At 44.9% G+C, this 288358-nt stretch overlaps 1 protein-coding gene across 3 annotated transcripts; it reads left to right on the top strand.

Annotated features, from left to right (window-relative positions):
* The first annotated feature begins 66905 nt into the window (after positions 1-66905).
* Positions 66906-198205, top strand: CPZ (carboxypeptidase Z). Of its 3 annotated transcripts, none has more exons than XM_073647667.1 (12): positions 66909-67403; positions 86993-87022; positions 88844-89218; positions 92074-92289; positions 104021-104217; positions 105613-105774; positions 139013-139171; positions 143715-143850; positions 154155-154294; positions 169784-169883; positions 192405-192467; positions 197607-198205. In XM_073647667.1, the coding sequence occupies exons 1-11, from the start codon at positions 67304-67306 to the stop codon at positions 192416-192418; spliced, it is 1629 nt and encodes a 542-aa protein (XP_073503768.1). In that variant the 5' UTR covers positions 66909-67303; the 3' UTR covers positions 192419-192467; positions 197607-198205. The 3 variants fall into 3 exon arrangements, with proteins under 3 accessions (XP_073503759.1, XP_073503768.1, XP_073503778.1); XM_073647677.1 differs by having other exon boundaries at positions 194739-198205; XM_073647658.1 differs by lacking the exons at positions 192405-192467; positions 197607-198205 and adding an exon at positions 174566-175194 and having other exon boundaries at positions 66906-67403.
* The last annotated feature ends 90153 nt before the right edge of the window (positions 198206-288358 follow it).

Below are 288358 nucleotides of genomic sequence, written 5' to 3'. Positions count from 1 at the left end.
GGGGGAGCGCGAGGATATATAAGAGCAGATTCTTAAGTCATGTGGCTGAGCGATGTCGCAATAGCACAAATGAGGACATTAATCACAATGTAATAGGGCAGGGTGAAGGATAGGCAAAGGAAGGCAGTCACCTAAGTGCAAGTGAGGGGTGCAGATCAATTTTCAAAAAAATATACCCTATGATACGTGAAGGATGGAAATGAAGGAATGATATGATGACCAGTGCATGGTGATGATGGAAGTGTTAAAAAGAAACACAAGAGATTTGTAGGACAGGTGGAGATCTGCAAGAAGAAACTAAATGCAGAACTTCTAGGAGCGGGATATTAGGTGGCATTCGGAAACCTTGGCCTTGTCCTGCCTTTCAGGCATGTAAAAGGGTTGATAATTAATCAACCTCACTTGAACTGAGATCGGATCGCAATGCACGGACTGGCCGCAGAGCTCCTGACCCGAGTGTGATGGCTGTATAGAAATACATGAATCTGTCACCCTCGGGTCGGGAGAGCTGCCGGCCAGTCCGTGCATTGCGGTCCGATTTTATGGCTGTCTGACTGTGCCCTTGTAGAAAAGTCTACAGGACCCACCCTGATGTTTCCTTCATTGTATATTATGGGTTACTGCTGATCCTGTCACGGTAGACGTATCACCTACATATCTAATTGTATTATTATCGAACAGATGCGCGACTAACAGAGAAGCCGCTGAAGAGATCACCAGCACCTTGTCGCAAGTGTCATCGAATTATTACAGGTTGTAGCCAAGTGTCTGAGGAGTGAACCAATTGTTGCAAATGTCAACTGCCTACCTCTTATCAAACTAACCTGTTTTATCCTGTAAGAATTTTGTAACCATCAAGTTCATTCCCTCCCTGAATGACTGTGCACCACCAAACTCATTGCCTCTATGTAAGTAAAGTTCTTCACCTTTACTTCCTTATATCTGCATTCTTCTGCCATACCTGAATGGAGAACCATGCTAAAACCAAGGGCTGTCACAATAAATTATTATAGCCACCTACCATCCTATATCTCTTTCTAAAAAGGTTCTGCCTCAAACACATCACTCATACTCACCCCTTCACTAGGTTAGTTTTATCCATGCAATATTTTGAGGTGCCTCAGTTCTGTTATATACACTGTGTTCCAAATTATTATGCAAATAATATTTTCTCAGATTTTCCCAAATTACCTACAGTGCCTACAAGTAGTATTCAAACCCCTGCAGATTTAGCTGGTTTGATAAGATGCAAATAAGTTAGAGCCTTCAAACTGCAAACGAGAGTAGGTTTTATGAACAGAATCATAAATCTTACAAACCAAAAAGTTATGTTGCTCAGTTGAATTTTATTAAATTTTAAACATAAAAGTGTGGGTCAATTATTATACAACCCCTATGTTTAATATTTTGTGGAATAACCCTTGTTTGCAATTACAGCTAATAATCGTCTTTTATAAGACCTGATCAGGCCGGCACAGGTCTGTGGAGTTATCTTGGCCCACTCCTCCATGCAGATCTTCTCCAAGTTATCTTGGGTGTCTCATGTGGACTTTATTCTTGAGCTCCTTCCACAAGTTTTCAATTGGGTTAAGGTCAGGAGACTGACTAGGCCACTCCAACACCTTGACTTTTTCCCTCTTGAACCAGGCCTTGGTTTTCTTGGCTGTGTGCTTTGGGTCGTTGTCTTGTTGGAAGATGAAATTACGACCCATCTTAAGATCCTTGATGGAGGAGCGGAGGTTCTTGGCCAAAATCTCCAGGTAGGCCGTGCTATCCATCTTCCCATGGATGCGGACCAGATGGCCAGGCCCCTTGGCAGAGAAACAGCCCCACAGCATGATGCTGCCACCACCATGCTTGACTGTAGGGATGGTATTCTTGGGGTCGTATGCAGTGCCATCCAGTCTCCAAACGTCACGTGTGTGGTTGGCACCAAAGATCTCGATCTTGGTCTCATCAGACCATAGAACCTTGAACCAGTCTGTCTCAGAGTCCTCCAAGTGATCATGAGCAAACTGTAGACGAGCCTTGACATGACGCTTTGAAAGTAAAGGTACCTTACGGGCTCGTCTGGAACGGAGACCATTGCGGTGGAGTACGTTACTTATGGTATTGACTGAAACTAATGTCCCCACTGCCATGAGATCTTCCCGGAGCTCCTTCCTTGTTGTCCTTGGGTTAGCCTTGACTCTTCGGACAAGCCTGGCCTCGGCACGGGAGGGCACTTTCAAAGGCTGTCCAGGCCGTGGAAGGCTAACAGTAGTTCCATAAGCCTTCCACTTACGGATGATGCTCCCAACAGTGGAGACAGGTAGGCCCAACTCCTTGGAAAGGGTTTTGTACCCCTTGCCAGCCTTGTGACCCTCCACGATCTTGTCTCTGATGGCCTTGGAATGCTCCTTTGTCTTTCCCATGTTGACCATGTCTGAGTGCTGTTCACAAGTTTGGGGAGGGTCTTAAATAGTCAGAAAAGGCTGGCAAAAGAGATCTTTAATCCACACATGTGAAGCTCATTATTCTTGGTGCCTGAACTACTTCTTAATACTTTAGGGGGACCAAACAGAATTCTTGTGGTTTGAGGGGTTGAATAATAAATGACACTCTGAATTAACTTTTAACGTTTTAAAAAAAAAAAAAAAAAAAGTTGCTGCAGTGCATTTCCCACTTCCAGGCTGATCTACAGTACAAATGTCACAATGCCAAGTTAATTCCGCATGTGTCAACCAGCTAAATCTGCAGGGGGTTGAATACTACTTGTAGGCACTGTATATGAATTGCAGTCATTGTAATTTTCCAGTCAAATAACTATTTGCACATAACACATCTGCATCTCTGGCTGCTATGGGCATAAAAGGGGACAAACTTATGGTGTGGCCCCCATGCTCCCCTGACTTCAACCCCATTGAGAACCTCTGGAGCATCATCAAAAGGAGTGTCTATGATGGCGGGAGGCAGTTCACATCTAAGCAACAGCTCTGGGAGGGTATTCTGTCCTCATGCAAAACAATTAAAGCAGAAACCATTCAAAACCTGACAAATTCAATGGATGAGAGAGTTCAGAAGCTCCTTTCGAACAAGGGGTCCTATGTGCAAATGTTACATCACCTAGAATAAAGTTTTAAGTTGAAAACTGTTTGATTTCAGTTTCTAATAACCTGCTAATGCTTATAATTTCAAAAATGACCATTTTTTTGTTCTTTATTAAAATGAAAAGGTTGAAAACTCTGCTGTGCATAATAATTTGGAACATGCATTTTGAGTGCAGTTTGAGTTTTTTATTTTATAAAAAATATACTGTTATCATAGGCAGTTTGTATAAAAACTAGAGATGAGCGTTGTTCTACTCAAACTGTTCGCCAATCTCAAATTCGAGCTGTTTTGGGCGGTGTTCGAGCCGTTCGGCGAACACGAACGATTTGAGAAAAATTCGGCTGTTCGAGGTTATGTTCGATAACTGTTCGTGCACCAAAATCATAACTGGATTTTTTCTCAGTAATGATGAAAATTAATGTTAATACGCAGTTTGAGTGTACAGCGGGGCGGGGGGAGGGGCAGGGGATGGATCTCTGCAGGAATAATGAAGATCTCCATTTTTTTTTCTCTTTCCCGCATTTACAGTGGGGCGGTGCAGTCTGTCAGCCTATCAGCAGCGCACACACGGAGCGAAGTGCTGTTTTTCACACAAGCAAGGACATGTGTCATTGGCAGTGTATGTCACATGTCCTTGCCCTATAAGACCAAGCCATTTTCCCCGTCGCCACCATTTTCTCACTGCTGCAGCTGCGTGTTAGACGGCACCGCTGTTGCTGTGCGCGCTATACCTTGTTAATTTCAAGCCAATTTTCGCACAAATCTACAGATAGCTTGGGAGTAGGGAATAGTTGTGATTGCAGTCCTTTTAAGGACTAGGTTACAGCATTTCCTACGACTTTTATCAGGCAGGTCTGTGCTCTTAAATAGATAGATTGTGGGAGTAAAGACTAATTGTAATTGCAGTCCTTTTCAGGACTAGGTTACATCAGTTCCTATCAGTTTTTGCCAGGCAGGTCTGTGCCAGTGCTGTGCAAGTTTTTTTCACAGCATTTGGCTGAATCTAGCAAAGCTAATCCTTTTTGGCCTATTGCAGAGTGTGTTAGTCAGTGGAGTAGCCTATCTGTGTTGCAAGATATACCACCTGTGTATAGAATACCAATTTTTTTACTGCACCTAGTGAAGTAAAATCTTTTGGGCATAGCATCATTCTATTAGTCCATCTATACTGACCTCCATCAGGTTGCAAATTGAATATAATTTTTTTCTGCATCTAGCTCTGAAAAAATATTTGGGCTTCTAGCAGTGTGTGGGACTTGTTCTATTAGTCCATCTATACTGACCTCCATCAGGTTGCAAACTGAATATAATTTTTTTCTGCATCTAGCTCTGAAAAAATATTTGGCCTTCTAGCAGTGTGTGGGACTTTCTCTATTAGTCCATCTATACTGACCTCCATCAGGTTGCAAATTAAAAATAATTTTTATCTGCATCTAGATCTGAAAAAATATTTGGCCTTCTAGCAGTGTGTGGGACTTTCTCTATTAGTCCATCTATACTGACCTCCATCAGGTTGCAAATTAAAAATAATTTTTATCTGCATCTACCTCTGAAAAAATATTTGGGCTTCTAGCTGTGTGTGGGACTTGTTCTATTAATCCATCTATACAGACCTCCATCAGGTTGCAAACTGAACATAATTTTTTTCTGCATCTAGCAATGAAAAAATAGTTGGCCTTCTAGCAGTGTGTGGGACTTTCTCTATTAGTCCATCTATACTGACCTCCATCAGGTTGCAAATTAAAAATAATTTTTATCTGCATCTAGCTCTGAAAAAATATTTGGCCTTCTAGCAGTGTGTGGGACTTTCTCTATTAGTCCATCTATACTGACCTCCATCAGGTTGCAAATTAAAAATAATTTTTATCTGCATCTACCTCTGAAAAAATATTTGGGCTTCTAGCTGTGTGTGGGGCTTGTTCTATTAGTCCATCTATACTGACCTCCATCAGGTTGCAAACTGAATATAATTTTTTTCTGCATCTAGCTCTGAAAAAATATTTGGCCTTCTAGTAGTGTGTGGGACTTTCTCTATTAGTCCATCTATACTGACCTCCATCAGGTTGCAAATTAAAAATAATTTTTTTTCTGCATCTACCTCTGAAAAAATATTGGGCTTCTAGCTGTGTGTGGGACTTGTTCTATTAATCCATCTATACTGACCTCCATCAGGTTGCAAACTGAATATAATTTTTTTCTGCATCTAGCTCTGAAAAAATATTTGGCCTTCTAGCAGTGTGTGGGACTTTCTCTATTAGTCCATCTATACTGACCTCCATCAGGTTGCAAATTAAAAATAATTTTTTTTCTGCATCTACCTCTGAAAAAATATTGGGCTTCTAGCTGTGTGTGGGACTTGTTCTATTAATCCATCTATACAGACCTCCATCAGGTTGCAAACTGAATTTAATTTTTTTCTGCATCTACCTCTGAAAAAATATTTGGGCTTCTAGCTGTGTGTGGGACTTGTTCTATTAGTCCATCTATACTGACCTCCATCAGGTTGCAAACTGAATATAATTTTTTTCTGCATCTAGCTCTGAAAAAATATTTGGATTTCTAGCAGTGTGTGGGACTTTCTCTATTAGTCCATCTATACTGACCTCCATCAGGTTGCAAATTAAAAATAATTTTTATCTGCATCTAGCTCTGAAAAAATATTTGGCCTTCTAGCAGTGTGTGGGACTTTCTCTATTAGTCCATCTATACTGACCTCCATCAGGTTGCAAATTAAAAATAATTTTTATCTGCATCTAGCTCTGAAAAAATATTTGGCCTTCTAGCAGTGTGTGGGACTTTCTCTATTAGTCCATCTATACTGACCTCCATCAGGTTGCAAATTAAAAATAATTTTTATCTGCATCTACATCTGAAAAAATATTTGGGCTTCTAGCTGTGTGTGGGACTTGTTCTATTAGTCCATCTATACTGACCTCCATCAGGTTGCAAATCGAATATAATTTTTTTCTCCATCTAACCCAGCCAATAGTTTTGGCCTAATACCACAGTTTGGCCACTCAGCTCTGCTCGGTTCCCATCCATTGTTTTTTTGTGCAAACAACTCCAGAGTTGTGAATTAGTTAACCACCAAAATGAGTGGAAAAAGGCCTGCTGCTGGTGGAAAGGGGAATAGGCGTGTTGGGAAGGGGAAAAAAGGTTGTGTCCGTGGGGTAGGTGTTAAAGCAACAGTAACATCTGCAGAAGAAAGACCATCTTCCAGCCAAACTAAAATGTCTACTTCTTTTAGCGGACAATGTGATAAGATCCCTTTCTTACAGCCACGCCAATCGCTACAAATTCCAGATGAGGCACAAAAACAGCAGGTGCTTCAACGGATATCAAGTGCTCCTTTAAGTGGGCTCTCCTCCACATCAACTTCAACATCACAAATACTCCAGTCCTCAAAGGTGTCACCCAAATCGCACTTGCTTCCTCACAGCTCCCAAATCTCCAGCTGCCCGTCTGAGTATGAGGTAGAACAGATGGTTGAGTCTGCAGAGCTGTTTACTCATACTATAGCCTGGGAATCAGAGGTCGACTCCAGCGCTTCTGTGAATCCAGACGAGGAAATGATCTGCACTGATGCCCAGAATCTTTATGAGTCGGATCCAGGACCAGACACAGAAGGTTCTGACCATAATGTAGACCCTCATTCCCAAACTGTAACTCCTGTTGGTGGAGACAATGAGGAAGACGATGATGAGACTCAAATACCTGATTGGAGCGACAACTTTAGTTTTTTGTCAGGGCAGGAACAGGTTGGCTCTGAGGACGACGGGTGTGATAACGCACAGGGTGATGATGAAGAGGTTGGAGATCCCACTTACTGTCAACCCACAGTCAGCCAAGAGATGAGGTCAGCAGAGGAGGTGGAGGAAGATGCTAGTGACGACGAGGTCAGGTTGCGCCTTCCTGGACAGAGACGTAGTACTGGAAGCACGTCAACAACTGCATCCTCAAACACAACTCTGCCTCTCACCACAAGTCGTGGTGGCTCTTCAGGTCGCATGGGTGCTAAGCCTTGCATAGCCTGGGCATTTTTTCAGATCGATAAAGATGACCCAACTCGTGTTATCTTTAACATTTGTCAGCAAAAGCTAAGTAGCGGCCAAAAAATACATAGTTTGAGTACTTCATGCATGAACCGGCACATGGACATGAAGCATAAGTTGCAGTGGGAAGCTCAGTGTGCTACAATGCGGCCTAGCCGGCCGGGCCAACCACCGTCTGTCATATCTTGTGCATCCGCGGCCTCTTCATCCTCTGTGACTGGGGGGACAGCAGTCACACCTGTTTTGGGGCGCAGACCTGCCACCTCTTTACCCGCAACAGCCAGCGTGATTGGCAGGTCATCATTTTCTTTGGAGGTGGTAACACCAGCTGGTGTTGAGTGCTGTCCGACATCGATAGCACCACCTTTGGATCAAGGCAACCTAACATGTCCGCCTGCATCTTCCTCACAGACCGGCAGTTTGCCGGGGACACCCTTATCAACCCTGTCTAAGCACAATAGCCAGCCCTCGGTCCCTCAGATGTGGACAAGTAAAAGACCATTTCCTCCTAGCCATGAGAAAGCTAATAGGTTGAATTTCACCATCTGCAAGCTCTTGGTTACAGAAATGCTGCCCTTCCGCCTGGTGGACACAGAGGATTTTCGAGATCTTATGTCCGTCGCAGTGCCCCAGTACCAGATGCCCAGTCGGCACTACTTCTCAAAGAAAGGTGTGCCTGCGCTCCACCAGCATGTCGCACACAACATCACCGCTTCTTTGAGAAACTCTGTGTGTGACAGGGTGCATTTCACCACAGACACTTGGACGAGTAGGCATGGACAGGGGCGTTACATGTCGCTCACTGGGCACTGGGTAACTATGGTGACAGCAGGACAAGGGGCTGCTGTCCAAGTCTTGCCGTCCCCACGAGTTGTGCGTCAATCCTCTTCATGTCAAAGTTCCTCCACTGCTTCTGCCTCCTCAACCTCCTCTCGGTCTTCCACCTGCACCCAAAGCCTGTCTGGTCATGCCACAAGCTTTCTAACTGCGCAGAAGGGATCCTGCACACCTCCTTACTATGCTGGCAGTAGGGCTCAACGTCATCAGGCGGTTTTTACTTTGAAATGTCTGGGAAATGTGAGTCACACAGCTGAGGAGTTGTGGTCAGCTCTGGAGAACCAATTTCATGAATGGTTGTCTCCACTAGACCTGAAACCAGGGAAGGCCGTGTGCGACAATGCTGCAAACCTGGGTGCGGCCCTTCGCCGGGGCAATGTCACACACGTGCCTTGTATGGCTCACGTGTTGAACCTGGTTGTCCAGCAATTTTTAGCCCACTATCCCAGACTAGATGGCCTTCTGCAGAGGGCATGGTCGCTGTGTGCTCACTTCCGCCGTTCGCATCCCGCAGCTCAGCGACTTACATCTCTACAGAAGTCGTTGGGCCTGCCACTTCACCGGCTAAAATGCGATGTGCCTACCCGGTGGAATTCAACTCTGCACATGTTGCAGCGACTGTGGCAGCACCGACAAGCCCTGGTGCAATACGTTCTGACGTATAGCCTGGGCCAACGAGATCCAGAGGTGGGGCAAATCACGCTGGAGGAGTGGTCTCAGATCAGGGACCTATGCACCCTTCTGCACAGTTTTGAAATGGCGACGAAGATGTTTAGTGCTGACGATGCCATTATCAGCATGACTATTCCAGTGATTTACATGCTGGAGCACATGTTAAACAGAATTCGGAGTCAGGTGGTGGCACAAGAGGAGGTGGAGGAAGTAGAGGAGGAGGAGTTGTATGCGGAAGGGCTAACATCTGCAAGGTCCAGACGGTCGGCAGCACCAAGGCCGCAGGCATGTGAGGGTGGGGGAGATGGTTTTACCAGGGCGCATGGTAGCAGCCAAACTAGTGAGGAAGGTGCAGGAGCCCAGGAAGAAGTGGAGGACGAACTGATGGAAGACTCATCAGATGAGGGAGACCTTGATCACATTTCTGTTGTGCGAGGTTGGGGGGAGAGGACAGAGGAAGGAAGCATGATTGTTACCTCGCCACCAACACAACAGGGACTTGCTGCTCCTGGATGCGCGACACACATGAGTGCCTTCTTGCTGCACTACCTGCAACATGACCCTCGAATTGTGAGAATTAGAAATAATCCTGACTACTGGGTTGCCACACTGTTAGATCCCCGGTACAAAAGTAAATTTGCCGAAATTATTCCTGCCATAGAAAGGGATGCACGCATGCAGGAGTATCAGCAGAGACTGTTGCAGAATCTTACATGTGCTTTTCCACAAAACACCAGTGGTGCACGTAGTGAATCTCACAGTTCCAACTTGCCAACCGTGGGACCGTCAAGTGTTCAGCACTCAAACCGTAACAGAACCACAGTATCTGCTGGTAACATCAATTTTGCGGAATCATTTCACCACTTTTTTAGCCCATCCTTTGCAAGGCCACAGGAGACAAGAAGTCTGACACATAGTCAACGCCTAGAGACGATGGTACAGGAGTATCTCCAAGTAAACATTGAAGCCATGACTGTGTCACTGGACCCTTGCTCTTTTTGGGCTTCCAATCTGGATAAATGGCCGGAGCTAGCCACTTACGCCTTGGAGATCTTGTCATGACCCGCAGCCAGCGTTCTGTCTGAACGTGTGTTCAGCGCTGCTGGTGGTGTGCTGACAGATAAGCGCACGCGGCTCTCCACTGATAATGTAGACAGACTCACGTTCATAAAGATGTACAAATCATGGATCCAAAACGACTTTTCTACCCCTGTGTCATCCTGGGGAGAGTAAAAGCTTGATGATTGGTTAAAATCACCCTACCAACCGTTTTAAGCTTTCAAATTACTAATCATGTTTATCTGTATCTTGGCTGGAAAATAATTTGGGCTTTGTAGCAGTGTGCAGCACTGATTCTATTAGGCCATCTATAATAAGCTCCACCAGATTTAAAATTACTAATCATGTTTATCTGTATCTTGGCTGGAAAATAATTTGGGCTTTGTAGCAGTGTGCAGCACTGATCCTATTAGGCCATCTATACTAAGCTCCACCAGATTTAAAATTAATAATAATTTTTAGCTGCATCTAGCCAGGAAAATAATTTTGGGGCTCCGAGATACGCAAGACACATAAGTGCCTTCTTGCTGCACTACCTGCAACATGACCCTCATATTGTCAGAATTCGAAGTAATCATGACTACTGGGTTGCCACACTCTTAGATCCCCCAAACTTTTCGATCAACCTTTTCATTTTAATAAAGACCAAAAAAATGGTCATTTTTGAAATTATAAGCATTAGCAGGTTATTAGAAACTGAAATCAAACAGTTTTCAACTCAAAACTTTATTCTAGGTGATGTTACATTTTCACATAGGACCCCTTGTTCGAAAGGAGCTTCTGAACTCTCTCGTCCATTGAATTTGTCAGGTTTTGGATGGTTTCTGCTTCAATTGTTTTGCATGAGGACAGAATACCCTCCCAGAGGTGTTGCTTAGATGTGAACTGCCTCCCGCCATCATAGACACTCCTTTTGATGATGCTCCAGAGGTTCTGAATGGGGTAGAGGTCAGGGGAGCATGGGGGTCACACCATAAGTTTGTCCCCTTTTATGCCCATATCAGCTAGAGATGCAGATGTTTTATGTGCAGCATGAGATGGTGCATTATCATGCAAAAAAATGATCTTGCTGTGAAATACACGGTTCTTCTTCTTGAACCATGGCAGGAAGTGCTGTTTGAGAAAATCCACATACATTATGGAGTTCATCTTTAGCGCCTTCAGGGATCCTAAAGGGGCTGACAATCTCTCTCCCCATGATTCCAGCCCAAAACATTACTCCACCTCCTCCTTGTTGGCGCTGTAGCCGTGTTTGCGTGGGGTGTCCATCAACCAGCCATCCTCCACTCTATCCATCTGGACCATCGAGCGCTGCACGGCACTCATCCGTGAACAAAACAGTTTTGAAATCAGTCTTCATGTAATGTTTGGCCCACTGGAGCCGTTTCTGCTTGTGTGAAGTGGATAGAGGAGGTCGACAGGATGGCGTATGCACAGCTGCAAACCTCTGAAGGACCCTGCATCTTGTTGTTCGGGGGACGTTGGAGGCACCAGCAGCTTCAAAAACTTGTCTGCTGCTATGACAAGGCTTTTTTGCCGCTGCTCTTTTAACCTGACGTAATTGCCTGTAGGAAAGAGTCCTCAATTTGCCCTTATCAGCACGCACACGTGTGTACTGTGAATCAGCTACATACTTCTTGATTGCCAAGACACTTCATCCTGATCATCGCACAATGTTGATTGTATTCATGCCTTGACCTAAACACTCCACAATTTGTTGCTTCTCAGCAGCCGACACATCCTTTTTCTTTCCCATTTTGGCAGAAAATGTAGGCTGCTTAATAATGTGAGACAGCCTTCTTAAGTAGTCTTGCCTTTCATTGGACACACCTGCCAAACTAATTAGCACAGGTGTCTGCAATTGCTTACAGTGATATAAAGAGCCCTGACACACATCACCATCAATGAGTTTAACTGACAAACAAACAAATTCTTCCCTTATCACTCCTAAACACTTTTTGCATAATAATTTGGAACACAGTGTACATGTGCTTTTCTACAAAACACCAGTAGTTCACGTAGTGAATCTTACAGTTCTAACTTGCCAACCGTGGTCTGTATGGAGTTGTTCAATAAAGGGACCAAAGTTAAGATAACATAGATGGGAGAGGTCTCTATGAATAGGAATTCCTAAGTATTTGATACCCTGTGAGGGCCAGGCAAAGGGAAAGTTGGACTGGATGGAATCCTATATGGATTTGGGGAGGGAGACATCGAGGGCCTCAGACTTCGCTGCATTGATTTTAAAATTTGACCATGTAACAAAGTGATCTATTTCAGCCATAACAGCATGGATGGATATATGTGATTGAGTGATATATACTAGGACATCATCAGCAAATAGAGAGCACTTGTACTCGGTGCCTCCCACCTCAATCCACCTAATATTGGGGTTATGGCGAATTGATGAGAGCAGGTGCTCCGTCACTAGGATGTATAAGAGAGGGGACAGAGGACATCCCTGCCTTGTCCCATTGGTGATTGTGAAAGGTGATGAAAATGTTCTGATGCACCCCCTGGGCCTTGGGACACCCGGAGCCGGACCCTTTTTGGTGGATGCTGGTGGTTGTAGTCTTCGTGGCGGCGACCCGGTTCCGTGGCTCAGGGTGGTCAAACCAGTGGCGGAACTATTTATGTGGTTTTGATGTTTAAATGTCCGACTACGCCACCCGTGGATTGCGGTCAGAGTGAACCGCCGCTGCAGGGCAGACCGCTGAGGCTGGTGTTGTGGGTGCAGCAGAGCGTAGCATAACTCCCCACGGGAGGAGTATAGCCTCAGGGCAGTGTATGCGGAGAATGGGGGTGATGGTGCAGGGCAGCAGCAGTAACAACACGGAGTCAGTGATGCAGTCCAGGGCCTTTACTCACAGTTCTTATTATCCAGACCACGTCTGCAGGTAACGGCTGCCCACGTCGTACTGTGCTCACCAGGTTAGGGGCTCAGACAACTCCCAGATAACTTTGGAGCGCTTCACAGGACCCCCTTTGTGTGTCCTTTGTCTGGCCTTTCTTACCAACCCTTCTGTCCGGCTGCCTCGGGCCTCCTCTTGGTAAACTTGGCGCCAGTTTCCCTGACCCTATGTGGTGCCTTCCTAGCGGGTGTAGCGAGGGGCTGCGCCACATAAAATGTCAGAGCCTCCGGTTTCTAGCTGAGGGTCATTTCCTGCCTCCACTAGTTTCGGGGACCGGTCTCCCCCTTTGGCCTGACCCCTCCACGCAGGTGGATTCGGGCGTGCGGTGGCGACTCGCCCGTCCGCACCCCTGGGATCCCTTCATTCCTCATTCCTGGAGCCTTCTCCGCTTCTCTTCCTTCCTTCTCCCTCTTCCAGGCCTGGGCCTCTGTTACTAGGCCCGCCTCCGGAGCAGAGCTCATGCAGAGCCCCTGCTCCCTGCCACTTCTGCTCAGACTTCTCTGCACTGAACTAAGATGGTGCCCACCTTTTATACTCCCTTCTCAATGCACCCAGGAACTGCTTCCTCCCTGCTCCTGCACTACAGGGTTCCCCTTCCTCAGTGTTCCCTCCCCCCACTCCAGCCAAGGACAGGGACTGTCGTGCCCATCTCAGAGGCATATTGGTCGCCCTGCCCCACGGCAATGTGGTGAAATGCATGCAGGTGTCGGGTCCTGATCCACACTCCATCCTTACCTGAGAGTGAGATATCACACCTCTGGGTGAGGTGCAATACCTCTGTAGCAACCGAGCCCTCAGTGTGCTACAGTTCCATTTATTTTCAGCCTAGGTGACGTATTGTGATACAGGGCCGTGATTTTGGCTATAAAAGGGTCCCCTAGACCCCTACCCCAAGCTTTTTAAGAGAATCATATATGGCGTGCCAGGAGACTCTATGGAATGCTTTCTCAGCATCCAACGAGAGTATCTAATTACAAATTTTTAACTGCATCTAGCCCAGGAAATACTTTGTGCCTAGTAGCAGTGTCTGCTAGTCAGCGGATTATCCCGGCTGTTAAGCAAGCTACACCACCTGTAGTTTGGACACTTAATTTTTTCAAAGGAAATGCTTCGGGACCACGGGATACTCAGTGAAGAGCATCAGGAGGCACCCCAAGGCATAGGGGCTGGGACTGGCAGTAGGATGCCTTGCGGTGGACAGCCGAGCTCGATCCTTATAAAAGCTTTTTAACTGCAGCAGCTTTAGTGGACGCTACTGGAGCTGGAATTACGCGGCTGCTGGCATGAGACTTGCCCTCCAATAGATCCTTGTAAATGGATTTAAAGTGTATTCATTCAAATTAGAGAGACAATTTAAATTAAAAAGCTTAGAGCTGCCTCCACCACAGGGGGGCTCGCTCGACCCACCAGCGGACAGGCACCAGTATTGGGAGAGGGGGGCTGGCCGTCAGGGTTCACCACGGCTCTGGCACAAACCCGGCGACACGGAGGTGGCACGGGCAGGAGCGGACTGAACGTGTCGGCTTCTCACTTTTTGGATTTTAGAAGGGCATGACATGCCTATATTTGTGTCTCCCCCTCCTCTTTTCTTTTCGCATGACTATATGTACTTGTCACTTTTCCATGTGTTAGTTGTGTCTTCTGAGCAGTTTGTCAGCTTTTGGACACCTTTGAAGGTGTTTTCTATGTGTTTCTATGTGTTTTTGTTTGCCTGGCATTGGTTTTAACGGTGTTCGAAGGTGTTCGACGAACAGTTCGACGAACAGTTCGGCGAACACACGGGTGTTCGACGAACCGAACCGAACTCGAACACTACGGGGGTGGCTCAACACTAATAAAAACCTTTCAATTGTACTCTAATAGTTATTTGACTGGAAAATTACAATGACTGCAATTCATATAGGTAATTTGGGAAAATCTGAGAAAATATTATTTGCATAATAATTTGGAACACAGTGTAAAGGTTTTTACAGCACAGAGTGGAACTTGTCATTGACTTGTATACCAACGTATCAAACTAAAGGGGCTATCCAGTACTATTTTATTTTTCTCTTCTGGGCGTAAAAACTGACATGCAAGCACTTCCAAATTAACTTTCTGTCCAGCGCCGTCTCAGAATATCAAAGATCACTCCTGTTGGCAATTTTGCAGCTTCATGATAACATAGCATCTCTTCCGAGCTTCACATTGACAGGTCGTGACTGCCGACATCATGCTGATTGACAGTCAGCTCTGTGGAGTTGGCTGTCTATCAGCATGACATCGGCAGTCACGACCTGTCAAAACAGCAGAGCAGAAGAGAAGCAGCTGATCTGTCAACATGACATCACTGGAAGCCACAGAATCACTAGCAGGAGAGGTCAGTGACAGCCAGCAGCCGGCAGTGATGGACACCGGGTACAACAGGCAAGTAGTTAGCAACCAACTGCCTGTAAGCTCTTAGGCCTCCTCTTCATGAATCAGGAGGGTCTGATAAGTGGCGTGTGCCTCTTTGCCACACCAGAAATCTTACACAATTCCATGAAATAAACGAGCCGTGGCATCCCACTCCCACCGCACCCAAGTTCCCAAAATATTGAAGCTTTTCAAAGCAATTTACTCCAGAATTCTGTCGAAATTGCTTTGATAAAATGAGGCCAATGTGTTAAAGACGACACCTGCCAGAGAGGCTTCAATACATGTTCTTATGGGCTGATGTGACCCTGTGCAGGTTACCAGGGGAGGGCAGAACCATGGGCAGGGCTAAGTGGGGAACTTGGTAGTATTTGAAGGCCACCTGGTGTACCGATGACATGACTAACAATCAGGTCAGACAGCTACTTAAAGCTGCACAATTCTTGAGTTTGTCATAGCAGATATATTTCCTAGGCCAATAATTGGAAGTTCCATTTTTTCCTGTTTAATATGTTAAATAATAGTTAAGTACACCAAAATGTCTTAAGCTGGCATGACTCCAGTCCACATGTAACAAACCTAACATATGACTTCACTTTCTGTTGTATCCTCTGCAAAATGCTAATGACTCGCCCCCTGGGCCGTGGGGCACCCGGAACCGGGCTTCTGCGCAATGATTGGGGTAGTAGTGGCAACCCGATCCCGTGGCTCAGGGTGGTCAGACCAAATGCTGTGGCAGTCTATATTTAGAGCTTTAAAATGTCCGACTACGCCACCCGTGGATTGCGGCTATTATAAACCGCCGCTGCAATGCAGTCCACTGAGGCTGATGGTGTGTGCAGCAGAGATAGTATAACTCCCCACGGGAAGAGTATAGCCTCAGGGCAGTGTGGTGGGATGCTCGGGGTGATGGTGCAGACGCAGCATAAATCACACAGAGTCAGTGATGCAGTCCAGGGTCTTTTACTCACAGTTGTTATCCGAGTCACATCTGCCGGCAATGACTGCCCAATCCGTGCTGCGTCCACCAGGTGAGGAGTTCGGTCAACCCCCAGGCAATTCAGGGGTATGGCACAGGACCCCCTTTTATCCTTTCTCTGGCCTCTCGTGCCCCACCAGTGACCACACTTCTGTCCAGCTGCCTCGGGCCTTCTCTTGGGGAAACCTGTCGCCGGTTTCCCTGACCCTATGTGGTGCCTTCCTAGTGGGTGTAGCAGGGGGTCGCACCAGTAGATGATCACGACCTCCGGTCTTTGGCTGAGGGATAATTTACCTCCACCAACTTGGGAATCCGGTACCCTTATTCTGCCTGACCCTTCACCCGATATCTCGTGGGTTCTTAGGGTCCCTTCTGCCTTCTTGTTTCTGGAGCCTTTCTACTCCTCTTTCTCTCCACCTTTCTTCCTTCCTTCTCCTTCTCCTCTTCTCCCTTCTGGCTCCGGCCTTCACCCTAGGCCTGCCTCGTGGAGCTGAGTTCAGGCTGAGCCACAGCTCCCTGTCAGATCTCTCTCCTGCTCTGACTGAACTCTGCTGGACTGAACACTGTAACATACCTGGCGGCGTCCTTGCATAGTGGTCCATCTCCCACTGTGCAAGAGCGCGCACTTGATCTCCTGTCCAGAATGTCTCTCTGGCTTCCCTCCATGCTGTCTGTTTGTGTCTGTTTCTGCTGCTTAAGGGCGGCGCCCGATCACTTCCTGCTTTTTGTACCTGCTGTGGGTCACACCTCTTGTGCGTCCTCAGCCTATTGCTGTCTGTCACCTGGTATATAGCTCAGCTGCGCCCATCTATCCCTGCCTGAGCATAGTGTTTCTTTCAGTGTGTGCTTGCACTCTGAAGGTGCCAGGTCCCGTTCTGTGTTCTCTTTTCTGCCTATCCTGGAGGCTGTATTTCCAGGCCTGTCTGAACACGCTCCTAGCCTGTTCCTCCTGCCTTCTAGGGGCCGATTACCTAGACCTGTTCCTGTATCTTGTCTGACCTGTCTGAACACGCTCCTAGCCTGTTCCTCCTGCCTTCTAGGGGCCGATTACCTAGACCTGTTCCTGTATCTTGTCTGACCTGTCTGAACACGCTCCTAGCCTGTTCCTCCTGCCTTCTAGGGGCCGATTACCTAGACCTGTTCCTGTATCTTGTCTGACCTGTCTGAACACGCTCCTAGCCTGTTCCTCTCGCCTTCTAGGGGCTGATTTCCTAGACCCGCTTCTGTATCTTGTCTGTCCTGTCTGAACACGCTCCTTGCCTGTTCGTCCTGCCTCTCTGGGGGCCGTATTCCCAGACCCGCTCCTGTATCCCGCTGCAGTGTCGGTCTCCTCCGTACACTCAGTTCCAGTCTGAACTCTCTCCTATCCTTTACCTGTTTTGCCTCTATGTCCGTTCCCTTCCTTTTTCTGCAGAGTCTGAACTCGTACCTAACTCCTGCTTGTTGTCTCTGTACTCCCGTTTGTGAGTTTGTGGTCCACTCGCTACTTCACTGCAAGTACCCTGTGGGTGTCTGGCTCTGCCTTTCCCTTCCTGTCTGTTCCGTGTGAACAGAGCCCTGTCCCCCCTACTCAGCCTAGCCTGCTCTGACTCCTTTGCTCGCTGCTCCGGCAGTCCTGTCCTGCCCTGCTTCTGCCCGCTGCTCCGGCAGTCCTGTCCTTCCCTGCTTCTGCCCGCTGCTCCGGCAGTCCTGTCCTGCCCTGCTTCTGCCCTCTGCCCCGGCAGTCCTGTCCTGCCCTGCTTCTGCCCGCTGCTCCGGCAGTCCTGTCCTGCCCTGCTTCTGCCCGCTGCTCCGGCAGTCCTGTCCTGCCCTGCTTCTGTCCGCTGCTCCGGCAGTCCTGTCCTGCCCTGCTTCTGCCCGCTGCTCCGGCAGTCCTGTCCTGCCCTGCTTGTGCTCGCTGCTCCTGCAGCCCTGTCCTGCTCTGTTCTTGCCCACCGCTTCGGGCGTTCCCTCTCTGCTGTGGTTGTCTACCGCATCTGCGGTTCTGTGACCCAGTCTGTACTGGGTCTTAACCTTTCTGTGCTCCAGCCCGTCCTTTCGGCCAGTACCTCCCTGCCTGCATACTCGCCTGTATCCACCCATCTGCATACCTGCCGTGTCTGCCTATACCCTCCAGTCTGTGCGCCAGCCTAACCAGCCTGATCCAGTAATCCCTGTGTGGGTCAACCCCCGTGTCCGGAGTTTGACCTGGAGTAGCACCTGGTCCCTCTGCCCGGTTTCTCCCTGGTGCACTGGCGTCGTATGCCGTCGTGCCATCTTGGTCGGATCGGCCAGATACTTAGTCACGCCCCTCCAGGCACTCTCCGGTTCATGGTCCAGTGGAATCACTACAATCACACGCACACGCCGCTCAGCCCGGGCGTGTGCATAACAGCATGCTCAGGCCATGGTTCCCGTTGAGCCCCACGGCCTTCGCTCTCTGAGAAGTTTTCCAGCGAATACATGCATTAAAATAAATAAATAAATATTTTTTTTTTCCCTTAGCTGAGTTCCAGGCGAATTACGCACCGTCCAGATGGATCTATCAGCTCTCGTTCCTGCGGATCCGCCACGTTACTATGGGGATCCAAGACAGTGTCGTGCATTTGTGGAGCAATGCATGCTACACTTTAAGGCCTACCCTCTCTATTTTCCTTCCGATTGGGCTAAAGTGGCCTTTATGATTGACTACCTAGCGGGTGATGCCTTGAAATGGGTCACCCCCCTATGGGAAGCATGGGATCCTGTCGTCCTTGACCTGCAGGCCTTCCTGGTGGCCTTTCGTATGGTCTTCGAGGACCCTAACCCTGAAGCCCCTGCTGAAGCTTCACTTCCCAATATCCCGGAGCAGCCCCGACGGGTAATGTGTGTGGGTAGCGCAATAGTCCTCCAGCCCAATGAGACTACTGCCCACCCAGAATCCTCACAGGGTGACTACGCTTTCCGGAATACTTCTCCCAACCTCAAGAGGCAGTCCAGACGTGCTAGACATAGAGGCAAGCCGTCACGCCAGGGTCTGTCCTCCCTGAGACCTCCTGACCCCAACCTTGAAGTCCCTACTGAAGCTTCATCTCCCTGTATCCCGGAGAAGCCCCAACGGGTAATGTGCGTGGGTAGTGCACCAGTTCTCCTGCCCGAAGAGACTTCTGCCCATCCAGACTCCACACAGGAGAACTTCCTGCATCCGGCATCAGATGCTTCACCCACTTTAACCGGTGTGCATGTCCAAGGATGCTCCAAAGCTGTGGTTACCTCAGAGTCTGTGCACCTCTACTACCTGGTGGAGGACCCCCTGTTGCCTCCTGAATCCTCCGGGATACCACTCGATGACAAATGGAGAGAGACTTCTCTACACTCGGTACTCGATACTTTGTCCGCTTCGTCCTGTGAGCCTGACAATGGGTACCCCAAAGTGGTAGTTACCCCCGAGTCTCTACACCCCTCCGACCAGGCGGAGGACCTCCAGTTGTCTCCTGAACCCTTCGGGGTGCTACCTGGTAGCGAAAGGACAGAGACTCTCCTATACTCTGTACCTGATACCTCGCTCGCTTCGTCCAGTGAGTCCAACCTAGTGTACTCCGAAGCAGAGGTTACTCCCGAGTCTCTACACCCCTCCGACCAGGCGGAGGACCTCCTGTTGTCTCCAGAACCCTTCTGGGTGCCACCTGGTGGTGAATGGACAGAGATTCTCCTATATCCTAGATCTGATACCTCGCTTGCTTCGTCCAGTGAGTCCGACCTAGTGTACTCTGAAGCAGAGGTTACCCGTGAGTCTCTACACCCCTCTGACCAGGCGGAGGACCGCCAGTTGTCTCCAGAACCCTTCGGGGTGCCACCTGGTGGTGAATGGACAGAGACTTTCTTATACTCGGTACCCGATACCTCGCCTGCTTCGTCCAGTGAGTCCGACCTAGTGTACTCTGAAGCAGATGTTTTCTCTGAGCCTCTGCACTCTTCTGACCCGGCGGAGGACCTCCAGTTGTTTCCTGAATCCTCCGGGGTACCACCAGATAACAAAGAGACAGTGACTTTTCCTCATTATGTACCTGATAACCCGTCTATTTCTTCCTGTGAGCTTGACAAGATGTACCTCGAAGCAGAGATTACCCCCAAGTCTCTGTCCCCCTCCAACCCGGTGAAGGACTTCCAGTTGTCTCCTGTACCCTCTGGGGTGCCACCTGAAAATATGTGGAGAGAGACTTCCTTGTGTGCTGTTCCTGGTACTCCACCCGTTTCGTCTGTTGCTGAGGATGGCTGGATAGGAGGTAGCATCCTAGCTAACCAGATGAGATCAGTTTTTCCTGTGGACAGTGGAAGTGATCTCCTTGAAGTGAACGACTGGTCCTCGAATTCCTTGCGGAAGATTCTGGCAGGCCTGAAGAAGAGGGGGCGTAAGGGTGGGGGTACTGTAACATACCTGGCGGCGTCCTTGCATAGTGGTCCATCTCCCACTGTGCAAGAGCGCGCACTTGATCTCCTGTCCAGAATGTCTCTCTGGCTTCCCTCCATGCTGTCTGTTTGTGTCTGTTTCTGCTGCTTAAGGGCGGCGCCCGATCACTTCCTGCTTTTTGTACCTGCTGTGGGTCACACCTCTTGTGCGTCCTCAGCCTATTGCTGTCTGTCACCTGGTATATAGCTCAGCTGCGCCCATCTATCCCTGCCTGAGCATAGTGTTTCTTTCAGTGTGTGCTTGCACTCTGAAGGTGCCAGGTCCCGTTCTGTGTTCTCTTTTCTGCCTATCCTGGAGGCTGTATTTCCAGGCCTGTCTGAACACGCTCCTAGCCTGTTCCTCCTGCCTTCTAGGGGCCGATTACCTAGACCTGTTCCTGTATCTTGTCTGACCTGTCTGAACACGCTCCTAGCCTGTTCCTCCTGCCTTCTAGGGGCCGATTACCTAGACCTGTTCCTGTATCTTGTCTGACCTGTCTGAACACGCTCCTAGCCTGTTCCTCCTGCCTTCTAGGGGCCGATTACCTAGACCTGTTCCTGTATCTTGTCTGACCTGTCTGAACACGCTCCTAGCCTGTTCCTCTCGCCTTCTAGGGGCTGATTTCCTAGACCCGCTTCTGTATCTTGTCTGTCCTGTCTGAACACGCTCCTTGCCTGTTCGTCCTGCCTCTCTGGGGGCCGTATTCCCAGACCCGCTCCTGTATCCCGCTGCAGTGTCGGTCTCCTCCGTACACTAAGTTCCAGTCTGAACTCTCTCCTATCCTTTACCTGTTTTGCCTCTATGTCCGTTCCCTTCCTTTTTCTGCAGAGTCTGAACTCGTACCTAACTCCTGCTTGTTGTCTCTGTACTCCCGTTTGTGAGTTTGTGGTCCACTCGCTACTTCACTGCAAGTACCCTGTGGGTGTCTGGCTCTGCCTTTCCCTTCCTGTCTGTTCCGTGTGAACAGAGCCCTGTCCCCCCTACTCAGCCTAGCCTGCTCTGACTCCTTTGCTCGCTGCTCCGGCAGTCCTGTCCTGCCCTGCTTCTGCCCGCTGCTCCGGCAGTCCTGTCCTGCCCTGCTTCTGCCCGCTGCTCCGGCAGTCCTGTCCTGCCCTGCTTCTGCCCGCTGCTCTGGCAGTCCTGTCCTGCCCTGCTTCTGTCCGCTGCTCCGGCAGTCCTGTCCTGCCCTGCTTCTGCCCGCTGCTCCGGCAGTCCTGTCCTGCCCTGCTTGTGCTTGCTGCTCCTGCAGCCCTGTCCTGCTCTGTTCTTGCCCACCGCTTCGGGCGTTCCCTCTCTGCTGTGGTTGTCTACCGCATCTGCGGTTCTGTGACCCAGTCTGTACTGGGTCTTAACCTTTCTGTGCTCCAGCCCGTCCTTTCGGCCAGTACCTCCCTGCCTGCATACTCGCCTGTATCCACCCATCTGCATACCTGCCGTGTCTGCCTATACCCTCCAGTCTGTGCGCCAGCCTAACCAGCCTGATCCAGTAATCCCTGTGTGGGTCAACCCCCGTGTCCGGAGTTTGACCTGGAGTAGCACCTGGTCCCTCTGCCCGGTTTCTCCCTGGTGCACTGGCGTCGTATGCCGTCGTGCCATCTTGGTCGGATCGGCCAGATACTTAGTCACGCCCCTCCAGGCACTCTCCGGTTCATGGTCCAGTGGAATCACTACAATCACACGCACACGCCGCTCAGCCCGGGCGTGTGCATAACAAACACTCTCCTAAGATGGCCCCCACCTTTTATCTGCTTCACTGTGTCTGAGCTCAGGTGACCTGCAACCAATGAGCTCCTTCCTATGCTCCAGAAACCGTCCCCTTCTGCTCCTACATCACTGGGTTTTCCTCCCCCCTCCCCACTCCAGCCAGGGACATAGTCAGTTGTGCCTACATATATATATAAATGGGAGCACCGTCGAGCTGTCCCACGGAAATGGGGTGTGTGTGATGCATGCAGCTAACTGAGCCCTGGTCCATACTCCATCCTTACCCGGGAGTGGAATATCACACCTCTGGTTGAGGTGCAATACCCCTGTAGCAACCGAACCCTCGGGGCGCTACACTAATATCTCTGTAAGGCCACGTTCACACTATCAGTATTTGGTCAGTTTTTTACATCAGTATTTGTAAGTCAAAATCAAGAGAGGAACAATCAGAGGAAAAGTATAATAGAAACACATCATAGTTACATAGTTACATAGTTTATAAGGCTGAAAAAAGACAAGCGTCCATCCAGTTCAGCCTATTTCTTGTGCACTGCAGCTATTCTGCAGCGTTGATCCAGGGGAAGGCAAAAAAAAACCATGCGGTATAGGCCAATTTACATCATTGAGGAAAAATTCACTTCCCGACTCCAATCTGGCAGTCAGATTAAATCCCTGGATTGATTAGCTATCACTAAGCATAACTATCACTAAGCATATCACCACTTCTGTATTTTTGGTACAAACTTGGATGTAAAAGTGGATGTAAAACCATGCTGCCGAGGATCTAATTCACGATTGTATATTGGATCCTCGGCAGCGAGGGTTTACATCCACGTTTGTACCCTGTCTTTTGATGGATCTGCAGCAGCCATTTTTCTACAAGTCAACATATGTGTTGTGACTGTCACAACCCCTAAAGGTGAGCTAATCCCATTTTATTTTTTCCTTTGTAATCCGGATAAGACCCTATGTGGCACCCCAGGGGTCTGGTTTCCACAGTAACGGCAATGTTATGTCTGAGAGCAGGTGGGAGGTCTCTTGGTCAGGAATCCTATGCATGCCACACCTCCTGCCCAGTCCTGGGAGGGGAAGAACTTCCCCTATATAAACCTGGGGCTGAGGCAGGGTTAGAGAGTTCAGAGGGAGAGTTCAGCCAGGAGGGCTGACAGGGAGCTGTGGCTCCGGCTGGGCCCAGCTCCTGGGCCATGCCAGAAGTAGAGACAGAGAAGAGAAGCAGCTATGGGAAGAAACAACAGGAGCTCTGTGGGAGCAGTGTTACAAGGAGTCAGGGGCTGGCAGCTGCAGAGCTCGCCCTGACTGAGAAGATTTCTTACCGGACCCGGAGTCCGAGGCTGTGGGGACTAACTCCTACCCAGCAGCAGAATCCGTCAGGCAGGGGATTTCAGGTCCTCTGGCCAAGAAACCCGAAGGCACGGTCACACGCATGGGACCAGCACCGCCGTCGTGGAGCGGAAGCTACTAGAAGGCCCCGAGTCACCGGCCATACGGGTGAGCACCACACGGTACACAAAGGGACGTGGGCTACTTGTACCCGCTTCTAGCAAGGTAGCCAGAAGAGTATCGTTAGTTTGGGAGGCCTACAACTCCGCCTGGCCAGGGGAGATCCCATCTGCTCAAGGACCGACCAGGCCCCAATCGCTAGCCAGTACTCCGGGAGGGTCTATCGTTGTCACCAGTAAAGACCCTGAACTACACCGTACCGTCTCTGAGTGGTTCCTGCTACCCCCATCATCCACGTCGGCTGCCCTGAGGCCATACCCCTCCCGTTGGGGGTTATACTATCACGCTGCACAATCCTACCACCGGCCTCAGCGGTCTGCCCTGCAGCAGCAGCTCCTTAGCTGTACTCAACGGGTGGCGTAGTCGTCCAACATCTACCGCTAATACAGCGCCACTTAGTCTGACTCCCTGGGCACGGACCGGATCACCGCCACGAGACTACAACCCTCAAGAGATCCGGCTCCGGGTAAGCTCCCACATGCGCAACGCAGCGCGACACAGGCCCAGGGGCGCGTCAACTTTTGGCGTAGTCGGCAGGATCTCGTGCCCGCAACCACCGGGTACTGCGTGCCTGAAAAAGACTGTTCAAACTTACCAGTGGTGAAGATTCCCGCCATCCGTGAAGGTTTCCCGCCATCCGGCGCCATCTTCTACCTTCTTCCCGCCATCCGCGAAGTTTTCCCGCCATCCGGCGCCATCTTCTGCCTTCTTCCCGCCATCCGTGGAGTTTTCCCGCCGTTGGACGCCATCTTGAAGACGCCGCACGGGAAGAAGAGGGGCGTGGACTCCGAAAGCGCGCGAGAACTGAAGCCCCGCCTCACGTCCGGACGTTGCGTAAGGTCCTGGAAGGAGCCCAGCAGACGCCGACGTCACAAGAGCGCGACGGAAGGTCCTCAACCCTGACGATCCACTGCGGAGCCGCGGCCTACGGAAGAGGATCATCGCAAGGTAGGCCACGGTCCACTAGGGGGGAGAAGGATGCCGGATACGGAGGAGAGCTTCACCGCTTCAACCCCCGCCAGCGCCACCGCTGTTGCGGTCATGCCTTTCACCATGCCCTATATCCCGGGGGCAGCCTGGCTACCCCAGTACTCAGGGGAGTCACATACTCTGCATGACTTTAGAGAAAAGCTGGATAGCCTCTTCCAGGTGTACCCCCTCACAGAGGAGCAAAAAGTGAGCATCCTGGTGGCCCAATTAACCGGGACAGCCCAAAGGGAGGTAAAGTCCTGGCCACCTGGGAGGAGGACTATCGCAGAAATACTAACCCAGCTAACCGAGGAGGAGCTGCAGTACTACCAATACGAGGAAAGCCAAGAGGACCCGGACGGGTCTGAGGACTACCCTCAGGAGGGAGCACAAAGAGGACATAGCTACTGAAGGGAAGTAGCGTGAATAAAGAGCTGTAAATAGTTACCCGTAAGGGTACAAGGACTGCTGCTAATTAAAATATGGTCCCCGTTGGGATTAGTGAATTGTTCCCCATGTGCCCCTATCTTAAACCAGGCTGAGGACTGTGAGCAGCCATTCCTTATCCCCACTGACCGAGGACTGAGAGCGGTCGTTCTTTCCCTCTACCTGGCCGAGGACTGAGAGCGGCCATATCCTGTAAATAATTATGTGTTTCTAGTAATTTATAGGAGTCCTTGGTGGATTTACCGGGAATCCTTTGTACAGTTAGTGGAGCGTAACCCAGGATGGACTAAAAGACTGTTAAGGACTCGGGGCAGGACAGACCCCTACCTGGTTACGTCTCCCTGTTTTGGTGAAATGGACACCTTGCTTTTCTTCAAAACTGCACCCGGTTGCGGACACGCCGTAACCATCTTTATGTGTTTTTCTTATTGTATTATTATTGTTGGTACCTTGTTATGTTTTTCTAAAAATATGTTTAGTCCCGGAGTACTAAATTTCACTAGGGGGGAATGTGGCACCCCAGGGGTCTGGTTTCCACAGTAACGGCAATGTTATGTCTGAGAGCAGGTGGGAGGTCTCTTGGTCAGGAATCCTATGCATGCCACACCTCCTGCCCAGTCCTGGGAGGGGAAGAACTTCCCCTATATAAACCTGGGGCTGAGGCAGGGTTAGAGAGTTCAGAGGGAGAGTTCAGCCAGGAGGGCTGACAGGGAGCTGTGGCTCCGGCTGGGCCCAGCTCCTGGGCCATGCCAGAAGTAGAGACAGAGAAGAGAAGCAGCTATGGGAAGAAACAACAGGAGCTCTGTGGGAGCAGTGTTACAAGGAGTCAGGGGCTGGCAGCTGCAGAGCTCGCCCTGACTGAGAAGATTTCTTACCGGACCCGGAGTCCGAGGCTGTGGGGACTAACTCCTACCCAGCAGCAGAATCCGTCAGGCAGGGGATTTCAGGTCCTCTGGCCAAGAAACCCGAAGGCACGGTCACACGCATGGGACCAGCACCGCCGTCGTGGAGCGGAAGCTACTAGAAGGCCCCGAGTCACCGGCCATACGGGTGAGCACCACACGGTACACTCAGGGACGTGGGCTACTTGAACCCGCTTCTAGCAAGGTAGCCAGAAGAGTATCGTTAGTTTGGGAGGCCTACAACTCCGCCTGGCCAGGGGAGATCCCATCTGCTCAAGGACTGACCAGGCCCCAATCGCTAGCCAGTACTCCGGGAGGGTCTATCGTTGTCACCAGTAAAGACCCTGAACTACACCGTACCGTCTCTGAGTGGTTCCTGCTACCCCCATCATCCACGTCGGCTGCCCTGAGGCCATACCCCTCCCGTTGGGGGTTATACTATCACGCTGCACAATCCTACCACCGGCCTCAGCGGTCTGCCCTGCAGCAGCAGCTCCTTAGCTGTACTCAACGGGTGGCGTAGTCGTTTAACATCTACCGCTAATACAGCGCCACTTAGTCTGACTCCCTTGGCACGGACCGGATCACCGCCACGAGACTACAACCCTCAAGAGATCCGGCTCCGGGTAAGCTCCCGCCTGCGCAACGCTGCGCGACACAGGCCCAGGGGCGCGTCACCTATTTCACTTATTGTCATTTCAGTTTTTATTTGTACTCATACTTTTGCATTTTTCACCCACTCCTGGTTTTGGCTATACAAATACTGATGTAAAATACTGACCAAATACTGAACGTGTGAATGTGGCCTAATAAAAACAAAATTATCACTGAGTAGGACCGCCTGTTGGACTTCTAAGCCCAGAATGAGTTGAGACATTAATGAATAAGTTGCCATCGGATATACCTGATAACAGAACAAAAAAAATTGCCATTTTAAAATTCAACATGCCCAATCCTTCTTTACCCTGAAAATAAGGACCGCCCTCTGGACTCCTAAGCCCAACATGAGTTGTGAATTTAATGAAAAGAATTCAAGTTATACTGAAGGTTTTGCCATAAAACTACAAATCATTCTGCTTAGCTTTTCCTGTTTTATAACAAACTGCTCAGTATTTTCTAGCAGACAGTTTCTCTGGAAAAGGAAGAAATTTACTGTAAGTATTAATCTTTCTTATCTTTACCTAATAAGCTTTCTATGAAACTAGCTCCAGTATGTGTCCCACCTAATTCCAAACATCAAAAGAAAAGTATCTCATTCCTTGAAACATCTGGAGCAGTTTGTGAGCAGAACGAAGATTCACTTTTGATAAGAGACTTTGAAAAAGGAAAGTTATCTTTTATCATCAGTCAATTACAGCTATTCTTACATTTTCTCTGTGACAAGACCCAAAAATGTAAATATACTATACCTGTAATATCATTTTCTGACAACTGTCCCCAGCTCGGCTGTTTACTGACTTCAATGAGTCCAAGCTGTCCGCTCATTGTTTTTTTATTATATCTGAGAAGTAGCATAGTCATCCAACTCTTCAAATACTTAGGAAATTGTTTGTCTCAACCTCAAAGATATTTTGATGGATTTCTTTAGCTTTAAGAGTGGAGATAACTCCCACAGTACCAGATGTGTGTATATAGTAACATACATAGTAACATAGTATAATGTTATGCTAATAATAAGGAATCTGTGATTTTCCATGACTTCAGTCTCATTCAAATGTCCAATTTTTTTTACATATGAGAAAAATGGACTTATTCGGATCAGAGTTTGATCAGGTTGTGGTCTGACTGCCATATGTTTTTCTCGTAAGAGAAGAAATAGAAAAAAAAAAGTTTCTCCACCTTTTTAATTCTGACAGTCCGTGAATATTGGACCGCACTGGGATGTCATCCAACTGCAATCCGATTTTTTTTTCTCCCCCCCCCCATGGACTTATTGCTGATTTTGATGTGACCCTCGGACAAAAATTGGATATGCACAACACCATACAATATCATAGGTATGACTGCTAGCCATGAAAATTACAGATAGCGCTCGTATGCGAAAATCGGATGTCTGAATGATCTCTTAATGTTGCCATACACTTTAATAGGTGTCAGTTGAATGTTTTTTCCTCCCATCACACAACACATGTATGCTCAGCTTGACCAAGCGTACATGTGATCAAAAAGGGGTGGATGGGCGGCAGCTTCATTATCCTACGTCAAAAGGACCCCCCCTGACCTGTACAGTGTCATGTAAAAGTTTGGGCACCCCCTGATCAAACTTACTGTTATTGTGAACAAGTAGAAGATGAAATGATCTCTAAAAGGCCTAAGGTTAAAGATAACACATTTCCTTTGTATTTTAGATAAATGAAATATATATATTTTCATCTTTTACATTTTAAAAATTACAAATAGGAAAATGGACCGATGCAAAAGTTTGGGCACCCTTGGAGATTTGTGTGCTGATATAACTATGACCAAGGTTTCAGACCTTAATTAGCCTGTTAGGGTTATTGCTTGTTCACTATTATCATTACGAAAGGTAAGGTGATGCAAATTTCCCAGCTTTATGAAAACCCAGCCTTCTGCCAAAAATCAGCAGCCATGGGTTCTTCTAAGCTGCTGCCTAGCGCTCTGAAAATGAAAATGGTGGAGGCCCACAAAGCAGGAGGAGGCTATAAGAAGATAGGAAAGTGTTTTCAAGTTACCCTTTCCTCAGTTCAAAATGTAATTAAGAAATGGCAGTTAATAAGAACAGTGGTGGTCAAGATAAAGTCTGGTAGACCAAGCAAAATTTAGTTGAGAGCTGCTCGTAGGATTGCTAGAGAGGCAAATCAGAGCCCCTGCTTGACTGCAAAAAACCTTCAGAAATATTTAGCAGACTCTGGAGTTGTGGTACATTGTTCTACTGTTCAGAGACACCTGCACAAATATGGCCTTTATCGAAGAGTCATCAGAAGAAAACCTCTCCTGCATCCTCACCATAAAATTCAGCATCAGAAGTATGCAAAAGAACATCTAAACAAGACTGATGCATTTTGGAAACAAGTCCTGTGTACCGATGAGGTTAAAATAGAACTTTTCGGCCACAATGATCAAAGATATGTGTGGAGAAAAAAGGCACAGAATTTCAGAAAAGAACATCTCGCCAACCATTAAGCATGGGGGTGGACTAATCATGATTTGGGGTTGAATTGTAGCAAATTCTTGATCCAAACATAACACCATCTGTAGAAAAGCTGAAGTTGAAAAGATGATGGCTTCTACAAATGGATAATGATTAGTGTTGAGCGAACATGCTCGACACTGCTCGGTACTAGCCCAAGCATCACGCTACTCGGGATGTTCGGCGAGCACCGAGCATTTCCGGGTTACTCGGGCGGGAGCTCGGGTCCCCGCCCTGCATGTTTGGCGCTCTTTACAGAGCCAATGAACATGCAGGGATTGCCAGCCAGTCACTGTTATGCTGCAGCCATGTTGTTTGTGGGCATTACAGCGTCACCTCGAGTATTTAAAACCGGGCGCCGCCATCTTGGACACAGTCGCTCCGGATCAGACAGTGTAGGGACAGCGCTGCTGATTTAGGGAGAGATATATCCTGCAAAATAGTTAGTGTAGGGTCTGTAAAGGCTGCCAGATCAAACAAACAGTCCTTCTCAGGACTAATATCCATCCCAGGTATATCAGGCAGGCAGGCAGGCTGTATAGGAGACGCAGTGGTTATACCAGCAAACGCTGCATTACAGTCCTGTGTGCTGCTCCTGTTGCTGAAATTGCTGGACTTAGCTCCAGGTCCCGGGGGCCAGGAAAAATCCTTTTTTTTTATCTAAATCCTCTTTTTTTTTCCTCCTTCACAATGTACAAATACCCATCTTATTAACCTTTTGGTGTCCCCCCCCCCCCCCGCAAAAAAAAAAAATTGTGCCTCTGATTTTTCAGACACAAATATATCTGTTGAAAATAGTCTGGTGTAGGCCAGAGAAATAGAAGTGTGGTTTTGCAGTTCTATGGGCCATTTGTATCTAAAAAAAACAGTTTGAGTGTGTCGCTCACTGTTCAGCCACAAATATATATATTCAAAAAAGTCTGGTATACACCAGTAAATTATAACTGTGGTTTTGCTGTTCCACGGTAAAACATCTCTATTATCCTGCTTTTGGCATTTTTTGCCGTAAAAAATAAATAGTGTCTCCTGATTGTTCAGACACAAATACATCTGTTGAAAATAGTCTTGTGTAGGCCCGAGAAATACAAGTGTGGCTTTGCAGTTTCACGGTTCAAACCTCTGTATTATCCACTTTTGGGCCATTTGTATCTAAAAAAAACAGTTTGAGTGTGTCGCTCACTGTTCAGCCGCAAATAACTCTATTTAAAAAAGTGTGGTATACCCCAGTAAACAATAACTGTGGTTTTGCCATCCCTCGGTAAAAAATCTCTATTATTCAGGTTTTGGTAGTTTTTTCCGTAAAGAAAAACAGTAGTGTCTCCTGACTGTTGTGACACAAAAATATATCTGTTGAAAATAGTCTTGCGTAGGCCCGACATCCTAGTGTGGTTTCGCAGTTCCACGGGTCAAATCGCTGTACTATCCAGTTTTGGGCCTTTGGTATCTAAAAAAAAAGCAGTTTGAGTGTGTCGCTCACTGTTCAGCCGCAAATATATCTATTTAAAAAAGTGTGGTATACCCCAGTAAACAATAACTGTGGTTTTCCTCTTCCACGGTTCTAATCTACTCTTTATTACCCTTTTTCCATTGATAGTGCAAGTGTAAGCTATTTTACTTCATTTACAATGGGCAAGGCGCGTGGCAAGGGATGTGGAAGTGGACGTTCTGGTGATGGTTAGTGCAGAGGACGGGGCCATGGCCAAGGTGAAAATGTGCCACAACCAACAGCCACATCTTCTCGCTCCCACTTCTTGACCGAATTACTAGGGAAGCACAGAACAACACCAGTATTGAGAACTGATCAGTGTGAACAGGTTATTAATTGAATAGCAGACAATACTTCCAGTTACCTGGGCACCACCACCTCCGGTCTGTCTTCCACACGGTCAACTCTTAGTAGCCGTGAGTCTCGACCGCATACTCCTCCTCACCCTGATGCTCCTTCCTCCCACCATGCCGAGTGTCGTCAGACAGCAAGTGATCCCACACTTGGACACTCTGAAGAGCTGTTCACTGGTCCATTTCCATATTTGGGCCCCTCGCCTGATACGCTTGAAGTGGTGGAAGAGGAGATCCCATGTTGCGATGCCCAAATATTTGAACAGCCACGGCCACAGGAAGTCGACGTTGGCAATCTGTCACAAGAGGTGGACGATGACGAGACACAATTGCCAGGAAGTGAGGAGGAGGATCGTGGTGCGCAAGTGGAAGAGGAGGAGGTGGTGGATGATCTAGTAACTGACCCAACGTGGAAGGAGGACATGCAGAGTGAGGCCAGCAGCACACAGGGGGAGGTAGTCAGAGTACCCCAACAGGCAGGAAGAAGCAGTGTGGTGGCTGCAGACAGAAGGCAGGCAACCGTTCCCCGTAACACCAACACGAGGGACGTTGCCAGTACAAGCGGTAGGTCTTCCAGAGTCTGGAATTTTTTTAAAGACTCTGCTGATAACCCCAAAAAGGCCATATGTTCCACCTGCCATGCCAGCATCAGCAGGGGTGACAAAACTACCAGCCTGACCACCACCAGCATGATCAGGCACATGGCAGCAAAGCACCCGACTTTGTGGGGCGAAACCCAGGGTCCACGACCAGTGTCAGCGGGTGTCACCACTGCTTCTTCCACTGTTGTGCGTGCAATAGAACCCCCTGTTGTGTGTGCAAGGCAATCCCCTGTCCATACTGCATGTAAAGATGCCCCCTCCTCTCAGTCTTCACTTGTTATGGCAGTTTCTCAAGAAACAGCATCAACGTCCACGTCCACGTCCCACCGCAGCGTTCAATTGTCCATATCCCAGACCTTTGAACGAAAGCGGAAATTCGCAGCTAACGCCCCACAGGCCACAGTCCTAAATTCGCACATTTCACGACTGCTTGCATTGGAAATGCTGCCTTTTAGGCTGGTGGAGACGGAATCCTACCGCAATCTTATGGCGGTGGCCGTCCCTCGGTACTCGGTCCCCAGCCGACACTATTTTGCCCGGTGTGCCATCCCCGCACTACACAAGCACGTGTCCCAAAGCATCTGCCGTGCCCTCAACAACGCAGTTACTGGGAGAGTCCACCTGACAACGGACACGTGGACAAGTGCTTGTGGCCAGGGACGGTACATCTCTCTGACGGCACACTGGGTAAACATAGTGGAAGCCGGGACCCAGTCGGACCTTGGGACGGAACACATCCTCCCCACACCGAGGATTGCGGGCCCTATGTCAGTCAGAGTTGCCCCCACAGTGTACAGCTCCTGCGCATCCTCCTCCTCCTCCTCCTCCTCATGTTCAGCCTCCATCTCAGATATCACCACATCAGTTACAAGCTGGAAGCATTGCAGTAATGCCTCCGCCAAGCGGCAACAGGCTGTGCTGAAACTCATAAGCTTAGGTGATAAACCTCACACTGCTTGTGAGTTGTGGACAGCTGTGAAAGAGCAGGCAGATCTGTGGCTGAGACCGCTGAACCTACATCCCGGCATGGTCGTGTGTGACAATGGCCGTAACCTGGTGGCGGCTCTGAGGCGAGGTGAGATCACACACGTACCATGCCTGGCTCATGTGCTTAACCTCGTGGTTCAGCGGTTTCTTAAATCGTACCCCGAGTTGCCAGATCTGCTCGTGAAAGTACGCCGCCTGTCACCTCATTTTCGCAAGTCGGCTACAGCTTCCGCCGCCCTTGCTGTGTTGCAGCAGCGTTTGCAGCTTCCGGCACACCGACTGGTGTGTGATGTCCCCACACGTTGGAATTCTACCCTCGACATGTTGCAAAGGATTTGTGAGCAGAAGAGAGCAGTTGTGGAGTACCAGCTGCAACAAGGCCGTCGATATTCAGGTCAGACTCCACACATAAGACCTCAAGAGTGGACCTGGATGTCTGACATATGTACCATCCTGACAAACTTTGAGGAGGCCACCAAGATGGTGAGTGGCGATGACGCCATCATTAGTGTCAGCATCCCACTTGTCTGTCTTTTGCAACGCTCTCTGCAGAGAATTAAAGAGGAGGCATTGCAGCCAGAGTATGATGAGATGGATCAAGAAGCCGTAGTGGGCGATTACACACAGCCCAGCCTCATCTCATCCCAACGTGCATTGGGGGACAATGAGGGAGAGGAGGAGGAGGAGGAGGAAGAACAGAAGCTGCTATCATGCGTTGTAGACGGTAGTACCTGTACAAGTGTCATACCGTCGCTTCAGCGTGCGTGGCCTGAGGACAGGGGGGAGGAGGAAGAGGAGGAGGAGGAGGAGGAGAGCATGGTCAGTCGTCATATTGGTGAGGACACGGAAATCTTGCCCGTTACCAGTCTGGCACGCATGGCTGACTTTATGTTACGCTGCCTTAACCGTGACCCTCGCGTTGTCAAAATGTTGGGTGACAGTCATTACTGGTTGATGACACTTTTAGACCCCCTCTACAAGGAGAACTTTCACTCTCTTATTCCTGAGTTGGAGAGGTCTACAAAAATGGGGCAGTACCAGAAGGCCCTTGCTGCAGAACTTTTAAAAAAATTCCCATCTGAACACGGTAGCGGCAGAGGTCACAGTTCGCTGCCCAACCAAGGCATACAGGCGAGAGAGACATGCAACTCCAATCCAGCAGAGGCAGGGGAACACTGTCAACGTTCTGGGACAGTTTTCTGACACCCGCCCAGCTTACAGGCCCTGAGGCGCGGGGTACTCTCACAAGGAGTGGAAAGTTTCAAAAGATGGTGAGGGAGTACAAGCGTCCTCCGTGATTCCTCTGTGCCTTTTAATTATTGGGTATCCTGCTCTTTCTCCTTTGCCACCACCTCATCCATCATTCATCACCTGAAGCATTGTTTTAACAGGAGTCATAGAACTGGGACAGTAGCAGGAAAACATCCAGCAATCCTCAAAGGAGGTAGAATATGCGCCAAAACGCTGACCACCTCAGGCCTAGCTGCTACTACATACATGCGCTTGCATTCCAAGGAACAGAAAGCTAAGGAGGTGGATGGCCTCATGATCATGAATAATTTACTCATTGTGTAGGAGGCCGACCACTGCTGCTGTCTACCTTCTGAACTTTGTGTTGAAGCCTGATTGACCCAGGACCCGCAATCCTCTATGTCTGGAGGACGTGTTGCATCCCAGTGTCCAACTGTGTCCCGGCTTCCACAATATTAACCCAGTGTGAAGGCGTCAGTGAGATGGACCATTCCTGGCCACATTCACTTGTCCACGTGTTTGAGGTTAGGCTGTCCTTCCCACTAAATGCACTGGGGAGGGCACAGGTAATGTTTTGGTATGCGCGCTTGTGTATAAGGCGCACCGGGACAAATAGGGGCGGCTGGGGACCGTTTATGGACACCCGGCCACCCCCACGCGGCTGGGGACTGTGTGTGGGCACCCGGCCGCGGGGCGGCTGGGGACTGGGTATGGACACCAGGCTACCAACGCAGCCATGATGTGGTGGCCAGATTCCACCTCCACATGCCTAAAAGGCCCAATTTCAAGTGCAAGCAAGCTAGCAGTATGGTATTGCAGCCTGGGGGTGGGTGGGTGGCAGGCTGCATACTTGCGCTTGTATTGCAAGTTATGGGGGAGGTAAAATTGAACACTGCCCTGGGACAAGGACTTGCACGGGGATAGTTGCAAGTCTGCATCTTCTGATGCGGCAAGGATCACTTCTGATGGGCACACTTTTAGGCAGTGACCTGGGTGTCAGAGATGCTTCCAGGGGTCTTCCCCATGCTGTTCCCATGTCTTTTTAGCACTGTATGCATGTGTCACACAGCACATGGCCAGATAAGGTTGTAAAATGTTAAAATGACATTTCCCGGTGAATGCATTTATCACGGTTGAAAGCAATACAAACGTGCAAAACGCATAAAAATGCTACTTGTGAACATAGCCCAAGGTGTGGAGGAGTATTTTTGTTTTTGGTTATTTATTTTACCTTATACACAAGTCTTTACCCTGGAAAGGATGTTCCTTAACCCCTTTCCGACCTGGTCAGTAATAGTACGCACCAGGTCGGGAAGGCCGGTTCAGCGGGGGCTCTGGCGGAGAGCCCGCACTGAAGCAAGCACATGTCAGCTGATTATTGGAATCGCAATCCACCCGCGGCTGTTAACATGTTAAATCTCTGACAGTGGCATTTAACACGCGCTTCCGGGAGTCCTAAGCCCCGCCCATCAGTGACCCCGTCACGTGATCGCGGGTCACCAATGGGTGGGCATGACAACTCAGGGTCTGCAGCAGACGCCTGTGGTTGTCATGTCTCAATTGCTATGAGCGCCACCTAGTGGTCAGCGCTCATAGCAAGTGAGCATTTCTCCTGCATACAAGCGATCTGCTCATCGCTTGTATGCAGTAGAAGCAATCAGACAACTGCTGCTTCTAGTCTCCTCTGGAGACTATAGAAGCAAGCAGAAAGTGTAAAAAAAAAGTTTTTTAAAAAAAATAAAAAATATATAAAAGTTTAAGTCACCTCCCTTTCGCCCCATTCAAAATAAAATATATATATATATAAAAAAAAAACACATACACATATTTGGTATCGCCGCGTTCAGAATTGCCCGATCTATCAATATAAAAGAAGAATTAATACAATCAGTAAACGGCGTAACGAGAAAAAAATTTTAAACGCCAGAATTAATTTTTTTTTGGTCGCTACAAAACATCGGATCTACCCCAAAATGGTATCAATAAAAACGGCACGCAAAAAATAAGCCCTCACCTGGCCCCAGATCCCGAAAAATGGAGAAGCTAAGGGTCTCGGAAAATGGCGTCATTTTTTTTTTGTTTTTTTAGCAAGCTTTGGATTTTTTTTTCACCGCTTAAATAAAAAAGAACCTATACATGTTTGGTGTCTATGAACTCGTAACGACCTGGAAAATAATGATGGCAGGTCAGTTTTAGCAATCTGTGAACGTGGCAAAAAAAGGACCCAAAAAACAACTGTGGAATTGCATTTTTTTTGCAGTTTCACTGCACTTGGAATTTTTTTCCCATTTTCCAGCACACGATATGGTAAAACCAGTGATGGTGTTTAAAAGTACAACTCGTCCCGCAAAAAATAAGCCCTCACATGGCTATATTGAACAAAAATTAAAAAAGTTCTGGCTCTGGGAAGAAGGGGAGCAAAAAAGGAAAACACAAAAACAGAAAGACCCATGGTCGTTAAGGGGTTAACATATTTCACAGGAAAGCACTTTCACTTTCGTTTTTGAACGTTTTATTGTGAGCCTGTAAAAGTGGCTTAATACCTCTGACCACGTTGTTGACAGCAGTGACCTGGGGGTCAGAAATGCTTCCAGGGGCGATCCCCATGCTGTCCCCATGTCATTTGAGCACTGTCACTATCGTTTTGGGCACTTTTTAGGCTTTCTACAGACTACCGGGCGGGGGAGCCGCCGCAAAAATGTTCGGGTCTCCCATAGACTAACATTGGGCTCGTTGCTCGGGTCGAGCACCCGAGTATCACAGTGAGCTCGGCCCGAGCTTCGAGCACCCGAGCATTTTAGTGCTCGCTCAACACTAATAATGATCCTAAACAGACGTCAAAATCCACAATAGACTACCTCAAAAGGCGCAAGCTGAAGGTTTTACAATGGCCCTCACAGTCCCCTGATCTGAACATCATTGAAAATCTGTGGCTAGACCTCAAAATAGCAGTGCATGCAAGACGACCCAGAAATCTCACAGAACTGGAAAAATTTTTCAAGGAAGAATGGATGAAAATCCCTCAAACAAGAATTGAAAGACTCTTGGCTGGCTACAAAAAGCGTTTACAAGCTGTGATACTTTCAGAAGGGGGCGTTACTAGGTACTAACCATGCAGGGTGCCCAAACTTTTGCATCGGTCCATTTTCCTTTTTGTCATTTTTAAAATGTAAAAGATGAAAATATATATATTTTTTTGCTTTAAATTCAAAGGAAATGTGTCATCCTTAATTTTGGGCCTTTTAGAGATCATTCCATCTTCAACTTGCTTAACTGTTCACAAGAACAGTAATTTTGGCCAGGGGTGCCCAAACTTTTACATGCCACTGTAAGTTGAAATAACTTAGAAGGATTTTTTTACTTTAAAAAGCTAAAATTAAAAATTGGTCCACGGTGGTGCTCAATGAAATATATATATATGTATATATATATATATATATATATATATATATATATATATATAAAAAACTCTTCTTCCAGACCCAGAGCTAGCTGCTCCTCCATAATGCTACCGGTGTCCTATTCTGGCTTTCTAATCCAGCGATGTGCATCAATGTTACCGCTGCAGAAAATTGGTAGCTGCTGATTGGCTACAATGGTCTGAGCTGGAAAGAAAAGCCAGAAGACTTTCTTTCAGCTTAGGCAGAATGTGGCCATTGCAGAAAAATCAGCAATTGGTAACTGGCTGCAGTGGTTGCCTGATTCTAAGGCTGTGTGCCCACTATGCGTTTTTTAAGCGTTTCTGCAGCGGCAATTCTGCTGCAGAAACGCTTAAAAAACGCTTGGAAGAAGGTCTGCAATGTTCCCCAATGATAATCTGCATCTGCTGTGCACATGCTGCGGAAATTTCCGCTGCGGATTATCATTGCGGAAAAATTCGCAGCACTGCCAATTATTTTGCGGAATCGCTGCGTTTTAGCCGCCATTGACTTGCATTGGACCGCATGACATCCGCATGACTACACGTGCACATGCAGATATCATGCGGTTCAATGTGCGGATGGTTCCCGGGTCTGAAGAAGAGGAGACTCTCCTCCAGACCCGGGTACCATAGTACCTGTAGTTAAAAAAGAATTCAAATAAAAAAAAAACCTTATACTCACCTTTCCAGCACCCCCCGGTCTCCTTTGAGCAGCGCTGCTGTCTCCTTGGCTTCCGGCGGTGGTCTGCAAGGACCTTCCGTGACGTCATTTAGTCATGTGACGGTCACGCGACCGCTGACGTCAGCAGTCAGGTGATGGTCGCGTGACCATCACATGACTAAATGATGTCATGGAAGGTCCTTTTTAGAGCACCGGGAGCCGCCGAAGACACCGGACGCAACGCTAAGGAGACCGGGGGCCATCTAAAGGTGAGTATAATGTTTTTTTAATTTTTTTTTACTATTGATGCTGCATTTGCAACATCGTAATTTGGTCATACTATATAAATCCATGCCGGTTGCATGGATTTATATAGTGTGACCAAGCTGCCAAGCACTTTTCCAAGTGATGCTAAAATCGCATGTTAAAAACGCTTCTACCTGGCAGAAGAAACGCATGTAAAATCCGCATGCGTTTTTGCTGCGAGGGAGATGCAGAAACGCTCAGGAAAAATCCAGAGCATTTCTGCATTGTGGGCACATAGCCTAAAGCAAGAGGATGTCAGGGGACTGGCAGAGAATACCGAAAGCAGTACAGTGGAGTGAAGGTAGGTGTTTTGTTTTTTTCTTAAATTTATGACCCATTTTAAATAACATTTTTTGTAGCGTACAATCTCATTAAATGGTCAGATGGTCCTAATGAAATTTGTATGTTTAACCAAGGTAAGTTGAAAGTGCATAGTCAAAAATTATCACTAACAATTATATACTTTTTAGATAATAGATTCACTAGTTCAAACAATAATTATGGAGATTCTTGGAATTTGTATATAATTCCATTAATCAAGAGTTGTTTCCTCAATGTATTTTGGTATATAGCTAACACTGTATATCCACTGTAGGGTTTGGTACTCACTCAGCCGCGTAAAAGGTAGGCACAGGAAACGGTTTCTTTAAAAACATCCAAGGCAGGTTTATTATACCGCCATAAACCGCACTTTGAGAAGTAAACAAAAGACAGCCTGGTCCAGCACAAAGTAACAAAACAAAAAGATAAACAGTGCATACAATATGGCGGGTTCTCCCACTCACAGTCAGTGTCCTTTAGCGCAAACACTCTGGAGATCTCCACACCTCTAGCTATGGACACTGAATGACACACTCGGTCTCCATTTTATTTACAAGACACACGTCCCGGGGAGTGAATATGTGGGCAGTTAATCCCTCCCATCTGTTATGACTGCTTGTAAAAATTATCCCTGATAAGCCCTAATAACCCTCTCAGCACTACAAGTCCTAGAGCATGCTTTTCCCGGGTTTACATCACCATGTGTAAGAAATAGACATTCCTCACATGTAATAAAGCTGTCAAACAGTTGCAAATCATGCACACGGGAGCGATTCAACCATATCACTGTGCAGCAGTAAATACTCGGAGCTCGGCCCGAGCATACTCGGACAGAACATACTCACTCAACCACAGGCAGTGTATGTGGCAGACTGCAGTGTATGATACAGCACAAGAGGGTCCATTGAACGTCCTGTCTGCTGCTGCTGTAATAATTATAGATATTTGTAGACATAGCCCCAGATATCAGGGGCCAGGGAACAATTTTTTTTCGATCTTAATCCTGGCTATTTGCTTAAAAAGCAATCCAGAGTACACCATTTTTCTGCTCCATTAGCTTGTTCTCACTGCAGAAAAAATCCAGATGTGTTCCATATTTCAGCGATAAAAATCCAGAAATTTAAACTGAACGTGGAAAATATTGGCGTCCTTTTCCATTCTGTTGCAGTGTGTCGATGAAGCTATTCACACTAGGTCTCTGTGTAGAATAGTATTAGCAAATTACAGGCCTGCTATTTAAAACCGTGGTTCTCTGTCAGACATAGCACCTATAAGAGTGTTCCAAAATCAGCCATTTCTTCCATTTTCATCCGTTGCAGTGTTTCGGTCAAGCTATTCACACTAGGTGTCTGTGAAGGATAGTATTAGCAAATTACAGGCCTGCTATTTAAAATCGTGGTTCTTTGACAGACATAACACCTAAAAGAGTGTTCCAAAATCAGCCATTTCTTCCATTTTCATTTCGATGCAGTGTGTCAGTCAAGCTATTCACACTAGGTCTCTGTGTAGAATAGTATTAGTAAATTACAGGCCTGCTATTTAAAACCGTGGTTGTCTGTCAGACATAACACCTATAAGACTGTTCCAAAATCAGACATTTCTTCCATTTTAATTTCATTACAGTGTGTCAGTCAAGCTATTCACACTAGGTGTCTGTGAAGAATAGTATTAGCAAATTACAGGCCTGCTATTTAAAATTGTGGTTCTCTGTCAGAGGACCACAAATATAACTGCATTCCAAAATCAGTAATTTCTCTCAAATGGGCAAGGTGCGTGGGACGGGGAAGTGGACGTGATGGTGGGAAAGTGCTATTACGGTCGCAAGAGGTGGATGATGATGATGATGAGACACAATTGCCAGAAAGTCAGGAGGAGGACCACGGTGTGGAAGAGGAAGATGAGGTGGTGGATGATATAGTAACTGACCCAACCTGGCAGGGGGACATACAGAGTGAGGACAGCAGCACACAGGGGGAAGGAAGCGTAGCACCACAACAGGCAGGAAGAAGCAGTGTTGTGGCCGCAGACACAAGGTGGGAAAGCATTCCTCGTAACGCCAACACTACAGAAGTTGCCAGTACAACTGTTAGGTCTTCCGGAGTCTGGTTATTTTTTAAAGACTCTGCAGATAACCCCAAATAGGCCATTTGCACCACCTGCCAGGTCAGCATCAGCAGGGATAGCAAAACTAGCAGCCTGACCACCACCAGCATGATCAGACACATGGCAGCAAAGCACCCAACTAAGGTGGCCGAACCCCAGGGTCCAGCAACAGTGTCTGCGGGTGACACCACTGCTTGTTCCGCTGTTGTGCGTGCACGCCAATCCCCTGTCCATGGTGCATGCCAAGATGCCTCCCGCCCTGCACCTGTCATTGAACACTCTCAACTAGCACCTTCAGCAAGCACGTCCACGACCTTGTCCCAGTGCAGCGTTCAGTTGTCCCTACCCCATTCCGTGGAATGCAAGTGCAAATACGCAGCCAACACCCCACAGAGCTTGCGCTCTAAACGTTGCCTTTTAGGCTCATGGAGACGGAAGCTTTCCGCAACCTGATGGTAGCAGCCATCCCTCGGTACTTGGTCCCCATCCGCCACTATTTCTCCCAGTTAGAGATGAGCGTTGTTCTACTCGAACTGTTCGCCAATCTGAAATTCGAGCTGTTTTGGGCGGTGTTCGAGCCATTCGGCGAACACGAACAATTTGAGAAAAATTCGGCTGTTCGAGGTTATGTTCGATAACTGTTCGTGCAACAAAATCATAACTGGATTTTTTCTCAGTAATGATGAAAATTAATGTTAATACGCAGTTTGAGTGTACAGCGGGGTGGGGGGAGGGGCAGGGGATGGATCTCTGCAGGAACAATGAAGATCTCCATTTTTTTTTCTCTTTCCCGCATTTGCAGTGGGGAGGTGCAATCTGTCAGCCTATCAGCAGCGCACACACGGAGCGAAGTGCTTTTTTTCACACAAGCAAGGGCATGTGTCATTGGCAGTGTATGTCACATGTCCTTGCCCTATAAGACCAAGCCATTTTCCCCGTCGCCACCATTTTCTCACTGCTGCAGCTGCGTGTTAGACGGCACCGCTGTTGCTGTGTGCGCTATACCTTGTTAATTTCAAGCCAATTTTCGCACAAATATACAGATAGCTTGGGAGTAGGGAATAGTTGTGATTGCAGTCCTTTTAAGGACTAGGTTACAGCATTTCCTACGACTTTTATCAGGGAGGTCTGTGCTCCTAAATAGATAGGTTGTGGGAGTAAAGACTAATTGTAATTGGAGTCCTTTTCAGGACTAGGTTACATCAGTTCCTATCAGTTTTTGCCAGGCAGGTCTGTGCCAGTGCTGTGCAAGTTTTTTTCACAGCATTTGGCTGAATCTAGCAAAGCTAATCCTTTTTGGCCTATTGCAGAGTGTGTTAGTCAGTGGAGTAGCCTATCTGTGCTGCAAGATATACCACCTGTGTATAGAATACCAATTTTTTTACTGCACCTAGTGAAGTAAAATCTTTTGGGCATAGCATCATTCTATTAGTCCATCTATACTGACCTCCATCAGGTTGCAAATTAAAACTAATTTTTATCTGCATCTACAGTACCTCTGAAAAAATATTTGGGCTTCTAGCTGTGTGTGGGACTTGTTGTATTAGTCCATCTATACTGACTTCCATCAGGTTGCAAACTGAATATATTTTTTTCTGCATCTACCTCTGAAAAAATATTTGGGCTTCTAGCTGTGTGTGGGACTTGTTCTATTAATCCATCTATACTGACCTCCATCAGGTTGCAAACTGAATATAATTTTTTTCTGCATCTAGCTCTGAAAAAATATTTGGGCTTCTAGCAGTGTGTCGGACTTGTTGTATTAGTCCATCTATACTGACCTCCATCAGGTTGCAAATTAAAAATAATTTTTATCTGCATCTACAGTACCTCTGAAAAAATATTTGGGCTTCTAGCTGTGTGTGGGACTTGTTGTATTAGTCCATCTATACTGACCTCCATCAGGTTGCAAATTAAAAATAATTTTTATCTGCATCTACAGTACCTCTGAAAAAATATTTGGGCTTCTAGCTGTGTGTGGGACTTGTTGTATTAGTCCATCTATACTGACCTCCATCAGGTTGCAAACTGAATATATTTTTTTCTGCATCTACCTCTGAAAAAATATTTGGGCTTCTAGCTGTGTGTGGGACTTGTTGTATTAGTCCTTCTATACTGACCTCCATCAGGTTGCAAACTGAATATATTTTTTTCTGCATCTACCTCTGAAAAAATATTGGGCTTCTAGCTGTGTGTGGGTCTTGTTCTATTAATCCATCTATACTGACCTCCATCAGGTTGCAAACTGAATATAATTTTTTTCTGCATCTAGCTCTGAAAAAATATTTGGCCTTCTAGCAGTGTGTCGGACTTTCTCTATTAGTCCATCTATACTGACCTCCATCAGGTTGCAAATTAAAAATAATTTTTATCTGCATCTACAGTACCTCTGAAAAAATATTTGGGCTTCTAGCTGTGTGTGGGACTTGTTGTATTAGTCCATCTATACTGACCTCCATCAGGTTGCAAATTAAAAATAATTTGTATCTGCATCTACAGTACCTCTGAAAAAATATTTGGGCTTCTAGCTGTGTGTGGGACTTGTTGTATTAGTCCATCTATACTGACCTCCATCAGGTTGCAAACTGAATATATTTTTTTCTGCATCTACCTCTGAAAAAATATTTGGGCTTCTAGCTGTGTGTGGGACTTGTTGTATTAGTCCATCTATACTGACCTCCATCAGGTTGCAAATTAAAAATAATTTGTATCTGCATCTACAGCACCTCTGAAAAAATATTTGGGCTTCTAGCTGTGTGTGGGACTTGTTGTATTAGTCCATCTATACTGACCTCCATCAGGTTGCAAATTAAAAATAATTTTTATCTGCATCTACAGTACCTCTGAAAAAATATTTGGGCTTCTAGCTGTGTGTGGGACTTGTTGTATTAGTCCATCTATACTGACCTCCATCAGGTTGCAAACTGAATATATTTTTTTCTGCATCTACCTCTGAAAAAATATTGGGCTTCTAGCTGTGTGTGGGTCTTGTTCTATTAATCCATCTATACTGACCTCCATCAGGTTGCAAACTGAATATAATTTTTTTCTGCATCTAGCTCTGAAAAAATATTTGGCCTTCTAGCAGTGTGTCGGACTTTCTCTATTAGTCCATCTATACTGACCTCCATCAGGTTGCAAATTAAAAATAATTTTTATCTGCATCTACAGTTCCTCTGAAAAAATATTTGGGCTTCTAGCTGTGTGTGGGACTTGTTGTATTAGTCCATCTATACTGACCTCCATCAGGTTGCAAATTAAAAATAATTTGTATCTGCATCTACAGTACCTCTGAAAAAATATTTGGGCTTCTAGCTGTGTGTGGGACTTGTTGTATTAGTCCATCTATACTGACCTCCATCAGGTTGCAAACTGAATATATTTTTTTCTGCATCTACCTCTGAAAAAATATTGGGCTTCTAGCTGTGTGTGGGACTTGTTGTATTAGTCCATCTATACTGACCTCCATCAGGTTGCAAACTGAATATATTTTTTTCTGCATCTACCTCTGAAAAAATATTGGGCTTCTAGCTGTGTGTGGGACTTGTTGTATTAGTCCATCTATACTGACCTCCATCAGGTTGCAAACTGAATATATTTTTTTCTGCATCTACCTCTGAAAAAACATTGGGCTTCTAGCTGTGTGTGGGTCTTGTTCTATTAATCCATCTATACAGACCTCCATCAGGTTGCAAACTGAATATAATTTTTTTCTGCATCTACCTCTGAAAAAATATTTGGCCTTGTAGCAGTGTGTCGGACTTTCTCTATTAGTCCATCTATACTGACCTCCATCAGGTTGCAAACTGAATATATTTTTTTCTGCATCTAACCCAGCCAATAGTTTTGGCCTAATACCACAGTTTGGCCACTCAGCTCTGCTCGGTTACCATCCATTGTTTTTTTGTGCAAACAACTCCAGAGTTGTGAATTAGTTAACCACCAAAATGAGTGGAAAAAGGCCTGCTGCTGGTGGAAAGGGGAATAGGCGTGTTGGGAAGGGGAAAAAAGGTTGTGTCCGTGGGGTAGGTGTTAAAGCAACAGTAACATCTGCAGAAGAAAGACCATCTTCCAGCCAAACTAAAATGTCTACTTCTTTTAGCGGACAATGTGATAAGATCCCTTTCTTACGGCCACGCCAATCGCTACAAATTCCAGATGAGGCACAAAAACAGCAGGTGCTTCAACGGATATCAAGGGCTCCTTTAAGTGGGCTCTCCTCCACATCAACTTCAACATCACAAATACTCCAGTCCTCAAAGGTGTCACCCAAATCGCACTTGCTTCCTCACAGCTCCCAAATCTCCAGCTGCCCGTCTGAGTATGAGGTAGAACAGATGGTTGAGTCTGCAGAGCTGTTTACTCATACTATAGCCTGGGAATCAGAGGTCGACTTCAGCGCTTCTGTGAATCCAGACGAGGAAATGATCTGCACTGATGCCCAGAATCTTTATGAGTCGGATCCAGGACCAGACGCAGAAGGTTCTGACCATAATGTAGACCCTCATTCCCAAACTGTAACTCCTGTTGGTGGAGACAATGAGGAAGACGATGATAAGACTCAAATACCTGATTGGAGTGACAACTTTAGTTTTTTGTCAGGGCAGGAACAGGTTGGCTCTGAGGACGACGGGTGTGATAACACACAGGGTGATGATGATGAGGTTGGAGATCCCACTTACTGTCAACCCACAGTCAGCCAAGAGATGAGGTCAGCAGAGGAGGTGGAGGAAGATGCTAGTGACGACGAGGTCAGGTTGCGCCTTCCTGGACAGAGACGTAGTACTGGAAGCACGTCAACAACTGCATCCTCAAACACAACTCTGCCTCTCACCACAAGTCGTGGTGGCTCTTCAGGTCGCATGGGTGCTAAGCCTTGCATAGCCTGGGCATTTTTTCAGATCGATTAAGATGACCCAACTCGTGTTATCTGTAACATTTGTCAGCAAAAGCTAAGTAGAGGCCAAAAAATACATAGTTTGAGTACTTCATGCATGAACCGGCACATGGACATGAAGCATAAGTTGCAGTGGGAAGCTCAGTGTGCTACAATGCGGCCTAGCCGGCCGGGCCAACCACCGTCTGCCATATCTTGTGCATCTACGGCCTCTTCATCCTCTGTGACTGGGGGGACAGCAGTCACACCTGTTTTGGGGCGCAGACCTGCCACCTCTTTACCCGCAACAGCCAGCGTGATTGGCAGGTCATCATTTTCTTTGGAGGTGGTAACAGCAGCTGGTGTTGAGCGCTGTCCGACATCGATAGCACCACCTTTGGATCAAGGCAACCTAACATGTCCGCCTGCATCTTCCTCACAGACCGGCAGTTTGCCGGGGACACCCTTATCAACCCCGTCTAAGCACAATAGCCAGCCCTCGGTCCCTCAGATGTGGACAAGTAAAAGACCATTTCCTCCTAGCCATGAGAAAGCTAAGAGGTTGAATTTCACCATCTGCAAGCTCTTGGCTACAGAAATGCTGCCTTTCCGCCTGGTGGACACAGAGGATTTTCGAGACCTTATGTCCGTCGCAGTGCCCCAGTACCAGATGCCCAGTCGGCACTACTTCTCAAAGAAAGGTGTGCCTGCGCTCCACCAGCATGTCACACACAACATCACCGCTTCTTTGAGAAACTCTGTGTGTGACAGGGTGCATTTCACCACAGACACTTGGACGAGTAGGCATGGACAGGGGCGTTACATGTCGCTGACTGGGCACTGGGTAACTATGGTGACAGCAGGACAGGGGGCTGCTGTCCAAGTCTTGCCGTCCCCACGAGTTGTGCGTCAATCCTCTTTATGTCAAAGTTCCTCCACTGCTTCTGCCTCCTCAACCTCCTCTCGGTCTTCCACCTGCACCCAAAGCCTGTCTGGTCATGCCACAAGCTTTCTAACTGCGCAGAAGGGATCCTGCACACCTCCTTACTATGCTGGCAGTAGGGCTCAACGTCATCAGGCGGTTTTTACATTGAAATGTCTGGGAAATGTGAGTCACACAGCTGAGGAGTTGTGGTCAGCTCTGGAGAACCAATTTCATGAATGGTTGTCTCCACTGGACCTGAAACCAGGGAAGGCCGTGTGCGACAATGCTGCAAACCTGGGTGCGGCCCTTCGCCGGGGCAATGTCACACACGTGCCTTGTATGGCTCACGTGTTGAACCTGGTTGTCCAGCAATTTTTAGCCCACTATCCCAGACTAGATGGCCTTCTGCAGAGGGCACGGTCGCTGTGTGCTCACTTCCGCCGTTCGCATCCCGCAGCTCAGCGACTTACATCTCTACAGAAGTCGTTGGGCCTGCCACTTCACCGGCTAAAATGCGATGTGCCTACCCGGTGGAATTCAACTCTGCACATGTTGCAGCGACTGTGGCAGCACCGAAAAGCCCTGGTGCAATACGTTCTGACGTATAGCCTGGGCCAACGAGATTCAGAGGTGGGGCAAATCACGCTGGAGGAGTGGTCTCAGATCAGGGACCTATGCACCCTTCTGCACAGTTTTGAAATGGCGACGAAGATGTTTAGTGCTGACGATGCCATTATCAGCATGACTATTCCGGTGATTTACATGCTGGAGCACATGTTAAACAGAATTCGGAGTCAGGTGGTGGCACAAGAGGAGGTGGAGGAAGTAGAGGAGGAGGAGTTGTATGCGAAAGGGCTAACATCTGCAAGGTCCAGACGGTCGGCAGCACCAAGGCGGCAGGCATGTGAGGGTGGGGGAGATGGTTTTACCAGGGCGCATGGTAGCAGCCAAACTAGTGAGGAAGGTGCAGGAGCCCAGGAAGAAGTGGAGGACGAACTGATGGAAGACTCATCAGATGAGGGAGACCTTGATCACATTTCTGTTGTGCGAGGTTGGGGGGAGAGGACAGAGGAAGGAAGCATGATTGTTACCTCGCCACCAACACAACAGGGACTTGGTGCTCCTGGATGCGCAACACACATGAGTGCCTTCTTGCTGCACTACCTGCAACATGACCCTCGAATTGTGAGAATTAGAAATAATCCTGACTACTGGGTTGCCACACTGTTAGATCCCCGGTACAAAAGTAAATTTGCAGAAATTATTCCTGCCATAGAAAGGGATGCACGCATGCAGGAGTATCAGCAGAGACTGTTGCAGAATCTTACATGTGCTTTTCCACAAAATACCAGTGGTGCACGTAGTGAATCTCACAGTTCCAACTTGCCAACCGTGGGACCGTCAAGTGTTCAGCAATCAAACCGTAACAGAACCACAGTATCTGGTGGTAACATCAATTTTGCGGAATCATTTCACCACTTTTTTAGCCCATCCTTTGCAAGGCCACAGGAGACAAGAAGTCTGACACATAGTCAACGCCTAGAGACGATGGTACAAGAGTATCTCCAAGTAAACATTGAAGCCACGACTGTGTCACTGGACCCTTGCTCTTTTTGGGCTTCCAATCTGGATAAATGGCCGGAGCTAGCCACTTACGCCTTGGAGATCTTGTTATGCCCCGCAGCCAGCGTTCTGTCTGAACGTGTGTTCAGCGCTGCTGGTGGTGTGCTGACAGATAAGCGCACGCGGCTCTCCACTGATAATGTAGACAGACTCACGTTCATAAAGATGAACAAATCATGGATCCGAAACGACTTTTCTACCCCTGTGTCATCCTGGGGAGAGTAAAAGCTTGATGATTGTTTAAAATCACCCTACCAACCGTTTTAAGCTTTCAAATTACTAATCATGTTTATCTGTATCTTGACTGGAAAATAATTTGGGCTTTGTAGCAGTGTGCAGCACTGATCCTATTAGGCCATCTATAATAAGCTCCACCAGATTTAAAATTAAAAATAATTTTTAGCTGCATCTAGCCCGGAAAATAATTTTGGGGCTCCGAGATGCGCAAGACACATAAGTGCCTTCTTGCTGCACTACCTGCAGCATGACCCTCATATTGTCAGAATTAGAAGTAATCATGACTACTGGGTTGCCACACTCTTAGATCCCCCAAACTTTTCGATCAACCTTTTCATTTTAATAAAGACCAAAAAAATGGTCATTTTTGAAATTATAAGCATTAGCAGGTTGTTAGAAACTGAAAACAAACAGTTTTCAACTCAAAACTTTATTCTAGGTGATGTTACATTTTCACATAGGACCCCTTGTTCGAAAGGAGCTTCTGAACTCTCTTGTCCATTGAATTTGTCAGGTTTTGGATGGTTTCTGCTTCAATTGTTTTGCATGAGGACAGAATACCCTCCCAGAGCTGTTGCTTAGATGTGAACTGCCTCCCGCCATCATAGACACTCCTTTTAATGATGCTCCAAAGGTTCTGAATGGGGTAGAGGTCAGGGGAGCATGGGGGTCACACCATAAGTTTGTCCCCTTTTATGCCCATATCAGCCAGAGATGCAGATGTTTTATGTGCAGCATGAGATGGTGCATTATCATGCAGAAAAATGATCTTGCTGTGAAATACACGGTTCTTCTTCTTGAACCATGGCAGGAAGTGCTGTTTGAGAAAATCCACATACATTATGGAGTTCATCTTTAGCGCCTTCAGGGATCCTAAAGGGGCCGACAATCTCTCTCCCCATGATTCCAGCCCAAAACATTACTCCACCTCCTCCTTGTTGGCGCTGTAGCCGTGTTTGCGTGGGGTGTCCATCTGACGCGCCCCCTGGGCCAGTGCTGTAGGGGATACCCGAAGCCAGATCTCGATGGGGGTAGTAGTCCTTGTGGCGGTGACCCGGTCCGTGCCCAGGGTGTCAAACTAAGTGGCAGTCTATGGCAGTAGATGTTAACTTGATTGTCGACTACGCCACCCGTTGAGTGCGGCTTTGAAGCCGCCGCTGCAGAGCAGTCCACTGAGGCCGGTGGTATATGTGCAGCAGTGATGGTATAACCCCCAACGGGAGGGGTATGGCCTCAGGGCAGCAGGTGTAGATGATGGGGGTTGTGATGATGCAGAAAGAAGAGTCAGAGTCAGGAGATGCACTTTCAGGGGTTTTACTCACAAGTGTTCTCTCAGTCACTCTGGCCTTGAGTGACCACCCGAGCCGTGCTGCGTCCACCAGGTCCTGGACTCGGCTAACCCCCAGGCAGTTCTGGAGCGTGGTCCTGAGCTCCCTTCTCCCTCTCTGTCTCTGGCCATTCCCACCAGGGATCCACCTTTGGCCGGCTCCCTCGGGTCTCTTAGTGGTGAAACCTCCTCTGGGTTCCCTGACCCTATGCTTGGTGTGCCTTTCTGGTGGATTTGGTGAGGGTCGTGGCAAATCTTGACCACGACCTCCGGTTCCTGGCTGAGGATAAGTGGCCTCCACCAGTTCGGGTTCCGGTACCCGTGTCCGCCAACCCTTCACCCTTTTTGGTCTGATTCTGGGTTCTTAGGGTTCCCTCTGGTCTTCCACTCTGGGCCTTTCTTTCTCCTCTCTCCTCTGCAGGCTTGGCTCTGGAGCTGGGCCCAGCCGGAGCCACAGCTCCCTGTCAGCCCTCCTGGCTGAACTCCTCTGCTCTGCTCCTCAGGCTAAAAAGACCCTGTCCTAAGATGGTGCCCACCATATATACTCCCTCTATGTGTGAGCCCAGGTGACTAGCACCCAATGAGCTCCTAGCTTTACCCAGACTACTCCCCCTATCTGCCCCTACACTACTGGGATGTTCCACCCCCCTCCCACTCCAGCCAGGGACAGACGCTCTCGTACCTGCACATATACTGGTGGGAGTACCGTTGTTCTGTCCCCCGGAAATGGGATGTATGTAGTGCATGCAGCCTACTAAGCTCAGTTCCACACTCCATCCTTACCCGGGAGTGGAATACCACACCTCTGGCTTGAGGTGTAATACCCCTGTAGCAGCCGAATCCTCAGGGTGCTACATTCCCCCCTGGTAAATCACAGCACGTCCTCGGGCTGTAAAAGAGCAAAAACATAAAACATACAAATTTTTTTCAAAAACATCATAAACATATAAAACATTATATATATCATCAGCATAAAACTTTTCATAGTAAACATTCTTGTTCCTCCGACCACGGTGCAACTTGTGACCGGGTAAAGTGCAACAGTCTCTTCAAGAAAAACAGTTTTCCCATAAAACCAGTAGGGGGCGCCTTAGAAAGCGCAACTATATACAAGGAGAGGTATGGCCGCTCTCAGTCCTCGACCAGTGGGGAAAAGGGATGGCTGTTCACAGTCCTCGGTCAGTGGGAAGAAGGGACACACTGGAACAGTTCACTGGTCCCAACGGGGAACATATTTAAATTAGCAGCATGGCATATACCCTTACGGGTAACTATATACAGTTTCAGTTCACCTCTTAATGGTGACGATGCCCTCCTGCTCCTTCCTGAGGGTAGGCTTCAGACCCGTCCGGGTCCTCTTGACCTTCCTCACACCGCAACTCCTCTTCCGTCAGGCGATGTACATGAAGTGCATAGGGTCCTTTGGCACACTGGTGCCGGGTAAAGGTGACCTCATCACCCAGGTGCGGCACTGTGGAGGTTGAGGGCGCGGTGGTGGTAGCGGCGCCCGGGTTCACCAGGCCTTGCGACCAGGCCTGGGGCACCCTGAAGGTGAAGGGCACCGTGAAAACGGCGGCGCCCGGGGGTACTTGACTTTGCGACCAGGCCGGTGGCTCAGTAGAGGGCGCTGTTGGTACTGCGGCGCCCGGGGGCACTCGGCCCTGCGACCAGGCCGGTGGCGTCTCCTGCTTGGCCGCGCTCAGGGTTGAGGCGCGTGACGTCACAGGGGGCGTGGTCGCGGCTCCTGCTTGGGGCCTAGTCTGGAGCGGTAGCGGTGCGGCAACGGGCACGATCGGTGGGATTTCGGGCTCTGCGACGGGGAGCGGGGGTAGGCTTACGGTGGCTGGGCTTGGGGTAGTGACGTCCCCTTTACTTGCCTCCGTCTCTTCAGCTCCCTCTGCGGCGTCGTTTCCGGCCTCCGTCCCTTCTGCATCCTCTTCAGGGGCAGGCGTGCTCCTCGTTGCGGGTGGTGTGCTTCGCTGGCGGGTTCCAGCCTGCTGGGCCATCTCCCTGCTCCACTCCGTCAGCGTTTCTCGCTGCACCTGGGCCATCCTCCGTGCGAGGCCCTCCAGCGCGGTCTGTGCACGCTCCCGGTCTCGGGGAAGCTGTGCCAGGATCTCCACCAGGTCTTGTGGGGTGGTTGCTTGCATCAGGCTCCTGACCACAGGGTCGGTGCTGCCTGCCTCTCCCTCCATCTCCGGGTACGGCTCCTCCAGACTTCTCCAAGCTGCTCCCATCTTCTCTCTTTTGTTCTGTCTCCGCCCACATTGAGGGCGGTCCTCCGGCAACTTGGTGATTGTCAGTTCCAGGGGCAGACCCCCCACGCTGATGGACATCGCTAGCATCGCAGCCTCTGCTGGTGGGGGCGGTCTTCGTTTTTGGCGCCATTCTTGGTCCTGGCCCACGATGGGAGGTCGTCTCTTACCACCCTCTGGCACGCCCACAATGGCGTCCGCTCTGCCAGGGCGGGAAATCTTCTCAGATGGCGGGAATCGTCTCCCAGTGGCGGGAAACTCCGTGGATGGCGGGAAAAGGCTGCAGATGGCGGGCAAACGGCGGGAACCGACCCGTGATGGCGTCCGATGGCGGGGACCCTCCGGAATTGGCGGGAGACTTCTTTTTACGGTACAGATAAACTTTTCTTCAGGCACGCAGTACCCGGTGGTTGCGGGCACGTAATCCTGCCGACTACGCCAAAGTTGACGCGCCCCCTGGGCCAGTGCTGTAGGGGATACCCGGAGCCGGATCTCGATGGGGGTAGTAGTCCTTGTGGCGGTGACCCGGTCCGTGCCCAGGGTGTCAAACTAAGTGGCAGTCTATGGCAGTAGATGTTAACTTGATTGTCGACTACGCCACCCGTTGAGTGCGGTTTTGAAGCCGCCGCTGCAGAGCAGTCCACTGAGGCCGGTGGTATATGTGCAGCAGTGATGGTATAACCCCCAACGGGAGGGGTATGGCCTCAGGGCAGCAGGTGTAGATGATGGGGGTTGTGATGATGCAGAAAGAAGAGTCAGAGTCAGGAGATGCAGTTTCAGGGGTTTTACTCACAAGTGTTCTCTCAGTCACTCTGGCCTTGAGTGACCACCCGAGCCGTGCTGCGTCTACCAGGTCCTGGACTCGGCTAACCCCCAGGCAGTTCTGGAGCGTGGTCCTGAGCTCCCTTCTACCTCTCTGTCTCTGGCCATTCCCACCAGGGATCCACCTTTGGCCGGCTCCCTCGGGTCTCTTAGTGGTCAAACCTCCTCTGGGTTCCCTGACCCTATGCTTGGTGTGCCTTTCTGGTGGATTTGGTGAGGGTCGTGGCAAATCTTGACCACGACCTCCGGTTCCTGGCTGAGGATAAGTGGCCTCCACCAGTTTGGGTTCCGGTACCCGTGTCCGCCAACCCTTCACCCTTTTTGGTCTGATTCTGGGTTCTTAGGGTTCCCTCTGGTCTTCCACTCTGGGCCTTTCTTTCTCCTCTCTCCTCTGCAGGCTTGGCTCTGGAGCTGGGCCCAGCCGGAGCCACAGCTCCCTGTCAGCCCTCCTGGCTGAACTCCTCTGCTCTGCTCCTCAGGCTAAAAAGACCCTGTCCTAAGATGGTGCCCACCATATATACTCCCTCTATGTGTGAGCCCAGGTGACTAGCACCCAATGAGCTCCTAGCTTTACCCAGACTACTCCCCCTATCTGCCCCTACACTACTGGGATGTTCCACCCCCCTCCCACTCCAGCCAGGGACAGACGCTCTCGTACCTGCACATATACTGGTGGGAGTACCGTTGTTCTGTCCCCCGGAAATGGGATGTATGTAGTGCATGCAGCCTACTAAGCTCAGTTCCACACTCCATCCTTACCCGGGAGTGGAATACCACACCTCTGGCTTGAGGTGTAATACCCCTGTAGCAGCCGAATCCTCAGGGTGCTACACATCAACCAGCCATCCTCCACTCCATCCATCTGGACCATCGAGCGCTGCATGGCACTCATCCATGAACAAAACAGTTTTGAAATCAGTCTTCATGTAATGTTTGGCCCACTGGAGCCGTTTCTGCTTGTGTGAAGTGGATAGAGGAGGTCGACAGGATGGCGTATGCACAGCTGCAAACCTCTGAAGGACCCTGCATCTTGTTGTTCGGGGGACGTTGGAGGCACAAGCAGCTTCAAAAACTTGTCTGCTGCTATGACAAGGCTTTTTTGCCGCTGCTCTTTCAACCTGACGTAATTGCCTGTAGGAAAGAGTCCTCAATTTGCCCTTATCAGCACGCACACGTGTGTACTGTGAATCAGCTACATACTTCTTGATTGCCAAGACACTTCATCCTGATCATCGCACAATGTTGATTGTAGTCATGCCTTGACCTAAACACTCCACAATTTGTTGCTTCTCAGCAGCCGACACATCCTTTTTCTTTCCCATTTTGGCAGAAAATGTAGGCTGCTGAATAATGTGAGAGAGCCTTCTTAAGTAGTCTTGCCTTTCATTGGACACACCTGACAAACTAATTAGCACTGGTGTCTGCAATTGCTTACAGTGATATAAAGAGCCCTGACACACATCACCATCAATGAGTTTAACTGACAAACAAACAAATTCTTCCCTTATCACTCCTAAACACGTTTTGCATAATAATTTGGAACACAGTGTACATGTGCTTTTCCACAAAACACCAGTGGTTCACGTAGTGAATCTTACAGTTCTAACTTGCCAACCGTGGTCTGTATGGAGTTGTTCAATAAAGGGCCCAAAATTAAGATAACATAGATGGGAGAGGTCTCTATGAATAGGAATTCCTAAGTATTTGATACCCTGTGAGGGCCAGGCAAAGGGAAAGTTGGACTGGATGGAATCCTATATGGATTTGGGGAGGGAGACATCGAGGGCCTCAGACTTCGCTGCATTGATTTTAAAATTTGACCATGTAACAAAGTGATCTATTTCAGCCATAACAGAATGGATGGATATATGTGATTGAGTGATATATACTAGGACATCATCAGCAAATAGAGAGCACTTGTACTCGGTGCCTCCCACCTCAATCCACCTAATATTGGGGTTATGGCGAATTGATGAGAGCAGGTGCTCCGTCACTAGGATGTATAAGAGAGGGGACAGAGAACATCCCTGCCTTGTCCCATTGGTGATTGTGAAAGGTGATGAAAATGTTCTGATGCACCCCCTGGGCCTTGGGACACCCGGAGCCGGACCCTTTTTGGTGGATGCTGGTGGTTGTAGTCTCCGTGGCGGCAACCCGGTTCCGTGGCTCAGGGCGGTCAAACCAGTGGCGGAACTATTTATGTGGTTTTGATGTTTAAATGTCCGACTACGCCACCCGTGGATTGCGGTCAGAGTGAACCGCCGCTACAGGGCAGACCGCTGAGGCTGGTGTTGTGGGTGCAGCAGAGCGTAGCATAACTCCCCACGGGAGGAGTATAGCCTCAGGGCAGTGTATGCGGAGGATGGGGGTGATGGTGCAGGGCAGCAGCAGTAATGACACGGAGTCAGTGATGCAGTCCAGGGCCTTTACTCACAGTTCTTATTATCCAGACCACGTCTGCAGGTAACGGCTGCCCACGTCGTACTGTGCTCACCAGGTGAGGGGCTCAGACAACTCCCAGATAACTTTGGAGCGCTTCACAGGACCCCCTTTGTGTGTCCTTTGTCTGGCCTTTCTTACCAACCCTTCTGTCCGGCTGCCTCGGGCCTCCTCTTGGTAAACTTGGCGCCAGTTTCCCTGACCCTATGTGGTGCCTTCCTAGCAGGTGTAGCGAGGGGCTGCGCCACATAAAATGTCACAGCCTCCTGTTTCTAGCTGAGGGTCGTTTCCTGCCTCCACTAGTTTCGGGGACCGGTCTCCCCCTTTGGCCTGACCCCTCCACGCAGGTGGATTCTGGCGTGCGGTGGCGACTCGCCCGTCCGCACCCCTGAGATCCCTTCGTTCCTCGTTCCTGGAGCCTTCTCCGCTCCTCTTCCTTCCTTCTCCCTCTTCCAGGCCTGGGCCTCTGTTACTAGGCCTGCCTCCGGAGCAGAGCTCATGCAGAGCCCCTGCTCCCTGCCACTTCTGCTCAGACTTCTCTGCACTGAACTAAGATGGTGCCCACCTTTTATACTCCCTTCTCAATGCACCAAGGAACTGCTTCCTCCCTGCTCCTGCACTACAGGGTTCCCCTTCCTCAGTGTTCCCTCCCCCCACTCCAGCCAGGGACAGGGACTGTCGTGCCCATCTCAGGGGCATATTGGTCGCCCTGCCCCACGGCAATGTGGTGTAATGCATGCAGGTGTCGGGTCCTGATCCACACTACATCCTTACCTGAGAGTGAGATATCACACCTCTGGGTGAGGTGCAATACCTCTGTAGCAACCGAGCCCTCAGGGTGCGACAGTTCCATTTATCTTCAGCCTAGGTGACATATTGCGATACAGGGCCGTGATTTTGGCTATAAAAGGGTCCCCTAGACCCCTACCCCAAGCTTTTTAAGAGAATCATATATGGCGTGCCAGGAGACTCTATGGAATGCTTTCTCAGCATCCAACGAGAGTATCTAATTACAAATTTTTAACTGCATCTAGCCCAGGAAATACTTTGTGCCTAGTAGCAGGGTCTGCTAGTCAGCGGATTATCCCGGCTGTTAAGCAAGCTACACCACCTGTAGTTTGGACACTTCATTTTTTCAAAGGAAATGCTTCGGGACCACGGGATACTCAGTGAAGAGCATCAGGAGGCACCCCAAGGCATAGGGGCTGGGACTGGCAGTAGGATGCCTTGCGGTGGACAGCCGAGCTCGATCCTTATAAAAGCTTTTTAACTGCAGCAGCTTTAGTGGACGCTACTGGAGCTGGAATTACGCGGCTGCTGGCATGAGACTTGCCCTCCAATAGATCCTTGTAAATGGATTTAAAGTGTATTCATTCAAATTAGAGAGACAATTTAAATTAAAAAGCTTAGAGCTGCCTCCACCACAGGGGGGCTCGCTCGACCCACCAGCGGACAGGCACCAGTATTGGGAGAGGGGGGCTGGCCATCAGGGTTCACCGCGGCTCTGGCACAAACCCGGCGACACGGAGGTGGCACGGGCAGGAGCGGACTGGCCGTGTCGGCTTCTCACTTTTTGGATTTTAGAAGGGCATGACATGCCTATATCTGTGTCTCTCCCTCCTTTTACTCCTCCACCTCTTTTATTTTCGCATGACTATATGTACTTGTCACTTTTCCATGTGTTAGTTATGTCTTCTGAGCAGTTTGTCAGCTTTTGGACACCTTTGAAGGTGTTTTCTATGTGTTTCTATGTGTTTTTGTTTGCCTGCCATTGGTTTTAACGGTGTTCGAAGGTGTTCGTCGAACAGTTCGATGAACAGTTCGGCGAACACACGGGTGTTCGACGAACTGAACCGAACTCGAACACTACGGGGGTGGCTCAACACTACTCCCAGTGTGCCGTCCCCGCATTACAAAAGCACGTGTCCCACAACATTAGACGTGCCCTCAACAAGGCAGTTACTGAAAAAGTCCACTTAACCACGGACACGTGGACAAGTGCTTGTGGGCAGGGACGGTACATATCGCTGACAGCACACTGGGTTAATATAGTGGAAGACGGGACCCAGTCGGACCTTGGGACGGAACACATCCTCCCGACGCCGAGGATTGCGGGCCCTAGGTCAATCAGGGTTGCCCCCACATTCTACAGCTCCTGCACCTCCTCTTCCTCCTCCTCCTCTTCAGCCTCCGTCTCCAAAATGACCACATCAGTCACAAGCTGGAAGCACTGCAGTACTGCCTCGGCCAAGCGGCAACAGGTTGTGCTGAAGCTAATATGCTTAGGTGACAAACAACACAACGTGAAGAGTTGTGGACAGCTCTGAAAAGAGCAGCAGATCTGTGGCTGACACCGCTAACCCTACAGCCAGGCATGGTCGTGTGTGACAATGGCCGGAACCTGGTGGCGGATCTGAGGCAAGGTGAGCTCACACACATACCATGCCTGACCCATGTGCTTAATTTCGTGGTTCAGCAGATTCTAAAAACCTACCCGGATCTGTTGGATCTGCTTGTCAAAGTACGCCGCCTGTTTGCCCATTTTAGAAAGTCAGCTACAGCTTCCACCGCCCTTGCCGTGCTTCAGCAGCGTTTGCAGGTTCCAGCTAACTGACTGATCTGATTTCCCCATGCATTGGAACTCTACACTGCAGATGTTGGGAAGGATTTGTGAGCAGAAGAGTGCAGTTGTTGACTACCAGCATCAACAAGGCCATTGGTATTCAGGTCAGACTCCACACATAAAACATCAGGAGAGGACATGGATGTCAGACATATATACCATCCTCCAAAACTTTGAGGACTCCACCAAGATGGTGAGCGGTGATGACTCCATAATTAGTGTCACCATCCTGCGTCTCTGTCTTCTGAAACGCTCTCTGCTCACAATTAAAGAGGATGCATTGCAGGTGGAGCACAATGAGATGGAGCAAGGAACCATACAGCGTGATTCCACACAGCCAAGCCTCATCTTATCCCAGCGTGGATTGGGTGACAATGAGGAAGAGGAGGAGGAGGAAGAACAGGAGCAAGTTTCCTGCGCTACAGACGGTACTACCTGCACAACTGTCTTACCGTCTGTTCAGAGTGGATGGCCTGAGGACAGGGAGATGGAGGAGGAGGAAGATGAGGATGAGAGCATGGTCAGTCATCTTCTTGGTGAGGACACAGAAGTCTTGCCTGTTAGCAGTCTGCTACACATGGCTGAGTTTATGTTATGCTGCCTTTCCCATGACCCTTGCATTGTCCAAATTTTGGATGACAGTCATTATTGCTTGGTGAAACTTCTAGACCCACGCTACAAGGAGAACTTTCTGTCTCTTATTCCCTAGCAGGACAGGCCTAATTAAATGGTGCAGTACGAGAAGGCCTTGTTGTGGAATTCTAAAAAAAATTCCCATCTGAAAATGCTGGCGGCAGAGGTCACAGTTCGTTGGACAACCAAGGAGTACAGGCGAGAGAGACACAAATGCAATCGAGCAGAGGCAGAGGAACAATGTCAAAGTTCTGGGACAGTTTTCTCATATCCTCCCATCGCACAAGCCCTGATGTGCGGGGTACTCTCCCAAGGAGGGAAAAGTTGCGAAAGATTCTGAGGAAGTTCCTTGATGACCATACCAACGTCCTCCGTGATTCCTCTGTGCCTTATAATTATTGGGTATCTAAGCTGGACACGTGGTATGAACTAGCTCTCTACGCCTTGCAGGTCCTGGCCTGCCCTGCTGCTAGCGTTTTGTCAGAGCAGATTTTTAGTGCCGTTGGTGAAATTATAACCAATAGGCACATCCGCCTGTCAACTGAACATGCTGACAGGCTGACTCATATAGAAATGAACAAGGGATGGATTGGGCCAGACTTCTCAACACCACCGAATAATAGCAGCGTAACATAAACTTAAATACAGTGTCTTTTTTGGGGAGTCTAACTCTCTTCCCATGCACCTCTGTCTTCACACACAGACATGGGTATACGCTTCCTGATTTTGTCTATTCGCTCTTGTCATCCTCCTTCTCCGTATCCTCATCCTCCACCACCATATCACCATCATATGTACCATCAACATATCTACGTCTCTTGCAAGGAACATTGCGGTTGCTCAAAATTTTTGGCAGCCGTTGCGTCACTGCATAGGCAAACAGTATGGGAGACACACATTCTAATAATGGGAACATTGTTTTCAGGAGGCCCTCCGACCTCTACATCTCTTGCAAGGGGCACTGGAGTTATTCCAAATTTTTGACAGTCGTTGCTTCACTGCATAGGCAAACAGTATGGGAGACACACTTCCTAATAATGGAAACATTGTTTTCATGAGGCCCTCCGACCTCTATGTCTCTTGCCAAGGGCTTTGGAGTGCCTCCAAATTTTTGACAGCCATTGCATTCACTGCATAGGCAGACAGTATGGGAAACCCTCTCCTTTCTGATGGAAATATGTTGTTACTGAGGCCCACCTCTATGTGTCTTTAAATTGTTAGTGGGGTTTTATCTAAATTTTGGCAGCCGTTGGACTCACTGCATGCCCTATAACTCGATAGCAGACCCTCTCCTTTCTAATAGGAACATGTTGTACTCGTTACTGTGGCCCAGCTGTATGTGTCTTTAAATTGTTAGTGGGGTTTTTCCTAAATTTTGGCAGCCGTTGAACTCACTGCATACCCTATAACTGTGTAGCAGACCCTCTCCTTTCTAATGGGATCATGTCGTTACTGTGGCCCAGCAATGTGTGTCTTTAAATTGTTAGTGGGGTTTTTCCTGGCAGCCCTTGCAGTCACATCATGGGCATTACCACTATAAGAGACCCACTCCCTTATAATGGGAAAAAAAAATTCTGAGACCCTCCTCTATGTTTCTTCAAAGGGGTATTGGGTTGCATCCAAATCTTTGGCAGCCCTTGCAGTCACTGCATACGTAATAACAGTATAGGAGACCCACTCGTTAATAATGGGAACAACAAAGCATAGCCGGCTGATGGCTCTCTAACAATAGCGAGGGCCGACTGCTGGCCCTTTAAGAATAGTAAGGCTGTAAAAATAGCGTGTGTGACTTTCACAATCCCTCCTTCATAAATGAAACAGGATGTGTCTGATCATGTCTCACACACCATATGGCCAGATAAGGTTGTAAAATGTTAAAATGACATTTCCTGGTGAATGCATTTGCCTTGGTTGAAAGCAATGCAAAAGTGCAAAGATGCATCAAAAACGCTACGTGTGAACATAGCCCAAGGTGTGGAGGAGTATTTTTGGTTTTGGTTATTTATTTTGCCTTATATACAAGTCATTACCCTGGAAAGGATGTTCCTTAACATATTTCCCAGGAAAATCCATTTTGGTTTTGTTTTTGCATGTTTTATTGTGAGTCCGTAAAAGTGGCGTAATTCCTCTGACAACATTGTTGACAACAGCGACCTGGGAGTCAGAAATGCTTCCAGAGGTCTTCCCCAGTTTATAGCCTCCCGGATACAGTAGTGCCTCTTCTTGCAGCGATCCAGGTCATGTATGGAACAGATAAAGTATGGAAATTATCTCTCCTTGAAAAGGAAAAAAAACTGTCTCTCGTGCCTCCTTTAGGTAGCCAACATGAAAGTCAATAACTGACTTAAAGAGAATGTGTCATCAGAAAATGACTTTCTCTTTAAATCAGGTTTCTACGTTAGGTATATTTTACAAAAAGAAAAAAAAATTAGATTTTTAATTTCACCATATTTATGTGAAAAATGAATCTTGCAGTTTTCATATTGGCCACTGCAGCTATTACAGATTTCTACTTCCTGTTATTTCAGGATATTCACATGTACATTAGCAGCAATAGACTTACTCAGACCATTTCTTTTGTATTGAAGCATCTAATGTTCGTGCGCAAAGTCATTGAGAAGGGGGGAGGAGGTGAGGTGCGACACCAAGTATTGTGATTGGTGGAGTCAGAGATATCAGATCTGTTTAAAGGTGTTACCCGCCATTGTAATCCTGTCTATCATGATAATGAAGATGCTGAAAACTCTTTAGTAAATATAGCAAGCATAAATCTACAATAGCCAGTATGAAAATTGCAAGATTTCTATATTGTTTTGATAAAAGATTGCCTATAATTAAAAAAAAATACATGTAAGACAAAACACTGATTTAACCCCTAAACAACAAGCAATGTACATATATTACACTCGTCGGGAGAGAGTGCATGCCATGTGTATGAGGGGCAGGAGAGGGAGCCATTACCAGCCTCTAAGGGTGCAGTCAGACGGTTGTATAAATCAGACCGCTATAATGGGACTGGCCACAGCTCTCCCAACCAGAGTGTGACAAGTGCGTAGAAATAAATGAAGCTATAAAGTGCGAATCAAGTATGCCACTGGCAAGTCTGAGCATTGCGGTCCAATCTTGGTCTGATTTATAAGGCCATCTGACTGCGCCCTTACAGCAGCAAGTGGAGTGGAGTTCCACCCGCTGCTGTTAACTTGTTAAATGATGCCGTTAATCTCGGCTATTGGCATGTATGGCCTACTGCCCGAGGACGAGCCAATCCACATGCCATGCCAATTGGATGTTTCATGTCTCGATCGCGGGGTGATGGTTACCCTGTCAGCAGGAAGTCTACTAATGACCCCTGTGCCTGCCATGATGATACTCCTATGAAGATCGGCCTGTAGCTGGGAGAAAATTATTTTCACTATATATTGCGTAGATACTGTGATATTGCAGTATATAGTATAAGCGATCAGATGATTGCAAGCTCAAGTCCTGTAAAGGGACTAAAAATGTATATATATATACAGTATATATATATACACACACACACACAAAGTCAAAAATAAAACTTTACAAAATTAGAAAAAAAATGTACTAATTTGAATCCTTTTTACCATCATTAAAAATACAGATATTAAAAAATAAAACATTTAATTTGTGCTCATCTGTAAAAGTAAGATCTGTCAAAATATAAAATTAATTAGCCTGATCGATAAAAGCTGTAAAGAGAATTTTTCGGTGGATGAAGTGGCTTCACCGCTGGCACCTTTCATTTTGTACTGTGAAGTATAAAGCGTGGACAGCTTTCAAGTGGAGGCCGCCTGAAAAATTTGTATGCAGGAAAAAAAAATATAGCTCTCCATGTGTGAATCGGCAACACCGGACGTCGGCAGAAAGATGAATGTCACTCACCGCCGATGGTTGTGCTGAACAGACACAAGACTGAAAACAGCATAGGCAGCTCTCACAGACCACTAGTGCACCGTCCACTGTCCCCAGTCACCTTGGGCTGGAGCCGTACCATGAGCAGGAATTGGAAACAGAAAAAGGCGGATATGGTCCAGGCGCTGTGGCAGAGAAGACCACTGGCCTCCACTCTCTGTAACGTTGGGGGGCAAATGTAATGCTGGTGGATGTGGACCCACTGCACCATAGGCCAGGCTTACCCTGGAGAGGCGAGACTAAGCAACTACCTGTTTTTTGCTAGAGTCTCTGGCGATGAGGATAGGCTTGGCCGCAAGTAGTCGCCAGGTACCACTCTATGACAGTCCCCGGGACTGCAGCAGCTGACCGGGGGAAGGGTCAGAGACAAGGGAACGCAGTACAGCAGGGCAAAGACAAAATGTGGTCAGGCGGTCTGAGGTCAGGATGGGCAGCACAGGTCAGGATACATAGTGGAGGTCAGGAGCAGAGAGATCAGACAAGACAGGTTTAAAACAGGAGAAACAAACAACACACAAGCAGGACTCTAGCTGAAGAAACAGGCTAGGAACCAACATTCAGGCAAGAGGCATGGGTGGAGCTGCCAGATATACAGCCTGCTGACACGGGATTGGCCAAGGAACATAATCTCTGCAGGACACAGCTGGTTTAAATTCCTGCAGAGACAAACCACACCCATCCCAAGACAAAAATGGAAGCCACCCTAAGATGCAGAGGCAAAACGCATCAAGCCATGTGATGACCACTTTGAGGAGGCATATAGGTTACCGCTGTGACACTGCCACAGCGTCCGGACCTTACCTGTCTTTTTCTTTCCAATTCATGCTGAATAATTAGCATGTCATTTATTTTAACATCCTCATGGTTTTCAAACCCTGAAGCGGTTAAAAGAAGTAACGAAATGGAACATGTGCACAGTAGTTTGTTTTGACACTGCTGTGCATTATGTTCATTTTATGGTGCTTTTTCAGGCGGATTCTGGGAGACGCACATAGCCTTTGATTGGACAGTGCCTTTTTTGATTCAGATTCCATCTGTGTATTCGTAGAGCGGATGATAAATCAATGTTAATTTATGCCATGTATTTTAACCACAAAAATTACCCTTTTGCAATGTATAAGATAAAATCCATGGGAAATCCGCAGTGAAATCCACAAGTGAATAGATTTGTTGCTGATTTTGCCACGGATTTGAAGAAAAATCTAGATTTTATTTTTTTTCCTAATATAAGATAGATACATTATTAAACAGAACCCCTTAGGCCTAGTGGGACTCTTGCATTTACTGTGAAAATCCATTTCAAAATGGCTGATTTTTTGAGTACAGCTAAAGCTTATTTTAATGTTAAGTGAGAAAACTTTCAAAAAGGATTATATAGCCATTTTGACATGGATTAGTCAATTATGTACACCAGCCTCACAGGTCTTAGAGATTTGTTTAACAATGCATGCAGTCTGTATTGTGAAATATGATGACCGCTCCGCTTTGAGTCCCAGGAAAGCCCTTTAACAACTCATAGGATTTTCATCCCATTTTCAAACCATACGTATGTCCATTTTTTACGTCCCACTCTGGCATATACTTACTCTATTTTAGCTGCAAAACACAATCCCTGTACACAAGTCTATTGCTCAACCTTCACTGTATCTTATTAACTAACGCCAGACATGTGTAATAAAGTGGACTTCTTCCAAGAAAAGGACAAGGGTCAATGCCAAACGGTTTTCTACTAATTTGTTTTTATAATAACGTAATTAACCTCTTCCCCCCCATGACTAATTTTTTTGTCTTTTCAGCTTTCGTTTTTTTCTCCCCTCATCCAAGATTTATAACTTTTTTTTTTTTTACTTCGGAAGCCCTAAACACCATACAATTGGGTCCCTAGGTGTGTGCACTAATGTTTTTTTCCTTAAACGTCACTCTCAAGGTAGACTCTGCCGTGTCATTGTGGACCCTTAACATTATTGGAGAATAAGTCAGACAGTTTTAGAAAAATAAACTCTTCTTTACTAAGTGTTGGAACTATATACAGATAGTAGCAGGTACAGTTCTTGAATACATTTTCTTCTCTCTCTCAGGACAGAGGCACATACGTGGTGGTTATAGACGGCGACACATAACTTGTGGTGAACATTGCCATTCAGGCTACGCAAGGAATCTCCATCTTCCCGTTACAAGGCCACACGAGTCAATGTGTTTCGCTGCACTCTGTGTGAATGGTGTAAGGGAGCTCTCTATAGCTACCACCTTACTGACATGCTCCAGCCTGGCTGACCCCATATTCCTTCATGGCTGATCTTCAGGTCTGGCTAACACTTTACCTGCATTCTGAGACTTTTCTATTTCTATTAGGTTTACCAACTTTCCTTGCTGAGAAGTGTTTCTGCCGTTCCTGTTGCTTGTCAGTTGTAAGGCTTGTTACCACTTTGCAAATTTGGCTGTCCTCAGCACACACCTGGATAAAGCTCTTAGAGTCCTATATCTTCTCTAGTTTTCTACCAACTATGGGCCGACCCTACAGTTCACCCTGTCACCCCTGACTAACAGTAACTTCAGCCTCCAGGAGGGTAAAAACATGAAATGGTGTACATTTTTCACACATTAAACAACTGGGGTCTTCGAGGGGTGTCTTCTCCACCTCTACACATGCACCACTTTTTTGCATTTTTCACCCACTCCTGGCTTTGGCTTACAAATACTGATATAAAATACTGATTTAATACTGGACACATGAACGTGGCCTTAATGAGTTTAACAGCAGTAAAAAAAACTTGCTCAAGTCACTGCTGTTAGATGGTGTAACACCCCTCTGAAGACCCCTGTTGTTTTAATGTGCGCAAAATTTATTGTATGGCATGTTTTTATCTTCATGGAGACTGCAGTTCCCCTTATTCAAGGGTGACAGGGTTAACTGTAGTGCCATCCCATAGTTGAGGAGGAGTAATAGGGACTAGTGTGGCAGTTTCTGTTTGATAGTGAGTTGTTAGTGAGCAGAAAAAAAGAAAGGACAACCTTATAGGAAGGTTATCATCACTGGGTGTGTGTGTGGCAGCCAAGACAAGGAAAGGGTACATGTCTCAGCAAGCATTCTACACTGATGGCAGTTCCTCATAGCAGGCAAGTTGGGGCACTTAAAAATTGGAAAAGCAAAGCTAAAGGAAGCAGTGGTGTTAGCCAGACCTGGAGATCAGCTGTGAAGGGATATGGGATCAGCTGTGGCACGTCAGTAAGGTCGTAGCTAGAGAGCGCTCCCTTACACCGTTCACACAGAGTGCAGTTAGGATGCAGTGGTTACAACGAAGCACACTGACCCATGTGGCCCTGTACCGGGAAGATGGAGTTACCTAATTTGTACTGTTGTGCTTCAGTAACGTTCATCACAAGTATTGTGCCGCCATCCAGTACCAAAAAGTATGTGCCTCTGTATTGCGCAGAATACAACAGTAAGCTTTATTCCTGCTACCCTCTGTACATAACTTTTTTTGTTAGTAAAAAGGACTTTCTTTTTGAAAACTTATCTGGTTCCTTCACCATGAGTTTAAAGGGGTCTGGTACCACAGAAATGGTGCCAGAACATAATTTGGAGGTGTGTGAAGCAGCAACACAACCACACACAAACCCAGGGTCCCCTATGTAGGGTGTTTAGGGTCTAAAGTGGCACCATATATTTGCCTCAATGAAAAGATTTCTAAGATCTAAATAACCTTATGGTTTATAATGCTTGGCATAAACATCCGGTATTACTAACATTCTATAATAATGAAAAGTCAAAGGGGTTTTCTGACCACTTTTTTTTTTGAAGTACAAAATTCTATTTAAAAGAAGTCATACTCGCCTTACCAATCCCTCAAGTTTCTTACTTTCCTGGTTGCTGTATCTCTAGCTAATCTTTGTCCTCCTCCATCTGGACAGACATGTGACTGCAGCCCCCAAACACTAGCTTAAGAGGTGACCAAAACAACTATACAGCCAGTGATTGGCTGCATAGGTCACATGACTGTCCAGATGGAGTAGCACAGGGAATGGAGATGGAAATCCTCATGGAGCGGAAAGTACAGAGAATGGCTAGGGACCTGGAAAGCGGTGGATAATATAATTATTACTTTTATTAATGTAAATAACTCCGAAAGTGTCTTCTTTTTTTTTTCTTTTGTTAACCCCTTTAAGTCTGAAACTGAGAAAAACCTTGAAGCTCTTTGGGGGCCCTTTGTAAAAATCTGTAAAAAAAAACAAGCAAAAACCCCTATCTACCATGTAGTATTTATACTGCGGATGGTTTCTGATATGCACAGAGGGGTCTTTGAGCCCCGTCGCACAGCGTAGCACCTCCTAAAGACCCGGCTGTAATGAAAGGGTTAAATAAGACAGTAGAATCATAGAATGTTAGAATGTTAGAGTTGGAAGGGACCCGAACATTCTATGATTCTACTGTCTTATTTAACCCTTTCATCCCAGCGGGGCTAGAGGAGGTGCTATCTACCGGTATGTCTTTTATAATGTACGAGATGCTTGCAAGACTTTACGGACTCGTCCCCCGAGCGTCGTTGTGTACATAGCAAGAATCCATGTGAATTTTTGTGGTGCTGCGGTTACCAGTTATAGACTGGGAGCATTTTTACTCTTGTGCAACCATAAGCGAGGGAATAGTGAGAGACGTACAGTATGCATTCCCTCAAAGTAAGGGAAACATATCTGCCTCCTTTACTCAGTAATTCATAGTCATCCCTGGCCTGTACTTCAGCTTGTAAATACTTACAAAGAGCCGGGAATTAATAATCCACTATGTATGGGGGAAAACTATTGTCTTGCAGACTGGCTAGGGATCTGCAGCCTGCTCATGGTTAATCTGGATATCCCCAGACCATCCAATGTAACATGACCCCAGGGATGTATTCAATGTAACACGTGAGCAATTTGGCTGCCTGGAAAGAAAGAAAAAAAGTGTCTTGATACAGCCCAGACTCTCAGAAGTGGTGCAGACCTTCCTGCTGCTGCCTGTGCCACATCAGTCTGCTCACAACAATGGCAGGATCCAGGTATCCCCTGCTTGGAGGATTGCTCATCATCATTGTGGGGGTCGTGCACTGCACCCCCAGCTGCTTCCCTGGAGACCGAGCCTTGGGTAAGAACATTATATACTAGTTTTCATGATTTTGTGCTTCTTTACTATCACTTCTTGTGTGTGTCTTTATAAACTTTCTACAAACATTTTGCTTCAAAGTAAACTTCTTACTTGCATGTTTCCAAAATTAAATTCATGATCAAATGATTGTAAATAAATAAAACTACCTTTATAAACATACATACTGTGTGTATAATAAATATATATATTGTATATAAAATTATATTTAGCAGTTTGGTATACACAGGATATCTCCCCTGTCCTTCCTTGGCTGGAGTCACGCAACTTTTTCTCATTCTAGAATATCGGTCCAGTTATACTAATCACACTGTGATCAGAGTGTGATCCGATTTTCTCGGATGAGGAGAAGATGGAAAAAGTCTACATCTTCTCCGTTATCAGTCCTATGAAAATTGGACCTCACTCGGATGACATCCGACTTTTTTTTTTCTACTGAATCATTGACTTGTGTGGCCGAGTGTGATCCAAATATCAGATGCAAATCATGCATGCTGTGATTTTTTTTTTTTTCTTCGGACAAACTCCGTCCCAGGAAAAAATTGGACATGTGCACGGTCCCATAGAATAACATTGGACAAAAGATTGGATTGCACTGGGACCGAAAATATGGTTGTCTGCACAAGCACTAATAAGCATTTATACTTGGTTTGGTTATACTGTGGAGAGAGTGGCGATGGTTGTCCATTTATCTACCGTAGCAACACAAGATGGGGCATGCTAAAATACAACATGTTTGATCACTGCAAAAGCCATTGGGGTACACTTGAGAGACCCACATTTATACTAGATTTTCGTAAGGTTGGGATATGTTCAGAAGAAGGATCCATGATCTGTTACTAACTGTACTACAACAGCCAAGATCCGAGTCACACGTGACTGTTCTCCGGATGCATGCCCGCATCCATTGATATCAGAAGAAGCCCATTGACTTCAATGGGTTGTGTAAGTATTTGCCATGTGGACCCCCTCCGATATAACAACTGATCACAGCTTAGGCCTAGCAGTGGGATTCCTTGTAATCAGGTTTTCTCTAATGGATCAGAAGACTGTTGGTTCCCACACTGGGAATTCATTGGGGTTATTAAAGTGGGAGCTATCTGGTGTTAAAGGGACATTAGATTGTGAATTCCCCCAGGGACATGGACTTGTATATTGCACAATAGATGAAGGTGGGATTCACAATATATTTCCTAATAATGCATAATGCCCGTAATATGGAGATGGTGGTTAAGTGCTGCCATACACCTAAACGATTGGGCATGTTGAAATCCAACAGCCCGATCCATTTTTTTCCTCTCCAACAACTATCATCAGGGGAGATTTGAGACAGCCCCATACACATTAGATGATTAACAGACTTGATATTGGTGGGTTCAGATGGCAATCTTGTTACGACTATGGCCAGATTACAGAGATTGTCTAGTGAAGGGAAATGATCACCTATCCTCAGAATAGATGATTACCTATTGATCCGTGATTGTCCGACCACTGATTTGCAGAACGGGGAATTTTTATCCCCGTAACAACGGATTGGCAGTGCACATACTCAACTGCCGTTCCAGTCATTTTCTATGGCGCTGTTTTAAACAGTGAGCCACAGTCCTATAGAGAATTAATGGAGTGACTGTCAGGCATGTGCACAGCCGCTCTCTTCTAGCTTGAATAAAAGTGCCCCATTCTGCCGATTGGTGAGGGTATATCACCTATACCTTCCCGGAAAATCCCTCTAGGGCTTCATTCATTGGGCTGCATTTATGCTCTATTATCCTGCCCAGTAATGACACCTAAGGATAAAAAAAAAATTTTCCTTTGGGAGATGTTTTTCTTCTGTTCTTTTGTTAGTATTTAATCACATCATGAGTAAAAAAATATGGAATTTGAAGCATTAAAGGATTTTCCTACTTTAGATATTTATGCATTATTCATAGTATTTTTTGAAGTTCCAGTACTGGATAAATGTTAAAAGGAACCTGACAGCGGATACGTGCTGCCGAATCCACGGACAGCATGTGTCAGGCACTGGCTGTATGATCTCAGCCAGGTATGTTTGACTCTGAAACGATGCAGTGTTTCCGAGAAACCATACTTTAAAAGCCATCGGGGACCGAGTCACACGGGAATGTAGTCAAACAGGTGGGTCCCCTGTAGCGTCCCTGTAGCATCTCTCCACCCACTACACTGGATTGACAGGTCTCTCCCTATACACGCGCACAGGGAGAGACCTGTCACTCAAAAGGAGCAGGTGGGAGAAGCCATCGGGGACCCAACCATCAGACTAAACTCAAATTTTGTTTTTCTCTAAATCGCCGCAGCATTTTAGAGTCCAACATACCTGGCTGAGATCAAACAGCCAGTGCCTGATGCTGACCATGGAAAGGGCAGCATGTATCAGCTGCCAGATTACATTTAATGGAAAGAAATGCAATTATTATTCTTCTGGATGGTCCTACAAAGTGGACCCATGTTCTCCTGACAATAGGTGGTCCAAGAAATAGGAATTATACCTGTCAGGCATTTATAGTGTATCCTGTAGATACACCATACAATGTCTAAAGTGAAAGCAGGAGACAACTGTAGCTTTTTAAATGCAAGTAGAAAAGTTCTAAATGTCTAAAGTGAGAATATTTGTTTAGGATAGGACTATATGGTGACTATGCCCACAACATGAGTCATGCAAAAATTGCTGTATGCCATTGCTACATTGCAGCCTACTGTGATCTACAAGGTGTCGCTACAAGCAAGTTGCAAATAGTCGGGATCATGTGGATTTTTTGCGAATTGTAGGTGGTAAAGTGACCCCATTCATTTGCACTAGGCTATGATTTGGCAGCACCATACAGGGATCTATCCCTGCAAGACCTGTTGTGTCCAAAGTCGCTGTGTAGCCCCAACCATGGCCATGATTTATCTCTCTGGACCTGATATCACCTCCTTACTAACTAGAATCCCACAATGTCTGTCACGATCTCATCCTTCTGCTCTGCTAGATTTCTAAAACTTAACATGGATAAAACTGAATTCATCATCTTTCCCCCATCTCATTCAGCCCCCCCATCTGACCTATCCATCAAAATCAATGGCTGCCCACTTTCCTCAGTCCCACAAGCTCGCTGCCTCAGGGTAACCCTGGACTCTAACCTCTCCTTCAAACCACATATCTAAGCCCTTTCCTCTTCCTGCCGACTCCAACTCAAAAACGTCTCCCGGATCAGCACATTCTTCAACCACAACTCTGCAAAAACACTAGCGCATGCCCTCATCATCTCCCGCCTCGACTACTGCAACCTCCTGCTCTGTGGCCTCCCTTCTATCACTCTTGCACCCCTCCAATCTATCCTAAACTCTGCTGCCCGACTAATCCACCTGTCCCCCTGCTATTCCCCGGCCTCTACTCTCTGTAAATCCCTTCACTGGCTCCCCATTGCCCAGAGACTCCAGTTCAAAACCCTAACCATGGCATACAAAGCTTTCCACAACCTGTCTCCTCCATACATCTGTGACCTAGTCTCCCGATACATACCTGCATGCAACCTCCGATCCTCACAAGATCTCCTTCTCTACACCCCTCTTATCTCCTCTTCTCTCAATCGTATACAAGATTTCTCCCGTGCATCCCCCCTACTCTGGAATTCTCTACCCCAACACATCAGACTCTCGCCTACCATGGAAACCTTCAAAAGGAACCTGAAGACCCACCTTTTCTGACAAGCCTACAACCTGCAGTAACCGTCGCTCCACCGTACCGCTGCACGACAGCTCTGCCCCCACCTACTGTATCCTCACCCATCCCTTGTAGATTGTGAGCCCTCGCGGGCAGGGTCCTCGCTCCTCCTGTACCATTTTGCCGTTGCATTTTTGTTCAAGATTTTTGTAATTGTTCTTGTATGTATACCCCTTTTTCACATGTAAAGCGCCATGGAATAAATGGCGCTATAATAATAAATAATAATAATAATAATAATAATGTTGCGACGGGGCTTGTTACATTTGACCTATTTACCAAAAATAATTTTATATTGACAATCTTTAAAAAAATGCGTCCAATAATTACAAAGGAGAACAATTTTCCTGTGGAATAAATAAAATGCTCGTGTGTAAATATTGCTGTTACAGACTTGTTATGGTGCCGCCTGCTGTTATTTTGTTTCCCTCGCTGAACGTCCACCTAATGTGTCCAGTGCTGGAGGTCACACATGCTCAGTAGCTCGGTCTCAGCTCCTAGATCCTTTTGTAAACTGGCGGCGGAGTGATTCCTGCTATGTACGAATCGGCCAAAAAGATTCAGAGCCCCAGAAGCAGCGTCTTCTCATCGGCACTTGACACGTTAACTTGAGGTTCTGAGAGGGAATCAAGAATAGTAGGGGGCGCCATAACAAGTGTGTCATAGCAATATCTACACATAGAAGCATTTTTTTTAATATTTCCAGTTGAACAGTTCCTTAAAAGCATACAATGTTATTAAAAAACTATTGGGCCATATAAACAGAAACATATTTTTTTGTGCTTGTAAAAAAACACTATACATTTAATTTTTTTTTTTGCAAGAGTTTTAATTCATTTGTCTGATTACACTTTTGACATTTATTTTTTCTATGGAAAAACGGCTAAAAAATTTTTTCATATCCAGAGTATGCTGCAATTTAAAAAAAAAAAAAGAAAAAATTATAAAGGCATAGAAAAGCATAAAAATCCACAATGTAAAATTTGATACATTTCTTAGTTTCTTTTTTTGTAAGACTACTCCAGTATTTTCCTTGATTTCAGATCGGTTGGAAAACACTTGCTAAGCTCATAAATGTGACGTCCTGACCTGTATTCATGATTTCTCTAGAGATAGTTTTCTCTCCTCTCTGATGGATTATCCCAGTCCTCATTCCTTTTAGCCTAGTATAGCCTGTGGGGATAGCAGCCTTTAATGACCCTGTTGTGCTAGCAGTTGGGTATTTTTACCCTGTAATGATTGGAGATATAGTATTCAGGAATGTAGAGAAGTGATTCATTCAGAAATGGAGGCGTTATGAGATTCCAAGACTTGCTATATTATCTTATGACGGTGTAGTGAAGCATCCACAAAGCAAGATATTTAGAAGTGCTGATGGGTTTGGTAAAGTCCCTGTGTCCCAGATAAGTCAGGGATTGTCCAGACTTGCTTCATTGTCCATCATCTGGAATGTCAATAGTCTGCAATAATAAATCCCTGACCTGAAGTAATTACAGCTCAAGCCATTTGCATCTTGTTTAGAAGTTTGTCTTGGGGTAAGAAAAAGAAGTTAATAAAGAGTTCATTAAGAAAATCCTGATACATTTACTGGTGCTGAAAAGGGTTTATGGCACCGCTGATATATATTAAAAGAGGATCTTTCAACTGATTTTTTTTTTTTAAAACTTAGTACCTCATCCAATTGCCGCTGATCCACTGATTCTGGAACAGTTTTTCTTTTTCTTTTGTGACCCTCCGTTCTAAAGATAAGCCACCGGTAATAAAGGAGCAAATTTTCCCCTTGTCCAACTGGTGTATACCGTAGAATGTCCCTTGTGGGTGTAGCTGTGTTTTGATTGGTCCGTGTCAGAGGAGAATGAGCAGAAGTTCTGTGGTATATGCCAAGTTGTTTGAAGGGAAAATTTGTACCTTTATTATGGAGGGGCCCAGAAGAAAAAGAAACACTTTTCCATAATCAGTAGAGCTGCAGCAGTTGGAGGGGGCACTACGTTTAAATGAAAAAAAATCCAGTGAAAAGTCCTTTTTAAAGGGGTAGTCAGAAACAAAAACTGTTTTTTTCCTAAATGTCTATTTATTGTATTAATCTAATTTATTTTCTAATATACTTTTATTAAAAATTCCATACCGTTCCCTCTCTACTCTCTCTAATTGCTTTATTTTTATTCTACCAACTTCCTGTTTGATGAACTGTCATTTGAGAATCACTAGTGTATGCTGGTATACCGAAATGAGATGTCATCTGGGGGCAGAAGTGACGTCCATTTGAGGTGCTTGGTTAGTCCCTGCTTTACTAAGCATGCGTCGGTTGTCAATTTTAACGTATACTCAGTAGGATCTTGTCACTGTGCAATATTCTTTTTAATGCACAATGACAGTGCGCTCCTTCATTGGCACTGATGAGAAGTAACAAGCCGGCAAGAGAGTGCACTGTCAGTACGCATTGTAAGGAGATAACCTGGCAAGCAGTAATACCGCTGGATAATCTCCTTACAATGCACAATGACAGTGTGCTTTTTTTGCCTGCTTGTCACTTCTCATCAGAGCTGGAGAGGGAGCGCACTGTCACTGTGCATTAAAAAGAATATTGCACAGTGACAAGATCCTACTGAACATAAGTCGGAATTAACAACCAACGTATGTTCAGTAGAGCAGGGACTAGCCCAGCCCCTAGAACAGAAGTCACTGATGCGTCATTTCAGGGTGAGGACAGAGGCTGCGGCAGTGACCGCAGCCTCTGCCTTTGATGACGTCTTGTTTGAGTATCTCAGCATTCACTGGGGATTCTCAAACACAATATCATCAGACAGGAAGTTTTTAAAAAAGAAATGCAGTTAGATAAGTGATAGAATGTTAAATAATTTTTAATTAAGGTACATTAGAAAAGCATTTAGATAGGCATTTAGGATTAAATCAGTGTGAGTTTTGCATTGCCCCTTTAATACTCAGTATGATATTTGCAGAGGAGCTAGAGAAAGTGCTTAACCAGCGGTAGGTGACTAGGGAATAAAGTTTAGGTTATCTGTCTTGGAAATAGTAGTGGTGTACAGTTATACAAAGCAAATCCACAAAATATATTCTTTTTTGGAGGGGACGTGTGCAGTTTATAGATTAAAAAGCTAAAATGAATCCGTGCGGACATATTTTGGTTGAACAGTTGTCTTAGGTAGAGATGAGCGTTGTTCTACTCGAACTGTTCGCCAATCTCAAATTCGAGCTGTTTTGGGCGGTGTTCGAGCCGGTCGGCGAACACGAACAATTTGAGAAAAATTCGGCTGTTCGAGGTTATGTTCGATAACTGTTCGTGCACCAAAATCATAACTGGATTTTTTCTCAGTAATGATGAAAATTAATGTTAATACGCAGTTTGAGTGTACAGCGGGGTGGGGGGAGGGGCAGGGGATGGATCTCTGCAGGAATAATGAAGAACTCCATTTTTTTTTCTCTTTCCCGCATTTACAGTGGGGAGGTGCAATCTGTCAGCCTATCAGCAGCGCACACACGGAGCGAAGTGCTTTTTTCACACAAGCAAGGGCATGTGTCATTGGCAGTGTATGTCACATGTCCTTGCCCTATAAGACCAAGCCATTTTCCCCGTCGCCACCATTTTCTCACTGCTGCAGCTGCGTGTTAGACGGCACCGCTGTTGCTGTGTGCGCTATACCTTGTTAATTTCAAGCCAATTTTCGCACAAATATACAGATAGCTTGGGAGTAGGGAATAGTTGTGATTGCAGTCCTTTTAAGGACTAGGTTACAGCATTTCCTACGACTTTTATCAGGCAGGTCTGTGCTCTTAAATAGATAGGTTGTGGGAGTAAAGACTAATTGTAATTGGAGTCCTTTTCAGGACTAGGTTACATCAGTTCCTATCAGTTTTTGCCAGGCAGGTCTGTGCCAGTGCTGTGCAAGTTTTTTTCACAGCATTTGGCTGAATCTAGCAAAGCTAATCCTTTTTGGCCTATTGCAGAGTGTGTTAGTCAGTGGAGTAGCCTATCTGTGTTGCAAGATATACCAGCTGTGTATAGAATACCAATTTTTTTACTGCACCTAGTGAAGTAAAATCTTTTGGGCATAGCATCATTCTGTTAGTCCATCTATACTGACCTCCATCAGGTTGCAAACTGAATCTAATTTTTTTCTGCATCTAGCTCTGAAAAAATATTTGGCCTTCTAGCAGTGTGTGGGACTTGTTCTATTAGTCCACCTATACTGACCTCCATCAGGTTGCAAACTGAATATATTTTTTTCTGCATCTACCTCTGAAAAAATATTGGGCTTCTAGCTGTGTGTGGGACTTGTTGTATTAGTCCATCTATACTGACCTCCATCAGGTTGCAAACTGAATATATTTTTTTCTGCATCTACCTCTGAAAAAATATTGGGCTTCTAGCTGTGTGTGGGTCTTGTTCTATTAATCCATCTATACTGACCTCCATCAGGTTGCAAACTGAATATAATTTTTTTCTGCATCTAGCTCTGAAAAAATATTTGGCCTTCTAGTAGTGTGTCGGACTTTCTCTATTAGTCCATCTATACTGACCTCCATCAGGTTGCAAATTAAAAATAATTTTTATCTGCATCTACAGTACCTCTGAAAAAATATTTGGGCTTCTAGCTGTGTGTGGGACTTGTTGTATTAGTCCATTTATACTGACCTCCATCAGGTTGCAAACTGAATATATTTTTTTCTGCATCTACCTCTGAAAAAATATTGGGCTTCTAGCTGTGTGTGGGTCTTGTTCTATTAATCCATCTATACAGACCTCCATCAGGTTGCAAACTGAATATAATTTTTTTCTGCATCTAGCTCTGAAAAAATATTTGGCCTTCTAGCAGTGTGTGGGACTTGTTCTATTAGTCCACCTATACTGACCTCCATCAGGTTGCAAATTCAAAATAATTTTTTGTATGCATCTAGCTCTGAAAAAATATTTGGCCTTCTAGCAGTGTGTGGGACTTTCTCTGTTAGTCCATCTATACTGACCTCCATCAGGTTGCAAACTGAATCTAATTTTTTTCTGCATCTAGCTCTGAAAAAATATTTGGCCTTCTAGCAGTGTGTCGGACTTTCTCTATTAGTCCATCTATACTGACCTCCATCAGGTTGCAAATTAAAAATAATTTTTATCTGCATCTACAGTACCTCTGAAAAAATATTTGGGCTTCTAGCTGTGTGTGGGACTTGTTGTATTAGTCCATCTATACTGACCTCCATCAGGTTGCAAACTGAATATATTTTTTTCTGCATCTACCTCTGAAAAAATATTGGGCTTCTAGCTGTGTGTGGGTCTTGTTCTATTAATCCATCTATACAGACCTCCATCAGGTTGCAAACTGAATATATTTTTTTCTGCAACTACCTCTGAAAAAATATTGGGCTTCTAGCTGTGTGTGGGACTTGTTGTATTAGTCCATCTATACTGACCTCCATCAGGTTGCAAACTGAATATATTTTTTTCTGCATCTACCTCTGAAAAAATATTGGGCTTCTAGCTGTGTGTGGGACTTGTTGTATTAGTCCATCTATACTGACCTCCATCAGGTTGCAAATTGAATATAATTTTTTTCTGCATCTAACCCAGCCAATAGTTTTGGCCTAATACCACAGTTTGGCCACTCAGCTCTGCTCGGTTACCATCCATTGTTTTTTTGTGCAAACAACTCCAGAGTTGTGAATTAGTTAACCACCAAAATGAGTGGAAAAAGGCCTGCTGCTGGTGGAAAGGGGAATAGGCGTGTTGGGAAGGGGAAAAAAGGTTGTGTCCGTGGGGTAGGTGTTAAAGCAACAGTAACATCTGCAGAAGAAAGACCATCTTCCAGCCAAACTAAAATGTCTACTTCTTTTAGCGGACAATGTGATAAGATCCCTTTCTTACGGCCACGCCAATCGCTACAAATTCCAGATGAGGCACAAAAACAGCAGGTGCTTCAACGGATATCAAGTGCTCCTTTAAGTGGGCTCTCCTCCACATCAACTTCAACATCACAAATACTCCAGTCCTCAAAGGTGTCACCCAAATCGCACTTGCTTCCTCACAGCTCCCAAATCTCCAGCTGCCTGTCTGAGTATGAGGTAGAACAGATGGTTGAGTCTGCAGAGCTGTTTACTCATACTATAGCCTGGGAATCAGAGGTCGACTCCAGCGCTTCTGTGAATCCAGACGAGGAAATGATCTGCACTGATGCCCAGAATCTTTATGAGTCGGATCCAGGACCAGACGCAGAAGGTTCTGACCATAATGTAGACCCTCATTCCCAAACTGTAACTCCTGTTGGTGGAGACAATGAGGAAGACGATGATAAGACTCAAATACCTGATTGGAGCGACAACTTTAGTTTTTTGTCAGGGCAGGAACAGGTTGGCTCTGAGGACGACGGGTGTGATAACACACAGGGTGATGATGATGAGGTTGGAGATCCCACTTACTGTCAACCCACAGTCAGCCAAGAGATGAGGTCAGCAGAGGGGGTGGAGGAAGATGCTAGTGACGACGAGGTCAGGTTGCGCCTTCCTGGACAGAGACGTAGTACTGGAAGCACGTCAACAACTGCATCCTCAAACACAACTCTGCCTCTCACCACAAGTCGTGGTGGCTCTTCAGGTCGCATGGGTGCTATGCCTTGCATAGCCTGGGCATTTTTTCAGATCGATAAAGATGACCCAACTCGTGTTATCTGTAACATTTGTCAGCAAAAGCTAAGTAGAGGCCAAAAAATACATAGTTTGAGTACTTCATGCATGAACCGGCACATGGACATGAAGCATAAGTTGCAGTGGGAAGCTCAGTGTGCTACAATGCGGTCTAGCCGGCCGGGCCAACCACCGTCTGCCATATCTTGTGCATCCGCGGCCTCTTCATCCTCTGTGACTGGGGGGACAGCAGTCACACCTGTTTTGGGGCGCAGACCTGCCACCTCTTTACCCGCAACAGCCAGCGTGATTGGCAGGTCATCATTTTCTTTGGAGGTGGTAACACCAGCTGGTGTTGAGCGCTGTCCGACATCGATAGCACCACCTTTGGATCAAGGCAACCTAACATGTCCGCCTGCATCTTCCTCACAGACCGGCAGTTTGCCGGGGACACCCTTATCAACCCCGTCTAAGCACAATAGCCAGCCCTCGGTCCCTCAGATGTGGACAAGTAAAAGACCATTTCCTCCTAGCCATGAGAAAGCTAAGAGGTTGAATTTCACCATCTGCAAGCTCTTGGCTACAGAAATGCTGCCTTTCCGCCTGGTGGACACAGAGGATTTTCGAGACCTTATGTCCGTCGCAGTGCCCCAGTACCAGATGCCCAGTCGGCACTACTTCTCAAAGAAAGGTGTGCCTGCGCTCCACCAGCATGTCGCACACAACATCACCGCTTCTTTGAGAAACTCTGTGTGTGACAGGGTGCATTTCACCACAGACACTTGGACGAGTAGGCATGGACAGGGGCGTTACATGTCGCTGACTGGGCACTGGGTAACTATGGTGACAGCAGGACAAGGGGCTGCTGTCCAAGTCTTGCCGTCCCCACGAGTTGTGCGTCAATCCTTTTTATGTCAAAGTTCCTCCACTGCTTCTGCCTCCTCAACCTCCTCTCGGTCTTCCACCTGCACCCAAAGCCTGTCTGGTCATGCCACAAGCTTTCTAACTGCGCAGAAGGGATCCTGCACACCTCCTTACTATGCTGGCAGTAGGGCTCAACGTCATCAGGCGGTTTTTACTTTGAAATGTCTGGGAAATGTGAGTCACACAGCTGAGGAGTTGTGGTCAGCTCTGGAGAACCAATTTCATGAATGGCTGTCTCCACTGGACCTGAAACCAGGGAAGGCCGTGTGCGACAATGCTGCAAACCTGGGTGCGGCCCTTCGCCGGGGCAATGTCACACACGTGCCTTGTATGGCTCACGTGTTGAACCTGGTTGTTCAGCAATTTTTAGCCCACTATCCCAGACTAGATGGCCTTCTGCAGAGGGCACGGTCGCTGTGTGCTCACTTCCGCCGTTCGCATCCCGCAGCTCAGCGACTTACATCTCTACAGAAGTCGTTGGGCCTGCCACTTCACCGGCTAAAATGCGATGTGCCTACCCGGTGGAATTCAACTCTGCACATGTTGCAGCGACTGTGGCAGCACCGACAAGCCCTGGTGCAATACGTTCTGACGTTCTGACGTATAGCCTGGGCCAACGAGATCCAGAGGTGGGGCAAATCACGCTGGAGGAGTGGTCTCAGATCAGGGACCTATGCACCCTTCTGCACAGTTTTGAAATGGCGACGAAGATGTTTAGTGCTGATGATGCCATTATCAGCATGACTATTCCGGTGATTTACATGCTGGAGCACATGTTAAACAGAATTCGGAGTCAGGTGGTGGCACAAGAGGAGGTGGAGGAAGTAGAGGAGGAGGAGTTGTATGCGGAAGGGCTAACATCTGCAAGGTCCAGACGGTCGGCAGCACCAAGGCGGCAGGCATGTGAGGGTGGGGGAGATGGTTTTACCAGGGCGCATGGTAGCAGCCAAACTAGTGAGGAAGGTGCAGGAGCCCAGGAAGAAGTGGAGGACGAACTGATGGAAGACTCATCAGATGAGGGAGACCTTGATCACATTTCTGTTGTGCGAGGTTGGGGGGAGAGGACAGAGGAAGGAAGCATGATTGTTACCTCGCCACCAACACAACAGGGACTTGGTGCTCCTGGATGCGCAACACACATGAGTGCCTTCTTGCTGCACTACCTGCAACATGACCCTCGAATTGTGAGAATTAGAAATAATCCTGACTACTGGGTTGCCACACTGTTAGATCCCCGGTACAAAAGTAAATTTGCCGAAATTATTCCTGCCATAGAAAGGGATGCACGCATGCAGGAGTATCAGCAGAGACTGTTGCAGAATCTTACATGTGCTTTTCCACAAAACACCAGTGGTGCACGTAGTGAATCTCACAGTTCCAACTTGCCAACCGTGGGACCGTCAAGTGTTCAGCACTCAAACCGTAACAGAACCACAGTATCTGCTGGTAACATCAATTTTGCGGAATCATTTCACCACTTTTTTAGCCCATCCTTTGCAAGGCCACAGGAGACAAGAAGTCTGACACATAGTCAAAGCCTAGAGACGATGGTACAGGAGTATCTCCAAGTAAACATTGAAGCCACGACTGTGTCACTGGACCCTTGCTCTTTTTGGGCTTCCAATCTGGATAAATGGCCGGAGCTAGCCACTTACGCCTTGGAGATCTTGTCATGCCCCGCAGCCAGCGTTCTGTCTGAACGTGTGTTCAGCGCTGCTGGTGGTGTGCTGACAGATAAGCACACGCGGCTCTCCACTGATAATGTAGACAGACTCACGTTCATAAAGATGAACAAATCATGGATCCGAAACGACTTTTCTACCCCTGTGTCATCCTGGGGAGAGTAAAAGCTTGATGATTGGTTAAAATCACCCTACCAACCGTTTTAAGCTTTCAAATTACTAATCATGTTTATCTGTATCTTGACTGGAAAATAATTTGGGCTTTGTAGCAGTGTGCAGCACTGATCCTATTAGGCCATCTATAATAAGCTCCACCAGATTTAAAATTAAAAATAATTTTTAGCTGCATCTAGCCCGGACAATAATTTTGGGGCTCCGAGATGCGCAAGACACATAAGTGCCTTCTTCCTGCACTACCTGCAGCATGACCCTCATATTGTCAGAATTCGAAGTAATCATGACTACTGGGTTGCCACACTCTTAGATCCCCCAAACTTTTCGATCAACCTTTTCATTTTAATAAAGACCAAAAAAATGGTCATTTTTGAAATTATAAGCATTAGCAGGTTGTTAGAAACTGAAATCAAACAGTTTTCAACTCAAAACTTTATTCTAGGTGATGTTACATTTTCACATAGGACCCCTTGTTCGAAAGGAGCTTCTGAACTCTCTCGTCCATTGAATTTGTCAGGTTTTGGATGGTTTCTGCTTCAATTGTTTTGCATGAGGACAGAATACCCTCCCAGAGCTGTTGCTTAGATGTGAACTGCCTCCCGCCATCATAGACACTCCTTTTAATGATGCTCCAAAGGTTCTGAATGGGGTAGAGGTCAGGGGAGCATGGGGGTCACACCATAAGTTTGTCCCCTTTTATGCCCATATCAGCCAGAGATGCAGATGTTTTATGTGCAGCATGAGATGGTGCATTATCATGCAGAAAAATGATCTTGCTGTGAAATACACGGTTCTTCTTCTTGAACCATGGCAGGAAGTGCTGTTTGAGAAAATCCACATACATTATGGAGTTCATCTTTAGCACCTTCAGGGATCCTAAAGGGGCCGACAATCTCTCTCCCCATGATTCCAGCCCAAAACATTACTCCACCTCCTCCTTGTTGGCGCTGTAGCCGTGTTTGCGTGGGGTGTCCATCAACCAGCCATCCTCCACTCCATCCATCTGGACCATCGAGCTCTGCATGGCACTCATCCGTGAACAAAACAGTTTTGAAATCAGTCTTCATGTAATGTTTGGCCCACTGGAGCCATTTCTGCTTGTGTGAAGTGGATAGAGGAGGTCGACAGGATGGCGTATGCACAGCTGCAAACCTCTGAAGGACCCTGCATCTTGTTGTTCGGGGGACGTTGGAGGCACAAGCAGCTTCAAAAACTTGTCTGCTGCTATGACAAGGCTTTTTTGCCGCTGCTCTTTCAACCTGACGTAATTGCCTGTAGGAAAGAGTCCTCAATTTGCCCTTATCAGCACGCACACGTGTGTACTGTGAATCAGCTACATACTTCTTGATTGCCAAGACACTTCATCCTGATCATCGCACAATGTTGATTGTAGTCATGCCTTGACCTAAACACTCCACAATTTGTTGCTTCTCAGCAGCCGACACATCCTTTTTCTTTCCCATTTTGGCAGAAAATGTAGGCTGCTTAATAATGTGAGAGAGCCTTCTTAAGTAGTCTTGCCTTTCATTGGACACACCTGCCAAACTAATTAGCACAGGTGTCTGCAATTGCTTACAGTGATATAAAGAGCCCTGACACACATCACCATCAATGAGTTTAACTGACAAACAAACAAATTCTTCCCTTATCACTCCTAAACACTTTTTGCATAATAATTTGGAACGCAGTGTACATGTGCTTTTCCACAAAACACCAGTGGTTCACGTAGTGAATCTTACAGTTCTAACTTGCCAACCGTGGTCTGTATGGAATTGTTCAATAAAGGGCCCAAAATTAAGATAACATAGATGGGAGAGGTCTCTATGAATAGGAATTCCTAAGTATTTGATACCCTGTGAGGGCCAGGCAAAGGGAAAGTTGGACTGGATGGAATCCTATATGGATTTGGGGAGGGAGACATCGAGGGCCTCAGACTTCGCTGCATTGATTTTAAAATTTTACCATGTAACAAAGTGATCTATTTCAGCCATAACAGCAGGGATGGATATATGTGATTGAGTGATATATACTAGGACATCATCAGCAAATAGAGAGCACTTGTACTCGGTGCCTCCCACCTCAATCCACCTAATATTGGGGTTATGGCGAATTGATGAGAGCAGGTGCTCCGTCACTAGGATGTATAAGAGAGGGGACAGAGGACATCCCTGCCTTGTCCCATTGGTGATTGTGAAAGGTGATGAAAATGTTCTGACGCACCCCCTGGGCCTTGGGACACCCGGAGCCGGACCCTTTTTGGTGGATGCTGGTGGTTGTAGTCTTCGTGGCGGCACCCGGTTCCGTGGCTCAGGGTGGTCAAACCAGTGGCGGAACTATTTATGTGGTTTTGATGTTTAAATGTCCGACTACGCCACCCGTGGATTACGGTCAGAGTGAACCGCCGCTACAGGGCAGACCGCTGAGGCTGGTGTTGTGGGTGCAGCAGAGCGTAGCATAACTCCCCACGGGAGGAGTATAGCCTCAGGGCAGTGTATGCGGAGGATGGGGGTGATGGTGCAGGGCAGCAGCAGTAACGACACGGAGTCAGTGATGCAGTCCAGGGCCTTTACTCACAGTTCTTATTATCCAGACCACGTCTGCAGGTAACGGCTGCCCACGTCGTACTGTGCTCACCAGGTGAGGGGCTCAGACAACTCCCAGATAACTTTGGAGCACTTCACAGGACCCCCTTTGTGTGTCCTTTGTCTGGCCTTTCTTACCAACACTTCTGTCCGGCTGCCTCGGGCCTCCTCTTGGTAAACTTGGCGCCAGTTTCCCTGACCCTATGTGGTGCCTTCCTAGCGGGTGTAGCGAGGGGCTGCGCCACATAAAATGTCAGAGCCTCCGGTTTCTAGCTGAGGGTCGTTTCCTGCCTCCACTAGTTCGGGGACCGGTCTCCCCCTTTGGCCTGACCCCTCCACGCAGGTGGATTCGAGCGTGCGGTGGCGACTCGCCCGTCCGCACCCCTGGGATCCCTTCATTCCTCGTTCCTGGAGCCTTCTCCGCTCCTCTTCCTTCCTTCTCCCTCTTCCAGGCCTGGGCCTCTGTTACTAGGCCCGCCTCCGGAGCAGAGCTCATGCAGAGCCCCTGCTCCCTGCCACTTCTGCTCAGACTTCTCTGCACTGAACTAAGATGGTGCCCACCTTTTATACTCCCTTCTCAATGCACCCAGGAACTGCTTCCTCCCTGCTCCTGCACTACAGGGTTCCCCTTCCTCAGTGTTCCCTCCCCCCACTCCAACCAGGGACAGGGACTGTCGTGCCCATCTCAGGGGCATATTGGTCGCCCTGCCCCACGGCAATGTGGTGTAATGCATGCAGGTGTCGGGTCCTGATCCACACTCCATCCTTACCTGAGAGTGAGATATCACACCTCTGGGTGAGGTGCAATACGTCTGTAGCAACCGAGCCCTCAGGGTGCTACAGTTCCATTTATCTTCAGCCTAGGTGACGTATTGCGATACAGGGCCGTGATTTTGGCTATAAAAGGGTCCCCTAGACCCCTACCCCAAGCTTTTTAAGAGAATCATATATGGCGTGCCAGGAGACTCTATGGAATGCTTTCTCAGCATCCAACGAGAGTATCTAATTACAAATTTTTAACTGCATCTAGCCCAGGAAATACTTTGTGCCTAGTAGCAGTGTCTGCTAGTCAGCGGATTATCCCGGCTGTTAAGCAAGCTACACCACCTGTAGTTTAGACACTTAATTTTTTCAAAGGAAATGCTTCGGGACCACGGGATACTTAGTGAAGAGCATCAGGAGGCACCCCAAGGCATAGGGGCTGGGACTGGCAGTAGGATGCCTTGCGGTGGACAGCCGAGCTCGATCCTTATAAAAGCTTTTTAACTGCAGCAGCTTTAGTGGACGCTACTGGAGCTGGAATTACTGCAGCTGCTGGCATGAGACTTGCCCTCCAATAGATCCTTGTAAATGGATTTAAAGTGTATTCATTCAAATTAGAGAGACAATTTAAATTAAAAAGCTTAGAGCTGCCTCCACCACAGGGGGGCTCGCTCGACCCACCAGCGGACAGGCACCAGTATTGGGAGAGGGGGGCTGGCCGTCAGGGTTCACCGCGGCTCTGGCACAAACCCGGCGACACGGAGGTGGCACGGGCAGGAGCGGACTGGCCGTGTCGGCTTCTCACTTTTTGGATTTTAGAAGGGCATGACATGCCTATATCTGTGTCTCCCCCTCCTTTTACTCCTCCACCTCTTTTATTTTCGCATGACTATATGTACTTGTCACTTTTCCATGTGTTAGTTATGTCTTCTGAGCAGTTTGTCAGCTTTTGGACACCTTTGAAGGTGTTTTCTATGTGTTTCTATGTGTTTTTGTTTGCCTGCCATTGGTTTTAACGGTGTTCGAAGGTGTTCGACGAACAGTTCGACGAAAAGTTCGGCGAACACACGGGTGTTCGACGAACCGAACCGAACTCGAACACTACAGGGGTGGCTCAACACTAGTTTTAGGTACCAAGAGAGATTAAGATAAATATAACTTAGAATAAAAACAATGCGTAGATACCCTGCAGTAAGAAACTACATAGTAGTAATACATGTATCAAACATAGGGTACTTAGTTTACTTTTTTTAATCACAAAAGTATAAAAGTCACCCCACCACGACAAGGTGTACCCAATCAGGATAGTCCCTAACTCTATTATCTCACCTCGCTCTATGGGGGCAGAACATAACCTGGGGCCTGTAAGTGTTTTACACCTGCCTATGGAAAGCTAAATCTAGAGATTAGGGTCTGTTTGGCACATGTAGGGAGAAATTTCCTAATAGATGTGCCAAACGTAAAGCCGGAATGCCAGTGTATGATGTGCAATGGAATAATTCATCCATTAAACCCTTATGTAAAAATATAAATGAAATTAGTGGATGCTCAAAGGAAACTTTTACTTTCCGTCAGGTTTCATGGACCCATATGCAGGTTGAATATGGTGTAAGACTATGTGCCCACGATGCAGAAATGAAGCAGAAAATTTCTGCATCATTTCTGCATCTCCCTGGCAGAAAAAACGCATGCAGATTGTGCATGCATTTTTCCTGCAGAATACATGAGGAATACATGCGGATTCACATGCGTACCCACATGCGTTAACGCATGTGTTTCCGCATGCGGACTGACAAGCACTTTCCAGGCGATAGCATCACTTGGAAAGTGCTTGACAACTAGGTCACACTGTATAATTCCATGCAAACGGCATGGATTTATATAGTGTGACCGTAAAAATAAAAAAAATAAAGCTATACTTACCCCCGATGCCGCCGCGTGTGCTGTCGCGCTCGTCCTGGCTTCTTCCGGGTTGCCGGCACATCGCGAGACAGCCTGCGGTCACATGACCGCGACGTCATCTCAGGTCCTGGAAGGAGAAGCGCTGCCGGCAAGCAGAGAGAAGCCGCCGGACAGGTGAATATAAACTTTATTTTTTATTTTATTCTTTTTTTTACAGGTACAATGGTACCCAGGTCTGGATGAGAGTATTCTCTCCTCCAGAACTGGGTACCATCCGCACATAGAGACGCATAAAATCCGCTTGTACAAATGTACAGACACGGATTCTATGCGTCTCAATGCAAGTCAATGGCGGCGCTTCCACTGCGCTTCCGCAAAATTAATGAACATGCTGCGGATTTATTTGCGCTGCAGAAACGCTGCGGAAAAATCCGCAGCATGTGCATTGACATTGCGGAATGCCATTGGGGACCATGGGATGCGGATTACCATGCGTTTTTGATGCGTTTCCGCTGCGGAAATTCCGCAGCATAAACGCATGAAAAACGCATCGTGTGCACGCAGCCTAAGCATAGCCTTATACTGTACTTTCCCTTTCTGGTGACCTTGTAGTCATTTTTTAAGACACCCAAATTTTAGGATTGTAGCATAGAGATTGAGATTCTGCACGCAACCCTCCCAACTCCTGCTAGAATTGCTATCCCACTATACCAATAAGTGTAAATTAGGAGGTAGATATTAGTGTTGAGCGAATTTTTTCGTCATTTCAAATTCGGGTTCGTGTTCAGGGTTCCGGCTTGTTCGCACCAAAAATAATCGGCTCCACCCATGAACATCCCTGATTTGCCACGCTGTCACGCAGATGTTATAACCATGAATGGGTGATTGACATCCGATTTTCAGAGGCAAATCGTTCACGCTGCAAATTTTTTTTTTTCCTCTGACCATTTGGTCAAGGAAAAAATCGGTCAATTGCACAGTCCCATAGAATAACATGGGAACAAGTGCTATCCGTGAAAACCATGGATAACACTCATTCGATTTAAATAGTCCTCTACATGAGCCCTAATGTGTATGGGCGCCTTATAGGTCATACTCAAAAACTATGGCTGTCAATGTGCATGTACCGTAAATCAAAATGTTTTTAGCATCCAATTAATTATTCCTTATTTTTTTTCTTGTATATTCCAGGAAGATGTATGGATCCTGATTCAGAGAAAGGTAAGCATTGAGATGTAATAATGAATCACTTTCTATGTTTTCATTTCTTTCTTACTTTTAATAAAAATAAAGTCAATATGAAAATATTAAATCTTCCAAATGTCCACTTATAGAAGTATAGTTTGTTTGGCGGACATCTAACTGCTCTAGATGATCTCTTTTGGTAAGGTCCTAGCAAATGTAACAGGAACTGCAGGTTCGTCAACAGGGCTGTAAATATACAGTACATGTAACTTAAAAGGGTCTTCCGGTTTCAGAAAACCCTTGTCCCCCGGTTGCAATCTGTTTTTTTTTTTTTTAACTTTGCTTTACTCTCCCTTTCCCGGTTCAACGCTGAGTTTCCCCCACTTCTCCCAGTGTCTGCTATTGTTCACAGCACTGCAGCCAACCAGTGAGTGTTGCAGGGAATAGCAGACACCAAGAGCGGATGTGGAGACTCAATGCTGGACCTGGGGAGGGTGAGTTAAGACAAGTTTTTTTTACTTTTTTAAACAAACTGCAGTTGGGGGATGGGTGTTTTAAACCCGGAAAAACAGCTTTATAGGGTGATTCCTGACATTAAAAGTCATCACCTAATTTTAGTATGGGTACAGGAAAGCTGAAGCGGCACCGTAATATCAAAGGGTGCAAATCCAAGAAATCAATCAAATTCACATGTGGATATGATGCACCATTTCTCATCGCCCTAAGATTAAAGTAAAAAGAAAAAGTTGTGCTTTTATTAAACCTCGTGCTTACCGGCTTACAGTAAAATTTCAGTTCCTCCTGGAACCTTTTTCAAGATTACCTATTTTCTATCTACAATATAGGTGATGATTTGTGGATAGTTGGTGGTCCAACTACTGGGACCAGCACTGATCCTGAAAATGAGGCTCTGAAATGCCAGTGATAATGTAGTGGTGCGGAAGAGTGCGCTAAGCCTCTTGGCCACACCCAGTGTGCACCAAGCACCCTAATTAGCATATTTAATTTAGTTACAGTCTCTACAGAATGGAGTAAAAGATTAGAACCCTAAAGATGCAGTTTTTATAGGGGTTATATCCCACCAAGGCTATGTTCTTAGTTTGTACTGTCAGTTTGGGCTGACACATTCCCTTTAAAGGGAACCTGTCTACCCAACTAGCCCACTTTAAGGAGTCTCCCCAGCTTGCCTCAAGGATGTCACACTCAGTCAGTCAAATTCTGCTCTTTGCTAATGAGGGGCAAGTAGCCTGAAACAGGCAGTGTGTAGAAGAGTTTCTGGCTAAGCATTTCCTTCATCATGCTGCAAAGCTCATTAAAGGGTCAAACCTCCTAGGTGGTACTTGTGAGATTCTTTTGTTCTGAGAGAGAGCTAATTTGCATACTTTTTCCATGAACTCTTTTACGATTCCATACTCAGCTGATCTTTTTAAGGAGTACCAGTATTTTTTCCCACATTGCCTCAAGAGTGGTTACATTCAGCCAGACAGACTCTGTTCTACACTGATGAGGGGCAAATACCCTGGAACAGGTGGTTTGTAAATGTGTTTCTGGCTTATCTCTGGTCATGTTGCAAGACCTTGCTTATACGATAGTTACCTCTCCAAGGTAGTACTAGCAAGATAATTTCCTTTGTTCCTCGAGAGAGCTAATGTACAACCATTTCTCCTATACATTGCCTTTAGGACATCATACTCAGGTGATGAACCAGTAGTTCCACCATGTTAATTATATGTGCTTTTAATGAGCCACCAAAAAGAGTTAAGTAGACCTTAAACCTGATATCAAAAAGAGAAAACTTCAGAAATCTTACATGTATTTCACATCTAATCTGCTTTTTTTATCTCTTTCGATTCCTAGGAACCTGCACAGATAATTTCCTGGGATATTGTGATGATTTGCCTTACAGCAAAACAATGTTTCCTAATTTATTAGACCATCGATCAAGAGGGGATGTGGAGTACAGCGCTGAGTACATTCTGTTAAGTGTCCTTGACAATTTGCTTCAAGGAGAATGTAACCCTGACCTCAGACTGGTGGGATGTTCGGTTCTGGCTCCAAAATGTGAAAAAAACAAGATTTTAAAACCATGTCGGAATGTATGCGAAACGATAAAGAAAAATTGCCTGCCTGCATTTGATGCTATTGACATGGCATGGCCTTACTTTTTTGACTGCGATCGATTCTTTGCTGGAGAAGGGGAAGGCTGCCATGATCCACTGGAGAAGTTGAGAGGTAAAGCAAAAAATGTTTCTACCATGAGCCAAAAATTGTCATACAATTGGAATCAAGATAGAGATTATTTGATTGGATTAGGTGTGAATAGTGTATGTGGTGAACAATCTAGGTGTAAATGGTGTGTGTAGTATCTATTCTAGGTGAGACTGGTGTGTGGTAGGTGTTCTAGGTGTGAATGGTGTTTTATATATATTCTAGTGGTGAATGGTGTGTGCAGTATGTATTTTAGCTGTGAATGGTATGCTGTATACCGTACACAATATTAACACCCAGAACACATACCACACACAATTTACACTAAAATATCTAGTGTGTGAATTTTGTGCAATATGTGTTCTAGGTGTGAATATTGTGTGCAGTATTGGTTTAAGTGTGAATGGTGTGTGCGGTATGTGTTGTACTTGTGAATGGTGTGTGCGGTATGTGTTGTACTTGTGAATGGTGAGTTCGGTATGTGTTGTACTTGTGAATGGTGTGTGTGGTATCGGTCTAGGTGTGAATGGTGTATGCGTGTGGTATGTGTTCTAGGTGTGAATGGTGTGTGCAGTATGTTCTCTAGGTATGAATGGTGTGTTCAATATTGCTCTAGGTGTGAATGGTGTGTGTTGTGACAGAGTCACTGCTGTGATATACGAGGGAGGTATGTGTCGCACAGGTTGCTAGCCTGTGTGAACTGAAACCAATTAATTTTCTGCCAGCATGTTATATGCTGGGGGTTAACTCACTTAAAGGGTGTGGTTTTATGGGAATGGCAGAGGGTGGGAGGCCATTTCCCTACCTCCCCTCAGGGTGTGGCTGAACACGGTTTAAATGCTCAGTCACCATTTTTTTTCTGTTGTTGTGTTTGGAAAGGCAAGATCTCCAGACTGGACAGCCATAGCTCAGGAAGGAGCTGAAGGCTGGACTTATAACCTGTGTTGGCACACCACACACACTCATATGGACTGTGCTATCGTTTATGTTTTGTTTTGTTGTTTTGCCAGGAAGGCCTTGTTTATTTTGATGGAGTTGCAGGGCTTTATGCCTTACAATAAAGCCTGCAGAGAAAACCCAGGTACTTCTGAAAGTGGCTGAGTGAGTCAGCTTATCACAGTGTGAAGTATTGGCCTGTGTGTGGTATGTGTTCTAGGGGTGATTGGTGTGTGCGGTATTGATCAAGCTGTGAATTTTATGTGCGGTATGCGTTGTAGGTGTGAATGTGTTTTTGCTATTTTTTCTAGATGTGAATTGTATGTGCACTATATGTTTCACTTGTGAATGGTGTGCGTGGTATTGGTCTAGGTGTAATTTTTGTGTGTGGTATGTGTTCTAGAGGTGAGTGGTGTGTTCAGTATGTGTTCCAGGTGTAGATGGTGTATGTGATATGTGATCTAGGTGTAAATGGTGTGTGCAGTATGTTTTGTAGGTGTGAATGGTGTGTGCGGTATATTTCTAGATGTGAATGGTGTGCACAGTAAATGCTCTTGGTGTGAATGGTTGGTGCGTTATATGTTCTAGGAGTGCTTGGTGTGTCTAATATGGGATTTGGATGTGAATGATGTGTCTTCTACTGTGTGAATTGTATGTGGTTGTGTTTTAGTGTGAATGATGTATCCATCTATTCTGTTGTGTGAATGGTGTGTGTGTGATATGTGCTCTAGATGTAAATGGTACATGTCATATGTATAAGTGCGGTGTGTGAGTGACATATCCTGTGTGCGACTGGCATTGTGTACAATGTATGAACGGCTTCTATACAATATATTCTTCTCTCTCTATATATCTATATACATATACATATACAGTGGGGAAAATAAGTATTTGATACACTGCCGATTTTGCAAGTTTTCCCACCTACACAGAATGGAGAGGTCTGTAATTTTTATCGTAGGTACACTTCACCTGTGAGAGACAGAATCTAAAAATAAAAAACAGAAAATCGCATTGTATTACATAATTAATTTTCATTTTATTGCATGAAATAATTATTATAAGTATTCATAATAAAAAATAAAACCATCTCACAAACTGTCTCAATTAGATTGTTTCTATTTGTGTATACAGCTCTTATATTTGGGAATGTTTAGCTTACAAAAAAGAAGACTGAGAGGAGACTTAATAGCTGTCTACAAATATGTCAAGGGCTGTCACATTGTAGAAGGATCATCTTTATTCTCATTTGCACAAGGAAAGACTAGAAGCAATGGGATGAAACTAAATGGGAGGAGACACAGATTAGATATTAGAAAAAACTTTTTGACAGTTAGGGTGATTAATGAGTGGAACAGGCTGCCACGAGAGGTGGTGAGTTCCCCTTCAATGGACGTCTTCAAACAGAGGCTGGACAGACATCTGTCTGAGATGATCTAGTGAATCCTGCTTTGAGCAGGGGGTTGGACCAGATGACCCAGGAGGTCCCTTCCAACTCTACCATTCTATGATTCTATGATATAGACCTACGTGTCTATATGGTTAGAGACTTCAAAGAAGCCCTGAGTGGTCTGATGCCGCTATTATGTGTTACAACATTCCCGCAGACATTAACAGAGGGAAAGTGATGGAAAATATGACTGTAAGATAATAAAACGTAGAGTTTGCTTGTAGTCTATATAATAAGCAATACATAGGCCAGCAGAGGAGCTGTATACACAAAAGAGGAGGATATATTCTTAATATAGGCAAAACTTTTTTTGCATGTAAAAGCGGTTGTTTTTTGTAGCCTAAATATCTTCACTACTGTTAAAATGCCCTACAAGATGTATACATTAAAGCACCTCACCTGCATGACTACGGAAGGACTATGGTGGATGACATTTGTAAAGGCTCTTAATGGTTCTAGCAGATTATTGTTTCTTTATGGTTGTGTTTTACAGTTAATGTTGAGATCACTCCTGAAGACCTTGCCACTCAAATGCCGACTACTTTCATACACTTCAACCACCACAGCTACACAGAGATGGTCAGCATACTAAAGAAGACGGCAGCCAAGTGTTCCCACGTAGCCAAGACCTACAGCATCGGAAGAAGCTTTGAAGGAAAAGACCTTTTCGTTATTGAGTTTTCCAACAATCCAGGGCAGCATGAATTATGTGAGTACCTGCTCAATCTACATTGAGTTACATGAAGTCATTTATAATCTACACGCTGAGTCCTGGCCTCAGTTCTGTTTTTTATCTTCTTGCAAATGAGAATAGTTAAAATGAGCAAAAGCTCACAGTCTCCTTTTAGAAAGCAGGCTTAAAGAGTAAGTGTTAGACATGAGCGGATTTATTCACGAAGGATGGAGTTTGAGTAGAATTTACTGAAATTTGTGGTTTCAAGCAAATTCAAACATTTTGAGAAATGCTGTTTGCAAGAAAAAAATCATTCTTGGCACAATTTCCCACACTGGTGAAGCATCAGAGAGCAGGCTAACGTCAATTTGTATTGCCGCACGGACCTCTCCATAATGCCCTTCAGCTATGATATCTATCGGACTATCACACCTTGTACAGTGGTGATAAGGACCTAGGCCATTACAGATCAGTGGTTCCCAGTGGAGCAGAGTTTGTACTGCAGAGTCGCTTTCCATCTCCAGAGTCACTGGGTAAGTCTCTCTCTTCTGTAGAGTGTAAGCTCTTATGGTCAGCAGGATCTTCTCTCTCCAGTAGAGTGTAACTCTTATGGTCAGCGGCAGAGGCGTATCTGGTGGGAGGTAGAGGGAGCATGTACCCCGGGTGCTGCTGGCAGGGACGGTCCAAAGCGTCTCCCCCGGCGGCTGCATTCTGCCGCCCCCCCCCCGGACTGAGAGTCGGCAGTTCTCTGAGCCGGCTGTCATGCTGACAGCCAGCTCACAGGTCTTGCAGCACACCGGGTCATAGCAGCAACAGCATTATGATCAGGTCATGTGATAACTCTGCTGACTTCACTCGCTGGTGCCCAGAGGTGGTAAGTGCTCTGAAGAGGGTGGGGGAGATTTACAGTGTGGGACTACTTCCAGAGTGTGGGCTATGTACAATTCCGACATTTGTTTTTTCCTTTTTGTTTTTACAGAAAGATAGGGCTGCAACGGATATAGCTAGAGTGTAGGCCCGGACATGACAGGGGTTTGAAAGAAGATGGCTATTGAAGGGGTTAATAGGTAGTTTTGCTAGTTAAGAGTTAATAGCTGATTTTGCATGTCCACAACAAGGTGGGGTGTAGGCATGGGGAGGTTAGATTTAGGTCACATGGGTGGGGGGATTTTGTTTAAGATTGGTTAGGAAGTTGTATGAAGGGGTATAACGAAGATGAGGATACCTTAAAAGAAGAGGAGGAGTCGTTAGATCATCTTCCTTGCAGATCCAGGACCAATGAACAAGGAACAAAGCCTTGATGTCATCCCTGAATGCTACAGCACCGAAACAAGTGGCTGCAGAAGCAGTTGAACTCCGTTTTAGGCCTTCAGATGCGCCCACCCTCTAGACATCAGCGTTCCCCAGAGGGCCTGAGTCCTGATATGCCTCCCCTTAGCAAAATTTAATTTGAATCAAATTAAACCGGATGAAGGAAGAAAAAAGATGATGCCATTTAATACCCCGTACCTTTTCAAACTGGCCACAGGCTTTTTCTATTTTGGCCTGTGTGATTGGGGAAAAGGATCCGCAGAACTGTTCACCATTGTTTTGTTATTTGGATTCTGTAGTTGAAGCATACAATCTTTGGTGGTATTGCTTGGCTCCAATATGATGAGCAGTTTCATCAACGAAAGCGGTTAGACCAAGCTTGAGATAGGACCATATGGATCATAGAATCATAGAATGTCAGAGTTGGAAGGGACCTCTAGGGTCATCGTGTCCAACCCCCTGCTTAATGAAGGATTTACTAAACCATCTCAGACAGATATCTGTCCAGCCTCTGTTTCCATTGAAGGAGAACTCACCACCTCTCGTGGCCGCCTGGTCCACTCATTGATCACCCTCACTGTCAAAAAGTTTTTTCTAATATCTAATCTGTATCTTCTCCCTTTCAGTTTCATCCCATTGCTTCTAGTCTTTCTTTGTCCAAATGAGAATAAGGATGATCCCTCTACAGTGTGAGAACGGTCACCATTCTGGTAGCTCTTCTCTGAACTTGCTCCAGTTTTTCTATGTCTTTTTTAAAATGTGGTGCCCAGAACTGGACACAATGATTTTTGTTCAAGCATAAACAATCCAATCACTTGATGAATAGGCAGAATTTTGCTCATTTAGTATAATGCATAGTCCTCCACATAATATAATGCACACCCCATAGTCCTCCGCATAATAGAATGTACACCCCATAGTCCTGCATATAGTATAATGCACACCCCATAGTCCTTTGTAACGTATAATGTGCCCCATAGTCCTCCATGTAGTATAATGCACATCATAGTCCTAGACATAGTATAATGTGCCTCATAGTCCTACACATAGTATAATGTGCCGCATAGTCCTCCATATAGTAAAATGTGCCCCATAGTCCTTCATATAGTATAATACACTTCCCATAGTCCTCCACATAGTATAATGTGGCTCATAGTCCTCCACATAGTATAATGTGCCCCATAGTCCTCCATATAGTATAATACACTCTCCATAGTCATCCATATGGTATAATGCACTCCCTATAGTCCTCCATATAGTATAATGCATCCCATAGTCCTCCATATAGTATAATGCACACCCCATAGTCCTCCATATAGTATAATGCACTACTCATTGACCTCCATATAGTATATTGTGCACCCAATAGTTTTCCATACAGTATAATGCACTCCCCATAGTCCTCCATTTAGTATAATGCACTCCCCATAGTCCATATAGTATAATGCACTCCCCATAGTCCTCTATATAGTATAATGCACTCCTCATAGTCCTCCATATAGTATAATGCACTCCCCATCGTCCTCCATATAGTATAATGCATCCCATAGTCCTCCATATTGTATAATGCACCCCCCATAGTCCTCCATATAGTACAATACACTCCCCATAGTATAATGCATTCCCCATAGTCCTCCATACTGTATAATGCATTACCCATAGTCCTCCCTACAGTATAATGCATTCCCCATAGTCCTCCATACAGTATAATGCACTTCCCATAGTCCTTGATAGAATATATTTCAGCCCCCTTAGAATATAATGCAGTCCTCGTAGAGTACAATGTTGCCCCCAATATAGTATAATGCATACCCAGAGTCCTCCAGTATTATGGCCACTATGTACTCACTGATTTAAAAAAAAAATTAAATACAATACTCACCTCTCCCTGTTCCCCTGCTGCTCCGGTCTCTGCAGCGCTTCTCAGCACCTCCACTGTCCGTCACAGCGTGGCACGTGATGAAGTGACATCATCGTGCCGCTGCGTCAGACCCAAAGGAGGTATGATGGAAGAGGGAGCACCCCTGGGGTAGTGGGGGCCCTCGGCAAATGCCTAGTTTGCCTGGCCCTAACACCGGCCCTGCCTATATCTCTTCCTTCATCTATCACCCTACTTGTACTCTCCGCTCTGCAACTAATCTAAGAATAACATCCTCCATAATCCGAACCTCCCACCTACATCTCCAAGACTTCTCTCGTGCTGCACCAGTTTTCTGGAATGCATTATCCCGGACGATCCAACTAATATCTAGCCCCCACATTTTTAAATGTACTTTACAAACACATCTCTTTAGACAGGCCTATCACCTCAATTCACCAACCTAACTCTCCCCTGTTGCCTCTTTCTAAATTTTACTCAAAACCTGGTCCCTCCTATTCATCTTTGTCCACATCCTCCTTGCATCCAATAAAACTTGGCAATTGTACCTAGACAGATACTGGCTGACTGGATCCTGCAGCTCATTTAAAATGCCCTATTTATTATAATGATGGCTGGACCATGCATAATTGTGTTACCCCTGTTTCCTTATAGATTTTAAGCTTGCGAGCAGGGCCCTCACTTCTTCTGTAACTATTGAACTGTTTCTTTGCATTGTTTTATTGCCTTTACATGTTCCCGCTTAATTGTAAAATGCTGCGGAATTTGTTGGCGCTATATAAATAAAATTACTATTAGTAGTAATAATATTCCCTTTTTGGTGGATGTGCTGGTTCTTCGCTCAATATGAAGTCTGCTCAACTCTACCCATCGGTGGTGGCAGACAAACTCTCTAAGGAGGTGGCCCTGGAGCACATGGCTGGCCCATTAAAGGAGCTGTCTTGGCCTCACCTGCGGGTTTCTCCTTTAGGAGTGGTCTCTAAGAAGGAGCCTAAAAAAAACACAATTTTTCTTACACAGAGGGTCAATTGGTGAATGATGGTATCAGCGAGGATTTGTGTTCCATGTCGTATGTTTCGTTCGATAAAGCGTTGGATCTGGACGATGATTTGTGCATTGGTCTGGTGGATTCTACAGGATGTTCCATCTTATTGCATACAATTGAACAGGTAGCTAAGAACTTTGGGATCCCATTGGCTCCTGAGAAGACCGAGGGTCCAGCCACAATTATGTATTTTTTAGGAATAGAACTGGATTCAGTGGCCATGGAGTGTCATTTACTCATGGACAAGGTGCAGGATTTGCGGTTCAGGTTCAGATGGCATTATCAGGGAAGAAATTGCGTTCGAGGCAGCTCTAGTCATTATTAGTTAAACTGAACTTTGCATGGCGTATCATGCTGATGGGACGGATTTTGTCATCGGCTAGCATCGTCTACTTCGGTAGACACATTTCATTTGTCTTTTGGCTTATCAAGGCGGATTTGAGGATTTGGGCTTTGTTTTCGGATTAGTTTAATGGTAGATCGGTTTTGATGGAGGAATGGATAGACAGTTCAAATTTGGAATTCTACACTGATGCCTTTGTATCTCATGGTTTTGGCTCCTATTTTAAAGGAAAATGGTTTGCGTGCTCATGATCGGAGGAGTGGAGGTAGAAGGGCTCAGTGCGCAATATGGCGCTTGTGGAATTATTCCCTATTGTGACAATCAAAATTTGAGGTGAGTTTTTCCGTAACAAAAGGTTTACATTTTGATAATTTTGCGGTTGTTCAAGTTATCAATAGTTTGTCTGCTTCCTCTCCCCCTGTTGTAAACCTACTTAAGCGTCTGGTTTTGCGAGGTCCCTTAATAAACGCATGGTTGTGTGCTAAGCATGTGCCGGGGGATGTCGGAATTGTTTAACTGACTCCATTTCTTGTTTCCAGTGGGATCATTGTCGGTCACTGGCTCTAGAAGCGCAGCAGTGCGCTACCCCCTGTCCGGATCATCTATGGGGTCTGGGCCCCGGATAGCCTTTGATTTCATGTTACAATCAGTAGAACCAGCCACTAGGACAGCTTATGATTCGGTATAGAGGGAATGGTTGGGTTTTTGTGGAGGCCTGAATAGTGATGGTATGAACGGGGACCTTTTGCCGTTTCTTTTGTGCTTTATAGGAGATTGTTTTTCAAAAGAAGTGTCGAGTTTGGGTATTTAAAAAAAAATTGCTGGCCATTCCTTTTGGTTTAGGATGTTGGGAATAATGGATTTTTCAAAAGATTTTCTGGCTCAGCAAGCATTGAGGGGTTGCAAAAGACATTTTGTAGTACAGGATAAGAGAACCAGTTTCTTTTGAGTTGTTGGATAACATAATAGGTGCATTAAAATATGTTTGTTTGAACGATTATGAAAGGAGTTTATTTTAAACGGCTTTTTCTTTGGCCTTTGTCAGGGTTTCACAGCGACAGGAGTGACACGGGTAGATCACGCAATATTAACCGTGCCGTCACTTTGTCAGGATTTCGTCAAGAATTCGCGAGCACACGATCCCAACTAGTAACTATGCAGCTATCGGCAACCAAGCAGAAAGCGTATGGTGTCACACCTCCAGATTCCAACGCATGGAATATATGTATATGCCCTGTACGGTTACTGCCAGCTTCACGATAGCCCAATTATTATTATTTGCTGCCACCACCGGCTGAGTTTGAAATATAATACAGGCCTGGCCGGACGCCTGCGTTCTGGTAGTGTATGGCTTCAGGGGAGGAAACGATTACAGAGCAAAAGAAACAGGATGATTTAAATTTTATATTTAATCCAAAAGGGAGGCAGTGTTATGAAAAATATGCAAAGATTTTACAAAGGGGACAATACAATACAAAATATACAGTTACACAAAATAAACAGGATTAAAGAGGAAACTTACTCTATACAGTTCACAGGCACGACTCAGTATAGGTAGAGGGGAGACACTCCTCTTGATTAGACTGTTATTGAACAGGATCAGTTGCTATATTAAATATATACTCTCGGCAAAGAATATGGATCAATATTCAGTTGGATCTTTTATGCCGAAGAGGGGACTTGCCCACACGCCCCTTGTGCTGACATCATGTGGGCTGGGCTCCACCCTTCATGTTTCTATTAAAACTTTAACTTATTTGATAACTCCTCACTGGTGGATCGCAGAAATCCGAAACTGATACCATATTTTTTATTATGGATTTACCTTTCCGTAGAGACCACGCTGCGATCCATTATTCTGGCACTTTTGCGCTACAGCTCCCCGGAGGGGCTTACAGCGACGGGAAAATATCCATATTGTCCCCTAGCTGACCCTGTCACTAAAAATATAGGTGCCATTATTATCAGAATTATGGAACTTCCAATATTCCATATTTCGTGTTGGCTCTGAACGTCTGGGGACCTCTGTTAAATTCCCTTTGACTTCCTGGGATTCCAACCTTCTAACCTAGATGTAGATATATCGTAAGCCTGTGTCTAATTACCCCCGGAGTCTGCCAGGGGAAAATACACTTGCATTTTAATTGAGTTGTAGCACCTCTTGGCTGGTATTTGTTTACAAGTCACTACTGCTGTGTGTGTCAATTTGCATAGGAGCAGGTGGTCCATGTGTTAGCTCTTGGTCCTTTGACAATTACTATAGGGGAGGGGGAAAGAGGGGTTTGGGAGAAATTGTTCATACTTTTCTTAATATCTCCATGACAGACTTTTTTGACACTTTTAGGATTAGTGAGTTGGTTAGTTGAACAGTGTTATTGACGTGCCCCCTGGGCCGTGGGGTACCCGGTGCCGGGCCGGTGGATGCTGGGGGGTGATGTCACAGTGGCGGTGACCCAGTCCGTGGCCCAGGGCGGTCAGTAAAAGGGGGATATTTATAGGGGATTTAAAGTGTTTGTAATAAGTTTGTGACGCCACCTGTGGTGTCTGGTAAGGATTACCAGAGCTGCGACAGTCCTCTGAGGCAGGTGTTTGGGCAGCTTGGTTAGGACTGCTCCCCACGGGTGGAGCAGGCCTCAGGGCAGTGTAGGGGTAGATGGTGGATGCTGGTGAGAGACGGCAGGACGGTCCCGGAGGAAAGACGGACATTCACACAGGGGTAAGCTTCAGTACCTTTACTGGTGATGATGCAGGCTCGGTCCAGGGTACTCCGGGTGAAGGGTGCACTTTTGGACTCTCACCAGTGAGCGGGTATAGGGCCTCCTGATCTGTGGCTTTACTCGCTAAGCTTCTGACCTGCCTGGACCTAGGCCTAGCTTGGTTACTGTCTCTCTCTCCCTTGCACCTGCTAACCTGGTGGTAGGGCCTTCTCTTGGAGATCACGCTCCCTGGACGCTGGGGCCTCCGTGACTCCTAGGCCTGGTACTGTAGTCAGCGTTTGGTAAACCTGGGACCTGTAGTCCTCCAGGGGTTCCGGTGGTCCCTGCTGAGTATAAAGGGTCCCCGTAGGCGCAGACCCTGTGTCCGGTATATATCTCGGGGTGAGCCTGGTACAGTATGCTCCTATGCCCCCTCGCTACTTCTTCCTTCTACTCTCGCCTTTGGCCACACTCAGGGCCCTCATCGTGCTGTAGGCCTTGGCTCACCTAAGCACAGCAACCAGTGTGCTGCCTCTTCACTGCTCTCTGAGCGTCAGCACGCTCTCTGTTCAACTCTCAGCTCTGTCCCTCTCTGTGTCTGAGTAGGAACTCTCTGAACTCACTTCTGACTAACAACTGAGCTGCCTGGCTCCACCCTCACTATATATATCCCTAACGGGCTCCCTCTGGTGGTCTGAGGTGGTAGGGTGGAGGTGTGTGAATGTGTGAGGGCTTCTTGTGAAGAAGTCCATCCATGCACCCTTCTGGGTTCTGTGGCACCAGTGCACAAACGGGGGCGCCACATTATCCTACACAGATGTTGAAGTTAGCAAGACCGGGTTACATGTGTGTTACATAGGTGTAAGATGGACGAGATTGGAAAAGGGAAGAGGGTGGTTCTGTTCAGAATACTTGGATCTGTGACATGTCCAGTTCAATGCATTAGTCAGTATCGGATTCGTAGGCCTAATGTGGTAGATGGTTCCTTTTTAATTTATGAGGACTGAACGGCTCTCTAGGTTTCAATTTTTAGTGGTCTTTCGGAGAATAATGAAAAGGTTGGGTTTTAACCATAAGAACTTTGCATCTCATTAATTTAGTATAGAGGCAGTAACAGAAGCAGCTAGGTGGGAGTTAACTGAAAGTATGGTTAAACAATTTGATCATTGGGAGTTGAGTTAATACACCTTACATATACATCCATATACAGTACAGACCAAAAGTTTGGACACACCTTCTCATTTAAAGATTTTTCTGTATTTTCATGACTATGAAAATTGTACATTCACACTGAAGTCATCAAAACTATGAATTAACACATGTGGAATTATATACTTAACAAAAAAGTGTGATACAACTGAAAATATGTCTTATATTCTAGGTTCTTCAAAGTAGCCACCTTTTGCTTTGATGACTGCTTTGCACACTCTTGGCATTCTCTTGATGAGCTTCAAGAGGTAGTCACCGGAAATGGTCTTCCAACAATTTTGAAGGAGTTCCCAGAGATGCTTAACACTTGTTGGCCCTTTTGCCTTCACTCTGCTGTCCAGCTCACCCCAAACCATCTCAATTGGGTTCAGGTCTGGTGACTGTGGAGGCCAGGTCATCTGGCGTAGCACCCCATCACTCTCCTTCTTGGTCAAATAGCCCTTACACAGCCTGGAGGTGTGTTTAGGGTTATTATCCTGTTGAAAAATAAATGATGGTCCAACTAAACGCAAACCGGATGGAATAGCATGCCGCTCCAAGATGCTGTGGTAGCCATGCAGGTTCAGTATGCCTTCAATTTTGAATAAATCCCCAACAGTGTCACCAGCAAAGCACTCCCACACCATCACATCTCCTCCTCCATGCTTCACGGTGGGAACCAGGCATGAAGATTCCATCCATTCACCTTTTCTGGGTCGCGCAAAGACACGGTGGTTGGAACCAAACATCTCAAATTTGGACTCATCAGACCAAAGCACAGATTTCCACTGGTCTAATGTCCATTCCTTATGTTCTTTAGCCCAAACAAGTCTATTCTGCTTCTTGCCCGTCCTTAGCAGTGGTTTCCTAGCAGCTATTTTACCATGAAGGCCTGCTGTGCAAAGTCTCCTCTTAACAGTTGTTGTAGAGATGTGTCTGCTGCTAGAACTCTGTGTGGCATTGACCTGGTCTCTAATCTGAGCTGCTGTTAACCTGCGATTTCTGAGGCTGGTGACCCGGATAAACTTATCCTCAGAAGCAGAGGTGACTCTTGGTTTTCCTTTCCTGGGGCGGTCCTCATGTGAGCCAGTTTCTTTGTAGCGCTTGATGGTTTTTGCAACTGCACTTGGGGACACTTTCAAAGTTTGCCCAATTTTTCGGACTAACTGACCTTCATTTCTTAAAGTAATGATGGCCGCTCGTTTTTCTTTACTTAGCTGCTTTTTTCTTGCCATAATACAAATTCTAACAGTCTATTCAGTAGGACTATGAGCTGTGTATCCACCTGACTTCTGTACAACACAACTGATGGTCCCAACCCAATTTATAAGCCAAGAAATCCCACTTATTAAACCTGACAGTGCACACCTGTGAAGTGAAAACCATTTCCGGTGACTACCTCTTGAAGCTCATCAAGAGAATGCCAAGAGTGTGCAAAGCAGTCATCAAAGCAAAAGGTGGCTACTTTGAAGAACCTAGAATATAAGACATATTTTCACTTGTTTCACACTTTTTTGTTAAGTATATAATTCCACATGTGTTAATTCATAGTTTTGATGCCTTCAGTGTGAATGTATAATTTCAAAGTCATGAAAATACAGAAAAATCTTTAAATGAGAAGGTGTGTCCAAACTTTTGGTCTGTACTGTATATATGATTTATATGAGCTCCATGTTCAGTTTTGCTAATTACATTTTTCCCACAGCTCCAGATACAGGTTTTGTTTGGATTATAGGTCACTCGGTTGTTTATTGGGGTGCACTTAGAGTGTATTTCCATCCTGAAACCAGTAGGTTATTAGGTCTTGACTGGGACAAGGTGTGATGTATTGGATTGGTATTCTGGGTATGTTATGGTGTGGAGTTCTCCTCCAATTCTGTTACTATTCTAGACTTGATCGCCCTCCACCTGTTTTGGTTTTATATGTTGGGGGGAATGACCAAGGTGTTCCAGGGATCTAATTAGAGACAGTAAATTGGATTTACTGCAGCTTTGGGTCTTGTTTCCGAATGTTATTTTGGTATTGTCAGACATTGTAGCCTATCTTATCTGGCATAATGTTCGTTTGCAGAGAGAATTAATAAAGCCTGGGGGCAAGTTAATACAGTCGTGTCTAGCTTTCTTATTAGGAATGGAGGTGAGGTTGTGTGGCACAGAGAATTGGAAGCTTCAAATCCAGATTATCTCAGAAAATATGGAGTACACTTTAATGAAGTGGGTTTGGATCTTTGGAATTTGGATTTAAGGGAAGAAGTTACCAAGGCAGTCAAAGTCTGGCGGGACTCTCGGGTGCAAAGTTTCGCTCTTGTTCGTCATGGAGGTGAGGAGGTCAGGGATGGCCTTGGTTAATGGGGTAGGGTCACATCGGAGGTATAATGACCCTTCTTTATTGAGTGATGGTTTAGTTCCTGCTGTGACTTTTCCTGGGGAACAGATTAAAAAATTGTAGAGGGGACAGCATTGTGACATTTGTCAACCCCCGAGTTGGCCAACAAATTGACCTCGATTAATTAAAACTGGCATTTTGTACACCAGTCTTAATGATGGACATGTAGGAATCAGATTCGTCTAAGTCACTGAGAGGCAAATGCCACATAATTAAATTATGCGCACCTTATCAATGGCAATCGCCTCTGAGCACCTCGCCGAAACATTCCTCCAGCCAAGGACTGAAGTAACATTTCTGGCTTGAAAATGCCACAGCTGTGGTGTAACCTATAGAGAGGACTTTGACACACCCCGTCCCACCGAAGCTACGCTTACTTTGGTGGAGTTGGCCAAAACTGGTGTAAAAACGCCAAATGCCTCAAATTGCTTTGCCCAACTTTGTCTTGAGCAAAACTTTTGTGGTTGTTTTATGCCAGTATTTTGGTGAAAACTCCTTCATGAATTGGGTCCATAAAGTAAAATAGATGAGCCCAGGATAATCTCCAGCAATATAGTGTAGAACAGTTTAATACCTACAATATCTATATGTGAGGAACCAATGAGTTGTTAAAATTGCATGTAAAATGCAACCACAAACTCAGTTGAATACCCCAGAAAGCTAGATCGAAAAATGGATAAAACATAAAACAGTAGCTAAAAAACAGTAAAATCTAATGTAATAAGGTTGAGGCTCACCCAAGTGATCTCAGTCATAAATTCAGGTCAGGACAATATTATAATTCCTGTAGAACTGATTTTAATGACATTTGTGTAGTCATTTCAGGGAGATTTCACTGGATAAAATTTGGAATATGAAGAATAAAATATTTCCTTCCTAATATACCATTTTTTAATTTATTTTTTTTTTTTTTTTACAGTGGAGCCAGAATTTAGATACATTGGCAACATGCACGGCAATGAAGTCGTTGGAAGAGAATTACTGATTTATCTAGCACAGTATTTGTGCTCAGAATATCGTCTTGGAAATCCCAGGATCCAGACATTAATCAACACCACCAGAATTCACCTTTTGCCTTCCATGAACCCAGATGGCTATGAGCTGGCATCAGAGGAGGTAACATGTTCCATTCTTTTAGATTGTAAGCTCTTATGAACAGTGACATCTCTCCTTTTTTGTCTCATTGTTTGTACATTTTGTTTTGATGTGTCGTTTTTAGTGATGAGCGAGTATGTTCTATTAACCCTTTCGCCGAGTATGCTCGGGCCGAGCACCGAGTAGTTACAGCTGCTCGGTGATATGGTTGAATCGCTCCCGTGTGCATGATTTGCGACTGTTTGACAGTTTTATTACATGGGAGGAATGTCTATTTCTTACACATTCCTCACATGTAATAAAACTGTCAAACAGTCGCAAATCATGCACACGGGAGCGATTCAACCATATCACCGAGCAGCTATAAATACTCAGAGCTCCGCCCGAGCATACTCGGACAGAACACTAGTCGTTTTACTTTTTGCTTCCCTAGACATGGATATAACATGTAGTATGCTATCAGTAGTCATGATTAGGGGCAGATTAAGAGTTTACTGCATACAATTATTATATTAAAGAGTTCCTGTAGTTTTGGAATAATCTGTTTCTGAGCAGATGACTTGTATCCTACATTTTTTACCAATATTCCCTTCTGCTTGCGTTGTCTCTAATTTTCAGTTATCTCTGAGCTAGTGAGTCAAGGCTAGCTGTTATGATGTCCCCCATGCACAGCACACAGACATGAGGGATTCCTGCTCTCCTTCTCTCTATTACACTTGGCTTTAGAAGCAGCAGCATGGAGTACATTGTATAGCAGTGTAGCTGTGAATCCTGCACTGGAAGAGGTAAAACACTGACCAAGAAGCAGCATGGAGTACATTGTATAGCAGTGTAGCTGTGAATCCTGCACTGGGAGAGGTAAAACACTGACCAAGAAGCAGCAGCATGGAGGACATTGTATAGCAGTGTAGCTGTGAATCCTGCACTGGGAGTAGTAAAACACGGACTAAGAAGCAGTAGCACCATAGTGTGTATCTCTCTGTAACTCTTCTCCTCCCCCTATGGATAAAGTTCAATAGGCACCTGTAATCTGATCCTTCAGTGAGCTTACAGTCCATTTTCTCCAGAGAAAGATGGACATCAGTTGTATTTTTGAGTGATTAGTTCAGGAGAAGGGGATGAGTTGTAGGAGAAGTGGCTCATAAGTAAAGAAAGAAGCATATATGAAAAATTCATATATAGATATACGAAGGAATTAATTGGGGCTCAATTTTGATAAAAGGTGGAGAATCACTTTAACCAATGTGTTAACCATTTGATTACCCTATATATTTACCATTTGTTGTATAGAAAAGTTTATAAAAAGAAAGTTTGAAAACTTCCAGAAAAATATTACATAGAATCCACATGATTAAAAATATATTTCTCTTATGAAAAAGAAAAAAATAGATTTATCTGAATGTCTTCATCTCTCAGGGTGCTGGCTACAATGGATGGACAAATGGGCGAATGACAGCTCAGAATATTGATCTCAATAGAAATTTCCCGGATTTGACATCAGAGGTGCATAAGATTATGAAAGTTCGCTCAGCACGAGTTGATCATATGCCAATTCCCGAGTCGTATTGGTGGGGTAAGGTATGAAGGATTTTGATTTTTTATTTATTTTGTACAATATTATATGATTTTATGCTTATAGAAAATATGTAATATTTTCTTCAACTATAGTTTTAGAATTTTAGACTTTTAAATTATTTTCTACTTATTTGTGTACTATATTTTATAATTTTGTAAGTATGTTTATCTTTAGATTCGTTTTATGGTCCCATAATGCGTAATTATTATCCTGTTAGCGCTGACAGGGGCAGATCTATTAAAACTCAAGAAGAGTTGGCAATATCCACTTATTCAGAGGGGTGCAGCTAACAACACAATGAAAAAACATATCCATACACAGATATGACATGATGTAGTGTACAGGGCCATATTTGGAGTCCAGGTACTTTTTGTGCTCGTGCCTCCTTTTGCTGAGTCAGACTATGAGCATGCTCCTGTGCATCGGATTGTGTAAACATGCCGCCGACCACCTTATGAACGAGCAAAAAGCTTGTTCATCCGGTGAACAGATCGTTTATACATTAAATCTGACGCTCCCTCTGGGCCGTGGGGTACTCTGTGCCGGGTCGGTCGTTGCTAGGGGAGATGTTACAGTGGTGGTGACCCGGTCCATGACCCAGGGCGGTCAATAAAAGGAGTTTATTTACAGGGGATTTAAAGTTATTATATACAGTTCGTGACGCCACCTGTGGTATGCGGCTATATGGAGCCGCCACTTCGGAGCAGGTCCTCTGGAGCTGGTGTAAATGCAGCAGAGTTGGTTCAGCTCTCCACAGGTAGAGCTTAGCTCCAGGGCAGTGTAGATGTTGCTGTTATGGAAGTAGCACTCGTGGTGCAGTGTAGTGCAGGGGGTGATGGCGCAGCAGTAATAAGTGACAGAGACAGTGGGATGCAGTCTTCCTAATTTACTCACAGTTCTTATTTTGCTCCTGTTTACAACTGGAGATCATAACTTCCCACGTCATGCTGCGTTCACCGGGCAGGGGCTCAGCCAACCCTCAGGTACCTCCGGAGTACATAACAGGACCCCCTTCTGTGTGTTCCTTCTGGCCATCTCCCTGCACCTCACACCTAGTGTCCCAATCCAGTGACCGTGGACCTTGCCAGGCGACGTCTTCTTTGTCCCCTGGGTCCTCTATAGCCACCTTCTTGGTGAGACAGATGTGGCTTGTGGCTGCAGTACCTGAAATACTGCAGCCTCCGGTTTCCTAGTTAAGGCTTAAAGAACTCCGCTAGATTAGGGACCGGTCCCCTTTGTGTGATCTGACCCCTCCACCTCCTGGCAGATTCGGGCGTACGAGTGACCTCCAGCACTACCCGTACCCCTGGGGTCCCTTCCACGTTCCTGGAGCCTTTCTCCTGCTCCTCTCTCTTCAGTCTTGGGCCTCTCTGGCTAGGCCCTCCTCCTGAGCAGAGCTCCTACAGAGCTCCTGCTCCTCTCACTGCCCTCCTCTGACTGAACTCACTGACTGGAACTGAACTGCACTCCCAAGATGGCTTCCCTCTTTATACTATTCCCAACAAGTGCTCCCCTGATTTACTTCCTCCACCCACACCCACTACATGGTTCTCCCTACTTTGGTTCCCCCCACTCCAGCCAGGGACAGGGCTCAGCAGGATAGCGACTCATCTTGCCCCTTCTGCTGGTCTGGAGTAGTGTAGTGTTGGATGCAGGTGTTAGGGTCCCGGGCAGTACTCCTTCCTTACCTGAGAGTGAGATACCACACCTCTGGGTGAGATGCAGTACCTCTGTGGCGAATGAACCCTCAGGGGCGCCACAAATCATTGGCAGCATATCGCCCCATGTAAATGACTCACCCCCTGGGCCGTGGGGCACCCGGAACCAGGCTTCAGCGCAATGTTGGGGGTAGTAGTGGCAACCCGATCCCGTGGCTCAGGGTGGTCAAACCAAATGCTGTGGCAGTCTATTTGTAGGGTTTTGAATGTCCGACTACGCCACCCGTGGATTGCGGTCAGGGAGGACCGCCGCTGCAAGGCAGACCGCTGAGGCTGATGTAGATATGCAGCACAGGGATAGGATAACTCCCCACGGGAAGAGTGTAGCCTCAGGGCAGTGTAATAGAATGCTGGGGGTGATGGTGCAGGAGCAGCATAAATAACACAGAGTCCAATGATGCAGTCCAGGCCTTTACTCACAGTTGTTATCCATGTCATTTCTGTCAGCAATGACTGCCCAAGCCGTGCTGCGTCCACCAGGTGAGGGGCTCGGTCAACCCCCAGGCAATTCAGGAGTATGGCACAGGACCCCTTCTGTCCTTTCTTTGGCCTCTCGTGCCCCACCAGTGACCAAACTTCTGTCCAGCTGCCGCGGATCTATGCGGGCAAACGTGGGCCCCGCTTCCCGCTATCCTATATGTTGCCTTCCTAGTAGGTTTGGCGGGGGGTCGCACCAATAGATGATCACGACCTCCGGTTTTTGGCTGAGGGATAATTTACCTCCACCAACTTGGGAATCTGGTACCCTTCCACGACCTGACCCTTCACCCGATATAATGTGGGTTTGCAATGGTTGCTGTCCGTTCTGCTCTCTCTTAGGGTCCCTTCTGCCTTCTTGTTTCTGAAGCCTTTCTACTCCTCTGTCTCTCCTCTTTCCTTCCTTCTCCTTCTTCTCTTCTCCTCTCTGGCTCCGGCCTTTACCCTAGGCCTGCCTCGTGGAGCTGAGCTCAGGCTGAGCCGCAGCTCCCTGTCAGCTCTCTCTCCTGCTCTGACTGAACTTCCTCTCTGCATTCACACTAAAGATGGCTCCCACCTTTTATCTACCACTGTGTCTGAGCTCAGGTGACCAGCACCCAATGAGCTCCTTCCTATGCTCCAGAAACCGTCCCCTTCTGCTCCTACATCACTGGGTTCTCTCCCCCCTCCCCACTCCAGCCAGGGACATGGTCAGTTGTGTCTGCATATATATAAATGGGAGCACCGTCGAGCTGTCCCCCGGAAATGGGGTGAGTGTGTGTTTGCAGCTAACTGAGCCCTGGTCCATACTCCATCTTCACCTGGGAGTGGAATATCACACCTCTGGTTGAGGTGCAATACCCCTGTAGCAACCGAACCCTCGGGGCGCTACATAAACAAGTCATGGGCTGCTGATAACATGATACAAGAGAAGAATGATTGTATTAACCATTGTTCTTTCCCTATCAGTTTCTATGGGGATAATTAACTGGGCCGTAAATGAGCGTTGATTGACTTTTATATAGCTGATGGGTGGTTGTTAATGTGCCTTTAGGTCCACAGCTGTCTCTGGAAACCTCTATACACATGCACACTCAGTCGAGAGTGCGTAGATATTTAAGTAATAACTTTCTGATCAATGGGAGTCCAACCGCCCGGACCCCCACTGGTTGTAAGAACCGGGCTCTGATGGAATGGAGCAGTGGCCTCACGTGCTTCATTCATTCTCGAAGGGACTGCAGGGGAATGCTGTGTTCTGAAGTTCTCTCTCTACTGTAGTACCATCAGTACCACAGAGAATGAAGGATAGGCAATAACTTTTAAAATTGGGGAAACACATTTAAAAGTTTTTTTAGGATACTTTCTTATTTTTTTAATTAAATTAGATAGTCTGTTCTGAGTGTGCATGTAAGTATTTGGTAAGTGTATATTATATGCAAGTAGTTAATGCGTGTATATATGTGTTTGTTTTCCCTAATTGGTCAGTGACTTCTGTTCCACCAATCAGTGCAATGTTCACCTCCAGCTCTTCCCACCATGTTATGACTGTTACCAGCCAGCATGCAGATGATACACCCCCCAGATCCCCCTCGGTGCATTCAATGCTACTTGAGCTGACCCTCCCCACTAATTAAACACTTACACCAGCAAACGCACCACTTCACTATTCCTGGCCAAATCAATGACTGCCAGTCGCGAATGCACATACAGTGGTGTGAAAAAGTGTTTGCCCCCTTCCTGATTTCTTATTCTTTTGCATGTTGTCACACTTAAATGTTTCAGATCACAAAACAAATGTAAATATTAGACAAAGATAACACAAGTAAAGACAAAATGCAGTTTTTAAATGAAGGTCTTTATTATTAAGGGAAAAAGAAATCCAAACCTACAGGGCCCTGTGTGAAAAAGTGATTGCACCCCCCCCCCCTTAAAACATAAATTAACTGTGGTTTATCACTCCTATGGGAAGCGGAGTTCAATTTCCCTAGCCACACGCAGGCCTGATTACACTTGTTCTCAATCAAGAAATCACTTAAATAGGACCTGCATGACAAAGTGAAGTAGACCAAAAGATACTCAAAAGCTACACATCATGCTGTGATCCACAGAAATTCAGGAACAAATGAGAAACTAAGTAATTGAGATCTATCAGTATGGAAAAGGTTATAAAGCCATTTCTAAGGCTTTGGGACTCCAGTGAACCACAGAGAGAGCCATTATCCACGAATGGCGAAAACATGGAACAGTGGTGAACCTTCCCAGTAGTGGCCGGCAGACCAAAATTACCCCAAGGGTGCAGCGACGACTCATCTAAGACATCACAAAAGACCTCACAACAACATCCAAAGAACTGCAGCCCTCACTTGCCTCAGTTAACGTTAGTGTTCATGACTCCACCATAAGAAAGAAACTGGGCAAAAATGGCATGCATGGCTGAGATTTAAGACTAAAACCAATGCTGAGTAAAAAGAACATAAAGGCTTGTCTCAGTTTTGCCAGAAAAAATCTTGATAATAGTCAAGACTTTTGGGAGAATATTCTGTGGACTGACGAGACAAAAGTTGAACTTTTTGGAAGGTGTATGTCCCATTATATCTGGCGAAGAAGTAACACAGCATCTCAGAAAAGGAACATCATAAAATATGGTGGTGGTAGTTGTAACGGGTCTGGGAGGTGGAGCCTCTGAGCAACTATACAAAGGGGCAGTCCTTGTAAGGAAGCGGGTAGCTCCCAGGGAAGGCAGGTAGTCACGGCAAGTGACAGGGACAGTCTCTGGGTAGAAGAGGCAGGAAGTCACGGCAAGTGACGAGGACAGTCTCTAGGCAGGCGGATGGTCACGGCAAGTGACAGCAGGGTAAGAGTCTCTGGACAGGCAGGTGGTCACGGCAAGTGACGGCAGGGCCTCCAGGTAGGCTAGCAGGCAGGTAGCAGGTGAGCACTCCCAGGTGAGCGGGCAAGAGTCTCTGGACAGGCAGGTGGTCACGGCAAGTGACGGCAGAGCCTCCAGGTAGGCTAGCAGGCAGGTAGCAGGTGAGCGGGCAAGAGTCTCTGGACAGGCAGGCAGGAATCAAGCAGGTATCTGGTAGGTACTTCCTGGTCCGCAGGCGGACTGATCCATAGACAGACTGGCAGGTGCTGGTAGGCAGACTGTCGGACCACAGGATAGCAAGCAGGTAAGCAGATATCAGGCAGGTATCAGGCAGGTGATTGGCAGGTAACTGGTAACGGGACCTGAGGGCCGAAGCAGAGTTGAAAGGCTTTACAACAACATTGCTCGGGCACCTCCATTTTGGAGGAGGTGCCTTATATATGGTGAGGTCCTCTGGCCATTGGCCGGGGACTCCTTAGGACGGCGCGCGCGGCCCCTTTAAGAGAGGGGGAGCGCGCGCAGTGCGCGCCCTAAGCACAGAGGCCGGGAAGCAGAGCGAGAGGTGAGGGGAACGGCGTCCCTGTCTGGCTGGAGGCAGGGATGCCGACGCTACAGTACCCCCCCCCTTTAGGCCCCCCCTTTTTTAGGCCAGAGAGAAATTTATCAAGGATGAGCGGGGCATGGATGTTCTCCCAGGGCTCCCATGTTCTCTCCTCAGGACCAAACCCCTTCCAATCCACTAGAAAAAAGGACTTTCCTCTTACCCTTTTGGTGGCCAGAATGTTCTCTACCTCAAACTCTTTTTCAGTGGAAACCGGAGCAGGAGGCGTACCTGTAGACTTGGAAAAAGAGTTAAGTACCACGGGTTTGAGTAGAGACACATGGAAGGAGTTAGGGATCCGCAAGTTGGCTGGGAGTTTCAATTTATAGGCCACCGGGTTGATTTGTTTGATAACTTCCAGTGGGCCGATGAACCGAGGCCCTAACTTGTAGGAAGGAATCTTGAGCCGGACATACTTGGACGAGAGCCAGACCTTATCTCCAGGACGGAATTGTGGTGGATCCAGACGTCTTTTGTTAGCCTGTTTTTTCATCCGCTCGGATGACTGAAGAAGTGCGTATCTGGTACTTTCCCAAATGGAGGAAAATTTGTTAACGAGAGATTCCGCAGCCGGATTGTCCACCGAGGTGGAAACGGGAAACGGGATCCGTGGATGCTGACCGAAGACTACAAAAAACGGGGATTTGGAGGAAGATTCGCTCTCGTGATTATTGTAAGAAAATTCGGCCAACGGTAAAAGATCCACCCAGTCGGAATGTTGAGCATTAACAAAGTGCCGAAGGTAACTGGTTAAAATTTGGTTGATCCTTTCTACTTGGCCATTGGACTGTGGGTGATATGCAGAAGAAAAGTCCAAGGTGACCCCCAGCAGTTTACACATGGCTCGCCAAAAACAAGAGGTGAACTGAACCCCTCGGTTGGATACGATGTGGAGAGGAAGACCGTGTAGACGGAAGACATGATGGATAAAGTCTTTAGCTAACTCTGATGCAGACGGGAGACCCGGCAAGGGAATAAAGTGAGCCATTTTGGAAAAGCGGTCAGCGACCACCCATATGACCGTACAACCGGCAGAGACAGGGAGGTCTGTTATAAAGTCCATAGCTATATGCAGCAGGGGCAGCAGGTACAGGAAGAGGAAGCAGACGGCCGGCTGGCAGATGTCTCGGAACCTTGTTGCGGGCGCAGGACACACAGGCTGAAACAAAGTCTATTACGTCCTTGTGCAGGGTAGGCCACCAGTAATGCCGGGAAATAAGCTGGAGGGTCTTTTTCTGACCAGCGTGGCCAGCTAGCTTGGACGAGTGTCCCCAGTGTAAAACCCTCTCACGATCAGGAACAGTTACGAATGTCTTACCAGGTGGAAGACGATTTAGATTCACGGGGGCAACCTGCATTACTTTGGCGGGGTCGATGATGTGTTTAGGCTCCTCCTCAAGATCAGAGACCAAAAAGGATCGGGATAAGGCATCAGCTTTGATGTTTTTGTCAGCCGGGCGAAAATGTAGAATGAAATTAAAGCGGGCGAAGAACAAGGACCACCGGGCTTGGCGCGGGTTAAGTCTCTGGGCACTCTGGAGGTAAGCCAAGTTCTTGTGGTCCGTGTAAATTATTACCGGGTGAAGAGCCCCCTCGAGCAGGTAACGCCACTCCTCCAGTGCCAACTTAATGGCCAACAATTCTCGGTCTCCTATAGAATAGTTGCGCTCAGATGAGGAGAAGAGTTTGGAGAAGAAGCCGCAGGTTACCATTCTTCCGGAAGACGACTTTTGGGTAAGTACTGCTCCGGCTCCGGAGGAGGAAGCGTCGACTTCTAGAAAGAATTGTTTGTTGCCGTCTGGACGATGCAGCACAGGGGCGGAGGAAAAAGCTCGTTTTAAAGAAAGGAAGGCCTCCTCTGCTTCGGGCGGCCATTCTCTGGGTTTAGCGCCCTTACGGGTGAGCGCCGAGATAGGGGCAGTCCGGGAAGAGAAGTGCGGAATGAAAATGCGGTAGTAGTTGGCGAAGCCCAGGAACCGCTGAATAGCCTTCAACCCCTCTGGTCGGGGCCACTTCTCGATGGCAGACAGTTTCTCAGGGTCCATTTGTAGGCCGGTCTGAGAGATTATGTAGCCCAGAAACGGAAGCGAGGTCTGCTAAAAGAGGCACTTCTCATATTTAGCGTAGAGGTGGTTCTGCCTGAGCCTGAGCAGGACCTGACGAACGTCCCTCCGGTGAGTGAGAAGATCCGGAGAGAAGACCAAGATGTCGTTCAGGTACACCACCACGCAGGAGTAGAGAAGGTCACGGAAGATGTCATTGACCAACTCTTGAAAGACGACGGGAGCATTACAGAGACCGAACGGCATTACAAGATATTCATAGTGGCCATCCCGGATGTTGAATGCCATCTTCCATTCATCCCCCTGACGGATACGGACCAGATTATACGCCCCACGGAGGTCCAGCTTGGTGAAGATTCTAGCCCCCCTCAGACGGTCAAATAATTCAGGAATGAGCGGAAGGGGGTATTTATTCTTCACTGTGATCAGGTTAAGGCCTCTATAGTCTATACAGGGACGGAGTGAGCCGTCCTTTTTGACGAAGAAGAAGCCTGCTCCCGCCGGGGAGGTAGATTTCCGGATAAATCCCCGGGCCAGATTCTCCTCAATATATTCAGACATGGACCGGGTCTCAGCAGCAGACAAAGGGTAAATACGCCCACGGGGAGGAGTAGCGCCGGGCATCAGGTCTGTTGGGCAGTCGTATGGTCTATGAGGGGGTAACGTCTCTGCGTCTCTTTTATTAAAGACGTCCGCAAAACACCAATAGGGAGCCGGAAGGCCGGGTAGATTGGCTGGGGTAGGAGAAGGACGAGCAGGATGAACGGGAACTAAACAAGACTTTTTTCAGTCCTGTCCCCAGCGAAGAACTTCTCCGGTCTGCCAATCAAGCACGGGTGCGTGTCTCTGGAGCCAAGGTAGGCCTAGCAAGAGGGCGTGAGAGAGCCCGACAGCATTAGAGATGTAGAGGGTTTATTTCTGTCTAGGGTGACCTCTCTGAGCGATCCTAGACACAGGCGTTTCCCGACCTCTCCGGGCAGGAACGGATCCGGTGCTCCTTACTGCCACAGTAGAAGCAGCTCCCCTCGGCACGGCGTAATTCCTGACGGGTCTTGACCATCTTGGTCTGGTCGACCTGCATAGGCTCGGGTGAGTGCGCCGGAGGAGTAACTGAGGAAGTGACGGATCTCTGGAAGGTAGGGGCAAGGCGTGGAAACCTCTTCTCACGGGTGACCTCTTTGGTGCGCTCCTGGAACCGGATGTCAATCCGGGTGGCAAGTGTAATTAAGTCGTTGAGAGTGGTAGGAATGTCCCGACCGGCGAGTTCATCTTTAATACTGCCGGACAGACCCTCCCAGAAGACGGACACCAGGGCGTCGTTATCCCAGGCAAGCTCCGAAGCAAGGGTTTGGAACCGTATGGCATATTGGCCCACGGTGAGACTTCCTTGGCGGAGGCGTAGCAGAGATGAGGCGGATGAGGTCCTCCGTCCTGGTTCATCGAAGACCTTCAAGAAAGCCGTGAGAAAGGCGGGCAGGTTGGACACCAGGGGGTCTACTCTCTCCCATAGAGGATTTGGCCAAGCCAGCGCCTCCCCCGTGAGATGGGACATGATGAAGGCTACTTTGGCTCGGTCGGTGGAAAACTGGTGTGCCAACAGTTCGAAGTGCAGAGTGCACAGGTTAATGAAGCCCCGTGCCTGACCGGGATCTCCGCCAAAACGAGGCGGGGCGGTGAGGCGAGGACCGGGAAGAGATGCCATGGAATTGATGGACAGCGGCGCTGCCGGGGTAGGATTCGTGCGACTGGAAGCCGGTCCCGAAGATGTAGTCAGTGTGTCCAGGCGTGAGTTAACACTACGCAGGTGGCTCAGGATGGACTCCTGTTGGGACCTCTGACGGGACAGTTCATGGCAAAGGTCCGAGAGCGAGGGAGCTTGGGTGTCACCGGGTTCCATGGCCCAAGCAAACTGTAACGGGTCTGGGAGGTGGAACCTCTGAGCAACTATACAAAGGGGCAGTCCTTGTAAGGAAGCGGGTGGCTCCCAGGGAAGGCGGGCAGGTAGTCACGGCAAGTGACAGGGACAGTCTCTGGGTAGAAGGGGCAGGAAGTCACGGCAAGTGACGGGGACAGTCTCTAGGCAGGCGGATGGTCACGGCAAGTGACACCAGGGTAAGAGTCTCTAGACAGGCAGGTGGTCACGGCAAGTGACAGCAGGGAAGAGTCTCTAGATAGGCTAGCAGGCAGGTAGCAGGTGAGTGCTCCCAGGTGAGCGGGCAAGAGTCTCTGGACAGGCAGGTGGTCACGGCAAGTGACGGCAGAGCCTCCAGGTAGGCTAGCAGGCAGGTAGCAGGTGAGCGCTCCCAGGTGAGCGGGCAAGAGTCTCAGGACTGGCAGGTGGTCACGGCAAGTGACGGCAGAGCCTCCAGGTAGGCTAGCAGGCAGGTAGCAGGTGAGCGGGCAAGAGTCTCTGGACAGGCAGGACGGTATCAAGCAGGTATCTGGTAGGTACTTCCTGGTCCGCAGGCGGACTGATCCATAGACAGACTGGCAGGTGCTGGTAGGCAGACTGTCGCTCCACAGGATAGCAAGCATGTAAGCAGATATCAGGCAGGTATCAGGCAGGTGATTGGCAGGTGATTGGCAGGTAACTGGTAACGGGACCTGAGGGCTGAAGCAGAGTTGAAAGACTTTGCAACAACATTGCTCGGGCACCTCCATTTTGGAGGAGGTGCCTTATATATGGTGAGGTCCTCCGGCCATTGGCCGGGGACACCTTAGGACGGCGCGCGCGCGCGCTCCCCCTCTCCTAAGCACAGAGGCCGGGAAGCAGCGCGCGCTGCCAGCAGAGCGGGAGGAAGCCGCCGGGCACGGAGCGGAGAGGTGAGGGGAACGGCGTCCCTGTCTGGCAGGAGGCAGGAACGCCGACGCTACAGTAGTGTGATGGTCTGGGGCTGTTTTGCTGCTTCAAGATCTTAAAGACTTGCTGTGGTAAATGGAACCATGAATTCCGGTGTCTATCAAAAAATTCTGAAGGAGAATGTCCTGCCATCTGTTCGTGACCTCAAGCTGAAGAGAACTTGGGTTATGCAGCAGGACAATGATCCAAAACACCAGCAAGTCCACCTCTGAATGGCTTAATTAAAACAAAATTAAGACTTTGGAGTGGCTTAGTCAAAGTCCTGACCTTAATCCGATTGAGATGCTGTAGCATGACCTTCAAAAGGCGGTCCGTGCTCAAACTCTCCAGTGTGGCTGAATTACAATGATTTTGCAAAGATGAGTGGCCAAAATTCCTCCAGAGAGTTGTAAAAGACTCATTGCCAGTTATAGCAAACGCTTTATTGCAGTTATTGCTGCTAATCGTGGCCCAACCAGTTATTAGGTTTAGGGGGCAATCAGTTTTTCACACAGGGCCCTGTAGGTTTGGATTTCTTTTTTCCTTAATAATAAAGATCTTTATTTTAAAAACTGCATTTTTTGTTTACTTGTGTTATCTTTGTCTAATATTTAAATTTCTGTTTTGTGATCTGAAACATTTAAGTGTGACAAACATGCAAAAGAATAAGAAATCACACAACTACAATACTCCACTGCAACCAGTCTACTTTCCACCAGTCCAGTTTTTTTTTGTGTGTACTAAAATGGTGAGATGGATGAAGCAGGACTTGGAGTGTTGCAGCGGATCTATCTTTTCCTCTTTCCTCGGTGGCACTTCAGTGGAATCGGTGTTCTTTGCTCTGATAGGAGGAGCAACAGCTAATTGCTGCTACCAGCTGGTGTGCGCACTAAATGATGATCGCAACCAGTGTGGAACTTCACCCTGCACACACACACTCATGCACCGGCAAAATAAGCATTTTTTAATCTTTTTTTTATACTTCTGGCCTTGCCCCCTAAAACCTTTTTGCCTAAACACTAGATCTCAAGTGTGTATAAAAAATGTGCTTGTATCAAAATATATAGTCAAGATAAAAAAAATTACAAAATCTTTCCTAAGTCACAGTGTGGACAAGGAAAACATTTAAAAGCACATAAAATTCTAAAATATCAGAAACATGTAAATCTGGGTATAGATCCTTATAAACCTGCTCTGCCTCAAAAGCAGATAACAATTGGACACACCAAATAAATATGTATACCCAAACCGGAATATAGTGGTATCAAACCTGCCTGTATGAAGAATTAAACCTATAATCAAGATATTATCACTCATAGGCCATGCTCACACTTTGAGTATTTGGTCAGTATTTTACATCAGTATTTGTAAGACAAAACCAGGAGTGGGTGATAAATACAGAAGTGGTGACGTGTTTCTATTATACTTTTCCTCTGATTGTTCCAATCCTGGTTTTGGCTTACAAATACTGTGGTAAAAAGCTGACCAAATACTGAACGTGTGAACATGGCCATAAACAGAATATAGGCTGGCACGAGAGAGTATAAAATACATAACTAAAAAAACTAGAACAAATAGAGAAGGTATTGGCAGAACACTCTAAAATTTATCAATAGTGTGTCCAGTGAGAGGTGGAGGGACGGAAAAGCCAATACAGCTTCTGCTAGTGATGGACAGTCCGGCTCTTTTTGGTTATCTGGATCACTTGGCTCCGCTCACCGAATAGAGCCGGCTCTTTTGGATTCTAAAGGGATCCCTATTAAATGTGTTCACCATAGCTGAATACACATTTAAGATGAAATTAACGCAGTCGATTGGTCGAGGGTTTTGGCCTCCGGACACCATTATTTCCATTCAGAGAATTTAGTGGCTCTTTCTGGGGTGCTGGCTCCTATCATTTCCAGCTCTTTGTCTTGGATCGGTCGCGGACAATCCATTGCTAACTTCTGCGGGAATGCTACTACAAATAACAATAAGTCTGTCTTAAAAGGAACATGTCTCAAAATACTATTAATCTGCAGATACAGGGTTAACTTGCAGGTTAATAGTAGAGATGAGCGGTGTTCGACTAGAACTGTTCGCCAATCTCAAATTCGAGCTGTTTTGGGCGGTGTTCGAGTTGTTCGACGAACCCGAACGATTTGCAAAAAATTCGGCTGTTCGAGGTTATGTTCGATAACTGTTCGTGCACCAAAAGCGTGTCCTGCATGTCTGGCGCTATTTAGAGCACCAATCATGCAGGGATTGTCTGCCACTCACTGTAATGCCACAGCCATGGTGGTTGTGGCATTACAGTGATTGCCCAAATCGATGGGAACAGTGCCAACAGTGAAACATGAAAAGCCGGCAGTTCAGCAGCGGCATACACCTGTACCCGACAATTTAGAACCGAAAGAATAGAGCTTCACACATAGATTAGATAGATATAAACATGTCAGCCACATATATACGAAGTACAGTGAAAGTGCTGCTTACTGTACTTGTCATTTAGCGTAAAGGATTTATCAAAAAAAATAATAGTGTTTTCATGCACCGTCTCTTTAAAAAAGCCGGCCGGCAATTCAGCATCTGTACCCGACAATTTATAACAGACAGAATAGAGCTTCACACATAGATTAGATAGATAGAAACATGTCAGTCACATATATATGAAGTACAGTGACAGTGTTGCTTACTGTACTTGTCATTTAGCGTAAAGGATTTATCAAAAAAAATAATAGTGTTTTCATGCACCGTCTCTTTAAAAAAGCCGGCCGGCAATTCAGCATCTGTACCCGACAATTTATAATAGAAAGAATAGAGCTTCACACATAGATTAGATAGATAGAAACATGTCAGTCACATATATATGAAGTACAGTGATAGTGTTGGTTACTGTACTTGTCATTTAGTATTAAAATAAAGGATTTATTATTAAAAAAATTGGCGTGGGGTTCCCCTTAATTTTAGGCTCTAGCGGAGGTTAAGCAGACGGCTGGGGCAGATGTTTGAAGCCTGGGAAGGGGGTAATACCCACGGAGCTTCCCAGGCTACTAATATCAGCCCCCAGCTGAATACATAGCCTTTACTAGCTATTAAAATGGGGGACCCCCCAAAAAAAATGACGTGGGGTCCCCCCTAATTTAATAGCTAGCAAAGGCTAGGCAGACAGCTGAGGGCTGATATTAATAGCCCAGGAAAGGAGCCATGAATATTGGCCCCCTCCCAGGCTAGAAACACCAGCCGTCAGCCGCCCCAGAAATGGCGCATTCATAGGATGCGCCAATTCTGGCACTTAGCCTCGCTCTTCCACGCTGCCCTGGTGCGGTGGCAGGGGGTAATAGGGTTGGGGTTGATGTCAGCTTATAATGCCAGCTGACATCAAGCCCAGGTTAGTAATGGAGAGGCGTCTATAAGACACCCCCATTACTAACCCCATAGTCAAAGTTAAAAAAAACACAAACACCCAGAATAAAGTCCTTTAATTGAAATAAAGACACAATCCTTTATTGTTCTAAATTAAACCATACTTACAGTCACGCCCATTCCAGCTGAAGCCAACGATCTCCTGCAATAAAAGAAAAATAATAAAGCAACCTCATCCTTACCTTTCCATGGTTCCCACAACAGCTTCAGCTCTGCTACATCGAGATGACAGGCTGGACCGCAGCAGAACGCTGCCATCCAGCCTCTCATCCCGCAGACACTGAGAAGCGCAGGCTTGCTTGCGCTGCTCAGCGTCTCTCTGTGACGACATCCAGATGAGCCGAGTTCATGTCCAATGAACTCGGCTCACCTCATGCACGTCACTGACAGCGTGGGAAAATTCTCACGCTGAAGCGGTGAGTGCAGGAGAATTTTCCCACGCTGTCAGTGACGTGCATAAGGTGAGCTCATGTCCAATGAACTCAGCTCACCTCCTGCACGTCACTGACAGCGTGGGAGAATTCTCCTGCACTCAGCGCTTCAGCGTGAGAATTCTCCCACGCTGAAGCGCTGAGTGCAGGAGAATTTTCCCACGCTGTCAGTGACGTGCATAAGGTGAGCTCATGTCCAATGAACTCAGCTCACCTCCTGCACGTCACTGACAGCGTGGGAGAATTCTCCTGCACTCAGCGCTTCAGTGTGAGAATTCTCCCACGCTGAAGCGCTAAGTGCAGGAGAATTTTCCCACGCTGTCAGTGACGTGCATGAGGTGAGCCGAGTTCATTGGACATTAACTCGGCTCATCTGGATGCCCTCACAGAGAGACACTGTGGAGCGCAAGCAAGCCTGCGCTTCTCAGTGTCTGCGGGATGACAGGCTGGATGGCAGCGTTCTGCTGCGGTCCAGCCTGTCATCTCGATGTAGCAGAGCTGAAGCTGTCATGGGAACCATGGAAAGGTAAGGATGATGTTGCTTTATTATTTTTCTTTTATTTCAGGAGATCGTTGGCTTCAGCTGGAATGGGCGTGATGGTAAGTATGGTTTAATTTAGAACAATAAAGAATTGTGTGTTTATTTCAATTAAAGGACTTTTTTCTGGGTGTTGTGTTTTTTTTAAATACTTTACTAGAAATTCATGGTGGTCATGTCTAATATTGGCGTGACCCCATGAATTTCGGGCTTAGGGCCAGCTGATAATGCCAAGCTGGCCCTAACCCCTTTATTACCCAGTGAGCCACCGCATCAGGGCCCTGGATGAGTTGGGTACAGCGCCAGAAGATGGCGCTTCTATGAACGCGCCATTTTCCGGGGTGGCTGCGGACTGCAATTTGCAGCGGGGGTGGCCCAGAAAGCTTGGGCCTCCCTGCGCTGCGGATTCCAGCCCCCAGCTGCCTAGTTGTACCTGGCTGGACACAAAAACAGGGCGAAGCCCCACGTCAATTTTCTTTAAATTATTTCATGAAATAATTAAGAAAAAAAGGGCTTCCCTATATTGTTGTGTCCGGCCAGGTACAAATAGGCAGCTGGTGGTTGGGGGCAGCCCGTTCCTGCCTGCTGTACCTGGCTGGACACAAATATAGTGCGAAGCCCCACGTCAATTTTTTTTAAATTATTTCATGAATTTCCTGAAATAATTTAAAAAAATTGAAGTGGGGCTTCGCACTATATTTGTGTCCAGCCAGGTACAGCAGACAGGAACGGGCTGCCCCCATCCACCAGCTGCCTATTTGTACCTGGCCGGACACAACAATATAGGGAAGCCCTTTTTTTCTTAATTATTTCATGAATTTCATGAAATAATTAAAAAAAATTGAAGTGGGGCTTCGCACTATATTTGTGTCCAGCCAGGTACAGCAGGCAGGAACGGGCTGCCCCCAACCACCAGCTGCCTATTTGTACCTGGCCGGACACAACAATATAGGGAAGGCCTTTTTTTCTTAATTATTTCATGAATTTCATGAAATAATTAAAAAAAAAGTACGTGGGGCTTCGCCCTATTTTTGTGTCCAGCCAGGTACAACTAGGCAGCTGGGGGCTGGAATCTGCAGCGCAGGGAGGCCCAAGCTTTCTGGGCCCCCCCCCGCTACAAATTGCAGTCCGCAGCCACCCCGGAAAATGGCGCGTTCATAGAAGCGCCATCTTCTGGCGCTGTACCCAACTCATCCAGGGCCCTGGTGCGGTGGCTCACTGGGTAATAAAGGGGTTAGGGCCAGCTTGGTATTATCAGCTGGCCCCAAGCCCAAAATTCATGGGGTCACGCCAGTATTAGACATGACCGCCATGAATTTCTAGTAAAGTATTTAAAAAAAACACAACACCCAGAATAAAGTCCTTTAATTGAAATAAAGACACAATTCTTTATTGTTCTAAATTAAACCATACTTACCATCACACCCATTCCAGCTGAAGCCAATGATCTCCTGCAATAAAAGAAAAATAATAAACCAACCTCATCCTTACCTTTCCATGGTTCCCACGACAGCTTCAGCTCTGCTACATCGAGATGACTGGCTGGACCGCAGCAGAACGCTGCCATCCAGTCTGTCATCCCGCAGACACTGAGAAGCGCAGGCATGCTTGCGCTCCTCACTGTCTCGCTGTGACGGCATCCAGATGAGCCTAGGTCATGTCCAATGAACTCGGCTCACCTCATGCACGTCACTGACAGCGTGGGAAAATTCTCACGCTGAAGTGCTGAGTGCAGGAGAATTCTCCCATGCTGTCAGTGATGTGCATGAGGTGAGCTCATGTCCAATGAACTCAGCTCACCTCCTGCACGTCACTGACAGCGTGGGAAAATTCTCCTGCAATCAGCGCTTCAGCGTGAGAATTTTCCCACGCTGTCAGTGACGTGCATGAGGTGAGCCGAGTTCATTGGACATGAACTCGGCTCATCTGGATGTCGTCACAGAGAGACGCTGAGCAGCGCAAGCAAGCCTGCGCTTCTCAGTGTCTGCGGGATGACAGGCTGGATGGCAGCGTTCTGCTGCGGTCCAGCCTGTCATCTCGATGTAGCAGAGCTGAAGCTGTCGTGGGAACCATGGAAAGGTAAGGATGAGGTTGCTTTATTATTTTTCTTTTATTGCAGGAGATCGTTGGCTTCAGCTGGAATGGGCGTGATGGTAAGTATGGTTTAATTTAGAACAATAAAGGATTGTGTCTTTATTTCAATTAAAGGACTTTATTCTGGGTGTTTGTGTTTTTTTTAACTTTGACTATGGGGTTAGTAATGGGGGTGTCTTATAGACGCCTCTCCATTACTAACCTGGGCTTGATGTCAGCTGGCATTATAAGCTGACATCAACCCCAACCCTATTACCCCCTGCCACCGCACCAGGGCAGCGTGGAAGAGCGAGGCTAAGTGCCAGAATTGGCGCATCCTATGAATGCGCCATTTCTGGGGCGGCTGACGGCTGGTGTTTCTAGCCTGGGAGGGGGCCAATATTCATGGCTCCCTTCCTGGGCTATTAATATCAGCCCCCAGCTGTCTGCCTAGCCTTTGCTAGCTATTAAATTAGGGGGGACCCCACGTCATTTTTTTTGGGGGGTCCCCCATTTTAATAGCTAGTAAAGGCTATGTATTCAGCTGGGGGCTGATATTAGTAGCCTGGGAAGCTCCGTGGGTATTACCCCCTTCCCAGGCTTCAAACATCTGCCCCAGCCGTCTGCTTAACCTCCGCTAGAGCCTAAAATTAAGGGGAACCCCACGCCAATTTTTTTAATAATAAATCCTTTATTTTAATACTAAATGACAAGTACAGTAACCAACACTATCACTGTACTTCATATATATGTGACTGACATGTTTCTATCTATCTAATCTATGTGTGATGCTCTATCTTTCTGTTCTAAATTGTCGGGTACCGCTGCTGAATTGCCGGCCGGCTTTTTTAAAGAGACAGTGCATGAAAACACTATTATTTTTTTAAATAAATCCTTTACACTAAATGACAAGTATAGTAAGCAACACTATCACTGTACTTATTATATATGTGACTGACATGTTTCTATCTATCTAATCTATGTGTGAAGCTCTATTCTTTCTGTTCTAAATTGTCGGGTACAGATGCTGAATTGCCGGCCGGCTTTTTTAAAGAGACGGTGCATGAAAACACTAATATTTTTTTTAATAAATCCTTTACACTAAATGACAAGTGCAGTAACCAACACTGTCACTGTGCTTCTTATATGTGTGACTGACATGTTTCTATCTATCTAATCTATGTGTGATGCTCTATTCCTTCTTGTCTAAATTGTCGGGTACCGGTGTATGCCGCTGCTGAATTTGCCGGCCGGCTTTTTTAAAGAGAGTGTCTTCTGAGCAGTTTGTCAGCTTTTGGACACCTTTGCAGGTGTTTTCTATGTGTTTCTATGTGTTTTTGTTTGCCTGCCATTGGTTTTAACGGTGTTCGACGGTGTTCTAAGGTGTTCGACGAACAGTTCGACGAACAGTTCCTCGAACATCCCGGTGTTCGACGAACCGAACCGAACCCGAACACTACGGGGGTGGCTCAACACTAGTTAATAGCATCCGGGGCAGTTCTGCCTCCTTTGGACACATTGCCAAATATTAGCGTTTCCTGCCAATACCTGCTCTTTGTTCTAGTTTTTTAGTTATGTATTTTATACTCTCTCGTACCAGCCTATACCCTGTCTATGTCTATATTCTCTGTCTATATCTTTATTATAGGTTCAATTCTAGGCAGTTTTGATACTATTATCTTGCAGAAATCGCAGCTACTGGGATGAAATGAACTTTATTCCTTCAGGTAACTGCAGACTTTCAGTCATGGGGGTTTGCACGGAGCGACTGCAGTCATCACTTGGTACACAGTAAGTGGCGGCTGTAATCACACCCCGACACTTTGATTGACAGCTCGCTCTGCACAGAGATGCTGCAGAACAAGCTGTAAAAGTGTTAGAAGTGCTTATACCTGCCACTGATGACTGAACCCACGTCGTGCACACTCCCATGAATGAAAATCGGCGCCTCCTGGGAGGAATAAAGTTAATTTCCGCTATCCGCTATTACCATGCAGATTAACCCTATACCTGCAGGTTAATAACAATGGCGGACATGACAGGTTCCCTTTAAACATACATCCAATAAGGTGTGATTTAAAATGTGTGTCTAAAAGACCAATCAACCCAGGGACTAGAGAAGTACACATGCTGGGGATGGAACTAAAACCAGAGCATGAATAGCTGCTGTTACAGGGCACGGGACTGCAGGGGTGGACATTCACTTTTTGGGGTACTTGTGTAGACAATAAACAGTACAGATTCTGAATGTATTTGTAGAAGTATGATGTCCACCCCACTATTATTTTCATGCCGTTCTGTCTCATCTCATGCAATCACTGACCCGTTGGCTACAAATCTGAGCTCAATAGCCATTTTCTTGATCTCATTTAAGTTCACCCCATGTCATAGGAAAATTATAATAAGTTCAGATTTTTGTTTAATGAGATACAGCCCTGATGATTCGGAGCAAGGTATGAAAGCCATTTATGTGATCATTAAAAGCAATTATGGAGATTATTCAAAGGGACAGAAACAATTACTGCGCCCGTTCACCATTACACTGTCCTCTACATTTTTATTCTTCAGGTTATTCACATTTTAGAACATCAATCATTTAGGATGCTTTAGTTAAGTTTCAATGAGTAATAGTCTGAATTTAAATCCTTTTTGAACTCTCAGGGGTTTTCAATAGAAAAATACAAATGTATTGACATTAAAATGTAATTTATAGTTCTTAATTGGAAACACTCCAATTTTCATCCATGTTTAAAGGATCCACATTGTCCATATTGACTTGGATAGTAAAGTCTGATCCTCAAGCATGGATCAGAATAGGACCGGCTCTGAGTCTCATGGATCTTCATACATTAGTGAAAATCAGAGATCTGTTGTATATCTAATGTTTTCTGGGATTGGCCAGTTGGTCTTCTGTTAGTAATATACTATATCTGACACTGAGAGAAAAGGGCCCCCTGTGCAAGAACAATATATGGGCCCTTTGCCGCCCAAGAGCTAAAAATGCAAAATTGCACCTGCTTTGGAGGTAGAAGTAGGCCCCCTTACCTCTTGGACCCCTGTGCGGCTGAACAGGTTGCACCAATGATATATTTCCGCTCCTGATCTCTGGAATACTTCTCAGTAAGTCTTTGGATACTCGCCTTCCTTGAATCTGGTAGTCAACTCGTCCAACTGTTCAAAGAAAGAGTGATCAGATGGGTAGATCTTGTGGGTTCTAAGAAATTGTCCTATGGTATTCCCATTAATTAGGGACTGTGGGTGGAAAGAAGATGCATGTCACATAGAATTGACTGCTGTTCTTTTCCTGAACACTTCGGTATAAAGGGTGCCGACTCCCCCTTAAAAATCTGAGTGTCTAGGAAGTACACAGTCGTTTGGTTATAGTGACTAGTCAATTTGATGTTAAGTGGTTGTTGTTTAAGTGTTGTATAAATCAGTTCAACTCATCCTCAGTACCCTGCCAGATGACCAAAATGTCATCTACATACCGAGCCCAAAGATGAACTTTTATAATCAGGGGCACATGAAGTTTTCCCTTTCCCACAGCTCCAGAAAGTGATTTTCGTAAGAGGGAGCAAAAGCAGCCCCCATCGCGGTCCCTTGGAGCTGCAGGTAGAGAGTCTCTTTAAGGTAATGGCCCCACTATCAGTATTTGGTCAGTATTTGGTCAGTATTTTTTCTCAGGAGTTGGAGCAAAAACCAGGTGAGGAACAATCAGAGAAAAGGTATAATAGAAACAAGTGCACCAATTATACCTTTATCACCCACTCCTGGTTTTGGCTCCCACTCCTGAGAAAAAATACTGACCGAATAGTAAGTGGACCAATCTAGGCTTGTCATGGTCAAAAAAGTTCTAACGGCCTTGATGCCATCATTGTGTCAAATCGACGTTTATAATGACTCCACATTCAGAGTCACAAGCCACATCCCCCTTCTCCATAAAAATGTTCTCAACCTGATTGAGTACATCACTTGTATCTCTCATTTTTGAAGGTAGAATTTCCAGCAGAGGTTTAAAATAGTGATCTAAATGCTTGCAGATTGATTCGCACAGACTACCATTCCCTGAAACAATTGGTGGGTGGACATATTTTTATGTACCTTAGGGAGAAGATAGAGGCAGGCAGTGCAAGGGAGTTCCGGAATCAAGCAATCGCTAATATTCTTTGGAAGGCTTCATTTGTGATTTTGGATTAAATGTCATTCTCATATAACACTTATTATCCCTAAGTTGTTGGAACACCAGTGAGCCAAATAACCACATTGCCACCTTTGTCGGCAGAGTTGATGACTACACCCTTAATACGTCTGAGTTCCCTTTCAGTCCATCCTCATTCTTCTATAGGTGGTTTCTTATGGAGTTTTTTTTTTTAAAACCAATTTGTGGGTGAAAAAATGTAAGTCTTTTACAGCTGTAAAAAAAGTCAAAGGAGGACATAAAGGAAAAGGTAAGGCCAAGGCTTAGGACATCATTCTGTGCTTTAGTCAGACACACTTTAGACAGGTTAATGACCTGTAACTTAAATGATCCAAGTGTAGAGGTCGTATTTTGTCTTTTTCTCATTATTTCTAAAATTGCGTTTAACCTTCCACTTTCCCTTCCTGAGAAGGTAAGTATGTTTCTCGTCACACAGATCAGAGTTGTGTTCCATAGAGGAAATGGACAAGAAGGATGAGGATTTGAGCATGGAATATTCTCTGGAGTGAGCTTGCTGCCATCTATAGACAGTGTTTGTCTGAAAATCATGCAATGCTTGCTGAAATTTTTTGCCCTTGAGTTCTTGTACCTCCTTTTCCCAGGTTTGAAATTGTTTATCGATGCTGGTGGCTGAAAGTGCCTCATTGAGTTTAATTTGGTTAAATTCAATTTCAATCTCTAGAGCTTGTAGACTTTTTTTGTTGATGCCAATTAGCATCTCTTTGAGGGACCTAGAGCATACATTGCATACTTCTTCCCATCTGGATTGAAGAAATGCATCATCCACCGGAAGAATGGTGTAATCTTCACACGTAGACACCTTGTAATAAGGCCTTTTGCCAGGTGACTCTCTAAAGAGGCATTATCCACCTCCATCAAATCGCATATTTTTTCTCAGTAAATATTTCCTAGTATTTTTAAATTAAGAAATATACCCCTTTTCTGTCTGTCCAATCTGTGTAACATCTCCACTAAAAATTATGTTGACATGGGATAACAAGGACTGGTATTTTGCATTCACATCCATATTGGTCACAAAAATCTGTAAGCATAGTACAGAAAAAAAGATAATTACCTATATGTGACTGATATAGTACAGGGCCCTCCTCAAAAACCTACAAAATGGAGTATATAGGACAAATAATAAGAATGAAACTTTATTAATTAAATATGCATAGTAAAAAAAAATGTACACACAGAGAACCATTACATGAGGCAAGCCTAGACATTACAATGCCATATAGAACACACTAATAAAGTTTCTGGAGAATTTAAAATTTCTCTCAAGACGACCTAAGTATCCCAGAGATAGTATGTTACTGACAGAAGACCAAGTGGCCAATTGCAGAAAACGTTAAATATTAAACAGATCCCTGATTTTTACTGATGTATATATAGATCCATGAAACTGTATAATGTCCAAGACAAAAATAAGACCACTCAGACTTTTCATACGAATGTGTGAATGTAACCTAAAGGAGTTGTTCACTATTTAATTTTTGAAGACCTATCTTCTGGATAGATCATCACTATAAGATTAATTCAGGTTAGCGATAAGCAAATCATTTAAAATTTTAATTTGCCAGCTTTAACAAATGTTTTCAAAATATTTGATTTGCTGCGAATTGATCAAGGTAATCAATCTTTTCAAGCGAGTCTCTAGTTTGCCTATACTTCACTATTTTCTGGTCGTTATCCATTTTTGTGGATTTGCATGCTTTGCTGCTATTAACCATTAACCTCCTGTAAGACCCCAGAATACATTTACTCTTCTGTCATTCCTTTGATTAACTGCATCCTTGCTGGAAGATATCGAACTGCATATTCATCTCTGTATTCCTGTAGTTAAATTCATCCCTATTGCGTACTTTGTTGTCCTGGTCCTCTCTGATCCACATGACGTCCGTCAAAACCTGCTTAACTGCACCATCACCTCTGGTCTGTGCTGCTCACCTAGACCTACAGCTTAGAGAGTCCATCTTGCCAGATGAGCCTTTATCCTCTTCTCGACATATGACATATATTTACGTTATATGTCGTGTCCCCGACTTTGATGCGGGCTCCAGCGCTGAGCCTACACCTTTCCTCACACATGACAGCAGATTTAATCCGCTGCTCTTACTCTTCTCCTCATTTTCACCTTTATATTTGTTCTAACTCAGAGTCACTAATACTTTGGCTGCCAGTTCCCCTGCCAACATGACTATCTGTGCCACTGCTACTACTACCACCATAAACAAGGCTAGGCATGCCATGTCTTTCACCTCCTCTGCCCTGATCTCTTACAAGTCTAAATGCTGACTATGCATCTCATCCAATACAGCAAATGGGAATGTGATTAACAGAATTAAAAGTTCACTATTGAAAGATTAACTGTTAGGATGGCAGAAGATGAGGACTGTACAGAACATTGACTTAAACTGACAGTATCTCTGTCAGAGGTAACATCCTCCTGCTGTGACTTTGATGACTGATGTTCCATATAGTCCATAATATCCTCTGCTTCCTCCCCACTAATACGCTTGCCAGTGGCAAAGGAGGACAATTTTGACCTGCCTTTGGTACTACCACTTCCCTGATGGCTGGTGCCGGTGGTGGTGCTGTTGCTTGTTCCTCCCACATTCTTATTGCTTATTTCTCATTTTCATTTTTTAATACATTAGAACTAACTTTTGTCACTGTTTTGAACCACAATTCCCTTCTTTAAAGGGTCTGACCAAGAAATGCTAGATATATGGAAAGCCCAAAAAACAACAGTGCCAACAGTCTTGGTGTTGTGTGTATGTCAAATTTGACTAATACAATGTGTGTGCAAAATTCATTAGTTTGTGATGCACTTTGTGAGGCAGGCAGTCACAGTAATGTGAGATGCAAGCTCAAAAATGACAGCAGAAACATGTCACAGTAGTGGTGTGGCATCAAATTAGACTAATTTAACAGGTGTGATAAAATTTAATCCAACTCTCTAGGGGGCGTCAAAAGTGCCTCTATTTTGTCTCAGCTAGTCCTTACGCCCTGATGCAACAATGGTTAGAATACAAAAAAGACCCTACTAGGGCCTATAAAAGCAAAATCTATAAGGATTCCCCCAATCTTAGTTTAGAATGTATTTTGAAGAATCCCAGCAATAAATCTAAATACAAAAAGTGACACAGTGCATATATAGACAAGACATGTATGGATCTCACCCATTCTTCACTGCACCGGAGCCATATTCTTAGAGGGGGTCTTCTTTTTTTGATGACTCACAGGGTCAAGTTATCTACCCTGTCGTGCCTCTTGCATTGACTGCTGCCCTAACAAGGGCAGTACCCAAGTGTGGTACTAATGCTGCTACCCCAAAAAAATCCTTCCCTATGCATTTTTCTCCCTAAGGAGAATTCATCAGGGGAGTGTACTTACAATAATGGGGATGAGATATAAATTCCAAATTTCCCATCTCTCAGGTAGGCAGAAAAGTGACTCTTGGTGCAAATAAAGTGCCAAAGTGAAAAAATTCCTGAAGAACTACCACTGTGGTGATGGTCCAAAAATGGGAGACGCAGAGTGCTGCATCCTCCTTCAAAGAATAGGGATCTCCCTAATGCAAGGGGCACGACAGGGTAGATAACTTGACCCTGTGAGTCATGAAGAAAAAGAAGAACCCCCTAAGGATATGGCTCCGGTGCAGTGAAGAATGGGTGAGAGCCATACATGTCTTGTCTATATACAGTTATATGAAAAAGTTTGGGCACCCCTATTAATCTTAAGCTTAATGTTTTATAAAAATTGGTGTTTTTGCAACAGCTATTTCAATTTGATATATGTAATAACTGTTGGACACAGTAATGTTTCTGCCTTGAAATGAGGTTTATTGTACTAACAGAAAATGTGCAATCTGCATTCAAACAAAATTTGACAGGTGCATAAGTATGGGCACCCTTATCATTTTCTTGTTTTAAATACTCCTACCTACTTTTTACTGACTTACTAAAGCCCTTTTTTTGGTTTTGTAACCTCATTGAGCTTTGAACTTCATAGCCAGGTGTATGCAATCATGAGAAAAGCTACTTAAAGTGGCCACTTGCAAGTTGTTCTCCTGTTTGAATCTCCTCTGAAGAGGGCATCATGGGCTCCTCAAAACAACTGTCAAATGATCTGAAAACAAAGATTATTCAACATAGTTGTTCAGGGGAAGGATACAAAAAGCTGTCTCAGAGATTTAACCTGTCAGTTTCCACTGTGAGGAACATAGTAAGGAAATAGAAGAACACAGGGACAGTTCTTGTTAAGGCCAGAAGTGGCAGGCCAAGAAAAACATCAGAGAGGCAGAGAAGAAGAATGGTGAGATCAGTCAAGGACAATCCTCAGACCACCTCCAGAGAGCTGCAGCATCAGCTTGCTGCAGATGGTGTCACTGTGCATCGGTCAACTATACAACGCACTTTGCACAAGGAGAAGCTGTATGGGAGAGTGATGCGAAAGAAGCCGTTTCTGCAAGCACGCCACAAACAGAGTCGGCTGAGGTATGCAAAAGCACATTTGGAGAAGCCAATTTCTTTTTGGAAGAAGGTCCTGTGGACTGATGAAACCAAGATTGAGTTGTTTGGTCATACAAAAAGGCGTTATGAATGGCGGCAAAAAAACACAGCATTCCAAGAAAAACACTTGCTACCCACAGTAAAATTTGGTGGAGGTTCCATCATGCTTTGGGGCTGTGTGGCCAATGCCGGCATCGGGAATCTTGTTAAAGTTGAGGGACACATGGATTCCACTCAGTATCAGCAGATTCTTGACAATAATGTTCAAGAATCAGTGATAAAGTTGAAGTTATGCATGGGATTGATCTTTCAGCAAGACAATGATCCAAAACATCGCTCCAAATCTACTCAGGCATTCATGCAGAGGAACAATTACAATGTTCTGGAATGGCCATCCCAGTCCCCAGACCTGAATATCATTTAACATCTGTGGGATCATTTGAAGACGGCTGTCCATGCTCGGCGACCTTCATACTTAACTGAACTGGAAATGTTTTGTAAAGAGGAATGGTCAAAAATACCTTCATCCAGGATCCAGGAACTCATTAAAAGCTACAGGAAGCGACTAGAGGCTGTTATTTTTGCAAAAGGAGGATCTACTAAATATTAATGTCACTTTTCTGGTGAGGTGCCCATACTTATGCACCTGTCAAATTTTGTTTGAATGCAGATTGCACATTTTCTGTTAGTACAATAAACCTCATTTCAAGGCAGAAACATTACTGTGTCCAACAGTTATTACATATATCAAACTGAAATAGCTGTTGCAAAAACACCAATTTTTATAAAACATTAAGCTTAAGATTAATAGGGGTGCCCAAACTTTTTCATATAACTGTATGCACTGTGTCACTTTTTGTATTTAGATTTATTGCTGGGATTCTTCAAAATACATTCTAAACTAAGATTGGGAGAATCCTTATAGATTTATGCTACATGTGTATGATGTTTCTATAGGCCTAGTAGGGTCTTTTTTGTATTCTAATCATTTTTGCATCAGGGCGTAAGGACTAGCTGAGACAAAATAGAGGCACTTTTGATGCCCCCTAGAAAGTTGGATTAAATTTTATTTTGTATATAATTAAGTTATATTTTAATGCTTTTTGTATCATATTCCTGAGGGTATATATCGGGTTTCTATACGGACTGTGGTGCTTTTTATTGCCAGCTCACAGTGCTGGCACAGTTTGCTCTCTCTGGGCTCGATGGCCGGTGGACACTTAATTTGTGTTACCTTAACATCTGGCGGTCTCTGGAGTTTTTCCAGATAAGGGGCTAGTTTGTAATCTCGCTGAAGGCTAAATCTAAATTCCACATTAGCTACATATTGGTTTTTACTGTGTATGAGCACACAGAGAAAATCAATGCAAACTTTATGCAGATGCTTTTCTTTTGTTGGATTTAAACCTAGGACCGTAGGCAAAAGAACAAATATCCAATACTAAGGGACGTTTGGAAAAGGGTGACATTGGTGGATTATCCAGTGGATTAATTCATAAGTTTTTAATGATACTCTCTTCAAAAAGAAGCAGAAAAACCAATAAGATGCCCAGATGCCTATGATCAATACAAAAACCTGATATATGAACTCAATTAATATTTACAGTAGCGTTGAATTCCAACACTCCATCCTGCTCTTTCTCTTATTTTAGGATAAGATGGGAAGAGAAGCAGTGTCATTGGTTTGATAACATACTGAAGATTCTCAAGTGAACTTGTTTATTAATTTTTGGAACCAGTGCATTTTACAGTTTGTCCACAAGATGTCAGCATTGATCTATAAAAACAAAGGCGTCGTCCACTCACCAGATGGCGCTGTCTTCAAGGCCATGAGCAATGTAATTCTGCATTACTAGTCTGCATCGCATGTTGGGATATTATATGATCACTACGTATAGTTGTTGTGCATGGCACTCAGGACACTGTAACACATAATTTGGATTCCGATCCTATGAACATTTGTTAATATCCAAGAAAATAATACAATGTGATGAACAAGTAACTATACCCAAAATATAATTGAAAAAAAGATAAATAATTTTCCAGCAAATGTTCAATTTCAGCTTTAACTTTCCCAGTCTGCCCTTATACAGTGATACAGCAGCCTGAGGAAGTATACTGCATAGCTTGGTGGGTTTACTATTCAGGAGTATGGGACAGCGAAGCTCTGGTTTATCATGCTCTTTTGTAGTGATGATGTGAGTCCCACGTGTCGTTATATCATGAACAAAAAAAAACATTTTTATTGCTTTTTTTTAGCCTTGGTCATTACATTTAATGAGCCTCTATAGACCTGTGCTGCACCAGGGTGTCAGGGCTCCCTGGACTTGGGTAACCACCATGCTCTAGAATTTGTGAAGCCATAAGGGTACGTAGGTGGTTACCTTTACCTTTGTACTCACAAATACCCGGTTTAAATAGTACAGACAATTTGCCTTTTTTTTTTACATTTTTTTTTTTTTTTATATTTTAGATTGCATCCTAATAATTACATCTCTTATTTTATTGCCCGATGCTTTCCACCAAAACCATCTAAATCAGCAAAAGTTGCACATGTCCACTTAGCTCCCCCTAGTGGTGACCAAATTCTATACAAAGTTTTGTCCAGGAAAAAGCGATATATCAAAAATCTGAAGCCAAAAAATGTATAAAAAGAATAGCCATTTAATGGGCACATGCAGACAATTTCTAAAAATCTGTCTGGTTAATTACTCCTCAGTTGTACTTTGACAGTACAAGTTTATATGGTAGTGATGGTAATGGTAATGAAGGGGCAGGGCTTCTAATGTTTCCTAATGCTTACAAATGACTGATTTATCTGTTTGGAGGATTCACAGTATTATATGTTGTATGTTAAAGGGGTTGACCACTACATGAACAAATTTGTTTTTGCCTCCAGTAAAATAACACTTATACTCACCTCCGGTGCTGGTGCTGTTCCAGCAGTGTCAGCGCTGTCTCTCCCTGCAATTGTGTGACATTGTTACGTCAATCAAGCCCTGTAACAAATCAGTGACCACTTCACTCTCCCCGCCTTCAGACAAATCGCATACATCCACAGGAAGTGAGTGCTGCTACTCTGTCACTTCCTACGGATAGATGTGATGCATCCAAAGGAGCTGGAATGGTGCCAGCATCGGAGATGAGTATAAGGACTCGCTCATATGAGCATAAAAATCGGGCGAGTGCAATACGACAAAACATCGCATTGCACTCTGACCAATGTTATTCAATGAAGCAGTGCTCATCTGCGATTTTTTTTCCTCAACTCTAATTGGACTGAGAAAAAAATCACAGCAAGCTGCGAGTGCGTGCCAGAATTGACTCACACGCGCCAATGCAAGTCAATGGGTGCGAGAAAAAAAATTGGACAGCACACGGACCATGCATATGCCATCTGATTTTTACACACACCGCAAAATTTAATCAGCCAAGTACAGTAAATTCACAGCCAGAACCCTCAGAATAGATAGATGTTAGATAGATAGATAGAATAGATAGATGTCCTACAGATATGTATTTTCACAAGCCCCCCCTTCATATAATAAATTTGCACCCTTTAGTGCCTTTCATGTGGCACTAAAGGGTGTTAGCTTTGTTTAACTAAATAAATAAACAATTTTAAAAAATGACTTGGGGTCCCCCTATTTTTCATAACCAGCCAAGGTAAAGCAGACAGCTGTGACCTGATATTATCAGGCTGGAAAGGTCCATGGTTATTGGGTCCTTCCCAGCCTAAAAATACCAGCCCGCAGCCACCCTAAAAGTGGCACATCACATTAGATGCACCGATTCTAGCTCCTTTTCCGGCTCTTCTCCATTGCCCTGCGGCGGTGGCAATCTGGGTAATGGTAGTTGGGGTTGATGTCAGCTGTGATTTGTCAAAAATCACATCTGCATCAAGCCCAGGGATTAGTAATGGAGTGGTTACTATCAAACATCCCCATTACTAACCCAATAATCAAAAAGAAAAGCACACTCAAAAAAATACTATATTTGAACCACTTTTTCTGATTCCCAAATTCCTAAAAAAAAAAAAATGCCATGCAGGTCCAACGTAGTCTGGGGAATCTACCGTAGTCCACCAAATCCGACATAGTCAACAAATGGATACCTGAAAGACATAAAAAGAGTAAAATAAAACCCCAATATTCTCTCCCTTGTTCACCGATTTATTAAAAAAAGTGTTCCAACACAGATCTGACATGCCCCTAATCCAACCCCGGCGACTGTGAATAGCAGTAAGTAATATTACTGCTATTCAGTCACCGGGTACTCACGTTACCGCTGTTCAGTGCTGCCAGGTCCTGCTGCGCTCCGTGAGACCCGGCAGCTCTGAACAGCGGTGACGTCAGTAACTCTACTCCTCATCAGAGTCGTCGAGTCACGCTGCCCTCTGAGACTCTGTGACACTGAGTGGTATAGTTACTGATGTCACCGCTGTTCAGAGCTGCCTCGTCCCACGGAGCTCAGCGGGACCTGGCAACTCTAATTAGCAGTTATGTCAGTACGCGGCAACTGTGAATAGCAGTATTGTTCCTGCTATTGACAGTCTCCGGCATCATATTCGGGGAACACTGAACTATGTCGGATCTGCGTGGGATGATTTTTTGGAATAAATTGGTGAATGATGGAGAGTGCATTGTTTTTTTTCCTCTTTTTATGTCTTTCAGGTATCCATTTGTGGACTATGTTGGATTTGGTGGACTACGGCGGACCTGCATGGCTTTTACTTTTTTAAATAAATTGGTAGAAGTGTTTTTACAAATAAAGTATTTTTTTGTGTGTTTTTATATTTTGATTACTGGGTTATTAATGGGGGTGTCTGATAGACTTCTCTCCATTACGAACACCAGTACTTGATGCCAGTTGTGATTTTCAACAAATCACAGCTGACATCAATCCCAACTACCATTACCCCGATTACCACTGCAGCAGGGCAATTGGGAACAGCCAGCCAAAGTGCCAGAATTGGCGCATCTCATGTGATGTGCCACTTCTGGGGCGTCTGCAGAATGGTATTTTTAGGCTGAGAAGGGCTCAATATGCATGGGCCTTCCTAGCCTCTTAATGTCAGCTCACAGCTGTCTGCCTTACATTTGCTGGTTATCAAAAATAGGTGGGACCCCAAGTCGCTTTATTGAATCATTTATTTATTAGGTTAAACAAAGCTAAACACCCTTTAGTGCCACATGAAAGACACTAAAAGGTGAACGTTTATTATATTTAGGGGGCTTGTGAAATTATACATCTATAGGATATGTATCTATTTATCTAGCTATCTATATATAAGATTGCTTTATTACCTTTGTAAACTAGCTTTAACTTACATAGAGTATTTGCAGTATGTAAAAGATGATGTTAAAAATGCCATGCATGTGTAGAAAATTGCCTACTCGGATTGCACTCGCATTACACACGCAATAGCCTACAGAGCGATTTTTTTTTATACAAACATGTGACTCCATACTATGTGGTGTTCTTTTACTGGGGGCAAACATAGGGATTGAGAAGAGGTTGTCCGAGTAGTGGACAACTCCTTTAATGTTTCTTTGTGTGTGTGTGTGTGTGTGTGTGCGTGTGTGTGTGTATGTATAGGGGCGGACATACCACCGGTACAGCTGCATCGGGGTCTGGAGGCGGAGAGGGGCCCTTGCAGGCAGGTAAGTACTGCCCATAGCAGCCCACATAGCCACTATGAAGACACTCAGTCAAGATTACCGGCAGGAATGTAAGGGGCCCGGTGTCAAGCAGCACGGGGCCCCTCTCACTCCCACCCATAATCATTCTGATCCCCATTGTCCAAAGCTGGGGAGAGAGCGGTGCACAGAGTGCAGGACTGAGGGCTTCAAAAAGGGGGCGTGTGATGCAGGGAGAGAGACGCTGGCCAATGAACACTTTCCCCACCAGACTGATGAGCGCACTCTCTGGCTGTAGCCTCTGTCCTCCTGCACGGCACGTCCCCATGGTGAGTGTTCACCTGTAGTCAAGGGACCCGGGCCACACACCACACCGGGGACAATAATGGAGGAAGAGCAGGGTTCAAATCCCATCAAAAACATTTGCGAGGAGTTTATATGTTCTCCCTGTGTTTGCATCGGTTTCCTCCGGATACTCTGGTTTCCTTCCTAACACATACTTGGGGAATTTAGATTGTGAGCCCCTATGGGGACAGTGATGTTAATGTTATGAAAGTGTTGCATAATATGATGGCGTTATATAAGCTAGTATAATAGTTATACGTGTTATGTGATATCTGGCCATACACATTCATTAGATGTCAGCTGGACACTCATTTGGCTGACAGCATACTCTGTTGAGTAATTCTGTGTACTTGAAAAGACAGAGGATCATGTAATAGCGACTTATCTCCCTGCCAAACAAAAGGTTCAGGCGCCAAAATTCATCCTACAGATTCGTATTTGACATAATCTCTTGAGGGAGAGCTGGGAGGCCCCCATTCACTTTAAATGGTTGGTTGATATCTGCAGCTCCGAACAACTTTCATCAAAAGTTTTACCCCTTTTGTTTTAGTTGCGCGTGTATTTTCACGATCTCTGCTTGCTGTTAGTGAATGAGAACCATCATTTTTTAATTCTTGTGAAAAATCATTGTTTTCTTCTGTTGTGGTTATGAGATGATCACAATGATCCATTCTTTGTTAAAGGGGGTGTCTAGTTTCAAAACCCATTTTCATATACCCTATTAGGTATACTACTACCATACAGTATATGAGGTTAATATATACTGTACTATGGTAACAAATTAGGACCTTGAACACATTACCCCCCCCCCCCCCCCCAATTTCATGGCCAATGTCTAGCATTACACGGACAAACCTTTAATATGAATGGGCACTATTTCATTTACTCCATTTTTCCTGTGGAGAAGCTGCAGGAAAACTAAACAATTACTCACAGCTTTCCCAGAAAATACACAAATGATCGATGGAGGGTATCAGAAGGGGGCACTTTGTCATCAGCCTATTGAAAAAACATTTTAACAAGTAGGGATTTTGCAAAGCAGAAAACCCCTTTAAGTACATCGTGCACCTGAGTGATCATCACATGGCCAGGACGGGTTTACTTTTAACCCTTTAGCTTTTAACAATAAAATGTTCAACTCACTTTATGAAAACTTGTGGAACTAAAACTTAAAAGTATTTGAAATATAGACATTTTCTGCCCTCACTGCATTGTTTATATGACTGGGCACGATGGTGGAATATTGATTATTACCAATATCCGATTGCTTAGTCAACTGTGTCCATGTGGATTCCTGATACACCCAAAAGAGGAATCTGCATGGTGCTTTCCAATCATTCTCCAATTTGACCTGGATAACAACATCGGTCACATTGGCTAGATGCCCATCAATCAGACCTTTCTGGCATACACTACTGCCCCATCATCAATATTGGTCGTATGTCACCAATGTCTATAATGAAACTCTGCTGGGGTCTCCTCCAGGCACTACTTAACTCGACTGAGGCATTTTACACCTTCTATCCTTCTCTCCTTTCCATGTAGGTCGCTCCAGAGACAAAAGCAGTCATGAAATGGATGAGAAATATCCCATTTGTTCTATCCGGGAGTCTTCATGGAGGTGACTTGGTTGTAAGTTACCCTTATGACTTCTCAAAACATCCTTTAGAAGAAAAAATGTATTCTCCTACTCCAGATGACAAGGTGAGAATCAGACACAGCATATTAAATTCATGTCCTATAATCTGAGAAAATAGAACTGGTGTGGATTATCAAAGACTGATACGTTTCAATAGGGTAAAGAAAAGGTCAGTTTTTCTTTCTTTTCTTTCTTTTCTTCTTTCTCTTCTCCTTTCCTTTCTTCTTTCTCGTCTCCTTTCCTTTCTCCTTTCCTACCTTTCTCCTTTCCTTTCTTACCTTACAGTACTATGAGAGGAGATCTGATAGAAGGGGTTGTAATGTGACACAGCTAAACTAAGCTGCACTTTCTAATCATGCAGGAGGTTAGACCAGAAAATCAAAGCTGTATCATTGCATCTCACACTCTGATCCTGCTCTAAGCTATGGTGGGGGTGTGTTCTTTTTCTGGTGTATTGCTGCCTGCATATGATTGGTCAACTTATACAGGGAGAAGAAGGATAGGCCCCCAGTGAAAACTATATGATAACAACCACTTGGACTTAACAATAGTTAACTCATTAGGTGCCACATACTTTGATTGTCAATATCTCCTCAATGTAGAGGCCAAATTAAAAGAAAAACAAAGAAACAAAAATTTTATTCCACTCTGCAGCCACTATTACATTATGTGTCCAGTTCAACATCAAACATTTGGTGAAAGGTCCTCTTAACCACTTCGCACCAGAGCCTGTTTTTGCCTTCGTGACCGGGCCAATTTTTTCAATTCTGACCACTGTCACTTTATGAAGTAATTACTCTGGAACGCTTCAACGGATCCCCCTGGTTCTGAGACTGTTTTTTCGTGACATATTGTACTTCATGATAGTGGTAAAATTTCTTCGATATCACTTGCGTTTATTTGTGAAAAAATCAGAAATTTGGCAAAAATTTTGAAAATTTTGCAATTTTCAAACTTTGAATTTTCATGCCCTTAAATCAGAGAGATATGTCACACAAAATAGTTAATAAATAACATTTCCCACATGTCTACTTTACATCAGCACAATTTTGGAACCCAAATTTTTTTTTGTTAGGGAGCTATAAGGGTTAAAAGTTGACCAGCGATTTCTCATTTTTCCAACAAAATTTACAAAAACATTTTTTTAGGGACCACATCATATTTGAAGTCACTTTGAGGGGTCTTTATGACACAAAATACCCAAAAGTGACACCATTCTAAAAACGGCACCCCTCAAGGTGCTCAAAACCACATTCAAGAACTTTATTAACCCTTCAGGTGCTTCACAGGAATTTTTGGAATGTGGAAGAAAAAAATTAACATTTAACTTTTTTCACAAAAATGTTACTTTAGACCCAATTTTTTTTATTTTCGCAGGGGTAACAGGAAAAAATGACCCCAAAATTTGTTGTGCAATTTCTCTTGAGCGCGCTGATACCCCATATGTGAGGGAAAACCACTGGTTGGGCGCACTGCAGGGTTTGGAAGGGAAGGAGCGCCATTAGACTTTTTGAATGTAAAATTTGTTTGAATAATTAGCAGACGCCATGTTGCGTTTGGAGAGCTCCTGATGTGCCTAAACAGTGGAAACCCCCCACAAGTGCCACCATTTTGGAAACTAGACCCCTTATGGAACTTATCTAGATGTGTGGTGAGCATCTTGCACCCCCAGCTGCTTCACAGAAGTTTATAATATTGAGTCGTAAAAATAAAATTTTCACATTTTTCCCACAAAAAATGTTTTTCATTCCCTAATTTTGCATTATCATAAGGGTAACAGGAGAAATAGCACCATGAAATTTCTTGTGCAATTTCTCCTGAACACGCCGATACCCCATATGTGGGGGAAAACCACTGCTTTGGTGTACGGCAGGGTTCGGAAGAGAAAGGAGCGCTATGTTGGCTGGGATAGGTTGCAGACACCATGTAACATTTGAAGAGTCGCTGACATGCCGAAACAGCAAAAACCCCCACAATTGACCCCATTTTGTAAACTACACCTCTCAAGGAATTCATCTAGGGAAGTAGTGAGTATTTTTTAATTTTTAAATTTATACCATTGGGCAGTGAAAAAAGCATAATTATATTTTTACCACAAAAAAATGTTTTACCCTCAGATTTTACATTTTCACACAGGGCAATGGGTAAAAATGGCGCCAAAATGTGTCACGCAATTTCTTCTAAAAGTGGCAATACCCCATATGTGGCTGTATCGTACCGCTCAGCCATACGGCGAGATCTGGGGGGGACGGAGCGCTATTTGACAATTGGAGAACAAATTATTGTAGAATAGGTATTTGGATTTGGGAGCACAAAATTTTCTGAATTTCTTTTGGGGGGCAAGGACCATTTTGCTTTTCCAGAGCCTTTCTGCTACCAGTAACTTGGAAGTCCCTTATATTTTTAACAGATGACGGACCTGAGTGGGGACTAGCTTTTTTTGAGGACTGAGTTGAAGCTTTTATTGGGAACATTTTACATAACATTTATCCGGCGCTCTAGGCTGAGCACTTACATTAGGGTTTCCATCTAAATTTCCAAGTGATGTAATTCAGATGAAACCCCTGCGGGATCCATTCACTGTAATGAGGCAGCAGAGTTACTCTGGACACCGTCTGGCCTCTGTTTAGCGGTGGCCAACCGCACTTTTATGCACGCCTAAAACAAATGACACCGTGGGATCACAGGCCAGACGGCATCCACAGTGGCCTATATCTGCCTCATTACAGGGAATCTTCCGTCATGGGTTCCGTGTGAATCACGTATTTCAGAGATTTACACGGAAACTCTGGTGTAAGTGCTCAGCGCAGAGCGCAGGATAAATGTGAGCAGAGCCTTACTGCGATCTTTGGGAGACGTAATAAACAGATCAGTAGCAGGTGAAGAATTGGTTTTATTTATTTTTTATGCCGTTCCTCGTGCGGTATAAGTGATGAGATTACTTTATTCTTCGGGTCGGTGCGATTACAGAGATACCAGATTTATATCGGGTTTTTATGACTGACAGCTGTCACACACTAAGAGACGCTTTTTTTTTGCAAAATCTAGTTTTTGCATCACTATATTTTGAGAGCTATAATTTTTACATATTTCGGCCGACAGAGTCATGTGATGGCTTGTTTTTTGCGGGACGAGTTGACATTTTTATTGGTACCATTTTTGGGTACATGACATTTTTTGATCGCTTTCTATTCCATTTTTTGGGAGGTAAAATTAACAAAAACCAACAATTCAGGAATTGTTTTTTGAGGTTTTTTTTTATGCCGTTCTGCGTGTGGTAAAAGTGATAAGGCAGCGTTATTCTTCGGGTCAGTACGTTTACAGCGATACTACGCTTACTGTATAATTTTTTTATGTTTTGGCGCATTTACACAATAAAACAATTTTATAGAAAAAAAATTTTTTTTGCATTGCTTTATTCTGAGCGCTATAACTTTTTTATTTTTCGGCTAATGGAGTTGTTTGGCGGCTTTTTTTTTGCGGAACAAGATGACATTTTCAGCGGTACCATTTTTATTTCCATTTTGCTTTTTGATCGCATTTTTTTCCACTTTTTGTTTGGCAATATGATGAAAAAGCATATGTTTTTGCTCCGTTTTTTATTTATTTTTATTACGGTGTGCACAGAAAGGGTTAATTAGTGTGACAGTTTTATAGATCGGGTTGTTTCGGACGCGGCGATACCAAATATGTGTACTTTTTTTGGTTTTGCATAAATATACGGATTTATTGGTTTAATATTTTATTTATTTATTTTTATTTATTTTGTGATTTTTTTTTAACAGTTTAAAAACATTTTTTTTTTACTTTTTTTTTTACATTTTTACATTTTTACTTAGTCCCTGTATGGGACATTAATTTTTATTTTTCTGATCACTGATCTCATGTAATGTAATAGACATGTATTACATTACATGAGATCTTTGCTGACTGTTTCACAGTCAGTGTGTCCAGCCAGGCTTCAGCTGCAGGCTGAGCCTGGCAGGACACCATATATGGCAGATCTGGAGGCGGTCATGTGACCTTCAGCTGCCATAGCAACGTCAGGTCCTGGAAGGTATCAGGGGTCGTCAGAGAGGTAAGTAAGACGACCCCTTCTCCTCTGTCTATCTTCTATATGCCGCAATCACTATAGATCTCGGCATATAGAACATAGCAAAGGGTTAACATCATTGGGACCTGATCCAATCAGGTCCCGATGATGTCCCCTGTCAGAGCTAATGCTCTGCACCGGAATCGCAGCGCTCGCAGGACCCTGGGGGTCCTGAGCTCTGCGGGACCACCCACCGTTTTTAAACGTCGGTGCTGCACAGAGCCCAGCAAGCGCCGACGTTTATATACAGTGGGCGGTCGGGAACCGGTTAAAGTAGAATAACTCTCATCTTTTTTAAATTTGCGAGGAAAGTGATGATATATTAAAGACATTTTTCATTTTCAAAGTTGACTGAAATGGATCCATTGATCCCTAATCTTAGCACAAGTGGCAAAATGTTCAATCAAATATAAATAAAACATAATCTTTAGCAATATTTAAAATAAAAAAGTTATCTATTATAATGAAAGCAGCTATGATATTATTCTCAATTCAATGTATATCCATTTTATCAGGTATTTAAGTTACTTTCAAAAACCTACGTTGCTTCCCATCCCAAAATGTCAGACCAGTTAACGGAAAGATGTGGTGGAAATTTTGTTAAGAAAGGTTCCATAATAAATGGTGCGGAATGGTACAGCTTCAGTGGAGGTAGGTTCATTTAATTTATATCACTCCATTATTATGTGGCTCAGCAAATATAAAATAGCTTCTTAGTATTATATATTCATCACCTTCATTGTCTTTCTTTATTATTCCGCTGCTCTTACTGCTCTTGATGGATCTTATATGAATTCTAGTCATGCTTTATCTACATTTTACTCCCTGTATATATCAATATTTATGGAACTCATTGTGCAGTAAAAATGATCTATCAACATGATCCTCCAGGCCAGTACAATTACGGCGATACCAAACTTATTTTTTTTTTTATTTTAGTTGTGAAATAAAATGTTGAAGTTTGCAAAAAAAAAAATGTGGCTTGTTTCCATTTTCTGAGACCCATAAGTTTTTCTACTTTTTCATCATGGAGCTGTTTGAGGGCTTGTTCTCTGTGTGCTGACCTGATATTTTTCTTGATATCATTTTGGGATACTTCAGACAAATTGATCACTTTTTATTGCATTATTTTGGGGAACTGCGGTGACTAAAAATTTTAATTGGCCTTTTTTTTTTCTTCTTTTAAGCGTTCAACTTAAATATTTATAGATTTTGATAGACCGGACTTTTATGAATGCCGTGATGTCAAATAATTTTTTTTTTCTTTAATGTCTTGATTTTAAAACTGGGAAATTATTTATATACAGTTTTTTTTACACTTTTTTAGTCCCCTTAGGGAACTTGAACCTGTGATTGCTTGATTGCTTATGCCGTAAACTGTAACACCGTGTAGCATGCGGTGTAAAGTGCAGTCTCTATATCTGAGCTTCAGAGGCATACCAAGATAATAGTGATGGAGGTCATCAGTAGACCCCCAGCTACACATCCCATGGGGCCTATGGGAGCCTGTAAGTGATTGACAGCAGCATTTAAAGAGTAAGGCTACATTCCCACGATGAGCTTTTGGCAAGCTTTTGACGCTGCAGAATTTCTGCACCATTTCTGCACCTATTAAAAGTAGGTCAATTGCGGTTTTGAATTGTGTTGTTGTGTGCGTTTTTTTAACATGCATTTTTATTGCGGTTTTGACGCTGCATTTTTTCTCTCATTGGTGTGTCATGCTTTAAATAAAGCTGCTTTGTTTTTTATGTTTCCTGGTATTGGCTTTGACAAAACTTTATTAATATACTTATTTGCGGATTACATGCATTTTGAATTGATAGGTGATTTCAAATATGGTATTTCTTTGGGCCTTAAAAATGAAAAACTATTTTTTTTTTCCACTAAAATGTTGCTTTAGCCCTATGGATACAGTTATGGGTAGAGCAATGGTAATAAAATTTAATAAAATCGATATAAAAAAAGTAACAAAAAACAACAATTTGTAAGTTTTTATTTTTAATATTTTAGGATTTCAGCAAAAAAGCAGAACAAACTAGAGAATCAAAGGGCAAACTATAAGGACATCAATATTTTCATCAAAGTACAATTCACATACTTAAGGGATTAGGAGTTCAATAGTGGGCTGGTAGAAGGGAGTCAGGGATTGCTAACAGTTCTTGGGTGTCACGACCATAAGAGGCCACAGGTTCAAAAAGGCTGCCTTGGACAGACTTAGAATAATAAGGCTGCATGGTAGCTCAGTGGTTAGCACTGCAGCCTTGCGGCACTGGGGTCCTGGGATCAAATCCCACCAAGCACAACATCTGCAAGGAGTCTGTATGTTCTCCCCGTGTTTGTGTGGGTTTCCTCCAGGTTCTCCGGTTTCCTCCCACACTCCAAAGACATACTGATAGGGAATCTAGATTGTGAGCCCCAATGGGTACAGTGCCAATAATGTTGTAAATTGTCTGAATTGTAAAGCGCTGTGGAATATGTTGGCGAATATATAAATACAAAGATTATTAATAATTTAATTAAATCAAAATTGAAATTTTTATTAAAAAATTGGAAATTTCAGTGTAATTTATGAAGGAAGCAAGAACTGCCAACATTAGATGGAAGAGGGACTCAGATACACCCTGTATTAGACGTAAAGGAGGGCCTCATACACATTCTGTTCAAATTGTCATGTAGTCGTACTCCTAGACTCATAAAGACTATGCACCGAGTGCAAAGCCAACCAAAAATTAGAAGTAGGTTAATTCATACACCCTTGAAGGCACCAACGTTAGTGCCTCGTACAAATATTGTGAGCAAAGTGTAGTTGTGGTACTCCTACACCCATAAAGGCTCTACACACAGTGCAAAGTCAGACAAAAATTACAAGCACGGTCATCCATACACCCTTGAAGGCACCAACTGTAGTGCCCCATTCAAATATTAAGAAAGTGTAGTTGTGGTACTCCTAGACTCAAAAAGGCTCTGCACACAGTGCAAAGCCAGAAAAAAATCATAAGGAAGGTCATCCATACAGTAATATATTAAGCGGATATTTGACCACCATCAACATAAATTAGATGCGAATTGTGCATGTATCATTCAAAAGCACGGTATGCCATCAATAACCTATGCAGAAAAAACACCAAAATGAGAAAGTGCCTGTGCATTAAAATTAAAAAGAAGGTTTAGATCTCACCTATTTGAACCGATTGGCTTCCAGTTCTTACATTCCGGGGAAGGACGGATCTGGTTTCTTACTACTATCTGCCTTTTTGTGCCCTGTGTGTTTGCTCCTGCCCTGAAAAGGGCAGTACTAAAGTTGGCTCTATAATCAAACACCACAAAAAAAGTCTCTCCCGACGCGTTTCTTCTCTCGATGGTGAGATATCATCAGGGTAGTGTTACTCGTATAAGGGGAAAGAAACAAAAATGAGCCAAGTGAATATTACACATTGCCACTTTTTTGATAAAGTGCTGAGTGACAATGGATGTATATGTTCTCTGTTGGAGTATCTTACAGTGGTAAGTGTCTCCTAAAAAAGTACAGAGTTCTTGAGGAAAAAAAGGTGTAGCACTCTGCACTTTTTTTTAGCATACACAGCACAATAGCAATATAAGATATTTATAAAGTGCAATGCATAGTAATATTTGAACAACCATAACAATAATGGATATATGGGGAAGTGTATAAAGTGCAGTGCACAAAGGTAATTTAATTATATTGTAAACTGCAGTGCATTAAAGGGTAATGATCACCCATATATATCACAATGAGTCCTAAGAAATCACGTTTTCCAATTGTTTTGAAAGCACGTTAAACTGTATGGATGACAAATTCAATCCACTAAATTTTTTTAACTTTTTTTGGAGTTTAATACCACTGTAATTTAACACAAAGCATGTTAAACTGTTTGGATGACAATATAGTACATTTTTTCACCCCCCAAAAAATGTTGTCATCTGCAGCAGCTATATATTTAGCAACGGACTTCAAAGCCCTAAGCCCTGCATACAGGTTGTATTCAGCCACTCTCCCTGCTCCCGCAGCTGTCCCTAGGCTAAATGCAGAATGTATTGCATAGAAACAGCAAAGCACAAGTTTTGCCCTTAGAAGAACTTTTAGTATGATGGTTCAGCATCAGCTGCAGTATCACCACTAGAGGACTCTGATTCCTGAAACTGTGCACACAGGCCTGGACAACTACTCTCTCCCTCCAATCAGAACAGTCCCTGAGCTGTGCAATGGCATCAGTGTGCTGATCGTGGCGGCACCAGTCCTTTTATAACCCCTGACTTAATGTGCACAGCCATTTACAGTAATGCCACTACAAAGATGGCTACGGCATTACAGTGACTGGCAGGCAATCCCGATGTGTAACAGGCGCCAAACGTGCGGGGTGGAGATTCAAGCATTAAATCTGAGCACCAGCCAATGCCCGGCACATCCAAGCACCCATATAATCGAGTGATATCCTAGTATCACTGAGCTCTTTTGCTCATCACTAATCAGTAACAAGGAGGAAAGACAGGACTATTTCACAAAAAAGGGACAAACAGGTCAGAACAATGAAGACAAAATCAAATACAAAGGGGAGAGAAAAATACCATAGAGGAAAATAAGTGTCAATTATGGTCCAAGATGAATCTGCTCCTATCTTGTCCTCAGTAACACAGTTCAGCACATTCATTGCCACTTTGTTGATAATACGAACTGCAGATTTTCAATTTCAGAATAGCCAAAATCACTCAAATTTGTCTTGAAGTGTGTTTACATTACACAGTGTTCTTGTTCTATTCCAATCATAAATCAAAACAGATGATCCTGACAAGTGGCTTTATTTATCCTCTGCATTAAATTTACAAATATGCTAATTTTCCAACAAAGTCTTGGGATATCTGGAAAGTTCTGAAAACTCAAAATTCCATCTGTGATACATTGATGTAGAATGTCCAAGGTCTATGCAGCAAAGCATTATTATTAGTGATGAGCGAGCACTAAAATGCTCGGTTCTCGTTGCTCGGGTCGAGCAAATCGTAATGCTTGGGTGCTCGACCCGAGTAATGAGCCCAATGTAAGTTAATGGGAAACTTGAGCATTTTTCCAGCGGCCCCCCCGGAGGTCTGGAGGAGGCCTACAAATTGGTCAAATCGATATAAACAGTGCTCAAATGACATGGGTTCAGCATGGGGAAGATTCCTGGAAGCATCTCTGTATCCCAGGTTACTGCTGTGAACAATGTTGTCAGAATATTACGCCACTTTTACAGACTCACAATAAAACATACAAAAACAAAGCCAAAATGGATTTTCCTGGGAAAAATGTTACGGGACAATCTTTCCAGGGTAATAACTTGTATATAAAGCAAAATAAATAACCAAAAACAAAAATGCTCCTCTGCACCTTGGCCTATGCTCACACCTAGCATTTTTTATGCATCTTTGCACTTTTGCATTGCTTTCAACGGTGAAAAATACATTCACCAGTAAATGTCATTTTAACATTTTACTACCTTATCTGGCCATGTGGTGTGTGAGACATGATCAGACACATCCATACAGTGCTGAAATGACATGGGAACAATATGGGGAAGAACAGAATGGACACTCATTTCCAACTGATAATACCATCTAGCACCTCTCCCTATTTTAAAAGCAGCTAACAGCGTTATCAATAGGGAATAGACTTTTTTTTTCAGCACTGAGTATAATACAATAATCCCTGACTAGATGCCTGTAAGATTCTATCCCTACTGCTATATGTCACCCATACACAAATCTCAGATAAGAGAGGTAATATTGTACAAATAAAAATAGATTTTAACTGGCCCCAAAAAGGTTATTTTGGACGTGGCAGCAACAAACTGTGAAGGGACGCAAGCAACCCTGCCTTCTTTCATGAATTTGTGAGTAAAGATCACCATTAAAAAAATATGAATCAGTCAACGAGTGCATGGAAAATATCAATCAAGTAATGCACTGTGGAAGAGATGTATTCGACGACAATGAACAACACTCAACTCCAGCTGATGATACCTTGCACCTGTCCCTATTGTAAATGCAGCTAACAGCGGTATCAATAGGGAATAGAATAGATTTTTAATTTTTTTGCAGCAACAGTACGCAGTATAAGGCAATGATATCTGGCTGGATTGGTGTAATACGCTATGCATACTGTGATAGCTCATCCGTAAATGAATTTCAGATAAGAGAGGTATCATTGTAGAATATAAAATCGATTTGAATTGGTCTTCCCATTATTAAGGAGTGGGTCTTCTATACGGTTATTGCGTATATGTTATAATACCCCCGGTGGCACTAAAAACCATCTGTGACAAAACGCTAGCACAAGGGCCTCCAAGGTGTAGAGAGCCAGTTCATGCCACATGTCCAGCTTGGATACCCAATAGTTGTAAGGCACAGAGGAATCACGGAGGACGCTGGTACGGTAGCCAAGGTAGTCATTAAGCATCTTCCAAAACTTTTCCCTCCTTGTCAGAGTACCCCGCACATCAGGGCCTGGGCACTGGGAGGTTCTGAGAAAACTGTCCCAGACCTTTCACAGCGTTCCCCTGCCTCTGCTGCAGCTGCTTTGTTTCTCCGTCGCCTGTACTACTTGGTTGTCCAAGAAACTGTGACCTCTGCTGCCAGGGTTATCAGATGGGATTTTTTTTAATAATTCTTCAACAAGCGCCATCTAGTACTGCAACATACAACATAGGAGTGGGTCTCCTATACTGTTATTGCATATGCAGCAAGTTCAAGGGCTGCCAAAAATTAGGACGCACTCCAATACTCCTTTGAAGAGACATAGAGGAGGGCCTCAGTAAAAAATGTTCCCATTATAAAGGAGTGGGTCTCCTATACTGTTATTGCATATGCAGTGAGTGGCAGGGCTGCCAAAAATTATTTCCGACTGGCATCATTAACACCCTTAAAATAAAAGGATGTGGGTATTGCATGATAGTCACCCTGTTGATATGGTGATGGAGGATGAGGAGAAGGAGGAGGGTGACATAAAATAGACAAAATCATGAAGCAAATACCCATGTCTGGGTGTGTAGAAGTGCATGGGAATAGCCCCCCCAAAAAAACCACTGGATTTGACTTTATGTTCCACTGCTATCATCCGGTGGTGTTGAGAAGTGTGGCCCAATCCAGCCCTTGTTCATTTTTATAAGAGTCAGACTGTCAGCATTCTCAGTTTGACAGGCGCATGCGCCTATCAGTTATAATACCCCCGACAGCTCTAAAAACCCGCTCTGATAAAACGCTAGCAGCAGTGCAGGCCAGGACCTCCATGGCATAGAGAGCCAGTTCATGCCAAGTGTCCAGCTTGGATACCCAATAGTTATAAGGCACAGAGGAATCACGGAGGACGCTGGTACGGTCAGCAAGGTACACCTTCAGCATCTTCCAAAACTTTTCCCTCCTTGTCAGAGTACCCCGCACATCAGGGCCTGGCCACTGGGAGGGTCTGAGAAAACTGTCCCAGACCTTTGACAGTGTTCCCCTGCCTCTGTTGCGTCATATTTGTGTCTCCCTCGCCTGTACTTCTTGGTTGTTCAACAAACTGTGACCTCTGCCGCCAACATTTTCAGATGGGAATTTTTTAAATAATTCTTCAACAAGAGCCTTCTGGTACTGCAACATTTTATTAGTCCTCTCCGCCACCGGAAGGAAACATAGAAAGTTCTCCTTGTAGTGTGGGTCTAGAAGTGTGACCAACCAGTAATTACTGTGGGCCAAAATATGTACAACCCGAGGGTCACTGGAAAGGCAGCGGAACATAAAGTCAGCCATGTGTGCCAGACTGCCAACAGCCAAGACTTCCCTGTCCTGACCAAGAGGACGACTTTCCATGCTTTCCTTCTCATCCTGGTCCTCCTCATCATTCTCCCTCTCCTCAGGCCATCCACATTGAACAGACAGTATGACTGTTGTGTGGGTAGTACGGTCTGTAGCGCAAGAATCCAGCTCCTGTTCCTCCTCCTCTTCCTACTTCTCATTATCACCCAATCCACATTGAGATGAGATGAGGCTGGGCTGTGTAGCATCACCCTGTATAGTTCCTTGCTCCATCTCGTGTCCTGCCTGCAATGCCTCCCCTTTAATTGTGAGCAGCGAGCATTTCAGTAGACAAAGAAGCGGGATGATGACACTAATTATGGCATCATCGCCACTCACCATCTTGGCGGAGTCCTCAAAGTTTTGGAGGATGGCCCAGATGTCAGACATCCCTGCCCACTCATCAGCTCTTATGAAGCTGGTACTCAACAACTGCCCTCTGCTGCTCACAAATACTTCCCAACATATGCAACGTTGAGTTCCAATGTGTGATGACATTGCAGACCAGTGGGTGAGCTGGAAGCTGCAAATGCTGCTGAAGAGCTGTGAGGGCGGCAGAAGCTGTAGCTGACTTTCTGAATTAGGCACACATGCGGCGTACTTTCACAAGCAGCTTAGGCAGATCTGGGTAAATTTTAAGAAACTGCTGAACCACTAGGTTGAGCACATGGGCCAGGCATGGTACGTGTGCCAGGTTGCCAAGCCTCAGAGCCGCTGCCAGGTTCCGGCCATTGTCACACATGACCATGTCTGGCTGTAGGTTCAGTGGTGAGAGACACAGATCTGCCTGCTCTGTTACAGCTTTCAACAACTCTGCAACGGTGTGTGGTTTGTCACCTAAGCATATTAGATTCAGTACAGCCTGTTGCCGCTTGGCCGTGGCAGTGCTGCAGTGCTTCCAGAATCCGATTGATGTGGTCATTTCGGAGATGGAAGCTGCAGAGGAGGAGGAGGAGCAGGTACAGGAGCCGTAGAATGTGGGGGCAACCCTGATTGACCCATGGCCCACAATCCTCGGCATCGGGAGGACGTGTTCCGTCCCAGGGTCTGACTGGGTCCCGGCTTCCACAACATTAACCCAGTGTGCTGTCAGTGAGATCTACCGTCCATGGCCACAAGCACTTATCCACGTGTCCATGGTTAGATGGACCTTCCCAGTAACTCCTTTGGTGAGGGAACGGTTAATGTTCTGGGACACGTGCTTGTGTAATGCGGGGATGACACACCGGGAGAAATAGTGGCGGCTGGGGACCGAGTACTGAGGGACAGCCGCTGCCATCAGGTTGCGGAAAGCTTCCGTCTCCATGAGCCTAAAAGACAATACCTCACTAAAACAACTGCAAATTCTCTCCCTCACTCCGCTTCACCTCTCTCTACTCTGTCTGCTTGACCAGTACACTGTGACGAGCATAGGGTCCCGGGTCTTATATAGACCTGATGCCTGGCTGCATAGCGTCAATCATTGTAATGCCACAACCAACATGGCTGCATTATTACAGTGACTGGCAGGCAATCCCCGCATGTTAATTTGCTGTCTAAACAGTGCCAAACATGCGGGGCGGGGACTTCAACTTCCGCCTGAACATTTCAAAATTACTCACCGAGCAATTAGCATCTTGAGCACTGAGATGCCCTGGCGAGTATCGAATAATGGCGAGCATGCTCGCTCATCACTATTATACTTCTATTTTAAAGTATTTTAAGCATTTAAATGGTATTTACATCTCCAAACCCTGCTTCTTCTGTCTTCAATGGCAAGTAGGCACCATTACAGATGTGTCCACATTTACCTTTCCCTTAACTTCTAGCATTTCTGTCATTTTAAAGTTGTGACTTTCCATATATATAGTGATGCCTTAATGAGGCTTCTTAGTGATATCTGCAAGTTGACAATTAACTTTTGAGCAGCTCAGAGTTATGCCATCTCCTTACTTCCTGGTTTCTGGCAAAGCGGGTTCTCTTCCTTGAGTGCCAGTTCTGATGAGCAAAGCTGTACTATTAGTAGAACTATAATGCTCAACACAAGTTCTGCTGTAACACATTTAGCTATAAGTGGTTTGTTCTAGAGTGTGCACTGCAATCACTGTTTACAGTTTAGAGATAACTGTGCATTTGAACAAGCACACAACTCCGGACAGCGAGAGTCAACAGCTATGATTTTGAGCCCTTCTCTGAAAGCAGCTGATGCTGTGGACTGGTGATATTGCAAGATTTATGACTGCAGATTTCCAGGAGCTGAGTAGGAGGAGGGAGTTGAGCAGATAACTGCTGTATAGAAATCAATTGGCTGGAGATAGCTTACTGGTATGTAAGGAGTTAACCCCCTTCCTGGAATGTAGCTACTGCAGGTACAAACCACTTGGCCAGGGTCTGGACAAGAAGTAGTAGCCAAGCTCCATGGAAACGAACTGTATACTATGAAAGATAAAAACTCTCATAGCAGGAAAATAACAGCAAAAAGAAGAAGCAAGTCAATTGCAAACTTGCTTTTTTATGCTGTCTAACTAATTCAAGCAATTTAATAACTTATGAATAAATTTTTAATATAATGTGTATTTTTTTGCACAAATTGCAACTTTTTATGTTAATTTGTACACGTTCCAGTGTTAGAAAAGAGCAAGAGACCAATATGCCAAATAATGCATGTTAATATAGTAATTCATGTAAATTGCTATTTTTTTGTGCATGTTAGAAATTGTTTCAACATAAATATAATTGTTGAAAATATTTTTTTTCTTAAACGGCTATTACCTGTTCAGAATGTGGAACTGTTTTGCAACTTTTATATAGAAATGCATTTATTATTATTTTGCAAATTCATACCAAAAGGTGAACCGTGCCCCCCCTTTCTTGTAATTTTTAAGCTTAAAAAAAACTTTGGCTTAGACATAACTTTGGCGACAATGAAATATTGAAATTTGCACATAAATTTTGGAACAGATGCAATGAGAAATGTCCCCCATTGTGTGTGGGAAACAAAATAAAATAAAATGGTATGGCTTCTGGAGAACAAGTATGAAGAGCTTCTTAGGAACGTGGGCTAGTTGTTTTCAGTTGTATTCTTCGTAACCACAAATGGTTTGTACTGTACGAAACTCCTTGTCTCATATCGTGAAATTCTTTTCTAGGAATGTCAGACTTCAGTTATCTCCACACCAATTGTTTCGAACTTACCCTGGAGCTGGGATGTGAGAAGTTCCCAACTGAGGACGAACTGTATCCTGCCTGGCAAGACAATAAAGAATCTCTGCTGAGCTTAATTGAAATGGTACAAGGCAGCGCTTCAGCATGCAAAATTATGACAAAATATTTCACGAATATGTCAAGTCTCACTATTAGTGAATGGGAATAGATGGGGAGGAGAGTAGGGGGGTTTGTATTGAAGACATTTATCAACTTGAGAGAAAGTTTCAGCCTGCTTCTCTCATGACAGCTCAGATATTTCAGGTATGAGCCCATGTTCTGGGGAAGGCTAAATAACAAAGTATTTAATGGAAACAAATTCCAGATATAACCTGTGTCATTCTTCTTTTCCTCAGCTCGGATGTTGCCAATTTTACATTCCATTGCACCAATGGGGATTATTTTTTCATCTTTTTCCAAAGTGCCTCACCTTTTAGACAGGACCTTCCATATACAGAAAGGGATAACACATTATCACAATTCAAGTCCTTCAAAGTAGTCATTTGTTAAATGGCCACTACATGGGATCGCAGCATAATCTGGTCAGCATACAGCTTTACAGCTTGCAGCATTTAGATGTAAAAGTTTCCAGGAGACAATAACATTTTCAATGGAGCACACACCCCTATGGTCCTGCATCTTCAGTTACATTCTTTCTTGTTTTCACCAGAGCTAAAAACACATAGATGTACAAAAAGTAGAGATGAGCAAGTTGATTTGATACAAATCAAATTTTTGTCTAATTTTTAGGAATATGCTGAACCCTGTGAATTCAAACAACTTTCAGTTCACCTTTGCACAGATTGCAGACAATTGCATCAACCAGAGAAAGATGATATGATCTTGCGCACATTTGGGCATGCTTCCCCATGCTTCTTTTTGCTAGTGTGAACATGCTCCTATTTCTTGCATGTGTACCATCTTAGACCTCAGTTCACATTGCTTGGTTTTTTGTCTTGTTTGCATTCTGTGCAAAGTAAGGGTGTGGCATCCCCTTTGTTGAGCTGATTAGTATATATGTAGCTTACCACGGGCCTAGGTGGTCTGGAGTTGGGACCCGGTCCTATTTGTCTACCCCTTTATGTGCATTACTTCAACTTTGATATACAGTAAGGTTTTTAATATAGACAGTGTAGGTACCGTCCCAATTTAGGGTCACCTTGCCGCTGGTGGGACGGCTTGTATACTTTTTTTGATCAAAAATAGTTCACTAAGTACCCTATGTTTAATATGCAACTTTGCTTTACATTTATATATAATGATGGTAGGGTATGAGATATATTTTTTGTCTTTTGTAGGTTTTGATGCTTCCCCATAATGCCTAGCAATGATCACATCACAAAGTATAGTGCAAGCACTCAGGAGGAACTATGACAGTCTGTATAAAAACAGAAGCAGGGAATGCAGTTGTCATTATGTGGTGAATCTGGATAGTGAGAGGACGTCGCCTCTCACATTTTAGCCATGGAGATAGGAAGAGAAAGCCATAAAACAGTGAAGAAATCATACAGATAGTGTATGACAGCACAACAGTAACGCTTAGTGTGTGAGGAGAAGATAATAATAATACAGATTTAATTGATAGGGAGAGAGAGACATAAAGGTTCATTTAATCTGAAAGATTATCATGAAAGAACATTTTTAGGCAGTCAAAACAGGCTGCTGATCATCTATCAAATGAGCAAAACGATGGTTTGTTAGGTTAAACGATCCTTTCTCTGCAAAAAAATATAATTCTCGGCAGCACATCATCCTGCGTAAACAGGACCTGTGCTGCCTAGAACAATAGCAACATATGTGCACTGAATGATTTATTGCAGATCATTCAGTGCATATCTGAAGCTCAGTCTGCCCTTTAATTAAGCTATTAAAAACTACTGATATGCAGATAAATAGCTGATTAGCGGTCATTAAGTCCCACCAGTCTGCTAGTGTAAACAGGCCTTTAGATTGTTTGTGAGGCAGGGACCGTGATCACATAGTTAGCAACCTCTTTTTGCTTAATCAGATTGGTTATAGTTCTGCTGCAATTCAGTCACACACATGTCTTTTCAGGGGTATAGGAGGCTTAGGAGTACTTGCAATTAACGACAAAACAATTTGCTGCTAATCGAATTTCTGGGCTAAATTCACCAAAGCTGACAAATTTGAATTTCAAAAAATTCCCTCATCCCTAACAAAAAGTCTTCAGCTCATCATCTGTTACTTATAATAAGATGAAAAGGCCAGCCTTAGAGTTTTCTGTCCCGATGTCATAAAGAAATTAAAAAACAAAAACAAATCTCAAAATAAACTTCCAATTGTATGTGCCTTAAACATTTTGAGCAAAAAGTACTAAACAAAAAATATAAAAATAAGGAAAATGATTTCTTCAAATTTCTGATACTGTATGATATTGATATAATCTACTGCATAATATCATACATTTTATATTTATTATATACCAGTATATAGTTTTTACATTTTTAACACATTACTCATTTTTTAATATTTATCTTTCTATAAAATGTAATTTCATTATTTTTTTTAGTTTTAGGTTAACACTGTCTCAAACTTTCAGGTAAATGCAAATCATCCCATAAACCAAGCCTTCCCTTTTTATTATTCTAGTCATGTTACATTTTGGGATTCGTGTGGTTATTTAAAATGTCTTATAAAAGAGTAACAGCCAGACGAACAATTTCCTGCAAAAATTTGCATCCACAATTTTTGATGGAGGTTTCTTTGACTTTTCCTTCTCTAATCCAAGACCGTTTTTGAAGTGCAGATTCCAATGTATTTTTTTCCTCTCTCTTCCTTCTATAAAGTGGACTTGGTTTTGGAATTTAGTCCAATTTTCATATTTTTTTTTTATTTTCTCAATCTATCAATTTATTAGAATTTCATAAGGTAAAAAGTAAGGTAAACACCTCAGCAAAGTCTAATTGTAAGCAGAGATGTCCTTGGATCGTGTTACATGTTTGGCTTTTCTTCATCCTACTTACTGCTTCCATGAAGTCTAGACATGGTTTGAGGTTTTATGATTATGACCGACCATTGTCCCAGATCCACCAGCCATATTTAATTCTGTAATTACGAATTGCTACTGGGAATGTTATATCTATTATAAATCTCTTGTTAGGGTGTTAAAGGTTAAGTGATGTTTCATATTATTGTAACTAGAGTTGTTACTCCAGGGGAACCGTTTCTGAAAATCTGCACAACACATGGTGAATAGATCATGGCTGGTCACGAGTCAGACGTTAGCTTGGGTTGGTCGATTTGCATTTCCTCTCACGTGAGTAGTTTGGTTACATAAATGGTCCAGAGTCTGTTTAAGCACAGAGAATATAAGCTTACTGTGCCGAAAGGAAGCTTAATGATTTCCTTTATAGAGGAAAAGAGAATGGATGCACTGAGGAAGCAAGATGGACAGCTCAGAATTTAAAGCTTTTACCTGCAGGCATGTGTAATTGATAGCTTCTCCATGAAGAAGTAAAGTTCCTGCTAAAGCCAAGGAAAGACTATGAATAACTGAATAACTTATACCGTATCCCCGTGTGTGCATTTTATTCAGAAAAAAATCCCCTTGATGTTCATACGATGTGTGGAAAATCACTTGAATGGAACTTTAGTAAAAAATAATTTCCATGCTTTACGGAACTGTTGTCATTTAGCTGGATAATAGGTCAGGATGTTGATAAAAGGTATAGTTATCTGGGCAAGGAATAAAGAGATTTGTGTAACTACTCAACCCAGTTTCATTGGAATGATCCCATATAAATAAGCTAATCACTGCTCAGACCATCTGTTAGAACCTTGCTCTTAGGTTTTTTCCTTTGCTGGTCACATGACCTTGTTGGCCTATTTAATCCTGCTCCGCCCTTCTGGCTTTGCTGGACTTCATTGTATAACTACTTTCTAGCTAGCCTGTGCTCTGTATCTAACTCTGTTAGTTTGCTTGGTCTACGGACCTCAGTGTTCTATATATTTTGTTTGTTTGTCTGTCTGCTACTATTTCTGTTAGGAGGTGTCCCATTTTCCTCCCAGTCCTTAGTACTTGTAGGGATTCCTTCCCCACATCTATAGGTCTCCGTACAGACTAGCTTAGGACTTTAGCAGGTCTGATCGCAGGATCAGGTTCCCTGTTACATCGTAGGGATAAAGCTGAGTTCTATCGTAGGGACAGATCTCCTCTCTTTCCTTAGCTCTGGTAGCAGAACATAACAGTAAGTCCAGCCTGCAAATTCTCTAAGGAAAGATTTTTCTGTTCCATCATGGTGTCGGTTCAGGATTTGGCTCATCGCCTGCAGGGACTCTCTCTGGAGGTGGCCGAGCTCCGTCAGCACGTGAGTAACTGTCCTGGAGCACATTTCTTGGAGCCTAAGGTATGTTTGCTGGATTTATTTTTTGGTGAACACCGAGAATTTTTTTCATTTAAAAATGCTTGCTTATTGTATTTTCGTTTGAGACCCAAGTCCTCTGGGGATGAATCCCAGCGCATAGGGTTCATAATGTCACTTTTACGCAAAGAGCCTCAGGAGTGGGCCTTTTCTTTGCAACCTAGTGATACATGCTTCAGATCAGTGGATAGTTTTTTTTCTGCTTTGGGGCTATTATATGATGATCCTGACCGTGTCGCATCAGCTGAGACTGAGTTAAGACGTTTGAGACAGGGATCAGGTAATGTGGAAAAATATTGTACTCATTTCCGTCGATGGTCTACTCAAACAGGGTGGAACGATTCTGCTCTGAAAAGTCTATTTCTTGCTGGGCTCAATGAAAGGGTTAAAGACCTGCTAATTGCTTATCCTACACCTGAAGATTTGCAACAGGCTATGCAATTAGCTATACGGGTGGATAGGAGACTGCGTGCAAGGGTTAATGAGAGCAAATCCTCTGCTATGTCAGTTTCTGGTTATGAGAATGTGTGTACTAACAGTGGTGAACCGATGGAGATTGGATCGGTGGCACCTCGCTCTCAAGAAAAAGACCGTAGATTTTTTGAAGGCTTGTGTTTCTATTGCGGAAAATCTGGTCATTTGATTAAAGGCTGTGAGCTTCGTATGAAGAAAGAAAAAAAAATGGTCAGTCATGCCCGTATTGCCTGTTTAAATTCCAAGGGTGTATTTTTAGCTGCTTCCACGATTGCTCAGGAAAAATTAATGGAATTTCGGGTGTTTGTCGATTGTGGGTCTACTCTGAATGTAATTGATGGGGGATTCTTGGAAAGACTCAATTTAAAACCCAAACCTTTATCATCCCCCATTGCTGTGGTTTCTGTGGATGGTTCCCCTTTGGAGAATATTACTCTCAAGGTCTGTGAATTTCCTCTCACTATTAATGGTGTTCACCATGAGAAATTGGATTTGGTAGTTTTGAATAACTTGCCTTCTCCAGTAATATTGGGATTGCCCTGGTTAAAATTTCACAATCCTGTACTGGATTGGTCTACCAGTGAAATTAAATCCTGGAGCCATAAATGTTATGACAAGTGTTGTAACGGGCGTATTGCAGCGTTGGATAGGGGAGAATTGCCTGTTCCTATTCAGGATTTTTGGAGAGTTTTTTCTGAGAAGGAATCGCAGGTTTTGCCTCCCCATAGAGACTATGATTGTTCTATTGAATTTGTCCCTGGAGCGACTCTTCCTAAAAGTCGTTTATTTAACCTTACTATTCCTGAGAGGAAGGCTTTGGAGGAATACATACAGACAAGTTTGGCCGCCGGTCACATTAGGCCTTCTAAGTCTCCTGTGGCGGTTGGATTTTTTTTTGTAAAAAAAAAGGACGGCGGTTTACGTCCTTGTCTGGATTTTCGTGAGATTAACAAAATTACTGTACGCAATCCTTACCCACTGCCAATGATTCCTGATTTATTTAACCAGTTAATGGGGGCCAAGTGGTTCTCTAAAATTGACCTTAAGGGGGCATACAATCTGTTGCGCATGAAGGAGGGTGACGAATGGAAGACTGCTTTTAACACTCCTGTGGGTCATTTTGAGAATCTGGTTATGCCTTTTGGTCTTACTAATGCTCCTGCATTTTTTCAGAATCTTATTAATGACATCCTTAGACCTTTGATCGGCAAAAATGTGGTTGTGTATTTGGATGACATTTTGATTTATTCGCCGGATCTGGAGTCTCATTGGCGGAGCGTACGTGAGGTATTACAGTTGTTAATGGACAATTCGCTTTTTGCTAAGCTGGAGAAATGTGAGTTCGCTGTACAGAGAATTAGTTTTTTGGGTTACATTATCTCCAGCGAAGGTTTTGAGATGGATCCGGTTAAAGTTCAAGCTGTACAGGAATGGCCTAGGCCTATTGGTTTGAAATCGATACAGAGGTTTTTATGTTTCGCCAATTATTACAGAAAATTCATAAAACTTTTTTCTAGTATTGTCAAACCTCTGACCGATCTCACCAGGAAAGGTGCTGATGCGGTTCAGTGGTCTTCTGAGGCTATTGAAGCTTTTGTGTATCTCAAGGAGAGGTTCACCTCTGCTCCCATCCTTATGCAGCCTGATGTGACTAAGCCGTTTTTGGTTGAGGTTGATGCTTCCTCTGTGGGGGTTGGCGCAGTATTGTCTCAGGATAACGGGGATGGATTACATCCCTGTGCCTTTTTTTCAAAAAAATTTTCGGAGACTGAACTGAATTACGATATTGGTAATCGGGAATTATTGGCTATTAAACTCGCATTTGAACACTGGCGCCACTTCTTGGAAGGTGCGGAATTTCCCGTTCAGGTTCTTACGGATCATAAAAATCTGATATATCTTGATGCTGCCAAGCGCCTGAATGCCCGTCAGGCTAGGTGGGCACTGTTTTTCTCGCGGTTTAATTTCTCCGTTACTTACATCCCTGGTACTAAGAATGTTAAGGCGGATGCCTTGTCTCGCAGTTTTTCTCCCATAGTCGGTGCTGAGAAAGAGGAGAACATTTTACAAGAAGGTGTTGTGATAGCTGCTTTGGACTCCGTTTTGGAAGATGAGATTCTTAAAGCACAGGAGAATGCCCCATCTAACACTCCTCATGGGAGGTTGTTTGTGCCTGGGACCTTTAGGAGAGATTTGTTTGTTGAGTGTCACGAATCTCGGTTGGCAGGTCATCCCAGAATCTCTGAGACCAAGAGACTGGTGGGTCGCAGTTTTTGGTGGCCTGGATGGCAGAAGGAAGTCATTAAGTGGGTGCGTCAATGTACTATATGTGCTAGATCTAAGTCCTCACATACTCCTGCTGCGGGGTTGCTTTGTCCTTTGGAGGTTCCCAGTGCTCCTTGGACACATTTGGCTATGGACTTTATAACTGACCTTCCCCCCTCTGAGGGTTTTACTGTCATCTGGGTGGTCGTGGACCGTTTTAGCAAGATGTGTCACTTGGTTCCCTTCGTCAAACTTCCCTGCGCTAAAACTCTCGCTAAGGCCTTTGTCAAGGAAATTGTCAGACTTCATGGCATTCCTACTGACATTGTTTCTGATAGGGGTCCTCAGTACGTGGCTCGTTTTTGTGACAGGTTGGGAGTTCATTTATCGTTCTCGTCCGGATATCATCCTGAATCTAATGGCCAGACAGAAAGGAAAAACCAGGATGTTGAGCAGTTCTTGCATTGTTTTGTGGCAGACAATCAAGAGGGGTGGTCTGAGTTTCTGCCACTTGCTGAATTTGCTCTGAACAATCATACATCTTCTTCTGCTGGTTGTTCGCCTTTTTTTGTTGTTCTGGGAGACATCCGTCGTTTGGGTCGTTCTCCAAGTTGGGATCTGCCGTGCCTGAGGAGGAGAATTTTTCCGGTGATTTGGAGAGAGTTTGGACGGATGTGCGTGGTAATCTTCAGGAGGCCAACAGAAAATCTAAAGACTACTTTGATAGGAAACGACAGGAGGTTTTGTTCGCTGTTGGTGACATGGTTTGGTTGTCCTCTAGAAATCTGCGGTTGAGGATTCCTTCTAAGAAATTGGGTCCCAAGTTTGTAGGGCCCTTTAAGGTGCTTCAGGTTGTCAACCAATCTGCTGTTAGGTTGGAGGTTCCTACCTCCTGGAGAATTAATCCGGTATTTCATGTCTCTCTGTTAAAAAAAGCTGTTGTGTTGGATGGTGACGCCTCTGCCTCTGTTCCTCCGGTGGTGGAGGACGGGGAATATGAAATTTCTCGCATCCTTAACTCTAGACGGTATAGAGGTAGTTTGCAGTATCTTGTGGCCTGGAAAGGTTTCGGACCCGAGGATAACTCTTGGGTGAGGTCAGATGATGTTTCCGCGTCCAGACTTATCAGAGCGTTTCACAGGAGATTTCCTGATAAGCCTGGTCCTAGGGGATCCGGAGGATCCTCTTAGAAGGGGGGGTACTGTTAGAACCTTGCTCTTAGGTTTTTTCCTTTGCTGGTCACATGACCTTGTTGGCCTATTTAATCCTGCTCCGCCCTTCTGGCTTTGCTGGACTTCATTGTATAACTACTTTCTAGCTAGCCTGTGCTCTGTATCTAACTCTGTTAGTTTGCTTGGTCTACGGACCTCAGTGTTCTATATATTTTGTTTGTTTGTCTGTCTGCTACTATTTCTGTTAGGAGGTGTCCCATTTTCCTCCCAGTCCTTAGTACTTGTAGGGATTCCTTCCCCACATCTATAGGTCTCCGTACAGACTAGCTTAGGACTTTAGCAGGTCTGATCGCAGGATCAGGTTCCCTGTTACATCGTAGGGATAAAGCTGAGTTCTATCGTAGGGACAGATCTCCTCTCTTTCCTTAGCTCTGGTAGCAGAACATAACACCATCTTGATCTTTTGTAACTTATGGAGAAAAACGGCATCGTGTGTGAAACCTAGGGCGCCCCCACTGGTACAATTAAAAATTGCACAGTTCTCATTGAAATCTATAGGCTATCTTTGTAATGCATGGACATGCCAGGTCCTCCAGAGAGAGATTCTCTTTAACCATTTACCAGTCTTGCTAGTACATGGACCCACTGTCACGGGTGTATCAAGTGTGATAGACAGTCGCTCTGGATCCGGCTGTAGAAGCTCACTGCGCTTGGCTTTGCCGACGCCTTCTTGATCCTCTCATCTCTGTAGTGTAGTGATATCCTTCTTCCTTTAGGACCCAGCAGTGACCTCCACTTTCTCCTGCTAATTGACACACCCTTGCTTGGTTGTTAAAAACTCTGTTTCTCCAGAGAGTCTCCAGGGATAGTTTTATGTTCCTCTGTCCATGCCTGGAGTATTAGTAGTTGGCTAGATTCTTCTTGGACTTCCCTTGGGGACAGTTTGCGTTATCTCTCTGGTGTCTTCTCAGGCTAAGTGTATCCCCTTTGTTTGTTTACCTTGTTGTCTTTAGTTACAGTGGGGCCTGACTAGTGTACACCCTAGGGCCTAGCTTTAGGGACATTCAGGGATTAGGTTTCCTGCTCGGCGATAGGTGCGGAACCTATATAGGGACTATAGGGTAGTCAGGGTGCTATTAGATCTGCCTAGGGGTCTCCACTTCCCTTTTTCCAAGTTGTTGGGCTCCCTTTCCCCTCTTTCCATCATTGTATACTTGTTCCTTCCCTCACCTTGCTTGACACCCACCTCTCTACAGTTCCAAGCAAAACTTAGCCATCATTCTGTTTATTTACCTACAGATGTAGTAAGACTTATGGCGCATTTTAGGCAAATCAATAATCGGGGAATGAGCATTAGTGGAATTGCCCATTGCTGACTATCAGTCCTTTAAAAAGGTCGACAAACACCTGACAAATGAGCAAACTACTAGTTTACCAGGTTAGATGATTTTTAAGTTGGCAGAAGTTGTGCTGCCGATAACATAACATTCTGTTGGCACAGAACGATTATAATAATGATCGTTCTGCACGCTTAGAATGATTGTTGGCCTCTGTAAACTGTGCTTGTATATAGTCAGTGGGTTGTCATTCAACAACATGGATCACGCTGCGTGAACCCAGATTAACTGTTATTTAAAGGATTTTTCTCACCATTTAAAAGTTTTTAAAGTAAAATAACTTGTGGATCAGTGGGGGTCTGCACTGGGACCACCAATGATATGTACAGAGCTCTTAATAATAGCTGAGCAATTCCATGTACCCCTTTTGATGGGACCATTATGAATGAAACTCAATGTGAACTCAGACTCTGGTGTAAATTTTGCTTTAAAGAACTTTTCTCAATTTAGACATGTATGGCTTATGCACAAAATCAGGCGGACAATGAATGTCTTTTTTATTAAAATATATAGGAATAATAGATTTGGGGCCCGATTCGTTAAGACTGGCGATGTACATGCCAGTCTTAATGAAGTGTTTTGGAATGGTACACACCACTTAATAAATTTGACACATCTTCTCAATGGCATGCGCCTCCTTGCGCCTTGGCAGAAATGCTACTCCAGTCAGGTACTGTGCATCACACGTATCGGTGTGACTTGGGTCCTATGCAAGCTCCATCTGGGTGCATGTTTAATACTACACAGCCACCCCCTCCATGAATTGGTAGGTCAGTAATTGGCTGTTTGCATCAGTATTTTGCACCTGTGCTGCCACCGCCTTTATCATGGGGTCTGCTGCATCCTGCTAGTGCATTGGTAATCTGACCTGGTGTTGGTAAGGCTGTGTCTTTTTCTGTGATGTTTCCAGTTAGGGACTGGAATAACATTTCTGGTGTAAAAATCTCCACCATTATTTATGAATTTCATGGGCTGGTATTGTCACGCCCAATCCCACCCTGGCTTCTCCCCAGATTCTCCCATTTTGGCATAGTTGCCCGAAACTGTTGTGATAAAGTTAAGTTGCAACATTTTTTTGCAATTCCTCTTTGCGCAAAATTTTTGTGAATTTTTAAAGTGTTTTCCAACAGTTTTCTGGTGTAAATATGTTCATGAATCAAGGCCATAATCTCTATTCTTTTCTGCATACAACTTTCTTGACTTTCAGAATGAGGATCCCCATTCTCCTGATAAGTTTGGATTTGCAATAAATGTCTTTTGCTATACTATCATTTATAAGTGTGAAAGGTTCCTTAGGTTTAACACTTTCTGAACCGTAATAGTTTTAAAAAAAAAAACACCTTATACTCCTCTCACCGCTCACCGTTCCGGTCTCTCCGTTCCTCACCCGTCTGGTGCTTGTTGCATCTTTGGATCGCCATCGGCTGTGCTAAAATCCCTGGACCTTTCACACTAGGCTACACATGCTACATGCACTCGTAAAGGTCACGGCCCACACCATGACATCATGGCATGCACTGTGACCTTTGCACACGCATGTGCAGAACCCTTCCGGAAGCCTCAGCCTAGCGTGAGAGGACCAGAGATTTCAGCGTGGCCAACGATGATCTAAAGATGTGACGAGGACCGGACAGGTGGTAGTGAGGCGTAGAGGAGGGGCCGGAGAGGTGAGCAGTGAGGTGAGTATAAGGATATTTTTACATATATTATGCTTATTATGCTCTGAGGTCTGGATATACCCCAGAGCATAATAAGGGACATTCAATTTGCAGAGCATAATTTCTCAGCAAATTAAATTTTCCAGGAAAACTGCATGAAAAGAACAATTTGAATTTTACCTGATCCGCTCGTCTCTACTGAAGATACATGAATGAGCTCAGAATGTATGTATATGGAGTAGTAAGGAAGAGAGAGATTAATATCAGATATCTATGGCCAGGCTTACATGTGCCAAGTAGAGAGTACATACTTTCTAAGGGGTGATAACCTGAGGAAAAGTTCCTTTATCATCCCCTGGAGTCTGTACAGGGAAATAAACACCAGTAAGACTGTGATCTTATTTCTTGCACTCGCAGCTTCTTATTTTCCACTTTTCTCTTACATAAATATAGAAAGTAAATTTTTGCATTCTGATGCCTACCTTCAAACTAGTGCTTCCACCTATGTCCCTAGAAGTTAAATGGAATCTGTCAGCAGGATTTCACTCCCTCCCCCAAACTATTTACCATTACTGAGAAATTAGCATTTAAATTGATATGCAAATGAGGCTGAAGAGCTATTTGTAGATCTGAATCCTCTGTCACTCCAGCTCTATTCCCTGGCCAACACTGTTTCCTCCTGCTTGACTAACAACTCCTTTGCCGGAAGTCACACAGCGTAGCTGTTGTAAGTCAAGCAGGAGGAGACCGCACTGGGCGAGAAATAGAGCTGGAGGGACAGAAGTTTCAGATATACAAATAGCTTCTAAGCCGTATTTGCATACCAATTCAAATGTTGAATTCTCATTAACAGAGGAACGGACTGGACTTGTTATTGAAAGAGCTACATGCACGTATAAATAGCTTGGTGAGGGGATGGGGAGGGGGAAATCATGCTGACATATTTCCTTTAAAAGAGTAATCATGATAAATATTCGCATTCTATCATTGACCTTATTTGTGTTTATCACTAGAAGTGATGGTTATTTTTTTTCCGACTGACCGGAGTTGAGTTTTTATGTCTTCACATTACTTTAACTAACAGTGAAGCTATTGATACAGTTGCCGGCCTCACTGGAGCATTGGAGGCTCTTTGTGCACAACATTAATGTTCCTTGTGGCGAGGTTTATTACAACTTAAGTACTAGAGTTCAGACCACCAAGCCCATTCTATTTTACAGCTCTCCAGTGAAACTTTGTGTTTGTGAGCCCAATAAGGCAGAATAAAATCCATACACATTACACATTAAAGCTTTCAAGATTGAAGATTTGAGCAGTGGAGACACAGTGAAAGTCTAGCCCATCCACAGCGGAGAGCAAATACAGAGCTCTGATAAAATCCGCTGATAATGTTGAGTCAATTACTTTATCTATTGTTAAAATTTGCCAAGACCAATCTAGAATATTACACACGGATGTGCAACAGATCCACTTCTCGGGATGTGAGATACCTGCTGGATTGATTATCTTAAATCTGGATGAAGCGGTTTCACGTAATTATTTTATGTCTTTACAGAAGCTTGTTTAGGAAAGTGCAGTACTTAAATAAAGTGTCTGAGATGACAGTTCGAAAGTCAATAATACCAGGTACACTGAGCAGACTCTTGAAATTAGTGTTTTTTTTAAGCAGGACTAAATGGCTCAATGAAATACATTTTGCTTCTCATTTTGAAATGTTCACTGAGTGTAACACAGGTACTTTAGATGCAGTGACACAGAAACACAGAGCAGCCAGTACAGGGTTAAATAACAAGGGGGATTTACTGTAACAGGGTCAATCTCCACGCAGGGAGTAACAGGGGAAATATGGGGAAATATGGGAACAACAAGGAAAGTAGCAGGTAATATGCTATACCTGACAATCCACAGTTGGGCTAGATGTAGACACGGTTGTTATCAGCAGTTTTTTCACTTAGCTGACTCTTGCTCCTCACAAGGCAGTAGCCGGCTGATGCCGGTGTTGCTTTCTTCCGGCTTCCCCACCTAAACAATGCTCCGTCTTCTGGCGGCAGCGGGCGGTCTCCGGTTTGACCCACTGAGCCCCTAGTCCATAACAGTGCACCTCACTTGCTCGGCTCCAGGGATCCTGCGTCTCTTCTCCCTCTAGTCGGGCTTGACTCCCACTGTCCACTGCCGCTTTTCCCATGCAAAAACTCCTTTTCCACCCTCTTCCTAGACACGAGCTCAGCTCCCCAGTCACCTGACTCCTCAGCTCTCTCTCTGGACACAACCCCAGCTTCCCGGTCACCTGACTCCTGTCTGTCTTCCCCCTGCAACAAGAGGCATGGCCCCAGCAGTTCCGGATCCCTTGTTTTGAAAGTACTTACACCCCGGTCTTCCCCCTTACATGAGCAGAAATGTCCTGATGAGTTTATGTTATGAATATTGCCCCATTGTGTAGCCCTAGACCGATTAAACCACATCTGTAATTAGATTTTCCAATACAGACTGTATATTGTATTAAATAGTCTTTGACCTGATGATGCTGGTGTACTTTGAAAATCTATCTTTGAGTTAAACTTGCAAAAAGTGTTATACAGCCACTCTATCAGCTCCCACCTAGCCTCATTGACTGCTCCTCGGTGTCCTTCCTGAGCACAATCTTCAGCTTTGCTAAGCCTCATTCAGACATCCGTTTTTCTCACATATGAGATAAACAGACTTATTATTTTCATCAGAGTGTGGTCCAAGTGTCATCCGTTTTTCTCATACGTGAAGAAAAAAAGTACCTCCAGTTTCTCCTGTGTGACAGTATGGGAAAATTGGACTGCGCTCCGATGCAATCTGAGTGCGGTCTGATTATTTTCAAGGAACCGTAGACTTTCATTGCAGATTTTGAACCAACCCTCTGATCAAAATCGGACATGTCTCCACGAAAACTCAAGGATATGTGGATGGCCCCATAGACTATCACAGTACAAGTGCTATCAGTGAAAACCAAGGATAGCACTCGTATGCAAAATTAGGACGTCTGACTGAGTTCTTAGCTTGTGACGGTGGAGACTAGAGAAGATGAGCAGATCAGGCAAACTTCAAATTTGTATGGATTTTCCCCAAAAAATTTGATTGGCAGAGAAATGAATACTCCGTTAATTAAATGTCCCACATCAAGGTCTCTTAAGACTAGTGTTGAGCCAATTTGTTCGGCATTTCAAATTCGTGTTCGGGGTTCCGGTTTGTTCGCGCCGAAAAATTGGCTCCGCCTATGAACATCCCTGATTTGCCACGCTGTCACACAGATGTCATCTACGTGACAGTGTGGCAAATCAAGGATGTTCATGTGCGGAGCTGATTTTTTGGCGCAAACAAGTCGGAACCCAGCACACGAACACGAATTTGAAATGCCAAACAAATTCGCTGAACACTACTTAAGACCCCCAGAGCATAATAAACGTTACATATACAGAAAATACTTATGCTCACCTTACCAGTCACCTGTTTTACACCTTCACTCCTCACCGTCACTGGTCTGGTCCATGTTGCATCTTTTTATCACCACCGCTCACGCTGAATCCCTGGGTTTCTTCATGCTAAGCCGTGACTTTCGGCTCCAATGAGGCCTGGGACGTTTCTGCACAAGTGCTCGTAAGGTCACGACGTCATAATGTCACGACACATGATGAACTTGCAGGTGCAAGTGCAGAAATGTCCCGGATCTCAAAAGAGCCACAAGTCCCGGCCCAGCGGGAGAGAGTCAGAGATTCAGTGTGAGCGGCGGTGATCAGAAGTTGCAACAAGAACTGGATGGGAAACAGTGAGGGGCTAGAGAGGTGAGAACCGAGGGGAGTATAAGGATTTAAAAAAAAAAAATGTTTTAACCGTTTAACATCCCTTTGCAATTTTTTACAATACTCGAGTGGATTTAATTTGCACATTCATACATAATGATACACATCCAATGTATATGGGAAAGTTTCAACTATCACCTATCAGATGATTTTAGGGAGGAGAAGGAATTGGCATTTTGAATTTAAAATCCTATTACTTTTGTTCTATGATGAGATAAGCCACCACTAGAGTTATGGACGGTCGTTAGGAGGGATAGTTGATGCGTATGGCCACCATTTATGACTCTTCGTTTCGTAGTTACCATAATTTTCTTGTCCATTTTTTTCTACAGTAGATTAACATTATATTTTGTATTAAAATCTAACATAAGTGCCTAATGTTGTCTGTATTTTTATTAGGTTCATCGTGGTATTAAAGGAGTAGTTAAGGACGAACATGGGAACCCAATCAAGAATGCCCGAATTTCAGTGAGAGGAATTCGCCATGATATAACGACAGGTATTATAGTACAAGTCTGAGAACAAGACTGGAAAGACTTTCTATTTTTGCTAGTTATTTCATACTAATATTTTAAGAAGGCAAGCTCATCAGTTGTAAAAGATATAAACTATGTTATAAATTGGTTATAACTGGAACTGTATCAATCCATGCTATATAACTATGTATCCCGCACGGAAAATGCAAAAAAAATACAAAAAACAATTGCACCTCCACTGATATCTAAAAGTAAATACACTGCTCAAAAAAATAAAGGGAACACTTAAGCAACAGAATATAACTCCAAGTAAATCAAACTTCTGTGAAATCAAACTGTCCACGTAGGAAGCAACACTGATTGACAATCAATTTCACATGCTGTTGTGCAAATGGAATAGACAATAGATGGAAATTATTGGCAATTATCAAGACACACTCAATAAAGGAGTGGTACTGCAGATGGGGACCACAGACCACATCTCAGTACCAATGCTTTCTGGCTGATGTTTTGGTCACTTTTGAATGTTGGTTGTGCTTTCACACTCGTGGTAGCATGAGACGGCCTCTACAACCCACAGAAGTTGCTCAGGTAGTGCAGCTCATCCAGGATGGCACATCAATTCGAGCTGTGGCAAGAAGGTTTGCTGTGTCTGTCAGCGTAGTGTCCAGAGGCTGGAGGTGCTACCAGGAGACAGGCCAGTACACCAGGAGACGTGGAGGGGGCCGTAGGAGGGCAGCAACCCAGCAGCAGGACCTCTACCTCCGCCTTTGTGCAAGGAGGAACAGGAGGAGCACTGCCAGAGCCCTGCAAAATGACCTCCAGCAGGCCACAAATGTGCATGTGTCTGCACAAACGGTTAGAAACCAACTCCATGAGGGTGGTATGACGTCCACAGATGGGGGTTGTTCTTACAGCCCAACACCGTGCAGGACGCTTGGCATTTGCCACAGAACACCAGGATTGGCAAAGTCGCCACTGGCGCCCTGTGCTCTTCACAGATGACAGCAGGTTCACACTGAGCACATGAGACAGACGCGACAGAGTCTGGAGATGCCGTGGAGAGCGATCTGCTGCCTGCAACATCCTTCAGCATGACCGGTTTGGCAGTGCATCAGTAATGGTGTGGGGTGGCAGACCCCTTGTGAGACCATATGCTGGTGCGGTTGGCCCTGGGTTCCTCCTAATGCAGGACAATGACAGACCTCATGTGGCTGGAGTGTGTCAGCAGTTCCTGCAAGATGAAGGCATTGAAGCTATGGACTGGCCCGCCCGTTCCCCAGACCTGAATCCGATTGAGCACATCTGGGACATCATGTCTCGCTCCATCCACCAATGTCACGTTGCACCACAGACTGTCCAGGAGTTGGCGGATGCTTTAGTCCAGGTCTGGGAGGAGATCCCACAGGAGACCATCTGCAACCTCATCAGGAGCATGCCCAGGCGTTGTAGGGAGATCATACAGGCACGTGGAGGCCACACACAATACTGAGCCTCATTTTGACTTGTTTTAAGGACATTACATCAAAGTTGGATCAGCCTGTAGTGTGTTTTTCCACTTTAATTTTGGGGGTGACTCCAAATCCAGGCCTCCATTGGTTAATAAATTTTATTTCCATTGATGATTTTTGTGTGATTTTGTTCTCAGCACATTCAACTTTGTACAGAACAAAGTATTCAATGAGAATATTTCATTCATTCAGATCTAGGATGTGTTATTTGAGTGTTCCCTCTATTTTTTTGAGCAGTGTATAATGTGATCAAAAAGTCATATGTGCCCAAAAATGGTACTAACACAAACTAACACAAAAAGAGACCTCGCACAATTCAGTCTATGGGAAAATAAAGTAGTAAAACATAAAAAAAGTGCATTTTTTATTCTCATTGTCTTATCAACCTGCAGGAAAAAAGTGGTATAAAAATTGCACACAATTGGAGCTGTGATTAAAAATTTAAAAAAAAAGAAAAAATTAAAAATTACTTTTTGTTCATTGCACCTCCCAAAAAAGTGAAATAAAAAGTGCCCAAAGTCATATGTAGATGAAAATGGGAGCCATGAAAACTATATCTTATCCCATAACATAAATAAGCCCCTGCGTATCTCCATTGATGTAAAAAATGTTAACTTTATAATTCTCTCTTTGTATAAAAAGTAATAAAAAATAAATAATATTATATACATTTGATGTTGCCATAATCGGGCTGACCCCAAAATTTGTGCAGCAAATCAGTGCTCCTGAAATGTGACAATGGAAAAAAAAATGTGTGAACATTAAGGCCATATTAGGTTTGGTCCTTAAAGGGTTAAGTTGTTAATTTGAAAGTGTTTTTAATATATTTTATTGTGCATTGCTATTTTTACTATTATTTAGGTGGGCACTTGCTCCTTTTTTCTTTTGTAGAAAATATGATTTATTTTCTCCTCAAACATAATTATACGAGACAATCCCCAAAAATGACATTGAGAAAACTACTAGAAAGTCACTTTTCAAAGATGGCCAATATGTATAATATAGGGAAAAAAGAAATAAAGAAGCTCACCATGCCAATGTTATTCGGGATACACCGGAAAGTTGATGAATGGGTGCCATTTCCTGCTGGTTGAACCTCATCTATTGTGGAACCGACGAAGAAAAAAAGGATTTTCCAGCACTTCCATCCATGCATAATATATGGTGATGTTGAAATTGTGTCTTCACCAAGAAGTTGTGGCTTAAATTAATATTTTTTTCATGTCCCTCTGTTTGAAAAAAACCCACAATGGACAATAAAACACAAAATATCAGAAACTTAAATACTCGGCACTATGATTATCTATTATATCAGTGTTGTAAAATTTTTAATTTATTAGTTTGTAAGATAACATTTTGGGGTACATTTCCCCTATTGCCCTTTGACCTAAACCCTTTTATCCTAATATCTTTGAACTAAATCTAAATAATAAAGGAAAAAGATGTGTTTTCATTTTTCTTATTAAGCTTCAAAAACTGTAAAACATCTGTAGACTCAACAAATTAACTACATTCCTAAACCCTAAATAAATTCATTTGAGGGGTGTAGTTTCCAAAATGGGGTCTCTTATTGGTGATAATCCACTCTACTGGCACTTCAGGGGCTCTGCAAATTTTACATGGCAACTAAAAAAAATTCTAATCTGCAATCTAAAAGCCAACAATGCTCCTTCCCTTCTGAGCCCTGCCATGTGCCCAAGTAAGAATTTACCACCACATATTGTTCCCATATTGCGGAACAAAATTTTGGGTCCTTTTCCTCCCATTAACCTATGTAGAACTGAAACATTTTGATTGAAACCTACATTTTATTGGAAAAAATGTAATTGTATTAAATTGATGACCGAATGCTTATATAGGAGGAACTCATTACCGATAGGAGTTTGTGAGGCAGCAGAAGGCAAACGTTTGACACTAGTTAGGGTGACTCCTAATTAGAAATGTGTAGTCACTCTTAAGTTCCTGGATGGAAGGTTTCCTTAAGTTACAGTATGTTTCTCTCTTATAAATGGGCTCCTCAAATCCACTTTGATCCCTAAAATATGAGCGTGAGAAATTGTCTTCAACATTTTTAAAACTGATGTTTAATTTATAACCCTTACCAATAGGAATGGGCACATTTATTCCAGTGGAATTAGTCTACTTGAATTTTACAAAGATCCACATTTTGGAAAATATAGATTTTATTTTTTGTAATTTCTGCTTGTGAATTCTACGATGGCCATCTTGCTTATCAGTCGAAAGCTGGCAAAAGACTAAAATGAAAAAAAAACCTCACCTCAAAGCTCATTTTTCCAGCTGCCCTCACTGCTCTCTGTTTGCTGTCCACTGTCCAGTTCTCCATAATGTCACGCCTCCAGCTCGGTATTCACTCTGAGCCGGGACTTCCGGCTGTGAGCAGACCCAGGCTCGGCTTGGTATCCACTCTGGGCTGGGACTTCTGGCTGCAAGCCCAGCGAGGTTATTGTGCGTGGCTGGAAGTCCCAGTTTGCGTGAACACAAGGCCGAGCCAGAGTCTGCTCACATCTGGAAGTCCTATCTCAGAGGTAGTGCGATGAAAGCTTAGAGAAATAAACAGTTGACAGGAAACAAAGTGCAGTGAAGGCAGCTAGAGAAGTGAGCTTTGCGGTGAGTCCAGACGTAGAGTGAACACCAGGCCAGAGATGGGAAGAACCAGTTAATGGGCAGGAAGCAGAGGGGGTGGTGAGCAGTGAGGTGTGTATTTGTTTCTTTTTACTTCTTACATTTATTATGCTCTTGGGTCTGGAGAGACCCAAAAGCATAATATGAAATCAAATTTCCTGGTAAAATCACATGATTTGGCGAGTTCAAATTTTGTCAGATCCATTGATGTCTAGTTAGAAAGTCTTAAAAAAATGGTTTGTTTATTAGAAATAAATTGAAATAAGAAATAAATATAAAGAATAAGAAAACTGAAAAATACGAAAACGGTTATACAATTTTTCTGATATTTACCGAAACCTCTCTATTTGTACTCCCTGTTGTTTTTGTAAATTATCCCAATTTATCTTCATATGTGCATTTTGTATGAGCTGTGAATTTTCTGTCCTACCACTGTTATCTTACCTCCTCTGGGAGAGCTTTTCTAGATGCTGTTTCATCATTTATTCATAATAATAACTATTGATTATATCCTCTTAGCCAACAAAATTTTCTTTGTTTGTTTTATAAAGCTGAAAATGGAGATTACTGGCGACTCTTGATTCCAGGTGTCTACGTGGTCTCTGCAGAAGCCTTTGGCTACTCTAAGGTCTCTAAGAAGATTACTCTTCCACCTACAATGACCAAGCCTGGACGAGTTGACTTTGTTTTGAACCGCATTGAAATCAAATCTCGCAAATATGATCAACTTATTCCCGAAGATATCTATGATCGATATGACCCACTCGATTCTTATGATCCTTATACTCAGGGTCAAAGAGAACGAGGTGAAGGAGATCAACAAAATGAAGAAAAGCCTTGGTGGTGGTCCTATTTTAGCATGTTGGGCCATAACAAGCCATCATGGCTACTTAAAAACAACTAACTATTAATTTCTGAATTTTACAGGCAACAATTTCATTATTTTATTTTTATTTTATCTGTATTTTGTGTTGGTAGTCACAATTTAATGTACCTTATTTGCTTTGATGATTGTTCATATGGCCATTACATTTTTTTGTCCTTTATGCTCATGTCCATTTTTCTTTTTAATGATGTTTAGGAATATTCCTGTATAAAATTTATATATTTTTTATTACATTGATGCAGTGTAAAAATAAGTCACAACATGTAGAAATAAACTGAACATCATGTTGCTAAACTGATTCATAGTTAAATGAGATTAGGCTTCATAAGCAGAAGATTGCAAAAAATCTAATACTAGCATTTTTATTCAGGACAGACTTATTTGGGATAAAAGGCATCTGCAAGAATTAACTTTTGTAACTTATCAAGCTGACATGGGACTGAGTGGCTGGAAAATGCTCCTGCCAGAAGCCAACTTTTAAACTAAATTCTGTGTAATTTAAAAGCTACCAACTGAGGGCTATGCTTCCCACAATTTGTTTGGCACTTTTATACTCACGGAGAAAGACTGAGAGTCATTGAGTCCTGCTTCCTCCTACCACACCTGGTGATTTTACTATTCCCATTTGAATTTGTATCTACACACGTGGTCAAAATTGTTGGTACCCCTCATTTAATGAAAGAAAAACCCACAATAGTCTCAGAAATAACTTGAATCTGACAAAAGTAATAATAAATTAAAAATCTATGAAAATGAACAAATGAAAGTCAGTCATTGCTTTTCAACCCTGCTTCCATAGAATTTAAAAAAAAATTAAACTCATTAAATAGGCCTGGACAGAAATGATGGGACCCCTGAAAATAATGTGACAAAAGGGACATGTTAAATCAAGTTGTGTCCACTAATTAGCATCACAGGTGTCTACAATCTTGTAATCAGTCAGTGGGCCTGTATATAGGGCTACAGATACTCACTGTACTGTTTGGTGACATGGTGTGTACCACACTCAACATGGACCAGAGGAAGCAAAGGAAAGAGTTGTCTCAGGAGATTAGAAAGAAAACCATAGACAAGCATGTTAAAAGTAAAGGTTATAAGACCACCTCCAAGCATTTTGATGTTCCTGTGACTACAGTTGCACTTATTATTCAGAAATTTAAGATCCATGGAACTGTATCCAACCTCCCTGGATGTGGCCGCAAGTGGAAAATTGATGACAAATCAAAGAGACGGATAATACAAATGGTAACGAAAGAGCCCAGGATAACTTCTAAAGAGATTAAAAGTGAACTTCAAGCTCAAGGAACATCAGTGTCAGATCGCTCCGTCCGTCATTGTTTGATCCAAAGTGGACTTCATGGGAGACGACCAAGGAGAACACCATTCTTGAAAAAAAATCATAAAAAATCCAGACTGGAATTTGCCAAACTACATGTTGACAAGCCACAAAGCTTCTAGGAGTATGTCCTATGTAGACAGAAATATACGTTTTTGGCAAGGTATGTTCACAGACGGAAAAATGAAGCATATCAAGAAAAGAACACAGTCCCTACTGTGAAACATGGAGGAGGCTCTGTTATGTTCTGGGGCTGCTTTGCTGTATCTGGCACAGGGTGTCTTGAATCTGTGTAGGATACAATGAAATCTCAAGACTATCAAGGGATTCTAGAGAGAAATGTGCTGCCCAGTGTCAGAAAGCTTGGTCTCAGTCGCAGTTCATGGGTCTTGCAACAGGATAATGACCCAAAACACACAGATAAAAACACCCAAGAATGGTGAAGAGGAAAACATTGGACTATTCTGAAGTGGCCTTCTATGAGCCCTGACCTAAATACTATTGAGCATCTTTGGAAAGAGCTGAAACATGCCGCCTGGAAAAGACAACCTTCAAACACGAGACAACTGGAGCAGTTTGCTCATGAGAAGTGGGCCAAAATACCCGTCGAGAGGTGCAGACGTCTCATTGACAGTTACAGGAATCGTTTGATTGCCATGATTGCCTCAAAAGGTTGTTCAACAAAATATTAAGTTAAGAGTACCATCATTTCTGTCCAGGCCCATTTCTTGAGTTTTTAAATTTTTTTTTTAATTCTGTGGAAGCATGGTTGAAAAACAAAGAAACTGGCTAACTTGAGGACCGCCCCAGGAAAGGAAGACCAAGAGTCACCTCTGCTTCTGAGGATAAGTTTATCTGAGTCACCAGCCTCAGAAATTGCAGGTTAACAGCAGCTTAGATTAGAAACCAGGTCAATGCCACACAGAGTTCTAGCAGCAGACACATCTCTACAACAACTGTTAAGAGGAGACTTTGTGCAGCAGGCCTTCATGGTAAAATAGCTGCTAGGAAACCATTGCTAAGGACAGGCAACAAGCAGAAGAGACTTGTTTGGGCTAAAGAACACAAGGAATGGACATTAGACCAGTGGAAATCTGTGCTTTGGTCTGATGAGTCTAAATTTGAGATCTTTGGTTCCAACCACCGTGTCTTTGTGCGACGCAGAACGGATGGACTCTACATGCCTGGTTCCCACCGTGAAGCATGGAGGAGGAGGTGTGATGGTGTGGGGGTGCTTTGCTGGTGACACTGTTGGGGATTTATTCAAAATTGAGGCATACTGAACCAGCATGACTACCACAGCATCTTGCAGCGGCATGCTTTTCCATCTGGTTTGCGTTTAGTTGGACCATCATTTATTTTTCAACAGGACAATGACCCCAAACACACCTCCAGGCTGTGTAAGGGCTATTTAACCAAGAAAGAGAGTGATGGGGTGCTACGCCAGATGACCTGGACTCCACAGTCACCACTCCTGAACCCAATCGAGAGGGTTTGGGGTGAGCTGGACACCAGAGTGAAGGCAAAAGGGCCAACAAGTGCTAAGCATCTCTGAGAACTCCTTCAAGATTGTTGGAAGACCATTTCCGGTGACTACCTCTTGAAGCTCATCAAGAGAATGCCAAGAGTGTGCAAAGCAGTCATCAAAGCAAAAGGTGGCTACTTTGAAGAAACTAGAATATAAGACATATTTTCAGTTCTTTCACACTTTTTGTTAAGTATATAATTCCACATGTGTATAGTTTTGATGCCTTCAGTGTAAATGTACAATTTTCAAAGTCATGAAAATACAGAAATTTCTTTAAATGAGAAGGTGTATCCAAACTTTTGGTCTGTACTGTATTTATTTTTTTTAATCTTTTGATGGCCCTTTAGAAAAATGGAGACCAGACCAGTGTCCATTTTGACCACTCTGCAAATTACTAAAGCAAATTATTAAAAATCCACCTTTTTGGCAAATGCGGATTTTTGTCAAATTCAAGTAGAATTCACTTCCACTCGAATTTCTTTGCTCATCTCTTGTAATGGTACAATCTGCATACAGTAAAGGAAAGTTTGCAAAACCATCAATTTTGGTGGAATTAGATGACTATCTAATTGTTATGGAGATGTCAAGGATAGAGAAGGATCCAGCATAACTAGGCCTCCTTCACATTTCCATGTTTCCAGTACGTGTAGTATCCATTATTTTCAGATACCACATGTACCGATTATAATCTAAGGGGCTTCTCACATGTCTGTGTTTTTACACAGAATGTGTCTCCGTGCAAACCACGTGGAGACCTGTCCATTTTTTTCCGGCAACACAGATAACCTGGGATGATACAAGTCTATGGGTCCATGAAAAACACATACAGCAGACGGATGGCAGCTGTTTGCTGTCCGTGTTTAACATTGCAAAGCATAGAAGAAGCTTTGTAATTCATTTCTTTATCCATACCGGGAAAACACTGATGACATTGATTGTAAAAAAGGACACACTGATGGAAAACACTGATGACATTGATTGTAAAAAAGGACACACTGATGGAAAACACTGATGACACCGGTACCGTTTTTTCACATATATGTTTTATACGGATGTGTGAAGGAAGCCTTTAGGTCACGTTCACACGATCAGTATTTGGTCAGCATTTTACATCAGTATTTGTAAGCTAAAATCAGGAGTGGGTGATAAATACAGAAGTGGTGACGGGTTTCTATTATACTTTTCCACTGATTGTTGGAACAATCTACAACATTTAAAAAAAGAACAAAGTCACTCTTTCTCTTCTACAGACTGATATCTAATAAAGGACGCTAAATCAAATACATGAGACATTCCCTTTAAGGGGAAAATTAAATAGCATAGTTAATCCTATAATAATTGCAGTTTTTTGGAATAAACTCATTGCTCTTTTTTTTTTATGCCGAAATAGACTGCAGCGAAGCCTCCAGACCATTTCTGGACGGCCTCATTCTTCACTGTTTGTAAAAGAGGTCATAATTTGTGGAAGGAATAAAAATCTTTTAAAGCTTTACGCTCGGAATCCCCGGAGTGAATAGGATTCAACGTAGCATAGATAATTTGTTTGCTTTGCAATTATTTTCCGTCAGTGGAGACAAATTGATTCATACTAGAAAACTGACTGTCACTGGAAGACAGCTGGCTCTCTAAACTGTAAAAGGATTTGACTAGTTAAAGTGAGTGTTGAAACTCTGATATATAGCGTTTTACAAACTAGGTTGCGGGTAATTATAAGATTTGATATAAGTGAGACACCATCCGTGTTTTTATGGGTCAACCATGGCAATTCGAGAGTTATGCATGCTCGGGTGGTCGCCTTATCTCTAAATGCTTCCCTTTTTGAATTAAAGCAATCTAAAGACGCTCAAACAGCTTGTGTTCTATATTTGAGACGTCTTACATTGGCTATATAAATAGTTCCTTTAATGCCTTGTTAATAATTCATTGAAATGACTTAGTTTAAATGGGCCACATTTCACAGTCTCCTGCACTGTCATAGCTTATGTGTGCAAGTAAAGGAAAGAAAAGTTTATGTTAAATCAGCATCACCATCTGTATTATCTTCTGGAATTGAAAGGTTTGGAATGAAAAGACTCTAATTCTAAATTGTTTCCCAAACTATCTATCTATCTATCTATCTATCTATCTATCTATCTATCTATCTATCTATCTATCTATCTATCTATCTATCTATCTATCCAACTATCTATTTTTCTTTCTATCTATCTATTTTTATATCCATTTGATAAAATAATAGGATCATTCTAACTGTACCCAGGAGTTGGTGCTCAGAATTATACCATAGTAGTCAATAATTAGAAGAAAACTTTGGCACTCAAATTTGCAAATAAGATGGATAATTGTATTTAAGTGAACCAACCCGTGCAATACAAAAATAAGCCAACGTTTCGGCCACATAGGGCCTTTATCAAGAAGTATCAGTACAGGATGTGGTCGGTACTAGAGATGAGCGTTGTTCGACTCAAACTGTTCGCCAATCTCAAATTCAAGCCGTTTTGGGCGGTGTTCGAGCCGATCGGCGAACACGAACGATTTGAAAAAAATTCGGCTGCTCGAGGTTATGTTCGATAACTGTTCGTGCACCAAAATCATAACTGGATTTTTTCTCAGTAATGCTGAAAATTAATGTTAATATGCAGTTTGAGTGTACAGCGGGGCGGGGGGAGGGGCAGGGGATGGATCTCTGCAGGAACAATGAAGATCTCCATTTTTTTTTCTCTTTCCCGCATTTACAGTGGGGAGGTGCAATCTGTCAGCCTATCAGCAGCGCACACGCGGAGCGAAGTGCTTTTTTTCACACAAGCAAGGGCATGTGCATTGGCAGTGTATGTCACATGTCCTTGCCCTATAAGACCCAGCCATTTTCCCCATCGCCACCATTTTCTCACTGCTGCAGCTGCGTGTTAGACGGCACCGCTGTTGCTGTGTGCGCTATACCTTGTTAATTTCAAGCCAATTTTCGCACAAATCTACAGATAGCTTGGGAGTAGGGAAGAGTTGTGATTGCAGTCCTTTTAAGGACTAGGTTACATTATCTCCTACGACTTTTATCAGGCAGGTCTGTGCTCTTAAATAGATAGGTTGGGAGTAAAGACTAATTGTAATTGCAGTCCTTTTCAGTACTAAGTTACATCAGTTCCTATCAGTTTTTGCCAGGCAGGTCTGTGCCAGTGCTGTGCAAGTTCTTTTCACAGCATTTGGCTAAATCTAACAAAGCTAATCCTTTTTGGCCTATTGCAGTGTGTGTTAGTCAGTGGAGTAGCCTATCTGTGTTGCAAGCTACACCACCTGTGTATAGAATACCAATCTTTTTACTGCACCTAGTGAAGTAAAACCTTTTGGGCATAGCATCATTCTATTAGTCCATCTATACTGACCTCCATCAGGTTGCAAATTGAATATAATTTTTTTCTGCATCTAGCTCTGAAAAAATATTTGGCCTTCTAGCAGTGTGTGGGACTTGGTCTATTAGTCCATCTATACTAACCTCCACCAGGTTGCAAATTGAATATAATTTTTTTCTGCATCTAGCTCTGAAAAAATATTTGGGCTTCTAGCAGTGTGTGGGACTTGTTCTATTAGTCCATCTATACTGACCTCCATCAGGTTGCAAATTAAAAATAATTTTTATCTGCATCTAGCTCTGAAAAATTATTTGGACTTCTAGCAGTGTGTGGGACTTGTTATATTATTCCATCTATACTGACCTTCATCAGTTTGCAAATTGAATATAATTTTTTTCTGCATCTAGCTCTGAAAAAATATTTGGGCTTCTAGCAGTGTGTGGGACTTGTTCTATTAGTCCATCTATACTGACCTCCATCAGGTTGCAAATTAAAAATAATTTTTATTTGCATCTAGCTCTGAAAAAATATTTGGGCTTCTGGCAGTGTGTGGGACTTGTTCTATTAGTCCATCTATACTGACCTCCATCAGGTTGCAAATTGAATATAATTTTTTTCTGCATCTAGCTCTGAAAAAATATTTCGGCTTCTAACAGTGTGTGGGACATGTTCTATTAGTCCATCTATACTGACCTCCATCAGGTTGCAAATTGAATATAATTTTTTTCTGCATCTAGCTCTGAAAAAAATATTTGGGCTCCTAGCAGTGTGTGGGACTTGATCTATTAGTCCATCTATACTGACCTCCATCAGGTTGCAAATTAAAAATAATTTTTATCTGCATGTCGCTCTGAAAAAATATTTGGGCTTCTAGCAGTGTGTGGGACTTGGTCTATTAGTCCATCTATACTGACCTCCATCAGGTTGCAAATTGAATATAATTTTTTTCTGCATCTAGCTCTGAAAAAATATTTCGGCTTCTAGCAGTGTGTGGGACTTGGTCTTTTAGTCCATCTATACTGACCTCCATCAGGTTGCAAATTGAATATAATTTTTTTCTGCATCTAGCTCTGAAAAAATATATGGGCTTCTAGCAGTGTGTGGGACTTGTTCTATTAGTCCATCTATACTGACCTCCATCAGGTTGCAAATTGAATATAATTTTTTTCTGCATCTAACTCTGAAAAAATATTTGGGCTTCTAGCAGTGTGTGGGACTTGTTCTATTAGTCCATCTATACTGACCTCCATCAGGTTGCAAATTGAATATATTTTTTTTCTGCATCTAGCGCTGAAAAAATATATGGGCTTCTAGCAGTGTGTGGGACTTGTTCTATTAGTCCATCTATACTGACCTCCATCAGGTTGCAAATTGAATATAATTTTTTTCTGCATCTAACTCTGAAAAAATATTTGGGCTTCTAGCAGTGTGTGGGACTTGTTCTATTAGTCCATCTATACTGACCTCCATCAGGTTGCAAATTGAATATAATTTTTTTTCTGCATCTAACTCTGAAAAAATATTTCAGCTTGTAGCAGTGTGTGGGACTTGTTCTATTAGTCCATCTATACTGACCTCCTTCAGGTTGCAAATTGAATATAATTTTTTTCTGCATCTAGCTCTGAAAAAATATTTCGGCTTCTAGCAGTGTGTGGGACTTGTTCTATTAGTCCATCTATACTGACCTCCATCAGGTTGCAAATTAAAAATAATTTTTATTTGCATCTAGCTCTGAAAAAATATTTGGGCTTCTAGCAGTGTGTGGGACTTGTTCTATTAGTCCATCTATACTGACCTCCATCAGGTTGCAAATTGAATATAATTTTTTTCTGCATCTAGCTCTGAAAAAATATTTTGGCTTCTAGCAGTGTGTGGGACTTGGTCTATTAGTCCATCTATACTGACCTCCATCAGGTTGCAAATTGAATATAATTTTTTTCTGCATCTAGCTCTGAAAAAATATTTGGGCTTCTAGCAGTGTGTGGGACTTGTTCTGTTAGTCCATCTATACTGACCTCCATCAGGTTGCAAATTGAATATAATTTTTTTCTGCATCTAGCTCTGCAAAAATATTTCGGCTTCTAGCAGTGTGTGGGACTTGTTCTATTAGTCCATCTATACTGACCTCCATCAGGTTGCAAATTGAATATACTTTTTTTCTGCATCTAGCTCTGAAAAAATATTTCGGCTTCTAGCAGTGTGTGGGACTTGGTCTATTAGTCCATCTATACTGACCTCCATCAGGTTGCAAATTGAATATAATTTTTTTCTGCATCTAGCTCTGAAAAAATATTTGGGCTTCTAGAAGTGTGTGGGACTTGTTCTATTAGTCCATCTATACTGACCTCCATCAGGTTGCAAATTGAATATAATTTTTTTCTGCATCTAGCTCTGAAAAAATATTTCGGCTTCCAGCAGTGTGTGGGACATGTTCTATTAGTCCATCTATACTGACCTCCATCAGGTTGCAAATTGAATATAATTTTTTTCTGCATCTAGCTCTGAAAAAAATATTTGGGTTCCTAGCAGTGTGTGGGACTTGTTCTATTAGTCCATCTATACTGACCTCCATCAGGTTGCAAATTAAAAATAATTTTTATCTGCATGTAGCTCTGAAAAAATATTTGGGCTTCTAGCAGTGTGTGGGACTTGGTCTATTAGTCCATCTATACTGACCTCCATTAGGTTGCAAATTGAATATAATTTTTTTCTGCATCTAGCTCTGAAAAAATATTTTGGCTTCTAGCAGTGTGTGGGACTTGTTCTATTAGTCCATCTATACTGACCTCCATCAGGTTGCAAATTGAATATAATTTTTTTCTGCATCTAACCCAGCCAATAGTTTTGGCTTAATACCACAGTTTGGCCACTCAGCTCTGCTCGGTTCCCATCCATTGTTTTTTTGTGCAAACAACTCCAGAGTTGTGAATTAGTTAACCACCAAAATGAGTGGAAAAAGGCCTGCTGCTGGTGGAAAGGGGAATAGGCGTGTTGGGAAGGGGAAAATAGGTTGTGTCTGTGGGGTAGGTGTTAAAGCAACAGTAACATCAGCAGAAGAAAGACCATCTTCCAGCCAAACTAAAATGTCTACTTCTTTTAGCGGACAATGTGATAAGATCCCTTTCTTACGGCCACGCCAATCGCTACAAATTCCAGATGAGGCACAAAAACAGCAGGTGCTTCAACGGATATCAAGTGCTCCTTTAAGTGGGCTCTCCTCCACATCAACTTCAACATCACAAATACTCCAGTCCTCAAAGGTGTCACCCCAATCGCACTTGCTTCCTCACAGTTCCCAAATCTCTGGCTGCCCGTCTGACTATGAGGTAGAACAGATGGTTGAGTCTGCAGAGCTGTTTACTCATACTATAGCCTGGGAATCAGAGGTCGGCTCCAGCGCTTCTGTGAATCCAGACGAGGAAATGATCTGCACTGATGCCCAGAATCTTTATGAGTCGGATCCAGGACCAGACGCAGAAGGTTCTGACTATAATGTAGACCCTCATTCCCAAACTGTAACTCCTGTTGGTGAAGACAATGAGGAAGACGATGATGAGACTCAAATACCTGATTGGAGCGACAACTTTAGTTTTTTGTCAGGGCAGGAACAGGTTGGCTCTGAGGACGATGGGTGTGATAACACACAGGGTGATGATGATGAGGTTGGAGATCCCACTTACTGTCAACCCACAGTCAGCCAAGAGATGAGGTTAGCAGAGGAGGTGGAGGAGGATGCTAGTGACGACGAGGTCAGGTTGCGCCTTCCTGGACAGAGACGTAGTACTGGAAGCACGTCAACAACTGCATCCTCAAACACAACTCTGCCTCTGACCACAAGTCGTGGTGGCTCTTCAGCTCGCATGGGTGCTAAGCCTTGCATAGCCTGGCCATTTTTTCAGATCGATAAAGATGACCCAACTCGTGTTATCTGTAACATTTGTCAGCAAAAGCTAAGTAGAGGCCAAAAAATACATAGTTTGAGTACTTCATGCATGAACCGGCACATGGACATGAAGCATAAGTTGCAATGGGAAGCTCACTGTGCTACAATGCGGCCTAGCCGGCCGGGCCTTCCGCCGTCTGCCCATCTTGTGCATCTGCGGCCTCTTCATCCTCTGTGACTGGGGGGACAGCAGTCACACCTGTTTTGGGACGCAGACCTGCCACCTCTTTACCCACAACAGCCAGCGTGATTGGCAGCTCATCATTTTCTTTGGAGGTGGTAACACCAGCTGGTGTTGAGCGCTGTCCGACATCGATAGCACGACCTTTGGATCAAGGCAACCTAACATGTCTGCCTGCATCTTCCTCACAGACCGGCAGTTTGCCGGGGACACCCTTATCAACCCCGTCTAAGCACAACAGCCAGCCCTCGGTCCCTCAGATGTGGACAAGTAAAAGACCATTTCCTCCTAGCCATGAGAAAGCTAAGAGGTTGAATTTCACCATCTGCAAGCTCTTGGCTACAGAAATACTGCCTTTCCGCCTGGTGGACACAGAGGATTTTCGAGACCTTATGTCCGTCGCAGTGCCCCAGTACCAGATGCCCAGTCGGCATTACTTCTCAAAGAAAGGTGTGCCTGCGCTCCACCAGCATGTCGCACATAACATCACCGCTTCTTTGAGAAACTCTGTGTGTGACAGGGTGCATTTCACCACAGACACTTGGACGAGTAGGCATGGACAGGGGCGTTACATGTCGCTGACTGGGCACTGGGTAACTATGGTGACAGCAGGACAAGGGGCTGCTGTCCAAGTCTTGCCGTCCCCACGAGTTGTGCGTCAATCCTCTTTATGTCAAAGTTCCTCCACTGCTTCTGCCTCCTCAACCTCCTCTTGGTCCTCCACCTGCACCCAAAGCCTGTCTGGTCATGCCACAAGCTTTCTAACTGCGCAGAAGGGATCCTGCACACCTCCTTACTATGCTGGCAGTAGGGCTCAACGTCATCAGGCGGTTTTTACTTTGAAATGTCTGGGAAATGTGAGTCACACAGCTGAGGAGTTGTGGTCAGCTCTGGAGAACCAATTTCATGAATGGTTGTCTCCACTGGACTTGAAACCAGGGAAGGCCGTGTGCGACAATGCTGCAAACCTGGGTGTGACCCTTCGCCGGGGCAATGTCACACACGTGCCTTGTATGGCTCACGTGTTGAACCTGGTTGTCCAGCAATTTTTAGCCCACTATCCCGGACTAGATGGCCTTCTGCAGAGGGCACGGTCGCTGTGTGCTCACTTCCGCCATTCGCATCCTGCAGCTCAGCGACTTACATCTCTACAGAAGTCGTTGGGCCTGCCACTTCACCAGCTAAAATGCGATGTGCCCACCCGGTGGAATTCAACTCTGCACATGTTGCAGCGACTGTGGCAGCACCGACAAGCCCTGGTGCAATACGTTCTGACGTACAGCCTGGGCCAACGAGATCCAGAGGTGGGGCAAATCACAATGGAGGAGTGGTCTCAGATCAGGGACCTATGCACCCTTCTGCACAGTTTTGTAATGGCGACGAAGATGTTTAGTGGTGGCAGGCATGTGAGGGTGGGGGAGATGGTTTTACCAGGGCGCATGGTAGCAGCCAAACTAGTGAGGAAGGTGCAGGAGCCCAGGAAGAAGTGGAGGACGAACTGATGGAAGACTCATCAGATGACGGAGACCTTGATCACATTTCTGTTGTGCGAGGTTAGGGGGAGAGGACAGAGGAAGGAAGCATGATTGTTACCTCGCCACCAACACAACAGGGACTTGGTGCTCCTGGATGCGCAAGACACATAAGTGCCTTCTTGCTGCACGACCTGCAACATGACCCTCAGATTGTCAGAATTCGAAGTAATCCTGACTACTGGGTTGCCACACTCTTAGATCCCCCACACTCTTCGATCAACCTTTTCATTTTAATAAATACCAAAAAAATGGTCATTTTTGAAATTATAAGCATTAGCAGGTTATTAGAAGCTAAAATCAAAAAGTTTTCAACTCAAAACTTTATTCTAGGTGATGTTACATTTGCACATAGGACCCCTTGTTCGAAAGGAGCTTCTGAAATCTCTCGTTCATTGAATTTGTCAGGTTTTGGATCGTTTCTGCTTCAATTGTTTTGCATGAGGACAGAATACCCTCCCAGAGCTGTTGCTTAGATGTGAACTGCCTCCCGCCATCATAGACACTCCTTTTGATGATGCTCCAGAGGTTCTGAATGGGGTAGAGGTCAGGGGAGCATGGGGGTCACACCATAAGTTTGTCCCCTTTTATGCCCATATCAGCCAGAGATGCAGATGTGTTATGTGCAGCATCAGACGGTGCATTATCATGCATGAAAATGATCTTGCTGTGGAATACATGGTTCTTCTTCTTGAACCATGGCAGGAAGTGCTGTTTGAGAAACTCCACATACATTATGGAGTTCATCTTTACCCCTTCAGGGATCCTAAAGGGGCCGACAATCTCTCTCCCCATGATTCCAGCCCAAAACATTACTCCACCTCCTCCTTGTTGGTGCTGTAGCCATGTTTGCGTGGGGTGTCTATCAACCAGCCATCCTCCACTCCATCCATCTGGACCATCGAGCGTTCCACGGCACTTATCCGTGAACAAAACAGTTTTGAAGTCAGTCTTCATGTATTGTTTGGCCCACTGGAGCCATTTCTGCTTGTGTGCAGTGGATAGAGGAGGTCGACAGGATGGCGTATGCACAGCTGGAAACCTCTGAAGGACCCTGCATCTTGTTGTTCGGGGGACGTTGGAGGCACCAGCAGCTTCAAAAACTTGTCTGCTGCTATGACAAGGCTTTTTTGCCGCTGCTTTTTTAACCTGACGTAATTGCCTGTAGGAAAGAGTCCTCAATTTGCCCTTATCAGCACGCACACGTGTGTACTGTGAATCAGCTACATACTTCTTGATTGCCAAGACACTTCATCCTGATCATCGCACAATGTTGATTGTAGTCATGCCTTGACCTAAACACTCCACAATTTGTTGCTTCTCAGCAGCCGACACATCCTTTTTCTTTCCCATTTTGGCAGGAAATGTAGGCTGCTTAATAATGTGGGACAGCCTTCTTAAGTAGTCTTGCCTTTCATTGGACACACCCGCCAAACTGATTAGCACAGGTGTCTGCAATTGCTTCAGTGATATAAAGAGCCCTGACACACATCACCATCAATGAGTTTAACTGACAAACAAACAAATTCTTCCCTTATCACTCCTAAACACTTTTTGCATAATAATTTGGAACACAGTGTACATGTGCTTTTCCACAAAACACCAGTGGTTCACGTAGTGAATCTTACAGTTCTAACTTGCCAACCGTGGTCTGTATGGAGTTGTTCAATAAAGTGCCCAAAATTAAGATAACATAGACGGGAGCGGTCTCTATGAATAGGAATTCCTAAGTATTTGATACCCTGAGGGCCAGGCAAAGGGAAGGTTGGACTGGATGGAATCCTGAAAGGATTTGGGGAGGGAGACATCGAGAGCCTCAGACTTCGCTGCATTGATTTTAAAATTTGACCATGTAACAAAGTGATCTATTTCAGCCATAACAGCAGGGATGGATATATGTGATTGAGTGATATATACTAGGACATCATCAGCAAATAGAGAGCACTTGTACTCGGTGCCTCCCACCTCAATCCACCTAATATTGGGGTTATGGCGAATTGATGAGAGCAGGTGCTCCGTCACTAGGATGTATAAGAGAGGGGACAGAGGACATCCCTGCCTTGTCCCATTGGTGATTATGAAAGGTGATGAAAATGTTCTGACGCACCCTCTGGGCCTTGGGACACCCGGAGCCGGACCCTTTTTGGTGGATGCTGGTGGTTGTAGTCTCCGTGGCGGCGACCCGGTTCTGTGGCTCAGGGCGGTCAAACCAGTGGCGGAACTATTTATGTGGTTTTGATGTTTAAATGTCCGACTACGCCACCCGTGGATTGCGGTCAGAGTGAACCGCCGCTGCAGGGCAGACCGCTGAGGCTGGTGTTGTGGGTGCAGCAGAGGAGTATAGCCTCAGGGCAGTGTATGCGGAGGATGGGGGTGATGGTGCAGGGCAGCAGCAGTAACGTCACGGAGTCAGTGATGCAGTCCAGGGCCTTTACTCACAGTTCTTATTATCCAGACCACTTCTGCAGGTAACGGCTGCCCACGTCGTACTGTGCTTACCAGGTGAGGGGCTCAGACAACTCCCAGATAACTTTGGAGCGCTTCACAGGACCCCCTTTGTGTGTCCTTTGTCTGGCCTTTCTTACCAACCCTTCTGTCCGGCTGCCTCGGGCCTCCTCTTGGTAAACTTGGCACCAGTTTCCCTGACCCTATGTGGTGCCTTCCTAGCGGGTGTAGCGAGGGGCTGCGCCACATAAAATGTCACAGCCTCTGGTTTCTAGCTGAGGGTTGTTTCCCGCCTCCACTAGTTTCGGGGACCGGTCTCCCCCTTTGGCCTGACCCCTCCACGCAGGTGGATTCGGGCGTGCGGTGGTGACTCGCCCGTCCGCACCCCTGGGATCCCTTCGTTCCTCATACCTGGAGCCTTTTCCGCTCCTCTTCCTTCCTTCTCCCTCTTCCAGGCCTGGGCCTCTGTTACTAGGCCCGCCTCCGGAGCAAAGCTCATGCAGAGCCCCTGCTCCCTGTCACTTCTGCTCAGACTTCTCTGCACTGAACTAAGATGGTGCCCACCTTTTATACTCCCTTCTCAATGCACCCAGGAACTGCTTCCTCCCTGCTCCTGCACTACAGGGTTCCCCTTCCTCAGTGTTCCCTCCCCCCACTCCAGCCAGGGACAGGGAATGTCGTGCCCATCTCAGGGGCATATTGGTCGCCCTGCCCCACGGCAATGTGGTGTAATGCATACAAGTGTCGGGTCCTGATCCACACTCCATCCTTACCTGAGAGTGAGATATCACACCTCTGGGTGAGGTGCAATACCTCTGTAGCAACCGAGCCCTCAGGGTGCTACAGTTCCATTTATCTTCAGGCTAGGTGACGTATTGCAATACAGGGCCGTGATTTTGGCTATAAAAGGGTCCCCAAGACCCCTACCCCAAGCTTTTTAAGAGAATAATATACTGTATGGCGTGCCAGGAGACTCTATGGAATGCTTTCTCAGCATCCAACGAGAGTATCTAATTACAAATTTTTAACTGCATCTAGCCCAGGAAATACTCTGTGCCTAGTAGCAGTGTCTGCTAGTCAGCGGATTATCCCTGCTGTTAAGCAAGCTACACCACCTGTAGTTTGGACACTTAAGTTTTTCAAAGGAAATGCTTCGGGACCACGGGATACTCAGTGAAGAGCATCAGGAGGCACCCCAAGGCATAGGGGCTGGGACTGGCGGTAGGACCCCTTGTGGTGGACAGCCGAGCTCGATCCTTATAAAAGCTTTTTAACTGCAGCAGCTTTAGTGGACGCTACTGGAGCTGGAATTGCTCGGCTGCTGGCATGAGACTTGCCCTCCAATAGATCCTTGTAAATGGATTTAAAGTGTATTCATTCAAATTAGAGAGACAATTTAAATTAAAAAGCTTAGAGCTGCCCGACCCACCAGCGCACAGGCACCAGTATTGGGAGAGGGGGGCTGGCTATCAGGGTCCACCGCGGCTCTGGCACAAACCCGGCGACACGGAGGTGGCACGGGCAGGAACGGACTGGCCGTGTCGGCTTCTCACTTTTTGGATTTTAGAAGGGCATGACATGCCTATATCTGTGTCTCCCCCTCCTTTTACTCCTCCACCTCTTTTCTTTTCGCATGACTATATGTAATTGTCACTTTTCCATGTGTTAGTTATGTCTTCTGAGCAGTTTGTCAGCTTTTGGACACCTTTGAAGGTGTTTTCTATGTGTTTCTATGTGTTTTTGTTTGCCTGCCATTGGTTTTAACGGTGTTCGAAGGTGTTCGACGAACAGTTCGACGAACAGTTCGGCGAACCGAACTGAACTCGAACACTACGGGGGTGGCTCAACACTAGTCGGTACGCCACTGAGATCCGCATTGCTTGGGACACCCCGACCACATTCTGTACAGACATAATACCTTGATAAAGGCCCTATGTGGCCGAAACATTGGCTCATTTTTGTATTTTCACTAGTCGGTTCACTTAAACAAAATTATCCACGTTATCTGCAAATTTGAGTGCTGAAGTTTTCTCCCAGTTATTTGCATCCATTTGATCCATGTCAATTTATAAAACTCATTTGTTATGGTGAGATCAGAATGCAACTGATAAATAAATATGGATTAAAAATTACCATTACACAGGGATATCAAGTAGTTCCCTAAAAATGGCCTTCCATGACACTAACCATGATATCAATTGAACTGATAAAGGGGCCCTAATCTATAATAAAGCCCAGTGGCCAAACACTTCCATCGACACCCATTTTGATATGGGGGTCAATAAGTGCACCAAAGGGGGAAACAATGTATCCACCTCCATATTTAATTGACAAAACAGATCTTGAATCACCTCATGAGTCCTACTGACCTCGTTATTACTGACCAATTCATAAAAGGGCCACCCATTGCAAGGTCAACTCACAAAAGCTATTAAGTCCATACTGTATGTCATGCAATAATAAAGACAAGTTAGTGAGATCTGAACTACTGTAGTTACCTCGAAAATGGACATACAGACTTACAGGTAGTGCCAGAAAGGGATGTTTTTCCGTGCTGCAAATGTATGTCTGTCCATTAATGCCAAAAGGGGACAGAAGGCCCATTGAGACGTCATATGTGCGTTACGACGCAACCATTATGCAACAGCAGATCTACAAAGCAGAAGAGGTGTCTGGAATTCCAGCAGTTATGATGTGGTTTGCAGGTTTCCCGCCCACCAGCCATGGACTACTGATGTGACTCTTGCACCAGGGTGTTGCAAATCGATTTGCACAACTCTACAGGGGATGTCTTGTTTATGACAGCCCAACCTTCTACCCTTTTTGCCTTTTTCAGCTTTCTGCCTATGCACAGTGTACACAGAAAGCTGCCAATCAGTGATGTGGGCGGGGTTATATAGAGCTCAACATTCCGAGAACTGATAGATCTGCAGCAGATAAAACTGTGATTTTATCAAAATTGCAGCAAGCAGCCCAGTAACTAATACATCGTTTGAATAAGGGTCTCTGCCCCTACATCATGGTGCTCTCAGATAGGATACCAAAAACCTGGTGACAAATTATTTTTAAGCGGCAGTCTGCTGGGTCATTTCTTAGCATGTGGTGATATAATGTATTACTTTTGTATTGTAAAAAACTGTGGAGTCCTCATGTGTTATGATAAGACAACCTCCTTAATCCTCCATTATCTTCTAGAGTCTCAACTTTAAAGTTATGGATTCCCTTACGGTCCAAAGTATCCCTGGATGATACTCTAGAGTAAGTATTTTTACCTATTAATCCATTTATGAAATTGTCCATATCTCAGGAATATTTTATTGCAGTTTCCCCCATATTAGAATCCATTCTACTGCCAAAAACAACCTTGGAGAGTATTCAAACCATCTGCCCCTGGTTTATTTCCAGAAGATTCGTACATAAATGCATTGTGCACAGTTAACGTAACTCTATTATTAATTGTGACAATATAAAGACATTTTTAAATATTATTAATAATACTTAGGCATGAGATTCCCTGATACAGACATGCTCCATGACCACATCAGTACATCCACCAGTTACATGAGTCCACATCAGGCTTCTAATGCCAAGTGTTAAACTGCAAATGCATGTATTCAAGCCATAAAAGAACAATGATCTGATGATTACATTTATTTTAGAAACATATATAGCAGGTGAAAATTTATTCTGTTTTCATGTCTTTCTCTTGGTGTTTTTGGTTCAAGAGCTTCATCTTCTGACAGTTCTAAATCTCTTGCAAAAACAATGTAAAATTTTAACAGAGGTACCACTAGAGGGAGCTCAGGAGCATACAGCATACTCTTCATACATTGAACTCAATAATAAAATGGTATACAGTAAGCTCCCTCTAGTGGTGGGTGCAGACATTAAAAATGTTATCACCTCACCCTATCTATACAAAAAAGTTTGAAACTTATATTATTGCTTTAAAAATATATTAACCCCATCCTGCATTAGTACATGAAGGGGTCTTCATGTGTGAAGGGGGCTCAGTAGATAAGTGCTGGTGCTGGCTATATTACATAGCTGGCATCTGTCACTAATAGCAGTGCAGGAGAACAAGGTTATATAAAAAATGTATTAAAAAGACATAAACTGCGCTGTAAAAATGCTGCCTATAATAACTGCATATATGAGCAGAAAGACCCTAATAATGTCTCATAGGTATGCATTCAGTGGGAACACATTGGACGACAGCAACTCTAAGACAGTCCGACTTGTACTAAAGTACATATTGTCTGCAGGTACTTTTTTTTCCTTCCATTAGATGACCATTAGATGAAAATGTAATGCCAAATTCACAGGAGGACAACATGAAAAATAGGCTTGGAACATAATGTTAGCAAAATAAGTGCCCCCCCCCCCATCCATTTACTAATCTTTCCAGTGAAAGTCAATGCAAATGTTCGATTATAGTACTAAGTGAACTCCTAAATAGCATCCAACCCAAAAAATTTGAAGCACTAAATTCAATATAAAACTAAGTTTATTGCAATAAAAAATTAACATAAAGTACAATATTGTATAACAATACTATAATGAAATGAGGTTATTTTAGACGACCATAAAAACATCCCTTGTCATGTGCAGACCAATGTGTGAACTCAATACAATATATACAGATAAGTAAAGAGTAGGTATATATCCATAAAGATAACCATTAATAATTAGTCTAAAGAGCCTGTATATCTGTAACACCAAAGAGTTTACTATAATGTTCGGTTAAATAACATCAAACCATATTGGTACCATGATTTGTTCATGGGGAGTCACAGTACCAGCTAAACAGATCAAAGAGCTATGGAAAGACACAGCATGTAAAAAAGATGTACAAGTATAAAGATGTTAGAGAAATACAAACCCCACACTGCCTGCATGTGCCCAACGCACGTTTCAACGTATGCTATGACAAGGGTGTATACACATGCTGTGTCTTTTATAGCACTTTGATATATTTAGCTGGTACTGTGAGTACCCATGAACATATCACAAGAAGGTAGCACTAGGCACTTTATTACCTTTTATTTACTCTCTGAATACTTACTCTAATATATACCATTACTACCAGCAGCGACCACCCACTTTCATTTATGACCTTGTTTATTTAGCCTTTGACTATCCAGCATCTGGTTCAGCCTTAATCAGCTGATCAAGATGAGCACAGACCACTCCCCTCTGGTTCACAGCTGAATGCATTCTGTTACAAATATATTGTGGGCCAGGAGTCTGTTAGACTTTAGTCTGTGTCCATCACCTTAAGTGTTCATTGCTTAAGTGTGAGAAATATGAATTAATCCTGAATTGAACCTGAAGTGAACTGAAGGTAACTGGATACTAAGTCACAGTAAACAATGTTTGTGTTTGTTTTCACTCTCACCCCCTTAATTCTTCACCTTTTCCAATCACCCCTAATCCCTACACTTGGTAATGACCTCTTCATCTCTCCCTCCATTCTCCTCACCCATCTCACCTCCTCCTCAACATACAATCCTTTGTCTCCAAACACAGACAGCCACCTCATGCCCTCTCCTGCTCCCACCTACTAACGCTTTCTCTGCTCCTCCTCACTGCCTGCGACATCTCTCCACATCCCAGCCCTCCTCACCACATCCCTACAATCACTTCCACCTCCTACTCACGATCTATCCCAAACTCTCGTAACCCTTCTAACCTTATACCCATCCGCCCAGCACCCACTTCCCCAGTCCCTCTAACAGGAGCTCTATGGAACGCTCGCTCCGTCTGCAACAAACTTTCCTACATTCACGACCTCTTCATCACTAACAAGCTTTCCTTCCTCGGCATCACTAAAACCTGGCTCACCCCCTCTGACACGGTCTCTCCTGCTGCACTTTCGTACGGAGGATTCCACCTCTCCCATACCCCCCGCCCCACCGGCAAGCACGGTGGAGGAATAGGTTTCCTCCTCTCAGATAACTGCTCCTTCACCCATATCCCACTGCCGCCCTCAATTACTCTCCCCTCTTTTGAAGTGCACTGCATGCACATCTCCTCCCCCTCCAACCTGCAACTGGCTGTCATTTACAGCCCCCCAGGATCAACCACCACTTTCTTTGACCACTTCAGCACTTGGCTACTTCATTTCCTCTCCGTTGACATCCCCACTATCCTCATGGGTGACTTTAACATCCCCATTGACACTTCCCTCTCAGCTGCCTCTAAGCTTCTATCCCTCACTTCCTCCTTCGGTCTTACTCAGTGGTCTTCCACACCCACCCACAAAGATGGCCACACACTGGGCCTCATCTTCACCTGCCTCTGTTCCCTATCTAACCTCTGTAACTCACCTCTCCCTCTCTCTGACCACAACCTACTTACATTCTCTACCCTCTCCTCTCCAGGGCAACAATCCCCACTCCACAAACTTGCATACCCTCGCAGAAATCTCAAACACCTTGACCTACACTCACTCTCTGAATCCCTTCTCCCTCTTACAGACATTAGTTCCTTACATGATGCAGATGTTGCTGCCACTTTATACAACACCACAACAGCTGCAGCTCTCGATTCGGTCGCCCCCCTCACACATACCAAAGCTTGCACAATCAACAGACAGCCCTGGTACACCAGCCAAACTAAAGAACTGCGACGGGCCTCCAGGGTTGCTGAGCGTAGATGGAATAGGTCCCACTCCAATGAGCACTTCATCGCTTTCAAACAGTCCCTCACTACCTTCAAGTCCACACTCATTGCAGCAAAACAAAAATACTTTGCATCTCTCATATCCTCCTTGTCTCACAACAAACAACTATTCAACACAGTCAATTATCTCCTCCGTCCCCCAGTGCCTCCTCCCTCTCCTCTTTTTCAGACTTTGCCTTATTCTTCAAGCAGAAGATTGACACCATCAGACAAAGCTTTTGCCTAAAGCCCCCACAGCCCCTCCCCACACCTACTTAACCCTCCTCCTCCAAAACCACCTTCTCCACCATTACGGAAGATCAACTTTCCTCTTTACTCTTCAAATCACACCTCACCACCTGTAAACTTGACCCAATCCCGTCCCACCTCATCCCAAACCTTACCACTATCTTCATCCCAGCCCTAGCCCACCTCTTAAACCTGTCATTAACAAAAGGTGTCTTCCCCTCATGCTTCAAACATGCCTCAATCATACCCATCCTCAAAAAGCCCTCCCTTGACCCATCCTCTCTGACTAGCTATCGCCCCATATCACTTCTCCCCTATGCCTCAAAACTACTGGAACAACACGTCCATTCTGAGCTGTCCTCCCACCTCTCCTCCTGCTCCATCTTCGACCGCCTACAATCTGGTTTCCGACCGCACCATTCTACTGAAACTGCACTGTCTAAAGTCACCAACGACCTACTAACCGCCAAATCTAAGCCACACTACTCTGTCCTCCTCCTCCTAGACATGTCATCTGCCTTCGACACAGTAGACCATTCCCTTTTACTACAAACTCTCTCATCTCTCGGCATCACAGACTTGGCCCTATCCTGGATCTCCTCATACCTAACAGACAGGACATTCAGTGTCTCCCACTCACACACCACCTCCTCATCTCACCCCCTATCTGTCGGTGTCCCCCAAGGTTCAGTTCTAGGACCCCTGCTCTTCTCTATCTACACCTTCGGCCTGGGACAGCTCATATAGTCTCATGGCTTTCATTATCACCTCTATGCTGATGACACACAGATCTACCTCTCTGGACCCAATATCACCTCCTTACTAAGCAAAATCCCACAATGTCTGTCTACTATTTCATCCTTCTTCTCTGCTAGATTTCTAAAACTTAACATGGACAAAACAGAATGCATCATCTTTCTGCCATCTCATTCACCCCCCCCAACTGACCTATCTATCAACGTCAATGGCTGTCCACTCTCCCAGTCTATCAAGCTCGCTGCCTTGGGGTAACCCTGGACTCTGAACTCTCCTTCAAACCACATATCCAAGCCCTTTCCACTTCCTGCCAACTCCAACTCAAAAATATCTCCCGGATCCGCACTTTCCTCAACTATGAATCTGCAAAAACACTAGTGCACGCCCTCATCATCTCCCGCCTTGACTACTGCAATCTCCTTCTCTGTGGCCTCCCTTCCAACACTCTTGCACCCCTCCAATCAATCCTAAAATCTGCTGCCCGACTAATCCACCTGTCCCCCCGCTATTCCCCGGCCTCTCCTCTCTGTCAATCTCTTCACTGGCTCCCCATTGCTCAGAGACTCCACTTCAAAACTCTAACCATGGCATACAAAGCCATTCACAACCCATCTCCTCCATATATCTCTGACCTAGTCTCCCATTACATACCCGAATGCAACCTCCGATCCTCACAAGATTTCCTTCTCTACTCCCCTCTTATCTCCTCCTCCCACAATCGCATACAAGATTTCTCCCGTGCTTCCCCTCTACTCTGGAACTCTCTACCCCAACACGTCAGACTCTTGCCTACCGTGGAAACCTTCAAAAGGAGCCTGAAGACCCACCTCTTCCGACAACCCTACAACCTGCAGTAACCACTGATCCACCACACCGCTGCACAACCAGCTCTACCCTCACTTACTGTATCCTCACCCATCCCTTGTAGATTGTGAGCCCTCGCGGGCAGGGACCTCGCTCCTCCTGTACCAGTCGCTGTCATATTGTGTTCAAGATTATTGTAATTGTTCTTGTATGTATACCCCTTTCTCACATGTAAAGTGCCATGGAATAAATGGCGCTATAATAATTAATAATAATAATAATTACTATATGGGTTATTGATCTGCACATAAATATTAGTACACAGCTGTTGCATGGATTTGTATTTTTTGAACCTTAATTCCAGTGTTCTTAACACAGAGTTTATTATGCAAAATCCACGTACTGTATATACCTATATTGTTGATACTCCCCTGCCTGCACTTTAAGGCATTTCTTCCTTGAACTTTTATATGTTTGTCATTTTTAATATACCACTAGTAATAAATATTATTCATTTTAGTGGATTCTGATTATTTGTCATATTTGTTGGTTTACAGTGTTTGTTGGACACATAATACATATTTATTTACTTTTTTGGTAGTCATATTGGTACCATATAAACAACCCTCATACTCTACCATTAATATCTATATAAAGTGCCTATTCATAGTGGCCACGCACGCTTAGCATACGTAAGTATGCATATTGCTAACTTGTGGTCACATGACTGCTTGGTCTCAGCGCCGTGCACGCTGTGAGGATTCACAATATAGAGTGACTGCAGAGTTTTGTGATAAGCCGCTTGGACAACCCCTTTAACCTCTTAATGAACAGACCAAAGGAGGATCTGGACGTGCTAGGCTGTATTCTGGAAAAGTTTTCAGGGACAGATCGAAGAGATTCTAGTTGTTGCCTTCAGCATCCTACCACTAATCAGCCCTTAGAGCCATCCAGCATAGCACAGATAGCACGGCACATAAGTCTAGTAAGATCAATATCCCTGCACAGTCCCATGGCTAACGACAAGTCACACCATGCTATGGGAGGATTTGGAAACCAACTAGCTACAGGAACTGTGACATAAAAAGATGGCAGTATTCCAGTTATGTTTACAGACATATAAAGACTGTTGTACCTCAACACACTTTTCATTTGAGTTGCCGGTGATATATAATATAAAAAGACTGTTCCAGTTTAAGATAGTTTTGTGACACAGCAAGTAAATTTCAGAGACTGTATACCACCCAAATTATGAAATACTTCGTATTTTGTTTAGAGACTAATATATCATCAAACTACTTGCATTATTCCTCGACCTTTATATAATTTTCACTGTTTAAATCACTTCTGAACCCACTAAAGTGTCCTGAGTTAGCATTATACTAGCCTTCACCTTATAGGTGTGCCATTGAGGTTCATGCTCTGGGAACCTACATCTGGTACACCTAATCTCACCCTTTGTGCCTAGATCTTTGAAAAGATAAGGAGTGACTGGGTTGCAAAGAAAGTGCATAATAGGGCTTTATGTCACGCTAGGAATGGGGAGAACCCAGAGTATAACAATGGGAAAAAGGAAGGGAGCCCTAAATCTAGGGAAGGGGAGAGTGGAGACCCCTAACCAGAACTACCGACAAACCCTAACTCCCCTATCGACCCTAAATAAGTTCTGCACCTATCGCCGAGCAGGATACCTAGCCCTAGCAGACCCTAAGGCTAGGCCCTAGGAAGGGATTGGGAGGGGTGAGCACTAAGTCAGCCCCACTAAAAACTAAAGAATACACAAGGGAAACAAACACGGGAATACACTTAGCTCCAAGATGACACCGGAGAAAGCATGGCAACAAATCACGAAGAAACTCCAAGGTAATTCTAGTCGACTACTAGAATCCCAGGCCTGAATAGGTATAACACGCTATCACCAGCAACTCTCTGAGGATCTGAGTGTTGGAAGGAAGGAAGTGCTGATTAACAGCAGAAAGGTGAGGATACCTCAGGGTCCTAAAGCGAAAGGTATAATCCCCAAGCAAGGTGAGGATCACCGCTGGGTCCTAAAGAGAGGAATCATAAAAGAATCAGGGAGATGTTTGTAAGGCCAAACGCAGCGACCTTCTACAGCCGGATACCGTTTGACTGTCTGTCAACCCTGACACTCCCGTGACACTTTAACAGGTTAAAAACAGATAAAGAATAGTGGATGCTCGCTCACCTGGAAATGTTGGAATTGCAATGATCTTTAAGCATATATCAGCTGCTGCAGGCCATGGGTCAACAGACCAGAAAATTGCTGCGTGGATTCAAAGCAATTTTCCTTGCGCTGCTGGCAGATAACAGATTATCTTTTATATACGCTAATATTTGAAAAAGAAGCGCCAAAAAAGGCACATGACATGTCAAATATCAGCCACAGTCCGTTGATACATTGTACAGACAATAGGAACATATGAGCACTAAAATCAAATATAAAAACTCATATTAAAATCTTTTTAATATAAAAAAGATGTTTTTCAAAGGGTTTTACATTTGAGTTTTTATATTCTATTTGCAGCGCAAGGAAAATCACTTTGAATCCGTACAGCAGATCTTTCAAAAGACACTTGGCCGAATACAGCTTACAGGGATTTTCCAAACATTTTTTCTTCAGGAGCTCAATGTTCCCCAACCTCCAGATTCCTGCATTGCTGGGGGCAGTGCAGTCCTGAAGATTAGCAGTATGGGCCAGTGGCATGGTTGTGACCATGGCCTTAGCTGAGTGCTCTCCCATGCTGTAGGCAGGGGCAGCTTTGCCACTGCAGCAGAGGAGAAAATCGGCGAGACTGAAGCTGTATGGATGTGACTCACTCCCTGGGCCGAGGGGCACCCGGAACCGGGCTTCTGGGGGTTGTAGTATCCGTGGCGGTGATCCGGTCCCGTGGCTCAGGGTGGTCAGGCCAATGGCGGTATTTTGTGGGTTTTAAGTTAATTGTCCGACTACGCCACCCGTGGATTGCGGTCAGGGTGTACCGCCGCTGCGAGGCAGTCCGCTGAGGCTGGTGTGGTGTGCGCAGCAAAAGATGGGATAACTCCCCACGGGAGGAGTATGGCCTCAGGGCAGGGAATGTGGATGATGGGAGTGATGGTGCGCGGGCATCCCAGCACTAGTAGTGCTGGTGCGGCGATGAGCAGGAACGACTCAGAGTCTTTGCAGTGCAGTTCAGGGTCTTTACTGGAGATATTAAGGCAGACCCTCCCAGGAGTACTGGCTAGCATAAGGGGCCTGGTTAGTCTGCGAGCAAACAGGAGTTCCCCTGGCCAGGTGGAGTTGTAGGCCTCCCCGTCTATCTGCACTCTTTCTGGCTACCTTGCTGTTAGCGGGTAGAAGTAGCCCACATCCCTGAGTATACCGTGTGGTGCTCACCCTTATGGCTGGTGATTTGGATCTTCTGTTAGCCTCCGCTCCTGGATGGCGGTGCTGGTCCCTTCCTTGTGACTGAGCCTCCGGGCTTCTATGGCCAGTGGACCTGGAATCCCCTGCCGGCTGGTTTCTGCTGCTGGGTGGATATCAGTCCCCACATCCTCGGACTCCGGTGTCCGGTTATCAGATTCTTCTGCCAGGGCGAGCTATATCTCTGCTTAGCTTCCAGCCCCTGGTCTTCTGCTCCTAGCTCCTACAGAGCTCCTGCTGTAACTTTCCCTCTCCAGGCTCTGACTCTACTAATCCCGCCCCAGACCCAGTTTATAAGAGCAGATTCCTCCCCTCCCAGGTCTGGGCGGGAGGTGTTGCATGCTTAGGGCTCCTGACCAGAGAAACCTCCCACTTGCTCTCAGACATAATATTTCTATTACTGTGGCAACCAGACCCCTGGGGTGCCACAGGTGGGACACACTGTGCAGTAAGGTAACCGGCCACTCTTCTCTTAGACTGCTGTACATGATAGAATTAAATATTCCTCTATTTTTGAGAATGAAGAGGATTTATTATAAGAGGTAAATTGCAAAGTAGTAAACCTCATTAAATTGAGTTAAATATATTGCAAAAATCCCTGAGTTGTCCTGATTCTGCCACTATTATTCTTTTTGGGTGGCATCTCTCCATTGCAGAGGTATTCACATTTGTTTCTTCTAGAGCGCAGTATGGGAAATCTCTGCAGTGCAGCTGGGCGTTTCTTTCAGTCTTCTCTGGGAGCGTGCACTTTACCCCTCCCTCTCAGATACTGTCAGTCACAGTTCTGCAGAGTCTAAGACTGATAGAATTCTAGATCATGTTGAGCTGTGATTTGCAACGTCTGGGAGCAAAGTATGAAAGCGCACACCCCCAGGGAAGATTGTAGAGAAATACCCAGTTGGATTGAAAGCAGAGATTTCAAAAAGTGCACTCCTGAAGAAATGTGACTATATCTGTAATGGAGTGACACAGCTCAAAACAGAAAAAAACAGGAGAGTTCAAGGATTTTTAAAAGATATTTGACTCCATGTTTTTAAGCGAGTGACAGGTCCTCTTTAAGGTCAGCTCTGAATGGACCTGCACAGACACAAGTGCTTCTCACTAAATTAGAATATCATCAAAAAGTTAATTTATTTCAGTTCTTCAATACAAAAAGTGAAACTCATATATTATATAGAGTCATTACAAACAGAGTGATCTATTTCAAGTGTTTATTTCTGTTAACCCCTTTCCAGCCCAAGGCGTACTAATACATATCTGTGCCCTGGGCCTTATGGGCCTGATACGTATTAGTACGTCCTGGTGATTTCGCCCGCACACAAGCGATGCGGGCAAGATCTCCACCGGGTGTCAGCTGATTGTTACAGATTCGATCAAATTCGATCGCAGCATTCTGGTGGCAAGAGGAGGTAAGCGCTATATTTACCTTCTCTGCCGGCGTCTGAGTCCAGTCCTGGATGTTGCCATGGTGACGTGATGTCATCATGACAACATCCGGGTCACCAGGAGGCAGGAAGTTGCTTTAGTCATACGCAGTGTATGACCAAAGCATCTTCTCCCTGTGCAGCGCTGACAGGCCGCATAGCACAGGGATGGTTCTGCATTCCTGTGCTATACAGCCGATAAGGCTGCAAAAGAGTGTGAAAGTCCCATAGTGGGACAGTGTGTAAAAGTAATAAAAATGTCAGAAAGTGAAAAAAAATAAATAAATAAAAATATAAAAAAAATGAAAAAAATAATAATAAAAAAATAAAAATATATTGTACCCATAAATAAATAATCTTATGAAAACAAAAATAAACCAATAAAAGTACACATATTTGGTATCGCCGCGTCCAGAACGACCTGACCTATAAAACTGTCCCGCTAGTTAACCTCTTTATTGAACACAGTAAAAAAATAAATAAAAAACAAAACATAAAACGATGTTTTATCATCATACCAACAAACAAAAAATGGAATAAAACGCGATCAAAAAGACGAATGTAAATAAAAATGGTACTGCTGAAAACGTTTATCTTGTCCTGCAAAAAACAAGCCGCCATACAGCTTCAACAAACGAAAAATAAAGAATTCTCCTGCGCATGCGGTGAGCGTGAGAGAATTCTCCTGCGCTCACGGAAAGCACAAGCGCAGGAGAATTTTCCCACGCTGTCCTATGGATGCACCATTTCTGGGGCGGCTGACGGCTGGTGTTTCTAGCCTGGGAGGGGGCCAATATTCATGACACCCTTCCTGGACTATTAATATCAGCCCGCAGCTGTCTGCTTAGCCTTTGCTAGCTATTAAAATAGGTGGGACCCCACGTCATTTTTTTGGGGGTCCCCCATTTTAATAGCTAGTAAAGGCTAGGTATTCAGCTGGGGGCTGATATTAGTTGCCTGGGAAGCAATGTGGGTATTACCCCCTTCCCAGGCTTCAAACATCTGCCCCAGCTGTCTGCTTAACCTCCGCTAGAGACTAAAATTACGGGGAACCCCAAGCCAATTTGTTTTTTAATAAATCCTTTATTTTAACATTAAATGACAAGTACAGTAACCAACACTGTCACTGTACTTATTATATATGTGACTGACATGTTTCTATCTATCTAATCTATGTGTGATGCTCTATTCTTTCTATTCTAAATTGTCGGGTACTGATGCTGAATTGCCGGCTGGCTTTTTTAAAGAGAATGTCTTCTGAGCAGTTTGTCAGCTTTTGGACACCTTTGAAGGTGTTTTCTATGAGTTTTCATTTGCCTGCCATTGCTTTTAACGGTGTTCGACGGTGTTCGACAGTGTTCTAAGGTGTTCGACGAACAGTTCCACGAACATCCCGGTGTTCAACGAACCGAACCGAACCCAAACACTATGTGGGTGGCTCAACACTAGTCTCCGCCCAAAATGTTTTGTAGCTGTTATACAGCCAAAAAAACCTCGCGTGGATTACCTGCCATGCACGAGCGATCCCCGCATGTTTTTTTTTGGGTGTCTAAAAACCTTGAAACGTGCGGGGCAGGGACTCGAGCATGTCACTTGAGCACCCGCGATACTTGGTGCATACCTGATCACCCGATGCAAACTCAAATAGCGAGCATTTGCACTAAAGACTAATGACAACTTATTTAATATAATGACCTAATGTTATCAAATTCTGTGTCATACCTCTGGGTTCAAAATGTTCACTATACCCCTTGATAAAATCCTGGAGGGGTGTAGTTTCCAAAATGGAGTCACTGGGGGGAGGGGGGGTGGTTTCCACTATTTAGGCACATCAGGGATTCCCCAAATGCAACATGGCGTCCGCTAAATAATCAAGCAAATTTTACATTCAAAAAGTCAAATGGCGCTCCTTACCTTCCGAACCCTGCCGTGCACCCAAACAGTGGTTTTCCCCCACATATGGGGTATCGGTTTATTCAGGAGAAATTGCATGGTGCAATTTCTCCTGTTACTCTTATAGAAATGCAAAATTGGGGGCTGAAAAACATTTTTGTTGAAAAAATTTGAAAATTTTATTTTTACGGTTCAATGTTATAAACTTCTGTGAAGCACCTGGGGGTTCAGGGTGCCCACCACACATCTGAATAAGTTCCCTAATGGGTCTAGTTTCCAAAATGGTGTCACTTCTGGGGGGTTTCCACTGTTTAGGCACATAAGGGGGTCCCCAAACGCAACATGGCATCCGCTAGCTGTTCAAGCAAATTTTACATTCAAAAAGTCAAGCGGCGCTCCTTTCCTTCCGAACCCTGCCGTGCGCTCAAAAAGTGGTTTTCTCTAACATATGGGGTATCGGCTTACTCAGGAGAAATTGAACAACAAACTGCATGGTGCAATTTCTCCTGTTACCCTTATGAAAATGCAAAATTTGGGGCTGAAAAACATGTTTGTTGAAAAAATGTGAAAATTTTATTTTTATGGATAAATGTTATAAACTTCTGTGAAGCACGTGGGGGTTCAAGGTGCTCACCACACATCTAGATAAGTTCCCTGGAGGGTCTAGTTTCCAAAATGGTGTCACTTGTGGGGGGTTTCTACTGTTTAGGCACATCAGGGGCAAAAGCAACATGGTGTCCGCTAATTATTCAAGCAAATTTTACATTCAAAAAGTCAAATGGCGCTCCTTCCCTTCCGAACCCTGCCGTGCGCTCAAACAGTGGTTTTACCCCACATATGGGGTATCATCTTACTCAGGAGAAATTTCGCAACAAATTGCTTGGTGCAATTTCTCCTGTTACCCTTGTGAAAATGCAAAATTTGGGGCTGAAAAACATTTTTGTCGGAAAAATGTGAAAATTGTATTTTTACGGCTAAATGTTATAAACTTCTGTGAAGCACCTGGGGGTTCAAGGTGCTCACCACACATCTATATATGTTCCCTGGGGAGGGGTCTAGATTCCAAAATGGTGTCACTTGTGGGGGGTTTCCACTGTTTAGGCACATCAGGGGCAAAAGCAACATGGTGTCCGCTAATTATTCAAGCAAATTTTACATTCAAAAAGTCAAATGGCGCTCCTTCCCTTCCAAGCCCTGCCGTGCGCCCAAACAGTGTTTTTTCCTCACATATGGGGTATCTGCGTGTTCAGGGGAAATTGAACAACAAATTTTGGGGTCCATTTTTTCATGTTACCCCTGCAAAAATAAAAAAATTTGGGTCTAAAGTAACATTTTTGTGAAAAAAGTGAAATATTCATTTTTTTCTTCCACATTCCAAAAATTTCTGTGAAGCACCTGAAGGGTTAATAAACTTCTTGAATGTAGTTTTGAGCACCTTGAGGGGTTCAGTTTTTAGAATGGTGTCACTTTTAGGTATTTTCTGTCATAAAGGCCCCTCAAAGTCACGTCAAATGTGATGTGGTCTCTAAAAAAATGTTTTTGTAAATTTTGTTGTAAAAATGAGAAATCGCTGGTCAACTTTTAACCCTTATTGCTTTCTACTAAAAAAAAGTTTTGGCTCCAAAATTGTGCTGATGTAAAGTAGACATGTGGGAAATGTTATTTATTAACTATTTTGTGTAACATATCTCTCTTATTTAAGGGCATAAAAATTCAAATTTTGAAAATTGCAAAATTTTCTAAATTTTCACCAAAATTTCCAATTTTTTCACAAATAAATGCAAGTGATATCGAAAAATTTTACCACTATCATGAAGTACAATATGTCACGAAAAAACATTCTCAGAATTAGCGGGATCCGTTGAAACGTTTCAGAGTAATTACCTCATAAACTGACAGTGGTCAGAATTGTAAAAATTGGCCTGGTCATTAACGTGCAAACCATCCTCGGGGGTAAAGGGGTGAATGTTGATGATTATGGCTTACAGCCAATGAAAACACAAAAGTCATTATCTCAGTAAATTAGAATAATTAACAAAAAACACCTGCAAAGGCTTCCTAAGCATTTAAAAAGGTCCCCTAGTCTGTTTCAGTAGGCTCCATAATCATGGGGAAGACCGCTGACTTGACAGATGCCCAGAAGGCAGTCATTGACACACTCCGCAAGGAGGTTAAGCCACAAAAGGTCATTGTTAAAGAAGCTGTTCACAGAGTGCTGTATCCAAGCATATTAATGGAAAGTTGAGTAGAAGGAAAAAGTTTGGAAGGAAAAAGTGCACAAGCAACCGGGATAACTGCAGCCTTGAAATGATTGTTAAGAAAAGGCCATTCAAAAATTTGGGGGAGATTCACAAGGAGTAGACTTCTGATGGAGTAATTTCTTCAAGAGCCACCACACACAGACATATCCAGGACATGGGCTACAAGTGTCGCATTCCTTGTGTCAAGCCACTCTTGATTAATAGACAACGCAAGAAGCTTCTTACCTTGGCCAAGGAGAAAAAGACCTGGACTGTTGCTCAGTGGTCCAAGGTGTTGTTTTCAGATGAAAGTAAATTTTGCATTTCATTTGGAAATGGGGTATTGTCAAGAGGAAGATGAGAGACACCAGACCCAACAATGCAGACAAGGCTGATATCAAAGCAACCTGGGCTTCCATAACACCTCAGCAGTGGCACAGACTGATCGCCCTCCATGCCACTCTGCATTGATGCAGTAATTGAAGCAAAAGGAGCCCCGACCAAGTATTGAGTGTATTTACTGAACATACATTGCAGTAGGCAAACATTTCGGATTTTAAAAACATTTTTCAAGCTGTAATAGTATTCTAATTTACTGAGATAATGACTTTTGTGTTTTCATTGGCTGTAAGCCATAATCATGAACATTAACAGAAATAAACACTTCAAATAGATCACTCTGTTTGTAATGACTAGTGATGGGCGAACCCGAACAGTAAAGTTCGGAGTCCGTACCGAACCCCTACTGTTCGGGCATGGAACCCGAGCATGGACTTCCTCGGGAAGTCTGTGTTACTGTTGGGTTCCGGTTCGGGTTTGGGTGTTTCGTGCGCTGTCACTTGCGTGACAGTGCAGGAAACACAGGCTCTGATTGGCGGTAAGAGCATAACAGGTGTCAGCATGATCCCACAGCTGTGACAGTGACTCACAGTAAATAGCTTACCGTGGGTCATAGGCTGCCACCATCAGCCGGCGCCTACTGCCATAGGAAACAGCGAGCGCAGGAACCACTGGATGGGAGCAATAGTCTCTCACCAGTGGTGCCTGTGCTGAAAGTAAAACCAAATGTTAAAATTAATAAAAAAAATGAGTTTTCAATGAGTTGAACTGAGTTGCGCTCCTCAATGTCTCTGCAGGATGGCAGGCTGGATGGTCATGTACAGTTACAATCCAGTCTGCCATCCAGATGTAGCAGAGCTGGACACGTCGTGGGACACATGGATGTTCCTCACGTCAGAAAGGTAAGGATGAGGTTGCTTTATTATTTTACTTTCATTGCAGGTGACAATGGCTTCAGCTGGAATGGGCGTGATGGTAAGTATGGTTTAATTTAGAACATTAAAAGGTGTCTGTCATAGAATCATAGAATGGTAGAGTTGGAGGGGACCTCCTGGGTCATCTGGTCCAACCCCCTGCTCAAAACAGGATTAACTAAATCATCTCAGACAGATATCTGTCCAGCCTCTGTTTGAAGACGTCCATTGAAGGGGAACTCACCACCTCTCGTGGCAGCCTGTTCCACTCATTGATCACCCTAACTGTCAAAAAGTTTTTTCTAATATCTAATCTGTGTCTCCTCCCATTCAGTTTCATCCCATTGCTTCTAGTCTTTCCTTGTGCAAATGAGAATAAAGATGATCCTTCTACAATGTGACAGCCCTTGAGATATATGTAGACAGCTATTAAGTCTCCTCTCAGTCTTCTTTTTTGCAAGCTAAACATTCCCAAATCCTGTAACCGTTCCTCATAGGACATGGTTTGCAGACCGGTCACCATTCTGGTCGCTCTTCTCTGAACTTGCTCCAGTTTGTCGATGTCTTTTTTAAAATGTGGTGCCCAAAACTGGACGCAGTATTCCAGATGAGGTCTGACCAAAGACGAGTAAAGTCCGATAATGACTTCACGTGATCTAGACTGTATGCTTCTGTTAATACATCCCAGAATTGTATTTACCTTTTTTGCTGCTGCATCACACTGTTGACTCATGTGCAGTCTATGATCTATTAGTATACCTAAGTCTTTTTCACATGTACTGTTGCTTAGCTCTACTTCTCCCATTTTGTATATGCTTTTTTCATTTTTATTGCCCAGATGTAGTACTTTGCATTTTTCCCTGTTGGTTACAGCCCACTGCTCCAGTTTATTTAGGCCTTTTTGAATCCTCTCTCTCTCTTCTTTAGTATTAGCTATCCTTCCTAGCTTTGTGTCATCAGCAAATTTAATCAGTTTACCCTCAATTCCTTCATCTAAATCATTGATAAAGATATTGAACAATACAGGTTCCAGGACAGAGCCCTGTGGTACCCCACTTAAGACATTCATCCAACTGGATGTAAAGCCATTTACGACCACTCTTTGAGTCTGATCACTAAGCCAGTTATGAATCCACCTAACAGTTGCCTTGTCCATTCCATACTTGGTAATTTTTTCAATAAGGATGGTGTGAGATACTTTGTCAAATGCTTTGCTGAAGTCAAGATATACTATATCTACAGCATTTCCCTGATCCACCCAGTCAGTGATTTTGTCATAGAAGGAAATTAAGTTAGTCTGACATGACTTGTTAGTTACAAACCCATGCTGACTCTGGTTAATCACTTCATTCTTATCCAGGTACTTATATACATGTTGTTTAATAATTTGTTCAAAGATCTTTCCTGGTATAGAAGTCAGACTCACCGGCCTATAGTTCCCTGGGTCCACCTTCTTCCCCTTTTTGAAGATAGGAACAACATTTGCTCTTCTCCAGTCTTCTGGGACTTCTCCTGTTCTCCAAGAATTTTCAAAGATTATGGAGAGTGGATCTAAAATTTCTTCTACGATCTCCTTCAGTACTCTGGGGTGTAATTCATCTGGACCTGGAGACTTGAACTCATTTATGCTAGCTAAATACTCCCTCACAATCTCTCTGTTTACAGATAACTTGGATTCTTCTATTCCTTTAATAGGACAGTGAAGATCAGTTGATGTTACATTTTCTTTCTGAGAGAAAACAGATGCAAAATAGGAATTAAAAAGTTCGGCCTTCTCAACATCCTTTCTTACCATTTCACCATTTTCATCCTGTAAAAATCCTATAGCATCTTTGACTTTTCTTTTACTTTTGACATACCCCCAAAATCCTTTTTTATTGCTTTTGACATCTCTTGCAAGCCTTAATTCATTGTCAGCTTTAGCTAACGTGATACGTGCCCTGCAGGATCTGCAGACTGCATTATAATCTTCTTTAGATATGCCTCCCTCTTTCCATTTGATAAACATTTCTTTCTTTCTTTTTAGCATGTGTTTAAGTTCTGTGTTCATCCATCCTGGTTTCCTTAAATGCTTCCCATTCTTCCTACTTTTCGGGATTGTTAACGATTGTGCTTTGAGAATCTCATTTTTAAAAATTTTCCATCCTTCCTGGACATTTTTGTCTTTAAGGACATCCAGCCATTGGATCCCTCCTATTCTCTTTCTGAGTCGCTTAAAATCGGCCTTTCTGAAATCTAACCTTGAAGTTTGAGTCTTCACATGTCTTCCTCCTTTAGTTATCCAAAATTCTATAATAGCATGATCGCTGCCTCCTAGGGTCCCAGCCACTTTTACCTCCTCAACCATTTCCTCCCTGTTTATAAGGATTAGATCCAAAGTAGCAGATCCCCTTGTTTTCTCCCTTACCTTTTGGAAGATAAAGTTGTCAGCAAGAGAGGATAAAAATTTGCTTGACCTGTTAGCTTTACTTGAGAGAGATTCCCAACAAATGTCTGGATAGTTGAAATCTCCCATGACCACTACGTCATATTTTTTGGAGAACTTGGTCATTTGATACATAAAGAGTTCATCCATATCTTCAGCTTGCCCAGGTGGCCTGTAGTAAATGCCTACAATTGTGTCCTTTCCGTTGTTCTCTCCTTGTATTCTTACCCAAACAGTTTCCACAGAACTCCCAGTCTCTGCTTCAATCTCTGTGCAGATATACGCTTTTCTAACATACAGTGCGACACCTCCTCCTCGTTTATCAAGTCTGTTTCTTGCAAAAAAGTTGTATCCTTTTAGCCTTGTATTCCAATCATGTGTATCATCCCACCAAGTTTCAGTGATTCCAATGACATCATATTCCTTTTCCTGCGTTAGTAGTTCCAATTCTCAATGTTTGTTGCCCATGCTTTGTGCATTTGTATAAAAACATTTTAGTTTGTGATTGGTTCCTCTTCCTCCCATATTTTTATTATTTAATTTTGTTTGTCTTTGTTCTTCCTTTCCACTTCCAGTAGCAGAGATCTCAATAGCATTTGTCAGCTGTATATCTTTTTCTGGCCTTTTGCTTCCCTTCCCATATTGTTCTAGTTTCAAATAAAGTATTTTATTCTGGGTGTGGATCTCTTTATTTTACATTTCACCCTCACTATGGGGTTAGTAATGGGGGTATCTAATATATGCCTCTCTATTACTACCCTGGGCTTGATGTCAGCTGGCATTATAAGCTGACATCAACCCCAGCCCTATAACTCCACTGCCACCGCTACAGGGCAGTGGGCAGAGTGCCTATAGATGTGCCATTTCTGGGGCAGTCCCCAACTGTCTGCATATTCACTGAAAAGACAGCAAATTTTTGCACACTGTCTTCTTACTAACTAGGCAGAAAGAAGCCAACCAAGTTGCGCAGCACAGGGAGAAGCATAGTACAGAGCCTACAAAATGACGATACAGTTAAGGAAAGCAATGCACGCTGCTCTGCCTGACCGCCGACACCGGCCACTCAGCATCTCACCACTTCTGCTGCCACTGCCAGGTTCCTGAGGGAGGAAGAGACCCTGTTTCTTGCGATCCCGCTCGACCACCACTGTAACCCCTCCACTGCTGGGGCACCTCCTTCTACCTCCCAGGACCCACAGCATTGCTCCACTTCTACCGCTGCCGGCTTCCTGAGGGACCATGCCTCCTGTGACCCCCGCTCCTAGGTAAGATATATATTTAAACTATAAGATAGACCTCCATCTTATAAAAAATATTTTTTTCCTATTTTCCACCCCAAATGCGTCTTATGGTCCAGTGCGTCTTATAGTCCGAAAAATGCGGTTATCATGGCATCTCAACTAGATAAAGATGAAAAGAAAGATGACAACTCCAATCAGAGAAAATGCCACAAATAAGGTACCTGTATATGATTCTTTTTGTGATACTGACTGCAGTTAATCAGTACTGTGGTTCCTGTCTGGTTTTTCGTCTGATGAAGGCTGGTATCAACCACTCTCAAAATTTCCATTAAGGTTATACCGAGAGTTGTAGGGTCTTGTGAGACAATTGTATATAGAGAGAGCTGATGTGACATTATAATTGATTGATGTATTAAAGGGAACCTGTCATGTCCCAAAATGCTCTTAACTTGCAGTTACAGCTCCATACACAATGTTGCGGTTGCTATAAGCACACATCAGCACTTTGATTGGCAGCTTGCGGTGCAGTGCATCTATGCAGAGAAAGCTGTTAATCACAGTGCCAGGACGTTCTTACAGCCATCACTCACTGTGTTGTGAGAGGTGACTGTATCTGCTCTGGGTTCACCTATATGACTGAAAGCCGGTGGCTCCCAGGATGAATTAAGTTTATATTCTTCCATTATCCGCACTTTTAGCAAGGCATTCGGATAGCACTGTCACTGTATAAGCCTGCAGATTAACCCTATTTCTGTTGGTTAATAGCATTTGGGGACATGACAAGTCTCTTTAAGCATGAAGCTGTATTTATGTACTGTTAGTGGTTGTGGTGATACATCTAAGTAAAGATGGTTGTTCTGGTGTTGCATTCCTGTACTGATAATAATTCTCATGATGTAGTCATGTACTGATGATGGAACTAAAGCTGTATTCATGTACTGATGACAGTTCTGTTGCTGTATTCCTGTACTAATTTGTGATTTTGGTGTTGCATTCATGAGCTGAATGTGGTTCTGGTTCTATATTCATGAACTGAGGGCAGTTCTTGTGCCACATTCCTGTTCTAATGGATGTTTTGGTGCAGACTGTCTTGATGAGGGTTCTCCTGCTGTATGCATGTACTGATGGTGGTTCTGGTGCGGTATTCTTGTAGTGTTGTTGGTTTTGATCCTGCACAGATGTAACAATCCATTATTTGTCAGATGGCGTGTAACATAGCTAAATTAATAAAGTAGTTAGTAGTGTGCCATCTGACAAAACAAGAATTACTATTAGTGATGGGCGAGCACTATAAAGCTCGGGTGCTCAATGCTCGGGTCGAGCACATTGGAATACTCGGGTGCTCGACCCAAACAACGAGCCCAATGTAAGTCTATGGAAAACTCAAGCATTTTTCAGACGGCTCCCTCCAGCAGTCTGCAGAGGGCCTAAAAATTGCCCAAATTCTGGCACTTAGCCTCGCTCTTCCCACTGCTCTGTAGCTGTGGCAGTGGGGTAATAGGGTTGGGGTTGATGCCAGCTTATAATGCCAGCTGACATCAAGCCCAGGTTAGTAATGGAGAGGCGTCTATAAGACACCCCCATTACTAACCCAATAGTCAAAGTTACACAAACACCCAGAATAAAGTGCTTTAATTGAAATAAAGACACATTCCTTTAATGTTCTAAATTAAACCCTACTTACCGTATCGCCCATTCCAGCTGAAGCCAATGTCTTCTGCAATAAAAGTAAAATAATAAACCAACCTCATCCTTACCTTTCTATGGTTCCCAGGACAGCTTCAGCTCTGCTACATTGACATGACAGGCTGGATCGTAGCAGAACTCTGCCATCCAGCTTGCCATGCCGCAGACACTGAGAAGCTCCTCAGTGAAGCTCCTGAGTGCCGGCTGTGACGGCATCCAGATGAGCCGAGTTCATGTCCAATAAACTCAGCTCACCTCATGAACGTTATTAGAGGACTGGGGGGTCTGCAATACCAAGACAGGTTAATACACTTGGGGTTATTTAGTATGGAAAAACGAAGGCTTAGGGGTGATCTTATTATTATGTACAAGTATATGAGGGGACAGTACAAAGACCTGTCTACTGATCTTTTTACTCTGAGGCCCGAGATGGGGACAAGGGGGCATCTTCTACATCTGGAGGAAAGAAGGTTTAATCATAATCACAGATGCGGATTCTTTACTGTAAGAGCAGTGAGACTATGGAGCTCTCTGCCGCATGATGTTGTAATGAGTGATTCACTATTAAAATTTAAGAAGGGCATGGATGCCTTTCTTGAAAAGTATAATATTACAGGTTATATATACTAGATTCCTTGATAGGGCATTGATCCAGGGAACTAGTCTGATTGCTGTATGGAGTCAGGTAGGATTTTTTTTTCCCCAATGTGGAGCTTAGTGTTTGCCACATGTTTTTTTTTTGCCTTCCTCTGGATCAACATGTTAGGCTATGGGTTGAAATAGATGGACTTAGTCTTCCTTCAATCTTAAAAACTATGCTACTATGTTACTATGTGGAGGTCAGAGGGCCTACTGAAAACAATGTTCCCATTATTAGGAAGTGGGTCTCCCATTGTGTTTGCCTATGTAGTGAATGCAAGGGATGGCTAAAATTTGGAGGCACTCCAATTCCCCTTGGAAGAGACGTAGAGGAGGGCCTCCTGAAAAAAAAAGTTCCCATTATTAGAAAATGGGTCTCCCATTGTGTTTGCCTATTTAGTGGATGCAAAAGGTTGTCAAAAATTTGGAGATACTCCAATTCCCCTTGGAAGAGACGTAGAGGAGGGCCTCCTGAAAAAAAAAGTTTTCATTATTAGGAAGTGGGTCTCCCATTGTGTTTGCCTATGCAGTAAATGCAAGGGCTACCAAAAAATGGGAGGCACTCCAATTCTCCTTGGAAGCGACATGGAGGAGGGCTTCATAAAAAAATGTTCCCATTAGAAAGGAGCTGGTCTCCTATACTTGTAAAGCCCATGCACTAAGTGTATAGTCTGATAAAAATTTACCCCTGGGGGGTATACATGAACATACTGTAAAAAATTTTTTTTTTACGGGCATCATAAACACCCTTTAAAAAAATGATGTGAGTGTTGCATCATGGACCACGGTCACCCTGGTGATATTGAGGTGGAGGCTGAAGATGAGGAGATGGAGAAGGACAAGAGCAAATAGCCAAAATCAGGAAGCATATACCCATGTGTGGGTGTGAAGAGGTGCATGGGAATACACCTCCCAAAAAAAGACACTGGATTTGAGTTTATGTTACGCTGCTATCATTCGGTGGTGTTGAGAAGTCTGGCCCAATCCAGCCCTTGTTCATTTTTATAAGAGTCAGCCTGTCAGCATTTTCAGCTGACAGGCGGATGCGCTTATCAGTTATAATTCCACCAGCGGCACTAAAAACCGCTCTGATAAAACCCTGGCAGCAAGGCAGGCAAGGACCTCCAAGGCATAGAAAGCCAGTTCATTCCACGTATCCAGCTTGGATACCCAATAATTAAAAGGCACAGAGGAATCACGGAGGACATTGGTAAGGTCGGCAAGGTACTCCCTCAGCCTCTTCTCAAACTTTGCAGTCCTTGTGAGAGTACCCCGCGCCTCAGGGCTTGTGCGATGGAGGGACTGAGAAAATTCTCCCAGAACTTTGACAGTGTTCCCCTGCCTCTGCTGGATTGAAGTTTTGTCTCTCTCGCCTGTACTCATTGGTTGTCCTACGAACTGTGACCTCTGCCGCCAGATGGGAATTTTTTTAATAGTTCCGCAACAAGGGCCTTCTGGTACAGCCCGATTTTTGTAGACCTGTCCACATCAGGAATAAGAGATATAAAGTTCTCCTTGTAGCGTGGGTCTAGAAGTGTCACCAACCAGTAATGACTGTCACCCAAAATCTTGAGAACGCGAGGGTCATGGGAAAGGCAATGTAACATAAACTCAGCCATGCGTGCCAGACTGCTAACAGGCAAGACTTCCGTGTCCTCACCAAGAGGATGACTGACCATGCTCTCCTCCTCCTCTCTGTTCTCTGGCCATCCACGCTGAACAGATGGTATGACAGTTGTGCAGGTAGTACCATCTATAGCGCATGAAATTAGCTCCTGTCCTTCCTCCTCCTCCTCCTCGTCCTCATTGTCACCCAATCCATGTTAGGATGAGATGAGGCTGTGCTGTGTGTAATCACCCTGTATGGTTCCTTGCTCCATCTTATTGTATTCCGCCTGCAATGCATTCTCTTTGATTGTGAGCAGAGAGCTTTTCAGAAGACAGAGAAGCGGGATGGTGACACTAGTTATTTCGTCATCACCGCTCACCATCTTGGTGGAGTCCTCAAAGTTTTGGAGGATGGTACATATGTCTGACATCCATGTCCATTTCTGAGGTCTTATGTGTGGAGTCTGAACTGAATACCGATGGCCTTGTTGATGCTGGTACTCAACAACTGCCCTCTTCTGCTCACGAATCCTTCCCACCATCAGCAGTGTAGAGTTCCAGTGCGTGGGGACATCACACACCAGTCTGTGAGCCGGAAGCTGCAAATGCTGCTGAAATATGGCAAGGGCGGGGGAAGCTGTAGGTGACTTTTGTAAAATGGGCACACAGGTGGCGTACTTTAAAAAGCAGATCCAGCAGCTCCGGGTAGGATTTGAGAAACCGCTGAACCACGAGGTTAAGCACATAGTCCAGGCATGGTACGTGTGTGAGCTCGCCTCACCTCAGAGTCGCCACCAGGTTCCGGCCATTGTCACACACGACCATGCCTGGCTGTAGGTGTGAGCCATAGATCTACCTGCTCTTTCAGAGCTATCCACAGCTCTTCAGCATTGTGCGGTTTGTCACCTAAGCATATTAGCTTCAGCACAGCCTGTTGCGGCTTGGCCAAGGCAGTGCTGCAGTGCTTCCAGCTTGTGACTGATGTGGTCATTTTGGAGATGGAGGCTGAAGAGTAGGAGGAGGCTGAGGAGGATGAGGTGCAAGAGCTGTAGACTGTGGGGGCAACCCTGATTGACCTAGGGCCCGCAATCCTTGGCGTCGGGAGGACGTGTTCCGTCCTAAGGTCCGACTGGGTCCCGGCTTCCACTATGTTAACCCAGAGTGCCTTCAGCGAGATGTACCATCCCTGCCCACAAGCACAAGGTGGAATTTCCCGGTAACTGCGTTGTTGAGAGCACGGCTATTGTTTTGGGACACGTGGTTGTGTAATGCGGGGACGGCACACCGAGAGAAATAGTGGCGGCTGGGGACCGAGTACCGAGGGACGGTTGCCACAATCAGGTTGCGAAATGATTCCGTCTCCACAAGCCTAAAATGCAACATTTCAAGCGCAAGCAGTCGTGAAATATGTGAATTTAGTAGTGTGGCCTGTGGGGCGTTGGCTGCGTATTTACACTTGCGTTCCAATGACTGGGGTATGGACAACTCAACGCTGCACTGTGACAAGGACGTGGACGTGCTTCCTGATGCTGCTACTTGAGAGTGTGCAATGACAGATACAGGGCAGGAAGCATCTTTGCATGCTCCATGGGCAGGGGATTGGCTTGCATGTACAACAGCGGAAGAAGCAATGGTGCCACCCGCAGACACTGTTCCTGGACCCTGGGGTTCGGCCCACAAAGTCGGGTGCTTTACTGCCATGTGCCTGATCCATGCTGGTGGTGGTCAGGCTGCTAGCTTTGCCACCTCTGCTGATGCTGGCCTTCCAGGTGGTGCAAATGGCCTTTTTTGGTTTATTGGCAGAGTCTTTAAAAAACAACCAGACTCAGGAAGACCTAACAGTTATACTGGCAACTTCCTTTGTGTTGGTGTTAGGCTATGTGCCCACGATGCAGAAATGCTCAGGATTTTTTTCTGAGTGTTTCTGCATCTCCCTGGTAGAAAAAAACGCATGTGGATTCTACATGTGTTTTCCTGCCAGGGACATGCGGAAGTGAAGCGTTCTTCACTTGCATTTCCGCATGCGGGTTGACAAGCGCTTTCCAAGCGATTTTAGCATCACTTGGAAAGTGCTTGTCAACTTGGTCACACTATATAAATCCATGCAAACAGCATGGATTTATATAGTGTGACCCGAGAGAATGTCAAAAAATAAATATATACTTACCCTCTGATGGCCCCCGCAGTCTTGATTCCCTCCATTCTCCCTTGCCGGCAGCGGTACACTGAAGGACCTGCCGACGTCAGCGTCGCGTGACCCGTCCCATGACTATGACGTCAGTGCAGGTCCTTCAGTCCATCGCGAACTGCCGGCATGCGAGGAGGAGTGCAGCGGGGGCCGCCAGAAGATAAGTACATATATTTTTTTTATTTTATTCTTTTCTTTTACAGTTTTCTATGGAACCCAGGTCCTGAGGAGAGTCTCCTCTTCTCTAGACCTGGGTACCATCTGCACATTAGAACGCATGGAATGCGTAACTACATATACAGTGATGTGTAATCCATGCGATCTAATGCAAGTCAATGGCGGCGAAAACGCAGCACTTCCGCAAAATAATTGGTAGTGCTGCGTTTTTTTCCGCAATGATAATCCGCAGCGGAAATTTCCGCAGCATGTGCACAGCACATGCGGATTATCATTGGGGAACATGGCAGGCCTTCTACCATGCGTTTTTTAAGCGTTTCTGTAGCGTTTTTGCCGCTGCAGAAACGCTTAAAAAATGCATCGTGGGCACACAGCCTTACGGGGAAAGGTTGCCTGCCTTCTGTCTGCGACCACCACACTGTTTCTTCCTGCCTGTTGGGGTGCTCTGCCTTCCTCCCCCTGTGTGCTGCGTTTCTCACTCTGCATGTCCTCCTGCCAGGTTGGGTTAGTTACTATATAATCCACCACCTCTTCTTCCACTTCCGCACCCTGGTCCTCCTCCTGACTTTGTGGCAATTGTGTCTCATCATCGTCCACCTCTTGTGACACTTTCCCAAGGTCACCTTCGTGTGACCGTGGCTGCTCAAATGTTTGGGCATCGCTACATGCGATCTCCTCTTTCCCCGCTTCAAATGGAGGACAATATCTTCCACGTTCACTACAAATATGTAATCCGTGTGATGGCGAAACCAGTCTTAAATACCTGGCCTGTAGGTAACTATTTTGAACAGCAAACCGGTGCCAAAAACTTTGCTGACACACTGAAAAAAAATTTGAATGGAGGCCAAAGATGGCAGTATTTTCAGCGCAATTACATGTCAATGTGATCCGTGTGACGGAGAAGCCACAGTTTTAAATACCTGGCCTGTAGGTATTTATTTTGAACAGAAAACCGGTGTCAAAAACTTTGCTGACACACTGAAAAAAAATTTGAATGGAGGCCAAAAAAGCATTTTTTTCAGCGCAATTATATGTTATCCGTGTGACGGACAAACCTCAGTTTTAAATAGCTAGATTTTTAGTGCTGTAATATGGAAAGGACCTGGCTGTATTCTGTAGTGCCAACAAGCCAATGGTGCAGAAAAACGGTGTTCTCTGGATTGCTTTTTAAGCAAATAATGAGGATTAAGATCCAAAAAAAAATATTCCTGGCCCCTGAGACCTGGGCCTTTGTCTAGAAATATCTAACAGCAGGCAGAAGGCAGAATGGAATGGAGCCTCTTGTGCTATATGCAATGCAGTCTGCTATATACACTGCCTGTCTATACACCCTGCCTGCCTGATATCTCTGCACATGGATTAGTCCTCAGAAGGTCTGTTTGTTTAGATGGATATGTGTAATGTACTTGTTTTCTCCCTACACTACCTAATACCCAACCAAATCTCTCCCTAGCTCAGCAGCAGCTCTCCCTACACTGTCTGATTGCAGAGTAGACTGTGACGAGCACAGCGGCGCCAGGTCTGATATAGATGTGATGACGCTGTGCGGCCAGCCAATCACTGTAATGCCACAACCAACATGGCTACGGCGTTACAATGAGTGGCAGGCAATCCCCGCATGTTGACTGGCGCTCTAAAGAGCGCCAAACATGCAGGGAGGGGACCCGAGCATCCGCCGAGCATCTCACAAGTACTCGGCAAGCTCCGAGCACCTTGAGTACTGAGATGGTCGGGCGAGTACCGAGTACTTGCGAGTATGCTCGCTCATCACTAATTACTATATCTGTATTTAAGTTAGGCGCATTAAAGTTTTGCATATGGTTAGAGGTGGTAACATGGGAGTCTGACATTGTAGTGAAATATAATCTGTGTAGATTCTGCAATCTTGTCCAATACTTTAAATGACATTTAAGGTATGGTAAGGTTTTTAATATTAGACAGAATAGGTTCTATCCCGAACGGGTTCACCTTGTCGCTGGTGGGATAGCTTTCATACTATTTTTGATCAAAAACAGTGTTACTAAGAACCCTATTTTATTTAAATGCACTTGCTTTTTATTTATTTACAGCAGGGTTTATTTTCATTTTGCTTCTTGTAGGTTTTTCTGATTCATGGCCATTGTGAAACATGCACTTATGTGCTGCATGTATACCATCTTAAACCATGCTCAAATTTTTTGTTTTTTTCTTTGATGACATTTACTAGATTATCATTATTCAAAATGCAATCACTGTGTGCTATTTGTGGTATTACATAGGACTGCAGGGAACATTTACTATATTACCTGCAGGAAAATGTGCTTTTAATTAGATTACCATTACTTTAATTTCATGGTTGAGGCCGGTGCTTGTAACTGGGTGTGGTTTTAAGAAAATGATGTGGTTTTCCTCAAAGCAAATTTGAATCTCACCCCAGGACTATGGATCAAATATTGAGTGGAAAAATGTGCTTTTTGGAAATAATGTAAAAATTGTTCTTTTCTTACATTTTAATGCACAATGGAAGCTAGTGATCTACAGGTTTGATAATTAAAAGCATGGAAAGAAATATCACATGTTTGATCAGATAAGTAGGTGTCAGCTTGACCCCGCTGCTTAGCCAAAGATTTTTTTTCTCTATTTTTTTAGCTTATCTGGAGCAAAGGTTACCAATTACCTAGGAATGAAAGTAGAGTTGGAAAGATCAGCTCTTTGCTGCCGCCTTGCATTAGAGTCACTACACAAGCAGGTAAAATATCAAGTGCTATATAAAGATATTAGTATATTGTGTGTCCATTGTATACATTATCCAGTGATTTTAATACTTTTCTTCTTTAAACTTACATTTTTTTCAAGAAATATATATTGTGATTAGGGTTGAGCGAGTATTTTCTGTCCGAGTATGCTCGGGCGAGCTCTGAGTATTTACAGCTGCTCGGTGATATGATTGAATCGCTCCTGTGTGCATGATTTGCAACTGTTTGACAGCTTTATTACATGGGAGGAATGTATAAGAAATAGACATTCCTCACATGTAATAAAACTGTCAAACAGTTGCAAATCATGCACACGGGAGTGATTCAAATATATCACCGAGCAGCTATAAATACTCGGAGCTCGGCCCGAGCATACTCGGCGAAAGGGTTAATAGAACATACTCGCTCAACACTAATTGTGATATATTACAGATATGCACTGGCTTAGCAACCAAATTCTAATTTTGTAAACACAAATTAAAAAGCTTTGAAAAATTGCATATGCCCCTTCAGGAAGTCTCATCAAGACTGGCATGAACAATTGCAATCTTGATGAATTTGGTCCACCGTATCTACTTTTCCTATACCACTCTAATTCTACCATCAAATATCATAGGGTTTTTGGTCTTCTCCATTTGGTCAGTACGTGGAAATCAGACTGCAATCAGATGTCATTCGAGTGTAGTCCGATGGTTTCCACACACTCACTGACTTGCATGGCCGAGTGAGGTCCGAATATGAGATGGTGCGATTTTTGCCTCGGACAGACTGGGTCCAAGTAAAAAATATGACATTTGCACAGCCCCATAGACTAAGATTGGTCCCAGTGTGATTCAATGTTTTGTCGGATCCCATTCAGACAAAAAAACGCTAAACTGCCGGAACCCTTAGGGCTCATTCACACATTCAGGATTTGGTCAGTATTTTACCTCAGTATTGGTAAACCAAAACCAGGAGTGGGTGATAAATACAGAAGTGGTGACGTGTTTCTATTATACTTTTCCTCTGACTGTTTCACTGCTGGTTTTGGCTTACAAATACTGATGTAAAATACTGACCAAATACTGAACATGTGAACGTCGCCTTATACTGATTTTTTTTCCCTCCTACCTTAATAGTCTGATCAGTTTTTGCTTTTTGGCTCCCTACTTCTCAGAGATATCACCTTTTTGGTTTTCCGTCGACATAGCCATGTGAGTGCTTGTTCTTTTGTGAGATGACTTGTAGTATTATCATTTATTTTAACATACAATGTATTGGAAAACATGAAAATATTCCATGTGTGATGAAATTGTGAAAAAAAAATGCAGTTCCACTGTAGTTATTTTACGATTTGTTTTAATGGCATTGATTCTGTTGTAAAAATTAGTATGACTCATGATTATTAAGATCAGCACGATTACCGCAATACCACATGTGCAAAGATTTTTTTTTTTATTTAATTGAAGAAAAAAATTCTGAAATTTGTAAAATAAATATTTGGTTTGTGTCGCCATTTTCCAAGATCTGTAACGTTATTTTTCCCGAAGAGTTTTTGCTCGGCGAGCTGATGGTTTTAATGATACCAATTTGGGGAAGATATGATGCTTTAATAATTTTTTATTGCATTTTTTTTAAGGTGGGGTAATGACAAAAAAATCGCAATAAATCGCTTTTATTTTTTTTTCGCTGTAGTATTTACTGATCAGGTTAATTCATTTTAGATTTTGATAGACAGAACTTTTACCAATGTGATTATACAAAATACAACGTAATGATATTATCTCACAACCTGGAATTTCATAATTTTTTGGAGAGTTTGCATCAGTTCATATAAAGAACACGTCTACAACTGTGAACATTTGGTTTTCTTTTTATTGTGAAGGAAACAACAAATAGGACAAAATAACTGAAAACGTGCGTAACTATTCACCCCCCTAGTTAGTACTTTGTAGAGTCTCCTTTTGAAGCAATTACATCCGCAAGTCACTTTGGATAAGGCTCTACGAGCTTTCTAAAAATTTTCCACTGTGATTTTTGCCCATTCCATCAAGGCTAAACTGCTCCAGGTCCTTCAAGTTAGATGGTTTCCTCTGGTGAACAGCAATCTTCAAGTCTGACCACAGATTCTCAATTGGATTAAGGTCTGGGCTTTGACTAGGTCACTCCAAAACATTTACATGTTTCTCCTCAAACCACTCAAGTGTTGCTTTAACAGTATGCTCTGGGTTATTGTCTGTCATTGGAAGGTGAACCTCGGTCCCAGTCTCAAATCACTTAGAGACTGAAACAGGTTTTACTCAAGAATATCCCTGAATTTCGCACCAGCCATCTTTCCCTCGACTTGGACCATTTTCACTGTACCTGCTGCCATGTTTCACTGTGGGGATGGTGTTATTGGGGTGATGAGCATTGTTGGTTTGGTGCAAGACATAGCGTTTATTTTGGTGGCCAAAAAAATCAACTTTGGTCTCATCTGACCACAGCATCTTCCTCCATTCTTTTGGGAAGTCTCCCACATGTCTTTTGGCAAACTCAAAACGAGCTTTACAATTTTTGTGTGTAAGTAAAGGCTTCTTTCTGCCCACTCTTTCATAAAGGCCATCACTATGGAGTGTACGGCTTATTGTGGTCATATGGACAGATTCTCCAGTCTTTGCTTGGGAACTCTTCAGGATCACCTTTGATCTCTGTGCTGCCTCTCTGATTAATGTCCTCCTTGCCCGGGCTGAGAGTTTTGGTGGGCGGCTCCCTCTTGGAAAGTTTGTTGTGGTACCATGTTCTTTCCAATTGATGATAATGGATTTGATGGTGCTCCAGGAGATCATCAGAGATTGGAATATCTTTTATAACCCAACCCTGACTTGTACTTCTCAACAACTTTGTCCCTGACTTGTTTGGAGATCTCATTGGTCTTCATGGTATTGTTTGGTTAGTGGTGCCTCTTGCTTAATGGTGTTGCAGCTTCTGTGGCCTTTTAGAAAAGGTAAAGTGTATATACTGACAGACCATATGACACTAAGATTGCACACAGGTGGACTTCCTTTTGCTAAGCATTGTGACTTATGAAGGTAATCGCTTGCACCAGAAATTTTTAGGGGCTTCATAGCAAAAGTGGTGACTATATATGCACATGCCAATTTTTAGTTATTTCATCCCATAAATTTAATCTATGCCTATAATTTTCACACTTCTCTTCACTCACTTAGACTATTTAATGCTGAATAGTGTTGATCGAGTATGTTCTGTTCCGAGTATGCTCGGGCCGAGCTCCGAGTATTTACAGTTGCTCGGTGTTATGTTTGAATCGCTCCCGTGTGCATGATTTGCAACTGTTTGACAGCTTTATTACATGTGAGGAATATGTAAGAAATAGACATTCCTCACATGTATTAAAGCTGTCAAACAGTCGCAAATCATGCACATGGGAGCGATTTAACCATATCACCGAGCAGCTGTAAATACTCGGAGCTCGGCCCGAGCATACTCGGCGAAAGGGTTAACAGAACATACTCGCTCAACACTAATGCTGATGCATCACACACAAATCAGATTACAAAAATATTTAAACACAGGTTGTAATGTAACAAAATAGGTAAAAAGCCAAGGTGGTGAATATGTTTGCAATTCACTGTATGTTTATTTTATTTTTTTTTTATTGCTTTTATCTTAATGATGAAAAAGTGAGTGAGTCTTTTTTTTCATACATTTAAAAACTCTTTATTACATTTTTTAGTCCCCTTGGGGGACTTGAACCTGCAATCATTTGATCACTTATTCTCTACGCTGCAATACAACAGTATTTTGTGGAATTCTCCTACTTCTATGAAGTTCTGCCTATTTGAGAGCTTCACAAGAGTTCCACGATGGCAGTCATAGGGGCCTTCAGCAGACTAGTGTTTAAAATGGTAACTAATTGGTTCCCCATGATCACATCTTAGAGGGCCAATGGGAGCCAGTGCGCATGAATAATGGCGCGTGTTCCATTGAAACGCTGCTGTCAGAGATTGACAGCTTCATTTCAAAGGTTAACAGCAGCATCTGCCATGTATGGAGAGCGCTCACCTCAAATGGAGGGCTTCCTCATGGGCCTGCTGCTGCTTGTAATGTAGTATTTTCAAAGTGTGTTATCAAGTGAATAGGACCATATTCTACATCAACATAACAGAATGGGAGCTGCCCTATCCAGCATTACTATGCTCTGTTTCATAGGAGGTGAACCGGAGTTGGGTACCCATTTTATTATGTTAATATGTCCATATGATACTTGGGTTATCCAATAGAATAACACATTAGTTGCAGAATAAACCATTTTAGTTTGAAGAGCTTGTCAGTCTGTTGACCATTATTATGGTGGAAAAAAATGATGTCCCGTATCATCCACGTGATTACACCAGAATTCTGGCCAAAAATACTTTCAAAAGTCACAAAATTTGGAGTTGTGCAGAAATTTAGCGACTTTTGGCAATTTCACTCTAGTTTCAACAAGCTCCAGGAAAATAGATGGAGCTGTGCCAGGGCGGGGACGCAATGGGGCCTGACGGCCTGTAGCATGCCTTGCGCCACAAATCTTACACCAATCTCAGATGCATAAAACTTTTCAGTGTATGATTTATTAAGAGACTGGGTCTTTTTTGATGTCATGACATTGCTGAGCCTAGCAAACAACAGTGGTCTCGGGATACTGAACTGAGAATACTGGACGCAGAAAACCGGACTAAACATTGGACAAGGGCAGCACAAATCAAATCGCTCATCTCTAGTGTGATCCACTTGAAGTCTCATGTACAGCACCATGGAATCAAAGGTGCTATATAAATAAATAATAATAATAGTAATAGTAAAAATTCAACAACATAGGAAAATAAAGCTGTTTCTGTCTCCTCCGTTCCATTCAGGCAAGAGATAGAAATGAGCCGATCTTTTAAAATTCAGATTCACTTTTTTCACTAAATTTTCCCGCAAAATTCGATTTGTGCAAAACCCAATACTGTAAAGCCTGTAATTACTAGTAAAATATATTTAGGGGAGAGGAGAGAGAGGACCCCGCTGTCCATAAGAGCTAACACTTTACAGAAGGGAGAGAGGACCCCACTGACCATAAGAGCTTATACACTACAAGACAGAGAGGACCCTGCTGACCATTAGAGCTTACACTCTACAGAAGAGAGAGAGGAACCTGATGACCATAAGAGCTTACACGTTACAGGGGAGAGAGAAACCCACTGACCATAAGAGCTTACACTCTACAGGCGAGAGAGAAAGAGAAAGGACCCACTAATCGTAAGAGGTTACATTCTATAAAAAAGAAAAATAGAGAGGGAGGACCCCACTGATCATAAGAGTTTACACTCTACAGGAGAGAGGAACCTGCAGACCATAAGAGCTTACACTCTAAAAAAGAGAGAGGAACCTGCAGACCATAAGAGCTTACACTCTAAAAAAGAGAGAGAGATGACCCCGCTGACCATAAGAGCTTACACTCTGCAGGAGAGAGAGGCACCTGCTGACCATAAGAGCTTAAACTCTACAGGAGAGAGAGCGAAAAAGGACCCAACTGACCATAAGAGCTTACACTTTATAGGAGAGAGAGAACCCCAATGACAAATAAGAGCTTACACTCTACAGGCGAGAAAGAAAGAGAGGGCCTACTAATCATAAGAGCTTACACTCTATAAGAAAGAGAGAGAGAGGGAGGACCCCACTGATTATAAGAGCTTACACACTACAGGAAAGAGGAACCTGCAGACCATAAGATGTTACACTGTAAATAAGAGAGAGGACCCCGCTGAACATAAGAGCTTACACTCTACTGGGGAGACAGACTTCCCCAGTGACGCTGGAAATGGAAAATTACTCTACCGTACAAAATGTGCTCCACTGGAAACCACTGATCTGTGATGGCCCAGGTACTGAGCAACACTGTACTAGGTATGATAATCCGCTACATGTTATAGCTGTAGGACATTATGGGGAGGCCCACATGGCAATACAAAATCATGTTACCTCGCTCTCTGATGCTTCAGCAGTGTGGGAAATAGTACTGGGAAGGTTTTTTTTGTCAACCGTGAATCAAATCTCAAAATGTTTATCTTTGCGTGGAATCCCAGATTTCAGAAAATTTGACTCAAACACGATCCTCCGCGGATCAATCCAGTCATCTGTGGTGAGAGTCCCCTTGAAGAGTCAAATCCTCCCCTTATAACAATCATCAGTCCCTCTTACCATCAAACTTCCTGCTAGTCATTGCACTCCTAGCCTTCCCACACTTTTTCATACTCTTTCTATAATCCATGCTGTCCCTGATATTTTCTTTAATCATTTTAGTGCCACATGTCTGGCAGGGACTATCAGAGCAATGGCCCTGGAGCTATGGGGATTTAACAGGTGGGTACTGGTTATTTTAACACATTTAATGTAGCCCCATATACTAATAGCTTTTATATTGCAATTCCTGCTATAATGAGTTGAGAATATCAGTTGTCTGCAGGATTTTTGTCACACTGAGGTCATATTTATCGTTATATTTCCTATGATGACCTCTTGATGAAACATTTCTTCCTCTACTAGTACTTTGGTTCCCATGCTTCTGTTACACGTAAGCCAGCAGCATTGCCTTACACTCCATGAGGCTGCAACACAGATCCATTGTTTTTCCGCCTTTCAGGAAGTGGAGTGAGAACAATCAAACAAGAGGACAAAAGTGCCCAGGGCATCGGTAATTCTTGATCTGATTTCATTTGGGGAAAATTCAGGAAGTCAGCAAAATGCATGATATAACATGTGTACATGTCTGTTCTCCTCTATGAATGCACAAAGTCTTTAGTGATATCTAAGCCACCTCCTGAGCGCTCAGTGATCATGTCATAAGAAATAAGGTCATTTGATCGCAATCAGGTAATTCTTCAAGCATGTAAGTAAGGGCAGACATTATTCTAGGCTAGACCAACATTATAATTATATCCCAATATCAATGTATGAATGGAACATTAGAAAGGTTGTTGTGCTCAATGTTTTTTTGAAAAAAAAAAAAAATGTTGACTTGTCTTCTTCACATATCTCATACTTATTACAGGTGCATCTCACAAAATTAGAATATCATCAAAAAAGTGAATTTATTTCAGTTCTTCAATACAAAAAGTGAAACTCATATTATATAGAGTCATTACAAACAGAGTGATCTATTTCAAGTGTTTATTTCTGTTAATGTTGATGATTATGGCTTACAGCCAATGAAAGCACAAAAGTCATTATCTCAGTAAATTAGAATACATTATAACACCAGCTTGAAAAATGTTTTTAAAATCCGAAATGTTGGCCTACTGAAATGTATGTTCAGTAAATGCTCTCAATACTTGGTTGGTTCTCCTTCTGCATCAATTACTGCATCAATGCGGCAATGTGGCATGGAGGCGATCAGCCTGTGGCACTGCTGAGGTGTTATGGAAGCCCAGGTTGCTTTGATAGCAGCCTTCAGCTCGTCTGCATTGTTGGGTCTGGTGTCTCTCATCTTCCTCTTGACAATACCCCATAGATTCTCTATAATAGATTCCCTATGGGGTTAAGGTCAGGCGAGTTTGCTGGCCAATCAAGCACAGTGATACTGTTGTGTGTAAACCAGGTATTGGTACTTTTGGCAGTGTGGACAGGTGCCAAGTCCTGCTGGAGAATGAAATTTCCATCTCCAAAAAGCTTGTCGGCAGAGGGAAGCATGACGTGCTCTAAAATGTCCTGGTAGACGGCTGCGCTGACTTTGGTCTTGATAAAACACAGTGGACCTCCACCAGCAGATGACATGGCTCCCCAAACCATCACTGATTGTGGAAACTTCACACTAGACCTCAAGCAGCTTGGATTGTGGCCTCTCTACTCTTCCTCCAGACTCTGGGACCTTGATTTCCAAATGGAAATTGGAACTCTGGGACCTTGTGGAGTGTGTCAATGACTGCCTTCTGGACATCTGTCAAGTCAGCAGTCTTCCCCATGATTGTGGAGCCTACTGAAACAGACTAAGGGACCATTTCATGATGTTTTTGTTACTTAGTCACCTCTCCTTGCTACAATGTGATCAGTCTTAACTTAGCAAGTGGAACTGACTGTTGGGAAGATGGAGATGACTTCATCAATGGCTAACGTCTGCAGTGACCGGGTTGCTGTTTGAACAGGAGGGTGATCTCTCATCTTACTAGGTATTGTGCTTCTCACCCAGCGACTTGTTATGTTAATGTTATCTATTAAAGATCAGCAAAACAATTTGTTGCAAATGCAGTTTAGGAAATTTGCTGATCTTGGCGAATTTGCAAACCACAAAAAATGCTCATCACCATTTTTCACAAAGCAGAACATCACATGAGCCAAAGAAGGTTCATGTAACCTTAGGTGTCATGGTATGAGTTTCCCCATAATGCCTTACAGCTATCTCATCATCTGGAATGATACAACCAATCAGTATGGACTATCATAGCTTGATGGAGCAGCAGGTTTGTAGTCAATCTGATTAGCAATAGCGTTAAGGAGAGAAATCTTTTACCCCTTATTGACTGTCAATACACCTTTTCACGGTCATTTTTATGCTTCCTTATTCCTCAACGACACTTTTTCACTGCACTGAGGAATAAGAGCATAGCGCCCCCCAAGAAGGCAAAAATCTCATGGCTATCAGCTGTATATGACAGATGAAACAATGCAACATTGGTGCCGACTGGTTCTGGAACTTATCAGGTCCAATTAACTCCTTATATGCCACTACCAATCGCGACAGCTGCATCTAAGTGATTTAAAGAGGGAGAAGTCTCCCTCTTCAACACTATCGGCTCCCTGTGGTCGTATTTCTCGGGTGCCAATAGTTGCCATAGCACTCTGAGGTCATCTGATGTCTTCAGGGTACAGTGGTCTTTTAAACTATGCTATAAGCAGAGTTCAACAGGTTGTATCAGTGCAGAACTGACAGGTCTCATGCTTTGCAGTACACGAGTACTGCAATGCATAAGACCAGCGATCAAAGTAAAAAATATCCATGTCCCACCGTGGCACTTAGTGAAAATTTTAAAAAATCTATATAAAACGAGTAAAAAATAGACACGCAAAAAAAGAACAAAAATCATGAAAAGCTGTTTCGCCACAAAAAATGTAGCTTTTGTGAAAAACAAAAATAAACAAAATAAACATACAAATAATTAGCATTGCCACATTCAGAACTATGCCTATAAAACTGTCACTCTATTGTACAGTGAACACCGTAAAAAAAAAGAATACTAAAAACATAGCTTTTACATCACACTGACAGACAAAAATTAAATAAAAAGCAATCAAAAAATCATATGCACCTAAAAATGCAAATCACCCCGCAAAAAGTAACCCCAAACACAGCTCTGATAGCAAAAAATGAAAAACCATACAGCTATCAACCAGCAGCCTGACCACCACCAGCATGATCAGGCACATGGCAGCAAAGTACCCGACTTTGAAGGCCGAACCCCAGGGTCCAGGAACAGTGTCTGCAGGTGGCACCATTGCTTTTTCCACTGTTGTGCATGAAAGCCAATCCCCTGTCCATGGTGCATGCGAAGATGCCTCCTGCTCTGCACCTGTCGTTGCACACTCTCAAGTAGCAGCATCAGGAAGCACGTCCACATCCTTGTCCCAGCGCATCGTTCAGTTGTCCCTACCTCAGTCCTTGGAACGCAAGCGCAAATACACAGCCAATGCCCCACAGGCCACACTACTAAATTCCTACATTTCTCGACTGCTTGCGCTCGAAATGTTGCCTTTTAGGCTCATGGAGACGGAAGCATTGTGCAACCTGATGTTTGTGGCCGTCCCTCGGCACTATTTCTCCCGATGTGCCGTCCCCGCATTTCACAAGCACGTGTCCCAAAACATTAGCTGTGCCCTCAACAACACAGTTGCCGGGAAAGTCCACCTAACCACGGACACGTGGACAAGTGCTTGTGGGCAGGGATGGTACATCTCGCTGACGGCACACTGGCACACTGGGTTAACATAGTGTAAGCCGGGACCCAGTCGGACCTTGGTACGGAACACGTCCTCCCGACGCCAAGGATTGCGGGCACTAGGTCAATCAGGCTCTCCCCACAGTCTCCAGCTCCTGTACCTCATCCTCCTCAGCCTCCTCCTCCTCTTCAGCCTCCATCTCCAAAATGACCACATCAGTTACAAGCTGGAAGCACTGCAGCACTGCCTCGACCAAGCGGCAACAGGCTGTACTGAAGCTAATATGCTTAGGTGATAAACCGCACAATGCTGAAGAGTTGTGGACAGCTCTGAAAGATCAGGCAGATCTGTGGCTCACGCCGCTGACCCTACAGCCAGGCTTGGTCGTGTTTGACAATGGCCGGAACCTGGTGGCGGCTCTGAGGCGAGGCGAGCTCACACACATACCATGCCTGGTCCATGTGCTTAACCTCGTGGTTCAGAGGTTTCTCAAATCCTACCCCGAGCTGCCGGATCTGCTTGTTAAAGTATGCCGCCTGTGTGCCCATTATAGAAAGTCAGCTACAGCTTCTGCCGCCTTTGCCGTGTTTCAGCAGCGTTTGCAGCTTCCGGCTCAGACTGGTGTGTGATGTCCCCACGCGTTGGAACTCTACACTGCAGATGTTGGGAAGGATTTGTTAACAGAAGAGGGCAGTTGTTGAGTACCAGCATCAACAAGACCGTCGGTATTCAGTTCAGACTTCACACATAAGGCCTCAGGAGTGGACATGGATGTCAGACATATGTACCATCCTCCAAAACTTTGAGGACTCCACCAAGATGGTGAGCGGCGATGACGCCATAATTAGCGTCACCATCCTGCTTCTCTGTCATCTGAAATGGTCTCTGCTCACAATCAAAGAGGATACATTGCAGGACGAGCACGATGAGATGGAGCAAGGAAACATACAGGGTGATTACACACAGCCAATTCTCATCTCATCCCAACGTGGATCGGGTGACAATTCGGAAGTGGAGGAGGAAGAGGAAGAACAGGAGCTAGTTTCATGCGCTATAGATGGTACTACCTGCACAGCTGTCATACTATCTGTTCAGCGTGGATGGCCAGAGGACAGAGAGTAGGAGGAGGAGAGCATGGTCAGTCATCCTCTTGGTGAGGACACGGAAGTCTTGCCTGTTAGCAGTCTGGCATGCATGGCTGAGTTTATGTTAGGCTGCCTTTCCCATGACCCTCGCGTTCTCAAAATTTTGGGTGACAGTCATTACTGGTTTGTGACACTTCTAGACCCACACTACAAGGAGAACTTTATATCTCTTATTCCTGAGGCGGACATATCTAGAAAAATGGGGCTGTACCAGAAGGCCCTTGTTGCGGAACTATTAAAAAAATTCCCATCTGAAAACGCTGACGGCAGAGGTCACAGTTCGTTGGACAACCAAGCAGTACAGGCGAGAGAGACACAACTTCAATCCAGCAGAGGCAGGGGAACACTGTCAAAGTTTTGGGAGAATTTTCTTAGCCTCTCCCATCGCACAGGCCCTGAGGCGGGGGGTACTCTCACAAGGAGTGCAACGTTTGTGGAGATGCTGAGGGAGTACCTTGCCGACCGTACCAACGTCCTCCGTGATTCCTCTGTACCTTATAAATATTGGGCATCCAAGCAGAATACGTGGAATGAACTGGCTCTCTATGCCTTGGAGGTCCTGGCCTGCCCTGCTGCCAGCATTTTATCAGAGTGGGTTTTTAGTGCCGCTGGTGGAATTATAACTGATAAGTGCATCCGCCTGTCAACTGAAAATGCTGACAGGCTGACTCTTATAAAAATGAATAAGGGCTGGATTGGGCCAGACTTCTCAACACCACCGAATGATAGCAGCGTAACATAAACTCAAATCCAGTGACTTTTTTTGGGAGGTGTATTCCCATGCACCTCTTCACACCCATACATGGATATACGCTTCCTGATTTGGGCTATTTGCTCTTGTCCTCCTCCTTCTCCTCATCCTCATCCTCCACCACCATATCACCAGGGTGACCATGGTCCGTGATGCCGTGATGCAACACCCACATAATTTTTTTAAAGGGTGTTTATGATGCCCTTAAATTTTTTTTTATACAGTATGTTCATGTATACCCCCCAGGGGTAAATGTTTGTCAGCCCATACACTTAGTGCATGGGCATTACAAGTATAGGAGACCGGCTCCTTTCTAATGGGAACATTTTTTTATGAGGCCCTCCTCCATGTCTCTTCCAAGGGGCATTGGAGTGCCTCCCAATTTTTGGCAGCCCTTGCATTCACTGTGTAGGCAAACACAATGGGAGACCCACTTCCTAATAATGGGAACATTCTAATAATTGGGACATTGTTTTCAGGAGGCCCTCCTCTAAGTCTCTTCAAAGGGATATTGGGGTGTGTCTAAATTTTGGGCAGCCCTGCCACTCACTGCATATGCAATAACAGTGTAGGAGACCCACTCTTTAATAATGGGAACAATAAAACATAGCCGGCTGATGGCTCTCTAAGAATAGCGAGGGCCGACTGCTGGCCCTTTAAGAATAGTAAGGGCCGCCTTATGGCCCTATAAAAACAGGCTTTGTGACTTTCAGAGTCCCTCCTTCATAAATGAAACACGAGGTGTCTGATGATATCTCACACACCACATGGCCAGATAAGGTTGTAAAATGTTAAAATTACATTTCCAGGTGAATGCATTTGTCTTGGTTGAAAGCAATGCAAAAGTGAAAAAATGCATCAAAAATGCTACGTGTGAACATAGCCCAAGGTGTGGAGGAGCATTTTTGTTTTTGGTTACTTATTTTCCTTTATATTACCCTGAAAAGGATGTTCCTTAACATATTTCCCAGGAAAATCCATTTTGTTTTCGTTTTCGTTTTTGCTTTGTTGTGAGTCCGTAAAAGTGACGTAATACCTCTGACTTCGTTGTTAACAGAAATGACCTGGGAGTCAGAAATGCTTCCAGGGGTCTTCCTCATGCTGTCCCCATGTCATTTGAGCACTGTTCCCATCAATTTGGGAAATTTTTAGGCCATCTGCAGACCGCCGGGGGGAGCCGTCTGAAAAATGCTCAAGTTTCATGCTTCGAGACTTACATTGGGCTCGTTGCTCGGGTCGAGCACCCAAGTATTTCAGTGTGCTCGACCCGAGCATCGAGCACCCGAGCATTTTAGTGCTCACTCATCATTATTCCCTATCTTTCCTTCACTACACTAACTTCTATTGTATTTTTTTCTATTTACTGTGTGATGACGCTTCATTTGAGAATCATAGTGCATGCTGGGATACTCAAACGAAGCGTCTTTAGAAGAGGGTGCAGAGGCTGTGGCAAAAAAGGATGTGACAGGTTCCCTTTAAAAACACCTAAAAATGCACATATAGAGATCATAGTATAACCTTTATACAAATCGCTAGTGAGACTATTCATGGAAAACTGTGCAAGTTAGTGTTAATTAGTTTGGATAACAATACAGTTTACGGGATATACAGTACAGACCAAAAGTTTGGACACACCTTCTCATTTAAAGATTTTCCGTATTTTCATGACTTTGAAAATTGTACATTCACACTGAAGGTATCAAAACTATGAATTAACACATGTGGAATTATATACTTAACAAAAAAGTGTGAAACAACTGAAAATATGTCTTATATTCTAGGTTCTTCAAAGTAGCCACCTTTTGCTTTGATGACTGCTTTGCACACTCTTAGCATTCTCTTGATGAGCTTCAAGAGGTAGTCACCGGAAATGGTTTTCACTTCACAGGTGTGCCCTGTCAGGTTTAATAAGTGGGATTTCTTGCCTTATAAATAGACTGTTAGAATTTTTATTATGGCAAGAAAAAAGCAGCTAAGTAAAGAAAAATGAGTGGCCATCATTACTTTAAGAAGTGAAGGTCAGTCAGTCCGAAAAAATTGGGCAAACTTTGAAAGTGTCCCCAAGTGCACTTGCAAAAACCATCAAGCGCTACAAAGAAATTAGCTCACATGAGGACCACCCCAGGAAAGGAAGACCAAGAGTCACCTCTGCTTCTGAGGATAAGTTTATCCGAGTCACCAGCCTCAGAAATTGCAGGTTAACAGCAGCTCAGATTAGAGACCAGGTCAATGCCACACAGAGTTCTAGCAGCAGACACATCTCTACAACAACTGTTAAGAGGAGACTTTGTGCAGCAGGCCTTCATGGTAAAATAGCTGCTAGGAAACCACTGCTAAGGACAGGCAACAAGCAGAAGAGACTTGTTTGGGCTAAAGAACACAAGGAATGGACATTAGACCAGTGGAAATCTGTGCTTTGGTCTGATGAGTCCAAATTTGAGATGTTTGGTTCCAACCACCGTGTCTTTGTGCGAAGCAGAAAAGGTGAACAGATGGACTCTACATGCCTGGTTCCCACCGTGAAGCATGGAGGAGGAGGTGTGATGGTGTGGTGGTGCTTTTCTGATGACACTGTTGAGGATGTATTCAAAATTGAAGGCATACTGAACCAGCATGGCTACCATAGCATCTTGCAGCGGCATGCTATTCCATCCGGTTTGCGTTTAGTTGGACCATCATTTATTTTTCAACAGGACAATGACCCCAAACACACCTCCAGGCTGTGCAAGGGCTATTTGACCAAGAGGGAGAGTGATGGGGTGCTACGCCAGATGACCTGGCCTCCAGAGTTGCCAGACCTGAACCCAATCGAGATGGTTTGGGGTGAGCTGAACCGCAGAGTGAAGGCAAAAGGGCCAACAAGTACTAAGCATCTCTGGGAACTCCTTCAAGATTGTTGGAAGACCATTTCCGGTGACTACCTCTTGAAGCTCATCAAGAGAATGCCAAGAGTGTGCAAAGCAGTCATCAAAGCAAAAGGTGGCTACTTTGAAGAACCTGGAATATAAGACATATTTTCAGTTGTTTCACACTTTTTTGTTAAGTATATAATTCCACATGTGTTAATTCATAGATTTGATGCCTTCAGTGTGAATGTACAATTTTCATAGTCATGAAAATACAGAAAAATCTTTAAATGACAAAGTGTGTCCAAACTTTTGGTCTGTACTGTATATCTATGTAGAAATATATAAAGGGCAAAATTATTATTATTATTTTTATTATTCTTATATATTTTTAGAGCACCATTGGTTCCATGGTGCTGTACATGAGATGGGGTTACATACAATATACAAATTTAGATTACAGTGAACAAACTAACAGTCACAGACTGGTACAGAGAGGAGAGGGCCCTACCCTTGTGGGCTTACATTCTATAGGATAATGGGGAAGGAGACAATAGGTTGGGGCTGTTGTGGCAGATCTGGTGGTGGTGAAGTGGCAGCGTGGCCATTGCAGGCTGTAAACTTTCTTGATGAGATACGTTTTTATGTTCTGTCTGAAAGTTTCCAATGTGGTGGATAATAGGATGTTTTGGGGCACAGAATTCCAGAATATGGGGGACACTCAGAAGAAATCTTGGAGGTAATTGGTTGAGGAACATGTAAGTGTGGAAGAGAGAAGGAGGTCTTGAGAGGACAGGAGATTACGTTTTGGAAGATATCGGGAGATTAGTTTGGCAGCTTTGTAGGTCAATGTTAGTAGTTTGAACAGGATATGTTGGGGAATTGGGAGCCAGTGAAGGGATTTGCAGAGGAGAGAAGTGGAGGAGTAGCAAGGTGAGAGGTGTATTAGTCGAGCAGTAGAGTTAAGGATGAATTGGGGAGTTGCGAGAGTGTTAGTAGGGATGACACAGAGGAGGAAAATGCAGTAGTCGAGGCAGGAGGTGATGAGAGCATGCACTAACATTTTAGTAGATTCAGGCTGGGTGCCCACGTAGCGTTTTTCAAGCGTTTATGCTGCGGAATTTCCGCAGCGTTAACGCTTGTTAAACGCTAGGTGATCCGCACCCCATGGTCCCCAAGGGGATTCCGCATGTTCTATGCACATGGTGCGGATTTTTCCGCAGCGTTTATGCTGCGTACAAAAATCCGCAGCATGTAATTTAATTTTGCGGAAGCGCAGCAGAACTCCCGCCATTGACTTGCATAGAAACCGCGACTGTACATTTGTACAAGCGGCTTCTATGCGTCTCTATGTGCGGATGGTACCCAGTTCTGGAGGAGAGGAGACTCTCATCTAGACCTGGGTACCATTGTACCTGTAAAAAAAGAATAAAATAACAAATAAAGTTATATTCACCTGTCCGGCGGCTTCTCTCTGAATGCCGGCATCGCTGAAGGACCTGCGGTGACGTCACAGTCATGTGACCGCAGGCCCTTCACCGCTCTGTCTCGCGATATGCCGGCAGCCGGGAACCAGACAGGAACGAGCGCTGCAGCACACGCCGGGGCCTCGGGGGTAAGTATAGCTTTATTTGTTTTAATTTTTATGGTTCACACTGTATAAATCCATGCCGTTTGCATGGATTTATACAGTGTGACCTAGTTGTCAAGCACTTTCCAAGTGATGCTATCGCCTGGAAAGCGCTTGTCAATCTGCATGCGGAAACGCATGTGGATCCGCATGTGGATCCGCATGTATTCTGAAGGAAAAACGCATGCACAATCTGCATGCGTTTTTTATGCCAGGGAGATGCAGAAATGCTGCAGAAATTTTCTGCTTCATTTCTGCTTCGTGGGCACATAGCCTTAGCGTTGAGGAATTGACAGATTCTGGAAATATTTTTGAGGTGGAAGAGGTGGAAAGCGTTTGGATGTGCGGTTTGAAGGACAGGGCAGAGTCGATGGTTACTCCAAGGCAGCAGACTTGTGGTTCAGGTGAAAGCTTGATTTCATTTATTGTGAAAGATAGATCGGGTAGGGGAGTTAGGTGAGATGGAGGAAATATGAGTTACGTTTTTTCCACATTGAGCTTATGAAGCATGATGAGTAGAAGAAAGATATGGCTAATAGACATTCTGGGATTTTGGATAGCAGAGAGGTGATTAAGGGCCAGAGAGGTAGATTTGAGTGTCATTAGTGTATAGGTGGTACTGGAAGCCATGGGAATTTGAGTTGTCCCAGGCCAAAGTTATAGATTGAGAAGAGTAGGGTCCCAAGACAGACCCTTGAGGGACACCAATAGAGAGGGCGGGATGAGGAGGTAGTGTGGGAGTGGGAGACACTTAATGCCAAAGGAAGAGAGGATTTGTAGTAGGAGGGAGTGGTTGACTATGTCGAAGGCAGAGGTCAGATATAGAAGGAGGAGTATAGAGAATTGTCTGTTAGCTTTGGCTGTAAGTACGTTTTTAGAAATTTTGATCAAGGAAGTTTCAGTGGAATAGTTGGGACAGAAATCAGACTGTAGGTTATCTAAGAGAGAGTTAGATGAGAGATAGGAATAAAGTTCAGCATGGACATGCTGTTCGAGGAGTTTAGAGGCGAACGGAAGCAGCGGTAAGGGGAGATGGTTGGACACAGAGGTCGGGTTGAGGTGTGGCTTCTACAGGATAGGTATTATGGTGGCATGCTTGAAAGCAGAGGGGAAAGTATCAGAAGTGAATGAAAGGTTGAAGAGGTGGGTTAAGGCCGGGATAAGCATGATGGTGAGGTTCATGAGGAGGTGGGATTGGATTGGGTCAAGCGCACAAGTAGTGAGCTGCACTTTGGAGAGGAGATGAGTAAGCTCTCCTTCAGTGATGATGGGGAGGGAGGTTATAGGGGAGGGGCAGTGATCATTTATACATAGGGGTTTAGGTGGATGGGAAGTAAAGACTTGCCTTGCTTGGTCAAACTTATTTTAAAAAATGTGCGGCAAAGTCTTCTGCGGAGATAAGGGAGGTCGGAGGTGGCAGTGGAGGGTAGAGGAGGGAGTTAAAAGTGTTGAATAACTGTTTGAGGTTGTGGGATAGAGAAGATACAAGGGTTGTGAAATAGACCTGATTAGCAGCGGTAAGGGCCGATTTGAATGAGAGAGTTGCTGTTCTGAATGTGGTGAAGTCTTCGTGTGAGTGTGTTTTCTTCCAGCGTCCCTCCGCAACAAAGGACACTTGCCGAAGCTTTTTAGTGAGGTTATTGTGTCAGAGTTGATCCATTGCATTCTGCCGTGCACAAATGACCGAGTCAATAGCTAATGCCAGTGTGGCGTTGTAGAAAATGGTGGCACTCTCTGTGTCGTTGAGTAAAGATATGGAGGACATCATTAGAATAGAGTCAGAGAGAGTGTGAATGTCTAGGTGTGCAAGCTTTCTGCAGGCGTGCGCAAGTTCCTGGACATGGAGGCAGGTGAGGAGGACTAGGATGAGAAAGTGAGTAGATGGTGGTCAGAAAAGGGAAGAGATGAGGTTGTGAGGTTAGATAAGGAGCAGAGGCAGGTGAAGATAATGTCTAATGTACAGTATGTCCATTCATGTGGGTGGATGCGGGGGGACCATTGCGTAAGACCAAAGGAAGAAGCAAGTGACAGGAATTTGGAGGCTGCAGGCTGACGGGTGTCAGTGAGTATGTTGAAGTCACCCACGGTGATGATGGGAATGTCAGCAGAGAGAAAGTGTAGAAGTCAGATGGAGAGGTGGTCAATAAAGGCAGTGCCCAGGCCCAGTGGTCAGTATATGACGGCTACTTGGATGTTGGAGTGAGAGATGTACAGACAGAATGCACTTCAAAATAAGAGAAGATGAGGAAGGGTAGAGGTGGGATTGGGTTGAAGGTGCATTTTTTAGAAAGATGAAGTCCCGCTCCTCCACCTTGTCTGTTGCCAGGACGAGGAGTGTGAGTAAAGTGAAGGGCAACATAACACAGAGCAGCAGGGGAAGCCATGTCGGAGGATGTCAGTCATGTTTCAGTGAGGTCCAGGAAGGACAAGTTACGAGCAATAATGAAGTCATGAAAGATGTGGAGCTTATTGCAGATGGAACGCGCATTTCAGAGTGCTCCAGAGAAAGGGATCGGCAGAGTGGAGGTCAAAGAAATGGATTTTGTGGTGCAGAGATTGTGGTATTTTCTAGTAGGTAGTGAGTGATAAGAGAAAGAATTAATGGGTGGTATCAGCTATGAAGGTCCAGGATAGGGAGATATATCGCCAGAAGTGAGAAGAAGCAGAATGAGCGAGAGCAGGTGGGAGAAGGAGAGTGGCCAGCTTGTTTTGTGTTTTAGTTGAAGGGATCTGAGGTTAAGGAGTGGGTTTGGAGATGAGGTTAGGTGGGAAGGTAAGAGGGAAGGTGAGATAATTATTTGTTTAGAGAGTTCTGGCATTTGGGGATAGTGAAGTAGAGTAAGGATTAGTGGAGAGAAAACTGTAAGGGCATATGTAAGCATTGTGAAAGAGTAAGTATGGGAGGATAAAGAGATAAGCCCTATTAATAAACATTTTTTAAGTACACTTAAAAGTTGCACTGAAGAAGATACACACAAAGACCACAGAGAGCTCTGTCTATAACCATACATGTGAATATGACAAGCAGTATTTACTAATAAAAAGAAGTGGAAATCTGTCACAGGATCTTGTTATGGTTTATATTTTAACTCTTTCACCCTGAAGCCTGTTGTTACGGATCTGGGTGGTGGAACCTCTGTGCTGCGGAGCAATGGGGGACCAGCGGGGCGTAATTAGGTATCAACTCGACTCCGTGAACCAGGGAAGGACCGAGCAGAGGGACCAGGTGCTACTCTGGGCCTGTCCTTGTATGAGAGCAGGTGACTCCCACAGGTAACTGGCAGGAGCCTCCGGGTCGGCAAGGCAGGTAACTGGCAGGAGCCTCCAGGTAGACTGACTGATAGGCACGGCAGGTAACTGGTAGGAGCCTCCAGGTAGGCTGGCTGATAGGCACGGCAGGTAACTGGTACGTTCTCCGGGTAGGCAGGCAAGTCAGGCCCATAGACAGACTGGCGGGTTTGGATCATAGGCAGACCGTCGGGCTGTAGAGTACACTTGGCAGGTGAACAGGACTGGTAGTCAGGCTGGCGGACAGGACTGGTAGACTGGCGGACTGCACTGGTAGTCAGGCTGGCGGACTGGACTGGTAGTCAGGCTGGCGGACTGGACTAGTAGGCTGGCGGACTGGACTGGTAGTCAGACTAGCAGCGGGACCTGAGGGCTGAAGCAGAGTTTAGGACCCAAAGCTACAACCTTGCACGGGCACTTCCATTTTGGGGGAGGTGCCTTTTATATGAGAGGCCCTCCAGCCATTGGCCGGAGACTTCTTAGGATGGCGCGCATGGCCCCTTTAAGAGGGAGGGAGCGTGCGCGCCCTAAGCACAGTGCCACGGAAGCTCTGTGCGCCGGCAGCAGCAGGAGAGCCGGAAGACGCCGGGCCGGTAGCGCGGCGGTAAGAGGGACGGCGTCTCTGCCTGTCAGCGGGCAGAGATGCCGATACTACAGTACCTCCCCCTTTATGCCCCCTCTTCTTTAGGCCGGAAAGAAATTTTTTAAGGAGAAGCGGGGCAAGGATGTTCTCCCTGGGTTCCCAAGTTCTCTCCTCTGGGCCAAACCCCTTCCAATCCACCAGAAAAAAAGTTTTTCCTCTTACCCTCTTGGTGGACAGAATGTTCTCTACCTCATAGACGTCCTCAGCGGAGACCGGAGCTGAGGGGGTACCTGGATTGTCGGAAAAATAATTAAGCACAACTGGTTTGAGGAGAGATACGTGGAAGGAGTTGGGAATCCGTAAGGTGGCCGGGAGTTTTAACTTGTAGGCTACTGGGTTGATTTGCTTGAGGACTTCAAATGGACCGATGAACCGTGGACCCAACTTATAGGAGGGTATTTTGAGACGAACATGTTTGGAGGAGAGCCAAACCTTGTCTCCCGGACGGAATTGAGGTGGCGTCTGGGAGACAGGCGTCTCTTATTAGCATGTCTCTTCATCCACTCGGAGGATTGAAGAAGTGCGGACCTAGTGTCCTCCCAAATGGTGGAAAATTTGCTGACCAGAGACTCCGCGGCAGGGTTGTCCACTGAAGCGGAGACGGGAAACGGAATCTGGGGATGTTGACCGTAGACGACAAAAAACGGGGACTTGGAAGAATATTCACTCTCATGGTTGTTATAGGAGAACTCGGCCCATAGTAGGAGCTCTACCCAATCGGTATGGTGAGCGTTGACAATGTGCCGGAGGAAGCTGGTAAGGATCTGGTTGATACGTTCTACTTGGCCATTGGACTGCGGATGGTAAGCAGAGGAGAAATCCAGGGTGACATCCAGCAGCTTACACGTAGCTCTCCAGAAGTGCAAAGTGAACTATTAGATACACAGGTGGTGTAGCTTGCTTCAGATGGGCTACTCCACTGACTACAAGACACTGCTACTAGGCCCAAAAGGATTTCCTGGGTTAGATGCAGTAAAAAAATTAGAATTAGATACACAGGCGGTGTATTTTCCTTCACAGGTAGGCTAATCCGCTGACTACCAGACACTGCTACTAGGCCCAAAAAGATTTCCTGGGTTAGATGCAGTAAAAAATTAGAATTAGATACACAGGCGTTGTAGCTTCCTTCACAGGTTGGCTACTCCGCTGGCTACCAGACACTGATACTAGGCCCAAAAAGATTTCCTGGGTTAGATGCAGTAAAAAATAAGAATTGGATACACAAGCGGTGTAGCTTCCTTCACAGGTGGGCTACTCCGCTGACTACGAGACACTGCTATGTGACGCCCAGCTGCGCTTGGTATCACAGATCCTAGAAGGGTGTATTGACGGATTCCTCCACAAGAGGCTCCTATAACCATTCACACATCTCCACCTTCCACCTCAGACCACCAGAGGGAGCCCGCTAGGGATAGATAAATAGGGAAGATGGAGCCAGGCAGCAGTCAGTCAGAGTCTAGTTCAGTCTGGTTTAGCAGTGAGTCCAGTACAGTCTGAGAAGAATTACCTCAGAGGACAAAAGCCTGTTCCAGCTCCTTCAATTGCTATCCTGCAGTGGAGCTTATCCAGAACAAGACTCTGTGTAGCTCGGAGAGGTGAGCTTTAGGTGTGCCGGCGCCATAAGATCGGTGAAGCGCGGAAAGCTGCCGTTAGTGTGAGTAGCCTAGTGAGGGCCCGAGTAAGCCGAAGGCGAGTGGAGAGTTAGTACATAGGGGGCAGAGGAGCTTAACTATCTCACCCCAAAGAAGCATTTACCGGACACCGGGTCCGAAATTTACCGGGATCTCTATGACCCAGTAAGATATAACCGGAATCCCTGGAGAACTACAAGTTCCAGGATCGCTAAAGTGCTGATACGTAACAGAGCCAGGAGACACATAGGCCCGCAGCTAAGGTGTGTGTACTCCAAGAAAAGGCCCTACCACAAGGTCAGCCAGCGACATCCCTAGGCCAGGCTAAAGGCCCGGGTACCGAGTCATCCCCATCCCCTAGGCTAGTCAGCTACTATGCCCAAAAGGATTTACTGGGTTAGATGCAGTAAAAAATTGTTATTAGATACACAGGTGGTATAGCTTGCTTCCGATGGGCTACTCCACTGACAACCAGACACTGCTACAGGCCCAAAAGGATTGGCTGGCTTAGATGCAGTAAAAAATTGGTATTAGATACACAGGTGGTGTAGCTTGCAACACAGATAGGCTACTCCAATGACTAACAGACACTGCTACAGGCCCAAAAGGATTGGCTGAGCTACATTTCGCCAAATGCTGTGAAAAACACTTGCACAGCACTGGCACAGACCTGCCTGGCAAAAAGTGCTATGAACTGCTGGAACCTAGCCCTCAAAAGGGCTGCAATTAGAACTAGTCCCTACTCCCTTAACCTATCTCTCTATGTAACTGGAAATTCGCTCTCAATTCTCACAGTTATACTGTGTAGCGCCCACAGCAACAAAATTAAATTAACAAGGTATAGCGCACACAGCAACAGCGGTGCTGTCTAAAACTCAGCTGCAGCAGTGAGAAAATGGTGGCGACAGGGAAAATGGCTGGGTCTTATAGGGCAAGGACATGTGACATACACAGCCAATGACACATGCCCTTGCTTGTGTGAAAAAAAGCACTTCGCTGCGTGTGTGCGCAGCTGATAGGCTGACAGACTGCACTGCCCCACTGTAAATGCGGGAAAGAAAAAAAAATGGAGATCGGCATTATTTCTGCAGAGATCCATCCCCTGCCCCTCCCCCCGCCCACTCTACACTGAAACTGTCTATTAACATTGATTAACAGTATTACTGTGAAAAAATCCAGTTACGCTTTTGGTGCACGAACGGTTATCGAACATAACCTCGAACAGCCGAATTTTTTGCAAATCGCTCGGGTTTGTCGAACGACTCGAACACCGCCCAAAACAGCTCGAATTTGAGATTGGCGAACAGTTCGAGTCGAAAACCGCTCATCTCTATACCAGATTTATATTTATGTTTGGCTGCTGTCACACACTAAAAGATGCTTTTTATTGTAAAAACAAGATTTTGCATCGCCATATTTTGATAGCTATAATTATTCCATATTTCTGCTTACAGAGGCATGTGACGGCTTGTTTCTTGTGGGACAAGTTGACGTTTTTATTGGTATAATTTTCGTGCAAATGACATCTTTTGATCCCTTTCTATTCCCTTTTTTTGGGAAGCAGAATGAACAAAAACCAGCTTTATTCTTCGGGTCAGTACGATTACAGTGATAGCACATTCATATTTTTTTATGTTTTGGCGCTTTTACACAATAAAAAACATTTTATAGGAAAAAATAATTATTTTTGCATTGCTTTATTCTGAGAGCTGTAACTTTTTTATTTTTCCACTGACAGAGCTGTATGGTAGCTTGATTTTTGTGGCGTTTGATGACGTTTTCAGCGATACCATTTTTATTTACATTCGACTTCTTGATCGCGTTTTATTACACTTTTTGTTTGCTGATATGAAGATAGAGTATAGTTTTCTGCCTTGTTTTTCATTTTTTTTTTTTTACGGTGTTCACTGAAGGGGTTAACTATTGGACAGTTTTATCGGTCAGGTTTTTCCAGATGTGACAATACCAAATATGTGTACTTTTTAAAAAAAAAACATATAAATGTACCATATTTATTGGATTAATATTTGTTTATTCTTTATTTTGTAATTTGTTTTATATTTTTATAATTTTTATTAACATTTTTTTACTTTATTACATTGTCCCACTATGGGACATCAAATTTCTCTACCTTGATCATTGATCTAATACTCTGCAGTGCAACTGCACTACAGAGCATTTGATCAGTGTCTGACAGGCAGGAAGGAGGCATCTCAGCTCCTGCTCCCTGAACAGGCCACCTGCCCGAAGGACACTGAAGGATCCCGCGGCCATCTTGGGACCGGGGGAAACCATCAGCACATCGCGTTGTGCCGATGGAAGGAGACAGGGAGCTCACTCCCTGTCCAATGCCCTGAGATGTCACGGTCACTATTGAGAGTGGCATCACAGGGGTTAAAGGCCCGCGATCGGAGCTAGCACAGATCATGGGTGTTGCTGTGGGGTGTCAACTCTCACATAGAGCTGACACCCGCACTCGATCGGGGCGGCGCTCAGCGTGAGCCCGCGCAACTGTGGCGCTGTATATATACTCCACTTTGCGGGAATGCAGCGCCTGACGCACTGTATATATACGTCAGGAAGTGGTTAAAAACCTTAAAAATGTAACTGGATGCCTTTCTTGAAAGTCATAATATTACAAGTTATGGGTACTAGATACAGATAAGCGGATCGATCTGTAGAGGATCGAATTTAAGTGGAATTTCTTCAAATTTACAGGTTCCTGCTAATTGGGATACTGTGTGATTTAATTTTCATGTTTCAGCAAAAAAAGTACCCATTTCACACTGCTAAAGACTCAATTAATTACATCAGGTGTGACCGTGCAATTTTCGCCATAATACCCTGTAGCTATCACAGCACATGGTCTGGTGGTGTAGGCCAAATAGGGGGCATTATTCCAGTATAAAAGATATGATCTGGCCAAGCAGCACCATTTTAGGCTTTTCCAGCGTAGAGGCAGAAGGTCAAAGAGCACAGTTCATTCCACCCAGGGATAGAAAAATGTGATTGTGTACTATTTTAGCACTGAAGCATATTAAAGCTCTGAAGCACATTAAAAATGGGAGTGATCGTCTCAACCTATGAATAATAATCCAAAAATTCAATTGATAGGGAAATGCTGGAACTGCAAAGTCAGTGTGACTGTGATATGATTGATCTGAGATATTCTACAGTAACAGCACCTTAATAATAGAAATTGTATTATTCACACACACACTGAAAACAAGGTGGATTATTACCCTTATTTCCTAATTTTGAAGCTAAACTAAAATCCTGAAACCAAGGCTTGTGTGTCAAAGAAAATGCTGTTCATGCATTGTGAGATGGGCAAGCCACAATTTATTTTTTTAAAACCAAAAGACAAATCTCCATAATGCAAACATTTAAACACAACTGTCTACCTCACAAAGTGTGCGTGTTGTAAAATTAAATATATATTTTTGCACACTTTGTTGTAATAGTCCAATATTAGACCTGCAAATACCACTCAAATACAAAGGCCTGTTACAGGTTCTTGTTTTTGGAATGTGAACCTACCTAGCTTTTCTTCTCCTGTCCACTTTTGTAAAGGCCCGTGAATGTATGTGTACAGCGCACATCAGGAGCGGTCTCATAGGCTGAGCCTGCAACATACCTGGCAGATAATGACTGCGCATCACAGTTAGGATATGTCTCTAACAGCCCCTGGTGGAGCTGTAACTGTTAACTTGTTAAATGCCACTGTCAATCTCTCTTGTTGGCATTAACAGCGCATCGGAGCATTCTAAGCACCGATCGGCCATCCCGTGATATGATCGCAGAGCACTAATGGGTTGCATGATTTTTATTGTGTATTGCAATATTGTGATATTGTGTATATAGTACAAGTTGAAGTGATCAGACGATTGCAGGTTCAAGTTCCCTTAAATAAACAAAAATGCACTAAAAAGTAAAAAAAAAAGTTTTAAAAAACATAAGGAGGCTACAACTTAAAGTTAAAAACTTCTAATCACTCCCCTTTCCCCCCATTAAATATAAAGACATAAAAAAAATAAAATAATACACGTATGTGGTATTGTCACGTCCATAAAAGTCTGATCTATCAAAATATAAAATGAATTAACCCCATCAGTATACGCTGTAAGCAGAACAAAATTCATAACACCAAAACTGCGTTTTTTTGATAACTACAATGTTTAAAAAATGCAATAAGAAACAATCAATATGTCATATCTACCAGAAAAATGGTATCAATAAAAACATCATCTCTTCCCACAAAAAACAAGCCCTCACACAGTTCCATTGACCAAAAAATTAAAATGTTACTGGTCTCAGAAAGTAACGTCATAATCCAAAAAAATGTATTTTTTCAGATTTTTTTCACCACGAAAATAATTTGAAAAAGTTTGGTGTCTCTGTAATCCTACTGACCTGAACAATTACGGTGCCAGGTAATTTTTACCATGCAGTGTACAATGAAAAATGAATTCCCAAAAAAATCATGTCACAATTGCATTCTGTTTTATATTTTACCACACTTGGAATTTTTTGCCCATTTTCCATTACACTCTGTAGTAAAATGAATGGTGTCTTTCATAAGTATAACTTGTCCAACTAAAATATCAAGTCCTCACATATATGTATGTATGTATATACAGTATATACTGTGTGTGCATATATATATATGTATATATATATATATATACATATATATATGTATATATATATATATATATATATATATATATATATATATATATATATATACTGTATATTAAAAATCATGACTTTTGGAAGAATGGGAGAAAAACAGAAAATGGCCATGTTGGGGAGGGAAACATATGTTTTATGTTTGTTTTAATGTAATTTAGAAACTGCAACCATATACCCAGGGCATTAATACCCTTACTGCTGTATGGGGCCCGGTGAACAGCAGTAAAGAGCAGGGACCCGGGCCTGGTATTGGGCCCCCCTCTTATGCTTCTGCTCACTGGGCCCTGGCGTATCGCGTGCTGGCATGCCGCTGCAGCTGCAGCCGGCGGCGTATATCTCGGCGCAGGGAGCTTCTGCCTTGGAGCTCTCATGGCCGAATGGCTGTGCGGCCCTCTTCTATAAAGTGCTGTAGTCAGTGCGTATGCAATGATGTCATTGCGTACCTGCCAGCATCGAGCTCCAGGATGCCAGTCCGGAAGTGGAGCTGCAGGGATCGTATGAGAGGTAAATATAAAAACTTTTTTTTTAATAGAATTAATTAAATGATCTTGGGGGGGGGGGATATGATGAACTGGGACTGGGGAGTGGGCACAGCATATGATGAACTGGGGAGTGGGCAAAGCATATGATAAACTGGGACTGGTGAGTGGGCAGAGCATATGATGAACTGGGAAGTGGTCAGAGCATATGATGAACTGGAACTGGGGAGTGGGCAGAGCATATGATAAACTGGGAGTGGGGGGTAGGGAGAGCACATGATGGACTGGGATTGGGGAGTGGGCAGAGCATATGATCAACTGGAACTGGGGAGTGGGCAGAGCATATGATCAACTGGAACTGGGGAGTGGGCAGAGCATATGATAAACTGGGAGTAGGGGGGGCAGAGCATATGATGAACTGGGAGTGGGCAGAGCTTATGATGAACTGGGAAGTGGTCAGAGCATATGATGAACTGGGACTGGGGAGTTTCCAGAGCATATGATAAATTGGGAGTGGGGGGTAGGGAGAGCACATTATGGACTGGGATTGAGGAGTGGGCAGAGCATATGATCAACTGGAACTGGGGAGTGGGCAGAGCATATGATAAACTGGGAGTGGGGGTAGGGAGAGCACATGATAGACTGGGATTGGGGAGTGGGCAGAGCATATGATCAACTGGAACTGGGGAGTGGCCAGAGCATATGATAAACTGGGAGTGGGGGGGTGGGCAGAGCATATGATGAACTGGGACTGGGGATTGGGCAGAGCATATGATGAACAGGGACTGGGGGGTGGGGAGAGCATATGGTGGACTGGGATTGGGGAGTGGGCAGAGCAAATGATGAACTGGGAGTGAGCGGTGAGGAGAGCATATGATGAACTGGGACTGGAGAGTGGGCAGAGTATATGATGGACTGGGAGTAGGGGGTGAGGAGAGCATATGATTAACTGGGACTGCGGAGTGGGAAGAGCATATACTGACCTGGGACTGGGGAGTGGGCAGAGCATATGATGGACTGGAAGTGGGGACGAAGAGAGCATATGATGGACTGGGATTGAGGAGTGGGCAGAGCATATGATGAACTCGGATTGGGAAGCGGGCAGAGCATATGATGGACTGGGAGAGGGGGGTGAGAAGAGCATATTATGAACTAGGACTAGGGAGTGGGCAGAGCATATGATGAACTGGGAGTGGGGGTGGGTTTGAGCACATGATGAACTGTGAGTGGAGTGGGGGGTGGGGAGAGCAAATGATGAATTAGGAGTGGGGGCAGAGCAAATGGTAAATTGCGAGTAGGGGTGGGGAGAGCATATTAATTGGGAAAGGTGATAGGGAGAGCAAATAATGAATTGAGGATCGGATAAAGCAAATAATCATGAATTGAGAGTAGGGGTAGGGAGAGGAAATGATAATGACCTGAGGATGGGGTACAACAAATGATGAAGAATTGAGGGTGGTGGAAAGTAAATGATGATGCAGAGGGGATGGGAGAGAGAGGACATGACAAAATGAATTGGGGCGGAGGGGGGCATGTAAATATAATGAATTGGGAGAGGGGGGGCATTGAGGATGATGGAGTCTGACTGGTAATAAATTGGGGGAGAGAGTACAGGTTCTAATTAATTTATATGTTTATTGGGTGGGGAAAGTGGTGATTTACAGTTAGTCGGGAAGCAGTGGTGGATTACAATTTATATTTGGAATGGTGGGTTGCATAATAATTAATTATATATTAAGGGTGGGTGTATGACTGTACTCAGCTGCGTACTGTAATAGTTTGGAAATGTAATCTAGATAACTGTGTTATTTTATGCAGAGATGAGTTCTGGCTGGAAGAAATGATGACGGTCTGTGCTGGATGAAGGCGAAAAGCGAAGATGAAGGACTTCAACTAGAGACGTCACCAGTGAGTCAGTGAGTTATCTGTTCACTGACACTATACACTGTATACTATGTACAGAGCTCCTGTGTATAATGAAACTTATGGTAATATTAGTATTGTGTTTTTTTATTAATGATCAGTATTGTAGTATTCGATCACTATGTGGTGTCAATACGTGGTCTAGTCATGGTGTGGCAGTATTTGTTCCTTGTATGTGGTATTATTTGGTCACTATTTGGTGGTAATATGTGGCCTGGCCAGGGTATGATGGTATTTGTCTCTAGTATGTGATATTATTGGCCATTTTAAAACATTTATGTGACACATGTTAGAACCCTCCTGTTTGTTTTTTCTATCTTGTGTTTTGTGGTCACGTGACCATCTGCCTTTATATTCCAGTTCCGCCCTTCTAGCTGTGCTGGACTTCAGTGTTTGACTGTTTCTCTAGCCTGGTGCTTCTGTGCCTTTCTCTGTTAAGTTCGCTTGGTCCTCTGGGACCTCTAGTACATTTTGTCAGTTTGTCTTTTTGTGTTCTGCAACAACTTCTGTTTAGGAGTTGTCCCATTTTTGTCCCAGTCCTTAGTTCTTTTAGGGACCTCTCCCTTAATTCTATAGGTCTTCGTTCAGACTAGCCGAGGACTAAGGCGGGTCTGTTCACTAGGAACAGGAAGCCCACTACATCGTAGGGATTCAGCTTAGTCTTACTGTAGGGACAGCTTTCCCCTATCTTTCCTTAGTTCATGTTGCAGATCATAACAGTATGTCTAGCCCAACAAAAAAAAAACTAAAAGGAAAGAAACTCGGGGATCAGTATGGTTTCCGTCCAGGATTTGGCTCAACGCCTGCAGGGATTGTCTCTGGAGGTGACCGAGCTTCAGTAACACGTGAGTAGCTGTTCTGTAGCGCATTTTGTCGAACCCAAGGTAGGACTGCCTGATGTTTTCTATGGTAAACAGCAAGATTTTTTTTTCCTTTAAAAATGCTTGTTTGTTATATTTTCGTTTGAGACCAAGATCCTCTGGGAATGAATCACAGCGCATTGGTTTTATTATGTCACTTTTGCGCAATGAACAACAGGGGTGGGCCTTTTCTCTCGAGCCTAATGATCCATGTTTAAGGTCTGTTGAAGAATTTTTTTCAGCTATGGGGTTATTATATGCCAATCCTGATCGAATCTCATATGCTGAATCTGAACTTAGACGTTTGAATCAGGGGTCAGGTGATGTTGAAAATTATTGCACACACTTCAGGAGATGGGCTTCACAAGTTAAGTGGAATGATCCTGTGCTGAGATGTTTATTTCTTGCTGGTCTGAGTGAAAGGGCTAAGGATTTGCTAATTGCATTCCCTGCACCTACGACTCTGCAGGAAGCTATGCAGTTAGCTGTTCGTATAGACAGGAGACTGAGGTGCAGGCTGAATGAGGTAAAGACTAGTGTTGAGCGAACATGCTCGACACTGCTCGGTACTCGCCCGAGCATCACGCTACTCGGGATGTTCGGCGAGCACCGAGCATTTCCGGGTTACTCGGGCGGGAGCTCAGGTCTCCGCCCTGCATGTTTGGCGCTCTTTACAGAGCCAATGAACATGCAGGGATTGCCAGCCAGTCACTGTAATGCCGCAGCCATGTTGTTAGTGGGCATTACAGTGATTGGCTGGCCGCACAGCGTCACCTCGAGTATTTAAAACCGGGCGCCGCCATCTTGGACACAGTCGCTCCGGATCAGACAGTGTAGGGACAGCGCTGCTGATTTAGGGAGAGATATATCCTGTAAAATAGTTAGTGTAGGGTCTGTAAAGGCTGCCAGATCAAACAAACAGTGCTTCTCAGGACTAATATCCATCCCAGGTATATCAGGCAGGCAGGCAGGCTGTATAGGAGATGCAGTGGTTATACCAGCAAACGCTGCATTACAGTCCTGCGTGCTGCTCCTGTTGCTGAAATTGCTGGACTTAGCTCCAGGTCCCGGGGGCCAGGAAAAATCCTTTTTTTTTATCTAAATCCTCTTTTTTTTTTCCTCCTTCACAATGTACAAATACCCATCTTATTAACCTTTTGGTGTCCCCCCCCCCCCTCCCAAAAAAAAAAAGTGTGCCTCTGATTTTTCAGACACAAATATATCTGTTGAAAATAGTCTGGTGTAGGCCAGAGAAATAGAAGTGTGGTTTTGCAGTTCTATGGGCCATTTGTATCTAAAAAAAACAGTTTGAGTGTGTTGCTCACTGTGTGGTTTTGATGTTCCACGGTAAAACATCTCTATTATCCTGTTTTTGGCATTTTTTGCTGTATAAAAATAATAATAGTGTCTCCCTGATTTTTCAGACACAAATATATCTGTTCAAAATAGTCTGGTGTAGGCCAGAGAGACAGAAGTGTGCTTTTGCTGTTCCACGGTAAAAAATCTCTATTATCCTGCTTTTTGCATTTTTTGCTGTAAAAAAAAAAATAATAGTGTCTCCCTGATTTTTCAGACACAGATATATCTGTTGAAAATAGTCTGGTGTAGGCCCGAGAAATACAAGTGTGGTTTTGCAGTTCCACGGTACAAACCTCTGTATTATCCACTTTTGGGCCATTTGTATCTAAAAAAAACAGTTTGAGTGTGTCGCTCACTGTTCAGCCGCAAATATATATATCTTTTAAAAAGCCTGGTATACACCAGTAAATTATAACTGTGGTTTCGCTGTTCCACAGTAAAAAATCTCTATTATCCTGCTTTTGTCATTTTTTGCCGTAAAAAATAAATAGTGTCTCCTGATTGTTCAGACACAAATATATCTGTTGAAAATAGTCTGGTGTAGGCCCGAGAAATACAAGTGTGGTTTTGCAGTTCCACGGTTCAAACCTCTGTATTATCCACTTTTGGGCCATTTGTATCTAAAAAAACAGTTTGAGTGTGTCGCTCACTGTTCAGCCGCAAATATATATATATTCAAAAAAGTCTGGTATACACCAGCAAATTATAACTGTGGTTTTGCTGTTCCACAGTAAAACATCTCTATTATCCTGCTTTTGGCATTTTTTGCCGTAAAAAATAAATAGTGTCTCCTGATTGTTCAGACACAAATATATCTGTTGAAAATAGTCTGGTGTAGGCCCGAGAAATACAAGTGTGGCTTTGCAGTTTCACGGTTCAAACCTCTGTATTATCCACTTTTGGGCCATTTGTATCTAAAAAAAACAGTTTGAGTGTGTCGCTCACTGTTCAGCCGCAAATATATATATATTTTAAAAAGCCTGGTATACACCAGTAAATTATAACTGTGGTTTTGCTGTTCCACAGTAAAACATCTCGATTATCCTGCTTTTGGCATTTTTTGCCGTAAAAAATAAATAGTGTCTCCAGATTGTTCAGACACAAATATATCTGTTGAAAATAGTCTGGTGTAGGCCCGAGAAATACAAGTGTGGTTTTGCAGTTCCACGGTTCAAACCTCTGTATTATCCACTTTTGGGCCATTTGTATCTAAAAAAACAGTTTGAGTGTGTCGCTCACTGTTCAGCCGCAAATATATATATATTCAAAAAAGTCTGGTATACACCAGCAAATTATAACTGTGGTTTTGCTGTTCCACAGTAAAACATCTCTATTATCCTGCTTTTGGCATTTTTTGCCGTAAAAAATAAATAGTGTCTCCTGATTGTTCAGACACAAATATATCTGTTGAAAATAGTCTGGTGTAGGCCCGAGAAATACAAGTGTGGCTTTGCAGTTTCACGGTTCAAACCTCTGTATTATCCACTTTTGGGCCATTTGTATCTAAAAAAAACAGTTTGAGTGTGTCGCTCACTGTTCAGCCGCAAATATATATATATTTTAAAAAGCCTGGTATACACCAGTAAATTATAACTGTGGTTTTGCTGTTCCACAGTAAAACATCTCGATTATCCTGCTTTTGGCATTTTTTGCCGTAAAAAATAAATAGTGTCTCCAGATTGTTCAGACACAAATATATCTGTTGAAAATAGTCTGGTGTAGGCGCGAGAAATACAAGTGTGGCTTTGCAGTTTCACGGTTCAAACCTCTGTATTATCCACTTTTGGGCCATTTGTATCTAAAAAAACAGTTTGAGTGTGTCGCTCACTGTTCAGCCGCAAATATCTCTATTTAAAAAAGTGTGGTATACCCCAGTAAACAATAACTGTGGTTTTGCCATCCCACGGTTCTAATCTACTCTGTTTTACCCTTTTTCCATTGATAGTGCAAGTGTAAGCTATTTTACTTCATTTACAATGGGCAAGGCGCGTGGCAAGGGACGTGGAAGTGGACGTTCTGGTGATGGTTCGTGCAGAGGATGGGGCCGTGGCCAAGGTGAAAATGTGCCACAACCAACAGCCACTTCTTCTCGCTCCCACTTCTTGACCGAATTACTAGGGAAGCACAGAACAACACCAGTATTGAGAACTGATCAGTGTGAACAGGTTATTAATTGGATAGCAGACAATACTTCCAGTTACCTGGGCATCACCACCTCCGGTCTGTCTTCCACACGGTCAACTCTTAGTAGCCATGAGTCTCGACCGCATACTCCTCCTCACCCTGATGCTCCTTCCTCCCACCATGCCGAGTGTCGTCAGACAGCAAGTGATCCCACACTTGGACACTCTGAAGAGCTGTTCACTGGTCCATTTCCATATTTGGGCCCCTCGCCTGATACGCTTGAAGTGGTGGAAGAGGAGATCCCATGTTACGATGCCCAAATATTTGAACAGCCACGGCCACAGGAAGTCGACGTTGGCAATCTGTCACAAGAGGTGGACGATGACGAGACACAATTGCCAGGAAGTGAGGAGGAGGATCGTGGTGCGCAAGTGGAAGAGGAGGAGGTGGTGGATGATCTAGTAACTGACCCAACGTGGAAGGAGGACATGCAGAGTGAGGCCAGCAGCACACAGGGGGGGGAGGCAGAGTACCCCAACAGGCAGGAAGAAGCAGTGTGGTGGCCGCAGACAGAAGGCAGGCAACCGTTCCCCGTAACACCAACACGAGGGACGTTGCCAGTACAAGCGGTAGGTCTTCCAGAGTCTGGAATTTTTTTAAAGACTCTGCTGATAACCCCAAAAAGGCCATATGTTCCACCTGCCATGCCAGCATCAGCAGGGGTGACAAAACTACCAGCCTGACCACCACCAGCATGATCAGGCACATGGCAGCAAAGCACCCGACTTTGTGGGGCGAAACCCAGGGTCCACGACCAGTGTCAGCGGGTGTCACCACTGCTTCTTCCACTGTTGTGCGTGCAATAGAACCCCCTGTTGTGTGTGCAAGGCAATCCCCTGTCCATACTGCATGTAAAGATGCCCCCTCCTCTCAGTCTTCACTTGTTATGGCAGTTTCTCAAGAAACAGCATCAACGTCCACGTCCCACCGCAGCGTTCAATTGTCCATATCCCAGACCTTTGAACGAAAGCGGAAATTCGCAGCTAACGTCCCACAGGCCACAGTCCTAAATTCGCACATTTCACGACTGCTTGCATTGGAAATGCTGCCTTTTAGGCTGGTGGAGACGGAATCCTTCCGCAATCTTATGGCGGTGGCCGTCCCTCGGTACTCGGTCCCCAGCCGACACTATTTTGCCCGGTGTGCCATCCCCGCACTATACAAGTACGTGTCCCAAACCATCTGCCGTGCCCTCAACAACGCAGTTACTGGGAGAGTCCACCTGACAACGGACACATGGACAAGTGCTTGTGGCCAGGGACGGTACATCTCTCTGACGGCACACTGGGTAAACATAGTGGAAGCCGGGACCCAGTCGGACCTTGGGACGGAACACATCCTCCCCACACCGAGGATTGCGGGCCCTATGTCAGTCAGAGTTGCCCCCACAGTGTACAGCTCCTGCGCATCCTCCTCCTCCTCCTCCTCATGTTCAGCTTCCATCTCAGATATCACCACATCAGTTACAAGCTGGAAGCATTGCAGTACTGCCTCCACCAAGCGGCAACAGGCTGTGCTGAAACTCATAAGCTTAGGTGATAAACCTCACACTGCTTGTGAGTTGTGGACAGCTGTGAAAGAGCAGGCAGATCTGTGGCTGAGACCGCTGAACCTACATCCCGGATGGTCGTGTGTGACAATGGCCGTAACCTGGTGGCGGCTCTGAGGCGAGGTGAGATCACACACGTACCATGCCTGGCTCATGTGCTTAACCTCGTGGTTCAGCGGTTTCTTAAATCGTACCCCAAGTTGCCAGATCTGCTCGTGAAAGTACGCCGCCTGTCAGCTCATTTTCGCAAGTCGGCTACAGCTTCAGCCGCCCTTGCTGTGTTGCAGCAGCGTTTGCAGCTTCCGGCACACCGACTGGTGTGTGATGACCCCACACGTTGGAACTCTACCCTCCACATGTTGCAAAGGATTTGTGAGCAGAAGAGAGCAGTTGTGGAGTACCAGCTGCAACAAGGCCGTCGATATTCAGGTCAGACTTCACACATAAGACCTCAGGAGTGGACCTGGATGTCTGACATATGTACCATCCTGACAAACTTTGAGGAGGCCACCAAGATGGTGAGTGGCGATGACGCCATCATTAGTGTCAGCATCCCACTTGTCTGTCTTTTGCAACGCTCTCTGCAGAGAATTAAAGAGGAGGCATTGCAGCCAGAGTATGATGAGATGGATCAAGAAGCCGTAGCGGGCGATTACACACAGCCCAGCCTCATCTCATCCCAACGTGCATTGGGGGACAATGAGGGAGAGGAGGAGGAGGAGGAGGAGGAGGAAGAACAGGAGCTGCTATCATGCGTTGTAGACGGTAGTACCTGTACAAGTGTCATACCGTCGGTTCAGCGTGGGTGGCCTGAGGACAGGGGGGAGGAGGAAGAGGAGGAGGAGGAGGAGGAGGAGGAGAGCATGGTCAGTCGTCATCTTGGTGAGGACACGGAAATCTTGCCCGTTACCAGTCTGGCACGCATGGCTGACTTTATGTTACGCTGCCTTAACCGTGACCCTCGCGTTGTCAAAATGTTGGGTGACAGTCATTACTGGTTGGTGACACTTGTAGACCCCCGCTACAAGGAGAACGTTCACTCTCTTATTCCTGAGGTGGAGAGGTCTACAAAAATGGGGCAATACCAGAAGGCCCTTGCTGCAGAACTCTTAAAAAAATTCCCATCTGAACACGCTAGCGGCAGAGGTCACAGTTCGTTGCCCAACCAAGTCGTACAGGCGAGAGAGATGCAACTCCAATCCAGCAGAGGCAGGGGCACACTGTCAACGTTCTAGGACAGTTTTCTGACACCCGCCCAGCTGACAGGCCCTGAGGCGTGGGGTACTCTCACAAGGAGTGGAAAGTTTCAAAAGATGGTGAGGGAGTACCTTGCCGATCGTACCAGCGTCCTCCATGATTCCTCTGTGTCTTTTAATTATTGGGTATCCAAGCTGGACACTTGGAATGAACTCACTTTGTATGCCTTGGAGGTCCTGGCCTGCCCTGCCGCTAGCGTGTTATCGGAGCATGTTTTTAGTGCCGCTGGGGGAATTATAACTGATAAGCGCACTCGCCTGTCAACTGACAATGCTGACAAGCTGACCCTTATCAAAATGAACAAGGGCTGGATTGGGCCAGACTTCTCATCACCACCAAATGACAGCAGAGTAACATAAAGTCAAATCCACTGTGTTATTTCGGGAGGTGTATTCACATGCACCGCTTCACACCCACACATGGGTATACGCTTCCTCGTTTCGGCTGTTTAATCTTCTTCTCCTTATCCTCAGCCTCCACCACCACTATACCACCAGGGTGCCAGCATTGCAAGTTCCTCCGTTCTAATTTTTGGCAGCTTTTGCTGGGAGAGCATAAGCAAATACCATGGGACACCCACTCCCCAATAATGGGACTTATGTTTGTAATATGCTGTACTGCATGGCTCTTGTAAGTCAGCCATGCGTGCCAGACTGGTAACGGGCAAGATTTCCGTGTCCTCACCAAGATGACGACTGACCATGCTCTCCTCCTCCTCCTCCTCCTCTTCCTCCTCCCCCCTGTCCTCAGGCCACCCACGCTGAACCGACGGTATGACACTTGTACAGGTACTACCGTCTACAACGCATGATAGCAGCTCCTGTTCTTCCACCTCCTCCTCCTCCTCTCCCTCATTGTCCCCCAATGCACGTTGGGATGAGATGAGGCTGGGCTGTGTGTAATCGCCTGCTACGGCTTCTTGATCCATCTCATCATACTCTGGCTGCAATGCCTCCTCTTTAATTCTCTGCAGAGAGCGTTGCAAAAGACAGACAAGTGGGATGCTGACACTAATGATGGCGTCATCGCCACTCACCATCTTGGTGGCCTCCTCAAAGTTTGTCAGGATGGTACATATGTCAGACATCCAGGTCCACTCCTGAGGTCTTATGTGTGGAGTCTGACCTGAATATCGACGGCCTTGTTGCAGCTGGTACTCCACAACTGCTCTCTTCTGCTCACAAATCCTTTGCAACATGTGGAGGGTAGAGTTCCAACGTGTGGGGACATCACACACCAGTCGGTGTGCCGGAAGCTGCAAACGCTGCTGCAACACAGCAAGGGCGGCTGAAGCTGTAGCCGACTTGCGAAAATGAGCTGACAGGCGGCGTACTTTCACGAGCAGATCTGGCAACTCGGGGTACGATTTAAGAAACCGCTGAACCACGAGGTTAAGCACATGAGCCAGGCATGGTACGTGTGTGATCTCACCTCGCCTCAGAGCCGCCACCAGGTTACGGCCATTGTCACACACGACCATGCCGGGATGTAGGTTCAGCGGTCTCAGCCACAGATCTGCCTGCTCTTTCACAGCTGTCCACAACTCACAAGCAGTGTGAGGTTTATCACCTAAGCTTATGAGTTTCAGCGCAGCCTGTTGCCGCTTGGCGGAGGCCGTACTGCAATGCTTCCAGCTTGTAACTGATGTGGTGATATCTGAGATGGAGGCTGAACATGAGGAGGAGGAGGAGGAGGAGGATGCGCAGGAGCTGTACACTGTGGGGGCAACTCTGACTGACATAGGGCCCGCAATCCTCGGTGTGGGGAGGATGTGTTCCGTCCCAAGGTCCGACTGGGTCCCGGCTTCCACTATGTTTACCCAGTGTGCCGTCAGAGAGATGTACCGTCCCTGGCCACAAGCACTTGTCCACGTGTCCGTTGTCAGGTGGACTCTCCCAGTAACTGCGTTGTTGAGGGCACGGCAGATGCTTTGGGACACGTGCTTGTATAGTGCGGGGATGGCACACCGGGCAATATAGTGTCGGCTGGGGACCGCAAGTTGCAAGTTGCTCCGTCCTAATTTTTGGCAGCTTTTGCTGGGAAAGCATAAGCAAATACTATGGGAGACCCACTCCCCAATAATGGGACTTATGTTTGTATTATGCTGTACTGCATGGCTCTTGTAAGGGGCATTGCAAGTTGCTCCGTCCTAATTTTTGGCAGCTTTTGCTTGCAAGGCATAAGCAAATACTATGGGACACCCACTCCCCAATAATGGGACTTATGTTTGTAATATGCTGTACTGCATGGCTCTTGTAAGGGGCATTGCAAGTTGCTCCATCCTAATTTTTTGCAGCTTTTGCTTGCAAGGCATAAGCAAATACTATGGGACACCCACTCCCCAATAATGGGACTTATGTTTGTAATATGCTGTACTGCATGGCTCTTGTAAGGGGCATTGCAAGTTGCTCCGTCCTAATTTTTGGCAGCTTTTGCTGGGAAAGCATAAGCAAATACTATGGGAGACCCACTCCCCAATAATGGGACTTATGTTTGTAATATGCTGTACTGCATGGCTCTTGTAAGGGGCATTGCAAGTTGCTCCGTCCTAATTTTTGGCAGCTTTTGCTTGCAAGGCATAAGCAAATACTATGGGACACCCACTCCCCAATAATGGGACTTATGTTTGTAATATGCTGTACTGCATGGCTCTTGTAAGGGGCATTGCAAGTTGCTCCGTCCTAATTTTTGGCAGCTTTTGCTGGGAAAGCATAAGCAAATACTATGGGAGACCCACTCCCCAATAATGGGACTTATGTTTGTAATATGCTGTACTGCATGGCTCTTGTAAGGGGCATTGCAAGTTGCTCCGTCCTAATTTTTGGCAGCTTTTGCTTGCAAGGCATAAGCAAATACTATGGGACACCCACTCCCCAATAATGGGACTTATGTTTGTAATATGCTGTACTGCATGTGACGCGCCCCCTGGGCCATGTGTACACGTGTGTGGGATACCCGGTGCCGGGTCTCTGGGGTCTGTAGTCTCCGTGGCGGTGACCCGGTCCCGTGGCTCAGGCTGGTCAAACCAGTGGCAGTCTTTCTTAGGTTTTGAGGTTAATTGTCCGACTGCGCCACCCGTGGAATGCGGTCAGGGAGTACCACCGCTGCGAGGCAGACCGCTGAGGCTGGTGTTGTGTGCGCAGCATAGAATTGGATAACTCCCCTCGGGAGGAGTATAGCCTCAGGGCAGTGAGTGTGGATGATGGGGGTGATGGTGCACGAGCGCAGCAGGAACGACTCAGAGTCTTTGCAGTGCAGTTCAGGGTCTTTACTGATGATTATAAGGTAGACCCTCCCAGGAGTACTGGCTAGCATAAGAGGCCTGGTCAGTCTGTGAGCAAGCAGGAGTTCCCCTGGCCAGGTGGAGTTGTAGGCCTCCCCGTCTGTCTGCACTCTTCCTGGCTACCTTGCTGTAAGCGGGTAGAAGTAGCCCACGCCCCTGAGTGTACCGTGTAGTGCTCACCCGTATGGCTGGTGACTTGGGGCCTTCTGTTAGCCTCCGCTCCATGACGGCGGTGCTGGTCCCTTGCTTGTGACTGAGCCTCTGGGCTTCTATGGCCAGAGGACCTGAAATCCCCTGCCGGCTGGTTTCTGCTGCTGGATATATAAGTCCTCACAGCTTCGGACTCCTGTGTCCGGTTCCTATTGTCTTCTGCCAGGGCGAGCTCTGCTCAGATTCCAGCCCCTGGTCTTTAGCTCCTAGCTCCTACAGAGCTCCTTGCTGTTACTCTCCCTTGCTCTCACTCTGACTCTGACTGTTCTCTGACTCACTCAACCCCGCCCCAGATCGTTTATAAGGGCAGAATTCTCCCCTCCCAGGACTGGGGCAGGAGGATGTTGCATGTTTAAGGGATCCTGACCAGGAAACCTCTCACTTGCTCTCCGACGTAATATCTCTATTACAGTGGTGACCAGACCCCTGGGGTGCCACACATGGCTCTTGTAAGGGGCATTGCAGTTCCTCATAATTTTTGGAAAGCCTTCCATTCACTGCTTAGGCTAACAGTGCACGGGAGACCCAGTTGCTATAAATCGAAAAAAAGGTTTAGTTAACGCCCTCTGACCTCCATGTCATTTCCAAGGGGCATTGGAGTGGCTCGAAATTTTTGGTAGGCATTGCACTCACTGTATGCCCTATAACTGTGTAGCCGAACCGCTCCTTTTGTTACAGAAACAAATCCTACAAGACATATCTGGTTGACTGGCCTGATATTGATGTGAATGGTCCCTGTTCCTCCTGCTCTTTCTCCTTTGCCACCACCTAATCCATCATTTATCACCTGAAGCTTTGTTTTAACGGGAGTCATAGAACTGGGATAGTAGCAGGAAAACATCCAGCAATCCTCGGAGGAGGTAGGATATGCGCCAAAACGCGGACCACCTCAGGCCTAGCTGCTACTACATACATGCGCTTGCATTCCAAGAAAACAAAGCAGATGCTAACTTCTATCATCATCATCATGCTCCTCACCTAGGCACTCTCAACTCCCCTGATGGAGAAGCCAGGGCCCACCGGAGGAGTCTGGATCTCTGGTGGGCTCGTCCAATGCTGCCCTAAAGCAGGCCAGGCTAAGAAAAGTGTGGGGGAAGGTGACAGGAGAAATGAGGGCGGCTGGGGACCGAGTATGGACACCTGGCCGCCATCTGGCGGCTGGGGACCGAGCGTGGACACCCGGCCGCGGGGCGGCTGGGGACCGAGCGTGGACACCCGGCCGCCGGGCGGCTAGGGACAGAGTATGGATACCTCGCTGCCGAAGCGGCCATGATGTAGTGGCCAGCTTCGGCCTCCTCCAAACTAAAAGGCCCCATTTCAAGCGAAAGCTAGCAGTATGGTATTGCAGCCTGCGGGTGGGTGGGTGGTTGGCTGCATATTTTCGCTTGCATTTCAAGGAATGGGGGAGGTACAATTGAACACTGCCCTTGGACAAGGACTTGCACCGGGATAGTTGCAAGTCTGCATATTCTGATGCGGCAAGGATCACTTCTGATGGGCACACTTTTAGACAGTGACCTGGGGGTCAGAGATGCTTCCAGGGGTCTTCCCCATGCTGATCCCTTGTCTTTTCAGCACTGTATGCATGTGTCACACAGCACATGGCCAGATAAGGTTGTAAAATGTTAAAATGACATTTCCCGGTGAATGCATTTGTCGCGGTTGAAAGCAATACCAAAGTGCAAAAACGCATGAAAAATGCTACTTGTGAACATATCCCAAGGTGTGGAGGAGTATTTTTGTTTTTGGTCATTTATTTTACCTTATACACAAGTTTTTACCCTGGAAAGGAAATTCCTTAACATATTTCACAGGAAAACCATTTCAGTTTCGTTTTTGAACGTTTTATTGTGAGCCCGCAAAAGTGGCTTAATACCTCTGACCACGTTGTTGACAGCAGTGACCTGGGGGTCAGAAATGCTTCCAGGGGCGATCCCCATGCTGCCCCCATGTCTTTTGAGCACTGTCACTATCGTTTTGGGCACTTTTTAGGCTTTCTACAGACTGCCGGGGGTGCTGCCGCAAAAATGCTCGGGTCTCTCATAGACTAACATTGGGCTTGTTGCTCGGGTCGAGCACCCGAGTATCACTGTAAGCTTGGCCCGAGCTTCGAGCAACTGAGCATTTTAGTGATCGCTCAACACTATCAGTTGTCATCTTGGTGAGGACACGGAAGTCTTGCCCGTTACCAGTCTGGCACCCATGGCTGACTTTATGTTAAGCTGCCTTAACCGTGACCCTCGCATTGTCAAAATGTTGGGTGACAGTCATTACTGGTTGATGACACTTTTAGACCCCCTCTACAAGGAGAACGTTCACTCTCTTATTCCTGAGTTGGAGAGGTCTACAAAAATGGGGCAGTACCAGAAGGCCCTTGCTGCAGAACTATTAAAAAAATTCCCATCTGAACACGGTAGTGGCAGAGGTCACAGTTCGCTGCCCAACTAAGGCATACAGGCGAGAGAGACGCAACTCCAATCCAGCAGAGGCAGGGGAACACTGTCAATGTTCTAGGACAGTTTTCTGAGACCTGCCCAGCTTACAGGCCCTGAGGCGCAGGGTACTCTCACAAGGAGTGGAAAGTTTCAAAAGATGGTGAGGGAGTACCAGCATCCTCCGTGATTCCTCTGTGCCTTTTAATTATTGGGTATCCAAGCTGGACACTTGGAATGAACTCACTCTGTATGCCTTGGAGGTCCTGGCCTGCCCAGCGCACTCGCCTGTCAACTGACAATGCTGACAAGCTGACCCTTATCAAAATGAACAAGGGCTGGATTGGGCCAGACTTCTCATCACCACCAAATGACAGCAGAGTAACATAAAGTCAAATCCACTGTGTTATTTCGGGAGGTGTATTCCCATGCATCGCTTCACACCCACACATGGGTATACGCTTCCTCATTTCGGCTGTTTTTTGCTCTTCTCCTTATCCTCAGCCTCCACGACCACTATACCACCAGGGTGACCGTGGTCCATGTTGCCAGCATTGCAAGTTCCTCTGTCCTAATTTTTGGCAGCTTTTGCTTGGAAGGCATAGGCAAAGACTATGGGAGACCCACTCCCCAATAATGGGAATAATGTTTGTAATATTATGTACTGCATGGCTCTTGTAAATGACATTGCAAGTTCCCCCTTCCTAATTTTTGGCAGCTTTTGCTTGGAAGGCATAGGCAAAGACTATGGGAGACCCACTCCCCAATAATGGGAATAATGTTTTTAATATGCTGTACTGCATGGCTCTTGTAAGGGGCATTAAAATCGTCTTTTTATTCCACTGTAACCTCCACCACTCTTCCAAGGGGCATTGATATTGTCTTTTTATTCCACTGCGACCTCCACCACTCTTCCAAGGGGCATTAAAACCGTCTTGTTAAGCTACTGTGACCTCCACGTCTCTTCCACGGGGCATTGATATTGTCTTTTTATTCCACTGTAACCTCCACCACTCTTCCAAGGGGCATTAAAACTGTCTTGTTAAGCCACTCTGAACTCCACGTCTCTTCCAAGGGGCATTAAAACCATCTTGTTAAGCTACTGTGACCTCCACATCTCTTCCAAGGGGCATTGACATGTTGTTTTTAATTACCTCTAACCTCCACGACTCTTGCAACGGGCATTGCATTTCCTCCTAATTTTTGTCAGCTTTTGCTTTTCAATGCATAGGCGAACACTAAGGGAGACCCACTCCCCAATAATGGGTAGAAGGTTTTTAATACACTGTAATCCACATCTGTTTCAAGGGGCATTGCAGTGCCTAATAATTTTTGGAAAGCCTTCCATTCCCTGCTTAGGCCAACAGTGTACAGGAGACCCAGTTGCTATAAATGGAAAAAACGGTTTAGTTAAGGCCCTCTGTCACTTCCAAGGGGCATTGGAGTGCCTCAAAATTTTTGGTAGGCATTGCATTCACTGTATGCCTTATAACTGTGTAGCTGAACCGCTCCTTTTGGTACAGAAACATATCCTACAAGACATGTGTGGTTGGCTGGCCTGATATTGATGTGAATGGTCCCTGTTCCTCCTGCTCTTTCTCCTTTGCCACCACCTCATCCATCATTCATCACCTGAAGCTTTGCTTTAACGGGAGTCATAGAACTGGGATAGTAGCAGGAAAACATCCAGCAATCCTTCAAGGAGCTAGAATATGCGCCAAAACGCTGACCACCTCAGGCCTAGCTGCTACTACATACATGCGCTTGCATTCCAAGGAACAGAAAGCTAAGGAGGTGGATGGCATCATGATCATGAATAATTTACTCGTTGTGTAGGAAGCCGACCACTGCTGCTGTCTACCTTCTGAACTTTGTGTTGAAGCCTGATTGACCCAGGACCCGCAATCCTCTATGTCTGGAGGACGTGTTTCATCCCAGTGTCCAACTGTGTCCCGGCTTCCACAATATTAACCCAGTGTGAAGGCGTCAGTGAGATGGACCATTCCTGGCCACATTCACTTGTCCACGTGTTTGTGGTTAGGCTGTCCTTCCCACTAAATGCACTGGGGAGGGCACAGGTAATGTTTTGGTATGCGCTCTTGTGTATAAGGCGCACCGGGACAAATAGGGGCGGCTGGGGACCGTTTATGGACACCCGGCCACCCCCACGCGGCTGGGGACTGTGTGTGGGCACCCGGCCGCGGGGCGGCTGGGGACTGAGTATGGACACCCGGCCGCCCCCTGGCGGCTGGGGACCAAGCGTGGACACCCGGCCGCCGGGCGGCTGGGGACTGAGTATGAATACCAGGCTACCGACGCAGCCATGACGTGGTGGCCAGATTTCACCTCCACATGCCTAAAAGGCCCAATTTCAAGTGCAAGCAAGCTAGCAGTATGGTATTGCAGCCTGGGGGCGGGTGGGTGGCAGGCTGCGTACTTGCGCTTGTATTGCAAGTTATGGGGGAGGTACAATTGAACACTGCCCTGGGACAAGGACTTGCATGGGGATAGTTGCAAGTCTGCATCTTCTGATGCGGCAAGGATCACTTCTGATGGGCACACTTTTAGGCAGTGACCTGGGTGTCAGAGATGCTTCCAGGGGTCTTCCCCATGCTGTTCCCATGTCTTTTTAGCACTGTATGCATGTGTCACACAGCACATGGCCAGATAAGGTTGTAAAATGTTAGAATGACATTTCCCGGTGAATGCATTTGTCACGGTTGAAAGCAATACAAACGTGCAAAAACGCATAAAAAATGCTACTTGTGAACATAGCCCAAGGTGTGGAGGAGTATTTTTGTTTTTGGTTATTTATTTTACCTTATACACAAGTCTTTACCCTGGAAAGGATGTTCCTTAACCCCTTTCCGACCTGGTCAGTAATAGTACGCACCAGGTCGGGAAGGCCGGTTCAGCGGGGGCTCCGGTGGTGAGCCCGCACTGAAGCGAGCACATGTCAGCTGATTATTGGAATCGCAATCCACCCGCGGCTGTTAACATGTTAAATCTCTGACAGTGGCATTTAACTCGCGCTTCCGGGAGTCCTAAGCCCTGCCCATCAGTGACCCCGTCACGTGATCACAGGTCACCAATGGGTGGGCATGACAACTCAGGGTCTGCAGCAGACGCCTGTGGTTGTCATGACTCAATTGCTATGAGCGCCACCTAGTGGTCAACGCTCATAGCAAGTGAGCATTTCTCCTGCATACAAGCGATCTGCTCATCGCTTGTATACAGTAGAAGCAATCAGACAACTGCTGCTTCTAGTCTCCTCTGGAGACTATAGAAGCAAGCAGAAAGTGTAAAAAAAAAGTTTTTAAAAAAATAAAAAATATATAAAAGTTTAAGTCACCCCTCTTTCGCCCCATTCAAAATAAAATATATATATATATATATATATAAAAAAAAAAGACATACACATATTTGGTATCGCCGCGTTCAGAATCGCCCGGTCTATCAATATAAAAGAAGAATTAATACAATCAGTAAACGGCGTAACGAGAAAAAAATTTTAAACGCCAGAATTAAGTTTTTTTGGTCGCTACAACTTTGCAATAAAATGCAATAACGGGCGATCAAAACATCAGATCTACCCCAAAATGGTATCAATAAAAACGTCAGCCCGGCACGCAAAAAATAAGCCCTCACCTGGCCCCAGATCCCGAAAAATGGAGAAGCTAAGGGTCTCGGAAAATGGCGTCATTTTTTTTTGTTTTTTTAGCAAGCTTTGGATTTTATTTTCACCACTTAAATAAAAAAGAACCTATACATGTTTGGTGTCTATGAACTCGTAACGACCTGGAAAATAATGATGGCAGGTCAGTTTTAGCAATCTGTGAACGTGGTAAAAAAAGGACCCAAAAAACAACTGTGGAATTGCATTTTTTTTGCAGTTTCACTGCACTTGGAATTTTTTTCCCATTTTCCAGCACACGATATGGTAAAACCAGTGATGATGTTTAAAAGTACAACTCGTCCCGCAAAAAATAAGCCCTCACATGGCCATATTGAACGAAAATTTAAAAAGTTCTGGCTCTGGGAAGAAGGGGAGCAAAAAAGGAAAACACAAAAACAGAAAGACCCATGGTCGTTAAGGGGTTAACATATTTCACAGGAAAGCACTTTCACTTTCGTTTTTTAACATTTTATTGTGAGCCTATAAAAGTGGCTTAATACCTCTGACCACGTTGTTGACAGCAGTGACCTGGGGGTCAGAAATGCTTCCAGGGGCGATCCCCATGCTGTCCCCATGTCATTTGAGCACTGTCACTATCGTTTTGGGCACTTTTTAGGCTTTCTGCAGACTGCCGGGGGAGCTGCCGCAAAAATGTTCGGGTATCCCATAGACTAACATTAGGCTCGTTGCTCGGGTCGAGCACCCGAGTATCACAGTGAGCTCGGCCCGAGCTTCGAGCACCCGAGCATTTTAGTGCTCTTTCAACACTAGTAAAGACTCCTGTAATGTCAGTTCCTAGTCCCCAGAAAATCTGCTCTGACGGCAGGGAACCAATGGAGGTTGGGGCGATGTCACTCCGCTCTCAGGAAAGAGACCGGAGGTTCGCCGAGGGATTGTGTCTATATTGTTGTAAAGCTGACCATTTGCTTAAGTATTGTGAGTGTCGTTTAAGTAAAGAAAAAAAAAGGTCAGGTATGCCCGTGTTGCTTGTTTACGCTCTGTAGGAATATTTCTTTCTGGGAGTACTACTCTGCAGGGAGATTTGATTGAATTTCAGGTATTTGTGGATTGTGGTTCAACACTTAATGTGATTGATAAATGGTTTTTGGAAAACCTTAAATTGAAATCCAAACCTTTGTCATCACCTATTTCTGTGGTTGCAATTGATAACACTCCTTTGAAATGTATTACTCACAAGACTGCTGCATTTCCCCTCACTATCAATGGAGTTCATCAAGAAATTTTGGACTTGGTTGTTTTGGATAATTTGCCCTCTCCAGTTGTTCTAGGATTTCCTTGGTTAAAACTGCACAATCCTTTAGTGGACTACTGTGGACGGCGCTCCCCAGATACAGCATGAGGCCGCACAGCGCTCCCCAGATACAGCGTCAGGTTGCACGGCGCTCCGCAGATACAGCATGTGGCCGCACGGCGCTCCCCAGATACAGCAGGAGGCAGCACGGTGCTCCACAGATACAGCAGGAGGCCGCACGGTGCTCCACAGATACAGCATGAGGCCGCACGGTGCTCCCCAGATACAGCATGAGGCCACACGGCGCTCCGCAGACACAGCATGGGGTTGCATGTCACTCCCCAGATACAGCATGAGGCTGCACGGTGCTCCCCAGATACAGCATGAGGCTGCAAGGCGCTCCCAGATACAGCATGAGGCTGCACGACACTCCCCTGATACAGCATGAGGCCGCACGGCACTCCCCAGATACAGCATGAGGCTGCACAGCGCTCGGTAGATACAGCATGAGGCTGCACGGCACTCCCCAGATACAGCATGAGGCCGCACGGAGCTGCCCAGATACAGCAGGAGGCCGCATGGCGCTCCCCAGATACAGCGTGAAGTCGCACGGCGCTCCGCAGACACAGCATGAGGTCGCATGTCGCTCCCCAGATACAGCATGAGGCTGCACTTCGCTCCGCAGACAGAGCATGAGGTCGCATGTCGCTCCCCAGATTCAGCATGAGGCCGCACGGCGCTCCCCAGATACAGCATGAGGCCGCACGGTGCTCCCCAGATACAGCATGAGGCCACACGGTGCTCCCCAGATACAGCATGAGGCTGCACGGCGCTCCCCAGATACAGCATGAGGCCGCACATAGCACGCTATATACAGTATGTGCACAGGCAGTTACACACACAGTCATTCACATGCAGATACACACATGCAGTCACGTATACACATGCAGACTTGCACGTATAAGGGTCGCAGAAATGTGCACACACACAAATATATGCAGACATATGCAAAGCACAACAAGAACAAGAAAATGATCACAGGCCACAATACATATTAATGAAATTAATCTTTATTCATTAAAAAAAATAACAAGCCTACAACCTGCAGTAAACACCGCTCCATCATACTGCTGCACGACCAGCTCTACCCTCACCTACTGTATCTTCGCCCATCCCTTGTAGACTGTGAGCCCTCGCGGGGAGGGTCCTCGCTCCTCCTGTACAAGTCGCTAAGTTGTTTTGTTAAAATTATTGTAAGTGTTTTTGCTATGTATACCCCCTTTCACATATAAAGCGCCATGGAATAAATGGCGCTATAATAATAATAATAATAATAAAAATAATAAACAGGCAATGGAAGAAAAAGTGCACAGTGCAAATGGCTATGTGAATAAAGGACGCGCAGTCGTGGAGACAAAATTCAAGGTAATATCAATATAACAATATATACATATGTGTGTTTGTCCCCTCCATATCATGAAATCATAACTAGAGATGAGCGTTGTTCGACTCGAACTGTTCGCCAATCTCAAATTCGAGCTGTTTTGAGCGGTGTTCGAGCCGTTCGGCGAACACGAACGATTTGAAAAAAATTCGGTTGTTCGAGGTTATGTTCAATAACTGTTCATGCACCAAAATCATAACTGGATTTTTTTCTCAGTAATGCTGAAAATTAATGTTAATACGCAGTTTGAGTGTATAGTGGGGCGGGGGGAGGGGCAGGGGATGGATCTCTGCAGGTATAATGAAGATCTCTATTTTTTTTCTCTTTCCCGCATTTACAGTGGGGAGGTGCAATCTGTCAGCCTATCAGCAGAGCACACACGGAGCGAACTACTTTTTTTCACACAAGCAAGGGCATGTGTCATTGGCAGTGTATGTCACATGTCTTTGTCCTATAAGACCCAGCCATTTTCCCCGTCGCCACCATTTTCTCACTGCTGCAGCTGAGTGTTAGACGGCACCGCTGTTGCTGTGTGCGTTATACCTTGTTAATTTAAAGCCAATTTTCGCACAAATCTACAGATAGCTTGGGAGTAGGGAATAGTGTTGAGCCACCCCCGTAGTGTTCGAGTTCGGTTCGGTTCGTCGAACACCCGTGTGTTCGCCGAACTGTTCGTCGAACACCTTCGAACACCGTTAAAACCAATGGCAGGCAAACAAAAACACATAGAAACACATAGAAAACACCTTCAAAGGTGTCCAAAAGCTGACAAACTGCTCAGAAGACACAACTAACACATGGAAAAGTGACAAGTACATATAGTCATGCGAAAAGAAAAGAGGTGGAGGAGTAAAAGGAGGGGGAGACACAGATATAGGCATGTCATGCCCTTCTAAAATCCAAAAAGTGAGAAGCCGACACGTTCAGTCCGCTCCTGCCCGTGCCACCTCCGTGTCGCCAGGTTTGTGCCAGAGCCGCGGTGAACCCTGACGGCCAGCCCCCCTCTCCCAATACTGGTGCCTGTCCGCTGGTGGGTCGAGCGAGCCCCCCTGTGGTGGAGGCAGCTCTAAGCTTTTTAATTTAAATTGTCTCTCTAATTTGAATGAATACACTTTAAATCCATTTACAAGGATCTATTGGAGGGCAAGTCTCATGCCAGCAGCCGCGTAATTCCAGCTCCAGTAGCGTCCACTAAAGCTGCTGCAGTTAAAAAGCTTTTATAAGGATCGAGCTCGGCTGTCCACCGCAAGGCATCCTACTGCCAGTCCCAGCCCCTATGCCTTGGGGTGCCTCCTGATGCTCTTCACTGAGTATCCCGTGGTCCCGAAGCATTTCCTTTGAAAAAATTAAGTGTCCAAACTACAGGTGGTGTAGCTTGCTTAACAGCCGGGATAATCCGCTGACTAGCAGACACTGCTACTAGGCACAAAGTATTTCCTGGGCTAGATGCAGTTAAAAATTTGTAATTAGATACTCTCGTTGGATGCTGAGAAAGCATTCCATAGAGTCTCCTGGCACGCCATATATGATTCTCTTAAAAAGCTTGGGGTAGGGGTCTAGGGGACCCTTTTATAGCCAAAATCACGGCCCTGTATCAAAATACGTCACCTAGGCTGAAGATAAATGGAACTGTAGCACCCTGAGGGCTCGGTTGCTACAGAGGTATTGCACCTCACCCAGAGGTGTGATATCTCACTCTCAGGTAAGGATGGAGTGTGGATCAGGACCCGACACCTGCATGCATTACACCACATTGCCGTGGGGCAGGGCGACCAATATGCCTCTGAGATGGGCACGACAGTCCCTGTCCCTGGCTGGAGTGGGGGGAGGGAACACTGAGGAAGGGGAACCCTGTAGTGCAGGAGCAGGGAGGAAGCAGTTCCTGGGTGCATTGAGAAGGGAGTATAAAAGGTGGGCACCATCTTAGTTCAGTGCAGAGAAGTCTGAGCAGAAGTGACAGGGAGCAGGGGCTCTGCATGAGCTCTGCTCCGGAGGCGGGCCTAGTAACAGAGGCCCAGGCCTGGAAGAGGGAGAAGGAAGGAAGAGGAGCGGAGAAGGCTCCAGGAACGAGGAATGAAGGGATCCCAGGGGTGCGGATGGGCGAGTCGCCACCGCACGCCCGAATCCACCTGCGTGGAGGGGTCAGGCCAAAAGGGGAGACCGGTCCCCGAAACTAGTGGAGGCAGGATACGACCCTCAGCTAGAAACCGGAGGCTGTGACATTTTATGTGGCGCAGCCCCTCGCTACACCCGCTAGGAAGGCACCACATAGGGTCAGGGAAACTGGCGCCAAGTTTACCAAGAGGAGGCCCGAGGCAGCCGGACAGAAGGGTTGGTAAGAAAGGCCAGACAAAGGACACACAAAGGGGGTCCTGTGAAGCGCTCCAAAGTTATCTGGGAGTTGTCTGAGCCCCTCACCTGGTGAGCACAGTACGACGTGGGCAGCCGTTACCTGCAGACGTGGTCTGGATAATAAGAACTGTGAGTAAAGGCCCTGGACTGCATCACTGACTCCGTGTCGTTACTGCTGCTGCCCTGCACCATCACCCCCATCCTCCGCATACACTGCCCTGAGGCTATACTCCTCAGGGCAGTGTATGCTATGCTCTGCTGCACCCACAACACCAGCCTCAGCGGTCTGCCCTGCAGCGGCGGTTCACTCTGACCGCAATCCACGGGTGACGTAGTCGGACATTTAAACATCAAAACCACATAAATAGTTCCGCCACTGGTTTGACCACCCTGAGCCACGGAACCGGGTCGCCGCCACGAAGACTACAACCACCAGCATCCACCAAAAAGGGTCCGGCTCCGGGTGTCCCAAGGCCCAGGGGGTGCATCAGAACATTTTCATCACCTTTCACAATCACCAATGGGACAAGGCAGGGATGTCCTCTGTCCCCTCTCTTATACATCCTAGTGACGGAGCACCTGCTCTCATCAATTCGCCATAACCCCAATATTAGGTGGATTGAGGTGGGAGGCACCGAGTACAAGTGCTCTCTATTTGCTGATGATGTCCTAGTATATATCACTCAATCACATATATCCATCCATGCTGTTATGGCTGAAATAGATCACTTTGTTACATGGTCAAATTTTAAAATCAATGCAGCGAAGTCTGAGGCCCTCGATGTCTCCCTCCCCAAATCCATATAGGATTCCATCCAGTCCAACTTTCCCTTTGCCTGGCTCTCACAGGGTATCAAATACTTAGGAATTCCTATTCATAGAGACCTCTCCCATCTATGTTATCTTAATTTTGGTCCCTTTATTGAACAACTCCATACAGACCACGGTTGGCAAGTTAGAACTGTAAGATTCACTACGTGAACCACTGGTGTTTTGTGGAAAAGCACATGTACACTGTGTTCCAAATTATTATGCAAAAAGTGTTTAGGAGTGATAAGGGAAGAATTTGTTTGTTTGTCAGTTAAACTCATTGATGGTGATGTGTGTCAGGGCTCTTTATATCACTGTAAGCAATTGCAGACACCTGTTCTAATTAGTTTGGCTGGTGTGTCCAATGAAAGGCAAGACTACTTAAGAAGGCTGTCTCACATTATTAAGCAGCCTACATTTTCTGCCAAAATGGGAAAGAAAAAGGATGTGTCGGCTGCTGAGAAGCAACAAATTGTGGTGTGTTTAGGTCAAGGTATGACTACAATCAACATTGTGCGATGATCAGGATGAAGTGTCTTGGCAATCAAGAAGTATGTAGCTGATTCACAGTACACACGTGTGCGTGCTGATAAGGGCAAATTGAGGACTCTTTCCTACAGGCAATTACGTCAGGTTAAAAGAGCAGCGGCAAAAAAGCCTTGTCATAGCAGCAGACAAGTTTTTGAAGCTGCTGGTGCCTCCAACGTCCCTCGAACAACAAGATGCAGGGTCCTTCAGAGGTTTGCAGCTGTGCATACGCCATCCTGTCGACCTCCTCTATCCACTTCACACAAGCAGAAACGGCTCCAGTGGGCCAAACATTACATGAAGACTGATTTCAAAACTGTTTTGTTCACGGATGAGTGCCGTGCAGCGCTCGATGGTCCAGATGGATGGAGTGGAGGATGGCTGGTTGATGGACACCCCACGCAAACACGGCTACAGCGCCAACAAGGAGGAGGTGGAGTAATGTTTTGGGCTGGAATCATGGGGAGAGAGATTGTCGGCCCCTTTAGGATCCCTGAAGGCGCTAAAGATGAACTCCATAATGTATGTGGATTTTCTCAAACAGCACTTCCTGCCATGGTTCAAGAAGAAGAACCGTGTATTTCACAGCAAGATAATTTTTTTGCACGATAATGCACCATCTCATGCTGCACCTAAAACATCTGCATCTCTGGCTGATATGGGCATAAAAGGGGACAAACTTATGGTGTGACCCCCATGCTCCCCTGACCTCTACCCCATTCAGAACCTCTGGAGCATCATCAAAAGGAGTGTCTATGATGGCGGGAGGCAGTTCACATCTAAGCAACAGCTCTGGGAGGGTATTCTGTCCTCATGCAAAACAATTGAAGCAGAAACCATCCAAAACCTGACAAATTCAATGGACGAGAGAGTTCAGAAGCTCCTTTCGAACAAGGGGTCCTATGTGAAAATATAACATCACCTAGAATAAAGTTTTGAGTTGAAAACTGTTTGATTTCAGTTTCTAATAACCTGCTAATGCTTATAATTTCAAAAATGACCATTTTTTTGGTCTTTATTAAAATGAAAAGGTTGATCGAAAAGTTTGGGGGATCTAAGAGTGTGGCAACCCAGTAGTCATGATTACTTCGAATTCTGACAATATGAGGGTCATGTTGCAGGTAGTGCAGCAAGAAGGCACTTATGTGTCTTGCGCATCTCGGAGCCCCAAAATTATTTTCCGGTCTAGATGCAGCTAAAAATTATTATTAATTTTAAATCTGGTGGAGCTTAGTATAGATGACCTAATAGGATCAGTGCTGCACACTGCTACAAAGCCCAAATTATTTTCCAGTCAAGATACAGATAAACATGATTAGTAATTTTAAATCTGGTGGAGCTTATTATAGATGGCCTAATAGAATCAGTGCTGCACACTGCTACAAAGCCCAAATTATTTTCCAGCCAAGATACAGATAAACATGATTAGTAATTTGAAAGCTTAAAACGGTTGGTAGGGTGATTTTAACCAATCATCAAGCTTTTACTCTCCCCAGGATGACACAGGGGTAGAAAAGTCGTTTCGGATCTATGATTTGTTCATCTTTATGAACGTGAGTCTGTCTACATTATCAGTGGAGAGCCGCGTGCGCTTATCTGTCAGCACACCACCAGCAGCGCTGAACACACGTTCAGACAGAACGCTGGCTGCGGGGCATGACAAGATCTCCAAGGCATAAGTGGCTAGCTCCGGCCATTTATCCAGATTGGAAGCCCAAAAAGAGCAAGGGTCCAGTGACACAGTCATGGCTTCAATGTTTACTTGGAGATACTCCTGTACCATCGTCTCTAGGCGTTGACTATGTGTCAGACTTCTTGTCTCCTGTGGCCTTGCAAAGGATGGGCTAAAAAAGTGGTGAAATGATTCAGAAAAATTGATGTTACCAGCAGATACTGTGGTTCTGTTACGGTTTGAGTGCTGAACACTTGACGGTCCCACGGTTGGCAAGTTGGAACTGTGAGATTCACTACGTGCACCACTGGTGTTTTGTGGAAAAGCACATGTAAGATTCTGCAACAGTCTCTGCTGATACTCCTGCATGCGTGCATCCCTTTCTATGGCAGGAATAATTTCTGCAAATTTACTTTTGTACCGGGGATCTAACAGTGTGGCAACCCAGTAGTCAGGATTATTTCTAATTCTCACAATTCGAGGGTCATGTTGCAGGTAGTGCAGCAAGAAGGCACTCATGTGTGTTGCACATCCAGGAGCACCAAGTACCTGTTGTGTTGGTGGCGAGGTAACAATCATGCTTCCTTCCTCTGTCCTCTCCCCCCAACCTCGCACAACAGAAATGTGATCAAGGTCTCCCTCATCTGATGAGTCTTCCATCAGTTCGTCCTCCACTTCTTCCTGGGCTCCTGCACCTTCCTCACTAGTTTGGCTGCTACCATGCGCCCTGGTAAAACCATCTCCCCCACCCTCACATGCCTGCCGCCTTGGTGCTGCCGACCGTCTGGACCTTGCAGATGTTAGCCCTTCCGCATACAACTCCTCCTCCTCTACTTCCTCCACCTCCTCTTGTGCCACCACCTGACTCCGAATTCTGTTTAACATGTGCTCCAGCATGTAAATCACCGGAATAGTCATGCTGATAATGGCATCGTCAACACTAAACATCTTCGTCGCCATTTCAAAACTGTGCAGAAGGGTGCATAGGTCCCTGATCTGAGACCACTCCTCCAGCGTGATTTGCCCCACCTCTGGATCTCGTTGGCCCAGGCTATACGTCAGAACGTATTGCACCAGGGCTTGTCGGTGCTGCCACAGTCGCTGCAACATGTGCAGAGTTGAATTCCACCGGGTAGGCACATCGCATTTTAGCCGGTGAAGTGGCAGGCCCAACGACTTCTGTAGAGATGTAAGTCGCTGAGCTGCGGGATGCGAACGGCGGAAGTGAGCACACAGCGACCGTGCCCTCTGCAGAAGGCCATCTAGTCTGGGATAGTGGGCTAAAAATTGCTGGACAACCAGGTTCAACACGTGAGCCATACAAGGCACGTGTGTGACATTGCCCCGGCGAAGGGCCGCACCCAGGTTTGCAGCATTGTCGCACACGGCCTTCCCTGGTTTCAGGTCCAGTGGAGACAACCATTCATGAAATTGGTTCTCCAGAGCTGACCACAACTCCTCAGCTGTGTGACTCACATTTCCCAGACATTTCAAAGTAAAAACCGCCTGATGACGTTGAGCCCTACTGCCAGCATAGTAAGGAGGTGTGCAGGATCCCTTCTGCGCAGTTAGAAAGCTTGTGGCATGACCAGACAGGCTTTGGGTGCAGGTGGAAGACCGAGAGGAGGTTGAGGAGGCAGAAGCAGTGGAGGAACTTTGACATAAAGAGGATTGACGCACAACTCGTGGGGACTGCAAGACTTGGACAGCAGCCCCTTATCCTGCTGTCACCATAGTTACCCAGTGCCCAGTCAGCGACATGTAACGCCCCTGTCCATGCCTACTCGTCCAAGTGTCTGTGGTGAAATGCACCCTGTCACACACAGAGTTTCTCAAAGAAGCGGTGATGTTGTGTGCGACATGCTGGTGGAGCGCAGGCACACCTTTCTTTGAGAAGTAGTGCCGACTGGGCATCTGGTACTGGGGCACTGCGACGGACATAAGGTCTCGAAAATCCTCTGTGTCCACCAGGCGGAAAGGCAGCATTTCTGTAGCCAAGAGCTTGCAGATGGTGAAATTCAACCTCTTAGCTTTCTCATGGCTAGGAGGAAATGGTCTTTTACTTGTCCACATCTGAGGGACCGAGGGCTGGCTATTGTGCTTAGACGGGGTTGATAAGGGTGTCCCCGGCAAACTGCCGGTCTGTGAGGAAGATGCAGGCGGACATGTTAGGTTGCCTTGATCCAAAGGTGGTGCTATCGATGTTGGACAGCGCTCAACACCAGCTGGTGTTACCACCTCCAAAGAAAATGATGACCTGCCAATCACGCTGGCTGTTGCGGGTAAAGAGGTGGCAGGTCTGCGCCCCAAAACAGGTGTGACTGCTGTCCCCCCAGTCACAGAGGATGAAGAGGCCGCGGATGCACAAGATATGGCAGACGGTGGTTGGCCCGGCCGGCTAGGCCGCATTGTAGCACACTGAGCTTCCCACTGCAACTTATGCTTCATGTCCATGTGCCGGTTCATGCATGAAGTACTCAAACTATGTATTTTTTTGACCTCTACTTAGCTTTTGCTGACAAATGTTACAGATAACACGAGTTGGGTCATCTTTATCGATCTGAAAAAATGCCCAGGCTATGCAAGGCTTAGCACCCATGCGACCTGAAGAGCCACCACGACTTGTGGTGAGAGGCAGAGTTGTGTTTGAGGATGCAGTTGTTGACGTGCTTCCAGTACTACGTCTCTGTCCAGGAAGGCGCAACCTGACCTCGTCGTCACTAGCATCTTCCTCCACCTCCTCTGCTGACCTCATCTCTTGGCTGACTGTGGGTTGACAGTAAGTGGGATCACCAACCTCATCATCATCACCCTGTGCGTTATCACACCCGTCGTCCTCAGAGCCAACCTGTTCCTGCCCTGACAAAAAACTAAAGTTGTCGCTCCAATCAGGTATTTGAGTCTCATCATCGTCTTCCTCATTGTCTCCACCAACAGGAGTTACAGTTTGGGAATGAGGGTCTACATTATGGTCAGAACCTTCTGCGTCTGGTCCTGGATCCGACTCATAAAGATTCTGGGCATCAGTGCAGATCATTTCCTCGTCTGGATTCACAGAAGCGCTGGAGTCGACCTCTGATTCCCAGGCTATAGTATGAGTAAACAGCTCTGCAGACTCAACCATCTGTTCTACCTCATACTCAGACGGGCAGCTGGAGATTTGGGAGCTGTGAGGAAGCAAGTGCGATTTGGGTGACACCTTTGAGGACTGGAGTATTTGTGATGTTGAAGTTGATGTGGAGGAGAACCCACTTAAAGGAGCACTTGATATCCGTTGAAGCACCTGCTGTTTTTGTGCCTCATCTGGAATTTGTAGCGATTTGCGTGGCCGTAAGAAAGGGATCTTATCACATTGTCCGCTAAAAGAAGTAGACATTTTAGTTTGGCTGGAAGATGGTCTTTCTTCTGCAGATGTTACTGTTGCTTTAACACCTACCCCACGGACACAACCTTTTTTCCCCTTCCCAACACGCCTATTCCCCTTTCCACCAGCAGCAGGCCTTTTTCCACTCATTTTGGTGGTTAACTAATTCACAACTCTGGAGTTGTTTGCACAAAAAAACAATGGATGGGAACCGAGCAGAGCTGAGTGGCCAAACTGTGGTATTAGGCCAAAATTATTGGCTGGGTTAGATGCAGAAAAAAATTATATTCAATTTGCAACCTGATGGAGGTCAGTATAGATGGACTAATAGAATAAGTCCCACACACAGCTAGAAGCCCAAATATTTTTTCAGAGGTAGATGCAGAAAAAAATTGTATTCAGTTTGCAACCTGATGGAGGTCAGTATAGATGGACTAATAGAACAAGTCCTACACACAGCTAGAAGCCCAAATATTTTTTCAGAGCTAGATGCAGAAAAAAATTATATTCAATTTGCAACCTTATGGAGGTCAGTATAGATGGACTAATAGAATGATGCTATGCCCAAAAGGTTTTACTTCACTGGGTGCAGTAAAAAAATTGTTATTCTATACACAGGTGGTGTAGCTTGCAACACAGATAAGCTACTCCACTGACTAACACACTCTGCAATAGGCCAAAAAGGATTAGCTTTGCTAGATTTAGCCAAATGCTGTGAAAAAAACTTGCACAGCACTGGCACAGACCTGCCTGGCAAAAAGTTATAGGAACTGATGTAACTTAGTCCTGAAAAGTACTGCAATTACAATTAGTCTTTACTCCCAACCTATCTATTTAAGAGCACAGACCTGCCTGATAAAAGTCGTAGGAAATGCTGTAACCTAGTCCTTAAAAGGACTGCAATCACAACTATTCCCTACTAGAGATGAGCGTTGTTCGACTCGAACTGTTTGCCAATCTCAAATTGGAGCTGTTTTGGGCGGTGTTCGAGCCGTTTGGCGAACACGAACGATTTGAGAAAAATTCGGCTGTTCGAGGTTATGTTCGATAACTGTTCGTGCACCAAAATCATAACTGGATTTTTTCTCAGTAATGATGAAAATTAATGTTAATACGCAGTTTGAGTGTACAGCGGGGTGGGGGGAGGGGCAGGGGATGGATCTCTGCAGGAATAATGAAGATCTCCATTTTTTTTTCTCTTTCCCGCATTTACAGTGGGGAGGTGCAATCTGTCAGCCTATCAGCAGCGCACACACGGAGCGAAGTGCTTTTTTTCACACAAGCAAGGGCATGTGTCATTGGCAGTGTATGTCACATGTCCTTGCCCTATAAGACCAAGCCATTTTCCCCGTCGCCACCATTTTCCAGGTTGCAAATTAAAAATAATTTTTATCTGCATCTAGCTCTGAAAAAATATTTGGCCTTCTAGCAGTGTGTGGGACTTGGTCTATTAGTCCATCTATACTGACCTCCATCAGGTTGCAAATTAAAAATAATTTTTATCTGCATCTAGCTCTGAAAAAATATTTGGGCTTCTAGCAGTGTGTGGGACTTGGTCTATTAGTCCATCTATACGGACCTCCATCAGGTTGCAAATTAAAAATATTTTTTATCTGCATCTAGCTCTGAAAAAATATTTCGGCTTCTAGCAGCGTGTGGGACTTGTTCTATTAGTCCATCTATACTGACCTCCATCAGGTTGCAAATTGAATATAATTTTTTTCTGCATCTAGCTCTGAAAAAATATTTGGGCTTCTAGCAGTGTGTGGGACTTGGTCTATTAGTCCATCTATACTGACCTCCATCAGGTTGCAAATTAAAAATAATTTTTATCTGCATCTAGCTCTGAAAAAATATTTGGCCTTCTAGCAGTGTGTGGGACTTGGTCTATTAGTCCATCTATACTGACCTCCATCAGGTTGCAAATTAAAAATAATTTTTATCTGCATCTAGCTCTGAAAAAATATTTGGGCTTCTAGCAGTGTGTGGGACTTGGTCTATTAGTCCATCTATACTGACCTCCATCAGGTTGCAAATTAAAAATATTTTTTATCTGCATCTAGCTCTGAAAAAATATTTGGGCTTCTAGCAGTGTGTGGGACTTGTTCTATTAGTCCATCTATACTGACCTCCATCAGGTTGCAAATTGAATATAATTTTTTTCTGCATCTAGCTCTGAAAAAATATTTGGGCTTCTAGCAGTGTGTGGGACTTGTTCTATTAGTCCATCTATACTGACCTCCATCAGGATGCAAATTGAATATAATTTTTTTCTGCATCTAGCTCTGAAAAAATATTTGGGCTTCTAGCAGTGTGTGGGACTTGGTCTATTAGTCCATCTATACTGACCTCCATCAGGTTGCAAATTGAATATAATTTTTTTCTGCATCTAGCTCTGAAAAAATATTTGGGCTTCTAGCAGTGTATGGGACTTGGTCTATTAGTCCATCTATACTGACCTCCATCAGGTTGCAAATTGAATATAATTTTTTTCTGCATCTAGCTCTGAAAAAATATTTGGGCTTCTAGCAGTGTGTGGGATTTGTTCTATTAATCCATCTATACTGACCTCCATCAGGTTGCAAATTGAATAGAATTTTTTTCTGCATCTAGCTCTGAAAAAATATTTGGGCTTCTAGCAGTGTGTGGGACTTGTTCTATTAGTCCATCTATACTGACCTCCATCAGGTTGCAAATTGAATATAATTTTTTTCTGCATCTAGCTCTGAAAAAACATTTTGGCTTCTAGCAGTGTGTGGGACTTGTTCTATTAGTCCATCTATACTGACCTCCATCAGGTTGCAAGTTGAATATAATTTTTTTCTGCATCTAGCTCTGAAAAAATATTTGGGCTTCTAGCAGTGTATGGGACTTGGTCTATTAGTCCATCTATACTGACCTCCATCAGGTTGCAAATTGAATATAATTTTTTTCTGCATCTAGCTCTGAAAAAATATTTGGGCTTCTAGCAGTGTGTGGGACTTGTTCTATTAGTCCATCTATACTGACCTCCATCAGGTTGCAAATTGAATAGAATTTTTTTCTGCATCTAGCTCTGAAAAAATATTTGGGCTTCTAGCAGTGTGTGGGACTTGTTCTATTAGTCCATCTATACTGACCTCCATCAGGTTGCAAATTGAATATAATTTTTTTCTGCATCTAGCTCTGAAAAAATATTTTGGCTTCTAGCAGTGTGTGGGACTTGTTCTATTAGTCCATCTATACTGACCTCCATCAGGTTGCAAATTGAATATAATTTTTTTCTGCATCTAGCTCTGAAAAAATATTTGGGCTTCTAGCAGTGTATGGGACTTGGTCTATTAGTCCATCTATACTGACCTCCATCAGGTTGCAAATTGAATTTAATTTTTTTCTGCATCTAGCTCTGAAAAAATATTTGGGCTTCTAGCAGTGTGTGGGACTTGTTCTATTAGTCCATCTATACTGACCTCCATCAGGTTGCAAATTGAATATAATTTTTTTCTGCATCTAGCTTTGAAAAAATATTCGGGCTTCTAGCAGTGTGTGGGACTTGTTCTGTTAGTCCATCTATACTGACCTCCATCAGGTTGCAAATTGAATATAATTTTTTTCTGCATCTAGCTCTGAAAAAATATTTGGGATTCTAGCAGTGTGTGGGACTTGTTCTATTAGTCCATCTATACTGACCTCCATCAGGTTGCAAATTGAATATAATTTTTTTCTGCATCTAGCTCTGAAAAAATATTTGGGCTTCTAGCAGTGTGTGGGACTTGGTCTATTAGTCCATTTATACTGACCTTCATCAGGTTGCAAATTGAATATAATTTTTTTCTGCATCTAGCTCTGAAAAAATATTTGGGCTTCTAGCAGTGTGTGGGGCTTGTTCTATTAGTCCATCTATACTGACCTCCATCAGGTTGCAAATTGAATATCATTTTTTTCTGCATCTAACCCAGACAATAGTTTTTGCCTAATACCACAGTTTGGCCACTCAGCTCTTCTCGGTTCCCATCCATTGTTTTTTTATGCAAACAACTCCAGAGTTGTGAATTAGTTAACCACCAAAATGAGTGGAAAAAGGCCTGCTGCAGGTGGAAAGGGGAATAGGCGTGTTGGGAAGGGGAAAAAAGGTTGTGTCCGTGGGGTAGGTGTTAAAGCAACAGTAACATCTGCAGAAGAAAGACCATCTTCCAGCCAAACTAAAATGTCTACTTCTTTTAGCGGACAATGTGATAAGATCCCTTTCTTACGGCCACGCCAATCGCTACAAATTCCAGATGAGGCACAAAAACAGCAGGTGCTTTAATGGATATCAAGTGCTCCTTTAAGTGGGCTCTCCTCCACATCAACTTCAACATCACAAATACTCCAGTCCTCAGAGGTGTCACCCCAATCGCACTTGCTTCCTCACAGCTCCCAAATCTCCAGCTGCCCGTCTGAGTATGAGGTAGAACAGATGGTTGAGTCTGCAGAGCTGTTTACTCATACCATAGCCTGGGAATCAGAGGTCGGCTCCAGCGCTTCTGTGAATCCAGACGAGGAAATGATCTGCACTGATGCCCAGAATCTTTATGAGTCGGATCCAGGACCAGATGCAGAAGGTTCTGACCATAATGTAGACCCTCATTCCCAAACTGTAACTCCTGTTGGTGGAGACAATGAGGAAGACGATGATGAGACTCAAATACCTGATTGGAGCGACAACTTTAGTTTTTTGTCAGAGCAGGAACAGGTTGGCTCTGAGGACGACGGGTGTGATAACATACAGGGTGATGATGATGAGGTTGGAGATCCCACTTACTGTCAACCCACAGTCAGCCAAGAGATGAGGTCAGCAGAGGAGGTGGAGGAGGATGCTAGTGACGACGAGGTCAGGTTGCGCCTTCCTGGACAGAGACGTAGTACTGGAAGCATGTCAACAACTGCATCCTCAAACACAACTCTGCCTCTCACCACAAGTCGTGGTGGCTCTTCAGGTCGCATGGATGCTAAGCCTTGCATAGCCTGGGCATTTTTTCAGATCGATAAAGATGACCCAACTCGTGTTATCCGTAACATTTGTCAACAAAAGCTAAGTAGAGGCCAAAAAATACATAGTTTGAGTACTTCATGCATGAACCAGCACATGGACATGAAGCATAAGTTGCAGTGGTAAGCTCACTGTGCTACAATGCGGCCTAGCCGGCCGGGCCAACCACTGTCTGCCACATCTTGTGCATCCGCGGCCTCTTCATCCCCTGTGACTGGGGGGACAGCAGTCACACCTGTTTTGGGACGCAGACCTGCCACCTCTTTACCCGCTACAGCCAGCGTGATTGGCAGGTCATCATTTTCTTTGGAGGTGGTAACACCAGCTGGTGTTGAGCGCTGTCCGACATCGATAGCACCACCTTTGGATCAAGGCAACCTAACATGTCCGCCTGCATCTTCCTCACAGACCGGCAGTTTGCCGGGGACACCCTTATCAACCCCGTCTAAGCACAACAGCCAGCCCTCGGTCCCTCAGATATGGACAAGTAAAAGACCATTTCCTCCTAGCCATGAGAAAGCTAAGAGGTTGAATTTCATCATCTTCAAGCTCTTGGCTACAGAAATGCTGCCTTTCCGCCTGGTGGACACAGAGGATTTTTGAGACCTTATGTCCGTCGCAGTGCCCCAGTACCAGATGCCCAGTCGGCACTACTTCTGAAAGAAAGGTGTGCCTGCGCTCCACCAGCATGTCGCACACAAGATCACCGCTTCTTTGAGAAACTCTGTGTGTGACAGGGTGCATTTCACCACAGACACTTGGACGAGTAGGCATGGACAGGGGCGTTACATGTCGCTGACTGGACACTGGGTAACTATTGTGACAGCAGGACAAGGGGCTGCTGTCCAAGTCTTGTCGTCCCCACGAGTTGTGCGTCAATCGTCTTTATCTCAAAGTTCCTCCACTGCTTCTGCCTCCTCAACCTCCTCTCGGTCCTCCACCTGCACCCAAAGCCTGTCTGGTCATGCCACAAGCTTTCTAACTGCGCAGAAGGGATCCTGCACACCTCCTTACTATGCTGACAGTAGGGCTCAACGTCATCAGGCGGTTTTTACTGTGAAATGTCTGGGAAATGTGAGTCACACAGCTGAGGAGTTGTGGTCAGCTCTGGAGAACCAATTTCATGAATGGTTGTCTCCACTGGACCTGAAACCAGGGAAGGCAGTGTGCGACAATGCTGCAAACCTGGTTGTGGCCCTTCGCCGGGGCAATGTCACACCCGTAACTTTTATGGCTCACGTATTGAACCTGGTTGTCCAGCAATTTTTAGCCCACTATCCCGGACTAGATGGTCTTTTGCAGAGGGCACGGTCGCTGTGTGCTCACTTCCGCCGTTCGCATCCCGCAGCTCAGCGACTTACATCTCTACAGAATTCATAGCAGCACCGACAAGCCCTGGTGCAATACGTTCTGACGTATAGCCTGGGCCAACGAGATCCAGAGGTGGGGCAAATCTCGCTGGAGGAGTGGTCTCAGATCAGGGACCTATGCACCCTTCTGCACAGTTTTGAAATGGCGACGAAGATGTTTAGTGCTGACGATGCCATTATCAGCATGACTATTCCGGTGATTTACATGCTGGAGCACATGTTAAACAGAATTCGGAGTCAGGTGGTGGCACAAGAGGAGGTGGAGGAAGTAGAGGAGGAGGAGTTGTATGCGGAAGGCCTAACATCTGCAAGGTCCAGACGGTCGGCAGCACCAAGGCGACAGGCATGTGAGGGTGGGGGAGATGGTTTTACCAGGGCGCATGGTAGCAGCCAAACTAGTGAGGAAGGTGCAGGAGCCCAGGAAGAAGTGGAGGATGAACTGATGGAAGACTCATCAGATGAGGGAGACCTTGATCACATTTCTGTTGTGCGAGGTTGGGGGGAGAGGACAGAGGAAGGAAGCATGATTGTTACCTCGCCACCAACACAACAGGGACTTGGTGCTCCTGGATGCGCAAGACACATGAGTGCCTTCTTGCTGCACTACCTGCAACATGACCCTCGAATTGTGAGAATTAGAAATAATCCTGACTACTGGGTTGCCACACTGTTAGATCCCCGGTACAAAAGTAAATTTGCAGAAATTACTCCTGCCATAGAAAGGGATGCACGCATGCAGGAGTATCAGCAGAGACTGTTGCAGAATCTTACATGTGCTTTTCCACAAAACACCAGTGGTGCACGTAGTGAATCTCACAGTTCCAACTTGCCAACTGTGGGACCGTCGAGTGTTCAGCACTCAAACCGTAACAGAAACACAGTATCTGCTGGTAACATCAATTTTGCGGAATCATTTCACCACTTTTTTAGCCCATCCTTTGCAAGGCCACAGGAGACAAGAAGTCTGACACATAGTCAACGCCTAGAGACGATGGTACAGGAGTATCTCCAAGTAAACATTGAAGCCATGACTGTGTCACTGGACCCTTGCTCTTTTTGGGCTTCCAATCTGGATAAATGGCCGGAGCTCGCCACTTACGCCTTGGAGATCTTGTCATGCCCCGCAGCCAGCGTTCTGTCTGAACGTGTGTTCAGCGCTGCTGGTGGTGTGCTGACAGATAAGCGCACGCAGCTCTCCACTGATAATGTAGACAGACTCACGTTCATAAAGATGAACAAATCATGGATCCGAAAAGACTTTTCTACCCCTGTGTCATCCTGGGGAGAGTAAAAGCTTGATGATTGGTTAAAATCACCTCACCAACCGTTTTAAGCTTTCAAATTACTAATCATGTTTATCTGTATCTTGGCTGGAAAATTATTTGGGCTTTGTAGCAGTGTGCAGTACTGATTCTATTAGGCCATCTATACTAAGCTCCACCAGATTTAAAATTACTAATCATGTTTATCTGTATCTTGGCTGGAAAATTATTTGGGCTTTGTAGCAGTGTGCAGTAATGATTCTATTAGGCCATCTATACTAAGCTCCACCAGATTTAAAATTACTAATCATGTTTATCTGTATCTTGGCTGGAAACTGATTTGGGCTTTGTAGCAGTGTGCAGTAATGATTCTATTAGGCCATCTATACTAAGCTCCACCAGATTTAAAATTACTAATCATGTTTATCTGTATCTTGGCTGGAAAATTATTTGGGCTTTGTAGCAGTGTGCAGTAATGATTCTATTAGGCCATCTATACTAAGCTCTACCAGATTTAAAATTAATAATAATTTTTAGCTGCATCTAGCCCGGAAAATAATTTTGGGGCTCCTAGATGCGCAAGACACATGAGTGCCTTCTTGCTGCACTACCTGCAACATGACCCTCAGATTGTCAGAATTCGACGTAATCCTGACTACTGGGTTGCCACACTCTTTGATCCCCCACACTCTTCGATCGACCTTTTCATTTTAATAAAGCACAAAAAAATGGTCATTTTTGAAATTATAAGCATTAGCAGGTTATTAGAAACTGAAATCAAACAGTTTTCAACTCAAAACTTTATTCTAGGTGATGTTCCATTTGCACATAGGACCCCTTGTTTGAAAGGAGCTTCTGAACTCTCTCATCCATTGAATTTGTCAGGTTTTGGATGGTTTCTGCTTCAATTGTTTTGCATGAGGACAGAATACCCTCCCAGAGCTGTTGCTTAGATGTGAACTGCCTCCCGCCATCATAGACACTCCTTTTGATGATGCTCCAGAGGTTCTCAATGGGGTTGAGGTCAGGAGAGCATGGGGGTCACACCATAAGTTTGTCCCCTTTTATGCCCATATCAGCCAGAGATGCAGATGTGTTATGTGCAGCATGAGACGGTGCATTATCATGCATGAAAATGATCTTGCTGTGGAATACACGGTTCTTCTTCTTGAACCATGGCAGGAAGTGCTGTTTGAGAAACTCCACATACATTATGGAGTTCATCTTTACCCCTTCAGGGATCCTAAAGGGGCCGACAAGCTCTCTCCCCATGATTCCAGCCCAAAACATTACTCCACCTCCTCCTTGTTGGCGCTGTAGCCGTGTTTGCGTGGGGTGTCCATCAACCAGCCATCCTCCACTCCATCCATCTGGACCATCGAGCGTTGAACGGCACTCATCCGTGAACAAAACAGTTTTGAAGTCAGTCTTCATGTATTGTTTGGCCCACTGGAGCCGTTTCTGCTTGTGTGCAGTGGATAGAGGAGGTCGACAGGATGGCTTACGCACAGCTGCAAACCTCTGAAGTACCCTGCATCTTGTTGTTTGGGGGACTTTGGAGGCACCAGCAGCTTCAAAAACTTGTCTGCTGCTATGACAAGGCTTTTTTGCCGCTGCTCTTTTAACCTGATGTAATTGCCTGTAGGAAAGAGTCCTCAATTTGCCCTTATCAGCACGCACACGTGTGTACTGAGAATCAGCTATATACTTCTTGATTGCCAAGACACTTCATCCTGATCATCGCACAATGTTGATTGTAGTCATACCTTGACCTAAACACACCACAATTTGTTGCTTCTCAGCAGCCGACACATCCTTTTTCTTTCCCATTTTGGCAGAAAATGTAGGCTGCTTAATAATGTGGGACAGCCTTCTTAAGTAGTCTTGTCTTTCATTGGACACACCTGCCAAACTAATTAGCACAGGTGTCTGCAATTGCTTACAGTGATATAAAGAGCCCTTACACACATCACCATCAATGAGTTTAACTGACAAACAAATTCTTCCCTTATCACTCCTAAACACTTTTTGCATAATAATTTGGAGCACAGTGTACATGTGCTTTTCCACAAAACACGAGTGGTTCACGTAGTGAATCTTACAGTTCTAACTTGCCAACCGTGGTCTGTATGGAGTTGTTCAATAAAGGGCCCAAAATTAAGATAACATAGACGGGAGAGGTCTCTATGAATAGGAATTCCTAAGTATTTGATACCCTGTGAGGGCCAGGCAAAGGGAAAGTTGGACTGGATGGAATCCTTTATGGATTTGGGGAGGGAGACATCGAGGGCCTCAGACTTCGCTGCAATGATTTTAAAATTTGACCATGTAACAAAGTGATCTATTTCAGCCTTAACAGCAGGGATAGATATATGTGATTGAATGATATATACTAGGACATCATCAGCAAATGCAGAGCACCTGTACTCGGTGCTTCCCACCTCAATCCACCTAATATTGGGGTTATGGCGACTTGATGAGAGCAGGTGCTCCGTCACTAGGATGTATAAGAGAGGGGACAGAGGACTTCCCTGCCTTGTCCCATTGGTGATTATGAAAGGTGATGAAAATGCTCTGACGCGCCCCCTGGGCCTTGGGACACCCGGAGCCGGACCCTTTTTGGTGGATGCTGGTGGTTGTAGTCTCCGTGGTGGCGACCCGGTTCCGTGGCTCAGGGCGGTCAAACCAGTGGCGGAACTATTTATGTGGTTTTGATGTTTAAATGTCCGACTACGCCACCCATGGATTGCGGTCAGAGTGAACCGCCGCTGCAGGGCAGACCGCTGAGGCTGGTGTTGTGGGTGCAGCAGAGAATAGCATAACTCCCCACGGGAGGAGTATAGCCTCAGGGCAGTGTATGCGGAGGATGGGGGTGATGGTGCAGGGCAGCAGCAGTAACGACACGGAG

The sequence above is a fragment of the Phyllobates terribilis genome, unplaced genomic scaffold, assembly GCF_046119375.1.
Source record: "Phyllobates terribilis strain yellow unplaced genomic scaffold, ASM4611937v1 Scaffold_1__5_contigs__length_1240528914, whole genome shotgun sequence".
In the NCBI taxonomy this organism is placed as follows: domain Eukaryota; kingdom Metazoa; phylum Chordata; class Amphibia; order Anura; family Dendrobatidae; genus Phyllobates; species Phyllobates terribilis.
This window is presented reverse-complemented; position numbering and strand designations above follow the sequence as displayed.

What these genes read in the sequence shown, in the direction of transcription:
- CPZ (XM_073647658.1), top strand. Translation starts at nt 67,304, where the DNA reads ATGGCAGGATCCAGGTATCCCCTGCTTGGAGGATTGCTCATCATCATT. An exon ending in TCCACTGGAGAAGTTGAGAG is followed by an intron (nt 89,219 to 92,073) that starts GTAAAGCAAAAA and finishes TGTGTTTTACAG; the next exon opens with TTAATGTTGAGATCACTCCT. An exon ending in ATGGTACAGCTTCAGTGGAG is followed by an intron (nt 143,851 to 154,154) that starts GTAGGTTCATTT and finishes ATTCTTTTCTAG; the next exon opens with GAATGTCAGACTTCAGTTAT.